At 35.4% G+C, this 222,964-nt stretch overlaps 2 protein-coding genes across 4 annotated transcripts; one reads left to right on the forward strand and one right to left on the reverse strand.

Annotated features, from left to right (window-relative positions):
* Positions 1–5,969: 5,969 nt before the first annotated feature.
* On the reverse strand, positions 5,970–158,951 carry si:dkey-12j5.1. The gene is made up of 11 exons (XM_087287177.1): positions 158,808–158,951; positions 157,020–157,120; positions 155,211–155,357; positions 154,379–154,528; positions 152,377–152,483; positions 147,463–147,586; positions 139,238–139,354; positions 136,859–136,927; positions 42,411–42,464; positions 36,157–36,270; positions 5,970–6,716 (listed from the first exon to the last, which is right to left on the reverse strand). The coding sequence occupies exons 1-11, from the start codon at positions 158,872–158,874 to the stop codon at positions 6,531–6,533; spliced, it is 1,236 nt and encodes a 411-aa protein (XP_087143303.1). The 5' UTR covers positions 158,875–158,951; the 3' UTR covers positions 5,970–6,530.
* Positions 158,952–160,716: 1,765 nt separating this feature from the next.
* mindy3 (MINDY lysine 48 deubiquitinase 3) lies at positions 160,717–214,765 on the forward strand. 3 transcript variants are annotated; one of them, XM_087286274.1, is made up of 16 exons: positions 160,717–161,050; positions 161,116–161,451; positions 162,113–162,192; positions 163,211–163,271; positions 166,384–166,560; positions 167,066–167,117; positions 167,327–167,441; positions 168,089–168,162; positions 168,351–168,430; positions 168,749–168,819; positions 173,054–173,134; positions 193,808–193,880; positions 197,796–197,868; positions 200,728–200,815; positions 208,841–208,912; positions 213,788–214,765. In XM_087286274.1, the coding sequence occupies exons 2-16, from the start codon at positions 161,358–161,360 to the stop codon at positions 213,935–213,937; spliced, it is 1,341 nt and encodes a 446-aa protein (XP_087142400.1). In that variant the 5' UTR covers positions 160,717–161,050; positions 161,116–161,357; the 3' UTR covers positions 213,938–214,765.
* The last annotated feature ends 8,199 nt before the right edge of the window (positions 214,766–222,964 follow it).

The following is a 222,964-nucleotide window of genomic DNA, read 5'->3' on the forward strand; positions in this document are numbered from 1 at the left end:
ACAACCATCATGAGACAAAGCCACTTTTCAAAGTGTAGTCTAACTTTTATTTAGATTTTTAAATACCAACTCATTATTTTTAAAGAAAATGCTTTAATTTTTAAATACTCCATATGAAATGTCAATACATAGCATGCAGTATATCTTGAAGATAACAATTAATGCCAAATGTTTGCCCAAATAAAATAATTAGGTTGTTGTTTCTTTTCTTTTATGCAGAACTATATACAATAACTCATAGTATCTGAATTCCAACCTAGACTAGTTTGTAACTACAAAAAATCTGTTGGATAATGAATACAACAAATTAAAACAAGGAACATGCAGGACTCCTGCAAGAATCCTACAGAAAACATGAAGGACTTCTATAGGGAACAAGCAAGACTTCTGTAGCAATTCTACGAGAATCGCGATAATCACATAGGGAGCATGTAAGAATCCTACAGGAAACATGCATGACTCCTGCAGGAATATTACAAAGAACATGCAGGAATTCCTGCTTTAAATGTATTACTTTTTAAACTCGTTACTCTAATCACTGATGTTAAGTATTACTCTAAATTTATGTAAAGTAAATGTTACAAATAACTTTATTTCTATACAAGGGTGAGCTAATTATTATATTTTAACCCCTTCAGACTCGAATTATGTTCAAAGTTTCTGAAAAAGGTAAAAAATATGTTTTCAAAGTTCTTAAGGCTCCTATAAAGGAAACCAGATTATAATAAAAATTCAACACTCTTTAAGTGTACACACACACACACACACACACACACACACACACACACACACACACACACACACACACACACACACACACACACACACACTTAAATATATACTATATACTGTATATACATTTTTGTCCAATTCAATCGAAATTTATTTTTAAAATCAAACATTAACATTGTAGATTTTTTACTATAATTTTGAGTTTTTTTTAATAAATTGCAAAGCAATAAATTGCTTTGTTTATAACAAACTTTATCTTCATCTTCCTCATCACTCCACATAACGTTCACATCCCTTCATAGATATATATATATATATATATATATATATATATATATATATATATATATATACACACACCCATGATGTAAAGCTTGCAATGTTACAAGAGATTTTAAATATTAATAATAGTAATAATAATAATAATAAAAATAAAAACGCTACAAGATATACACCAACAAATAAAAATGCAGAGAATTACAAGGTTGCATAAAGTCCCAGTAAGAAGGCAGAAGTCATATCACAATAATAAAACAATAAAGAACAATAAAAAAAGGAAAATGTTACAAGGTCTTACGATCATTTCAATGGATGACAACTGACCACTCTCATGGACTGCAGGCTTTAATAGATGAAATGCTCAGGAACCACAAAAAGCATGGGCTGACATGTGATGTCCACTGTAATGGACACAGGAATAAAACACATTTTTCAGAATTCATAACGGATTAAAACTTTCTGGAAAAGTTTGCTCTGATTGGTAAACTACTATTGGTCAGTGGTGAGTATAAGATGAGTGTGGCTCTGAAGCTTCATCTTGTTTAATGTCCAGATATTTTTTGGATTAAATTGGTTTGTTCAGCCCTTTTAGGTCAGACATCTGTTTGTGAAAAAGACAAAGAACTGTTTTTTGGGATTTTACAAACATATTTTTACTCAGCAGCAAAAAGCAAAAAAATAACCTAAGTATCTTGAGCAAAAAGACTGTCGGCTCTATATCCATCACACAGACTGACCCGATAAGTGCAGACACTGAGACTTCAGCTGGGAGTTAGACCTACTATTCAGGTGACCAATTTGTCATTGATCTTCCCATTTGGGCTGTTGTTTTCTGTTGATTTTCTATACGGGAGCCTCTCATCACGGCCTTATTGAGCAAAAATAAAATAAAAGGGAGGTTTCATCCGTTTCACAGGCAGCAAGCTCATTCATCTTTAAGGAATAATTATACATGTCGTTGAATTATTGGTACACAACTGATATCTGAACCTCGACAGGCTTTAGCATAACTGTTTCCATTCGTACAGTCATGCTCTGCTTTCTGTCATTTCCATTCTTGGCAGTGTTTCCAATGTATTAATAATACACCGACATGCTCTGTGTCAGATATACTTTAAGGTTACGTGTTAACTGAGGTGTTCAAAAACATAATGATCTTTCTCAGGGCTTGACTTCAACTTTTTTGTTCATAGCCACAGTGGATAATTGTTTTCACGAGTCACTTAATTTTACTGGCCATTTCATGTGCCTAGAAACGTGTTTTATATTAAAGTTTAAAATAAATTTGATTGATAACATCATTACATTGTCATATCAGTTGATATACAGTAGACACCTCATTAAAGCAGCTGTAGATTTCTAAGGAAGTTCAGTATGAATGCATTTACATTGCAAAAAAATAAAATAAATAAAAAATAAACTGGTCAAGTTTAAGTCTGTTTATGAGCTTAACGCCGTAAATAATTATTTAAATACATAAATATGAAATGCTGGAAAAATGTAATGATACATTTTAATATGACTTCCTAAATGAGAGAGTTATTCATTCACTCACATGGCTGATATATTCAAGCATAAAGCAAATCCATGGAATCTTAATGGTTCAATAAATCAGACTCACGTGACGCTGCATTCCCATTCAAAGAAACACCACATCTGCTGCTGGGTTTCCTTCAACCAGTCTTAATTCACATTTTGAAGTATCACAACTAATATTTAAATAAAACTCATTTTAAATAAAAATCCCTTAATTTGCAAATGTTTTACGCTAACATGAGATGGTGATTTTGGACTAAAAAGGTAACGTGAATAGGATATTTATCAAAGAAACTCTGATGTTGCAAACATCACAATCACGTGACTAATCAGCTGTCCTCTTTATGCTTGCTTTGTTTACTGTTGGTCACTTGGTTAACAATACTAGAGTCGTCTGCTCTAAAAACTTAATGGGAATAAACCTAATTCATACATGCCAACATTGGGATGTGAAAATGAGGGACCCAAATTACCAAACTGTTCATCTTAAACTGTTTCACTTTAAATAACTTTAGAAAAATATCAGAAAATAACAGAAAAAGTTTAGCCTGTTAAAATTAATAGCTATTATCAAGAAATTAAATCAAGTTACCAAACTCATTACACTTTTAATCACTGTATAATTTAAACATTCTTATTAAGGAGCAGCAAATGAATCTCTCATTTAGATTTTTCGTTTGATTATATTAAATAACAGGTGTCACTTAAAAATGCACACATCTATAATGAAAGCATTCGATTGCTTTACTAACTGCTTATTTAAGACAAAATTTGTTGTGTTTAAAAGAAAACCCACTAAGATCGATGTGTTTAGATGTTGTTATTATTATTATTATTATTATTATTATTATGAGTATACTATATGTCTGTTCAAACACACACCAAAAACCCAGAGTGTCCACTTTTTCTTCGCTTCAGAATCTGTTTAGAAAACAGCGTCAACAGTCACACACCGCTACATCAACGGGCATTTTGAGGATTGCATAGGAGGGGAAATGGCGCCTGTAAGGGAAAAGAAGGGAATCCTGCCATTCTTATATTTGTTTCTAAAATAAAGAGCAGAACAGATTCACATTAGAGAGCAAGAGGTGTCCTCTGGTGGTTTGGGGGTATGGGTTGCGTATATGGAGGATCGACTCTTTAATGTTTATTGCCACCCTTCATAGAAATATATAAAAATATATATATGGGGAAAATACCTTTTACGAGATGATAGCACGATAGAATGATAAAATACGGGAGAATCCCGGGAAAAATGGAAGGGTTGAGAGGTATGACCTAATTCACATTTGCCTTTTTTTTTTCTTTTTCAAACTGTTTTTAAACAAATCTTAATAAGGACTTTTTGAAAACTATTTAAAAATATTTGCTTCATGTTGGGATGACAGACTTCTCTACTCTGATCTTTAATGATCACTAATCTTTTCATTTTTCAGTTCTTGTTTTGTTCTCTGAATGGCTCAGCTAAAGAAAACAACAAGAAAATGTTCAAACTCTTACACTTGTAATATTTAAAAAAAAAGTTGTGACAACAAATACTTGTTTACTAAAATTACATCACTTTATCAGTTTGATACGTACTTGTTCAAAACAACACTGATTCAAAAACAAGATTCACAAAAGTTTTGAATTTAGTATTGTCGCAAAAGAGGCTTTACCAGTTTGTTTCTTACTTTGTTTGAAACAATTTTAATAAAACCTTTTATTTATAGAACCCTTTCAAAGCACTAAAGGACACCTCACACAATAAAACACAAGACAGAAGAATGATAAACATATTAAAGCAGAAAATCATTAAAAGTAATCCCGAACAGAAAAGTTTTCACTTGGAATCTAAAATTAAAAATAAAGTTCACCTGACGAATATCTACCGGCAGAGAATTAATGAAACAGAGGTAAAACAATCAACATGTACAACACTGTCTAAAATGTAGGTCAATTGGCTTGTTTAAGCTCATTTGTTGCTTAACTAAACTTTAAAAAGGGGATTTTACTGGTTAAAAAAAAGAAAAAATGCAACAGTAAAAATCTGTTACCTGGTTAAGAGTAAGTTTAACACTGAAAAAAACATCAATTGAGTTTCCCAGAATCCCCTGCATGACATTACTGTTTTTTTTATTATGCAGTTAAGCATATTAGGCTTAAGTATTACATCTGTTAATACTATATGAAGTTTTGAATTTATTTATTTTTTGTATTTATTTCTTAATGTCAAAATCTGGGGAAGGTACGATGGCTCAGTGGTTAGCAGTGTTAGCAAGAAAGTCGCTGGTTGGAGTCCCGGAAAGTAAATTCTGGAAAGTAAAGTTATCAGTTTCTTTTCACTGATTTTTTTTTTTTTTACAGATTATTATTGTTAATTCATTTATTTTACATTGTAGGCTATATTGCACGGCAAGTAACGAATATAAAAACTGAAATATTCTTGTTGTGTGAGTTTATTGTGCTTATTAGTTTAATTTCTCCACAACGGTCTCAGAATATCAGAATCATTCTTTCTACAAATTGGTTTCTTCCTTAGTTTTGTTACTTTGAAAAAATAAAACACTATATAACACTTGTCACTAAGAAGTGTTCAGCCAATTTTAATCCGTATTTATGTTTTTACATTTTAACCAGTGTGGCTACTGGGAGTGATTGTGTTACGCACCACTGCTGAAAATTTACCCTCATTTTTACATTATAAAATTCTAATTTCAGAATATTATTGTTTTTATATTGATCAAATATTTGTAACCTTGCTATGCAGAAGAAATGTCTTATACTGTAGATCCATTATATTGGTAGTTTACTGCATGAATAAAATAGGTAAGTTTTTTCCCCCCAGGCATACGTCAAAGGTAATGTAAACTTTGTTGTTAACAAAATGGTTTAGTCAAATTCTTACTGAATTCCATCCAAGCTCTCAATCTCAAAAAGTCCACAAGCTTAATTAAATTTTGTGAATCTTCATTAGACTTGTGAACTGGCAGGCCTCTTGTGATCGGATTATGAGATTTGCTTAGGATTCACAAAATGAAACCAAATGTCTCATTTGAACTCAAGAGGTTTCCTGGAGCGTCTTGGAAAGTATGATGGAGAAATTGTGATAGCTCATAAAACTGAATGTGAAAACAAAGACAGAGGGAGTATATAACACAAGCCAAACAAACATTAAGGCTCAGTCTAATAATGTATTGTGATGGTGACATTATTATACCACATGTCTGGGTTCTGCATCAGGATAAACAATCACTGTTTTCAAATATCCATTTTCAAAATGATCCTTACAGTGTGTGTGTGTGTGTGTGTGTGTGTGTGTGTGTGTGTATCGTTAGACGAAGGACATTAAACATTTAGGAACATTAAGAGAGGAAAAGTCTTCAAAAAGCACAAGTAGCGGCAATAAGACATCAATGTTTTCATATCATCATCATTATCACTTCTAAGAAATATAAATGTGTAATTTATTTTAATGTGCACATTTTGATGTTTATTCAGTCCCTCAAGACATTTTGGATTCCATAAAACATACATCAAAATATATGCAATAAAACATTTGTAAATATGCGCTTACGCACACACACATACATTTAACATCATGTTGTTTTTTGTAATTAGAAATGACTTTATTTCTTTTCAAGTTGACATTTTCAGTGCTTTGCAGGGCTTATAAAACTGCAAAAATAACTGAAGTGAGTTGTTATGAAACACACTTGATCGATGTCCAGATCAGTGTGACAGACGTCCTGATGGTTCGCAGTCTCAGCATGCAAAAAACAAAAAAAACAAGGCACCCAGAAAATACATCCCAGCTTTAGAAATTCAGATCAAACTTGAAATGAATGGAGATTGAGAAGGAAAGTAATTGAGGGAGAGAGAAAAAAAAGTGTTGAAAAAACTAGCAAACAGTGTGAAGATGCAGCCATCTGCTTTCACTTTAATATTCTGACTGGACGAATCCAAGAAGACTACTCAAATAAACATGAGTGGAAAGAGTCCAGTTAGTGATCCATGGCGTCTTCATCGTCTTCATCATCACTGCTCTCAATGAAATCATCATCAATGCCTTCAATAGAAGGTCCAGCTTCATCTTCATCATCGTTGTGTTCTTCATCTTGCAGTTCTGCCAACAACTGCTCCGTATGTTCAAGCATGGGTTCGTCTTCACATCGCAGCTTCACATACAGCTACATTACAGAAAAAAAGACAGATCGTATGATTATTAGAGGAAGGATGGCAGTGTTTGATCAGAGAGAGCCTCAGCTTCGACTTCAGCATTAGTGTTCTCATGATACTGGAATTTATACAACCCCAAAGCAGATAAAAATGGGACAGTATGGAAAACACAAATAAAAAGAAAGAGCATTGTGAAAATTGACGTTGACTTGTATTTTATTGCAGACAACATGAACACAAAATATGTCATGTTTTGTCTGGCCAACTTCATTTCTTTTGTAAATACACATCCTTTCCTGTCATTCGGACCTGCAACACATTCCAAAAAAGTTGTGACAAGAGCAGTTTAGGTCTAGTAACCAGGTAAATTGGTTAAATAATAATGTGATTTGAAACAGGTGATGTCAACCGGTGATTGTTTTGGGTTGTAACTTTGATAACATATCTTAAAATGAACTAAAATTACAACATTAACCTCAAGCAGAGCTCAGTGTGTTTTACTACTGGTTTAGTCAGGCCATATGGCATAATTAAAAGTATAAACAAGTATAAAGCTGGCATAATTAAAAGTATGAGCAAGTATAAGGCCCTATCCCAACTCTACCCCTTTGCCCTTGTCCCAGTTCTCTTTAGCTTAAAGGCGCAGGGCTAAGGGGATAGCCCTGACTTTTCAGGGCCACACTCAAAACCAAGGGGTACAAAAAATTCCTTAATACACTATCCACAACGGCAGCATGGCTTTTTACAACAAACAAGCATTTATTTTAATACATTCATAATGACGTTCATGTTTTACAGTCATGCTTTAAAGAAAAAAAAAAGAAATGCAAAATTTCGATATCTATAATCCATAATAACTTCTGTAGTACCACAACATACTTTCACATCTGACACTTAATTCGAATATCCTGTCAGAAAAGTCTAGCGACTGGGAATTACAGTGTCTAGTATAATGTTAATGTTGTTTTTGTATGTTTATAGATGAATATGGCCACGGTGTAGATGCACAGTACAGTTACAATCTTATTTCCACATTAGATCGTTATGATAACATGATATATGCCTTCAGTGATTTCCTGAAGTTAAATACCAAAACATAATGCAACTGGAGTAAGAGGGGTCTGGATGCAGACCTGGTGAAGTGCAATCTGAGCTGCATCCAATGCTTTTTAATGCGCTCACCTAACCCCACCCCTAACCCTACCCATCACAGTGACGTCACTCACTCCATAGTGAGCAATGTCAGCTTCCATCATAAAGGTTGCATCCAGATATTATTGACTGGAATAACTAAAGCTGTCGTAATCATCAATCTCAAATGACTTAAGAGCTCACGATGACATATGATGACGTGTGCAGCTGCTGTAGTGCTGTAGTGAAACGCCTCTTACGTAAAATGCTCGGGCATTCTGTTTAAATGGGGAAACATCAAATTCTCCTAAATTACTTGCCAAGCTTACAATTAAACTTCATATTAAAAACCAGCAATAAAATTAAACAACAACTGTCACTTTAGTTTCATTTCTAAACGTTTAAATCACACAAAATCTGCAGAAATTTAAGTGTGGTTTGAGCCCCTCCCCCAGAAACTATATAGCACCCCCAGAACTCTATAGTCTATACCAGGGGTGGCCAATCCTGTTCCTGTAGAGCTACCTTCCTGCAGATTTCAGTTGCAACCCATATTAAACACACCTGCCTGTAATTATCACATGGTGTTCAGGTCCTAATTAATTGGTTCAGGTGTGTTTGATATGGGTAGCAACTGAAATCTGCAGGAAGGTAGCTCTCCAGGAACAGGATTGGCCACCCCTGGTTTTTAGTAATCAATGATTGGCTCCAGTACTATAAGGCGGGGCTTCATTGCCCATATTGACCGTTACACTTTTCTCCATTCAAAACTATACAAGTGACACGTCTTGAGTATTCTATAGTCTTTGTTCTGGTGTAAATGGCCCTTTACTGTACCTGTAGGTTTCGAACAAAAACTCAATTAGTTTAATCAAGTGTGTTTAATTAGGGTTAAAGCTAAAGAGATCTGTGGCTCTCCAGGAACTGAGTTTGACACCTGTGCTGCGTAAATAGTATGGAAATATGCAAATTTGGATGCAGCCTTTGTCTTTTGTTATTGATTATTGTTAATGACGGCTTCCACTTTTAAAAACAACTTCCTCAACAGTTTACTTTACACTGTGTTTTAAAAACCATCATCTGATGTTATTTGCGCAGTGGCACAGTGGGTAGCACGTCTGCCTCACAGCAAGAAAGTCGCTGGTTCGAGCCTCGGCTGGGTCAGTTGGCGTTTCTGTGTGGAGTTTGCATGTTCTCCCCATGTTTACGTGGGTTTCCTCTGAGTGGTAGCAGTAATTTGGGTAAGCTAAATTGTCTGTAGTGTATGTGTGTGAAAAATTGTGTATGGATGTTTCCCAGAGATGGGTTGCAGCTGGAAGGGCATCCCCTGCATAAAAAAACATATGCTGGATAAGTTGGCGGTTCATTCCGCTGTGGCAACCCCATATTAATAAAGGGACTAAGCCGAAAAGAAAGAATAAATGAAAAATATCTCTTGAATTGCAAGAAAATGTAAAAGAGAAATGCTGAAAACTGAAGCACAAATAACACACTAGGATTGAGATCCCTATCGCATCTAGTGTACAAAACGCATGTGAGCCACTGAAAACCGTGGATAATTAAAAAAAAAAAGACTAAATAAAACCTCTCCTCTGCATCACTCCTATATCTTTCTTTCTTATCTTTGTTCTGCATAAAGTATTTCAAGCAGTCTCTCTCTGTTTCTTTCTTTTGCCTTCTGTTTTTCTTTCTTCGAGAAGGTCCAGTGCCGGTGAAGTCAGCTGGCAAACTTCACAAATGAGTGTCTCCATTTCCAAGCCCAAAAGAAGCGAGTTGTGCATCAGAGGGAAAGTGTTCAGCAAGTGACTGAGTGTTTGCCAGGAAAAGAGGAGAATTCAATCCCCCCACTGTCTCTGCTCTTATCGCAGTAAAATATACCCCTGAAGAACATGATAAAAAAGCAATTCTCCAAGTGAAGGCAAAACAATATATCGCACCACACGTTCCGCCTTTGGTTTTTATAAAAGCCCTGGTGAGGATTTCATCCTCTTTCAGAAGGGGAATCTGCGCACGCCTGTTTCAGCCATGGGACGAAAACATAAAGGTGGTTGTAAAATGTTCGCTCATAATTCTGACTTGTTTCTCCTCATATTTCTGAGCTTATATGTAACATTTGAGATTTTTTTTTTCTCACACTTTTTCCAAACCAGGGTTCTTACAGTATAACTCTCAAATTCTTACAGAATTTTTTTTACAGTTCAGACTTTATTTCTCAGATACAAACTGTTACTATTAAAAATATTTTACTAACATATTAATAAGATGTATTTCTTTAATCTGTGATGAAATCAACTTTTATGAATTTATATCTTACAATACATAATTTATGTTTCTTACTTTTGACTTATAAGACTTTATATCTCAAAGTTGTAAGACTTTTCAGTTATGACTTCTTGAAAGTCAGATTTTATTCCGTATATAATTCACAATTTAGTGAAAGAAGTTAGATCGTTCTATTGCAAGAATAAAGCATCTAAATGACACTTTTGTTATTTTTATTCTACAACAAAAATGAGCTTCTCACAATTCTGTTAACTTGTCAGAATTCAATTTTTTTCTCTCTCAAAATCACAACTTGATGTCTCACAATTGTGAACTAGGCTTTCCCATAAATCTGACTGTACACTCACCGGCCACTTTATTAGGTAAACCTTATTAGTACCAGGTTGGACCCCATCTTGCCTTCAGAACTGCCTTAATGCTTAGTGGCATAGATTCAAAAAGGTACTGGAAATATTTCTCAGAGATTCTGTTCCATACTGACATGATAGTATTACGCAGTTGCAACAGAATTGTCGGCTGCACATCCATGATGTACATCTCCCTTTCCATCATATCCCAAAGGTGCTCTATTGGATTGAGAACTGGTGACTGAGGAGGCCATTTAAGTACAGTGAACTCATTGTACATGATCAACTATACTCGGGTAGGGTGTGGCATTGAAACGATGCTCAATTAGTACTAACGGGCACAAAGTGTGCCAAGAAAATTTTCCCCACACTATTATACCACCACCAGCAGCCTGAACCATGTTGTTTTTTTCCCTTTTTTTCAGACCATTCTCTGTAAACCCTTGAGATTGCTGTGCGTGAAGATCCCAGTATATCAGCAGTTTCTGAAAAATCAACAACAATGCCATGTTCAAAGTCACTTAAATCATCTTTCTTTGACATTCTGATGATCCGTTTAAACTGCAGCAGTTCGTCTTGACCATGTCTAAATGCATTAAGTTGCTGCCATGTGATTGGCTGTTTATAAATTTGCGTTAACATGAAGTTGGACAGGTGTACCTAATAAAGTGGCTGGAGAGTGCATTTTCCCTAATTCAGACTTTTTTCTTTTGCAGCTATTTTTCCTCCAAGTAAGAGCGAATGTATAGAGACTTTATTTGATTATTTCTTGCTATTTAGATAAAAAAAAACTGAGATATTAACTTGCAGCTTCGAGGAAAAATAGTGCAACTATTTTAAATAATTGATGATTAATGATCTAAATAATCAAACAAATGTATTAATTGTAGATTTTTCACTCAAGTGTGGCACAAATATACCCAGTAAAGTATATGTGAAAGAAGCATAAACAAAGTGTGCTCAGCTATAAAGACTGAATTCACTACAAATAGTGATGATGCATTAAAATCCCACACATCCCCTAGAAAGTATGCTCTGCAATGCATTAACAGTTATTATTAGACTTTAATTCAAAGTTAAAAGAACTGTCTGAAATAGATCACTGGGGGAGTGAAAATCTCTAGAATTTGAAGATCAAAGTAAATTGAATTTGACTTCCAGGAAACAGGCAAGTCTTTTCTAGTAATTCCAAAGGGCAGTACTAAATAAGAAAAAATAAGAAAAAATTGACATCTTCATTCTGTTTTCACTCTCTAGCTGTTAATGCAGTGTGTTTCCTTGGAGTTTATACTGCATTTAAAAGTAAACATAGATGTCAGATAATAACAATAATAATAAAAGTAAATTACAATAAAAAAGGTGACCATGTTATTATTAGTATTAATAAACTAATGGTAAATTTAACTATAAACAAACAAAAATTTCTACATATAAATACTAAATTAAAATGATAAATTACTGAGTGTTCAAAAATTAAAACGCCAATTTATAAAAAAATGTATAATGATTTTACATAAAAACTGAAACTAAAACCAGCACAGATGTCAGACAGACTTGCAACGGCTCAAACTTATACCCCTCGAAAGCCATACAAACTTCAATCAACCTTTAGAAAGCGTCATCTGAGAATGAGTAATGAACTCTATTTTTTTTAAAGGTCAATCCTTATAGAGGCATTAGCAGTGTGTTTGTGGTATAGACCTCTAATCACATCCACTGTCTACTCTAACAACCAGACTTTAATTAAGAAAGCACATTTCCTATGAATACAAGAAAGAGCAGTCGTTTACAGAGCTGGAGAAAGTGACCCCGCAACTTATCAAGCTCTCCTCTGCTGTTCTTTCCTCCTTCTTTTTATTTAATGAGTTTTAGCACCACAGAACCTTATTTAACTCCCTCAGGAATGAAACCACAGAGTCCTTCACACTCACAGACTAACCAGGTCATCATGCGCACACACACACACACTCTATCAGTGGGCAGCCGGTTGCCCCCTTGCAGTCGCTAGGCAACAGCGAGTGGCGACGGGGCATCTGGCCCTCATGGGATCTCATTTATGGACCGATCATAAGACCTCAGGAGAGTCTCAAACTCCTACCTGCTCTACAGATCTGACCTTCACTCACACACACACACTGCAAAACAGTACAACTATTGGCCACACAGGTTTAGTTAGACCCAAGAGGGCATTTGAACACAGCGTTGATGTGTGTACTGTACCGTTAGGCCTGTCAGACATCAAGGTTAATTGTGATGATAAAGCCATGCTTAGACATTAAACACACATGACCGGAACATTTAAAAGTCTTCTGAGTGATTGTTATGGACTGCCTGCTGCATAACTGGAGTGGAAAGGTATGGATTGGATGGTAGCAGTGACCACTGCATTAAAATCCAAGTTCAGCACTTCAATTAATGGACCTATTCATAACAAAAGTACGATGTGTACAAAAATTGAGGCAAATGTAACATGCTTGGTTTGGAGAACTAGAAAAACACACTTTACTAATCAGAAAACAGAATAGGTCATTTGTAAGCAATTATCCAAAAAATTTTAAGTGCAAATTAATTATTTTTTGAATGTCACTTAGGTGTGTTTGCTCATTAGGCTCTCATTAGTCACATTAAAAGGCGAGTAAAATGTGTGATTGTGTGTGTTTTTGAATTTGGAAGAGAATATCTATCCGTCAAAATTTATAGTACATAGTAGTCAACATTTTAAGTGGATCACAAGCTTTCACCAAAGCTGTCCTAAAATAATAGAACAACTCCCATTCTTGTCCAAGGACAATTTTGAAAACAAAATTTTTGATTCAATAATCCATCTATCTATCTATCCATCCATCCATCCATCCATCCATCCATCCATCCATCCATCCATCCATCCATCCATCCATCCATCCATCCATCCATCAACTTATCTACCTACCTGTACCAACCAACCAACCAACTATACATCCATTCATCCATCCATCCATCAACTTATCTACTTACCAACCAACCATCCATCCATCCATCCATCCATCCATCAGTCCATCCATCCATCCACCCACCCACCTACCTACCTACCAACCATCCATAAATATACAAGAAGTAGTTTGTGACTAGTTCAAAATATTTTCACTACAAAGTAATTTTAAATGTAATTGTGGTGGATTTATTACCATTATTACTGTTTTACAGTCTATGGTTTATTCATTGAGGCTCTTTTTCACATTTAAAAGTAACTAAATGTGTGAGTGCTTGGGTCGTGGGGCTTAAAAGAGAAGAAATCTCAACAAATTATTCTTAATATAATGACATTAAAGAGTATTTTATTGTAGGGAATTTAATTATATGAATTTTCCTGAGGCTACGTTCACACTTCACACAAGGCTTAGTGCTCAAATCAGATTTTTTTTTTTTTCTCAGATCGGATTTTTTTTGCATGGTTGTTACATTGTTGTTATAAATGTGGCCAATATCCGATTTACAGACCCGCATGCGCAAAAGTACAACAAAGGACAGCACAAAATGTCTAATTATGCACACAACGTGTATGAAGCAAGCAAATTGTCAGATCATGCTTATATGATTATTACCCTTTTCAAAGACAACCGTGGTGTAATTCATGAACTGTAAATGATTGTTCTGCTACTACTAATGTGTATTTCGTCATTTAAAACCTAAAATAAGTGTCTTGTTATTGAAAACACTGATCATTTGTGATTTATGACAACCGTGGTGTATGTCTTTCTGACCACCAGTGTAGTGAACTTATCAAAGGTTAATGAGCAGCCGCAGACTGAACTGTGAAGGCGGAGTAGGTTTATTAACCTATTATTCATAATAGGAGTTATTTCATTTTACTTCATAATAAACAACAGGCACAAGCAGAAGGGTTGTTTGGGTGCATGAGCACCTGCCCTTTTTTCTCTCGAAGAGAAAGTTACCCCTTAAAATGAAAGTGTCCCCTCCTTTGTCCACGGATTTCCTATCCGCAACACCCCACGACACTCTTCAGCTTCGCAATCAACCCGTACCAATCAACCACTCTTTAAGCAGATGGTTAACAAGCACCAGTTTTGCCTTCATTTTTTTTTTTTAAATGAACAACCAACTTTCTGTGGTAAAGTAATTGCCCTGCATGCCATTCTACTATGCTGCTGAGGGGTATATGATGTCTACAGCACAGAATGATGATGCATGTCTCTCAAAAATTATGTACAAGTCATATGACATCCTACATGACCATTCACACTGCTCTCACATTGCAAAACATCAGGGGCCTCATGTACGAAGACTTGCGTGGAAATCTTACTAAAACATTGCGTACGCACAAAGCTGTAAATGTGCGTACGCAGAAAAAAATTCAGATGTATGAAACACTGCGTACGCCGAATCTCACGCATATTCTTTTGTACATCTGAATGAACGTGAAACTGAGCGCAACATGCACGAGCACAAAACCCCTCCCTGCCTCCTCCCCCGTATGAATATGCTAATGACTATGCTAATGGCAAAACCCAACGAAAAAGCAACGGCAAAAGCAAGCAAAAAGAGAAACTTTGAACAGAATGTGAAGTGGAGGTGCTGCTTTCGGAGGTAGACCGGAGAAAAGCGGTGTTATTTGCAAGTTTGTTCTCCGGAATTAACAACAAAAGAAAAAAATAGAGTGGGAGAATTTAGCTGATACGGTTAACACAGTTGGGTCTGAACATCGCACTGAGTGCATTTAAAAAAAACAGTGTGGTTTATATCTGGAAACTGCTGCAAGTTCCTTAGCAGTCTCAGTGGCGCACTTCATAAGACGCATGTGATCATGAATTGACACGTTCGAGCATAAACTCGGCTCGAATCCAGCGTCTGATGAACTCTTTCTTCTTCTTTTTCCCCGCTACATATCAGATTTTGCCCACTATTTATCACAAGAAAGACAAGTAGGAATCATCAATAAGTTCATATCAATAAGCATCATAATTTTTTTTTTTTGCACATTTATTGAATGGAAATGTTTCTGATTCACGCATGCAAATTCATCTTCAGATAGTGTCTTTATAGCAATGTGCGTGCAGTAGATCGCTCAGATTACATTGGGAAAACAGGCGACTGCTGCAAATTGTGCTTTAATGTTTAGCTGGTTAACTGTATGGTATGGAAATCTTATATACCTGCTGAACCCGTCTCATACAGCTGCCATTGCAAGGCTCAGACACTTTGTAGAGAGGAATTTAACACAACTGCCTCTAGGAGTCGCCAATGGAAATAAAACAGACACGCACAAAAAATGTGCGTACGCCTGCCAGAAAGCTGCCGTGAACCTGCGCAAATTCCCACGTTCAGTTCATTGTTAGTAAATCCAAACGTGAGCGATTCTGAGCGTGAAACCTGGCGTACGCAAAGTTTTTGTGCGTACGCAGCGTTGATACATGAGGCCCCAGATCTGTGTCTGATTTAATGCTACATATGAAAGTGTCACACATCAAAATAAAAAAAAAAAATTAACATTTGTATACTTTTTTTAACCTTTGAAAACATTTCTGCAGATCTTCAGAATAGGCTTGAAAGTAACTCTAAACCTTTACCTGATTAAGTATGCACATAACCATGAATATCTTAATTGGTTTTTCACTCAGCCACACCAGCTCTAACTGCTACATTTTCATTCAATCAGCAGGAAAAAAAAAACTCTACAGTAAGTGCTACACAACAGCAAGTGCCAATTTTAGATTATAGGAAACTGCTGTCAATCATTGCAATTTTGAAAATAAACCAGCGAGTGAATTTATTCATTCTTTCTAAGAATAGTATGGCTAAAAAAGTATGTAAGGAGAGCTCACTATATAAACACTGAACCTGTTCTCATCTTAGTACATCACAAACTCAGAAAATTGTTTTAATAAACAAATCTAGTCTAACAAAATCTAATCAATTCTGTGTGAAGAACTCTAGCATTATAACAAATTTTTGACTTAGACAACACTGCCTGGCCATTGCGCTTGAGAAATCAACAGATATTTCTGTGATTGGCTAACACCAATCCAATTTCTGTGATTGGATTAACACTGCAAAACCTGATAATACAATTCAGAAAGCACATACACACTTACTGTAAATGTTCGCCAAACTTAGTTTGGGAATATCCAATAATTACAGTTCCCACTCTAATTCCACCTCTCTTTTAAAAACAAAACATTTAAAAGTTTAGTTCTGGTATACAGTTAAAATGTGCTAATTTTTCCTGTATGTCCTCTTGGAACTATTTTCTAAATATCTAATGTCATAGAAAGTTAGTGGAGATAATAATATGATAGCCCTGTCTTACAAGCTGATGGGATTGGTTAAACGTTTGCTTGTTTGTTTGTTTGTTTGTTTACAGTACGGAAACAGAAATATTAAACTTGATTATTTTATAGTTAAGCATATAAAAATACATATATAAACAACATACAGTAAAATAATTGTTTTAACCAATAATAAGCCTTTTAGGATTTTGCTGGGACATTTTTTAATATTTGTGGCCTAAAATAATGATGTTTTTCGCAAAAAAATTAGTTTGCCTTTTTTGTGGTAAAAAAACATTTTAAAAAATCTTGTTCATTTTTTAATCTCAAGATTAAGCGAACCAACAAAATCTTGGTTAACTGATCAAGTCCTTGCCAACCTGTTAAAATAAAAATAACTTATACATTTTATTGCAGATAATGTTCATTTGATTTCAAGTAACATAAATGGCTGTACGTTAATTGTTTTACAATTATTTTAGAAGCATTTAAAGAACAGGGGCCTTATGTACGAAGACCTGCGTTGAATTAATACTAAAACATTACGTATGGACAAAGCTGTAAATGTGAGTATGCAGTAAAAAATTCAGATGTATGAAACGCTGCATACCCAGAATCCCACGCATATTCTCTTTGTACATCCACATTAACGTGAAACTGAACGCATGTGCACGAGCGCAAAACCCCTCCTTGCCTCCTCCCCTAATAAATTTGGTATTGACAAATTGGCAAAACCAAACGAAAAGGCAATGGCAAAAGCAAGCAAGAAGAGAAACTTCACATAATGTGAATTGGAGGTGTTCCTATTGGAGGTAGACCAGAGAAAAGCGGTGTTTTTTGCAAGTTTGTCCTCCTGAATTAATAACAAAAGAAAAAAAAATAGAGTGGGAGAATTTAGCTGATGTGGTTAACACAAGTTGGCATGGACCAACACACACACACAAGTTAATTTCATCATTAGTAAATCCAAACGTGAGCGTGAAACCTGGCGTACGCAAAGTTTTTGTGCGTACCCAGCGTTGATACATGAGGCCCAAGATGACTGAATAAATCAGGTTAATTAAGTGCCTAATTTACAGAGTGCAAATAAACACAGAGGGAGAAAAAAATGTAGGTCTGTTGAGAAAAATTAAAGAATTTAATAAGCCGACCTCAATCAAGAGATTTGACTTATTGCATTTTAAAAATATCTTTATGACAAAAATTCATTAAGTGAGCCGACACGCAGTCTCCGTAAACCTCTCTCTTCTGAAAGCTAAATAATTAAAATGCCTTAATACTACATATTAAATATGTGCAATATTTAGTGTAAATATATATCTCCAAACATAACACATATTCCTCTGGAGAGCAGTTTCACAGCGATGATTCTCTGCAGGGACAGAAAAAGCAGCGCATCCACAGACTGACCCAGCAGCACTGCGCCCACCCCCTGTGTGAATAAATAAATGAATGGAGAAACACTTCTGCCACCGCGCCTGTGATTTAAATTCACAGATCTGAGTTGTTTATTTAATGAATCTAAAGGAGGACGGCGCTCCATCTAATGTGTTTCCTCAGCAACAGCCACCATCTGGAGTTCCACCCTGTAATTACTGAGACCTGATCTCTGCTTCTGATAAGAGTTACACACACACACACACACACACAGACACACACAACACACAGTGTCAATAACACCTTCCACAAACCCACAGCTCAACCGTCACACACTCAATCTCCTCATCTTTACATCCTCTAATAAGCTCTCAAACATCCACACTGCTGAAATGTTGCTCCTGGAGGAAGATACAGCGGAAAAGAGTCTTCAACTTTTTGCTGGCAGTGCCTCTCTTATTAAAGAGCTCTAGCTTGTATTTATTTGTTTTGAAAATAGTCATTATCCCATAAATAAACTAAACTACAATCTTTGATTGCCTAAGACTTTGCACAGTACTGTTTATTATATTGTAAACAATTAAAATACCTCTTTACAGGTATTGGAAGTTCTTGAGTTTTGCCAGTATACACACACAGATGTGTTATGAAACCTTTATAATCATTACAGTAAAGTGTTACAAATAAATGTTAAATATTATAAATACTGCACTTTATGTGGGGAATAAATAACCCCAACATGCCACAAAGTCACACAACTGGAGTATCTGTAAGTGGAGTATTGTAGTACAACTGTAAGTATCTGAACATCCACCCCTAAACACACTGCAGTAGTTCACCGGTGTCAGAGTGTTTGTGTTGAAAGTAATGAATGTGACTGTGTTTGCGCCTGTCCTTCGCTCTTTCTCTGCCTTCTTTCATCATTCAGATTACCATCAAGGACTCCTCCCACTATCCTTAAATCACTCTCTCCTGGCCGTATCTCTGCCTCTCGTTCTGTACTTCTCTCCTCTGATGGACTGCAGGACTGGACCCATTTCTGATCCAGCGCTGACCTTACTGTCCTGCTGACAGATAGCCATTTATATCTGCTCTGTTCAGACACGCTCACTCCTTTATACGTTTCCTGCAGTACTTACGGGTCCACAACAAAATAAATTGTACCTCTGATAGGACTCTGGGCAAAAATACAGTACAACACCTGAAATATAACAACAAATTGATGTGAAAATAAGCTCTCACTTTATATTAAGTGGCCTTAACTAATATGTACTTACATAGGAATTAATAGTTTGTTACAATGTACTTATTGTGTAAATACATGTATTTACTGTGTACTTATGCTTAACTTTTGTAATTACATTTGTAAATACACTGTTGACCATCCCTTACACCTTAACCTACCCATGCCACCAAACCTGTCCATAACCCAACCTCTATCCTAACTCAAAAGCACCAAAAGTGTTCTCAAATTCCAGATTCCGTCCTGCATTATATTTAATGTTATATAGTATAGAGTAGTTGTACTGACACTGTCACAGGTTTATTCTTATGCACAACACTGTGTTTGCCTTGAAAGAAAAAACAAAAATCAAACGCTTGTAGTAATCAGGGGCCTTATGTATAAACGCTGCGTACGCACAAAAACTTTGCGTACGGCAGGTTCCACGCTCAGAATCGCTCACGTTTGGATGTACTAACATTGAACTGAACGTGGGAATGTGCGCAGCTCCACGTTAGCTTTATGGCTGGCGTACGCACATTTTTTGTGCGTGTCTGTTTTATTTCCATTGGCGACTCCTAGAGGCAGTTGTGTTAAATTCCTCTCTACAAAGTGTCTGAGCCTTGCAATGGCAGCTGTATGAGACAGGTTCATCTAGCAGGTATATAAGGTTTCCATACCATACAGTTAACCAGCTAAACATTAAAGCACAATTTGCAGCGGTCGCCTGTTTTCCCAATGTAATCTGAGCCATCTACTGCACGCACATTGCTATAAAGACACTATCTGAAGATGAATTTGCATGCGTGAATCAGAAACATTTCCATTCAATAAATGTGCAAATAAAATATGATGCACAAACTTATTAATGATTCCTACTTGTCTTTATATATATATATTCGTGATAAATATTTGGCAAAATCTGATATGTAGCGGGGGAAAAAAGAAGAAAGAGTCCATAAGACGCTGGATTCGAACCGAGTTCATGCTCGAACGTGTCAAATTATGTTGACATGCGTTTTACGAGCTGCGCCACTGAGATTGTTAAGGGTACTGCAACATTTTTCACCTATAAACCACACCATTTCTTTTTTCAGACCCAACTGTGTTAACCGCATCAGCTAAACTCTCCCACTCTATTTTTTTCTTTTGTTGTTAATTCCAGAGAACAAACTTACAGGTCTACCTCCGAAAGCAGCACCTCCAATCCACATTCTGTTCAAAGTTTCTCTTTTTGCTTGATTTTGTCATTGCTTTTTCGTTGGGTTTTGCCAAAGTAGATTCATTAGCATATTCATACGGGGGAGGAGGCAGGGAGGGGTTTTGTGCTCGTGCATGTTGCGCTCAGTTTCACGTTCATTCGGATGTACAAAAGAATATGCTTGAGATTCGGCGTACGCAGTGTTTCATACATCTGAATTTTTTCTGCGTACGCACATTTACAGCTTTGTGCATACGCAATGTTTTAGTAAGATTTCCACGCAAGTCTTCGTACATGAGGCCCCAGAACTCTAAAATACGATATGATTATTTAAAGGGCACCTATGGTGAAAAATCTACTTTTCAAGTTTTACTGTAACGGCCTCCTCACTGGCCTTCCCAAACAGACAGTAAGACAGTTACAGCTCATCCAGAATGCTGCGGCCAGAATTCTGACCAGAAGCAGGAAATCAGAGCACATCACACCAGTCCTCAGGTCTCTACACTGGCTGCCAGTTACATTCAGAATAGATTTTAAAGTATTATTACTGGTCTATAAATCACTAAATGGCCTAGGACCTCAATACATTACAGATATGCTTACTGAATACAAACCTAACAGATTACTCAGATCTTTAGGATCATATAAACTAGAAATTCCAAGGGTTCAGTCAAAGCAGGGTGAATCTGCCTTCAGCCACTATGCTCCTTGCTGCTGGAATCAGCTTCCAGAAATGATCAGATGTGCTCCAACATTAGGCACATTCAAATCAAGACTGAAAACACATCTGTTTAGCTGTGCCTTTACTGTATGAGCACTGTGCTACGTCCGACAGATTGCACTGTTTTCAGATTGCATCATGTTTTTAATTTTCTTTTTCATTCTTTTATAACCTATTTTAACTCATTTAAATTTGTTTTTATCTGTTTTTAATAATTTTTATTGTCTGCATTTTATGTTCCTAAACTTGTCTATTTTATTCCTGTTTATGTAAAGCAATTTGAATTGCCACTGTGTATGAAATGTGCTATATAAATAAACTTGCCTTGCCTTTTTTTTTTTTTCAATTTAACAATCATAGAATCTGAATCATAGAAATGCTGGATTAAGATCGTATGTAGGGTCTAATCTAGATCTTGATCTTTTTTCGATTAATCGTGCAGCCCTAGCACGCTTGCACGCAGGCACAAACACAAACATTTATGCATTAGTATGAATGTTACATTATGCAATGCTCATGCATTTTCGCCTACAGTAAAGTGTCCTGTGTCTTCACAGTGTCTGTGAGAACAGATGGTCGTCTAGATACATATTGATTACTATTTCATGAATGCTACTGAATAATGAATTCTGAAATACTCACATACTGACAATCTCACATACAATTTTTGCCAACAATTTAATATGAAAATAGGCATATTTGAATGCAGAGAATCTGATCGCCTATATGTTGAAATTATTACTGAAATACAAATTTTACTAAAAGAACGAAAGGTAATTATGTAAATTATTTTGTAATAAACAGCATTTCCAAATGTATCTATCACATTACAGCTATAAATATATGACTAGGATACAGTGCTCAGCATAATTGAGAACACCATATTTTGAAAATGTGAATAGTCAGTGAATATAGGCAATGCATTTAGGTCCATTAAAACAAAACAGATTTATTAAACAGATTTTAGATTTTAGTCACCAAACCCATTTACAAATTGAAAGATAATACAATTAAATTTAAGCAGAATATCGAGAAAAAATTACAACCTACAAAATTGGATTTTTATAATGATAATCTTGAATTTTTAAATCTTTTTAAAAATTTGTATTTAATATTTTTCTATATCATAAATTTGGGAGTACTAATTTTGGATTGTTATCAAAAGTTATTTTGTTAGATTAGGTCCAGATTTGGCTTCAGTACTGACTAATCTAATGTATATGCACAAATTTAATATTGTATAGCTTTCTAATAAAAATATGAATTTAAAAGAGAGATTTGTGAGGAGTGTACTTATATATGCTGAACACTGTACATATTACAGTTATAAATTTATGACTAGCATATCTGTGGCTTGCTACCCTGGTTCTTCACTTTTTTAATCATACATCCAGTCAAAGAAAAAAGGTCAGCTTTCAAACACTTTTGTTCATCAAAGGTGGAACATATCAGTGCAGAAAAAGGGTTAGAGTGATAGCAAAAAAAAAAGGATTGAGATTTCATTGTGAACCTATAGACGAATAAGTGACTCCAGTCCCATGTGTGTGCTCTTGTCCACAATAAATGATTTTTCTAAGAGAGAAGTGAAAGCATCTTCGTATATCTCGAGAGACGGCCCTTAATACATCAAACTACAGACCTGAGCGAAAAAAGAACAAATAAACAACGCAGTGAAAAAAGACGCCCTGCGGATCTTACTCCACTGGGAGCTCAAACACAAGCAAACTCTAGAGTACACTTATAAAGCATCTGTCTTCCCTAAAAGTAAGGAGATTTCAAATAATACCCAGCCTATGAAAAAGTTTTTAAAAAATTTGTTTTTTTAAGAACTTACATGATAAATACCAAAATGCAGCACAAACATCCTTTTTATTATGATTTTATATACGACTAAAGATAATTTTATTTTATTTCAATAGTGGCGTTTACACTCGTAGTTAAAAAAACAGGATAAAAGAAAGAATAGGATCATAAAACTGTAGCATTTTAAACATTAGAGAATGCTTTTAAACTGGATCTTTTAAAACTGTGCAAATAAATGTCTACAACTGCAGTGCCCTAAACAGAGCAGTCACAATAAAGTTGTGTAGGGTTTTTTTTTTTTTTTTTTTTTTTGGGCTGTTTGATGATGCTTCAGTCAGTTACATATTTACTTTGAATTCCTACTGCTTTCTAAACCTTGACAGATAAAAGACAGCTGACAATTGGATTGGAGAGCTCTTGATTGGATTGAAGTGTTCTTGAAAGTGATCTTGAACCTTGCGAATGGAAAAGGTACAGACTGTTGGAGGACGACACGCTGACAAAAGTACACTAAGATGTAAATAAAACTACATTCACAATGACAGTGATTTAATTAATGGAAGTCACTGTTGGACTACATTTTGCATTCAGTGTGTATGTGTTATAATTAGACTGTGTCTTTTTTTAGACTTATAGCATAAATATTATTTAGTGTCAGCAATTTACCACTAATAAATAGGGCCAGATGGAATCTGCTGACAATTTTTTGCTATTTCTTCGCAGAATTGTGTTAAAAATCAGCGGATTTATGCATAATTATTTTGAGAGTATCATAACTAAAACCTTAATATATGAAATAAAAAGTAATACCTTTTTTAACTTTTATTGAATGTTTACAATGCAAATGCAATTAAATCCACTTTATTTGGTAAACAGGTCTTTCATAATAGATCTACTAAAAGTCAGAGAATATAACTTTACAAAATGTATTGTAAATAAATCAAATGAATATTTTCATATTAGTCAATATTATTACTGTAATTAATTTTACTGTAATTAATCTTACTGTAACTAACTGACTTAATATAAATTTACACACTTTTACACAAGTAAATAAATAGAATCAATTATGGTCTGAAAATCTGCGTAAATATGCGCACAGATTCCGTGTGAGCCTACTAATACTCTGGATAGCAGTGTAGCATTTATTAACAGTTTGTATATGTTTTAACTTCAATATTTTCATTTTTAATTTAATACTTTTACCACTTTTTTATTTTTGTGTAATTTTAGTAGTTTTTAATGTCATTGTTTTGTTTATTTTCAAACAACTAAAACCAAATTAAATATTTATTTTGCAGTACTAGAGTAGCACAAAAAAGTATGTACACTACCTGAGAAAAGTCTTGTCGCCTATCCAAGTTTTATGAACAACAAACAATAACTTGACTTGCACAGTTGTACAGTAGTTGATCATTTGGTTTCAGATGTGGCTAATATGAAAAGCAAAGGCCTCTAGATTACGCTTATTTTACCAAAATAAAATATGATCATGCCTTGATTTTTAATTATTTCATTAGGACAGTAAGGTCTGACTTTGCCTAGACAAAAGTCTTGTCACTTAACAAAAATAATCTAATATAAAGAATATAAAGTCATGGTGCAGTGGGAAAAAAAAAAAATAATATTGTGTATGACTCCTATGAACTTGGAGGACTGCATCCATACATCTCTGCAATGACTCAATTAACTTATTAATAAAGTCATCTGGATTGGTTATCTGGAAAGATTCTTTGGATTCATCTTTATTGCCTCCTTATTCATCTTACCCCAGATATGCTCAACAATCATCTTCAACGCCTCCTTCTTCATCTTACCCCAGACATGTTCAACAATGTTCATTTTGGTGACTGGGCTGGCCAATCCTGGAGCACCTTCACCTTCTCCGCTTTCAGTAACTTTGATGTGGAGGCTTAAGTCTGAAAAGGAGTGCTATCCTGCTGAAGAATTTGCCCTCTCCTGTGGTTTGTAATGTAATGGGCAGCACAAGTTTTTTGATACCTCAGGCTGTTGATGACATATAACCCCAAACCATGATTTTTCCTTCACCAAACTTGACTGATTTCTGTGAGAATTGTGGGTCCATGAGGGTTCCAATAGGCCTTCCTCAGCTTTTGTGATGATTGGGATGCAGTTCAACAGATGGATTCAAAAATATGCCACTTTTCCAAATGATCAACTAGAAGCCAAGTTATTATTTGTTGCTCTTACAACCGGGATAGACAACAATACTTTAGTCAGGTAGTGTACAGTAATATAGGTTTTATATTACCTTTAAGTAAGATAAGCTAGCTCATTTGTTACCATGAAAAATAATTCTAAATAATGTATTAATTTTAGTTGGTGTTAATTTCAACAAATAACATTTGATAAGGTAAATAGTATTTATTGAAACTAGTGCATAACAATGATCAGCTGTATGTGTGTTAAGTAATGACTTAAAGAAAATGTTTACTGGATTTATACTTACTGTTACCACAGTTGTTAAATATCAGTTAAGGTTTAATTTATATCAAGCAACAAAAAACAATTTATTATATATTTTTAATGCAGGTGAAAATGAATGTTTTAAATTAAGTAATGTCTAATTGTTTGTCCTATGGTTCTGTCCTCCATGCCACACCATAACACCGGCTGTTAAAAACACAGAGAGATGCCAAACGTGCCACTTACTCCAATATTTTTATCTAGATATTTGACCCCTGTTGTAAAACCTGCAAACATTGTGAGAGCATCTAATAGCCGGCTTCGAACAAAAACATGCAATCAAACGCACGATTCACATCACCGGTTGTCTGTCGCACTGGAGACAGCTGTGGGTTACAAATCTACTGCACTCAATGAAACCACACATCAACAGCTGCTCAACACATAAACACAGGCCTGAGGAAAATATGTGTAGAAATAAACACAAATACCAATCAAAATCTGCATATAGACACTGACCAGGACTACATTTATGAATAAAAAAGCACTTGCGTCTCTTCCCGGAGATGTTATATTCATTGAGATTAGCTGGAAGCAAATAGCAGACCTGAAACATACTGTAATTTGTTTGATTGGAATGTGAAAAAGAGCATGAAGAATTGCTCTTGCTCACATTGACACACAAATTGTTCAATAGTATAGTTCCTCAAGGCCATAAACAAGGTCTCTGTGTGTGTGTGTGTTCAAGTGACTGTGTTTTCATGCATCTTCCTAGAGGCATTTCAAGACAGACAAAGCAATAAATTGTTTAAAACTAGTCATGCTGCAGATTTACATTTTCCTCAACAAAAAACAACTCTAAATGTTGATTTTTAAATTTATATACATTTTATCCCAACAACAGTCACTTTGTACAAATACTATGTGCTACAAAGGTGTAATATGTTTACTTGTGCACTGCACTATAATTTAATGCACAACTTTCTTTTCTTTTTGTTTTTTTGCATAATTTAATTTACAAATATTTGTTTTGCACAGTTTCATGTACAGTATTTATGCAGTTTGTGTCTATGCTCAGTTTGTATACAGTATGTTTGGTCAACCTTTTAGCAGCAGTTACATCTTTTTCTTCTTTCTTTTTTTATGTAGCACCATGTAAACATGACATTTAATTTCAATAAATAAAATATGTTTTTTTTCATGGAGCACAAGAGTGCATTTTTAATCATACATTTATAGTCAAAATATTTAGTTATCAGATGGTCAAAAACATTTGATAACAGATCTAATATAATCATAAAAATGAATTAAGAAACAGACTCAAAACAATTAGCTTGATTAGAATGTGAAAAAGACTCGCTCTTACAAAAACACAATTAGTTGTATGTTAGTTTCTTAAGGAAGCACAGAAGGTGCCCTATTTTAACAATCTACTGTAGGCACAAAGTCTAAAGTGCATGACGCAAAAGCATTAAGGATATGTCCAAATCCACTTATACTATTTTAATGACGGAAAAAATATGCTTTGCGCCTTGGTGGATTGTCTAACAGGGATGTGGTTATTTTCTTAATGAGTTATGGTTGTGATTTGATAATAACGTGCATTTAAAAATCTCATCTTATCTCCCATTACCTTTAAGAGTCAGTTGTATCACGTCATGGCACATTTGCTATTTACATGGCGGACTTTGTAAGTAGAAAAACTGAACGCTTCACTAGCGAGAAAACAGTTAAACAGACCATTTACAGTGCGAGGATAAAGAACAATTTTCATTTGGCCTCTTTCCTTTCCTTTTACTATTTACTAGTGTTTTACACACTCCACTGAAGATATCCATTACCCTACATATTGATTTAGTTTGTTAAGCACAAAGATTTGTTTCAAAACTGTTTCTAAATTCAGTTATAGTTTCCAGCAAACGAATAAAATAAACAATATTAATATAGTGTAGTCAAAAAACTGAGTTACATCCAAACACAAGTCCTATTCCCCATATGGTGACGTATATGTCTCCAAAACCCGACAGGTGGACAAATCTAAACTTGTTTTTATTAAAATAAATATAAAAATGCATATAATAAATGATACTAACAAAAATAATAACATTATACAAATGCAAATTGTCATTAATAAACTGAAATAGCCCCTCAAGATAAAGACCAGGAGGAAGTGGTTTTTATATTTATGTAGAAAATCATAATTTTTGTAACATTTTAATCCTTTAATTTTTTATATACAAGTACAGTATATGTGTTTATTGCTGTATATATTTTGTGTATTAAGCAATGTGTAAGAGCTTAAAGCCACATAGGCGCATAACAAACTTGCTATGCGCTGGACTTTAGACCTGCTTTTAGTTGGTTAATGGCGCCATGTATTTTATTATTATTTCATATTCTCAAAATAGCAAAGCGCCCACATTGCACTTTAACACACCTTAGACCGGATTACCCATGAGTCCACAAAGTGGCACAAAACGTTAATATTAAGGTTGCGCTGATCTGAAAACAGCCACAAATCGTGCCAAACACGTCTTGCGCCTTATTGCACCGGGTGTATGATAGGGCCCAAAGTATCTTTGTGTGTGTGTGTGTTCTTAAACAGAGTTTCTGCATGTTTCACCAAGTCAAACTTAAGAGTTTTTAAGATCTTTTTAAGAGTTTTTAAGATCTTTTAAAACCATTATCAATGAAATTTCAGACTTATACACAGCTAAACAATGGGAATTGTTTTAATGACCTGGTCAGACTAACAGAAAAGATATGTACTTGCTTCATTAAAAAAAAAATGTAATTTAATTCTTTGGCATCTATTTTGACATTTTAATTTATATGTCAAAATATAAGTAATATAGTTGTATACATAAACCTTTTTGCAACACAAAATTATATACAGGTAAGAGTAAAATACCAGTAACATAACAGTAAGACAATTAAATACTATTGGTGATTAGAGTTTGTTAAAAGTTTTATTGAGATGGATTGTTGATGATTGGGTGGGTGTCAGACTAATTGGGTAGTTTTACACGGACCTATTTAAAATGACTTAAGACCTACAATACAATTTTTCAGCAAATGTAAGACTTTAAGGCCTACAATTTTGTTTTTAAAAATTATGAAATTTTAAGACCATGCAGACTGTAAAAGTAAGTGTGTTTTCATGCATCTTGCTAGAAGTGTATTCAATAGCTGCCATGCTAAGTTAGAGTCGAAGCAATGAGACACTCAAAGCGGGTCATTTTGCACCTATGGCTGATTGAGGCACTTTACTAACATTGTGATACACAAGATATATATTGCCACACAGAACAAAAGCTGATGAAATGCCTTCTGCGTTATTTTTTCCTCAATTTCCACTCCCGGATCAATAAAGTGTGACTGTCTTTCCACAAAGCAAGAGGCTTATATGCATCAAAACATAAGCATGATAAATCATTATATGCAGGTTTATTAATGGCTGAAAATGTGGTCATGCACTCAAAGCTCAGTCAATATTGTCCAGATCAATACAAGACAAGGGATGAAGGTAATGAAGAACAAAACGAGACGCACCGAGGGATAAAGAGAGGAGGAAAGAGCTGATAGAGAGAGAAATAAGATTCACTGATGTATGGAAAGAGGGAAAGAAATACTGAATTATAAACCACTGCAAGTGATTCAATAACAATAATCACAAAACAATCAGAAGAAATAACACTTTAAATTAAAATATAAACATATATTTTTTCAAGACTACATTTTTAATAGACAATTCCAGATTTAAATCAAAGGTGTTGTATGTAAGTTTTTGACTCTTCTAAAGCATAAAAATACCACAATATTTTGCAGATATTTAAGAAACATGGTAAGTGAACATTCTTGTTTATCTGATAAACAATGCTAAAGTCACATATTCCGCTTTGAAATTAAGTTAGTGAGTTACGTGCCAGAAAAGCTGTCCTTGTTTTGGTTCCTTTAACCTGCCCACTGCCCGTTTAGCCAATTATATTTCAGCACCCCAAGATGCCTTGATGGAAAACTGCGTATTTCATTCATTTTCATTCATTCAATTCTGTGTGCGTCCATGATTGTAATGAGACCTTCTTTGGACAGTAGCAGACTCCGAAATAAGACACAGATTTAGAGTGCCACATGAGGCATTAATTAAATAGCAAATAATCTAAATTTTACGAATGTACACATTGTGAGCAGGTTATATTGTAATTTTACTTTAGTATTTTAGGCTTTGTTTCCGACATCTGCGAAGCTGGAAAAAAAACCCCATAAAATAACAGCTGTTAAATTGCAGGAATTTACAGTAAAATAACAAACGTTAAATTACAGAAATTTCCTTAAATTAAGATTTTGGGTAAATTAACATCTTTTATTTTATAGTAATGTTCTGTAATTTAACACCCGCTATTTTAGGGTAATGTTTTGTAATTAATGGCTGTTATATACAGTTTTTTATTCCGCACCCCAGCTGCTGGAAAAAAACAAACAAACAACAACAACAACAAAAACGTAAAATAACAGACTTTTTATTTTTACAGTGTGTGTCATAACAACATGCTATGTGGCGAGATTTGCGCAGTGATAAGCAATTTGAATGTATGCACCAAATGAAACATGACAGAAATTTAAATACAGCCATTCAGAAGCACAGAATAGTGCAATTACAACTAAAATGCACTCCAACTAAATATTAAGGTTTACTCACTTAATACATACTAAACCTCTTTAACATTAATAAATGTACATGCTGAATTACTGACATGTGTTGGCTTGCATTGGGTCACAGTTCTAAAGTTCAATTTAAAACTGTTTATTTTATTTTCAAGATCTGAGGTTAACTATCTGTTGCTGCTTTCAGTAGTATGGCAATAAATGTCATGTAAAAAACTCAATTATTTATAGCATTTAACAATGAATAAATCAGGTGCACAAGAGGTGAACATTGTCAGTTTATCCTGTTTTTTAGCAGCAAGATATAGATGCAGTTTCTAAAATATAAATTTTAGGTGTTGGTTAGATCAAAAACTCCTATTAATATGCAAAATATTCCTTCTATCACATGCCGTTGCTTTTATTTAGAACACAATTTAAATCAGCCTTAATTCAGCCTTTAGGCTCGATAGTTAAGCACACATCTATTGATCACACGGCACCTTTTAATTATATTATTAAAATAAAATCTACCTTAACTAATAATTAATAAAACCTTACTGACTCCTGAAAATTTTCCATATATTGTTTTCTAACTTTTAAATAATAGTTTACTCAATTTATTTAAGCAGACTTACTGTAATGGAACATAAAGGAATGTAAAAATCTTTAGGTATATGAATTTCCTCTTTTTATTTTTATTTTTTTGAGAACAAGTAACAAACAAAACATTTCTTTAGGTAAACTATAATTCATTTGATAATCAAGATTGCAAAAGTAAAATGACTTGTGAAGTAATCTATATTAGATTAATTTTATTTTCTGTTCTTTTTCTCTTATGAATTCAGAAGACTTGAAATAATTCACATGGACGATTTGTATGATACGTAAGGTTTTTGCAAGCTATTTAAAACTCATTAATTGCATTTTCATTAAAAAGCACATGCAAAATATTATTTCAAATATCCCCTTATTTGCTTCAGCGACCCATAAGCATGCACTTCTGGTAGGGATGCCTTATTTTCAATTTGGGGTAAACTAATCCCTTTAACAGCAGATATAAACTGCTATAGATCTCTGCTGACCATTTCCGATCGAATCAGCGAAATGGATGTTAATTGCCGGTATAAACAGGGCCGCAGAGGCAGATAAGCACTGAGAAATAGAAGGAGAAAAGAGTTAGCAGTAAACAGAGGGAATAAAAGCGAGGTAGTGAAGAATGGCAGCAGAGAAAGGAGAAAAGAGGGAAAAAAGAAAGCTAGTGATGTATGGAAGGGGAGGGAAGGTTGCTACTGAGGGATGGACGTGTAAAGAGTCGGACATTGAGCAGAAGGCAGAAAATCAATGGTGAACAGCGGCTAAAGTGGAATCTGAACTCTGCCTGAAGTCATAGAGTGTGACGGAGGAACGAGCCGAGAGAAAGGAAGCCAGAGAAAAGATGGGATGAGGGCAGAAAAATGGCAATACGACCGCAGACGCGGAAAACAAATCTGCAGAAGGCAAAGAGGCAGGAGGCCACAAGCTAATTAAAATCAGACGAGTCTGGGAAATCAATCGATTCGGGAGAACAATCGAGGCTGTAATCAAGAGATTAGCTCCGGAGCCATCAATTCCACTACAACTTGCTAATGACCATGAAAGCAGAGGCATGAAACCAAAGATTTGAAAAGATATATGGAAATAATTTGGGTTGAAATTCACAGCACTCGGGTAATGGCTAACAATTTAATTATATCTTTTAAAAATAGGGACACATTTTTGATGTTAGGTGGCAGGGGTGTAACAGCACATAAAAGAGGTGGTTCACTCCAGACTGGTTTTGAAGTCACGGGACGATACATTTCTGATAAGGGAGAAAAATAAACAAATTTTTTTAAGCAGTCTTTAATTAAACAAAAAATATGCTGTTTTTTGTTTATTTGTAAACAAACTGTTTATTGTGTAAATGTCTAATTTAAACTAAATTATAGGTTCCATTTAATTATTGGCCTAAAAGATATATTATAAGAGTTGGTCGAATGTACAGTTCTTACATTTAAATTAATTATTTGATACAATGCATGTAGTATGTACAGTACATACTTGTCTTACAGTACATATTATATTTAAAAATACCTGCATGTAATTACATTTGTTATTCATTTCTGTAAGTACATCTATAATTACACGGTTGACTCATCCCTTTTATGTTTACGTATCCTTAAGTCTGATCCTTCTTTACTTTTGTGTTTTTACTTACTATCCTTACTTCTGCATCAAGTGATCGTCATAACCCACGGCGCCTGCCTTGCGCATAGCCGTGCATTTATACTTCTGCAAGCTATTAGTGTAACTCTGCAATAACACGTCCAAAACGCTAGCTGGCAGTAGGTGTTGCTCTCTGTCAACTTTCCTTGAAGGTATTTTGTTTTCTCGGAACACTACAAACTGCTAAAACTCGCTAATTCAGAGGTGGAAACCTGCAACTTGCAACAACTTTAATCATAAGGTAAACACAAAACAAAAGTAACACAAAATAGCATGCAAGTGTTTTGTAGTACAATATAAACACAATAAGTTCATCGCATTTATTTTTTTTAAGTAACTCCAACCTTGCCTAATTCCATCCACCCATCTATCATTCCTCTCTGACTTCCCTAGTTCTATCCAACTTTCCTACCTTAATTCCATTCACCAATCCTTCGTTCCTTAATTCCTTCCTTTCTTCCATCAATCTATCCTTCCTTAAATCCATCCATCCATAAAAGTATATTTCAAGATCACACTCTGTTCTTCTATTTACATGAATCCATTCATCCATCAATCTATTTATCCATCAATCCATCCATCCATCCATCAATCATACATTTAAATAGATACTTTAAGATTAAAAACATTCTCCTTTTCCATCCATCCACCCATCTATCTATCTATCCATCCATAAAAGTAGATAATTTGAGATTGTCCTTTTTCCATCCATCCATTCATCCACACAAACAAACACATGTATATGATCAACTACTTTCCCTTCCTTTTTTTCGTTAACATTAAAACGCCAGAGCCTCTTGCCTAGTAACATTTTTCAAAATATCTTCTTTCATGCTCTATAAAACACAAAAAGGATTTTCAATTTATGAGTTGAACAAAGCCAAACCTTTCAAGCATGTGAGCTTCATGCATTACTAATTAGCATTCATTGATGTTCATAACTATTAATCAATAAATAGTTCCTTTAACTTCCATGTGCCTCTTTATCTTTCTTAATTAGTAAGGTGGATCATATCTACAGAAAGAAAACAGCACACAAAATAAGTCTTTCCTTCCGATAAGTCTAAAACTGTACATGATCGCCAGATTTAATCACCAGTTTAGACGATTCTATTACGAAAAGTTGAAAGGCTATCACTTTTAATACTAGGCAATATACAGTACTAACAGCTCCTTCTCAACTGGCAGTATATTTCACAGCGCCGAGAGATGACCTTCTAAAAAGCTAATTAATAAATAATTACTGTTTGCTTTATTACGGCCATATTAATGACATTGCTAACAAAAGCTTGGCCGATATGGGGCACTGATTAAAGAGCAGATGAATAATTGAGACGTTGGTGAAAGTAATTAAATATTCACAAGTCTGAATCAAAGCCAAGAGCATGACTTTCAGGTCTTATTTACATATTTTGTGCTCATGAGCCCATTTCTGCTCTCAAATTTCCTTTTTAAAAATGTATAGAGCATCACAAATAGATATTTTTCTTCACAGATTAAAACTGTAGACAAACACCAAAGACCTTTTAAAGTCATTTTGGATTGTGCTGTTGGAGAAATAAACTCTTAAAAGATCATGGGTTCATAATTAATTAGATAATTATATTTTGACGACTTATTACTGATGACGCTTATTACTGATGACGCTTATTACTGATGACGCCATTATTCTTACAATAAAAATAAATATAAGCTTAAGCACACAAACAAATGTAATATATTATTTAAATAAGAATCTAGGAGTAAAATAATAGAATAATTTAATACAATAAAAGTGTACATTAGATAAGGGATAAAGTACATCCAGGTGTTACTATCGCAGAGTAAAGGCTATCAGCAGGTCAACACGAATCAAAGGCATGTTGTATAAGACTGAAGAGCTTTCTTTTGTAAAAACAACTGCCTGGATATAATTGACCAAACTTATTACATTCCTACTTGTTTGCCCAAAAACATACACATTAGACACAAAATATATTTGGCCAAAGGCAGATTCTGCTTGACTAGCCTATTCAGCATTGAGCTCCACTGTATTATAAATGTGTTTGGTTATGTTGTTATTGCAATAAGATTCAAAGTAATGTTTTCTGTTTCCACCTGGCGATACTTATCCTGAGGCCCTTAGAGATTATAAAGCGCCACTGATGCGATCCAAGACCAGTGAAGAAATAATGCCAAGTTATCCATAATCCTGGACCAGGCCGTATCCTGGGCTATGCTGTGGTGGTCATGGAGGAGCACAGAGCGTGATTCCTGAAAGACCAAAGTGAAAGACGAGTCTTCACATTGATCATGGGCAAGCCTGAACACCATCCAGTGACCTACAGTACCTACGTACACCTGCATTTCTCCACAATCAACATCCAGCTTTTTCCAGCGTCTAGACTGCAGCTCTGCACAAGAAGTTTAGCCAGAGGAAAAATGGTCATGCCCAACTGAGCCTGAATTCTCTTGAGGTTTTTTTCCCCGTCACTTTGTCAATTGGTGAAATTTGTTACTTGCCAGTGGCTTGCTTAGTTGGGACTTGTGGAGCTGCGTATCGATGGATTTACTCTTCAGTGTTTGAAATTTCAGCACAGAAATTTAAACCACACTGAACTGAACTAAACTGAACTTTAACTCTAAAAACTGGACAGACACAGTTTTAATTTACCAGAACTTCTATGTTAAGCTGCTTTGACAATCTACATAGTAAAAGTGCTAAAGAAATAAAGATGAATATATATTTTTAAATATTATTAAATAAATAAAAAAATTGACCCATGGCAACTTTAATGTAAAATAGCTTGGAATGTTTATCTCAGGCCCACGGCTCTCAATGATATTTGGTTTGTGGCCCTTCATAGAAAAAAGTTTGCGCAGCCCTGCTTAAAAGAAACAAGATAAAGACACAGTCGATGAGACCCTGCCTGGTAGTCAGGAAGTGTTTAAAGGCAATAGGATAAAATGTCTCCAACAATTTGCCTGCTATAGTTTTAATAAAATTATATCTTCAAAAAACCCTGCTCATTTGGAACTAGATTATATACATTTTTATTTCCACACTGGCAATAATCATCAATGGTGTAATTCTACAATATCATTATCTAATGATAGTCTGTGCTTCAGAGAGTTGAGGAGAGACATTTAGCGTGGATGTGTGAGACAGCATTTGCGCACCAATGGTCTTTTTCCAATGATTCATCTGACTAGATCATGAAGGACGCAGTGAGGCACGTCTTTTCCTCTCCAGAAGAAAACGAAAGGCCGCAAGGTGAAGCAGAGGGATTGAAGGACAGATGACGACAGATCCATCAGAGGCCAAAAGTGATGCAGAGATGGAAAACCAATGGATGAGAAGCTAAAAAGACTATATGCAGTGACCAAAGGTTTCTGTAACAGCAAAAAAGCCTGAGGAAAAGTTGGAAATAGAAAGAGGAAGAATAGGAAGGAAAGGACCGGTGTTGGTGGCAAAAAAAAAAAGCTATAGGTATTGTCATACTTCACCCTGCAAGCTATTCCTTCTCTCGTTTTCTTTCAAACTTTCCCTTTCATTTTCTATTTCTATAGAGCTCGGACACCAGCAGAGTTCCAGAAATTTCACAGTAGAAAAAGAGCTGACGGCATGCTGAGAGAGCCATGACAGATGGAAAAAATGAGAATGGACCAAGGGAGGAGTGGAGAAATCAGCCAGGTAGAAAATATGTGTGTGTGTATGTGTGTGGGTGAGAATGAAAACTACGGCGAGATGAAATCAGATGGCCTCATCATTTCCAAAACAGTGTGTGTATGTGTGTGAGCTGTACCTTTTTGGCCTTGCTAAGGTACGTCCAGGCTGATTTTCTGAAGTTCACACTGTTGTCTACCGAGTCTTGTTTGTCCAGCTGCAAATAAAAGAGCCATCCCAACAGATACCACACCTATGTCAGAAAAGAACAGAAAAGACAAGGTATAAAATTGACGCAGAAAATATAACTGCAAATACTGCTGCTGGAAATGCCCCAAAAGGAATTCCATTTAATGTTTGAACACAAAAGCAATAATAGACAGCAGTAAAAGCTTTTTGGTGGAATATGTGAATGATGAACTGTTGACTGTTACGAGTAGTTTCTTTTTGTGTTAGAAGAACACTGTGTATTGTGTGTGTTATTTTTATTCCCTTGAACTCACATTTACAAATTCACTAAAAAACAAAAGGTGCAATCCTTTTTAAATAAGCACATTCCTTATAAACCATTTATATTTATAATGCATTTCAAGTTTAAATAAGTACATTCTTTGCAAAGAATCCTGAAAAATTTATGTGCGACACAGTGGGAGTTTGCATACAGTACACACACACTTGTTTTAATAATCTCTGAACAGAACTCTGAAATTTTTTTGTTGTTGCTTTTTTAATATCATTAAACTTTTAATGCATGTTTTGTGTGGATAAATGTATTAATTATTTTAACTCATTACAGCATATATTATTATTATTATTATTATTATTATTAATATTCATTCATTTTTGGCTTAGTCCCTTTATTAATCAGGGGTCGCCACAAACTCAGTTCCAAAAGGGCCGCAGCTCTGCAGTTTAGTACCAACTCTAATTAAACACACCTGATCAAACTAACTGAGTCCTTCAGGCTTGTTTGAAACTTACAGGTAAGTGTGTTGGAGCAGGGTTGAAACTAAACTGTGCAGGGCTTCGGCCCTCCAGGAATTGAGTTTGACACCCCTGCCGTAGTGTATTTCTGTGAATGCGGGTGTGTATGAATGTTTTTCCATGCTGTGTTGTGGCTGGAAAGGCATCTGCTGCGTAAAAAAATATGCTGGAAAAGTTGGTGGTTCATTGTGCTGTGGCGACCCCTGATGAATAAAGAGACTAAGCCGAAGGAAAATGAATGAATGAATAAATGACAAATTTAATAACTAAATCAAAATTGCTCATAGTAAAATAAAAAGTGCACTACATTTACACTACACACAACAAAAAGTAACAATTATTCATAATTCATAACATTTTTGCCACAATTCCAGGTTTGAAGTTAAGTGTGTCAGAAGATTTGGGGTAAGCTGTGGCAGCTGTTCAGTTAATATTAATATAGTAGGCTTTCCAAACGCAAGAAATGCTAATACAAACATTATTACTATTTGCAAATGTTATTTATTTTGCACTCCATGCACATATCCGTATTATTAAAACATTTTTCTGCCTGGTTTATTAAAATAGAAATAATGTTCACCAAACAGACTTGGAATGCCATTACACATACAGCACACCCTTTCATTCTCTCATTTCTATTCATATATTTTTTTAAATCATTCCCATATTCTTTAATTATTCCATATGTGTGGTGTTGGAGTTACTCCAGGATAAGGGATGAAATAATTGCCCTATAGGATAAATTATGTCTAATCTGGCAGAGCTTACCCCACTCTCGCCTACGATGAATACAAATGAAAGTAGGCTGCGAAACAGTCAGCCGCTTGTAATTAACAAAACAAACCTACAGCACTTCCTGCGCTCTGTCGGCGCTATAAATATTTGATTTCAGGCAGGATTAAAATAACTTTATTTGTGGCAAACGGAGGAGGAGAAATGAACAATGGGGCAGCTTTTTTTTACCCTAAAAAATGAGAACGTGGAAAAAAAAAGGCACAAATAGGCTTGTGGGGAAGAGTGTGTGCGCGCGTGCATGTTTTTGTTGTGCTGTGTTGAAGTGCTCTTCACTTTATCACCTACTGTTACACTCTATACCCTCCTCTGATGTCTCAATAACACACCACAGAGAGTTCAAACATCTCTCACTCCCACTCTCTCTGTCTCTTCCTCTTTCACACTCTCTGATTCTCCTGAGCCGAATGTTCAGAACACTCTGTAAAGCGCTCTCAATCTGTCAGATATCTATTAGAGAGAAACAGTGTGTGTGTGTGTGTGTGTGTGTGTGTGTGTGTATGTGGGAGTGGACTTATACACTTCTGGCCTGACTTTTCAGAGCATAGACTAGGGTTGAGAATCAAAGGAATATACTGTAATGGTCCAGTTCTGAATCTGACATAGGAAACAACTTAACCATTTAAAATAATAATAATAATAATAATAATAATAATAATAATAATAATAATAATAAAAACTGTGAATATGAAGTAAAATCTTTGAAAGTCACTCTTCAATAAGTTTCATATTCGTTCCTTTAATAATGTATAGGCTTCAGTTTTGCTCATTCATTATTTACCATCTCTCAGGATGTTGTTTGTACTGTGTAAGTTATTTTTAATCAAGTCTGAAGAAAAGGATCAGAATGCCTTCCAGTTTAATAATGCTTTATGCACTACTAAAGCAAACCATCATTCATGTGGTGTTGGGGTTTAGGAAAAGAAAAGTGCCGTCTTTGTGTGTTGGTCCATCAAACAAAGTACAATGTCTCAGTATCTCTTTCTGCCACCCTAGAATTGTGTGTTCATCATTTCCATTGCTAATAACATAAAGTGAAGACCAAAGCACTTTCGAACAAACAAACGACTGCTTCAGCAGGATATAATGCCATAAATTATTAATCCAGCCGTCTGAGACAGTGATTCATCAAATGCTGCTGTCAAACATCCGAGCAGGTGCAGCCTGTAGGACGGGCCTGGAAATATTAAAACACCACACAATAACAGGATAGAGATATCTAATCCAAGTGATTTATTCTACAATAGAAACATTCTGTCATCTTAGTCTGATGTCTTTTAAAGTGGCCATTAAAGGTTCCTCATTTTTTGGGAGGTCTCCTTTAAAAGTCTCATATCCATTCGAAGACAAAAACAAATTTATTTTCTTATAATATGCACTGCAGAATCAGGTCTTTTCTCACTGTGTCTGAAATGATACAATCAAAGATCCGTTCTCACTAAACGTCTCCCTGCACACACAGTAATGGTGGAATCAGTATTACCAGATCAAGTCTGCAGGACCATTCCTCATTAGAGAAAACAAAGACACAAAGCAAAATACAAAGCAAATATTTCCACAACTTCATTACTTGAGGGTGTACTCACACTAAGCACAGTTGCCTTGTACCAAGCCTGAGCGCAATTGCCCCCTTCCCCTCTCCCCTCGGCCTGCACTCAAACTGCAATTTTACTTGGCGAGCATGCTTACGTCAACAATGATGCCAATGTTCAGATAGGAAGAGAGGCACTCTCACTCACTACAAAGGAGATCTCTTTAGTTATATTGTTTTGTATTATTTTAAGTAGTTTGGGATGCGATGACACACCACTTTTGATGCTCAAAAGTTTTCATGAAAGTCATTGGGCTGCACGTACTGTTTTAAAAGGTTTGCTGAAGGTGCAGCCAGGGGTTTGCACCTTTGATAAACTATGGCATTCACTGAAAAAAAAGAATGCCCAACCGAACCACGCTCTGGCACACCTCTTCCGACCAGGTCAAGGTCAGCCAACTGAAACATGCCTAGGGGCAATTTAGAAATGGGAGTCAATCGCGCCCGGGCATGGTTTGGTTAGCCTAGTGTAAGTACCCTTAGACAGGGCTGCTCGATTATGGGAAATTCATAATCACGATTATTTTGGTCATAATTGTAATCACGATTATTCAAAATGATTATTAGTTGAAGTCAAAATGATTCGCCCTTCTGTGAATTTTTTTAATGTAGGAGGAATTCTTCACAGTATTTCCTATAATATTTTTTCTTCTGGAAAAAAAAGACTTATTTGTTTTATTTCGGCTAGAATTAAAACAGGTTTTATTTTTAAATATTTTGAAACCTATTTTAATAGCTCAATATTATTAGCCCCTTTAAGCAATATATATGCTTGATTTTCTGCCAAAGAAACTACTGTTATACAATGACTTGCCTAATTACACTAATTAAGCCTTTGAATGTCACTTTAAGCTGAATACTAGTATCTTCAAAAATATTTAGTAAAATATGTACTGTCATCATAGCAAAGATAAAAGAAATCAGTTATTATAAATGAGTTATTAAATGTGTTGTGTTTAAACTGTGCTTTAAGCATCTTCACTGTAAGAAAAACACTTTAGCTAAAAAAAAGTCCTTCAGTCAAGAGCAGTGAGGGACTTTCTCCTTTTGTTGTTTGATTAAAAAATAAAAACAGGCGGCAGCAGGAATATTGCGCACTGTCACTTTAAGACTAGTGAGGCTCTGATATGGTTTCTCTTTCACATGTCTTTTGATTCTTAACTTCTTTGTTTATTACACAATTGAGGGTTAATATGAATAATCACTAAACACCGCACTCTGACACAAAGGTGCATGAATTTGACCATTAAAGCGCTCACATTAAGATGACGTTAGATGTGTGTGCTCTGCTTGTCTTTGAGCCTGTCCAAGGCTAAGCGCGGTGCGCACACATACACCAACATACGTTCTTTCGCGCTTTTAAAAATATGAATGATTGGAATGTTCATCAATGAATGATGCGTATCCCGTGCTGCAAACATTACATTTCAGTACATGCCTTTAGTCATTTTCATGTGGAACTGAGCTTTGCAGAGCAACAAATGTGTATGACTGGAAAGGGGGTGGTGTATGAATAATGAATAATCATTTATCTTGATTAATGGTTTTTGTAATCGTTAGAAGCCAAAATCGAAATCGAAAGCGGATTGCAAAGGGCAGTATTTATTTTCTCGTTCATAATGGGGAATCAAACATTTTGAAAGCATAAACAAAGCAGCGATTAGCAACATTATAACAGTAATTAGCTACATTTCATGCACGTATTTTGTATATGCACATAAAAAATTGTTTGATGGAAATGCCAAGATGTCCATTTTGAAAACTCACATAACTGAGTAGGATCAACTTTTTATTTGATAAGAAAAGATGCACATAAACTACAATGGAAACACTTTTACTGAACAAATACCAGTATGCACATTAAAGAAGGTCATGTGATTTTTGTATAAGAGATCATGTGATGATAAAAAATGTGTGTAAATGGACAAACCACCTGGCTGAGCACACTGTAAAACATCTGAAATATTGTTTTGGCCACTCTAAAACGCCAGTATTGGTGTTAATATATTATTAATTACTTCCAGAAATGCCAAAAGCATTTGTGCTCCATGTCTGGCAAGTAATTTATTAAATAAAGAAAAAACTCACACAGCTTCTCCTACCGCAGCAAATTTTATTTTTACTGTTGATATTTGACACCAGTAATTCAGGTAGTAAAGATTTTTTTCTCTTTAATTACATGGACAGAAACGTAGCTTTATTTGCATGTCTTATATGCGATATTCCAGTTATGCGCATACATTTAATTTGCATGCTACATATTTTTACTACATCACACTCATGCTCAGAACACTTTATTTAGCCAACGGCCGATTCCAATTCCAAATGTAAATCGGGGCAACGAGCTAAGACAATAATCTGACATATATTAACCCGTTTAGATGCAACGTGTGCAACTCACCAAACCAACTAGCTGGACTGACACTGACCAATGGCCCAACGAAGCCGAATGTCCAGTCAGCTTGGTGTGCCTGGGCCCGAAGCAATTTTAGCTTGACCTAAACATCTCAGATGTTGTGCAATGTGGTGGGTGCACAGGTTTGTCTATTAATACATCCCATCACAACCCTTTTTCTTATTACAACTGTTAAAACAAAATCACATTACTGTTTTTATGTGTTTCCATCACAGTTTATGTGCATTTTTACTTATCAGATAAAAAGTTTATCCTACTAAGTTGTGTGCATTTTTATAATTTATGTGCACTTTGGTGCTTTCATTAAGCAATTTTTTATGTAACATTCCAAAAGCAGTGGATGGAAACATACTGTAGCTATTGTTCACAGACAACTAACAAAAACAATCAACCAACATTATGTTATTTTCAGGCAGTTCAGGACCACTTCATTTGGCTTCATTTTATTGTGCACTTTGATATTTTAAATTGTGTAGACCTTTTACTTCAACTAACAGTGATATTTCAAAATAGATTAAAGGTAATACAAAAAAACTATTAATTTAATCAAGACAATAATAGTGTTTCAAATGACTAAATACAAGATAATAACAAATATATAAGCACTTACCTCTACAACCTCATCATCCTCTTCTAGAAGATCCTCCAACACTTCTGTGGCCATCTGGGGAAAAAAAGAAAACACAAAACAGTTTTTTAAGTATGACAATTAACTTCTGGACTGATTTTAGTTCCAAATAATGACACAACCATTCAAAAGTCAAGACACTAAAATACATTTAGTTTAAGAGAAAAACAGTTTACATAAGAACAAGCTGCACTGCAATATTGCTTGCACTACCTTTAAATACTTGCTGCACAGAACAAAGTAGGCAGAATAAAGATATGTGAGAAGTTATTATGCAAAAACTCTACTAAAACTCTGACTACTAGTTCACAAAATATTGCAAAGTTTTTAACAAATATATTTTTATTAATTTTTTATTAATTAATTTGTTTGCCAACAAAAACTAAATATATACAACCAAAAAAAAAAAAAAAAAAAACTATCGACCATTTTAAGGGATGTAAACAAAAACAATAGTCCCAACCTACTTCATATTCTACATTTTTTTTATAGCTTCCCTGAATCCAAAAAGTGCCACATATTAATAAATATTGTTTTGATAACTGTTTTAACATTTAACATTAGGTAGGATGGAATTCCCTCTTGTTATCGTGATGAAATGGTTAACAACAAGCAGAAAAAATGTTCATGGGCCACATTGAAATGGTCTATAAATAAAAAAAAAGAACATTAAAACATCTGGCCCAAAACTACAGCAAATTAAATAAGCTGTACATTCCCATAAATCAAATGGCTCAGCTTTTCAGAGTATTATTCAAATTACTAAATGTAAATGTACATATTGCTGCTTTATCAAAGTTAATATTTGTTGAGCTGCTGGACTACACTTTTTAATTTACTACTAGATGATTTAATTACACAACAGGATGAATGTTCAAGCATCCCATACTTTATGATCCACTTGAAAGGGATTCTGCATATAAATATTGCCTATGGTCATGAGAATGGAATCAGAACGCTTGAAAAATGCTAACAGGCAGCACTTTTGTGTTTATTTGGATTTGAATATCACAGCAGGTTTGACAATTACCATAATCTGAATCACAGTCAAGTAACTGTAGTAACTGGATCGGTAAAGTGTGTTTATGTTTGGCTTATGGTCAACAGCACTCTTTTCGCTGAACTTTAATTAAGTGTTGACTATGCTCTGCTTACCGATTCGCAAGGGAAAGAAAAGTGCTTATAATTTAATGATTTCTTTACTGCTTTATCACCTCACTTCTTATGTTAATTTGTTAAACACAGTCTTTATCTCTCCTTTGAGAGCCTGAGATCTTCATTTCGCTGATCGTGTTTATTGATCTATCTGCTGTCAGCCTCTGTCTCTCAGCTTAACCCATTCACCCGGAGCGTGTTTTAATTAAGCTTCGTCAATACATCTGATCTAGAGCTGATAGACAAGGACGGTTAAGGTCAAAATTTGGGTTTCATCTCAAGTTCCTTGAGACATTCATACAGATGAAGCTGTAATCAAGTGCACAGTGATTAAGAATCTGAAAAAGATATGGGATCATGCAACGTGAGCCAAGTCCAATGCCTGATCATTCCAAGAATGACAGCTATAATTGCATTGGCATCAACACTAGGGGTGTAAAACTACACATATTCATACACAAAATGTTTGGCTATTTTAGTTCAAGCAAATGCAATGCTGTTTAACCAATGCTTGTGCAGAAGTTACTTATTATAGGACATATATATGTCAGACATATGCTGATATGCAATTTATGTGACCCAGGACTACAAAATTGGTAGGATAAAATAATATTTGGCAGAGAAAGAACTATTAGTATATCTGGAATTTAAGGGTTCAAAAAAAAAATTAAATACTGAGAAAATCTTCTTTAAGTTATCTAAATAAAAAAATAAAAAAACAAACTGGGCCAAAGCTGGGCACTGTAATTAATACAATAAAATAAAAAATTAAAAACAAATGGAAAATATGGGAAATATAATACTGTTCTTTGTGGTATATTGTATATAGAATACAGTTTACACAAAATATGCAGTAAACCTGATAATAATACTTATATATTCTCAAAGTGTATCAAAATTCTATTTTTATATTTGTGGTGCTTGATGAGAGTGGGAGGGGCTAAAGGTCTGCAGCTGTCTGATTGGTTTAATTTTCTGCACAGCATCAAGGGTAATGTAGTTTTTCTGCACAAATAAATATGACTATGTTTTAAACAGGTAAATTAGAGTCAACAGATTTAACAAAACAATAAATGTTCAACCTCAGGGCTCCCAACAGGTCTGTTTTTATCAGTTTTTATTAAAAATGTATTCCCACATAAAAAAATAAATAAATAAAAATGTTGTCCATGATTTGGAACATTTTTTTTTCATAATGGCTTATTGTGAATAGACCTTAAAGGTGCAGTATGTAAGTTTGACATCCAGTGGTTAAACTATGTATCGCGCACCTGGTTCAAAACACATGCAAGCACAGGTTGCCAGATTGACAACATTAACAGGAGCGAGCCTAACAATCGAGCTAAAAAGCTAATTTAAGGCTCATTTTCTCAATAAAAGCAACGGCACATGATAAAAGGAATATTTTCCCTATTAAAAGGATTTTTTGTTTTCACCAACACCTGAAATGTGTATTTTAGAAACCGCTGTCAGAAAACTAACAATGTTTATCTCAGCCAGGTACATCTCATGTGCTTTATTCAGTGTTAAATGCTAATAATGCGAGTTTAAATGCCATTTTACATGAGATTTATTGCCATACTACTAAAAGCAGTAGCAGATAGTTTACCTAAGATCTTAATAATAAATAAAATCGTTTGAACTTTAGAACTGTGATTCAGTGCAAGACAACAAATATTAGTGATTCAGCATGTACATTTATTAATGTTAAAGAGGTTTAATGTATTAATTAGATTAGAAACCTTACCGTTTCATTGGGGTGCAGTAAGTGCACATATATTCTGTGCTTCTGAATGGCTGTATTTAAATTTCTGTCCTGTTTCGTCTGATTCTAACAGCTCAATTGCTTATAACTGCAAATCTTGTCTTGTAGCATGTTGTTATGACCTGGGGTTGTAATATAGCCTGCTCACCTCGTCAACCCCAATTTTGTCTCGTTTCGAAGTCTGCTACTGTACACCGGAGGTCGCATTTTAGTCACGGATGCATGTTTTGAGAGCCTTCATGACTAAATGAATGAATTACACCGTTTTCCACAAAGACAACCTGGGATGCTGAAATATAATTGGCTAAACTGGCATTGGGTGGGTAAAAAAGAACAAAACACAGTTCCGGCACGTAACACACATTTTCAAAGCAGATTATCTAACTTTAACATTGCTTTTAGATAAACAAGAATGTTGACTTTGCATCTTTTTAAATATCTGCAAACATATGATGGTATTTTTATGTTTTAGAGTTAAATAACTTACAGCACCTAACACATTAATTCTCTGATTCAAAACTTTGAGGGCAGACTTCTTCTCCACAAAACATTCTAAAGTAATAAAGAAACGTCTGCAATTTTTACACTTTGTAACTTTGAAATGGCACTAAAGCTCTTTGTAAGTTTCCCCTGATCGATATACTGAGACAGGCTCTCTTGTTATTCCCCCAGGAGGGTCACGGCTTTGGCCAAGGGCCACGGTGACCCCCAAAGCCTCCATGAACTTAGATGCCAGCCACTCTCAGCATCCGCTCCTCTCGTCCCGTCACACTCATGCCATCCATTTCAACCAGGGCAACAGAGTCAAGATCAAGCTTTCTTGAATGTGAGCGCCAAAAGGGAGGGAGAGAGAGAGAGAGAAGGTAAAGCAGGAAAAAAGTGAGGATGGATAAAGCACATCGCTCGATGGATACGTAATTTAAGGGACTGACCAACCAATTTACGATCCTGCAAGGCCATAAAATTCAGCCTGGACTTAATAATAGCACATTTAATGTGACACCTCTGACAATTCCAATCTAGCACAACCACACTCGCCGGCCTATCTGTATCTGCTTTTGTGTGTGTATGTGTGTGTGTGTGTATATGTGTGTGTCTGTGCATGGCAGAAAGACAGACTGCGTGCAGGAGAATTTATTCTCCAAGCCAGACTGTGTGAACGCAGAATACACTAAAACACACATTCTCGCTTTCGCGCCCGAACTTTATAGTCACACCGTTTATCACAGGCAACATGGCTGCCACTGGGAGCTAAAAACTTCACTTATATTTAGCCTTTTGGAATGAGGAGGAGCCGAGATAATTACTTTAGGGATTGATGCTCGCGTTCTCTCTTTCTCTCTCTCCTCAGCCGCATATCACTCCCCAAAGTCTGAGCGCTCAGCAACAGATAAAAGGGACGGATAAAGTCAAATGCTCGGCCCAGAGGAAAACTGCTATGGGGTATGTGGGATTCTCCATTTAAGAAGTTCAAATTGAATGCATAAATCCGCTTGAGCGTTTCTTAGATACATACGCGATTATGGACGTTTGACAGCAGCTGGCAGACCAGGAGCTGGTAAACGTGCCCGGGCCCCTGTGGAGGAGTACAGCCCCCGGCAGTGTCTATCTGATGAAGATGATCAGGAGATGTTTAAAACCAAATGAAGCAATTGTAGAAAAATAACAGCTTTTGATTACATCCACGTCCCAGTTCACAACCAGGGTTCTGGGGCTCACTAGGGGCTTCGGCGCCATTTCAGGAGGGATGCAGGATTGTTTAAAATTTCTTCAAGTAAGATTAAATACATTTTAAAAAAGAAGCTAAAAATCCAGATGAAAACTGACAAAGCATTTATTATTTAAACTTCAACCTCTGGAAATTTTATTGAATCATTTAGGCCCTAAATTAAAATGCTGTTATCATTAACTCACTAACAAACTTTTGTTCACCTTCAGAACACATTAACATTTAATGTTTATGCATATGGCAGATGATTTTCTTTATTTTTTAATGCAAAGTTGAAGGTATACATTTGAGCAGTTCTTGCTTTCCCTGGGAATCCTTGGCATGGCTAATTGGCTTCACAACCTTGGCACTCCCTTGGCTAGCCTTGTGCCATACTCTACTGGCTACAGAAAGGCATTTGAACTTAATATATAAACAACTCAAGATATATTTAATTATATCGGAAAGATATTTGTAAACAGTGTTGGGTAAGTTACTTTAAAATGTAAGAGATTACAAATGACTGATTCCTATTGGAATATTGTAATCAAATTAATTACTTTGACGTTACTTTTAAAATGCATCAAATTAACTACAGTATAAAAATACTAAATTAACTACAGCTCTTTCATTCATTCGGAAACTTTTCAATGGGTTGATCACAGCAGTTTGACTTATTCAAAAAGCTTAAAGAGTACACCCAATACTTAAAATTCTCTCATCATTCACTTGTTTCAAACCTGTGTATATATTTTTTTTAACTACAAATTCTATGTTCTATGTTTCACTGAGGTAATTACTCTACCGAAATGTGTTTATTCCATACAAAGTATAAATGACCGGTCAGTTCTTGTCACGTGACAAAAGACGCGATATGTGAAAAGCCCCATAATCAGCTACACTACTCTTCGCATTCAGAAGATACCCTCACTCCTGATCCTGCACAAAAATCTAATTTAGCCTGTTTAGGATGAGATGGACCACCATGTTTTTGGGCACTGTTGTCCTCCTTGGTGACAAGTTTTGTCATAGAATGCTGTTCTTGGTAGTGCTTGAACAAGTTTTGGTCGGGCTAAAAGCAGTCAAAAGTTAACTGGACAGTGGACATAAACTGCATTTGACAGCAATATTTTTGTTTTTACGCTCAATGACAACAGAGTATTGCCTGTATTTCCATTTGAAGAAGTAGATACTCTCATCAGCAGCTATTTCAGCTCGAGTTACCCAGCTGTTTAAAAGCAATTTAACTGACAATGCAGCAGAAATTGTTATTTAAAAGAAGCATTTTTTTTTCTTGAAAAAACTACAGTTGTAACGCAAGTAATGCAATTACAGTGACTTTAGTAACTGTAATCAAATCACACAAATTCAAAATATAATGCGGTACATTACTGCATTCCCCAGCAATGTAATTAGAATACAGTAATGCGTTACTGAGGAACGCGTTACACCCAACTCTGTTTGTAAATTTAGTGAAAGTCTAAAAGCTAAACAAATTAAAATTCACAGTTAATGCGTATGTACGTAATACATAAGTCTTATGTGCCGATTTGACTGCATTATTTGAAAAAGGAATTCAAATTAAGCAGCTACAAGCATATAAACACTGATCAAAGAACATTTACAGCAAATAGATTTGAAGCATGTTAGCATAGTATGCCAAAACCAAAAAGTTGTTCTTGCATGCTTAAAAACCAATGAGATTTATTCTCACACATCAAGCAAGCATGGCTGAACGTCTATTATTTTTACTCATCAATGTCAGGACGAATCATATGTATGTTCATTTATGATTAATAAATCAGTGCTACTGGCCAATTATAGCTCCAAAAATATAGTCAATTCGAAATATTTAAAAGAACCTGTGAGTAAAACTCATTGAATCCTCAATCTATCAGCCAAACCCCACAGTTTTCAAAGTGTAAACAATTGGTAGTTTCAAGTGTTTTCTTCACTCAAAACCCCCACTACATCAATAAATGCCAATGTTTTGTGAATTTGAGGAATAGAGAAGAGTCCTGTTCGAGCATCTGCCACATAGTCATAGCCAATTCTCTTCTCAAACAGTATTTGAATAGCACTTCATCTTTTACAACATGAGATTTTGGCAAAATGTATTTAAGGACATGAAAAACTAAGTACCCAAAAAGAAATGTTGAAATAACTGTAATGTGATGCATTTGCTGTTTTAGATTTGCCTGTTCAATCATAATATATTGTATATTTTTATCATTACCTGGTCCAAATCTTAACAACTTCACTTCATACTGATTAAGCGTCAGTAATATAAAGAAATATACCTATGTCTGACCGCAAGCTGGTAACACTTTAGTTGAGGTAACAATTTCTCCTGGCTTATTATCTGCCTATTATTAGGATATTAAAGCTTTATTAGCACTTACTGTATATAGATATATACATCCCTTTAATACAACTACTACCTTAACTACTACCTCAGCAGCTAATTAGTAGTTTACTGAACTACAATGCTTAGTTAATGGTTTGTTAATAAAGTGAATTTTTTATTCAAATAAAGTGCAACCGTAAAGCCAAATTAACAACTTGTTATGTGAGGGTGCTGGACAACGGGTTTGAGGATCCACGTGCAGTCTATTTATAAGATTATTCAGGCAGGCAATGGTCACAGGCAGGGGTAAACAGATACATACAGATAATCCAGAATGGTGGCGAGCAGTCGGTACAAGCAGCAGGCAGGATAAATAAAAATAATAAAGCAAGGGTTAAAACCCGGCTAGACAAGGCAAAAGAAAACGCATCGTAATGTCACAGTTTTAGCAGATAATAAGACTCTGCAAAGTCTCTGTGTTTGTGTGCTGTATATAAACAATTCACATGCAAAAGCTGCTAAACAACACTTCCACCAAAAATAAGCTAATGACACTGAGCGAATGCTTTAGGCACGTAGTACATATTCAACAACTATTCTTACTTCAAATCATCTAAGGGTACTTTCACACCTGTAAATCGATTCATTTGTTCAGAAACAGGGATTAAAATTGTTACATTGTTGCTCTTTGCTCTTTGTGCGGTTTGCATTTACACGACAAAGTTTCTAAACGGATAGCTAAAATAGCTAAAACAAGTCATGTGTGAGTAAGCTTTCCTTACATTGGTCAAGTTTCACAGTTTATTTTGAGTCCCGCTCAGCTGTCAGAGTGGGTGGTGATATATAACTCATTTGCGGACATCCAGGAGTCTCTGTGCATTTGCGGGATACTTCCGGGACACTTGGGATGTCTGGAATGACCTCCCGCCCTACTCCTAATTCTCTCTTCATATAGGCGTATGCCTAATTATATATCCGTAAAACACTGTGATATAGCCGGGCTCGGATCGTATAGCTTTCTTACTACAATCGATCTGCTACAAAGTTTGTTGCAATCGAGCCGAGACCACCTCATTCAGGCGATCTCGGACCAATTGTTTTGTGCGGATCCGAGCACGATTGCTGGATTCACATATGCCAAATGAACCGCGCTAACTGGGCAAACAAGACAGGTTCCGAAACAAAAGTCTAGGTGTGAAAGCACCCTAAATTGCAGCGTCAGCCTGTTTAGAAATAAAAGTTTGTTGGCTAAAGACTCTCAACACAAATTGCCGTTGGCAGCAAAAGCAGATATGTTTCAAGAACCAATCAGAAGGCGCGAACCGAATCATATTTTTCCACTTTACAGTAGTAGCTCGCTGATACGCCGTCTTTTATAAGGAGAGTGTTTTATTTCGCTTCCGAAAAAAAAAAGATTAAAAGATGGAGTTTGATGAACTAGATGAGGCTGTCCGACTGTCAGTGAATGGCAAATGAAAACGTACCTTAACTCAAAATTCTGAGCATTATAAGAAAAAGAAAATACACTGTACAGTCGAAGGGATAACATGAATTCATAATGTTTTTTTTTGTGTTTTTTTTTTTGCGCAGTGACGCTACTTTGAATGCATCCAATTTACTACATTAAACGGCAACACCATTTCATGAAAGATGAAGTTAAGGTGCTGTTCTTTTATCCCACATAGATGCTATGATGACAGCAAGAGACAGAAAAGAGAAAGACCTTAAGTATGTTGAGAATGAATGAATGACAGCTTCTAAAAGTGTCTGAGAGACACACTATTTTTGCCCAGTAGGTAAAGTCTTATGGGTTTTAGATCAGGGTAAGTAAATGAAGATTAAATGTTCATTTTGAGGGGTTTTATTTTCAGACCTTTTTTTTTCTTTCTTTTTAAACAGTTCACTCAAAATGTGTCTACACAGAGTAGGATGGCTGTTTGCTCTAACTATATAGTACATTCACAAAAACAAACTTGTTGTTCTTAAATCTTGTCATTTCAAAATCAAATCATAAAAATTTTTAAGGAGCCAGTAGGAGGGAATGATTTTTTAGTGAATAAAATCCACACACAGCTGTTTGGTTTCAAAAAACCGGAAATATAACACATAATTTGTATGATCTTATTTTGCAGCACATTTACTGTGCTTTTATATAATTTTTGGAATCTCCTATATACCATGTGGTCACCATTTACCATTAACTGTATGAAAAACAGCAGCATTAACTTTCTGTCCAAAGAAAAGTCACATAGCTTAGGAATGGTACGAGGTTAAGTATTTTTGTATCTGCGCTTTCACAAAGAATTCTCCTAAACACCTTTTTCTCCAACCTCTTTTGTTGGCCTGAAAACGAAAAGCTGTTGAAGGAAAATGTTGAATAACCCTATTGTATTTGTGAGGCTGTAATTGTCAGGTCAAATAGAGGCGTTGTCTGAGTAAGCCTGGAATCAGAGGAATGTGGCCATTAATATTAATATTTTCATGAGGAGGCCTGTTCATTGAAAAGTGATTATTTTCTCTTTCCTTCTCTCCTTATGCCTCCTCATAATTCAAAACTATAATTTCCCCCCTTTTTTTCTATGTATTCGTCTCTCTTTGTGCTCTAAATTATACATTCATTTGTGTCTAGCCTCCCTATAGCTGTACTATTTTAGAATATTTATTCATTTAATTTATCATGCAAGCAAACGTTACAATATATATGGATGGACAAGTTTCTATTTACTTTGATTACATGAACAAATTGACTCGCACACACACTGCTCTTTGAAATTAAGACATACATGAAAAACCTCAAGTTTCAAGAGCTACTTCACACATTACCAAGAGCTTAGTTATAAGCCACAAATCTGTAAAATTAAGTTTTGGAAAACATTCACACTGAAGATTGAGTATGAAGTATCCCGGTATGCACCGTAAGTTTTGCAGTTCTAGGGAATGTATTTAATAATCCATCACTATCAAAGCAAAATGGTCTAAAAAATTAAAGTATCCCAACTGTGTAAAAGATTGAATTCCGAGTGTGACAATGTCTGTGGAGATGCATTTGGAAGCAATTATATTTTGAATCAAATCTGCTGAATCCGTATGCCAGAAAAAATAGTATTCAAATTCATTCGGTGACCTTTCCTCTTTTGCCAAAAATGAGTTTTGAGTCTTGTTCAATGGCGTTTGGTCAGCAAGACCTTCTGAATGAGATCCAGTGCTGACCTAATCTTGTTTTGAGTCTGACCAAATTGCTTACCAAGTTTATGCACCCTAAGCATTTTTACCCACAGACAAAGCAGATATTTGACACTTCCCTCCAAGTTTTAGCTGCTGAAGTTTTATCAGAAGAAATCACAACAAAGCACTTAATAGAAAATCTGCTATTATATTATTGTTCATGTACTTAAATCTCGAATGACCTCCTCTCATGTCAAAACTTGCACAAAAGCACTGAAAACCCTTAACTACATGCAAATGAAAGAACGGTATATCCCAAAAATGTATTTTGTCATTATTTACTCATATTAGATCCAAGACAAAAATGTCATTTACAAGACTTCATTTTATGGACATTCAATTCTAATCAATGTGTAATATTATAGCCTTGGCCAAAAATTACTCCAATCAGAGCAACCAATCAGAATCAAGCATTCAATAAAGCCCACTGTATAATGTAATATAGGGCTCTATCATACACCCGGCGCAATAAGGCGCAAGACAAGCACGGCACGATTTGTTGCTATTTTCAGACCAGCGCAACAGTAATTATACGTTTTGCACCATGTTGTTTAAATAGCAAATCCATTTGTGCCACTTTGTGGACCCATGGGTGTTTCGGTCTAGAAAGGACGTGTGTTAAAGCACATTGTTATTTTGAGAAAACTGAAATAGACTGTGCAATTGAAAAAGTAAAAGTGGGTCTAAAGTCCAGTTATGTGCCTATGCGGTATAATGCTTACACATTGCATAAAAGACACAGGATGTACAGCAGTAAACAAATATCTTTACACATGAAAAAAATAAAGGATTAACAAAATGTTTATTTTCCACATAAAATAAAAATCACGGCTGCATCCGAAACCGCCTACTAGTCAGTAGGTACTGCACTTGAATTTAAACGTACAACTGCGGGTGTAAAGTTTCCTGCTGGGCCGACATACTTTTTGGGCCAGGCTGATCATCGTCTTATGATCTGATCGGCCCATAAAAGGCTTAGCAGCCAATCGTTTATTAAATGACGATGATGTGATCTGCGACTCTCTAAAAGTAATATGCTTTTTTTCAGACAGACAGACCGGGCCGGCCCATGTGACACTCTGCAGCCCATTGGTTCTTTTCTTTATTGACATTGGGCTGGCCCAATCACAAACTCTTAGTATTTTAGGCTCCTTGTGAGCGTGCATCGTCTGTGTGTATTTGTCAAAGTAGTCGAGAGTCAGAGAGAAGAAACGGAAAGGAGGGCAAAGAAATTGTGGGAAACACATCTGCGTTTTATTTAGTGGTTCTGAAAGTTCTCCGTTCATTCTAGCACACGGCTAAAAACGCAAATCATGTGACCACACACACTCTGCCTAGAGCTGCAGCCAGTAGTTCAGCGCAGGTGCTTTGAGCATAAACCCCAGGTGAGAGTATAGTGCATGTCGGACAGTTCATCAACTATCTGCTGAATCTCATCTCACTGAAGTTGTTAAACGTGATATTGAGTTCATCTTGTTGTCTCTATCTAACGACTCTCCGGTCTTTTTTAATCACTTGTTCTCAGGTAATTCTGTTTTGGCTGAGTCCAAAGATAAGCTAATATATTAATTTATGTAACCACGTACACTGATTCTGCACATTAATTGATTGCTTACCTTTATTGTATAAATTTATTGTACGTTATACTGTTTTAATGGAACAGAAAAATACTTTCTATACAGTATGAAAAGTATGAATGGAATTTGGACGTACTACATCCACCATTTTGTCATGGTCATGTGACCTACCTGGGTCAGTTGCGTTGCTTCACTTCTATTCATGAATTCTCTCGCGGGCATTATGGGATAGTGCAGCTTGCATGGGATGCGAACTAAAGAATCTCGCCGGAAGTAGTAAGTCATCCAGGTAATTCCTCACATACTAATTTTCGAATTCTATGAATTCGGACATACTGCTCGGCTCGCATACTGATTTTAGTGTACTATATTGTATGGAAGTATGCGGTTTTGGACGCAGCCACCTCTATGCCTTCTTTATGCCGAGGGACTTTTTTCAGTTTATTCATGACAGTTTGCATTGGTATAATGTTATAATTATTAGCGATATTATTTAATATATGTCTAATGTGACAGTGATGCTTGACAATGCGTGAGGTTCTTTATGCAGGTCTTTATTGAACAGGATGGTCAGGCAAGCAGAGATCAATCCAAAAACAAAAAGGTGTGTATGGGCAATCAAGAGTTGTAGTTGAAATAGCAGGCAAGTGGTCAGAAGGCAGGCAGCATACAGGAATAATCAAACAAAACAAAGCAAGGTCTAACACGGAAGGCAAGAAAAAACGCGCTGTAATGTTCACTTACATGATACAAGACTCAATTAAAGTGTGTGTCTATGCTGTTTAAGTTGTCCAAGTAATCAGTCAATGAGCAGGTTCCGCTGTGAGTGTCTAATCAGTGGAGACTTGGAGCAGGTGTGTGTGTGTGTTGCATGACTGGATCTGTAGTCCATAAATTGGCGGGTTTGTAGTTTGTATGAATGTAAGGGTTTTCCAGCGATCTATGGTGGTTGGATATTTGTTTTTAAATATGTTTAGATTTGTCCACATGTCAGGTTTTGGTGAGGTATTTGTCACTATATAGGGCATAAGAATAGGACACGTTTGGATATGACTCTTTTTTTTTTTTTGACCACACTTCATTATTATTGTTCATTTAATCGTTTGCTGGAAATTAGACATGAATTTAGAAATTGTTTTTTGTAACTAATCGTTGTGCTTAACAAACAAAATTAAACATGTAGGCTAATGGATGTCTTTAGTGAAGTGAGTTTCCACCATTTCCTTACTCAACGAAAGTAAAGGAGTAAAGACTAAAAGTAAACCCATAACACCCATAACTCAACAAGAGAATAAGCACAACCCTGTTAGACCACGTGCCAGGGTGCAAAGCATATTTTTCCATCCTTAAAAAGTGGATTAGGACACACCCTTAATGCTTTTGCGCCATGCACTTTAGATTTTGCGACTAGATCATTAAAAAAAGCCAATGTTATGGGTATTCATTTCTAATCAATTTGTATTATTTCAGCCAACAGGAGTTGATAATTACAACCAATTAGAATCTAGAATTCAATAAAGCTCACTGTATAATGTGGAATAGTCAACGGAATATCCTATAAATCCACTAACAGCACACAAAAACATAACCTTCGTTTGCTTCTTTTAAATGTCAGATGGTCTCTTCTAGTCTAATTGGGCATTTTACAGCCTGAATAAATTACAAGGACAAGAAATCATGCCACAAATCAAAAGTTTAGAACATGTAAAAAATTCCCTAAGAAACCAATCACTTCTGCCATTAAAATAAATCCATTCTAAATGTATTCCAGGCTGTTCTAAATTCCATGGGCATGCAACACTTTAGGTCCACTACACCGGACAGATCTAAGAAACCTTTTATTTACGCAAAAAATAAGGAGCGTGAGGATTAAACAGTGCGTAATTAGAGTTTAATGATGTAACAGACTGTTAAGTGTTGAAAGTTGCCGGTATTGATTCTGATTTTTGAGGCCTTTACAGTAGTTGAGCTATTGATCTGATTGAAGTAAACGGCTCTGGTGGAGAATTATTGATTTTGTCATTGGGATAATGCCTCAATTATGCTGCAAAATATGAGCATTACAAATTCTGATGTAAGACAACATGAATGACACTCTGACCAAGGACATGAACAAGCCAGGGTCAAATCAAAAGCTGAAGTGGATTTGTTTTGTGCATTCAAAGCAAGAACAATTACAAGTAGAACATCATTTTTGCTTTGTGACATGTGAGACAAATTGATACATGGAAGCTTGTGTAGTAGATCTACAACCTTTGTTTTTGCCAAGCTGTAGACGTCATATTAACTGAGAGAAATATGGAGTTGTTTTTAAAGTGTCTACATTGCATATAAAATGACATACTGTATATACTTAGTCTTACATTGTGTTCGAAACATTTCACTTATTGTATTTTGATTGATTCACATAAACAGTGCTTGGTTCACACTTTTTTTTCTATTATGTAGAATGGCAGTCCAGTGGCTATATTAAGATTGTGGGTTACTTATTTAATAAATTAATAGAAAGAAATATTGACGAAGTGGTGCAATGTAAAAACAAATCCTGTGATTTCAAAGGAGACCTATTATGCAAGATGTAAAATAAGTCTCTGATGTCCCTAAATCGTGTAGGTGAATTTCGGCTGAGAATACCACACAAAAATATTTTATAACTGCCCCTTTTAGGCTGTGATCTTATATGTCATATTGTTGCTTTAAATTCACAAGAGATGTGCTCTTTTTAAAAGAGGGCAGAACTGCAAATTCCTATGTGTCAGCATAGTGGCAGACTCAAAAACAAGACTAACGTCCTTTGCCGATGCGGGAGAGATCGTTACTAACGGGTGAGACTTTCCCCCTCTGATGACAAGTAGAAAGGGAGAATGTCGATCGAAGTGTTTCTGCAGACTTTTTATGAAGTGTAATTATTAAAAAATAAAACACAAAAGTGTTTAAACCCATTATTAGTGATTTTTGCATAATAGGTCCCCTTTAAATAGTAAAAAACGGCTAAAATGCTACAATAAAATGCCAGGTTAACAGCAACAGTCCCTACTATACGCAGTAAAAAACCATACATTGACTTTTTCAATTCCCTGCATGACACTATACTGTTTTTTTGTTTGACATTACTATTACTCTTCCTCTTAGATTTTTTTCTTGATCTGTTTTGCTCATTAGGGTTTTTTTGTTCTATATATACTACTAAATTTGATGTAGAATGTTTTTTTGAATACTTAAGTGTCATTTATGTTACCATGATGGTGTTTAATAGTTGTGTGAATAAGACTGAGTGCATATTACTAAATGTTGGCTTTGGCTAATTGTGTAACTTTGTATTTTAATGTAGTTGTTAATACTTAAAAATGTTGCTGTATACTTTAATTATTAAATTTATGAAATACACTAAAATGCCATACTATGAATTTTCTATACAATTTTTATGTTAAAATTCTGGTAGCCATAGCTGCCAGTTTTTTTTTTTTTTTTTTTTTTTTTACACACAATCACCAAAAAATGTGGAATTTCTTTTGCAGTGTACTGTATCTAAAACTGAAGACAATGTAAAAGGCTTAAAGCACAGGTGTCAATTACAGGTCTGGAGGGCCGCAGCTCTGCGCGGTTTAGCTTTAACCCTTATTAAACACACCTGATCAAACTAACTGAGTCCTTCAGGCTTGCTTGAAACCTACAGGTAAGTGTGTTGAGGCAGGGTTGAAACTAAAGGTTGACACCTGTGACTTATAGTGATGTCTTTCATTCAATTGAAAACGATTACATTCATGATTTGAGGCTCCTACGCATAATGTCCCACTTTTTTAATTACTTTGAAAAACAAAACTTCCTGGCATTTAGAATAATTTATTTATTTATTTTATATGTCTTTAGATTTTGTACTCTTTGAATATTACCAAGCCCTTCATGTCAAGTGATAACATATTGACTTAGGAATTTGACAATGTATTCCCTCACTCTTTACCTTTATATATCTAGAAGGTTTTTAGATTCAAGACAATATGACCGGTTTTTTATTTTTATACATTTATTTATTTATTGTTTTAAAATGCACCTCTTGTGTATATTTCTTCTTTTAGATGTTGACAAGCCTCTCATGTTAAATGATAACATAAAGACTGAGTATGGTACACTATTTTCTCACTGTTAGCTTAGAGAGTCTGAAACGAAATATATTTTATTTTATTTATTATATATATTTTTTCTTTTAATGCTGTGGTTATGGTTGGAGAGGGGTTACTGCTTTAAATTGTAAATGTAAAAAACGTAATAAATAAATTTTAAAAAAGGTTAAGGGCTATTTAACATTAGCATAGTAATTAAAATATTATGTATGGACATACTGTATGTTTGTGCTGTATGTACTGTACATACTGCATGGACATACTGGATGGCTGCACATACGGATGGACAAATGAATAGATAGATTGATTAACGGAACAATAGCTAGACAGACCAGACATGTGGATAAATTGATGGAACCATAGCTAGCTAGAAAGAACGACAGAGAATGATTAATAGATTTACGATGGACAGAATGATAAATGGATAATGAATAGAATGACAGACGAATGGATGAAGAGATAAAAGCAATAGTACCACCCTATTGACATTGTTTGTATTTGTATTAATATTATTTAAAGAAAATTCTGCTATAAAAATAAGTTCTATCACAACTTTTTCAACTTAAACTAAACTTTTAGATGGCTCATAAGGAGGCTTGAGTATATGTGAGTGCATGATGAAACACTGACTCGCAGAGAAGCTGTGGAGATGAATTACATGTCTACATATGATACATTTTTATATTTCAACACAAGTCTGAAGCATACAGTGTTCCCTTCTTATTATTAGGAGTATTTATGTTCTAAAAATAACCCACAATAGGGGAAATTCGTGAAAAAGTGAGCTTTATTTTTTTTAAAATACATTTTATAGATGTTTAAGGGCTGTAAAACCCCATACTACACAATTTATACACTTTTCCCAGACAGGCATTAACATTTTCACACTTTTCTCTAATTTAAACACTCAAAAAGGTTAAACCTTTATAGAAAAATAAGTTCAGTACTATAGAATGAAATCAAAAATCAAAACTATTTGCACTTTATTTATTTATTCTTTAATAGCACCCTATAGCCGCATAACATCTACCTTTCTGTAGCATGTCCAAAAGTTCAACTTTCTGTGAAGTGGTTAGCATTTTCCTTTGCCTTTTGGGTGCAACAGCAGGTGCCTTTAAGGGTGCAGAACGTTTCATTGACATTGTGGGGAGAAAACTTATAGTTAAGCACTTCAGAGTTACGATTCTGGCTAAAATGAGCATCATGATTTTTATTTTTATTTTGCTTAAGATCATGATTTTCTCACAAATCTGTAGATGTAAAATAAAGGTTAATATGACTAAGGCATTGTTATTGTTATTTCTCAAACATGGTAAAACAACTATGATAACATTAGGCCAAAGTGTAGGTCTACTGTTGGTTAAAATGCTACATTTAGTATAGACTTGGAATGACTTGAAATATGTTCTGGTTGTTAATTCACAGTAAAGTGATGACATCAGAATATAATTATTCATAACTCAAATTATTATGTTTGAGACATATGCTTGTCATTTGTCACTTTGAACATTATTAGACCATTCACTGGTACAGTGAGACATTGGTCATTATCAGATTCCATCTTGCACTATATTTAACATTATATAGGCTATAGTAGTTATACTGACACTGTTGAAGAAAAAAAATGAAATGCTTGTAATCATAACTCAAAAATGTGATATGGCCAATTAAATGATGTGTGTGCTTTCGATTTCACTTTTACGGCTCATGTCCCGGCTGACGTCACTTTGAGTTCAGTTTGCAACAAACTAAACGTTATTTGCAACTTTATTACCTGTTATTTACAGCCTATGCTGGTTCTGTTCACTAAAGTAGACATCATTTGTGGGCATGCACGCATTCTCCCAGTAGAAAACAATCAGTGCGTCAGCTCATGTGTGATTTTGCAGCCACAAATACATCATTAACATTTAACGTCATTAACATAATTTTACATACTAAATACAGTATGCGACTCTTTCAACACCATTTGGAGGTGTCCATGGTGCTGAGCAACGTATAGACTAACAACGTGAAGACTTGTGAGACCTCCTTTATGCTTCACTCTTGACCGTGAAAATATAATTGGCTGAATTATAGAAAAGCTGAATTAACAGTCGAATCGAGTCTGTGATCTTTTTTTAATTAATTGTGCAGTCCTAGTCACACTGCTAGTGATCGAAGGTCAATGTAAATTTGGCAAGCTCTACCACTGTAAAACAATATAATTATACATGCAGTCTCACTTTTAATCAATTAATCCAAATTGTAGCAAATTCCAAGACATTACGGAGTAAACTCCATTTACATGACAATAATTTCCTTAATTCCCTTTGTTTTTTTCTCACCACATCTCATAAATCACAGGGCCCTAAAAAAACCAAGATCTGCCACACAAGCAGTTTATATTCTAAATTGCTCACTTAAGTTTAATTTGGCCATCACTTCAGGAGCACACTAGACTGACCCGGCAATGAAAAAAAACTATTGTCTGACTCTGTTAACCACAGGCCCACACAACTCCTCATTATGACATCATTAGCCAAAGAGGACCGCAGCTCTGCTAAATGACCTTTAGAACAATGGCGGGCCATCAGTCTGTCCCAGAACCAGACATAAGAAACACTGGCAGGCAAGGAGCTGCATTGTGCTAGTCATCATAAAGAAACATTCAAAACAAGTTCTGGATGATGACACACACACACACACACACACACACACAAACACGCTCTTTACGAAGGAGCTCTGTGACAGATCATCTTACGTGGAGAGCGTACAGAGGCAGAAGCGATGCTTTTTCTTGTCTTCTAACCGAGGTGAAATTGCTTTTTACTACACGTTTAAGAAAGTTGAAGGTGAGATTGGGCATTTTCTCTCCGTCTCGCACATGCACGATTGTTCTTGGTGTGTGTCGGTGCTGGAGCAGAGCAGCGTTATTGATTTTCAAGAAGTGATTGCGAGCGGTGAAGGTCAGGGTACAGACGTTAAATCAGACGGGGTAAGAAAAGAAGCCGAGGAATTGCACCACACACAGGTGTAATCACACATAATCCTAAGTGAACCGCAATCCTATTTCTATATTCTACATATCTGACTTTGCCATTGGGGGGATGAGGGTTAATGAAAAAGCCAGCAGAGATGAAAGAGCAGAGGCTGTGGATGTATAAACGCTCCTGCAGATGCCACATGACTGACGTGGTACATTCTGAAGAATTGAACTCTGCTTTATATTTTAAACCTTCGGAAACTCAAACTCCCTGACAACTGTGTGTTCCGGTACAGTCTCCCTGTGCAAGGTCCTAAAGAAATCAATATGAGGATTAGTATGTTGGACTGACCCACTGCTCTCTGTCTGTCTGTTGACTTATCAATAATAGAGGAATGATGGGGCGCTTAGGGTCTCTGTGTTCATTTTTTCATGTGTCAGGTTGATTCCTGCTAATGCTGTGCTCTGTTCAGCTTCCATGCTTTGAAAAGTGAGACAAAATGCCACTTGAAGTCCAACTTGGAAGCTTGTTCTGGACATCTGCAACCTTGAGATTTTAGGAGCAGTGGATGTCATACAGTATGAATGTGGCGGCACTGAGAAAAATACATTGTTGTTTTTCAAGAGGGACAAGGAAATCTGAAAAAGTTTAGTAGGCCCTACGGATGAAAAAGTTTAAAAACATAAGAAGTCCAAGTAAAATTAATTCTGTTAGAATTTCATCAAAATACCTCCAATTTTAATTATATCTTGTAACGAGATGGCAAATAGATGAAATTATATAATAAACGTTTTCCACCTCAGCTGATTTATATCATCGCATTACCTTCTTCCTTTGCGTCTTCTTGGCTCAGTACCTTGTCTTTGACAGAGGTAAAATTTTTAACAGTACAGGCAGTGTGTGAACGACCACTCACCTCCACATGACATACTGATCCAGTTTGATCAATTTTCACCAAGAGTAATGCAATCCACGTTTAGTCGAGTTTTTAGTCAGACATTTATGAAGAAAACATCCTTTCAGAGCCTTTCAGTTCTCTTAAACCTTTGATCAAACTCTTATCTTCATTCAAAAACATCATTTTATTTAAGCCTTCTGCAGCTAAAAATAAATGTCATGATTACACCATCATTAAGTCATCACTAAGCATATATACATATTAGTGCTGTCAAAATTAGTGCATTAACGCATGCGATTAATTTGAAATAATTAACGCGTAAAAAAATTAATGCAATTAGCGCAGTTGCAGGTTTTTTTTTTACTTCCTGTTGTGGTGGACGTGTGTTCAACATGCAAGAAATATGGATAAGACCAAGGAAGCACTTTTTGAAGGCAATTTGTCAGTATAAAACATTTAGTCGCATCATCAGGCTCTCCAGAGTTTCATGCAATTTCGAGTGTTTCATTTTTAACTTGCAACTTCTGTTTTAATGTAATTTGATACCGCATGACGAACAGAAAAAAAACCCTCTGCATTTCGTGACTCAGTGGTCCTTTAAGATAATCAAATCACTGCTTACACGGTAGACTTTTAATAGAAGTATTATCTTCATCATAATAAAATCCGAGTATTGGTGTCTTATGTAAATGTACTCAGAAAGTCTCTGGTGAAGTCGTGAGCTGTCAAAGACGGCGCATTACTCTGACTTTCTGCATGAGCCCTTCAAGTTTACTATGCGTATGCTTCGCGTTGTTGTGTCAGAATCCTTGTGAAATACAGCCATACTTTAGAAAGATTATTTTAAGCAAGTTTGATGAACGCGATCATGCTTGTTGAATGTAAAAGGAGGTGCTCCAGCGTGTTGTGTGTGTCTATGTGTGTGTCTTTGTCAGGCCCGTTGAGGGGAGTCAGGGGTTGAGTGAGCAACGTATCTGAGTAGGGGCGTGTGTGCGCGAGACGTAACTGAAGAGCGGTGGGGGTGAGTTGTGCGCGACATACCTGAAGAGCTAGGAGGGATGCGGTGGAGAGGGGTGTGCAACGTATTTAAGGCCCCGGCGTGGGATGCGCGATTTTCAGAAGATTATCATTCATATGCGGACATCCGGGAGTCTCTGTGCATTTGAGGATACTCCTAGTCTTAGCAACTGGATGAATGTAAAGGAGGACTGAACAAAATAGTTTCTACTTTATAATTAATGTTCTGAACTCACAGCAATAAAACTTTACAATGAGTACAACTGTTTGTATTTAATAGTTTATTATTATTATTATTATTATTATTATTTTCCAATTTCCATATCTGCAACGCCTGTATTTTTGCTTTTTTTTTGCAGTCCACTTAGATTCCAAGTTGGAAATCATTTTTTTCTTTATTGGTATTGATTGTTTTGAAATTCAAATGGCATTAACATGCCTGTGTTTTAATTTCTGTAATAAATATGGCTGTCAAGCCAGGATCTTAATGATTTATTGTGGGTATGTTGTATACATGAAGAAATGTGTGTTACAAGTTAAACAAAAATTCTAATAAACTAATATATTTTGAATTTAAATAGTTTTTGTCTTGCGTTTACATAAATTTTACATTTGAATAGCCAAAATAACAAGTTTCAGTATTTTAAATGCGATTAATCGCGATTCGTTTAAAAAAGGGTGCGATTAATTAGTAATTATTTTATCGATTGACAGCACTAATATATATATATATATATATATATATATATATATATATATATATATATTTATTTATTTATTTATTTATTTATTTATATACGTATTATATAAGATTATAAAAATAACTAACTTATGTTAACTGTGCACATGATTATACTCTCATTACCGCAACATTGCTTTAATATGAGATTAACTCTTCATTTTTGCATAGTTAGTAATTCTTTTTTTAAGATCAATCCAATCCATTGCAAAATCAACAAATGGTAAAAAAAATATCTTAATTAAACGCAAAATAATTATAAAAAGTAATAATCTCTTAAAACAAAAGTCTAAACTATATAATTATATTTATATCAGTTTTCAATTATCTGTTTTACATGACTAACAGACGTTGCACACTCAGCGCAAGTGATGTATTCAAGTGTCTCTTGAAAAATGATGTCTCAATTGCACTATATTACATGGAAGGAGGGGGGTTTAGCTTGTGCATTAAGCAGAGGAGGCAATGCAAATATGCGATTAGATATCATGTGGGGCAAATTGGCCGTTTTGTGTGTTTAATGCGCTTTAGATTGCAAAAAAAGTGTGAGCATTGAAACAGCAAGCAGAATGATGGAAGTTGATTCAAGGATGATGGCCGTTGGACGTGAAAGAATTGAAGGACATTATTTGTGCTTTACATGTATGGCTGGTATTATGATGTTCATTATGAAATCGATAAATGATTTAGTTTAACTTTTGCTGCAGTTAATGAGAGAAAACGCTTCCCTGCAACAAGTTTTACGGCAATTCATGTTTTAGGTGTGCTATGATAGGGGAATCCCTAACCTGTGGGATGTTCACATGGCGGGTTCTCTGGTGAGTGAAATCTGAGAGAAAAAATAATCTTGTGCATAAAAATTAGTAACCCAGTAGGCTACCTATAATGGTAAATAAGATAACATATTATATATATATATATATATATATATATATATATATATATATATATATATATATATATATATATATATATATATATATATATATATATATATATTAGGGATGTAACGGTATTGTAAATACCGTCATACCTCAATATAAATTTTTTTTCGATATTACCGTAGTCGCATGACTCGATAAAACTATAGGTCTTCTGAGAAAATTTGCTCAGGCAAATGAAGCGAACGGCAGGTAGCGGAAACTACAATTCCCATCAGCCCAGGCTGGGCCATCATCCCTTGCGGTCTGTTGTCGCTACAGATCCAGTAATGTGGAAATGGAATGTGCTGCTAGAAGCAGGGATGAAAAAGAGCTGGAAATGATCGAACCTAAAGCGGGTATTGTCGCCGCGCGCGTTCTGATCAGCTGTGTTGTCGCGCGCGTTCTGATCAGCTGTGTTGTCGCGCGCGTTCTGATCAGCTGTGTTGTCGCGCGCGTTCTGATCAGCTGTGTTGTCGCGCGCGTTCTGATCAGCTGTGTTGTCGCGCACGTTCTGATCAGCTGTGTTGTCGCGCGCGTTCTGATCAGCTGTGTTGTCACGCGCGCGTTCTGATCAGCTGTGTTGTCACGCGCGTACTGAATAGCGGTTTTGTCGCGCACGTACTGAATAGCGGTTTTGTCGCGCGCGTTCTGATCAGCTGTGTTGTCTCGCGCGTACTGTAAAGCGGGGAGGGGGGGTTGAGCGCGCATACTTAAGAGCGGTGTTGTCGCGCGCCTACTGAAGGGCGGGACGCAGGATGTGTCACGTCACGGGGGCACTTTTGATCATTTTGGAAGGGCACTTTCTATCCAAGACTAAAAAGGGCATGTGCACTGCACAGGTTGAGCCCTATGTGTGCACGCGCCTGCAAGTTGGGGAATACGACTAATACCAGTCATGGGGACTGCAGAAACACAGCACACTGTTCAGATTGATGCAGACATTGACTTGTACCGCAAAGAGACCTCTATCTCACTCATAGCTTGTCCTCTCAAGTGGGGGAAAGACAATGCACAACGTTACCCACTGCTGTCAACATGGGCCAAGTCATATCTCTCTGTCCCAGAAACCTCAGTCCCAAATGAGAGTTTTTTTTTCTGTTGCAGGGGACATTGTAAATACCCAGAGATACCAGCTTTTACCAGATTATATTTATATGATAATTTTCCTTAAAACCCATCTCTATCTAAGTGAGTGAGTGAGTGATTAAATGTTGAATGTGATGAGTTTTCAACAATACTAAATTGAAACTTTGTTTTTTTAAATGGTTTAATATTTTTTTGTTATTAAAATTGAAGTTCCTGTTTCAAAGCTTACAGATAGATGGCTAATTTGTATGTCATTGACACTTTTTTGGAGTGTTTTCATAAGTTTTGTTTTTTCCTGTAAATGATTCAATAAATACCGTACCGTAACATTCATACCGAGGTACCGAGGTACCGTACCGTGAAATTCTAATACTGTTACATCCCTAATATGTATATATATATATATATATATATATATATATATATATATATATATATATATATATATATATATATATAAATGGGGGTCTGTTTAATATTCTAGTATTACAATATATTTATATATAAACCCAAAAATGTAGACTTTTCTTTTTAATTATACTATACCAAAGCATAATTTTGTTCTTTGCTACTGCCCTAAACAACATAATAACCTAATGTATAAAAAACCTTTTTAAAAGTTCTAAGAAATGCTAACAATGTTCATCTAATGCAGTTCAGTTGCTAGGAAACATCTTAATGGAAAATGTGCTTTGTAAAACGCTTACAAAGCTGACATCACTTTCACTGGAAATTATAACAGACAGAAAAACTGACCGGCATGGGTCTTCTAAGAAAAAAACAACAACCTCTTGTTGTAACAACTCATAGACTTGGAAAAGAATACTTGTTAATAGCACACAGCAAAAGCAGGTTGTGTCAGGCAGCATATGTGGCACCGGCGAGATTATTAAACTCTCATTAGTGCTGCAAAAGCTCTCATTCATTCATTCGTTCATTTCCCCACTCTTTCTCCTGAGGTCGGCAGGAGTCTGGACACTGTAGGGTCTGTCTGAGCGTAATTAAGATCTGCTCGTTAAGAGGCTGCTCAGACGGGTAACGCTGTTGGCATAGCGAGCGCCCGCTGAGAAGAAAACCTCTTAGTGATATCAGCTCAGCATGATGGCAGAGACTGATGATAACACGGTGATGTCATCGCTAAGGCCCCTGACAGAGTTTGCAAGAAAAGATGAGTTAAACGTCTGTGAGTGCAGTTTCTAATGTGAGGGAGCTTAAAAGACAAGGGTGCTAAATGATACATCATTTGACAGCCTGATAAACCCTCAGTGAACTCAAGCTTCAACGTAAATTCAATGATTTTTTTTTTTTAAACGATTGAAACTACTAGAGCAAAAGTGTAATTTTTGCATTTAAGTATTTATATTTTATTACATGTATTTAAATAAGCAATGTGCATTGTGTAATTAATTACTTATTTTATATAATTTTATTTAAATTAAATAAGATAATTTGAATGCTTTATAAATCACTAATGATATTTGAATAAAAAAATCAATTAGAAGAGGAAAATCTGATATTTTAAATAATAAAAAATATATAAATTGCAATAAATATATATATATATAAATATTTGGACATAGACAAAATTCTAAAATTTTTGGCTTTATACACCAACGCAATATTTGAAATGAAATGAATAAGATGTGCTTTAACTGCAGTGTCAGCTTTAATTTGAGGGTATTTACATCCAAATCAGGCTAACAGTGTAGGAATAACAACAGTTTGCATATGTGCCTCCCACTTGTTAAGGGTCCAAAAGTAATTGGACAATTGGCTTCTAAGCTGTTCCAAGGCCAGGTGTGTGTTATTCCCTCATTATCCCAATTACAATGAGCAGATAAAAGGTCCAGAGCTCATTTCAAGTGTGCTATTTACATTTGGAATCTGTTATTCTTAACTGTCAAGATGAGATAAGAATGAAAAATTAATTAATATTAATGTTCTTATAAAATTCTTATTCTATCACTTTTGATCATCTCAATGTGCCCTTGCTAAATGTTAATTTTCTTTCCTAAATGCAAAAGCAAATCTTACTGATCTTTTGACCCTGGCATTTGGCAGGTAAATAATAGTACTTTGGTCTACAAGTCTAAACAAGAAAGCAGAACCAACTGCCTTCAAGGCTATGATTTCTACCTAATGCACTACAGGCTAATGAAGGGCTTGAGAATCATCCAGACATATTGTGTTAGGAATAAAACATTAACATAGACTTTTAAGTCTACAGGATGTTACTGAAAATGCTGACGAAATAAAACTTTTAAAAATAATTTAAAAAGTTAAAGCTCTAGTTAGTTCCAAACTTTTCAAACAAATGTAATTTTATACAAGTCATTCATAGCATAAAGTTGCTACAAATAAATGCATGAGTGCATTCCAAAGCAGGAGAGACTAGTATTTAACCTTCAGCCCATAGTGCTATAATAATAACTTTATGTTTCTAGAGTTCATCAGATTTGAGCCTCACTACAGACTGCAGCAATATTCATGTCCTGATTTCAGGGATGACTTTGGAGACACAACAAACAGGGAAACCCAACAAATGTAACATTTTACAGATGAGAGAAAAAGTGAGCAACAAACAGAATACAATATTCAAAGACATAGTTCTGCATCCCTCAGGATCTGATTAGATTTGCTGAGGCGCTGGACTAAATTTCGGATTTGTAAGCATGAGCGGCGGACAGTATTCCTATGAGCTGTCTGCGAAACAGTGTACAGTCTGAGAGTTGCTTTTAATAATGCATATGTGAAACACAATTTTCAGGGAAGTCCAACAGATTCTCAGAATCAATTCTTTTCAACTGTTTGTTGCACTGAATCGACTTAAGTCACAACAGAGTGTTAAGGCCCTGTTGTACTCGCAGCAAAGATAGTTTTCATTCTTTGTTTAGATGTTTGGTAAAAACATTGGTATACCTCTGTCTGCAATACTATGCTAAAATCTCAACACTGTCCACACTTTTGACCAGTTTAGATGAATATATATATATATATATATATATATATATATATATATACTTGTATATACACTTTTGTGGACTCTTTCTTTTTAATAATAAAAAAGTGGTGAGAAAACAGAAGTTAAGACAAAAAATCTGATATTAGTGATGCAATTTGCTCTCTAGTCATGTCAATTTTATTTTTATAGCACTTCGACTGCTTTACATCAAGCAGTTTTGCAGTATTAAACATGAAAGATGTCTGCAGGCGCTAACTAAGGTCACATTTAAACAGTCAGGTCTGAATGCCCAATTCCGATTTGTTGCCAATTTTTTATTTATTTTTTTTGCATGTCTGTTTACACATGATTTTAATTGTGATCCATATCCGATTCAAGAGTTTACACTTGCCATACAATTTGCAAAGTTGCGTATGTGTAAAGGCGGGTTCCAGCATCTGCGCCACAATAGCCAAGTTTAATGGCATGCAAAACGCAATGCGTCAATAAATTATATCTGCCTTTTTGCATGATAGTGCATTGTCACATACAGTATCTGATTTATATCTGATTTATTTCCGCATATGAAGGAGGCCTGAAAAACCGATCTCTAAATATCAGAACGCATGCAGGTTTTTTTTCTTCGCTTTTATATGGTCATAGAACAGATCCGATCTGTGTCACATATGAATAAAGAACTGAAATTGGGTCACATTTAACTAGCAGAGTAAACGAGGCCTAAGTGGCCGAGCAAAACAAAGGCAGAATGTTATGCATGGCGATAGGACAAGAGCAACACTACCAATGTTATTAAGTAATAATGTGTATGTATATGTGCATAATAATATGTAATAACATAAAAAACATTTACTAGTAACATGATTTCATGTTTTTTTTTTTTTTTACATCAATAGGTAAAACTGTCTGAGGTCAGACTGATGTGACAAGAACTCTGGTGTCATTATGTCAAAGCTTTGCAGAGATACAGCTTCTGATGCAACTAATCTTTATGCTATCAAATTTGTTGGAGTGTTAGATGAAAACCATTTGTCTATCGGCATGAAAGGAATTCAGCCAATTATGTTATAACTGTTATTGATGTTCTGTCAAGCCAAATCTAATAGTTCATTTTCACTGAGTAGTAATGTTCATTATGGTATGCATCTATTTTCGTTTCCATTGTCAGAACTACTAAATAATGAACCGTACAATGTAATCTTTTGGCATGCTTTTGTAAAGGGTACCTAACACAACAGTATGGTACATAAAAAAATGGAGCTAGACTTACTGCTAAATGATAATGGTCTACAGAGAATCTTTACTTGCTCACTGTGCTACTGGGAATGCTGCTGTGGAAGCCAGGGGAACGACATCACATGGAATGCTATTTCTTTATCCACAGCCAAAACATGTCACAACACTGCAATAATATAATAATACGATGGTGCGAATCATGGTAAAACCAACCTAAAAAGAAGCTTGTCTTCCTGTAACAATCACATGCCAAGAAGCAAGAGCATGCTTTACACTAACTGACAAAGTCTTGTCGTTGATCCCAGTTGTTAAAGCAACAAATAATAACTTGACTTCTAGTTGATCCTGAAAAGTGGCAGAAGGTCAATTTTTCTGATGAATCATCTGTTGAACTGCATCCCAATCACCACAGATACCGCAGAAGACCTATTGGAACTCGAGTGCACCCAAGATTCTCACAAAATCATGATTTGGGGTTATATTCCGTATGGGGGCGTGCGAGAGATCTGCAGAGTGGATGGCAACATCAACAGCCTGAAGTATCAAGAGATCTGTGCTGCCCATTACATTACAAACCTCAAGAGAGGGCAAATTATTCAGAAGGATAGCGCCCCTTTTCGTATCTCTGCCTCCATATCAAAGTTCCTAAAAGCAAAGAAGGTGAAGGTGCTCCAAGATTGGCCAGCACAGTCAAAAGACATGAACATTATTGAGCATATCTGCAGTAATATGAAGAAGGAGGCATTGAAGATGAATCCAAACAATCTTAATGAACTCTGGGAGTTCTACGAGAACACTTTCTTTGCCATTTCAGATGACTTTATTAATAAGTCATTTGAGTCATTGCAGAGATGTATGAATGCAGTCCTCCGAGCTCATGGGAGTCATACACAATATTAATTCTTTTTCCACTGCACCAAAACTTTATATTCTATACTGTACATGATTTCTGTTAAGTGATGAGACTTTTGTCCAAGCAAAGTTACTGTCCTACTTAAATAATTAAAAGTCAAGGCATGATCACATTTTATTTTGGCTAAATAAGCGTAATCTAGAACCCTTTGCCTTTCATATTAGCCACTTCTGATACCAAATGATCAACTAAAAGTCAAGTTATAATTTGTTGTTCCTAAAACTTAGATAGCTGACGAGACATTTGTCAGGTAGTGTATGTCCTCCATTGTTGTTAATGTGGCCTTTCAAATGTCACATCTAAATGCATTTGTGCATGCTTGCCATGTGTCTACATTATAAATAAATAGCCCATATGACTTCATTGAGTGAGAATGACCTAAAAACGCAACATGATGTGAAAATGCAAGACTGATCAGGGTGACCCATACCGAATCATAGTATACTGTACTGTGCTGAACATACCACTCAGTGGAAACAGGGTATAACGACAATAAAGGCAAAACTCATAAAAGTTTGTTTAAAAATTCCTTAGAATTTTCAAGTTTTGTGATTTTTGGTCAAACTGTTAAGTTAAAGAATAAAAGTAAAAAAATCAATTTTTATATTACCACTAGGTCTAACCTCAGGTCATGGTTGATATAACATGTATTAAGGTTAGTCTGAAAGTGTTAAAATGTTCAAGAGACACAGCCTCATGGCCAAACATTTTATCAATCCTTGTGTTTTACCAAAATCGTTTTCACCAATCAATGTGATTTTCAAGGATTGAAGACAGTCTAATTAAAGTGTCATGAGTCAAAATAACTTGAAAAAAGTTTTTTTAAAAACTTAAAAAAAAAAAAAAGGAAAAATAGTGGAAACCTTTCCACTTGTAAATATTACAGTATTAGTGGCAACCAAAATTGCCAGTAATACTGTCCATTTTTCAGCAATTTTTCTAAAGTGTAGTGTACACTAAATATGTTGTCATTAATCTTCATCAGGTATTCTGTTCTGATCTCCCAACTCTTTACCATAGGCTCTATGAACTATCGTATAATCTAAGATTAAAGGAAGGAGAGGTATTACCTGTATATCTTCTGTGATAGGCCCCTAAAAACAAAACATTTTATAAAAAATATTATTTAAAACCATAATTAAACAAATGCACTAAATAAAAAAAATAAAAACAGGATAGAGCTCCAGTATGATCTGAACTTTATAAAATGCTGCCAATTCTGGTGACGAGAACACTGCTATGCACATAATAATCCACTTGAGAAGAGTGCTGAATGGCACTAATGTTGCTACTTTGATCCTCTAAAAAATACGCTGACAGACAATTAACCTCCACTCAACACCACCATCAGTCAACACACTGAGCAATGCCATATTCTAGCCTGTTGGCAACGCCGAGCGCACATCTGCTCAGATGTCAGGTGGCGATGACTCCTTGATAATCTCATCTTTAGGGAAGATTACAGGCTCTTCCTGAGATTTTCTGCCTCTAATTACAGAATTTTCCAAACTGAATGAGCTGGCTCTGTTTCCCTGGTGATTAAGACTTCATTGGTGAAGTGTGATTTGACTTTGCATGAATTGAAGAGAGTGCTGAATTTGATCCCAATCGAGGATGTAAACCACTATAAGATGGAGTAATCGCAAGGGACTGATTGCTAATGTTTTGTCAGTGTTCTGCTCAAGTCCCATCTGCCGCCTTACAAAAAAAAAAAAAGATTTCAACATGAAATACAGCCTGTTTTCTATTCATCTTACAAAACCTGCTCATCAGAGGCTTTTTACAATACATCATGAACTTTAATGTAGCCTGGGACCATGGAGAGTGAAATGGAACTTGTGCAAAACACCAATTTATATTTTTATATCGTCTCAACTTCTACAGTGCGACTGCATCCTTTTGAAGAATCATATGACACTGGAGACTGGAGTAATGGTGGTGAAAATTCATTTAACACTACAGAGGCACTCATTTCGACTGTTATTTAAATTTTGTATGTTAAGAACTTAAGTGAACTTTTTGTATGTTAAAATAAAGCCCATATAACTACAATACCCTGACTTTTCTATACAGACACAAATACATGTTTTATAATATTAGATAATTTTTTTATACACACACAAACATTCCCAGTGATGGGTTGCAGATGAAAGGGCATCTGCTGCATAAAACATATGTTGGATAAGTTGGCGGTTCATTCTGCTGTGGTAACCCCAAATTAATAAAGGGAATAAGCCAAAAAGAAAATGAATGAATAAATGGCACACTCAAAGACGTAGTGTATGTGTGTGAATGTGAGTGTATGGGTGTTTTGCATTGGTGGGTTGCGGCTATATATATATATATATATATATATATATATATATATATATATATATATATATATATATATATATATATTCAAGAGCAACATGTTACATGATTCCAGTCAGTGCTCCAATAGCACATTTTCCCTCTGCTCGTTTATACATCACAGCCAAGCCTCACGTAATAAATTGTGCCATAAACACAAATAATGTGTTACCATTCAGCACATATTCTGTGGTGGTTTTAATGCTTGTAATAAGTGAGTAAACATGTTTGCAGTCTTGCCAGTAAAAGCAGGTATGCTTACAGAGAGGAGTGATGAGCTGAAGAGGAGATTATTGTTCCTTCATTTTTATGATATAATATTTTTTGTATAAGCCAGCAAACCCCATATGATTACACCAGCTATAGCAGCACACACTATTGAAAACTCCCGATGCATATATTTGCAAACTTAACAATACAGATGGACCAACGACCCAGGACATTATGAAAGGGTTTTCTTAAAAGACTGTCACTTCTCCTATTGAGCCAGTGAAGTGCAACCTTATGCTGTTTTCACACCAGACATGGATGAAGCATCAAGAGCGAATGATTTACATCTTAAGTCAATGCAAAGATGCGAAAAGACATTCTCTGTCATAATATGCGTGGATGATGCATTTAACGCAATTAATGTGTGTATTGCGCGAATCCCTCGAGTTGAAAAATCTGAGCTTCGGCGGACATTTGCATCGTGTTAACTAATCAGGAGCTTTCTCTTGTAGGGGCATGATTATGATTGTTGTTGTTGTCCCGAGGGGAAATCCTCTTGCCTACACCAGACAACAGTTCATCAAACTGGGCTTGGCTTAGTCGGAAGCATCGCTGAAGGCCTCCATCATCCAGGTATAGTTGCAAAAGGAGCGGATGAACTCACAGAGCTGGGTGCACTTGTGAAAGGATCTAGGGAATTCAGTGCCAAAGCAATATATGTTGTTTTTCAGCCCTCCTAAAGCACATAGGCACAATTATCTTCTCAAAAAAAACTATGTGAAGTGAATTTATTGCACGAATTAAATGAATTTGACTCACGAATGAAGTGAGTAAATCACAAAAGTGTCTATAGCGCAATTTATTAGCATCTTCCGCATCTGGGGCCTCATGTACAAAGACTTGCGTGGAAATCATACTAAAACATTGCGTACGCACAAAGCTGTAAATGTGCGTACGCAGAAAAAAATTCAGATTTATGAAACACTGCGTACGCTGAATTCCACGCATATTCTTTTGTACATCCGAATGAACGTGAAACTGAGCACAACATGCACGAATACAAAACCCCTCCCTGCCTCCTCCCCCGTATGAATATGCTAATGACTCTACTTTGGCAAAACCCAACGAAAAAGCAATGACAAAATCAAGCAAAAAGAGAAACTTTGAACAGAATGTGAATTGGAAGTGCTGCTTTCGGAGGTAGACCGGAGAAAAGCGGTGTTATTTGCAAGTTTGTTCTCTGGAATTAACAACAAAAGAAAAAAATAGAGTGGGAGAGTTTAGCGGATGCGGTTAACACAGTTGGGTCTGAACATCGCACTGAGGCCCCGTTTACACTAGTGCGTTTTAGTTTGAAAACGCATAAGTTTTGCTACGGTTACGCCATCCGTCCACACTACGCCGGAGTTCTCGGGCGCCGAAAACGGAGCGTTTCGAAAACGCTGGAGAGGCCGTTTTCATTCTAAAACGCAGCTACTCCGTCTCAGTGTGGATGGGGAAAGACGGAGACATCTGAAAACGGAGGCGGGGCTGCAAACGTTCGCCTATCTGATTGGGGCTTTTCCTCAATATTAAGTAGCCCACACACAGTTCAGTCTCGCATCCTCTTCTTGTAAGTTAAGACTTCGCAAGTTTGATCAAGGCTGCAGTCTCCCCCTTCTCAGTTTGATATGGAAAACATACCGAGGACACGGGTAAATCTTCAAAGGGAACAGTGTACTTTATAACTTCATTCACATCACCTTGGCTGCGTTGTTTCACTTTCTCAATAATAAAATGTAAACATGATTTAAGGAACTGCCTATTTTCTTTTTAATATTAGCAACTTAACAGACAGCAGAAATGTTGAGGCGCCGTGCTGCATTTATGAGCGTAATCTTCACTGTGTGGATATTTATAACAAAACGGAGCCGATAACAACTGCCTCCTTTCAATTTCAGTGAAAATACGAAACGCACCCTCTCTTTTGCTGAATATCAGTTTTAATAATCGATAATTATAAAAGTATAACATACAATAAGTTTATACATTGTAGGAAATAAAGGCAAGCGATCGGTCATGGATTAATCATTAACTTATCTTTGCGCTTAACCAACATGTTACCCGTGAACAAGTAACTTAATAGATTCCAATGACCAAAGTCAGGGAATTGGCCTATGTCGTTAGATAAAGACAACAACATGAATGAAATATCACGTTTAGCAAATATAGTGAGATTAGTTCCAGCGGGAGATGCTTGATGAGCAGTCCGACAAGCAGAGCTCTCATCTGGGTAGAAATGCTGCAGCGCTTGCCTGAGTGTGTGTGTGTGGTCACGTGATGTGCGTTTTCAGCGTTTTGGTGTGGACGGAGAGCTGTTCAGAAACGTTGGGTAAAACGCAAGTGTGGACGCGGATCGTTTTCATTCTACAACGCCGTTTTAAAACTAAAACGCACTAGTGTAAACGGGGCCTGAGTGAATTAAAAAAGAAATAGTGTGGTTTATAGGTGTAAAATGTTGCACCACCCTTAACAGTCTCTGTGGCGCAACTCGTAAATTGCATGTTAACATGTTTTGACACGTTCGAGCATGAACTCGGTTCGAATCCAGCCTCTTTCTTCTTTTTTCCCCCGGTACATATCAGATTTTGCCAACTATTTATCACGAGAAAGACAAGTAGGAATCATTAATAAGTTTGTGCATCATATTTTATTTGCACATTTATTGAATGGAAAGTTTCTGATTCAAGTATGCAAATTCATCTTCAGATAGTGTCTTTATAGCAATGTGCGTGCAGTAGATAGCTCAGATTACATTGGGAAAACAGGCGACCGCTGCAAATTGTGCTTTAATGTTTAGCTGGTCAACTGTATAGTATGGAAACCCTATATACCTGCTAGATGAACCCGTCTCATACAGCTGCCATTGCAAGGCTCAGACACTTTGTAGAGAGGAATTTAACACAACTGCCTCCAGGAGTCGCCAATGGAAATAAAACAGACACGCACAAAATATGTGCGTACGCCAGCCAAGAAGCTGGCGTGGAGCTGCGCACATTCCCACGTTCAGTTCATTGTTAGTAAATCCAAACGTGAGCGATTCTGAGCGTGAAACCTTGCGTACGCAAAGTTTTTGTGCGTACGCAGCGTTGATACATGAGACCCCTGGTCTGTACACAGCATTATAATTTTGGTAAAATGTATTCATTACTAATTTATTTTATTTATTTATTAATTTAACTCTATCACAACTCTTCAAATCACTAGGTTTACGCATTTTTCAGCGAGGAGGTAAAATCATTTAAAATATACTACAATTTTAATGTGTGCGCATTGGAAAAAGCTTGGTCTTAGTATTCACATCAAGTCTTCAAAAATATAGTTTAAAACGTTAAATATAAGGGTTATTTACACATATAGTTAATATTCAAAATTAATTATTTTGAAACAAATCCAGCCAATATTAAAATATGTAAAAAATTTGTACAGAAAAGAGATACTGAGTGAGCATACAATCTGTGGAACTGATAACTAAATCCATAGTTGAAGCTGATTACAATTTCGACATTATTTTGACCTTTTTTTCTACAATAGCAATTTAAAACATTGGTTTTAACTAGCTATATGCAAAAAATGACATTTTATTTCTTCAATGGAAACACAAGAAAGTGACGTTTCATCTCAGATAGATTCACATACAGTAGATGTTTCTAAGAAATCACAGATGGCAGTCTCATAGGTTGATGGTGACAGGATGTAATAGTGAAAGAATATAATAGCTGCTTTTGGCCACTGGTGAAGTCAGAATCTGACTTTGAGAGGAGATAATAAGGCAGAAAGAAATCACAACGGGTCAAGACCAGCAATCTCCAGATTGGAGACTGAACATCCCAACCACTCAAGCATGAAGTCAGCCTTTTTAAAATGTTAGCCATTTTAATGATTAGAATAATGCATTTGCTTCAACTTACACAGACAGATAATTTTAGATGTCAGACAGCCAATCAAGTCTTAACCCTAATTCAAAGTTAAATAAAAAAGAAAGAGAGAAATTAAATATGCAAAGACACAAAGGAGGATAAGATTGTCTTGTTAAAAAGAGGGTATTAGGAAGTAGTGCAAGACTTGCAAAGTAGCTAAAGCAGTAAAAGCAGCCTCTCTGCATGGAAAGATCTGTCATGGCCTTTAGACAGATATTTGTATGCACAACATGGCTGAAGCTCTCAAAAATACATACATCTGTATTGAACAATCAGGCCATCGATCCCATCACAACCCTACAGTGTACTCCCAGGTCATGACATGTTACCGTACCTCAGTATACAGTACAAACTGACACCTCCAGTATTTGAGGGCAAGCTTGAAGACTGCGGCTTGTCATATAAATGCCATATTCTAATTGATATCAACAAGATAAATCAGAACCCTCTTCAGGCCCATGACAGGTCCATTTTTGCAGATTATGAAATTCATTGGCATCCTTTTACTCCAACTGATTGACATGACACGAAGCATAAACATGCATTAAACACTTATATTCAGCAGATGAAATGTGTTTTTTTGCCTCATCAAAAACAAAAAATTTCCCAATATTGATGTTAAACTAACAATAGATGCATTGAAACATGCAATATGCTTCTTCGGGGCAATAAATAAATCTGTGTATCCTGCATTTGCATTCTGACAAGCTGTGAACAGAGGAGTCGAATCGTCATCATGCATGGCCTGCTTCACAGAGCTGTTACACTTGCTCAAAGCTGGTCCCATTTTCCAAACAAGAGTCTCACATAAAGTTAAATTCAGACTTATTAGCCCCCCTTTTAATTTTTTTTCTTTTTTTAAATATTTCCCAAATGATGTTTAACAGAGCAAAGACAGTATGTCTGATAATATTTTTTCTTCGAGACAAAAATCTTGTTTGTTTTAATTTGGCTAGAATAAAAGCAGTTTTTATTTTTTTAAAGCCATGTTAAGGACAAAATTATTAGCCCCTTCAAGCTATATATTTTTATGATAGTCTACAGAACAAACCATCATTACACAATAACTTGCCTAATTACCTTAACCTGCTTAGTTACCGTAATTAACCTAGTTAAGCTTTTAAATGTCACTTTAAGCTGCATAGAAGTTTTCTTGAAAAAATATCTAGTAAAACATTATTTACTGTCATCATGGAAAAAAGAAAATAAATCAGTTATGTGTAGAGAAAATCGTTACGTTAAAATGAACAGGAGTGCTAATAATTCAGGGGAGGGGGGCCTAATAATTCCGACTTCAACTGTACATGGTGCTTATAATATTTGTGACATTTTAATAATGTTGTGATTTTTGATTTAGAAACCTTCTGGAAAATGACAAGCAGTCTGGGCTGTGAATATTAGGGATCCTTTGTGGATCGTCACAGTCTGTGTGTTGTTCTGATTGGCCAGAGATTTAACACTCAAAGTTACACTGTAATAATTATAAAACTTTGAAATTTCTTAAATTTCTCTCAACAAAAAGAAAGACCCAACACTAAGAGATCATTTGAGCTTGATTACTTGAGATCAATTCTTGCTTTGAAATCAAATATAATTTTTGATTGATTGAATATACTTTTGTGCTTTTCATGTCTCTGTAACCCTCTCTCTGTTGTTGGTTTTTCCACTTGTTGTTGGTTTTACACACAATGCTGTACTCAAATAGCTTAATTAAATCTTGAAATGAAAAAAGAAACTGTACCCGAAACTGATGTCCTCTCCAGAGACATGTCTACTCGTGCATCAGTCAAACTGACAGATTAGGAGTTCAGAATTGAATTAGCTTTTGTCTTCTTTGTGAGAACAAACAAACTAAAAGTGCAAGGAATTAATGAAAACACAAAAATACCGATAATTATTTGTTAAGTTGATTAAGGATTGTCCTCATTCTGTTTGATTAGCTGGAACTCTGAAGTGAGTCGTAGCAGCAATAAACAACAGATGATTTTTATTTATTTTTTCAAGTAAACTAATAGGGTATTACATGCCAGTGGAATGAATGAGTGCAATAAAGTTGCACCTACTGTAACTTACACTTACTTTTAATTTTTTTTTAACTCCAGTAAATCAAATGAAAACAAATGTAAACCCTCTAGGGTCAGCAAAGGCGGACACGTGTTTCAGCACATTAGTTTATACATTTTTGAGGGCCTATTTTTATTTGTGTATATTCATTATTACAACAAAACATTGTGTTTTTGTAAAATTGGTAAAAACATATAGGGATTGCTTCATCTTTCTGATTCTTCTGTCAACATGACTGGCAAAAGCGTACGAAAAAAGATACATATAAATACAAATACATTAACATACCTCATGTCATCTAAACATGAATGGCTTTTTTGTATTGAACATAAAGGGTAATACTTTGAAACATGTTTCAGCTGTTCAGGATTGTTTTGCCAATACAGTGAATGTCACCTGTCAACTTCCCCATTGACTTTCACTATATGGACAAAAACAAAGGTTGTACAGGTTTGGAATGACATGAAATTATTAAATAATTTTGGATGATCTATTCTATTAATATTACACCATATATGAGATTTCATATAGGGCAGTTACTGTTTTGGTTCAAACTCTAATAATCTTGAGCACCAATAATGCATTTATTACCTAAAATAGATCTTTTCTGTGATGAAGGTGACAATTTATAAACCAGATGAATGGTTTGTGTGCTTGCCTTTTCTCGACTTGATTTTTTACAGTTATTCCACAGAGTATCTTACTCCAGAATGCTCACTAATTACTGGATCTATATCTGGAGGCTGACATTTAGATATGTAAATACCACTGATGTCAGGATTCGCTCCTGAGGTGACGGATGGACAAGGATCAGCCCATTCGTGGCTTTGGTTCCCCCAGGGATAGACCAAAATAGCGAAGTCATTCCCTCACTTGCTCAGGCAGCATCTGTCCTGAAGGCACAGGTCAGCCTAGCACTTAGTCTTTAACTAGACCTATTATTTAAGGTTAATTAATGTTGTATAAAACAGGATGGGGAAAAATGGGTGTGTGCAAGCGAGTGTGTTTAGTTGAGCTTCCTTCTTTTGGTCAGCAAGATGCATTACGACCTATATTGCCTGAACAATTCTGGGGCAAATTTGCAGCACACTTGCATCTCATTATCATGTGAAATTTTTGCTGCATTTTTGTTTGCACTTAATGCAATTTTTGACGATAATTTGATGATTTAAGTTTTCTAGAAAGCAGGTAGGCAAAAACGTACACAATGTACACTTGATAAAAAATTAAATAAAAAATAAATAAAATAAAAAAAAGTATAAAATAAAAACATTTAAATAAAAATAAAATAAAAATTTTAATTAAATTAAAAACAGACCAAATTAATTCATTAAATAAAATAAAATAAAAAAGTAAAACTTTAAAATTAAATGGATTTTTTTTTTTTCAAAATTTAAGTAAAAGTAAAATAAAAACAAATAAAATATATATTTTTAATTAGAATTCAAATAAAAAATAAATAAAACAAAACAATAAATTAAACGACACAGTGATGCACTAGGTATTGCTGTCGCCTCACAGCAAGAAGATCGCTGGCTCGAGTCTCGGCAGGGTCAGTTGGCGTTTCTGTGTGGAGTTTGCATGTTCTTTCTGCATTTGTGTGGGTTTCCTCCGGGTGCTCCAGTTTCCCCCACAGTCCAAAGACATGCGGTACAGGTGAATTGGGTAGGCTAAATTGTTTGTAGTGTATAAGGGTGAAGAGTGTGTATGGATGTTTCCCAGAGATGGGTTGCAGCTGGAAGGGCATACGCTGTGTAAAAACATAAGCTGAATAAGTTGATGATTCATTCCTCTGTGGTGACCCCAGATTAATAAAGGGGCTAGGCCAAAAAGAAAATGAATCAATGACTGAATAAAATACATTTTTAAAATTTAATTAAAATAAAAAATAAAACTAAAAATAAAAAACTAAAATTAAATAAAAAATGAAATAAAATAAAAAATAAAAGTTAAAGTAAAAAAATATTAAATAAAAATAAACATTTTAAATGAAAAATAAATAAAAATATATAAAATATTAATTAAAATTAAAATACAAAATAAATTTTATTTAATTAAATTTTTTATAATTAATTAAAATTAATTTAAATTAAAAATACATTTTATTAAATTTGATTTAAAAAATTATAAAAAAATAAAAATTTTATAAAAATGAAATAAAATAAAACAAAATAAAAACTTCAAACTTTAAACAAACACTAAAATTTTAAATAAAAAAATAAAATAAAATAATATTTGAAAATGACACAAAAACATAAACCATAACTTGAATTAAGAAAAAAAGTATGGAAAAATTAAATAAAGCTAAATATTAAAGTCAAGAATAAACTGATCACACTGGCAATTATCAAAGTCATGACTGGAAAGTATTATTGATTCACAAAAAAAAAAGAAAAAAAAAAAGAATTATCGTGATTATATTGGTCACACTATAACCCTTATTATTTCTGGAGTGTAGTGAACTGGAAACTAAAAAAAACCCAGACATCAAATGCAAAAAATAAATAAAAAACATTAGTTGTGAGTGCTATTCATTCTTATTGAATTACCCATTTGTGAGACTTTAATACTTGCACACACACACACAGAGCCTCTTACTCTCAAACATCTTACGCATCAACACGCGCAACAAGAATATTTATGACCTTTAGAAGTGATAAAAAGATTAAGCATCTCGAATGAAATGTGATAACAGAAGACCCAAGTGTGGAAAATTTCCACAAGCTGCAGCCTAACACAAACAACACTTCTTTTGGCTGTCTATATTTAAGACATACGCATTACCTGCCAGTGGCATGTTGTAAAGTTCATAACATAATGCGATTACTGTCTAATTTAATCTAATCTGAGCAGGAACATGATTATGTACAGCATGCTAAAACTAGCCCTGTGGACTGTTTAATCAGGGCTGCGCTTTTGTTTACACTACTTTCTGACATCCTTAAAAGAACATCTTTTTTCTATCCCTCAGCATAAAGGCAAACAAAAATACACACACGAAATAAAAACAAAACCTGAGAGCGGATCGAATCATTTTTCACTGTAACCGGACATGCAGGTTGTGTGTATGCTCGCTAAATCAGAAACGTGAACAGGGTGCTTCAGCAATGGAAGAAAAAAAAAAAAAACACACAAGCCAGCAACGAGAATAATGCATCTCATATCTCGCCAACACATTTTCTATGACAGGAGCTGATAAAAATATTTCCATGCTTCTACACAGTTAAACCCGGTGAAATGGGGAACATGGTGGAATATCTCTTTTGATCTAGCACAGAGGCTGTTAGGATATTCAGAAATGCACACGTTCATCCACAGGAGAATTAAAGTCTTATTTTTAATGAGCTTCAGAACATGTTAAAAAAATCTCTCAAAATTTCATAGATGCAATCTGCTTATGCATATGCATAAATTCCATGTCCAGATACACTTATTTTATTTTAGTACTGTAAGTACACTTGTTTGACTGCATGTTAATGCAAATATCTAATCAGCCAATAACATGGCCATTACATTTACACATGGTCCAAATAGTTACAGTAGCTGAAGTTAAATTCAGGCTTCAGAATGATGAAGAAAGGTGATTTGAGTGACTTTGAATGCAGCATAGTTGTTGGTGAAGCCAATATGAAAATAACTGAAACTGCAATTCATCGACTCGCCTTTGGGGGCTGGCTCCAGGAACTCCAGATGTTCACTCACAGCAATGCTAAACTTACCGATTTACAGTTGATAAAAATATGTTTACAGCCTAGTATAAAAGATGATTTTGTTTCAAATAGCTAATATTACCATTCATGACAACTGTTAGAGGGTGATTCTTTTTACAACTCATCCATTTTATTATTAAGTTATATTAAGTCGGCATAATTAAGAGCATGGCCACTTAAAATGGCAGCTAGGTTTTGCTGGTTGCCGTCACATCACCTCAGCAGATTCCGGCTGATTAGCTGCTGAACTCAGCATATACATCAGATTTTCTGTTTTGTTTTATGTGGCTTTTCAGTCAACTGCCAAAATGCTAGCAGGCATCTGTAGCTACATTGATGCTCCGCCTCTTTGTCTTTGTTTGGTCACCCGCAGTCAGTGAGATGACGTGAAAACAAAATGTCGACAGTTGTGGCTTCGTTTGCGCTCTTCAGAAACCGATGGGTGATGTCATGGATACTATGTCCATATCTTTTACAGTCTATTAATTTGACAAACAACCATTTCTAAGGTTTATAGAGAATCAAGCAGAAAAGAGAAAACAGCAGCAGCAGCTCTACTATGGTTGAAAATGCCTTGTTGATTTCAGATGTCAGGAAAGAATGTTTAGCTCAATTCAATCTGATAGAAAGTAGGGCTGCTCGATTATGGGAAAAAACACAATCACGATTATTTATTATTTATTATTATTCATTATTATTTTTGTAATTACGATTATTCAAAACGATTATCAGTTGAGGTCAAAATTATTTGCCCTCCTGTGAATTTATTTTTTATATAAATATTTCCCAAAGGATGTTTAACAGAGGATTTTTTGCAGTATTTCCAATAATATTTATTTCTTCTGGAGAAAGGCTTATTTGTTTTATTTCAGCTAGAATAAAAGCAGGTTTAAATATTTTGAAACCTATTTTAATGACTCAATATTATTAGCCCCTTTAAGCAATATATATGTTTGATTGTCTGCAGAAGAAACTACTGTTAAATAATGACTTGTCTATTTACACTAATTAAATAATAAAAAACAGTAGGCAGTAGGCAGCAGCAGGAATATTGCAAGCTGTCACTTTAAGAATAGTGCGGCTCTGATATGGTTTCTCTTTCACGTGTCTTTTGATTCTTAACTTGTTAGTTTATTACACAAATGAGGGTTAATATGAATAATCACTAAACACAGCACTCTGACACAAATGTGCATGTATTTGACCATTAAAACGCTTACATTAAGATGGCGATAGATGTGTGTGTGCTCTGCTGTCCGAGGCTAAGCGCGGCGCGCTCGCAAACACACACACGCTACCTGTCCGAGGCTAAGCATGGCGTGCACACACACACACAACAGCACGTGCTCTTTCGAGCTTTTAAAAATATGAATGATGCGCATCCCGTGCTGCAAAAGTTACATTACAGCACATGCTTTTAGTCATTTTCACGTGGAACTGAGCTTTGCAGAGGCAAAGATGTGTACAACTGGAAAGGGGACGGTATGTGATGGAATAATCGTTTATCTCGATTAATGTTTTTTCATAATCGTTAAAAGCCAAAACCGAAATCGGATTTTCTATTAATTGCACAGCCCTAATAGAAAGTCATTATTAGATTATTTACCTAATCTTTAAAAAAACATCCTTCAGAAGAACATCTCTGAACATGCAACCCTAAAGCAGATGAGCTACAGCAGCAAATGCAAAAGCAAAAAAAAAAAAAAAAAAACTACCTCCAACTAAAAAACAAGAAACTAAAGCTAAAGGTGATTAAATAAAATGAAATCAAAAATACAAATGATCATACATGTGATTGCACATCTTCTTAGAAAAGCACAGTAGTGAGATCAGTAAATCTCAGAAAGCAAGAGGTCGTTCTTGAGCAGAAACTCAAAACAAAGAAACCAAGGAAAGTCCCATTGAATTACACACGTAAGATTTGTCTGCTTTCATTGCTTCAGCATGACTAATAATCACATGAATACAGAATCATTTTACAGAAGAATTCATTTCAAACACTTGATTGAAGTTATAAAAGGAGTTGGGATTAAAAGGGTAATGTGGTGTTTTCATGTGCAGCATTTACTACATACTGTACAGGTCTGGGTTGGTATAAGATTCTGACGATATGATAACCTTTGGTAAAAGTATCACTGTGTCATGCTATTGTGATTAATGCACAATATATGAAAATTTTAGATGCAAAAACCTCTAAATTATACACATTTCTTCTAAAATTTGCCTTTTGGAAGTCCTGTGTGTAGGCTCAGTAATTTTACTTTTATAGTAATGAATAAGCCATTTTCAATACCTTCAAAGTGAAATAACTAAACTTAAGCATAGGAGGCTGCAAAATACTAGTTTTAGGAGAACATTTCAGATGGCATTTAGAGGTTTTTGCATGTCAACTCTTCATATGTTCCTTTTAAATGTTTGGGTAAAAACAACTACTTTTTTATTTTACTTTACTTTTTATTTTAAGAAACATTTAAAATATTTTGTATTTTAAAATATTTTTGAGATAGTAAACATCTCAGGCTAAATAATTCAAATAAGACTTCTGCTATCTTTATTAGTTTCAATAACACAGACTTCTTTCTTTTCTTTGGATATAAAGTAAGCAACTGCACTGTTCAGGTCCAGCATGTTTGTATGCTATTTATTTTTCAAAAAGTTAACTAAATCGTGGGCTGAGCAGTAGTTTTTGATGTGAATAAAGCAAAAAGATAAAAACTTATATATACCTTAAAATAATATAAAAGAAAATGTTAGTGGTTTTAAAACCATGACTTTTTCAAGCCAAAGCAAACCTTAAAACTGGCTATCGTCCCATGAATAATGACATATAGCCATAATTCACTGAGAAATGACACAAACAGCTGTCTTTACCACAAAAAGATTCCCATGATCTGCCATCTTTTAATTTAACCATCAAATAATCATTAACTTTAATAATGTGAGATGTGTCTGGTTCAGTGGCATAGTCATAAAAGGATGTGAAAATGACACTCAAAAAGCAAGCATCTCCAATGAAAGAACATAGTTTTACTATTATTAAAAGACCAGTAAGATCATAAAAAAGCAATGATTGCTTATTTAATATCATCATTTAATGATTAAATGTAATGATTAATATAAAATAGCCATCTCAGATGTACACACTGGCAACTGGTCCATGTGCATCCATTTGAGAAAATAGATGAAAGGTTGAAAGTCCAAAATGCAGATTCAATGCAGCTTCAAATGCCTCTACATAATCCAAGCTGGAGAATAAGAGTCTTGTCTAGAGAAACTACTGAACATTTTCTAAAACTGTATTTATTTATTCAACTGACCCATCATTTCCCTCTTGTTACACCTCCTAACATGCTATTCCAGTACAGGGGGGGGGGGTTCCCTCACACAGCAGGGATTTGTATACTCCACATGCAATATCAAGACTTGATTATGTAATGCATCAGGTCATAAAACTTGTGCATCACAGCATGTAACATAACTTATCCATTAATGATGTCCATGCTTAATTGACCATTGATTAGCTTTAGCAATTAAAAGAGTCTTCAGTTCATCAATCATTGAGTAATTGTGTCCCTCTTTTCAGCTGTGACATTTAGGTCATGGTAGGCTCAGAAGTCTTGCGTGTAAACAATTTAAATGCGTGTACTAGGGTTGGATATCGTTTGGGGTTTTTTCGATACCGTTACTAAATCGATACCTTTAAAACGATATCGGTGCCAAAACGGTGCCTGAACCGATACTTTTGAGCCAAAAAATTAAGGTGGATGACTCTAGAAAAATCTTTTATTTGACAAAATCTTTTAAAAAATGATTTTCTTAGAAAAATGTAATTTAAGTTTAAAGTAAACATCAATTCAGATTATTTACATGTCTGTACTAAATTCAATGTTTACATGCCTGTACTGCACTTTCATAATCCAACTAAAATAGAAATACTTCACATGTCTTGATTCGATTTCTGTTTAGTTCGATTATAACTTAGAAACTTATAACTTAAGATTAGGGTAATTAAAAATCTCTGTTCGCATGGTAGACTCTTAATTGGAGTATTATCTTAATCGCATTAAAATCAGAGTATTGGTGTCCATGAAAACCTACTCAATGAGTTCACTACATGGCTAATCTGCAGAAACTGTGACACAATCATTGCAACATGGAACAAAAAGTCTGAGAAATGTTTCCAGCATCTTACTGAATCTATGCCATGAAGAATTAATTCATATCTGATAGCAAAGGGGCATCTGATCTGGTATTATTAGCAGTTGGCCAATAACTTGACTGGTGAATGTGTATTATCTTTAAGCACTAATCAGTGATGACCAACTGTGCTGTAATTAGACTGATCACACAAATCTCCTTTTCAGCATTTTTAGAAACCAAAAAGTGATTTGAGATCTAAACATTCACATTATTCCACCAAAACACATCATAAAGGTGTTTTTTTTTTCTTCTTCTAACACACAAGCACACACACAGACTTAGAAAGCAGTCCTTATTCCCTCTACAAAACGCTCTGCATTGTGGGCTCATCCATAATGGATTTGGATTGTGGATGGATGAATGAATCTTTAACCTTATGACGCAGCCCGTCAGATCAGCTTCACCCTGTCATGTATTTTTCATGGGACCACAACTTGTTTTATTCATCCTTTTTTTATGGGGTCCAGAAGGCCGGTAACACTAAGGAAGTTCAGGTCACTGAGAATAAATGTTCCCTAAGGTTAGAAGTTGCGAAGGGAGAGACAACAATTTTCTGAAAAACCAAGGGGATTTATTAAACGTCATACTTTATAGACATTCAGCCCTCCTGATGGTACTTAGAGAAGGCAGGCTGGTCCTCTCATTGTCGTATTTTGATTTATAGTCTAGTTAAAACCAACAAGAAGCCTGCAAACACAGCAGCTTGTGTGCTCTCTGTGAGGCCCTACATGAATATAACCCTCCATCAGTGCTAGTTAATATCGTGTGTTTATTATGCTACCTAATTATGTCAGATTTTCTTTTTTAAAAGGACTAGAGTTGTGCCATAGCGGCAATATAAGTCCCTTGAAGGAATCAAATCAACTTTGTACCACCCCAGTCAGTTTTATTTTATCTTTACATTTTTTTTAGGTTTTGTATTTTAATACAGTCTCCATTGGTTTAAATAAAAAAATAAAAAACAATAATATACACCACCCCCTAATCTTATAAGATTTAAATGAAAAGTTAATTAATCAATGGCAAAACTGAATTTTAGCAGCCATTATTCCAGTATTCAGTGTCACATGATACTTTTGTCATTTTGCGGATTGTTTAGGAAACACTTCTTATTATTAATGTTGAAAACATTTGCAAATACTGTGACAGATATGTTTTATTTAGTTTTCTCTGATAAGTAGAATGTTCCAAATACCATATGTTTCAACAATGAATTATAAATGGCACATCCAAGTGGATGTTCTCACAGAAAAAAAATAAAAAATCCAACAGCTGGTTTATTAGAAACTGAATACTAAATGGATGTTAGATGGAATTAGACAGAAAACAGTTTTTATAAAAATAATTCTTTCATTTAACACTATTCAGACAGAAACAAAAATTACTGAATGGAGCATACACTAACCTATGCGGACAAAAACAATGTGGCTGAATGGAGCATACACTAACCTATCAGGTGAGCGCTAAAAGCTATCAAATGGTGGTAGCTTAGACTTATCTCTGTTTTTATATATTCGTGTGTATACATGGAAGTGGTTATGCAACTTTTTGGGGGTGCAGAGATTTATTTATCTATATACTTATCAGTTTTTTGTATGTTTGTATTTCTATGTATATGTTTTGTATGTGTGTTTTTCTATGTATATGATGACTGCAGCTAAGGGCAAGAGCCTAAGACAAATTTCCCTAACTATGACAATAAAGTTTAACCATACCTTTACCTTACCTATGCACATAAAAATAACACCAGTGTGAAAGACAATTATAAAAATATGGATGTAAACAGTCAAGATTATTCAAAGTACCCGCATGAGCAGTTGTTATTCATTTCAGCAGTTGTTATCTGGGAATAACATACCTTGGAATGGTGCGACTGACCAACTAGAATCAGTATTCCAGAAAGCCATGTACTTATCAACTTTATCAATATCATGAATGCAAAATAAAATGTTTTTCTTAAAAAAAAAAAAATCAACTGGCCTCAAACTCAGTACAGTCTATTCCCCAGTATAGGACAGTTCACGCAAAAAATGTAACTCTGACATAGTTACTCTTCATTACCTTCAAATCTTGACTTTGCCACTTAACACTTACTCACTATCTTTCAGCTAACTTACTACTTTCTCTGCTTTATCTATCTATCTATCTATCTATCTATCTATCTATCTATCTATCTATCTATCTATCTATCTATCTATCTATCTATCTATCTATCTATCTATCTATCTATCTATCTATCTATCTATCTATCTATCCATCTATCCATCTATCCACTTTATTAGGTACACCTTACTAGTACCAGATAGGACCAACTTTTGCCTTTAGAACTGCCTTAATCCTTTGTGGCATAGATTCTACGAGGTAAAGAAATATTGCTTAGAGATTTATATATATATATATATATATATATATATATATATATATATATATATATATATATATATATATATATATATAGTAAATAAATCGTTTTTTTCATATAAACACAAATAAAAGTTTGTAATAAAAAGTATTTTTTTTACCATCCCTTTAATGCAAGTCAAAAAAGACTGCTACCTCAAATCGCCAGACTAACCGAAGCATCTGTATGTAAAAATGGTTTTCAAATAAATTACAATAATAAAAGGTCACCACTTCACTTCCCGCTGAACTCTGACAACCTCATAACACCTGCTGTTAGACTCAGGAGGAGAAGGCTCTAGGTAAAGAACATACCCATGAAGGGCTCCAATTTGCAACTCTAAAATGGTGCGGCTAATCATAATGTTTATTAATATGACATTACCTTCCCTCTCTTTTCCGCCTCTCCCCACGCTGTCTTTCTGCGCCTGTCACCTGCTGGGTTGGAGAACATGTGTCACTCAGCATGGAGGCTCACCAAGACTGGCAGGCAAAACACACACACATAGTTAAAATGAAAGTTGCTTCGCGTTTTCAGCACAGCTATTTATTGTGCGAATGAAGGTGTGCAGGCACATTTACGTGAGCGTGTGTGTGCTCACTTCTCAAAGGATTTCTAAGAGGCTACTCAAATGGCGTTTATTGCTCTCCGCTCTAGAGGTGAAGTGCTTTCAATCTGCACTGAGAGAAAAGAGGTAATTATGAGACCACAGAATGCATTAGAATAACCATCATGTTATCATCAGCTCGGCTCAAACAGCAGGCGAGAGCTGTGACCCTTCTCCTCTCGCTCGCTTTCATCTGCTCTGCGTATGATGTGCTTTCTGGTAATGCTGTTGAACATCCACTATCTTTTGTTTTCCGTGGAATGCTCTAAAATGTCATCTGAAATGGATGTGGGGCGTCCTTCTTTGTGGAGGGGTGAGACCATGAGCAGGAGTCGGTCAATCAGGTCTCTGCCAAATCTCCTATACCACAAAAGCCGAGTGGCTGAACACACAAACACTCAGACGCTCGCATTGGCCAAATTAAAAATTGATCCTCTAGGCTTAAGTTCAATTTCATTTTTTCCCCTGCTTCCGTTCTCAGTTACCTTTGCCTTTTCTTTTTTGTGCTGGAAGAGTACCACTGGAAATGTGGATGAGTTAGATTAGCACAGAGGATTATGCGAAATAAGGTCACAGTGATTTTAAATGTTTTTTGGGGGTGGCAAATTCATTTCCATATACAAAAAAAATCTTTAAATAAACAGTTTTCCACATTTTTGTGATACTCTTTTATTTATGTGTTAATGCTTTTGAATTGCATTATAGAACCCTGGGGCTTTATTTTAATGACCTAATTCCTCTTTTGCTATTTTAAGGAAAGAAAAATACGCTTTGTGCCTTGGCGAATGGTCTAACATGGTAGACTTTGTAAGTGGAAAAACTGAATACTTCACTAGTGAGAAAACAGTTAAACAGACCATCTGCAGCACAAGGAGAGAGAACAAGCCTCCTCCATTCGGCCTCTTTACCTTTACTCTTTACTCCTCTACATTCGTGGAGTAAGTAAACAGTGAAAACGCACTCCACTGAAGACATCCATTAGCCTATATATTTAATTTCATTTGTCAAGCGTAAAGATTTGTTTCAAAACTATTTCAAATTTCCAGCAAATAAATAAATTAACAATAATAACGAAGTGTGATCAAAAGTTATTTTCAAGAGTTATTTCCAAACACGTCTTATTCCTTTGCCCCATATGGTGACACATGCATCTCCAAAACCTGACAGATGAACAAATCTACACTTGTTTTTATTAAAACAAATATAAATATGTATATAATAAACAATACTGTAATAATTATAACATTATACAAATGCTAATTGTTATGAATGAACTGAAAAAAGGCATGGTGGCATGAAGAAAGAATGGAAGTAGGGGTTTTTATATTTATGCAGAAAATAATAATTTTTGTAACATTTTATTTCTTTAATACTTTTCATATGTAAAGATATTTGTGTGTTGCTGTACATCCTGTGTGTATTAAGCAATGTGTACGCGTTTGAACCCAAATAGGTGCATAACTACGTGCTCTGCGCTGGACTTTAGACCTGCTTTTAGTTGGTCTACGGCGCAGTCAATTTCAGTTCCTCAAAACAGCAAAGTGCCAACAATGTGTCTTAACACACCTCTATTTTAGACCAGCACACCCATGAGTCCACAAAGTGAAGCAAAAAGATTTGCTATATAAACAATGTGGTGCAAAATGTGAAAATTAGAGTTGGGCTGGTCTGAAAATAGCAACAAATCGTGCCAAATACGTCTTGCATCTTATAGCGGGTGTATAATGGGGCCCCTGATCTTTCTTCAACAACTTTTGATAGAAATGTTTAATAGTTTAGAGTGATATGTTGTCTAGGTTGGTATTGTAAATTACCTTACAAATTCCTGGTAATAAACTGCTAGTATTTTTTATGTTATTTTACACACGCATCAATGTTACAGATCATCAAACTAATTAAAATAATAGTCAAAGATAACACAAGTAAACACAACACACAGTTTTTAATGGAAGTTTATTTTAATATTGAGGGGGGGAAAAAAACTAAATCCAAAACTACATAGGCTTCATAAACTTTATTTTGTTTTCCCTTAATATTTTTTATATTTCAAAACTGTATAATGTGTTTACAATAGGTTATCTTTGACTGATAATTAAAAAAATTTTAATGACCTAAAACATTAAAGTGTTACAAACATGCGAAAAAATAAGAAATAAATGGGGCAAACACTTTTTCACACCACTGTATTTGTTTTGCAGCTCAAGACCACTAAAGGCTGATTTTTACTTCTGTGTCAAGTGCACGTGTATGCTCTGGCACAGCCTGTGCGTGAACGCATAGCCCTCGGCACCTAACAGAAAATGTAACTACACGTCGCATCGATGCGTATCGCAAGCTCTGTGACTGTGAAGTGTGGAGTCCTTTGAAGGAGCTCCTGATGGAGACTGTTTTGTTGGAGGGAGTTTGAGCCATTTGTACATTAAGGTAGTGTTCAGAAAAAAAAAAACACCAGCATAAAAACTCGACACAGAGAAACATAAAAACCTACTGCCAGCTAGCGTTTTAGAAGTGTTACAGAAACAGCGCGCAGAAGTAAGTATACGGCAATGCGCAAGGCATGTGTCATGTATCACGCCGATCACTTGACGAAGAAGTACAACCCAGGCTTTAGAAAGACTTGACTGTCAAGATTCTGTTTTTTTAATATGGCCTGTGAATAAAATGTCAAAAAGGTAGAACTGGAGTTTTAACATGTTTATTGAATCAGTTCAAATTGTGCACGACAGTGTCAAAAGCATCTAAACTTATTTAATATATGAAACTGTATTTTTAAATGTACTTTTAAATTTAGAGTTTTTTTGTATGTGTGTAATAAAAAATATCAATTCTAGTTTAAATGTGTTTTTAAAATTTTTCATTCCTGATTTAAAGTGCCCATTACCCTATTTTAAGAGTTGAGTTGCTATTTTTAAGATGTCTGCTACAAGAAAAAAAAGGCACAGACAGATGCAAACTGGAAGTCCTGATCACTTGTTTCAGCAGTTCAGTTTGTATAAGAAACAACAACTTGACCTTTTAAACTAAAAGCTAACTTACATATGGACTGTAATATAAAAAAAAAAACACAATACCAAGCATGGCGACACAAAAAAACAGCATGTGAATGAATCAATATTGGGACAAACATCTGCTCATATGTAACCACTGTAGGTAGACACAGCCAGATCGATGTTTTCAGATACATGTGCATACAGATGATTTAAGAAACAATCATGGCAGCGAGAAGCAGAAAAGTGTAGGATATAGTGGATTAGACACGGATGAGTCCCCAGCGCTGACAGTTTTACCATGGTGACAGGTTTTTTCCTGAGCAATAGGCTGGCATGGTGACAGGTTCGCCACAGTGATGGTTACCTGGCGACAGGTGAGTGCTCGGCGGGGATTGGTCCCTGGAGGTTGGTCCAACCAAGCCTCGTTTATCACTGACGAACACCACATGGAGCAACAGATGCCTGAATGTAGACGCAGCGGGAGCAAACATGTGTGTGTGTTTGTGTGTGTGTAACTGAGAGCAATGTGGCAGAGCTTGCTTTTTGAGTAAGAGAGAGCCTGGGTAGTGTGCAAACTCAATAAATTGTACATGAAGTTTGCTATATCAAAAGAGGAAACTGAACCTGGCCTGTAATTATTTCTGACACATTAATTTATAAATCTATTGAGCTAAAGCTACTTTTTTGCAATATACATCAAAGACTTGACTGCTTAGTTGGCTGTGGGTGTGCAGTCAAGGTTGAGGCATTCATTTACAGGGCCTAGGACAACATTTCTTAACTTATTATGGGATTTTTCCCCATCCCCAGAGTACAGTAAGTAAACCGCATCACAGAGGACCAACAGCACAGGTGTCAAACTCCTGGAGGGCTGGAGATCTGCACAGTTTAGTTCTAGCACTAATTAAACACACCTGATCAAACTAATGATTTTCAATTCCTAGAACACAGAGAACTGATTTGCATTCTTGTGAAGACTGTTCTTGCCAGTTCACTTCGGCAGAACTGGGTAGACTGCAAGAACACAGAACACGTCCTGTAAAGTTTTAAATGGAAAATAATTTAAACATTACAGCATTCATACGATTTATTATAGAGAAGTGCTATGCAGGTAAACCTCATTTCTCTGACCTCAAAAGGTGCTCCAGTGATAGATGCTACAAGCCATGGTCTTTAGCCTTTGCTAGAGCAACTGACTCCCATACAAAGAATCGCCGGTTCAATCCCAGCTCAGACCAGGTTGTGTGCAATAGAAATGGTGGGTTATACGTGGGGGCTCGTCTGGGATGGGAGTGAGGTTTAGGGGGTGAGTGTAACGGAGGCCAGCTAGGGAAGTGCTATGCAGGTAAACCTCACTCATTTGACCTCAAAGGTGCTCTATCGACAGATGCTAGAGGCCATGGTCTTTAGCCTCCTTATTAGAGCAACCGACTCCCATGCAAAGAATCACAGACTCGATCCCAGTTCGGACTGTGTTGGGTGCAGTAGGACTGTTTGGTTACTCAAATAAAACATATTTTAATACGAATTTCATCAAATAAACACCCTAATGTGTTTGTGCCTTTATTAAGATTTTCATGGTAATGTTTACTTTCAACCATCTCATTTAGGGAAACTCCTGAGATAAAGAAGTTATATCTCTCAACTTGAATAATAAATCTATATAAAATGCTGTGCTTCCTACCTCCTTTATTGGCTCAAGTTCAGTGCTCAAGTCTGCATCGATGCATCCTCGATATCAAGAATACTTCAGAGAACTTTCACAAGTCCTCCGTTCCTGCAGTCTTGAGTTTTGGAACTGAACTTTGGCAGTTGATGATTATGTTACAAGAAAACACAAAGACACAAGATCACTGAAGAACGCATATTGAGAAACAGCCCTTCAGTCTTGTTTGAAACCTACATGCAAGTTAAAATGTTGACGCAGGGTTGCAACTAAACTATGCAGGGCTGCAGCCTTCTATGAACTTGAAGCCTTCTATGAGTTTGACACCCCTGACCTACAGCAATGGTGCATTTTCACTGGCTTTTCACTGAAAGAAATAGAGGGAAGTGGGTGTAATTACTTATGAAAAAAGTTAAAATCAAAATGTTGGGTTATTTATATTTATTATTTTATTTATTTTATTTTATTTTTTTTTTGTATATAAAAAAGACAGAGTTAAAAGCTAAATAATCTTTTCAATTCATTGATTATAACTGCAGATTTTGCAAAAGTGCAAGAATTTTGACCCTGCAATAAATAATGTTGACAAAAAACAACCAAGAGTACTGCAAATTAGACACTATTTGGGGGCCAATGAAGACCATAACATCTTTTGTGTCTTTGTTTTTACAGTCTTAAGCAACTAGGTTACAGACTGCATAGGGAATCTTCAAAAGAGCATAAAAGGGGACACTTTAATACTATTTGTTTATTCATGAATCATTTTTAAATTGAAATATTTTTCATTGTAGGCAATTGAAAATTGAAACTGACAGAGGAAATGGGATGAGAGGTACATAAAACATGTTTGTGGTTGGAGTGCATTTGAAGATGTTTATGAAATATGAATGCGAGGATGTAAGAGAAAGACTTGTGTTGGATCTCTCTGAGTATGTGTGTGTGTGTGTGTGTGTGTGTGTGTGTGTGTGCGTGTGCGTGTGTGCGTGTTCCTATAATTGCTCTTAGATCCCTCCACTCTTTTGTCTAAGAGTAAGATCCGTCTTTCATTTCATTTGCTCCACTTCTCCAAAAATATAAGTCTGCAGCAGGGCTAAAACACAAATCCTCCAAAGCCGACTGCGTGTGTGTGTGTGTGTGTGTGTGTGTGTGTGTGTGTGTGTGTGTGTGTGTGTGTGTGCCGGCATCGAAAGCCAGCAAGACAGGAAGAGAGAGAGAATTCAGCTATACTGCAGCATCTCAGAAGCACCGATATGAAATAGAGCTCTGGGACGCCAACAAGGTTGTCCAAACACTGCAAAAGTCACTCACACTAATGAAAGTTCCTGCACCAAAACACAGCACTTCCTCCTGCAAGTCATCAGCATCTCAGCGGCAGTATTTATCTGAGTAAATACACTGAAATGGCTCCTTAACTTTTAATCAGTTTACTTATTCTGCAGATAGATGCACAGAAAGAATAGATTTTTATAATCAGCCCAGACTCCTAGGAAATAAATGCCTTAGCCTGCATAGAGTATTTGCAAAATGTAAAATGTGTTTCGGTATGTTTGTTGGTTGCCCATGTCAGATCAAAAATCCACTAGAGGGTGCTGTCAACATTTTTGCAAATATGAGATGAACTATTTAGGGTACAATTGCTGTATTTGTACTAAAATAAATGTCCAAAAGAGGGAGATTCTTGTCCTACATATCACCTGGAGAACAAATGACCTAAACCCTTTCCTCAAGGCATTGCAACCAAACAGAAGCAGCTTGATTTCATATTGCTTGTACCTCTGTTGTGGAACCGTGTTTCACTGGACTCAAACCCAAGCACAAGTACAACATTTTACAAAGTAGGGCTGTACAATTAATCAAAAATCTGATTTCGATTTTGGCTTCTAAAGATTATGAAAAACCATTAATCGAGATAAACGATTATTGCATCATGTACCACCCCATTTCTGGTTGTACACATCTGTTGCTCTGCAAAGCTCAGTTTCACGTGAAAATGACTACAAGCATGTGTTGTAATGTAACGTTTGCAGCACGGGATAGGCATCATTCATTGATGTACATTTGAATTCGTCCTGTTAAAAATAGCGCGAACGTGACTGCATGCTTCTGTGTGTATAAAAGCCTGTGCACACAGAAATGTTTTTTGCTTGTGTTTTCCATAGACGTTTAACGCCTTGTGACTAAATAAAGGGCGTCAATGTGATCGTGCACACCAACGCGCAAAACGGCAGGCGCAAAAGCGTCTTTAAAAAAAATGCCTCATGCTTGTTTTCTTGTTTTGACGCGCCGCGTCAAAACCTCCACCAATCAGATAAGCACTATTGTTTACGTGCACTTAGCTGCTGAAGTTACAGTAAACAGCACTTGGAGGCGCTCAAGTGCAAAACTGTCAATGGGAGCGCACATTGAAGAAGATGCCCTGAGGGAATATGAACATTTGATTTTCATCATGATATTGCATTCTCTTCTGCTTGACGCCAGTGGAAATCGATTGGGTTTGAATATGGAAAAACGTCTCTTAAAACGCTGACGATAAACGCAAACGAAAAGCGTCCCGGTGTGTAGAAGCCTTAACACAATCTTAATGCGAGCACTTTAATTGTCAAATACATGCACATTTGTGTAAGAGCACGGTGTTTAGTGAATATTTATTTAAACCCTCATTTGTGCAATAAACAAACAAGTTGAGAATCAAAAGACATGTGAAAGAGAAACCAAATCAGAGCCGCACTATTCTTAAAGTGACAGCGCGCAATATTCCTGCTGCTGCCTGTTTTTATTATTAATCAACCAACAAAAAGACAAAATCACTCACTGCTCTTGACTGAAGGACTTTTAAAGCTGAAGTTTTTTTTTTTTTTTCTAATAGTGAAGATGCTTAAAGCACAGTTTGTTTCATATTTTTATTCTATTGTATTTATTTTGCTTATTTTCAGGGAGGAAAATAACTGTATACATACAGTTAAAGTCAGAATTATAAGCTCTTCTGAATTATTAGCGACCTTTTCCTTTCAATTTTTGTTTAATGGAAAGATTTATTTTCAACCCATCTTAAACATAACAGATTTAAAAACTCATTTCTAATAACTGATTTCTTTTATCTTTGCTATGATGACAGTACATTATATGTTACTAGATACTTTTCAAGATACTAGTATTCAGTTTAAAGTGACATCCAAAGGCTTAATTAGGGTAATTCGGCAAGTCATTGTATGACAGTAGTTTCTTTTGCAGACAATCAAGCATATATATTGCTTAAGAGGGTTAAAAATAATGACCTTTTCAAAATATTTAAAATGGCTTTGATTCTAGCTGAAATAAAACAAATAAGCCTTTCTGCAGAAGAAAAAATATTATAGGAAATACTGTAAAAAATTCCTCTGTTAAACATCATTTGGGATATATATATATATATTAGGGATGTAACGGTATCAGAATTTCACGGTATGGTAATACCTCGGTATGAATGGCACGGTACGGTATTTATTGAATTATTCACAAAAAAAACAAAACTAATGAAAATACCCCAAAAAAGTGCCAAAAGTGTCAATGACATACAAATTAGCCATCTATCTGTAAGCTTTGAAACAGGAACTTAAATGTTTCAATTTTAATAACAAAAAATTATTAAACCATGTAAAAAAAATAAAGTTTCAATTTAGTATTGTTGAAAACTCTTCACATTCAACATTTAATCACTCACTTAGATAGAGATGGGTTTTAAGGAAAATTATATAACTATAATCTGGTAAAAGCTGGTATCTCTGGGTATTTACAATGTCCCCTGCAGCAGAAAAAAAACCTCTCATTTGGGACTGAGGTTTCTGGGACAGAGATATGACTTGGCCCAGGTTGACAGCAGTGGGTAACGTTGTGCATTGTCTTTCCCCCACTTGAGAGGACAAGCCATGAGTGAGATAGAGGTCTCTTTGCGGTACAAGTCAATGTCTGCATCAATCTGAACAGTGTGCTGTGTTTCTGCAGTCCCCATGACTGTTTTTAGTTGTATTCCCCAACTTGCAGGCAAGTGCACACATAGGGCTCAACCTGTGCAGTGCACATGCCCTTTTTAGTCTTGGATAGAAAGTGCCCTTCCAAAATGATCAAAAGTGCCCCCGCGACGCGACACACCCTCCGTCCCACCCGACGCGACAACACCGCTATTCAGTACGCGCGCGGCGTCAACAACAACACCCCCAACCGAAATGCTTCCACACATTAGATTTAAAACCCGCTTTAAGTTCGATAATTTCCAGCTCTTTTTCATCCCTGCTACAAGCAGCACACTCCATTTCCGCATTACTGGATCTGTAGTCATGCAACTACGGTAATATTGAAAAAAATTGCTATTGCGGTATGACGGTAGTTACAATACCGTTACATCCCTAATATATATATATATATTTAAAAATATACAAATAAAAATAAATAAAAGAATAAATAAAAATCACAGGAGGGCGAATAATTTTGACTTCAACTGAAAATCGTTTTGAATAATTGTAATTACAATTATGACCAAAATATTCGTGATTATGATTTTTCCCATAATCGAGCTGTCCTAGTACAAAGTGAGCTCCTGAGCAAACTGACCACACTGTAAAATTTGTCCATTTGGAGAAAGATAGGTAAAGCAAGCATAGTCGATTACAAATTATAGACACTGTAATGATGTTTTGTAGTATTTATTTGGTGTTGTACAGATAACTACAGGAAAAGAATAAATTATCTGTCAATAATATGTCCCTGTAAATATAATTTATGTAAAAAGTAATAAGCATTGCCCCTGTAGCATTAATTTTACCTACAAACTGCAGAAAAACATACTTGTTCTGGGGTTTCACAAAATTGTAGGCTGAAACACGTATTTTTATGAGCCTGTTATGACTTCTTAATAATAATCTAGGGATTGAAGTATGTAACATTTATATTTTGACCATTCTGTGTAATGCAGGAGAATAGTTCCTCCAAAAATTAAACGTCTGTCATATTAACACCCTCAAGTTTTTCCAAAAGTGTATGAATTTCTTATTTTTTTGTTTAACACAAGGAAAGACTATTTCGGAATGTAGTGTAACCAAAACAGTTGCTACTGCCCAGTGCCATTTCCATGGCATGGCAAAATCTAGTAATAAAATACCTTGATGAATTGCTACAACGCTGCAAGAATTTCTATCAATCTGAGGACGACTAAATTAAGACAATCATTTTTTTGTGTAAACTACCCCTTTTTTAATCGCTTTATTTATGCATTGGTTAAAATGTAATTTTAATCAAAATCTCATAAATGTTTCTGAATATTCTGTTTAAAAACATTATTCAAATTCATGGTGTACAAAAAAAACTGACTTTTATTGTTCAGTGAAACAAAAAAGAATTTGAGGTTGATAAATAATCCTTTCACTTTTTCACTGAGCTATGCCAGTTTTAAAACTACAATTCTCAAAACAAGAAAAAAAATAATGTTCCATCATCATTTACTATATTAATGTCAGAACTAAACATTTATGTGAACATGAAACAACACGGAAAAAATAAAACTACATTTTTTAGTACTTTGAGACTTGAAACCCCCTTTTGACCAAAAAATAAAACATTGTATCCATGTTGAATCTGATGTGATGCTCAAAACAGAGTGCTAAATCCAGTGTTTGTGAGTCATTGCGGATGACTTTTAATCTTAAAGTTCTCCTTGAGAGAAATGACTGATTATTAACTCATTTTATTCTTCAGTAGGGTATATGCACAACTAGGGTTTCTTCTCATGCTGATAAATGTACGGTGAACTGTTAATAGGACTTTTTTTAAGTTTTATATTCTTTTTTTACAGCATTGATTTTGTAATATAATTGAAATACAATCAGTTAAATAGAGTTCAGCAATCATTTAGTTGGTTAAGCTTAAAACAAGATGAAAAGCCATGTATATGTACGTTCCCGCCAGGATCAGCAGTCGTGCGCAGAAACACCATTGAAAAAATTGGAGTAAAATAAATGTTCATATTTTAAAGACATGGCGTGGAATTTTATTTAATGCAGTGCTTCTAGAACAATAAGAGAGCCACTTATTATTTTATATCAATCAGGCAGTTTTTGGTTTTTAAGAATCAGACCTTAAACATGCTGTAACGTTTTGTAACTGCATACAGTTTACCGGAATTGCTTGACCCAGGTCAGTGCACAATTAAAAGTCCTTCTGCATACTTCTGTATATACCCTATCATCAGTGTTTTGGCTGCTCTCTTTTCTGCCACACAGAAGCTGAGTTGTCTTGTAGACATAACAAAAAGTTCAAAGATAAATAAAACTCACAGAGGGTGTGCGTTGTTTGTGTTTCCTATCCCTGAGTGAGAAAGAGAGTGGAAGACGATAATAAGGGACACAAGAGTCAAGAAGCTAATAAGGCCAAAGGAGGATGAAACATGATACTAACATCGAATTAACCCACTTAAGCAAGAGATGGCCAAACGTTCTTCAACGCAGCCGGCAGGGTTAGATAGATAGGAGGAAATTTAATTAGAAAGAAGTGTGGAGCCATGCAACCAACCAAATGCAAGCTAGTAGGTTAATTAGGAGCACTTGTTTTCTGTCTTCCTGTCCTCCTCTCACACACATCCTTGTATACTCGCAGAAACGCACACAAATTCACCATACACATGTAAACACAACAGCACAATCAAGCGTCAACAGTATGCTGTTGCTCATTTAGTTTAAATTAACAACGAATCTCGCCGAACAGACTGCGAGGGTATGAAAATAGGTGCTGGAGAAAACAATGGGTCTGATATAGGCTTAAAAACAATAGAGGTTGAGTGACAGCTCCATTTGAACCAATCTCTGATGAGAATGCAGTACATGCCAATTACAGCAAGGCTTAGGACTTGCAGTAACAATAGCAAATGGTTGTATGGGCTGATTAAACCTTCCTGTCTATTATCTCCAACACCCCAGACAGAGGCATATGCCACATTTACTCAAATCACGGTGTGTGCGTGTGTGCCAGGAGAGATCTCATATATTTAAAGATTAACCTGCTTGGAAAATAACCAATTACAATTACATAAAAACACAAATCAAGAAATGAACAGCAAATGTTGGCGTTTAAAAACTTAAATCTCAGTACTTTTAAATAATAAAACTTTTATTCAGCAAGGAAGCATTAAATTAATTAAAAGTGACAGTCCATTTTGTAATATATAAAAAAGGACAAACCACAGTTTTTTTTTAAATTGGTAATAGGAACATTTTCAACATTGATAATATGAAATAAATGTTCCACTTTGATAACATGAACTACGAATGAACAATACTTGTACAGCTTTAATTAATCATAGCCTGTCAAAATAATCAATATATTGACTTATCGTACAACACATGGACATGACCTCAATCAATTTGGGTGATGAAATTCCAATAACATTTTAGCTAACATCTTTATCTCTATTGGATGTATCAGTAGCTATGTTTCCATCCAAAAATGCAAATTAAATTTGTGAGCAAAACTAAAATATCACATAAAAGATACTAGAATAATACAGCGCTTCCATACAACAAGTGAAAGAGATCAAAATTGTCACTTCCTGATTAACTGGTGGCAAATATCAACAGCAAAAAATTGAATTTACTGTGAAGCTGCTTGAATCTTTTCTTTATTTGATAAATGACTTGCACCTCAGAAGACGATGCCGACACGCAATGAACACATTCACACACATTTTTTATTATCACATGATTTCTTATAACAAAAATCACATGACCTTCTTTAATGCGCATACTGAAATTTGTTCGGTAACAGTGTTTCCATCGTAGTTTATGCGCATATTATCGAATAAAAAGTTTATCTAAACTTTATAAAAACACTACAGTATTATTCTAAATTACTTTAGTATATTTTCATGTGAATGTCTGACAACTGAAAACAGACTGAGTAGCAGATATTGCAGCCTCTGTTACTTTTTACAATTTTTTGGTAACAGTTGTTATTATTTTTTTAAGATATGCGTTTTTATATTCTCATTGCTATGGCTAATTCTTAAATTGGTAAAATAACTATAAATAAATGAACAATAAACAATGCTATATTGTCATTCTGGCATTATATAATGGCATAAAATAGTCTTGACATGACAATATTATTGTTTATCGCAATATATTTTGGTGTAATATATCATACAAAAAAAATAGACACCATGACAGGCCTATTCATAGCTTACCATATGCATTGTTAAAATCCAAAGTTGTGCTTGATAAGATTAGTTAATGCATTGTGAATTAACAGGAACTAACAATGAATGTGTTTATTTTTATTAACGTTAACAGAGATGAACAATTCCTGTAATAAATGTAATGTTTATTGATTTGATATTGCCCATCTACTTGTATGTAGAAAAAAAATTATAATCACATGGATTTCGATAAACTCAGATCAGATTCAGGCCTTGTTCGTATGTGGAAATTAATCCGATACAATATGTGTCTTCGTGTCTGCAGTGTAAGCAGGTAGATCAGATTTTCACTTGTCAATGTCATGTGTCATTAAAAACGAATGACGTCAACTCTGACGCTGTCATTTCTGAACAAACATCAGCAGAGTCCCAAATGCTTAAATCTCTTATACTAGGACAAAAAAAGCTTTTATATTGTCATGTAGCACAAGTATTTAAGCATGTTAACGAAAGAGAGAGTGGAAAAGAGTAAGAGTGTGCAACGTTCGCCATGTAAACGATATAGGCTATACTAAAACTGCTGTATACATCATGTGCATAAATCACGCCATGGAAATGACATTAAGATGTTTACTAGTTTAAAAAAGCCTAGATAAAAAGATGGCGGCCAAATAAGAACTTTTCTGTCATAAACTATAACGTGTCAAAAAATGAAACCCTGCAAACAGATTATTTACAGGAATGGAGCAAAAAGAGCTCAGCTGTCAGTCAGTGCCTGGTCTTTTTTCCTGGTCATTTGCCATGTGCAGTTTAAATGCAGACAATCAGATACAAGTCACGTTTAAAAGATAATGTAAGCGGGTCATCAAAAAATCGGATAAAGTCACAAAATGGAAATTGACCATCAAGATCTGCAGCGTAAGTGCAGCCTAGAAAATTGTCATCGAATGGAATATGTTACCTAAATTTTTCTTTAGCATCTAATCACTTAAGGATTATGCAGCACTGCAACATTCAACTTTACCATCTAAGGAATAAAGTATCCATGTGTAAAATATATTAACATTGGGGAGAGTTATTTTAAATTAAAGGTCACTAAGATTATCAGAGACCCACAGAAAGTCACTTAAATGGGTCAAATGACAATGCATATTTTCCACCTCATGTAGTCCACTTATAATTTTGCGCTAAAAACGGTAATAATTTATTGTGGGTCATGTTTAAACCATTTTAGACAGATTTATTTTAAAGTGCCAACATTGCAGACAGAAAGTTCACTACATCTTCCACGGATCTGAACATAAAAAAATTGCACTACATCTCTCGCATGTCAAATCTCTCACTTACAAACAGCAAATTGTGCCTCTTGAGCGGTGAATTTTTCATGTAAGGTCAATCTGATAGAGTAAAGGATGAATTTTAAAAGTACAATTTTGTGTTATTGTTTATAAAAGGCGTACTCCAAAAAAAAAATCATAGAGGGTCAGTAAGGCCCTGTTTACACCTAGGATTTTCTCAATTTAGTTGCAAGTGGACAACATTAAAAACAGGTATAAATGGGGTCTGAGAGGTCTGAAGCTTATCCACTTTTGTCAAATTCTAGAGATATTCGAAATGCAATACTTTTGTAATGCAAACCCTCATGTTGCCAACTGCATTAAAACAGCCAGAAACAAACGCCTACTTCCCCACCCACTGATAGAGGCTTACGGGACGTGTTGATGAAGCACTCAAACCAGATGGGATTTAAACTTTGCTTTCTGAAATTGTACATTTGGTTTGAAGGCAATTTATTTTAAACCAGGATAGACCTGATTCGAAAACAAACCCACATACATTCTTTTTTGCAGCTAACAGTGCAGAATTCTGCTGGTCTCTATATTGTCCTGATATTTCCTTTCATATTCATATTTAACTTGTGCAATGATATTTTACATTATTAGATTGAAAGATCTGAGAAAGCCTCTACATTAACAACCCCACACATTCCCCTCAAATAATCCAGGAACAAAGACAGATTAAAGAGTTAGTACAACCAAAAATGAAAATTCTGTTATTAATGTTGTCCCAAAACATTGAGACATTCTGTCATCTTCAAAACATAAATTAAGATAATTAATTAATAAACAATGATCCCAACTCAAAGTCCACAAAAATACCAAAAATCAGAACACAAATAAGGATAATTCATTAGGATACAATGGTCCCAACTCATTCAAAGACTCCAAAAAAAAGAAAAAAAAGAACTTCTTTAAAAAAGTTCTTGTGTCTTCGTGGTTCAATCAGAATATTACGAAGCTACAATAATACTTTTGTGTGCACATAAAACTAAAAAAACAAAACTTTATACAGTATTTTCTTCTCCCTGTGAACTGTCCAATTATTGATCTTTATAAACGCTATTTACTAAAGAAAAAATAACAATGGAGGATTAGAATCTTTAAAAAAAAAAAAACAGTATAGATATTTGGATGAACTAGAATGTTTTTAAAGCAATGAAAATACATTAAAAAAGTAACGTTCAGATATTAACATTTACACTACCTGACATAAGTCTTGTCGTCTATGCCAATTGTAAGAGCAACAATTACTTGACTTCTAGTTGATCATTTGGAAAAGTGGCAGAAGGTGGATTTTTCTGATGAATCATCTGTTGAACTGCATCAATCATCATAAATACCGCAAAAGACATTTTAGAACCTGGACCTAAGGTTCTCACAGAAATCAGTCAAGTTTGGTGAAGCAAAAATCATGGTTTGGGGTTACATTCAGTATGCTGGTGCAAGAGATCTGCAGAGTGCAACATCAACAGCCTGAGTTATCAAGACATTTGTGCTTCCCATTACATTACAAACCACAGGAGAGGGCAAAGTCTTTAGCATGATAGCGCTCCTTCTCATACTTCAGCCTCCACATCAAAGTTCCTAAAAGCAAAAAAGGTTAAGGTGCTCCAGGATTGGCCAGCCCAGTCACTAAACATGAATATTATTGAACATGTCTGGAATAAGACTAAGGAGGAGGCACTGAAGATGAATCCATATTTCAGTTTTTCTCATCATTTTGTTATTGCTTTGTTTGAGTGATATAACAAAAAAACTGTCCTGACTTTGCTCCCCTAGAGATTCCAGAAAAGAAAAAAGAAAAACTCAACATGATAAAAGCAGTGCAGTATCTCAGAAAACTCAATTAGTAAAGTTAGAAAGTGTGTATAAGATTTAGTATAATAGAATAAAAAATAAGACTCCTTTATAGTAGTACATGCGATAAAACAACTTTTAAAAGGTTTAGAATCACATAAGAAAACTGTTTAAAAAAAAGATTAATAAATAAATAAATAAATAGATGTACAGCCAAAGAGCGAAAACTAGATCACATGATAGCAGGTGCTGAGATATTGAAAAGCAGAGAGATGAAATTGTGCAAAAAGCCTGCCATTCACGTCCAGCACAAAGAAACAGACAACACAAAGCTTGTTGTTGAACACACTCTCACTCAGAATTTGAAAGTGGTGCAGCCTCTTGTGACGATCAAAGTACCATGATTCAATGTCCTCTCCATTTACTTCCCTAACAAACCGTCACAAGACTGTTCCAAGCAGATGAATGAATGTATGATAAGCAGCCTATTTGCAGTATCAAAGGTAGACAAAAGAGCTTCCCTGTCACAAAATCAAGTCACGTTCAGACTCTGGCAGAAGAAATGCAATGAGAGACTCATATAGGAACATGGCTCTTCAACCCTCTTTAAAATGAAGAATATCGAAATGTTTGTCCACGAGATTAAGTGTTTTTATAATTACTAACAAACTGCTAATTAAGCATATATAAAATTGCTTCCAGCTGAAAGGTCCAAGGTCTGAAGCCTTGAGGGATTATAATAAGGCGAGCGAGGACAAGCGGAGAGACAGGAGGAGGGGTGTGAAGACGAGAACAGCAGCCAAATTAGAGAAATTAAGAGGAGCAAGCCAAATGTCAGGTCAAACATAATTAGACTGGGTTGGAGAGAAGGAGAGAAGAAAACGGAATGAGGTGCTCTGGAACACAGCATGATGAGAAACTAGGAGAGTTCTGGTCCAATAAACTGCAAGTCATTCAATGCATACAGTACAGTTCATCTAAGCCACACTAGAGCTTTTCACCTTAGACAAACACACTGATATTGATGCACTAAAAATATTAGAAGGCTTGATATTAAGAAGAATATACAAGGTCAGGTATAGAGTTAATATTAAATTCCTCATCAAATCAAAACTAACCATATGATTTTGTTAGCTCACATTGCTAGTTTTTGGGTGAACGATTCTGTGCATGTCATTACAGGTTCACGAAACGCTAGAGTACTTTTTTGAGATTTTAACAGATTTGTGTCTGTTGAGCATCATTTAGGACAATATTAGCACATGTTAACTTTAATTGTGGGGAAAACTGGGTAATTTTGAGCTTTTGTCAGCTAATTTCAACTTCCGGGTTTGAAATGATTTTTGGGGTGGGATCAAATTCGGTGACGTAGCGCAGAACTTCAAGTGCAAAGATGACGCCAAGCTCAGCTGTGAAATCCTACGTTGATAACTGGGTGAGACGTGTCCGCGGACACACGGCACGCAGTACTTATTAGTACATAAAGGGTCTTATGTGTTTGTTTCCATGATCCACGGGGTTTGTTGCATGTTTTTCCCCGCGATCCTGTCAGGGCCAATAAAGCAAAGTTGTGTGTGTGCTGCAAGCATTTTTGTCGGGAGAGCAGTACGAGAATTGAAGAATGGCGGACATTGTCTTCTATCAGAAGTTCATTCACATTAAGACACATCGTCGTTCTGCTGTGTTCGCCTAAATCCTCCAGATTACCAGCAGGGCTAATGGTAAAAATAGACAGGGCAGAAACCTGCTGCACTGAGTCTGCATTCAGACCCGGTGATTGAGGGAAACCTGAACCGAAAGTGGGGGGTGTCATGGCCCTTTAAGAAAAAATAAAAATAAAAAATGTGCCTTTTAATCTTTAATTGACACCTGAAAATGGAATTCCTGTTTTTTTCCTGTTAAATGTGCGACTATAGGGTGACTAAATAAAACGTTCCTACTACTTGAAAGGTAAATATTATGCACAATTCAACTGCTTGCGAGTTTGATTGAAAGTCTTGTTTGACACTGAATAAAACCTGGTTTATACTTCTTTGTCAAGTGACCGACGTAACCCACGGCGCATGCAACGTGCGTAGATGTAAATTTATACTTCTGCGCGCTGTCTCTGTTGGTCTGCATAACACTTCCGAAACGCTAGTTGGCAGTGAGGTGTAAATGTTCCTCTGTGTCGAGTTTCTTCGCTGGTGTTTTGCTTTCCTGAACAATTCCTGAATGTACAAATGGCTCAAACTCGCTCATTTTGAGGCAGGGAGTGGCAGACCTGCAACAACTTTAACTATGAGGTAAACACAAAACAAAACTTTCCATCCGGAGCTCCTTCATGGGACTCCACACTTGTAAACAATTGCTCCATTGGGCTCGCGCCGCTCGAGCGGCTCTCGGCCCCACCCAGACTCGTCAGCGCTACCAAGCCGACCAATCACAGAGCTTGCGCTATGCATTGTTGCGACGTGTAGGTACATTTTTTGAGAGGTGCACGTCAACGATACCGACGGCCACGGCGTAGGGTTATGCGTCAACGCTGTAGCATACGCGTGCGTTTGACGCAGAAGTATAATTCAGCCTTAAGACACAGCTCATGAGCCGTTATTTCACTACTAGGGAGAGATTCTGTAGATATTCTGTAGATACTTGTCGATCCAGACACGAGCGTGCCTGAGTTGCGAGTTTTCTCCACTTTATCTATGATGAATTACCTGTGAAAACCGCGCAATATGCACATCTAAACTGTAACTGCGGCTGTTCTTCCTGCGTGACTCATCGGTGAACCGCACATTCATTTTTAAAGCCAAGGGCAGCCCTTTCTGTTAAGCGGGTGAAGCCAATGATGAATCATAGGGGTGTAAAAATTTGATCAAAAAGCGAACTGGATAATATTTACATTAGTTTTTTTTTTCCTATAAAAGCTCATGTTGTCTTCTGTGCATGTATTGGAGTTTTGTTTGATACATTCAAAAAGAGTGTTTTCTTTGAGCAGATCAAATTAGGTACAGTTCATGTATCTTACTGCTTGTATTAAACAACAATATTATATTACAAATAGTATAGAAATATGAATATATTTATAGATTTTAATTAAAAAAATTATTGTGCTGTGAAGAAAAAAAGTCTAATTATGTATGGAAAACATCGTCAATGCACTGTGATGCACCGAGATATCAAATTGAACCGAATTGATGGCATGATAATCGTAACCGAACCGAACCGAACCGTGAGACTCCCTTTTTAGGTGGGAGCAGTTAGGTTGTAGTAACTCTCCCCAAACCATTTTCCTGATCTTTCTGAATGAAATGCTTACTTTACTATATCCATTCAGCTCACAGAAAAAAAAAAAAAAACAAGCCACACCCCCTGTTTTATCATTTAATATTTCATTTTTCTTGGAACTGCGTCACAATATGAAAAAAAAAACTGTCGCAGCTTATACATATATATATATGGAAAATTACAATTTTGTAAAAAAACTGTTATAAGAAGTTTATTTTTATGCAATTTTAAGCGAATTTAACCTAATGAAACTTCTAGTCAAGTGTATGGTTTATCGTCTCGAAAAAAATGCAGGAACCATTAGTTCTAGGTTTTTTTTGTCATTGTGGGTAAAAAGAAAATGAGAAAAGCCAAGAAAAGCAGGACTGAGTATTTTCATTAGAGAATAATTGATTAGAGAGTGTTAATGGGGGAGGCCTGATGAAACACTTATTAAGTGAGATAGAGAGCGTGCTTTACTTTGAAAGAAAGCACATATTGCATGTGTGGATATGAGCTCCTCTGATTCCCATCACAAGACTCCGACCTGCATTTTGTCTATTATTTTAGAATCATAATTTATATATTATTTAATTTATGCAGACTTACTCCTCTAAAACAATTGTTGTAATTAACGTAAAATTATTAATTCTTATGAATTATATTCACAAAATGATAGCAAAATATATCACGGCAAAACAAAACATTTCAATGTCAGTTTTTTCGAATATCGTGCAGCCTTAATCACACAGACACAGAGAAAGTTGTCAGTTACCCAAAGCCATTGATCTTGTTAACAACTCTTGAAAGTGAAGCGCGCACGAGTGTGTTGTGTGAACATACGTGAAAGACGAAGCGCAAGCACCAAAACACAAACATGAAGCAATCCAGCCCGTTAACTGCTTTTAGAGAAGCGGATGTTTGATCTCGCTTTGCCCCGGCTGATGGAGGTAATGACTAAAAGGGCAACAGTCCGAGAGCGACAAACACACAGGACAGATATCAGAAAGAAGCCCCTCTCGTTATCTGCTTTTAGGATAGTGTGTGTCTGATCTTTCATGGCCTCTGCTGATAGAGGTATTGATTGAGAGAGAAAGACAGCGCTTGTCCTGTTGCTCCCCCAGATGTGCTGTGCGTCTCAATGCATCTAACAGGTTACACATGTGTATCGGTGTGTGTGTAAAACAGTGCTGTCTCTGTTTTCTCCTCTTATTCAGGCTATGTTTCCTTTATTCTGCTTCTCCTGCTGAGCTCTGCCGCTTCTACATGCCCTCCATGACCTCTGCCGGCAAGACAAATAGATTTCCCTCTACCTGCATCTAAACATACACTCATACTAACACACACACAGACCTTATTGGGATTATTATTGATGTTCTGTCAACTCAGCGCCTAAAATACACTAAACCCCGCAACCCTGCACCACGTACACTGTTCTTAACTAAATGCATATACAAAAGGGTGTGTTGGTGTCAGAGAGAAAGAGAGAGAGAAAGAAAGAGAGAGAGAAAGAAAGAGAGAGAGAGAGGGAGGGTAAAGATACTTTAGAATAAGACAGTGAAGGAAAACAGTAGTCAACAAGGGGAAAAATCATACAATTTAAGACAGAAATTAAAATTAAAGCATGTCATTTAAAATGCAATGCTTTCTGGAATTGTGCCATAGTAAATGAATTTTTATTTAAAAATAATATAATTTTAGTTTTCACTTAATTTAATGCTTTAATCAAATTTCAAATGAAATGTTCCAAATAGATAAACAAGTAAAAATACAACCATGTAAATGCATTTGTTTTTAACTTTACTATTTACATTTTAATATACACTCACAGGCCACTCTATTAGCTACAGTACACCTGTCCAACTACTTGTCAATGCAAATTTCTAATCAGCCAATCGCATGGCAGCAGCGCAATGAATTTAGGCATGTAGAGATGGTCAAGATGATCTGCTGCTGTTCAAACCGAGCATCAGAATGGAGAAGAAAGGTGATTTAAGGGACTACTCACACTATGCTATCCGAACCGTGCCCAGGCCTGTTTCCTGGATCGTTTAAGAAGTGTGAGTGCACTGAATCGGGCTCAGGCACGGTTCACTTGACCGGTCCTGGCCCATTATGAAGAGGTGGGCCTGAGTGCGGTTCACTTGGGCTTTGATGCAGTACACTTGTAGTGTGAGTGCGAAACGTGCCAAAGCCCGAAACTGAAAGCGATACGTGACTTTAAGGGACTTTTTCATATGGATTTATAAATTATTCTTACTATTCAATAAATGCAAACTGCCGTAGATTATTAAAGACGCAAACCCCTAACTGCATGACAGCTGCGCACCTTCAGCAGACCTCCTCATTCCTGCAGCACGAGGGCTTTGATTATTTATGAGCGCCAAAAGTGGCGGATCTGTTCGGCGAAATATTTGACTGCATGTCACCGCATCCCTAAGGACTGTTTGACGAAATAGTTGACTGCATGTCACTGTATATCAGACGACTGAAACGATATAATTAGAGAAATCTCCACTGTGCTGAGTGAGAGCGCTCACTGAACAGCACAGCATCGATGACGTAAGCGTGCCCAGGCCCGATTGTAGTGTGAGAGCGGGCCGTTGGGGGAGACGGGAAAAGGGATAAGCGTGCTTTGGCCTGGTTTGAGGCAACTGTACATAGTGTGAGTACGGCCACTTTAAATGTGGTATGGTTGTTGGTGCCAGACAGGCTGGTCTGAGTATTTCAGAAACTGCTGATCTACTGGGATATTCACGCACAACCATCTCTAGGGTTTACAGAAAATTATCTGAAAAAGAGAAAAAATCCAGTGAGCGGCAGTTCTGTGGGCACAAATGCCCTGTTGATGCCAGAGGTCAGAGGAGAATGGCTAGACTGATTCAAGCTGATAGAGAGGCAACAATAACTCAAATAACCACTTTTTACAACTGAGGTATGCAGAAGAGCATCTCTGAACACACAACACGTCGAACCTTGAGGTGGATGAACAACAGCAGCTGAAGATCACACAGGGTGCCACTGCTGTCAGCTAACATTAGGAAACAGGCCACAATACGCACAAACTCACCAAAATTGGACAATAGACGATTGAATAAACATCGCCGGGTCTGATAAGTCTTAATTTCTGCTGCGACATCCAGATATTTGGTGTCAACGACATGAAAGCATCCTGCCTCGTATGAACGGTTCAGACTTGTTTTTGGTGGTGTAATGGTGTGGGGGATATTTTCTTGGCACACTGTAGGCACATTAGTACCAATTTAGCATTGTGTCTACGCCACACCCTACCTGAGTATTGTTGCTGACCATGTCCATCCCTTTATGACATTAGTGTACCCATCTTCTGATGGCTACTTCCAGCAGGATAAACCACCATGACATGAAGCACAAATCATCTCAGACTGGTTTCTTGAACATGACAATGAGTTTACTGTTCTTAAATGGCCTCCACAGTCACCAGTTGTCGATCCAATAGAGCACGTTTGACATGTGGTGGAACGGGAGATTCACATCATAGATGTGCAGGCGACAAATCTGCAGCAACTGCGTGATGCTATCATGTCAATATGGACCATAATCTCTGAGGAACATTTCTAGTGCCTTGTTGAATCTATGCCACAAAGGATTTAGGCAGTTCTGAAGGCAAAAGGGGGTCTAACCCGGTACTAGCAAGGTGTACCAAATAAAGTTCCTGGTGAGTCTATATTTGACATTTTACTTCACTTCAGCATAGAAACTTGATATTTATCTTAAAACCATTTCTTGATAGTTTTTTTTAGCAGTCAGCCGCTGTAAAAATGCAAACTGACATTCTTGTTTTTAAGTTTCTTGAGCACAAATGACCTTTCATTTAATTAATTTAAATTAATAAACAAGTCACACAGCAAAAGTGTCAAAATTGCACAAAAATAGGCTAATGAAGCTCTAATTAAAAAAACAGAAAATGAAAACTAGCAATGTGTTAAAAATGTGATATACAAATACTCATGTGTCTCTCTCATTTTGCACGAATCCCAAAATACGTGCCCTATGTTCATGTTTTGCTTGCATGAAATTTTACGCTTTATGGGCTGTTCACATTGCTCCTTTTGCACATCACATCGATTACTTTAAATGAAGTGGCAACCAACATGCGTATATAAAGTGAAGCACTTTTTTTTCAGGCACATCAATCCCACAGCATGATGAAAACTCTCTTCACAATCGCATATGAACCAGCCAATCAGCTTCACACTTTTAGTAACATGATTGAAAGCTCAAGATAACTGAAATCTGTAACTGAAAACTTGTATGATTGACTAACAATACACCTGTACTTGAATCTGTTCAGGGTCTAGGTATTTTCATATTTATTTAGGGATAGCAGACACCAGTGCAAGCTCCTTAACACTTTGGAAAGTGGAAAGTGGTGCAGACACATGTGAACAGCCACTTATGGAAATCATTTTGCAATATAAACATCACAGTTAAGCTGTTAGAATTGCTACCATTGCCATACCATAATACAAGCACAATCTGTAAAGCGTTTGCACAAACATTCATTTTGGTACACATTTGACCTACATACAAATACATGCTGATGTGGCAGGTCAACACATCCCACCTCATGCAGCTCATTAGTCTGCCATGGACATATAATGTCAAAAAGGAGCATATAGTCCACTCAGCTGTGCAGTTCAAAACCACAGCAGCACTTCTTTAACACCGGAGCAAGAAACATTGTGAGAGAAAATGTGAAAAGTCAGCTTTTAGCCCCAACACTGTGATAAAAATAAAAGTCTCTCTTCAGCCTTTCCAAGATTAAACCACAAACTGCTCTGGGGATGAGGCCTGGTTAAGTTGAGCAAGAGATGCCATTTCACAGATCTTACTGATACACATGCTCTTCTCCAACTGTTTACCTTTGCAAACATAATGAACATTACATAAACTTATGTGATTTTGTATCTTTTTTCCAGTAATAAAAAAAAAATTGTGTGAGTATTGGCAGATTCAAAAGAGTCCACTTGTAAACAACGTGCCATATGACAAAAGGTTTTCGTCTGTGCTATATGTTTGCATCCTATGGTAAAAGTTTATCCGCTGCGTAATAAATATGCAGGCATACGCTGCGTAATAAATATGCTGCATAAGTTGGCAGTTCATTCCGCTGTGGTGATCCCTGATTAATAAAGGGACTAAGCCGAAAAGAAAATGAATGAATGATAAGGCTTTAAAAGTTCAAATGTATGCAAATGTATTGTTTGTCGTTGCCAGAGAATCTGAGGCCCAATCTGTAAAGGCTTTCCCTCTTCTAGTAAAGGGGTAAAAACATCAGTTCATTCCCTTTCAAAGAGACACACATTAAAACAGTATGGTTATTTTTGTTGTTGTTCGATTTAAAAATTTTTTGAAGGTAACTGGTTGCAAACAATTTATATGGGCTGACTATGAACAAACAAAGCAAGTTGAACATTACTAAATTTAATTTGTTTGTTTAAATTTAGCCCATATGAACTGTTTGCTACCAGCTACCTTAAAAAAAAAAAAAAAAAAAATTCGGAAATCCAATGAATTATTTTTTTTTTCTGTGCTGGAACATACTGCAGTAAGAATTGAAAACTTATGCTGGATTCACACAGTGTCAGCATCTGTGCAGACTCCGGTTTCAAAGTGATTACAGCCAATTATACCCAAATTTTCTTCCATGTCGACATACCATTTCATAACAATCTATTCTCTTGTGTTGTACAAATGTGATTTTCTTCACTAGTATATATATATATACATAAAGCGATCTGATTGGATGAGGGCAGGATCGATGCTTGAACATTTGAACTTTAGCCACAGGCAAAAGCAGTGATGCACCCACAATTCCACTTCAGCAAAGCATTGAATTCACACAGGGCATCAGTGTCTGGAGCCTTGCGCCAAAACAATTGTCATAATTATGACAGACAATCATGTTCAGCTTTTCTTCCTTTGATTGGTTAACTTAAAAAAAGAGAGTCAACTCATTGTCATATAATTATTACGTGAACAAACTATGTGCACAATTATAAAAGTTAAGTCAATGGGTTTACTGAATTTACGTAAAATACACTTTGAGGAAACAAGTTTACTCACATTTTTAAAGTAATTCATCTCTTTTTACAGTGTACCTCTATTTGGCAAACTATTCTTTAGTGTTGCACGAGTGTAATTGGCTGTCTCTGCACCAGTATATTTCCATAAAGTAATCTGTTTTGGATTACGCCAGTACTGGTGCTGAAAGTTTTTCAACTTCTTGCATGAGCAACACCAGTGACACAACATCCAGTGGGACAAGCCACAGCCATATCACCCTGCAGCCCAAGAGCACATACACTCTATTCACACGGTGAATCAGCTTCAACGCTTCCTATTTACTATTTAAATGGGTGATGTCAGGCATTGCTGAATTGCATTTTGGGTCCGTCTGCGTGGCTTCAGTGGCGTTGCTCGCTGCTGAAGTAGGGACTTTCTTAACCTTTTAAGCACCAACGGAAGCGTCAGCCTATTAGATTGCTGTATGCAAATACACCAGCTCAGTTAGTAGCCTATTGCTGACTAATTTCATTGGCTGACGCTGCTATTATGATCGAGTCAGCCCCAACTTCAGATGCCCTCCGTCAATCGTTGACGCTGAAGCCCGGTGTAAATCGGGCATTACTCACTGAAGCTAAGCAGGGTTGAGCCTGTTCAGTACCTGGATGGAAGACCACTTGAGAGGTTGCTGTTGGAAGTGGTGTTGGTGAGGCCAGCAGGGGGTGCTCAACCAGCTGGCTATAATGTCCTAATGCTACAGTAATGTGAAGAGGACACAATACTGTCAGTGAGTGCCATCTTTCGGATGAGATGGTAAATCGAGGTCCTGACTCTCTGTTATCATATCAAAAAAGAAATCCCATGGCACTTCTCGTAAAGTATAGGGGCTTAACCCCAGTGTCCTGTCCAAATTCCCTCCGTCGGCTCTTACCCATTATGGCCTCCCGATCATCCACTGAATTGGCTCCCTGTCTCTTCACTCCACCAATAGCTAGTGTGGTGATCGCACTGCCCCCGTTGTCCTGTGGCTGCCATCGCATCATCCAAGTGGATGCAAAGTGGAACACTGGTAGTAGTGTGAAGAGATATCGCCCATGATCGTGAAGCACGTTGGGTGTATGGCCATACGTGATAAATGCACTATATAAATACACATTACATTACATTACACAACAAAACGGACCCACAATACAGATTGACAATGCACTGGATTCACACAGGGTATAAGCGTCTACAGTTTTGAGCTAACTCGGTCATGATAGTGATGACAGCCATACACATGCAATTTTCTTCCATTTTGACATACCTCTATATGGCAATCTATTCTTTGTTGTTGTATAAATGTGATTGACTATCATCTGCACTATGATTGTTTGCATAATGCAATCTGATTGGATTGCGTCAGCATTGGTGCTTCAAAAGTGCTTCTGAAAGTTTTCCAGCTTCTGGTGCAAGCAACACCGTTGACAACAAAACAGACTCACAATTCAGAACTCATTTGAGCACCAGGGCTTGACATGGTGTGAATTTGTGAACAAACTGCTTCCGCAGACCTTAGCTTCACTCGGCACAGAAAAAATAACACAGTCGCAGACAAACAACAACATCCTCTGAAAGGCACCGACTACGAGAGCTTGATTTCGGCAGTGGTGGAGCTGTCAGCTGCGTGCCGCTGCTCTTGCGACGCTGCAGTTGAGCTGTGCTATGACTGACAGTCAGGAGAGAGCAGACGCTTGCTGACAGGACTCTAAACAAAGGGAAGTGTCAGTTTGCATGCGTGACATGCCGGCGGCTTACACGTGGCAAAGAAAAGCTGAAGATGAAGCACTCGTGCCAATTTAGAAGCACTGCCAGTCCTAAGAGATTTCAATCTCATCCATGAGATATCAATGAGAGGCTGTCAAATAGATGGGAGAATATTCATCCGTGTTCTCTCTCACACAGGCACGCAAACAAACTCTGCATCACAGAGATAAGAGAATTAGTCCATCGGAAAGACACCTTTTACAGAGGATTACACAAATTAACGGCAAACTGCATTTGACAGTTTTAACGTGGCACGCAGACGTCAGAGGAGTTAAACAACAACAAAGTGTCCAAAGACAAAAGGACAAAAAGTATTGATGACAGTAATGTCTGAAATGAAAGAAAATATACTGATGACCCTGATAAATTTACATCATTCCAGATATAATTTCGTGAAAAATGTTAACAAATTTAATAATGAAGTATGCAAGTTTCACAGCAAGTCTAGTTATTGCATAACCTTTTCAAAACACATGCAAAAGCAGGCTGCCAGATTGACAACATCAACAGCAATGTGCCTGCTATCAAGCCTAAAGGCTGACTTAAGGCTGATATAAGTCGTGTTCTAAATAAAAGCAACGGCACGCAATAGAAGGAATATTTTCCATATTAAAAAGTTTTGTTCTAACCAGCACTTGAAATATATATTTTAGAAATGGCTTCTATATATTGCAGCTTAACAACAGATGACTATGACAATAATCACCACAGGTACACCTCATGGGCTTTATTCAGTGTTAAATGCTTATAATTGAATCTGAATGCCATTCTACATGATATTTATTGCCATGCTACTGTAAACATCAGCAGAAAGTTCACCTCAGATCTTGAAAATAAAGTAAACTGATTGAAATCGAACTTTCGAACTGTGACTTAATTAGGTTATAAACCTTACCATTGGGTCGAAGTGCAGCAGTGTATATTATGTGCTTCTGAATGGCTGTATTTAAATTTCTGTCTTGTTTCATCTGGTGCAAGCAGCCAAATGGCTCATCACTGCAAATCTTGTCACGTAGCATGTTGGTAGGACACAGGGTTACAATGTAACCTGCTCACCTAATGTTTACGTTCATAATATTTATATTATTTGCTAATTCATAACCACCTCATATGTAACTCTGAATCTGTGTCTCATTTCGGAGTCTGCTACTGTCCACCAGAGGTCGAATTTTGGTCACGGACGCATGCTTGCTGACTGAATAAATGAAATTCACGGTTTTCCAACAAGGCAACCCAGGATGCAGAAATATAATTGGCTAAACTGGCATTGGGCGTGTTAAATGACCAAAACAAAGACAGCCGTTCCGGCACGTAACTCACATTTTCAAAGCAGAATAACTGACTTTAGCATTGTTTTTCAGATAAACAAGAATGTTCACTTAATATGTTTCTTATATGTGCTTAGCACTTAGCTTTTCTTATATTTGAAAACATATCATGGTATGTTTATGCTTTAGTCAAGTCAAAAACTTATATACAGCACTTTTAGCAACAAGGTATTTAGGAAAACCCCTAATTTCAACTCAATAACATTTGTTTAAAGCTTAGCTTCAGAAAATTGTATTAGATGAGAATACTGATTATGAATGAAAAATACCAGAGACAGGATGAATTAAAGTGAAAAAATATTCTGATTTTAAGTTGTTTTGCTTACATGAAATTTGCTTTACATTAATTAAGCATTCAAAAACTCTTGAAAAGTTTGCTAAGGCCTCCTAGTGGGCCCTGACCTAAATAAATAAATATAAATAATTTTTTAATCTGAAAAAAAAGAAAACATTATTTCTTGTTTTAATGTGAATTTTGTAATTTTACATTGTTTTTATTATAATCTTAAGAAATAAAAGACTTATTTAGACTGATTATGAGGTCACACTGTTTTGACAAAAACACATTTCCTGCACAATTATGGCAATACACCTAATGATTATTATTTGCTTTTCATTTTGGTCCATTAGAGCTAAACTCTTTATATCTTAAATGGTAAAAAATAAAAATAAAAAAAATGTCCCAATGTTGCTGATGTTATTCCAACCAAAATCACTTTTGAAATCCATACCCGGTGCTTCCCACAGGCTACTTTTACTTGGGCGGTTAAAGTATTATTATATTTAGTATATTTAGTGATACTTTTTTTTTACTATTACTATCATCCTTTTACATTATTGTGTATCCACCTAATATAACCAAATATCTGTGATCGATCAAGTAACAATCCTCTCTCACTTTTCTCTCTTGTTTAAACACTCTCAAAGTTTAAACATTCGTAGAAAACTAAGTCCAGAATTATATAATGCAACCAAAGATCAAAACGATTTGATCTTCATTTATTTATTCCGTAATGGTGCCCTACAGCCGTGTAACTTCTACCCTCCTTTAGCATGTCTAGAAGTTCAACTTTCTGTGCGTTGGTTAGCATCTTCCTCTGCCTTTTGGGTGCTACCGCAGGCTAGTGATCAAGATTTATGCAAATTTGGGAAGCTGAATGCATTCTGTACTGTACAGGAGACACGACATGAAGGAGATTGATTGACAATGGTCTACAGCCAGTCAGGATGCAGAACACAAGCAAATCAGAATGCAGAACACAATGCGTGGTAGAAAAAAACCATGTCAAATTGCATGGAAAAAACAATCTGCGAAATTGTGAGCCCACGAAAGGTGTGCATTATAGCGAAGGACCCCTGTATACACAATTTAGTGATAGCTAACCACAAATTCAGCTAAACGAGGATGTTGATAAGTTTAGAGCCAAAAGGGAATTGCAGTTTCTCTATATGCTGTAAGCTGGAGGAAACCCAAAAGTGCGCTGTATTTCTGGAGCTGATCTTCTCTGCATTCACATCAAAGGCAAAACAACTCATTAGAACAGTTGGAATGACTGACAGGTCTATGTGAGAACAAATGGGTTTCCAAGACAGTCAGTCTGTTATTGGTTGACAAGGGCATCATTGACAGAAAGATTAGAGCGAACCAGAGCCAAAGGAATACACAAGCGGCTAACAACAATCGATAGAGAGTTTCACACAAACACACACAAAGAGCCAATGGCACAGACACAAGCAAGTCATTAACTTAACAGATTAGGCCAACTATAAACTATAAAAATAATAATAATAATAATGCTTTCTTCCAGCCTCACACATTCACATTAAGAGTTAAAAAAACAACAATAAACGCATTCTTTCATCATGCTCTGTAGTTTCAGAGCCTTTATATGCATACAATAAGCAGCACACAAACACACACACACACAACACAGGCCCTCATCAGCGGTGGTTCATTAAGCTGGGTAAACAGAACATTACTGATTCATTAGAGCCAGCGCTGTTTATTAGTACACAAACCAAGACAGACAGAGCCTCTTATGCCCTTCCTCTCAGACATATTTTGTGAATACAAAGAGACACACTGAGCATAAAGCACTTCCCCACTCAGACATACTGGAAAAACAATGGAAAAGCTCATTCAGCAATAAAAGAGCAGCACCTGAGACCATGTCTCGCCTATATAAATAGACAAACTAGAGCAAAAAGTCTGGCCAATGTTATAAGTGTTTGTTATTAATTGTCTAATATTAAATATTTGTATCATCGTGTAGTTTTTATCTTCAGTGGTCATTGATTTAATATGACACTAAACGCAAATATTTTAAAATAATGCAAAGAAAATGAGTCCTAGCAGACTTCTTCTTGTGCACTGTTTGGACCAGGGCCCTCAATTTTTTTTTAAATGTATGTTATCCCAAACTGTTTTATTGCAATCCTTCATATCTTTTAAACCATACATAGTCCACAAACCCGAAAGAATAGCTGATTGATTTTTTTCATTTACATTACTTGTTTAAAAAACTGTATAAAAATGATTTATCTGACTATTAGTATTTTGACATCTACAGTTAGTGACACAATTCTAACAATTTTTGGCTTTATACACCAACATAATCGATTTGAAATGAGACGAACAAGATGTGCTTCAGCTGCAGACTGTCAGCTTTAAGCTCAATTTACATCCAAATCAGGTGAACGGTGTAGGAATTACAACAGTTTGCATATGTGTCTCTCACTTGTTAAGGGTCCAAAAGTAATTGAACAATTGGCTTCTAAGCTGTTCCATGGCCAATGGCTCATTGTAATTAGAATAATGATTGAACACACACACCTGCCCATAGAACAGCTTAGAAGCCAACTGTCCAATTACTTTTGGACCCTTAACAAGTAGGAGGCACATATGCAAACTGTTGTAATTCCTTCAGCGTTCACCTGATTTGGGTGTAAATACCCTCAAATTAAAGCTGACAGTCTGCAGTTAAATCACATTGTCTTCAAATCCATTGTGTTGGTGTACAGAGCCAAAATGTTAGAATTGTGTCAATGTCCAAATATTTATGCACCTAACTGTATATATGGCAGAAAGTCACCTGATTAAAAAATAAATACTCTATAGGTTTTTTCAGCTTGAAGTGTAAACCATTTGTATATTTTGCTTAAATTAAGCAGGCATATTCAACAAAAAATAAATAAATGATATACATAATAAATCAAACTCCCTCATTACGATAAGCCTTAGTCTTTAAATTGTTTCTTTATCATTTAGTAATAATTTTCTGGGAGGCACGGTGGTTGGCACTGTCACCTCACAGCAAGTACGTCGCTGGTTCAATGACATTTCTATGTGAATTTAGCATGTTCCCTCTGTATTCATATGGGTTTTCTCTGGGTGCTTCTGTTTCAGTCAAAGTCATGCGCTATAGAGGATTTGGATAAACAAAAATTGGCCGTGGTGTATGAGTGTGTGTGAATGTGAGAGTGTATGGGTGTTTCCCAGTACTGGGTTGCGGCTGGAAGGGCATCCGCTGCATAAAACATGTGCTGGAATAGTTTTTGGTTCATTCCACTGTGGGGACCCCTAATGGACTATGCCTAAGGAAAATTTATAAATTAATGAATAACAATTTTCTCAAGTACTTAACTGTGTTTTTTTTAATGAAATGCTTTTACCACATTGAATAGAAATGCTAAATGCAGATGCAAAAACATCTTCTCACAAACCTGGATTACTTTCAATGTTCTGCTGTGTTTTAGTGAAAGTATTGATCTGTTTTTCTGCTCACCCAAAATAACTGCATCATCTGTAGGGCTTTCCATCTTTAGCAGGGTAGAGAAGCAATGTGTACAGAGAGGATGCTCCGATGAACAAGGGTTTGAACGAAGCACATTTGCCTCTAGATATAAATATTTGACAATATAGTGTTGAAGAAAACATTACCATAAATGACCCTGGGCACTTGTGGTGTGTACTGCTGTCACCCTGCTCGCATTAAACTGTACAATACTAGAAATGATAAAGTAGTGTAACCATTGTCAGTATTGTCTCGCAGTCTGGTTGGAGCAAGAACCATGGTCTGCTATTTGAGGATACCTGCTTTAACTGCATAAGCAGATGCTTCAGTACTCTAAAAATGTGCTCTTTGTTTAATTTGTGCAAAGTGAGTGACATATTATAAAATAACACAACAACATATCATTAAATCTACAGTTAGAATATTAATTTAAACACATTTCTCCACATTATATTGTGGGTCTCCTCAGTGTTTGTTGCAAGACAACTGCATGTTTATGACGTTAAAAGTATAAACTCATAGAAGCAGTTATAACACAAATTTCTAATCAGCCAATCAGAAACATGGTCAAGACAATCTGCTGCAGTTCAAACAGATTTTAAAGAGTTCACTGTATTAAAATGGTATCTACAGTAAACAGATCTAAATCCAATAGAGTACCTTTGGGATGGAGTAAAACGGTAGATTCACATCAAGGATGTGCAGCCGACAAATCAGCAGCAACTGCATGATGCTATCATGTCAACATGGACCAAAATCTCTGAGGAATATTTTCAGTACCTTGTTAAATGTATGCCACGAAGGATTCAGGTAGTTCTGAAAGCAAAAGTGCATCCAACCCGGTACTAGTAAAGTGGCCGGTGAGTGTATATAATTTTTGTTACACAGATAACTTGCATAACTTACCTTTTTCAACTAAAAAAAAGGTTGTGCAACATTTTCATGGTTAAGAAATGAGTAAGACATTTACGTCAATAATATTTTGGTCTATATGGAATATGGTATCATAGTTTTAAACATTTTGTTTAGCTACATAAAATATTAAACAATTTTTAAGTGTTCATTTAAAAATAAATAAAAGTTAACTAAACTGTTTCACTCAAACTGAAAATATTAAATTCTATTGTGGTTCTCAACCACACAGTACTTTTTAAATGAACCTGCTATTTGTTATGGGTTTGGCAGTTATGTATTCACCAAACTGGTTAAGTAATGTGTATTTATATGGCGCATTTATTGTATATGGCCATAAACCCAAATCGCTTCACAATCACACCACCACCAGTGTTTAACATCCACTTGGATGATGTGATGAAAGCCAAAGGACAACACTACCAGTGCACTTACCACACACCAGCATCCGCGACACCCCCCTCACACCAGCATCCGCGACACCCCCCTCACCACCTGCTCTCACTTTGATAACGTTCACTTTTGTTTTCACTTTCGGGTTTAGGACGGCATGATCGTTCTTTGCATAGAGCGGCAGTTTAGCTTGCTCCGGCCCTGGCCAGGACACCGGGGTTACACCCCCACTATTTACGAGAAGTGCCAAGGGATTTTAATACCAAAAAGTCAGGACATCGGTTTAAGATCTTACCTGAAAGATGGAGCCCACTGACAGTATAGTGTCCCCTTTAAACAGACCGCAGGTAAAGCGTCCCCTGTTGACCTCACTAACACCACTACCAACATAGTTTTTTCAATGTTGTCTCTCATCCAGGTACTGATCAGCCGCAGTCCTGCTTAGTTTCTGTGAGTAAGCGGCCTTGGGCTGCTGGGTGATATGGCTGGTGCATATCGGTCTTTATTGAATAACTGTAGTAACTGTCTTTATTAACTGCGGTAACAGTTAATAGACTGTGATAACTGACTTTATTAAATAAACTGCCAATAATACGAATAAACATTATTAAATAAAACTGGGTTGGTAGACCACCAAACTAGTAACTTTCTAAATTGAATAAACTGCCAATAACTTTAATACACACAAAATGTGCAGGGCTCACCAAGCCCAGTCAGACTCAGACTGAACTTAAAAATGAAAAAACGAGAAATCAAAATCCATGCAGGTAGATGGCATAAGCAGGTAGACCACCAGCAAGGCAATGCAGGATCTGACAAGACTTGCGTGGGACAGATCTTCCTGCAATACTGATGTTTTGCAGAAACACACAACATTTGTGTTTGATTTGAGCAAATACAAATGTGACCTTGTTGACTAATCATATGGCAATGTCTGACCTGCAACACCACACCACACTCGACCGGTCAAAACACTTTCACCACATATGAGACAGGCACCAACATGGAGCGATTCCATCACTTGCCACTTCCAGAATAAAACGACCTTATTGATACATACTTCTTGCTTCTGAGAGTTAATAAATACTAATTGATTTGCCTCATTTATTCATTTTTATATGTCCACTTTGCAGAAATCGCACATCATTTTAAGCGCCCACAATTCACCCACACTTGCATTCCACATCTTAACGCCCACACCAGCATTCACCAATCAATTCTTGTCCCGAGTTCTGCTTACAACTTACACAACACTGGGTCTCATATAGTTCCTACTCCTGAGATGTAAAAAATAGAGGCCTTGGCCTTTCTAAACACATGTGACCCAATGCAGTGCACATGCGGTAAAATAAGGCTGGACTGACATCTCATAAAACAGCTCAGGGAAAGATTTAAATCAGGCTCGTGTTCCCAGCCCAAGAACGTTTTGTGTATGAGAAAATGTCCTGGAAAAGAGCTAATGGCCCATCTCGCGTCTACTGAGAGTGTGTGAAAAGGTTACCACACACACCGTTAACCTCGTTCATACGACCTTATGACAGGACACATTCTTCTGATCTCCGAATATGACTTATGAGGCCGTTAAACATGGTGTGTGTGTGTGTATGTATGAACACAGTGGAACACATTAATCATGAATAGCGTTATTAGCCTAAAATGTCCCACATTGCACATACGCCTGCAAATGTAAAGGCTAATAACACTAAAACGTCCCACAATGCAGCAGTCTGTACATTTGCAATCTAACACACACATGGGCGCAAACAAACAACGTGTCTGTTTCATCTCTTTTGATCGCTTTATCCCTGCCAGTGCTCTAGTGTTGTGTTAAAAAGCAAACAGGCTTTCTTCCCCAGCAATCACTGGAGACAGGACAGACAACGAATAATTAATGATTAGGGCCGGCTTGTTTTAGTAACAAGGCTTCACTGGGACAGAATATTCAAATGAGAATTTATGACTCATCAGCAGCTTCTAATTAAGCCTGATCGTTGCATTATTTATCAGCTGTTTACCGCAATCGCTGAGAGTGTGTTTGTCAGTGGATGTGACTGTGGTTTATGCATCCAACTAGCAAAACTATTTTAAATCATCAAGACGGCTGAAGCCTTCATATTTACAGCATGTGAATTAAATTAACCTTCATATTTTAATGATATAGGATCTTGAAGTGTAAATGAGGAATGGTGTTTGAGGGTGGTTGTTCGGTTGTGAAATGACATACATGTACAATATATATTGGAACTGCAACTGCAACACCTTTTTAAAAAGAATAGTTCAAGCTAAAAATTAAACTTGAAAATGAACAGGAATGAAACTCATTTATTCACCAGCTTGTCATTTCAAATTTATAAGAAGAATGAAAAAATAAGTTATTCCCGCTGAAATCATTTGATGAACTGTAATGTGGTCAAAATCTGCCTGGAATGATTTTAACTATTCATTCATCTTCATCAGCCAGTCAGAAACAATAAGCCCTGTAGTATATTTTAAGTTTACAAATGACAATTCATTAGGTGAGGATATGCAATGAATAAGCAATATTTCAAGTGGAAATTTGAAGAATAGATTAACTTAATTTGGAAATGTTTTAAATGATACACTTGGTGGATAAATAAGACTGCTAAAGACTATTCATCCATTAATCACTTTTTACTGTTGTGAAAAAGTGCCAACGTGTGAAGAGCTTATAACAAAACTCAAAAACAAGACCTTCCCCAGCTTTTCAGATTGTTTTATGGATCTTATACTTTTATGTATGAACGAGAGCAGCCATTGGAACTTTATTGGCTTGAGACTTCTGGTCTCATTCATTTTCTCTGATTTTAGCTGTAAAAAAAGCTTTTAATTCTGCCTGATGCTGTGAACTTGTATTTTCTATTTTACATTCCCTCCATCGGTACAAATGCAGTACAAACTATTAGAGCAGTGTTTCTCAACCACATTCCTGGAGGACCACCAGCTCCTTAATCAAACACACCTGATTCAAATCATCACCTCATTAGCAGAAACTGAAAGAGCTGTAATGGGTGTGACTGACAAAACATGCAGTGTTGGTAGTCCTCCAGGAACGTGGTTGAGAAACACTGTGTTAAGGCATAGTATAAGAAGGCAAATCTGAGCGCAGCAAGTATATGGAGCAGAGGAAAGGTTTGCATCTATAAAAAATAGGATTCTTTCATAATTAAGTTTGCAAGATTCAACGAACTGGAATTTGACATTAAACCGAAATTTAAGAGATGTAAATTATACATATTAAGAACTATGAATGATACTGTGCTATATCTAATGCACATGTCTATAATCCAAGGACCTTACATTATACATTATTAAATATTAAACATTCATGAATGATTTAAGAATAAAAGAATATAAATGAGTGGAATGTCAGAATAACTCAATGACTGTGCAGGCCCTGCTCACTTCAAACATCTGATGGGCTTTTTAAACTCAAATTCAAAGTTATAAGCTCTCTGCAGAAAAAACAATTTTTGATTATAGATATAAGATACGATGAACAAACAGCCTCTGGCATCTTTATTTTAAAGTGCTTGTGTGTGTGTGTTGTGTGTGTGCATATCCAATGGTTCATCACTCAAGCCTCTCAGCTCTTTCTAAAGCTTTAAAGTTATATCAAATAACAGTTTGATTTGTGCTCTGTGATTCAGTGGCAGGGCCTGATGAACATTTTATTCTTTTCATTAGCTAAAAGTTCCTCTAACCACCGTTAAAAGCGTCAGCCAATCATTCCAGCTTAGAGCCATAGAGAAGCATTATCTCAATTAGAGAAAAGCTCAGAGTGGCATTAGACTGGCAGTGAACTTATGAGCCTGGACACACCAAGCCATTGCCAAACAGCTATGAAAAACAAATCCCAACTGTGTTGTCATCTCACACTGAATCACGTCTACACCAAAAAGCTGCGTGTGAACACCCAAAAAGCCAACTGAAGCGAGGGCCACGTTCTGCATTCTGCTCCATGGGGGGGCAGTAGTCTGTTTTCGCATTTCGCAAAGGGAAACCAAACTTGTGATGTGGACAAATTAAGTGTTAACAAAGCAGCATTTAGTACCATTGTAGTAATTGTCATTCACCACCAGGGATTCAGTTCTGCAAATATATCTGATAATCCATATTGTTTTCAAATATTTGAGAAATGTACACTTATCTACATCACACTCACATTCTAATTTGTCAAAGCGCTCTCTTCAGCTGGCCAAGAAGCTGGAGCAACAGCCCAATGGCTGACCGTCGACTTGATTGTAGACGCACAGAAACTCCAGGGTCACACAGAGATATTTTACAAATCTCTCTCTCTCTCTCTGATTTTTTTTTATTCTTCAGTCACTTTATATGTAGTTCATTAAAATCACACAAGAGTGCCGTTTTCTTGAATATTACTGGGTGAGCATGATTGCAAATGTTCTATAGATTTTTTTTTTACATTTACATTTTCAAGGTTTACTCCTCAAGCACTTTCCAGGTGCATTTTTTACGTGGCAGTGGCAAATGACATATTTCCATACATATGCGATCACATTATGTCAGATGTTATTTGCTATAGTATTCCATAGTAGTAAAAGGTATGTTTTTTATTTTTGATGGCATGTTGAACATTGAATTGCTGTCATTAACTCTATTTATGAACTCATATTTTTTCTATATTTTATAGAAAGAAAAACAATTACGAAAGCAAAACAATTCCATTCTCAAGTGCTTTCTCCAAAACCGAAGCACTTTACAAACTTTGAAAACACTAAATAAAAATTCAAGCATTTTCAAGGATTTCCAGCACCTGTATGAACTCTGCAAATAACGAGTTAATATTGAGTGAGTAACCTTTTACCAAAAAAGTTGTTTTAAAAAAGCAGAGGTTGAACATTTGTGCATGGCAGAACAACACAATGACACATTAGGTCAATAGGTTTTTGAATTCAAAATTTTAGTTAATGGTTCAGCTATCTATTGAGAAAAAATTTACAATCTTAATTTCTAAGAAAATCAACCATTTTTAACTAACTGAAACAAATAATCAATAAATCACTCATTAAGACAGGAGCTTACTGCTACATCCATTCAGAAATAAAGCTACACAGAAGCTTTCACTCTGGCAGTACCTTTTCAAAAAGTACATATTATACCAAAATTTTCAGTATTGATATCTTAAATGTATATATTAGTTTATACATATTAGTACCTAAAAAGTACAAAAGTGTTCTTTTTTTAGAAGGTACCACCCAAGTGATCACCCTCGTACCTTTACTTCTGACAGTACTGGCAATTTTATTGCCATGACACACTTGTTTTGACATATAAGAGGTGCAAATTAAAGAATCGGTCTGTAATGAACTTATGTTACCTAATTAGATCAAGGCAGCAATCACATCAGTACTTTAAAAGGAGCAACAGACACGGACAGTTGTCATTAAAGGAACAGGAACTAAACAGACTAACATAAAACTACAAAATAAAAAAAGACTCATACCATGAAGACTTAATAATATTCTAAGAAGAAAAAAATTTGAAAATCAAAGCCTTAATTTTCGTATGACTTAATTGCTTCTAAAAAATACTATTCAGTCCTCTTTTACAGCCTCCTGAGACAGACTGAAGGAAGAGCGAATCTTCCCAAATTATCATTCTTATCAGAGCCGGTCTGAATTACTGATGACTCTCTCGTAGAGCTGCGACACACACACAACAAAAGAGCAGAATGAGAAAGAGAATGAAAAAAAACAGCATTATTCATACCAGGTGAAGATGTGGAAATGTGTTAAAGCCTTAAAGCCAGCTTAGTCTCTGAGAGACTGTCATATGCTCCTTTACTCAGAGGAAAATCACTATAAAAGCCACATCTATAGCTGCCACAATGTTAATCCTGTATAAAGGTTTCCTGACATCAACAAAACCCTTGCAGTCAGAAATTCTGACAAGTACAAATCACATCAAAGAAGTAACGTGGCATAGAAAACTGAATCAAACCAAAAGGTTGTAGGCTCAAACCCCACAATAAATGATCCATGAACTCCATCATGTCCTGCATTAAGATCTCATAATCGCTTCCAAACCATAAAAAAAAAAAAAAAAAAAAAACGTTGGACATACAGAAAAAAAAACTGCTTGGACATATATACAGTAGCATGTTCTTGTGTCACAAGGTAAAGGACCTAAAAGTCTCATATTCATAATCCTGTGTGAACCCTGTGTGACACGCTTTATTCAGGATAAAATGAAAGAATTTTTTTTAAAGCAATGACCTTGAGGATTCAAAAGAACTCATACAATTAATCAATCAGTCCATGAATCATTCAATAATTTAATGATCCATTAAAAAAATTATTTTTAAATGGATCAGCCATTTTGAAAAAAACCTGTGTAAATAGTTGAGACAAGTTTTGCTGACTAGATCTAACAGTTCATTGAAAACATGTTTGACCACACGCTGCTTGACTAAAAATCTTTAGTTGAGATATCTTTGTAAATATTAGTATTAACCTCTTAATGCCAAGTGCTTTATTGGGCTTTCCGCCCAGATTTTGCCTACCCAAATTAAAACGCTTCCCAAAATCCACATGCAGAGGTGTACATGCAAAAGTTAGGTATAATTTTAAAGAATACCCTTTGAAGTTCCATAAAACACTGTTGAAAGTGATTAAAATAATAGTATATGTTGTCTGTCTAATAATAAACCCCTTCAAAAAAATGTACATACCTTTAATATTTAAAGAATGCGAAAGTAATTGACATCACCGACCTGGTACTGGGTACGCAGAGTTTTTAATACATATTACAAGAAAAAAAAAGTCAATTTGCAGCAAGCATTTTTGTCGGGAGAGCTGTACAAGTATTGGAGAATGGCGAACTTTATCTTTTATCACTTGAGTTTGTTACCATTCAGACACAGCATATTTCTGCACTGCTGTGTTCGGCTAGATTTAAAAATCCTCCAGATTACTGGCAGGCCTAATGGTTGGAATAGACGGGGCAAGAGACCTGCAGCACTGCGTCTGCATTTAGACCCAGGGATTGAGGAGGAGAGAAGTCCTCCTTATTTATAGTGTTTATACAAACATGATTATCTTTATAATGATATAACAAATTGTGGTTATGTCAATATGACATTACGAATATGTAGCAGGGCATTAAATTACTTTGTTTATTTCTTTGCATTTTAACTTTGTAAACTAAAAAAATCATGGGCTCCTAACAGTTTGTCTCATTTTGTGAGCCAACTGACTGTAGTTTGCCACCTTATTTTCCCCCTACTCTGCTGGCCAAACCCACTCCTCCCTCTGCTTGCAGTGCTCCACACCCATCATGCATTTCTTTTTATATTTAAATTCTGAGGTAGACTTGGACCGAAAGAGGGGGCTTTCATGACACTTTAAGTAATTTTTCAAATGTTTAACTTTAAGCAATTCAAGTAAAAATAATAATAATAATACAGATTTGACATATTGTAATATAATGCAGTGACATTCACTCAATTTAAGTATAACTTAATAGCCCCATTACTTTTTGAGGTCACTGCTCACTTGCGGGTCAAGTAAAAAGTACAGTTTTCTTTGAAGTTGCATCCAGGTTTGTGGTCATTAGAGGCTAATTAGCTCAGGGGTCCGGGTATTTGAATAACCTTGCGCGTGGGTCCCCAGGGTTTGAGTTTCTTTTAAACATTTCGCTCTTTAAAGATAATTAAGTCCTCTACTGCAATCGTCACTTTGTTTAAAGGGCAAGACTTTTTTCACCTCCCAACTGCGGCATTTCATACAACTATATCTCCTTCTGCTCTCTCTCCATCCCTCCTTCAGTGACTCTGGTCCTCTCCTCCCTCTGTTCAGCCCACTAGCAAAGGAAGACATCAATCTTGTGCTGTCACAGAGTGTGTCAGGCTTTGACCCAGCTGGAGTGGAGCAGGAAAAGGCCCTGGCTAATATTGAGATATAGCTCATGCAGCATGCACTCCCACTACACACAAACACATACACACACACACATACATATTCTCCAGAGTCCTCAAAACTCATTTTGAATTGCCACTGTCTGACAGTTACATCCACAGCCAGTAAAACTAATATTGAATGTGCTCATGCACTACATTACTGGAAAAGGGCACATGCTAGGTATATAAAGCAAGCAAATATATGTAACAAGAACTCATCTTTAATTTATTCCAAGGAAAACATACTATTTTAAGCAATAGAAAAAGTGTAATTTCTACATTTATTTATTTAATAAATGTAGTAAATAAAAAATAGACTTGTAATATAAACATGGTAAAACAATTATTCATTTTCCTTTAGCTTATTGTATAGAAGACCGGATTTTGTTTTGTTTGTATAAACAAATAGAAGACGCTCAACTGATATACAAATACATGCTAATGTGTGTATACGTATATACAGTTAAAGTCAGAATTATTAGCACCCCTGTTTATTTTTCCCCCAATTTCTGTTTAATGGAGGGAAGATTGTTTCAGCACATTTCTAAGCATAATAGTTAAAAAAAACTATTTCTAATAACGGATTTATTTTATCTTTTCCATGATGACAGTAAATAATATTTTACTAGATATTTTTCTAGACACTTCTACACAGCTTAAAGTGACATTTCAAGGCTTAACTAGGATAAGTAGGTTAACTAGGTAGGTCAGGCTAATTAGGCCTGTTATTGTATAATGATGGTTTGTTCTGTAGACTTATCGAAAACAATATAGCTTAAAGGGGATAATAATTTTTGGTTTGAATAAAATTAAAAACTGCTTTTATTCTAGCAGAAATAAAACAAATGAAACTTTCTCCAGAAGAAAAAATATTCTCAGACATTCTGTGAAAATAGCCTTGCTCTGTTAAAAATCATTTGGGAAATATTTAAAAAAAAAAAGCAAAAAAAATTTCAAAGGAGGGTAACAATTCTGACTTCAGCGGTATGTTCATATTCTAATAGAAAGATCTCATAGATCTACATAAAATATATTCAACCCATTTTCTCAATTTTCCCAGGAATATATCCTTCTTTAAGTGAACTACAGAAGTGATTTATTTCTATTGTATAGATCTCAATAGTTGCATCTATCCAATTGTGATTGCTTTTTTACTGGCAGCCCTGAGAGCATGCATCAGGTATTTATTGTCTGCCGTTACTGTATCTTGAATTACACAGCCACAATATAACAACTTACTTTCTAAAGGTATATCTCTTTCAAATATATGTTCAAGAGCCTCCTGTATTTATTTCTAATATTTTTGATTATACATACATTCCCTAAATATATATCATTTTGGAGACCTGTTGGTATATTTGAATGTTACTGCTGGTATTTTGAAATATCTAATAATGTACAATAATGTTTAAACTCTTTAAAGTTGAATGAACTTGTTGATTTACAATGAAATTCCCATATACTTGACTACTATTCACCAGCAAAGGTTATTCCACTTTCTGTCTCAAATTTGTCTTTTATATAATTTGTGGAATGTACACATAACTAATACACATAACTAATGGGAAAAATAAACTAGTAATGTCAACAAAGAAGCATAAAAAATGTCATGCATGGAATTCTCTAAAAGTCGTTTTACAGTTATTCACTGTACAGTGGTCCCTTGCTATAACGCAGTCCACCTTTCACAGCCTTGCAGTTTTGCTGATTTTTTTTTAGGGCAATTCAACATGCCTTTTTTATACAGCACTCCTTTTCTTTTCAGTGTTCTGCATCCTGACTGGCTGTAGATCATTCGTCACCTTGGAATTATAAGGTTCTATCTGTGTTCTGAATGATTTTAAGATTTTGCATTTTGCAAAAAAACAAAAACAAAAAAAAAAACAGTATATGTGTAACATTTGTTTTTTGTTTTAATAAACAGTACATTTTTAATAAAATGTAAACAACTTATTAAAAAAAACATCCCATAATGTAAATAAGTTGTCATTTAATAATATGTCAATAACTCAATTTTGACAAAAAAGTCAGATAGAACCTTATAGTTCTAAGGAGACGCATTGCCAATCAATCTTTGTCAGGAGCCATGTTTCTTATACAGTACAGAATGCTTTCAGCTTGCCAAATTTAAATAAATCTTTGATAGCTAACAGTGTGACTCTGAAGTACTATACTGTATGTTTCCATGTTTTCTCTCCAACAAACCCCAAAATGTTGATGAACCGTTTAGCACCCTCAAAGGCACCAACAGTAGCACCAAAAGAGGCAGAGGAAAATGCTAACCATCGCACAAAAAGTTGGAGTTCTGGACATACTAAAGAAAGGTAGAAGTTATGTGGCTGCAGAGTGCCATTACAGAATAAATTAATCTTTGGTTCATTACATAAAGAAGAAAAATAGCATAAGTGTTTAAACAAGAGAGAAAAGTGTGAAATGTTCATGCCTGTCTGAAAAAAGTGTATAAAGTGTGTAGTGAGGGGTTTTAGTCTTAAAACATCTATAACAATTGTAAAAAATAAAGCTGAATACTTCACGGATTTCGCATATTGCGTGTTATTTTTAGAATGTAACTCCCTCGATTAACAAGGGACCACTGTATACATTAAGGAAACTTTTAACATTTAACTTAAAGCATTTTTACAGTTATTGATTTTTTTTTTTACAGTAAGAATTATGCATGCAAATTTGTTATGTCTGTGCTTTTTTATGACATCACGCTGCAAGTAGCCTTATTCAGTCAGTTTTATACATTTTATAATCTGACAAAAGTGATCATAACAGTCAAATCCCAGCACTTTTACTGGACGTCTGGACTGCCACTATATATCTAAATTAGCAATCCTACTTTTTCTCGTACTCTCTTTCTCTCCATTTAGAAGTGCTCACCTTTCCCAGCTGTCCAATCAAAGAGCCCTGCTGCTGGGGGGCCCGGCTTCTGTCTAAACACCCGCTGTCACAGAAACGACCCTACAACCTTTGGCATCATTCTGACAGACAGCCAGGTGACTGGTTTTAATATTAATACGTCCCCCGTGCTGAGAGGAGATTCTATTTGTGTTGGGCTAAGGGAGAGCAGACGCTTTTTAAAAGTCAGGCTGCCTTCACTGTCTCCTCAGAATGAGCTGAACAAACATAAGCAAGTGTGAAAGAGAACTAAAGAAAAAGTGTGCTGCTCGCTGCTGTCAATTTATCATTCTCTCTCTGGAACTGACTTTTACAGCAGCTCATCCTGGTCCTGCCGTATTTCTTACTGTCTCTCGACCCTGTCATTCTTCTCCTTTCCTTTTTTCGCTGTTACTTAAATTCTCTGTTCTCTCGCTTTCTGCGATACCTCTCTCCGAGTGCTGGACAGGTGTCAGGCCGTTCACACTCTCTGCACAAAAAAAGGTCTTCCAGCACACTCACACTCCACTGAAAAGGTCATTGTAAAGTGCAAATAAAATACCATTCCTGCATTATTCAGCGGACACCTTTGCACTGATTGAAAAGGAGTAAGGAGTTTAAAGGGAAACAAATCTATAGTCTTAGCATTAATAACCGTGGACATGCTTTTGTTCAGAAGTTTAAAAGAGCTGTGGGACTCCTTCACACTATACAAATAACTTAACAGTTCAGCTCAACTTGTTTTGTTCATTGTCAATTCATGTTAAGAAATGGAATAACTAATGATAACTAAAACAAAATTATTGTAAAAGGGTACCCAATAAATCATTCTGTCCCATTTTAAGCCACAAAACTCTCTGAAAGCTTTCAGTCCAAGGATCGAGTAAGCATGAAAGCATCAAAACAATCACTTCAAAACAAAAATGTACAGAAAACCAGGCTGATTATAACAGATGTGGCAGAGAGAAGAGTGATTCATGGCTGCTTTTCAGTGAATTATTCATACCAGTGTGTGTTTAGCTTTAAAACATGAGCTCTGTCATATTGTGTGAATGTTTCAGAGGAGCACAAGCCCTCACGGATCTCACAGTGTGAAACGCAGGCAAAACATTCCCAAATGACATGAAAGCTACATATCTAAACATACAGTAATGATGCTCGGGTCTGTTATAATCATGTACGAACAAACCACATATGATATGTGTGCTCCCAATGCACTGATTGCATGTGTATTTATGAACGGATACAATTCAGTGCACTCACACCATTTCAACAAACATCCAGTATAATGGTTCTTTTTGTCACGTGCATGTTGCTGTATTTAGCATTTGACAGGAACAGAAAATACAATAAAAAAATTGCTTTTTTTAAAAATAATAATAGTATCTTTAGCGTTTCTTTACATGATATAGCTTACTGACTTCACCTCACCAGCCTCCCAGCAGCCAGAGCCATCTTTAAATAGTAAATAATTGCCCCGCTGACAATTATACAGTATTACAACACACTGGCTGAAGGTTTACTCCACAGCGGCAGCGCAGCACACATTAAACCCTCTCATTAAACACAGCACTGACAGCTTTAAGCCTGTTTATTAGACATACAGCTAATATTAGTGTACTTGTACAAGATGTATTCTATAGGTCTTTAAAGTTGCTTGCACAGCGAGAATAGACTGTCTTGGACTTAACTGTGCTTCCACCTGATAATACATTAAGACTGACTCTAGAACACATGTGCACTATTATAAGATAGTTTCTAAACCAATAGCTCGAGTACAGCTCATCAGTTTGATTTACATATAGGGAATCACCATCAAAGCTAAGACCTCAAAAAGACTACTGACAGATCTGATACATTCTGTTTCATATTTCAGCAGACACTTCAGTTCAGCCTGGCTGAGGAACATTGAACAGTCTAAAACATGAGATTTCTATACTTAAAGGAAACAGATTGAAGCATTTATAAAGTGTTAGAATACAGTCTTACCTCATACTCCTCAGCCTCGATCAGCAGTTTGGCTGTTGTTATTCTGGATTCGTAAGGTGGCATTTTGCTCTGAAGCACACAAAACAATGAATAATAAATTTAATTTAAATGACTGAAGGGTACTTGACTTGATGTGATTTGATGTAATAATTATATAAAAGCTCATTTTAGAGAAGACCTTGATTTTATGTGTAATTACCAAATACAAATTCAAAAGTTTGGGTTTCTTTTTTTTTTATTCAATAATTCATCTAGTATGCTTGAAAACAGTTAAAATAATTGTTAAAAACAGTTAAGCTTTTTAAAACTTTATTAGAAGGTAGACCATTTTTGTCAATAAAAGAGCCCCAATTATGCATTATAAAAGATCCTATTTTGGTTTAGGGGGTCTCAAACATTTTTACGTAATAATCCCAATGACCCGCTATATGATTTGTTCAGCAATTTATTTGTTTCCAAACCACTCCTTAGCATGATGCTAATCTGTGCTGATTTGTCAGATTACCCAGTCTGTTGTGAAGGAGAAACACTTACAAGATCTCAAGGAAGAAGTAACTAGTCTATGTAAACTGCATAATAGTTAAAATACATAAAAGTCCCTGGTTGTCAAAGTCTGACAAAGCTCCATTTAGCAACAGTCTTTGCTAGTCCTTCCTTTAAGCCCGAAAGGCCGAAGAAGCCCGCGTTGCAGGGTAGGTTATTGTATCAATCATCAGTAAAATCACAGGAACAAACACAGCACACAGTTGGCTAAACTGTGATCTTGTTGCGAAAATGAACTTTAACCCTTTATTTCCCACAGTCGCATCTCTGGTCATTGCCTTAGCGATACTAATTACGAGTCATGATCAATCCTATGATCCCCTGCTGAACGCTAGTGTCTGAGGTGAAGGGCCCATTCACATTTTACCGGATCCAACAGTTCATATTTGGCGATGTCCCATATCGACGTTGATAGGAGTTGGCTCTTTTCACTAAGAATCAAAACCTTTAAACATGAGGTACTTTCAGACTTAAACCTCAGCTAGATGTTTTCATTCACTTAGAGCCGTGTCACTGTATGAAAGGAAATTTTCAAAAACCCATAATAGGGGCTCTTTAAGTATCCTATAATTGATAGAGATTTTGTGTTTATTAGTACATGTGCATTTTCTGACCAAACATATTATAACAATAATGTAACAAAACCAAAAAAAAAAAAAAAAGGAACTTTGGGTAGTGTACTTTTTTGTTTACTGAACTTTGAGTTTAAGACTAAATTTAGATAGATTAAACAATGCATCTTGTTCAAAAGAATTAAAACTGATGTGTCACAATTATTGCCAGTGGTAAACAACAGAATGTAACAAATGCTTTCCATCAAGCTTATCTAATTGTTTACTAAAACAATTGCTTATATTTGGTAGATAATATTCTTTGTGACATTACTTCAAACCATAATGATGTTTGAAAACTAGTTTAGTATCAAAAAAAGCTTATGCTATACAAGCAAAAAAGAGAGATTTGCTTTAGACCTTTAGACAGACATCTTCAGAATTTCATTAGACTAATGGTCTATTAAATCTAATTTTTTTTCTGGCTCTCAACGGATATTTTAAAAATCCCTTATCATAAACACCATTTCTTTTTCAACATGCTATATGATCAAGGGCAAGGCCACTTTATCTGTTGTGTCTTCATCATTGTCTATGATGTTAACAGGTTTTTAAAATAGTACACACTACCACAATCACTCTCCACAATTCTCTACAATGGATGAATAGTTACTAAATCAGCCATGTAAAAAGACTTGATAAGAGCGCCTATCATTGCAAAGCAGCATCTGCATATGACAAATTCATGTCTAGTGGCAAGCAAGATTGCTGAAATTTTAACCAGCAGGAAAGTAAACAAACTTTTATAAATTCCCTCAGCGAGTCAGTTCAGGTGAGGCTTGTTTTTTCTGTGGTTTCGTCAGCCCTACTTAACAGCTGAACTGCAAAAATCATTTAGACACACAGAAACCAAAATACGTCTTTGAAAAGCATGAAACGTGTAGCCTTAAGGAAGAAACAGAGTTTTTAACTGTTGCAAGACCGTGTCAGCAGAGGAGGGTGGTCATTTGATGGAAAAGCAGTGAGTGTGTGTGTATTTATGTGTGCGTTTCAGTGTGTGGCCCCAGGGCCAGCCTTGCGGCAGTCTGCCATCGTCTTGGCCTGGTATTAAGAAAAAAATGAAAAGCTAAATAAGCTAGTTTGTTCCCTTTCTTCCCTTATCTTTCCAGGACTAAGAAACCTTAAAGCGCAGTGCCATTTCCTTCAGTGCAATCATAGAGAGGTCGAAGTATAGGTCATTATGTGTCCTATCTTGCGTATGGAACACAAACACCTGTGAACACACCTTAGTCTGATCTTCTTCCTCCTCCATGTTGAGCTCTGTGCTGGTCAATGACTCTTCCTCTTTTTGTAGGCTAGGTAACCATGACGACACACTCTTCTTCAGGTACTCACGTCCCTCCTGCATACAAGCATAATAAAATACTATTTACTCTGACTGTAAAGGTATAGGCTCATTCTTCACTCAGAAAGAGGTGTGGGATGAGGGGAAGTAAGATGGTATCGAGATCCTTTTGAAAAGAGGAAAAGGGACAGGATATGATGAACTAGGAACTATTACAATAGAAAAAACAAAAAAGAAGCATAACAGATATTTGTATAAGGTGAAAAAGGAAAAAAATACATTGGAAGAAGAATTAGAAGAAGTACAGTGGGTGACGCTTCAAACTGACCATTACAGCTGTGTGTGTTGCCACCATGGCACTAAGGGATTATGAACATTTTTAGGTGTAACAGCAGTTTGCGACTTACCGCCAAGGGGCACAAAGGGATGGGATGCAAACAAACAGAAATATACAGAATATACAGTAGCTGTAAATACCCTGCTACTTGTAAATGAAGATGAAATAACGAAACAACGCATTTGAATTCCTTCCTTAATGATTAAAAATGTAGCCTAAATATAGAGAGAGGTACAGTGTTTGTTATATTAAAGTTATAAGACAAAGACAGTCCATAAATAAGCTTTTTCATTTACATTTTCTGATTATACACTCACCGGCCACTTTATTAGGTACACCCCGGGTTGGACCCCCTTTTGTTTTGAGAACTGCCTTAATCTTTCGTGGCCTAGATTTAACAAGGTATTATTCCCCAGAGATTTTGGTCCATATTGACATGATAGCGTCACACACATCCATGATGCTAATTTCCCATTCCACCACATCCCAAAGGTGCTCTGTCAGATTGAGTTCTGGTGACTGTGGAGGCCATTTGAGTACAGTGAACTCATTGTCATGTTTAAGAAACCAGTCTGAGATGATTTGCACTTTATGACATGGTGCGTTATCCTGCTGGAAGTAGCCATAAGAAGATGGGTACACTGTGGTAACAAAGGGAAGACATGGTCGGCTAAAATACTCAGGTAGGATGTGGCATTGACAGACTGTCCAGACTTTGACCTGGAGGGCCGGTGTCCTGCAAAGTTTAGTTCCAACCCCAATCAGACACACCTGGGCTAGCTAATCAAGCTCTTACTAGGCATTCTAGAAACATCCTAGCAGGTGTGTTGAAGCAAGTTGGAACTAAAATCTGCAGGACACCGGCCCTCCAGGACTGAGTTTGAACACTTCTGCCTTAATTGGAACCAATAGGTCCAAAGTGTGCCAAGAAAATATCTCCCACACCATACATGATACAAGGCAGGATAGATCCATACTTTTTATGTTGTTGATACAAAATTCTAACCCTACCATCTGAATGTTGCAGCAGAAATCGAGACTCATCAGACCAGGCAACGTTTTTCCAATCTTCTATTGTCCAATTTTGGTGAGCCTTTGTGAATTGTAGCCTCAGTTTCCCATTCTTAGCTGACAGGAGTGGCACTCTGTGTGGTCTTCTGCTGCTGTAGCCCATCTGCCTCAGGGTTTGACTTGTTGTGCATTCAGAGATGCTCCTCTGAATACCTCATTGTAACAAGTGGTTATTTGAGTTGCTGTTGCCTTTCCATCAGCTCAAACCAGTGTCTTGCCTTGCTATCAGCTGGAACCAATCTGGCCATTCTGCTCTGACCTCTGGCATTACAAGGCATCTGGTGGCTGATTAGCTTATTGGCTAATTGGAAACTAACAAGCAGTTAGACAGGTGTAATAAAGTGGCCACTGAGTGTATTTTACGTTCTCATTTAATGTCCTAATTATTGTGCAATGTTTAAGATGCTAAAAAAGTTGAAAACCCCTACAGAGGTAGTAACATGGCATGGGGATATGAGAGACTAGAAAGCAGTGCAGGACAAGTCAAAGCCCTAAAATTAGGTGCATAGAAAGAAAGAAAGTGACAGAAAGTGCAAAAAAATGGTATTGGAATGAGATGAAAGGAAGCAGGATGGGATGAGGATGTGGTAAAATTATAAAAGCAAGTAGAATACACTAAAGCAGAAAAAGGTAAAATGAAGTAGCCTGCTGTTCAAGAGCCTTACACCAGGAAAGGAAATATACATAGGATGGAATAAGTAGTAGTGTATATGGCAAAGCAGTAGGAAATTTAATATTTAATAAAAAGTAGTATAAAGTTTGCAGCATGCAATTACAAAGAGTATGGTGGAATGAAAGGATGTGTTGAAATTATAAAAGAAAGTAAAACACTTTGACGAAGCAGGATAAGGTAATAGGAAATAAAGAAATAAGAAAACGTGAGACAGGAAGAGGAGGAAGTAAATTTCCTAAAAGTAAATAATATAAGCTGGGAGGTAGTAGTACTGTATATGATGAAGATAATGGATATACCATAGCCAAAGCAAATTGTATAAAAGTGAAGAGTGAAGAGAAGAAATGACAGGAAGTAGAATAACAAGTGGCACAATATGAAAGAAAGTTGTATAGGATCAAAGTAAATGACAAAAAGAAGTAGAATACATTGATAAAGCAGAATAAGGTGTCATGAATTCAGATAAAGCGAGGACAGAAGAGGACAAGGAAGTTGTAGTAAATAAGTCAATTTGTGTTTAATTGATAAAGCACATTTATCACAGCAAAGCTGGCCAAAGTGCTCAATATACACAAGATTGGAGCAAAGAAAATAATTTTTTTTTTTTAAATGTTATAAAAACATAAAAATAGACATAACAATTAAAATGCTTGGAAGTACGTCTTCAAAGTTCAAAGTTTTAAAAGATAATGCAGATATCCGGAGGCAATCTATTCCAAAGACATACTGCATATGATGAAGGTAAAGAAATCAGCTATGCAGTTAAAAGATGTAGAGAATGTAGCCAATGAACAAACACATTAATGTACAGAGTAGTTAGGAGGAAGAATAAACTGCTGAATAGAATTACAAAGGTAGTAGGTAAAGGTGAGAGAATGTAAGACAGGAAATATTACAGCAGCAGAGGAAGTGGTAAAGGAAACTCTAGGAAACAGCATTGGCATAACAAGTGGTACAAGATGAGAGGAAAGAGTAAAGTGTGAGGGGAAGTAATGTAGGAGAGCATAGTAGTACAAGATATGAAGAATCATGATAGAACAAGAGGAAGTTATAAATGTTTATTTATTTATTTAAATTTTTAAAAAGGAAAAGATTGCGAGATATTCAGGCCTGATTCATTCATCAACACATGTGTACAGTACAAACAATCACCAAACATACAAAACAAAGAGAAACAGACGACTATCTCAGTGGCTACAGCAATAGTTGATCATCAGGTGACGAGCATGGGATAAAAAAAAAAAGTTTAAGTTTTGGTATTGTTTTTAGATGTTGTGAGATCCTATTACAGGCTTTTGCAAATACATAAAAAAAGATCTCTGTCCAAAAACATTTTTAAATGCCAGAAACAGCAAATATCTATGAAGTACAGATGTGGTGGAACGATCAGTCCTTGTATTGAGTTTTGAAACCAAAGCACAAAGGGCTTCTGAAGTAGCACTATTTAAAATTTGATAATACCGTTTAATCCCTGTGAGGAAGTAAAATATGCCAAACTCATAACAGCTTTTTACTGTAAAAATACAGAAAGTGCCACTTTTAAACAATGGTTGAAGAATAGTCTCGTTGTTTGGCATTAGAAAAATGAGCGTATGTAGTTGAGAGAAAACCATGAAAAGTTTTCCAAAATATGGAATCCCTTTGTAGGATTTCTAAAGGAAGCTGATACAAATCTTTTGTCCATAAAACTTGTATTATCCCTAGAGATGGGTTGCAGCTGGAAGGGCATTCGCTGCGTAAAAACGTGCAGGATAAGTTGGCGGTTTATTCTGCTGTGGCGACCCCAGATTAATAAACTTAGCCGAAAAGAAAATGAATGAATGAATGATCTTGCATCATGTATCACCTGCTATTAACATACCATTGTTTTGATCAATTTATATTAAATGTGTATTTACATGCACTCATTTATTTATATACTTGTCATTTTTATGATTATTACATTTTATTTTTATATAATTTTGTATGTTTTCTTTTCTTTAGCACATGTAAAAAGTTCCTAATAATTAAAAAAGAGGAAGTAGAATAGATTGAAAAATGGGAAAGGACAAAAAGAAGTAGGCCAGAATGAGAGAAATCAAGATCGGAGGAAGCCTTGAGAGGAAGACGCACTGTATTTGGTTGGAGTAAGTAGGTAAGTTGTGGATGAATAATAGTATAGGGTGAGAAGAAGCGCAATAAACAAGAAGAGATGGTGTAAAATGACAATAATCTGTCAAGTACGAAATGATGAAGGAAATGGCATAAATCACACAAAGTGGTAAAAGACAAAAGGAAACAACTGGGAAGACAGAGAGGAAGTAAGATTGATTGAGAGGTAACTTGATAGAATGAGAGAAAATGTCTTAGAAAAGAGCCAAATTGAATTAGAAAGAGAAAGTAGATTAGAATGAAAAGTAGGACAGGACAATTAGATGCTACCAGAGATCCCCAAGCTAGGACTTACGGACCAAGGGGCCTATCGTAACCTTTGATTTGGCCCGCCATCCCATCTGAGAACACAGGGATAATGATGGGGATGATTTCGAGATTGTCAATTCAAATTTAATGTAACCCTTTGTTTGTTTGTTCTATTTTTTCAATGAAATGGGTGTAAATTCATCAAATTTTGTTTAAATGTTACCCAACAATGCAGAGACTTTGGTGAGCAAATCAAGTCAAAGGCAAATTTTGCTTGAATAGTGTATTTAGCATTGAACTCCACTGTGTTGTAAATGTTATTATGTTTTTATTGCAATAAGTTATCATTAAACGTTATTCAGCATTAGTAAATTAGATTTAAATTAATGTTTTGGTTTATTCTGGAATACTATGAATAATTAGGAAATTAACCATTTCTTTAATGCAATTTATTTTGTTATATAAACCTTCGGCCCACTGCCCTTAATGATAAGTGGTTTTTGGCCCTTCATACGAAAAAGTTTGTGCATCCCTGATCTATACAATGAGGGAATAGATAAATACACTGAAAAAAATATTTTTCTTCCCTGAAGATTTTGGTCCCTATCATACACCCAAAACATGTTTGCCCTGACATGTTGCTATTTCCAGACCAGCGCAACTCTAATTTTTCCGTTTTCCGCCACATTGTTTAAATAGTAAATCCATTTGCACCACTTTGTGGACTCATGGGTGATTTGGTCTAGAAAAGAGGTGTGTTAAGACCCATTGTTGATGCGTTGCTATTTTGTGGAACTATAATAGACGCGTTAGTTGTGTGCCTCGCTTAAAAATTGCTTAAAACATGCAGGATGTAGAGCAATACACAAATATCTTTGCAAATTAAAGAGAATTAAAGGATTAAAATGTTACAAAAATTTTTACTTTTTACATAAATATAAAATCCACTGCCTCCATGCCTTCTTCACCTCAGGGGGCTTTTTCAGTTTATTCATGACAACTTGCTTTTGTATAATGTTATTATTAGTAGTAGTAGTATTTATTAATGCATATTTATGCTTGTTTTATCAAAAGCAAGCTTAGATTTGTCCACCTGTCAGGTTTAGAACCAATTGGGGCATAGCATGTGTGTTATACTTAGCAGTTTTTTGACCACACTTCATAATTGTTGCTCGTTTATTTGTTTGCTGGAAATTAGAACTGAATTTAGAAATGGTTTTGAAACAAATTTGTGCGCTTTACAAGCAAAATTAAATATTTAGGCTTACTGATGTCTTCAGTGGAGTGTGCAACCCCATTTCCTTATCCACGAAAGAAAAAAGAGAAAGAGAAAGTAAAGGCCTTTTGGAGGAGGCTTCTTTTTTATCGTCGCACACTGCAGATGGTCTGTTTAACTGTTTTCTCACCAGTGTAGGCATTCAGTTTTTCTACTTACAAAGTCCACCATATACATAGCAAATGACCTTTTGAAATTTTTAATAGAAATCATTATTTTATTGATGTTTGATATTTTATCAAGATTATATCTCGATATATGGTTTCCTCTCTCACTCTCGGTTCAAGTCCACATGCTGCATGATGAAAAGACAATGACAACACGCACATATGATGACTTTTTGTAAACAGTTTGGTTGTTTAAATATGATTTTGCATTAATTTGCATACAGGCTTTATAAGCTGTAAAATAAAAGGTAAAGCCTATTTATTGTATTTATGACGCAGATCCGGGAGGCGATCAACATGAGCGCTGGTTTGGCATCAACTCGTCTGTATCAAACAGCAATAATCTCCTTCCATTTTTTCTTCTTTGGCATATATGTCTGTAGGCACATGTGGTCATCCAATATCGTCCCGCGAGACAACAAAAACTGCTGCTCTGGGATGAGCCGTGTGCAAAACAATTGCGGCCGGTAGTAAACCATTCAAAAGATGCCCCTCTTAACTCAAAAAAGCTCATTCAATCGACCCCTTATGCAGCCAAACTAAAAATATATAAAATAATATTTTTAATAGTTTAACTGATACCATTAATCGGTTACAAATGCACCCTTTTGGTTAACGGTAATCGATTATTTTAAGCATCCCTAGTCCAAACATGAAAAAAATACATTAATTCTACTTTCTTATCACTTCTTTTTTATTCTGCACTACTCAAAAATTATTTAGTCTAAACATCTAAAAAATCAAGAAGCATTTTCTAGACCAGATATATATATTTTTAAATAACTAAAAAAAAAGTCAGTTTGTTTTCTGAAAACTAGCTAAACAAAGTTAAGTAAAATAAGCTTTCTTAAAACCCAAACAATATTATTTTACTTACAAAACTGGCAGATTATTTAGCTTGTTTTCAGGAAAAGTTATTTAATTTACTCTTATTATTTCTGAGAACAAGCAACATTGTTCTAAAAAAATGCTTCTTGATTTTATAGATGTTTGGACTAAAAACTTTTTTGTAGTACAGGATGAAAGAAGCTAATATAAAGTAGGGTGACAGCTAGCAGAATGAGAGGGAAAGTAGGAATGGATGAGAAGATGGAGTAAAGGATAAAAGGGAGTAGGAGAAAAATGGGAAGTGGCACTTTATATGATTCTAAGATGAAGGAAATGGCATAGACAAAAAGAAATGGCACAGAATGAAAGGAAGAGGGATCCGATGAGAGAAAGTGATATAATAAGAGAAAAAGCTGTAAAGTATTATTGTATTTAGAAAAAAAAGGGATAAGCAAAAGTTAAAAAAGATAAACTGAAACAATGGAGAGGAAGAGAAAGTAAGATGGAATGAGAGGAAACAGAAGAAATGAACAGGATCTACAAACTAGTAGAAAAGGAAAAAAAGATTATCTATAAGACGAGAGGAAGCGGTATAGGATGAGGTAAAGTGATAGAAAGTAGGAAAAGACATAGTGGTATGAGACGAAATGAAGCAGAACAGGATGAGATGAAGCAGAATATGCTTTTTTTAAAAAGGAGGAAGTTGTACAGGATAAGAGAACGTGGTACAGAACAAGAGGGAGTAATATGGGACTGACATGGGATGAGATGAAAAGCACAAGCATGAAAAGGGTTGAGGTTAGAGGACACAAAGAGACTTGAAGTTTATGATTGTTGAGTCAAGTTCTACTGTCAGCTCTCTGAAGGGAAATGGAAGGGTCCTCTGAAGTGAAAATCTCCACTCTAAGCTGCAAACTCGGGATGAGTTGACATGCTGGTCTTATGTCAGTTTGCCCCCTAGTGCTACAGTGAAGAACTGCATGAAAGTAACAGCGTGCACTAGTAGTAAATCTGTCCAACAGAGAGTCATTTTCAATAAGCTTGTTCTATTAAGGGCTTATAATGAATTAGCTGCGACCTAACTCTGTCATATTCGGTCTTTGTCTTTCCTAAAAACAAGCATATATGCCCAAAACCTGTATTTTATAATAACTTATAATATCTCTCTCTCTCTCTCTCTCTCTCTCTCTCTCTCTCTCTCTCTCTCTCTCTCTCTCTCTCTCACAGAAAATTTCTATCTACGTCTTCTCCTCAGAAATACATGAGTCAGCTCTCTCAGCTGCTCGCCACCTACACTAATTATGACTGCATAATGACCCACTGCTCAGACCGCTTTTCTTTCTAAAAGTGCAGTGAACCAGCGAGACAGTGAGGGAATTCTGGGTAATTCAATCTGCAGATGTGCTGTTATACCTCAGTTTTCTCGATGCTAAACAGGTAGCTGGCCATCAGCTGCAGAGCTTCAGGGTTGTTTTCATCATACTGTAGTGCTTTGTCGATGGCTTCTTTACAGCGGTCAGCAGCGGCTTCCTCCATGCTGTCAAACAATACAACATTAGTATTAATAGCAGCCTTATTGAACTCATTGTCTAACCCATGTAAAAGAAAAATCTTTTTTATAAGGGGTTTAAACGCAGTTGTGAGGCAACATGGTGTGATTATAGTCATATAACAGTCTGGAGAAACAGTTTGATTGACAATTTTCTTTTGTATGTTTTGTTAGAGGGGAATGTCAAGCCCATTAAGCACAAACTTTCCCTCATAATAATAGACAGCCATGAGTAACAAGCAGCCGTCTGCCATTTGAATTTTAGCCCAGTACCCATTGAAAATATTAGCCCCTTTCACACAGTGAAACCGGTAAATATCCAAAAAAAAAATTCCCGGACGACTTTCCCGTGCTCGTATTTGTAAAAAAAAAAAAAAAGGGAGTAACACAGTTGACAGTTTCACTCTTAATTAAAACTTTAGCATTCATGTAACTGCTTTTGTCTAAAAGATAGACCAAATGACTGAGATTTTTTTAAATAAATTAAATTAAATTATTAAAAAATTTTTATAAATAAATACATTTTAATAAAAATAAATAAATACATTTTCTACCATCCGGAGGCAGAAGCACAGCTAAAAACAGCCTTGTTTACACATTTGCCTACAATACAAATGTTAATGATATGAAGGAACACTTTTGCACGTTAAGATGTACATTTGAGTGTGTGCTGCAGCTTGTGAGATATTTTTTTAAAACTAAAGTCTATCAGTGTTGTAGGCTATACTAAAATCTGACACACGTGCTTGCACTTCGTTCAGCTGAATGCAGAGTTTGCAGGAAAACTAAAGGCAGTTTATCATAAGCATTTTAACAATCATTTTCGTTGACACTAAAAAGGAACTTAGAAACATTATCTGACTAACAGGCAGCAGCAAAATGTGTCTGGAGAAGGATTCAAAGGTGTTTATTTTTATGAACAGCATGAATGCGTCCGAATGTTGTGATTGGCTGGAGTAGACATCTCACGTCAGTGCGTTCTAAACGTGAATGCGCTATTTCCGGCAAGTTTCCTCCTGCATTCATACAAAGCAACATTCTGGGAAAATACTGGTAATGTTACAACTTCTCTTTCTGGAAAATTGAAATATAAATTTACCAGACAATGTCAGCGACTAAAAAACATTATAAATGTTGAGCATTAAGCCTCATGCACACTACGAGTGATTGTTCATTTCAATGGAGAGTGAGCAACTTCCAGCAACCTCTGTCTACATGAGCGACAGCAACCTTCAGCGACCAGGTGGGTATGTCGAATTACACGACAAAGCTGAGAATCCTTTAACTTTATGCAAATAAAGAGCAACTTTCTTGAGCTCATGTGATCTCTCTCAGCTCGCTCAGAGGCAGATGTATTCTCCGTGCTGTAAACCTACACAGACTTGTAGCAGGTCACCACTCAGAGCGACCGGTCACTACAAAGTCGCTGCTAGTGTGAATGAGGCATTATAGATGTCCTCAGAGCCACTTCTTTGACATTTTCAGTTTATAACACAGATAACGATAGTCCAGTTTTGAATTTGCTGCTATGGTGAAGCACAGACTTTTGTAGCTTTGTTTGAATTTGAAGCGACAGTCACCAAAAGGAGCCATTTTAAAGAGTTATAAAACATTATTTGTGTGGCGTTTTGAGCTGAAACCTCACATGCAAACTATAGGGACATCAGAGACTTATTTTACATCTTGCAAAAAGGAGCATAATAAGACCCCTTAAAATTTAATGCCAAAAAAATGAAAACATTTTCACAAACAAACTAAATTCAGTCTATAACTTTGCACGTTAATTTTTAAATTTGGAAAAAGTGAATAAGCAGTATTAGACAAAAGGAAGTGAGAAAGCATAAGAACAGAACAGACTAACAGGTAATGATATAAGATAGCAATGCTTCCCACAGGTTTGAAATATACTTTCGGTTGTAGCAGGGTTGAAACACACTATTTACCCAAAGCACACAAATAGTTAACTATATGCAACAAACAAAACATAATTCATTGTTAACACTATTTTTATTATTATCTGTTTTAAACTTTTTCGTTTCAATGGGTTAAAGTTTAAAAAAATCCACTATTTCTCTTTTATGCTATTCAGGAGCCATGTGCACCCACTGAAAGGTCAATTCTGCTTCTCTCTATCTCTCATTTAAGTTCAGGTTGCTATATTGGCATAACATTTTGTACAGTATTGCCAAAGCATTTTAATGTATATAATATGAAATGTATTGGTATCATCAAATTAATAAAATATACAGCAAATGAGAAATACATGACAGAAAAAAGCAATAAATACAGACAATATCTCTAAAAATTAGAATTACAAGAATAAAACGTGTCTATTATTTAAATAAGGCAAACGAGTTGATTACCCTTTTCTAATGGTTTAAAAATATTCTGCAGCCAATTTAGATGTAATTTTGTCTTTTATATATATATATATATATATATATATATATATATATATATATATATATATATATATATATATGAGTATTTAGTAATGTTTTTCTGAGCTGTTTAGATTAAAAAATTAATTATTTAACGGTTTGTTCGCTCTCGTAGCTGTGCGCATAAAATTAACAACAGCATAGAAAACGAAAGCTAAACCAAATCCCAGACATTTTAGTAAATTTAAAAACCCCGGCTGGATCCAAAAAGGTGTGGGTCTCTGTGGGTCTTAAGGGCATGTAAGATGTCTGTGGGAGTGTTGACAGGTCTCGCGCACACAGAATGAGCAGTATGAAACAGATAAAGGAGAGGGAATTTTCCACTACTTAATCTCTCGCAAATGTTTGTTTATATTTTGCAGGTACAAAAAAGAAGGTGTAAAAGGATGATAATAATAGTTAAAAAAAAGATGCGTATACTTGGACGGCCATTAATATACCTGGGCGGCCCCGCCTAAGCATTGTATACCTTATTGTTCCTTCTCAACAAGAAAAAGAAGTAAGAACATCTCCTTTTAAAACCTTCACCCTCTCTGTAGCTCTCTGGTGGAATGAGCTGCCAACGTCCACCCAAACTACTGAGACCATCACAACATCTTTCAACAAGCAGCTGAAGACACACTTTCAGAGGGATTTAAACATCCTACAATTAAACCAGTGCACTAATTCTCTTATCAGCATTTCTTTTCTTCTCTAGCTTGTTTTCTAATCTAGTTTCCTAATAAACCTGTTATTATGTTTTTTTACAACTTGCCTTTTGGCAAACTGCTTCAAAAGTCCCTTTGGATAAAAACCATCTGCTTAATGCTTAATTATAAATTGTAGAAAAAAGGACGAAGAAGCATATGGGAAATAGGATGAGATAGGAAATTCCTACTGGTTCTAGTAGGAAGTGGTATATATGATAGGTGGAATATTACAAAAGAATAAACAAGCATGAACATGTTTGAACATGTTTGTTCTTCAATGTATTCTCTCCCATTATTAGTTTAGTTGCAAGTTTCCCAAGTGTCCTGGCCAAATTCCCTCCATAGGCCCTTACCCATCCTAGCCTCCCAATTATCTCCATCCACCGAATTGGCTCTATCACTGTCTCTCCACTCCCCCAATAGCTGGTGTGTGGTGAGCGCACTGGTGCCATTGTCCTGTGGCTGCCATCACATTCTCTAAGTGGATGCTGAACGCTGGTGGTGGTGTGGAGAGACCTCCCTCATGATCGTAGAGCGCTTTGGGTGTATGGCCATACACTATAAATTATGAACTATATTAATGCACACATTATATTACATTACAAGTTTACTATGGGCAATGTGATGCTGGAACGTTGCTCTTCTGACTCCAATGGGCACAAAATTCACATGTAATGTTTTGACAAAGATCTTGGTTTCTTCTCTGGGCTTTGAATGTCTAGGGACCGTTGCTACCAAAGCTCTCGAATTTCATCTAAATTATTTTCATTTGTGTAAGAAAGATGAACGAAGATCTCAGGGCATTCGAAAAAAAAAAACTAGAGTAATTAATATCAGTGTTTTTACTTCCACTCAAAAGTATGCACACTTAAAACCATGCTATAACAAAATGATCTGTGGGGTATGTTGAGCTGAAACTTGTTTTAGTTGAACAACAGCTTGATCTGAGTAGAATGTCTAGACAAAGCATTACAACTTTGGCCAATAACTGAACTAAACCAGACACCCCTAAGCACCCAGGGCCATCCATAACAACTGAAGAAAATTTATTGGTGAGTGCACACACACACACACTTTTCTGCTCTTGATTTTCCAGCTATGGCCTGCAGCAAACATCTACCACAACAACATACACACTGCCATACAGTACATCAAAAGCAAAAGTCACAAAGACGTACTGTACTTTGCCAGAGGCTGCTGCTGTTCCTTCATAATGCACAGCGATGTGTGAAATGGTATAGCGCTTACATATATTCAATAAACTTGACCTTTCCCTGATGCTCTGAATTTCAATCTCAGGGTTTGAATGAAGTCACGCTGTGCCAAGATCCTGGGCAATCAACGCAAAGCGCATCTCCAATCCAAATCTACTTTTTATCTCTCTTCTCCCATCCTAAATTCCCCACCCTCTCTCTCCCTCCATCATCCAGTCTGTGATTAGATCTTTTCTGCAGGCCTCAGAGCAGATGGGCTCTAGTCTGCAACGTCCCAGGTGTGTGTGTGTGTGTGTGTGTGTGTAATATCATCAGGTACAGAAAGCCAAAAAGGTTGAGAAATGAAAGGAATGAGAGAACGGCCAGAGCAAACAAAGATGGGCTGAAGTGCAACAAGAGCCAGCACATATCTGTGTAAAATGAAAAATATTTACCAGAGATCAGTGAAGAAGATCTCAGCAATGGAACAGAAGGCCACAGACACATCCTTCTTTGTGACGGGACCCTCAGAGGGGATTGCGGCCGCTCCAAATGCACCAGCCTATCAGGACAAAGATCCACAAGACAACGAGGTAAAATAATCATTAATTTTCCTTTGGCCTAGTCTTTATTTCAGAGTTAACCACAGCAGAATGTACTGCCAACTATTCCAGCATTTGTTTTACACAGCGGATGCCCTTCCAGCCGCAACCCAATATTCATCCATTCATTCATTTTATTTTAGGCTTAGTCCCTTTATTAATCTGGGGTCACCACAGCAGAATGAACCGCCAACTTATCCAGCACGTTTTTACGCAGCGGATGCCCTTCCAGCCGCAACCCATCTGTGGGAAACATCCATCCACACACACTCATTCACAGACACTAACATACACTACGGACAATTTAGCCTACCCAATTCACCTGTACCACATGTCTTAGGACTGCAGGGGAAACCGAGGTACCCAGAGGAAACCCACACGAACGCAGGGAGAACATGCAAACTCCACACAGAAACACAGAGGTGTATTTATGTGTATGTATATATATATATATATATATATATATATATATATATATATATATATATATATATATATATATAAATATATATATATATATATATATATATATATATATATATATATATAAATATATACTGTATATATATATATAAATATATATATATATATATATATATATATATATATATATATATATATATATATATATAAATATATATATACACATAATAACTGTATGTATGTATATATATATATATATATATATATATATATATATATATATATATATATATATATATATATTATTACTAATTCGTTTACTAAATATAAAGTATAAATATATTATTGAATCACATGATCACTCCCCTAACCATATATTAAAACTTCACTTATTTTTTTTTATAGAATTATTTTATTTATTTTTATTTTGTTAATTCATTCTTAAAGTGTATGTAATTAATACATCAACACACTAAGTCTATATTAAAGTAAACTGGGAAAATACAGAGAATGTCATAGAAATGTTGAGAACCACTGCTCAACACCGCAATTTGTCTGCTTATGTTTTACTGCCCTCTAGTGTAACACAAAAAATATGAAAGACTAGAACTTCAGAATAAGTTATTTAGATCACTGAGAATACATGTTTTTCTTTGCGGCGCCAGTGCTCCAGATGAATCCAATACACTGTAATGTATGCAGGGAAAGAACATCATGTGTGATTATTTTAACTGATTATGGTATATTGAAATATTAAAACATCTGTGACCTACAGGAACAACACACATCTGTCCTTCTGTCTTTTCCATTTACCTGCATCACAAAAACAGACACAGATGCCACACAGGGAGACTTATGAGACTGGTTCAGCATGACTCCTGCAATTATGTCAGCGCTTATTCTGCCTTCAAAAAAAAGAATTGCTCTGATTCAGCAGTTGACTTGGTAATCGATGCAAATAAAGTGCTGTCCACTGGGAAAGCGCACCATCACGATGAAATACACCAATTATCCATTAGACAAAGCTGTGAGGGTTCAAATAAAAGACACCTAATCAAATCCCGATGTGGAGTGGAGTCTTAAATAATGGAGAATATTTAACATCCTAAGTGTAAATGTATATTTAATGTTTTTTTTTTACTTTTACTTTTTATATTTATTTATTTGTATTTTTATTTGTGGAAAATTAATTTATTTTTCTTAAAATTCATTTTTGTTGTTGTTTAAATAAAAGGATGTTCATCTTAATTGATTTCAAGACTTAATCGATAAACTCAAATGCTTTTTGATTGTAAAAAAAAAAAAAGAAAGAAAGAAGGGACCATTAAAATTGAGTCCCAAAATTTTTAAACACAAGCTTTTGCATTCAAATGTGTAAATCCAACATTAAATGAACTAAAATTGCTTCAACTGTGTATGAGTGATGTCTTGCCTCATTGCCGTGTTTGTCCATGGTGTTGAGCATGATCTCAATTCCTTTACTGAAGTATTGCACAGCCTCCATGCCTGTGTGGATCTGGCCCAGGTACATGTATTTACTGTGGCCCTCCTCTGGACTGAGCTCCAAAGCCTTCAGATACACGCACACTGCTGTCAAGGGCCACACAGCTCAAATACACTTATAAAAAAAAAACACTCCATACAGATAAAACAGGTTATTATCTTGTAGATATTAGTTTTTTATATATATATATGAGCAATATCACACGAGTAGCAGTGCGATATGGCTGTATATCGGCACTGGTAGGAGGCATGCGTTGGCACGAGGCCGCAGGCCTCCAAACCTTAGTCTATGGTCCAAACATGTAGAGGAATGAAAATAAAGCTCAACTTGACTTGATTTTCGTATTGCAAATCCAAGCTGAGAATGCGATTTGTAGCAAAATGCTGTTGAGCCTCACAAAATGGAAAACAACATCAAGAAAATATATCAAAAACACTGACAATTTCCGGCCAAGATTTTTTTAAAAATTACAGCAGAGGTATTGCAGAAATCAGAGTCTTGAGATGAAAAAAATTCAAAATCATTCGATAAGACTACTAAATAAAAATAATCAGATGTCACCGACAAAATATTTATAGTCTTTAAGAAAATATTAATCTCTACTCTCATCAGAAACAAACTCAAACACAGTTTAAGTAAAAGAACAAAAGGTTTTTCAAATAATTCCCACAGCCTTCTTTGCTCCTATTTACGCAGGGTGCCAATATTAGTGAGGGCACTTTATATAATTGATAATATCTAAGTGGTTTTTAAAGGATATTTGTTTCGCTTTCTCTACGTCTCCCAGCTCTGAACAGATGCTCCCCATCATGTCCAGGATAGTCAGGTTAGTAGGTTCAATATCCAACGCTCGCTGACAGTACAGTCTGGCCATGTCAAAGTCAAAGTTGTCTACAGATTCTTCAGTCTGAGAAGAACAAAGACAGTGTACAGTAAAACAGTCTAAAACAAGCACCAATCTTTCATTTCTTTACCATATGCATTATTGAAATATACAGTTAATAATCCTGGCCAAGTTTTGCTCTTCTATTTCATTTTAAAAAACACAATAAAAAAATGAAATATGTGTATATAGAAATATAGTCTAAATTTAAAATCAATTTTTTTTAAATTAGTACAATTTAAAATATCATTTATTTCTGTTATGTCTGCAATGCAGGATTTACATCATAATTTGCTCCAAGCTTCTGAAGAATCACATGACATTAAAGACACAAATTTCTGTAAAATAAGCGTATTTTGTGTAAATTTAAAACAATAATAAATAATAATACATTTTATTATTAATTAAATATTACTGATTAATTTAATTAATTAAAAAAATGAAATAATAATAATAAATAATATTAATAACTATTTATATATTTAAATATATAAAGTAGAAGTCAGAATTATTAGCCCCCTTCGAATTTTTTTCTTCTTTTTTAAATATTTTCCGAATGATGTTTAACAGAACAAGGAAATTTTCACAGTATTTCTAATTATATTTTTTCTTCTGGAGAAAATCTGACTTTTTTCATTTCGGCTAGAATAAAAGCAGTTTTTGATTTTTTTTAAACATCATTTTAGGGACAAAATTATTAGCCCCTTTAAGCTATATTTTTTCTTGATATAGAACAAACCACTGTTATACAATAACTTGCCTAATTACCCTAACCTGCCTAGTTAACCTAATTAACCCAGTTAAGCCTTTAAATGTCACTTTAAGCTGTATAGAATTGTCTTGAAAAATATCTATTAAAATATTATTTACAGTCATCACAGTAAAGATAAAATAAATCCGTTATTAGAAATGAGTTATAAAACTATTATGTTTAGAAATGTGTTAAAAAAATCTCTAATAATTCTGACTTTAACTGTATATGTGTGTGTGTGTGTGTGTGTGTGTGTGTGTGTGTGTGTGTGTGTGTGTGTGTGTTTAATTATTAAATTGCTGCTTAATAACCAATGTTTGACTATGTTAATAAAAAATTACCATAAAACATTTTTTAAAGAAAACTTAAAAAAAAAAACTTTAAAAAAAAGTTTATTCAACAATATTTCATTAGATTAATCAAGGTGAATTAACACATTTATGCTGTTACAAAATATCTCATTTAAATAAATGCACCCTATTTGCACTTGCATCATAGAAATTCATCAAAGAATCCTGATTATTCAGCTTTGACCCCAGTAATTAACTGAATAGATGAAGAGTTCAAATGCAAAAACCTCTAAGTGCCAGCTGACAGTTAATTCGAAAATGGGCATTTTTCTCAGCCTCCTATGTTTATGTTGAGCTATTTCACTTTATAATCAATGAAAATAACCTATTTGTTGCCCTTAAAGTTTATTAACCCTGAACCTACACACAGGAGCATGAAAAAATTTATAATTTTAGGCGAAAATTCAAATGGCACTGAGAAAACTCTTCATATTAAAATGTGTTCAGAAAGAAGACAATTATTTTGTTTTTAATTACTTCTGTTTTTAAAACAGCAATTAAATACAGCTTTGGTGAGCAGAAAACACCTCTTTCAAAAAATAAACAAATAACCCATTTTAGTGGTTTCAAAACACATTATATTACCTTTTGCAATAACTGACCAACAGTATATTTTTCAGCTGTTTTCTTTTTAGCCCTTTCGTGCATCTTTGCTTTCATTCTCTCCTGTGGTGACATCAGTGCACCTAAGCAACAACAACAACAGAAAAAAATTAAGCACACAAATGATATTCCGAGCACTGAAACTACTTTGTGTGGACCCCCTTTCAACACTTTTTGAACCAGGTGGACCATGCAATATTTTTTGATTTTGAGGGTTTTCTGATGTAAACTATGGCAACTTTCTTTGCTGTTTGTACTGTAATTTGTTGACAGATCATGTCAAAGAGAGCACTGCATAGCACAAAGAAAAAAGAAAAAACAAAAATAGAAATGTGAACATAGGAGATAGGACATCTGACAACAAATATGAGTCAACTCCAGGGGTCCGTTCTTCGTACCTCGCTTAAATGATCTAAGATTATTTGGCAGATCCTATATCTTTTAATCTTGATAACTGATCTCTCGCTAATTTCGTTCTTCAAACAAGTTCGCGAATTAGATTAGAATGTCTGGATAATCTGATCTGAGATCGCTGCGTGTGTTGTGAAGGACAGATCTATCGATCCTCGAAATCATGATCAGCAATGCAGCGATTAGCTGACGGCACAGCAGCGTAATGACATCACCTGAATAACATTCAATTATGCATGTGAGCAAAATTACATAAAATTAGCTGTAAACGGCTTGTTAAATATGACAGGCAATAACCTTCCACATTTGTTGTGAGCTGCAGGCTTTCCACTTTCATGTGTCAAGAGTATTCATCATGCATTTCAATGCAAATCAATGTATTTAGTTCCACATTTAGAAAATATTTTCTTTATTGTAGTAGCCGTTTTTTAATTGGTGTAAAGAATAACTGGTTGTTTACAAAAGCGTTTTCATATTGGTAAAGGCGTCAGCAACTTTTGTGAAGCATCAAATCACTGGCATAACTATCAAAACATGTTTATGACTGCTGAAATGTATTATTGCTTTAAAAAAGTCACATATTGTGCATTTCTATTATACACAATTTGTACTAAAGCGATCTAAAAAGTTCATATCATATAAATAAATAGTGCAAAGCTGCGGCCCTCTAGGAACTGGATTTGACACCTGTGACACAGGGCATCCTTTGAGATACAGCTTCATTATAGAAAGTCAAGGTGAGAACTTCACTAATTGTAACGTTAGTCAGCTTTAGGAAAAAGTGTAATGGAAACCTTCAGAAAAAAATGAATTATGACAAAATATTATGACAACTTATTTAGCCATTTTGCATTTAAAGACTTAAGCCATGAGCAAATGATTAAATGTTCTGGGGGCTCAAACTATTAAACAGAGACCAAAATAATCGAGTTTGATCAACATGAAATAAGCAACTGATAATGTAGGAAACAGTAGAGAATTACACATAAGCATTTGCATTGATGTACAAAAGCATTTGCAACTTGTTCAATGGAATGAGAAACTGCTGTTTTGATGTCCACAAGTGACACAACGATGTGACGATTAAACAGATAGTTTTGAGAAATCTGATCTGATTAAAGTACCAAAGCGACTGAGACAAACTGTAAATCACAGTTATCTCCACATGGCTTAAAAACAATCACGTGGACAGTGTTATGTTTACATCGAACCGTTATTGCTAAAACACGCAGCGGTGACCCTAACAGTGTCCATTCTATATCAAGAAACGTGCTTAATGTTTGACCCATTTCACATAACATGCTCTAAAGCCTTTTTTCGTTACACATTTTAACACATGGCTTTTGAAAACAGACATACCTCCGTCTGCTTTGGTGTCTTTTCTTTTGGCTTTGATTTTCTTCTTAGCTTTTGCTTGTCCACCCATTGTTAGATGATAAAATATGTATTAATCTCACTTTGTTTAGGAAGAGACTCCGCTATGTGAAGGATCGTTCACTTGTCAACGTGAAAGTACGCATGGGCTGAAACTTGAATCAGATGGAACGACTTCCTGTTGGGTCACCATATGTTTAACAAAATAAAAGTCTCAAAGAGTTTGTTGTACAGATGTTTCGTTTGACTTGATATTGAGTTAGAATGCTGTTTTTGCGAAAGCTTTAATGAAACTATTTCACATTTATTTTGGTCTTGCCAATATACTCGACTATTTTGGATCAATGTTGAAGCTTTTATTGCTCGTAATATCTTAAAAACCTTTTCCTTATCTTATAAACATGTGATGTTGGGTTTTTATGTTAAGGATCGCTCTTTAAAAGATGCTGGTTTTATTATAAATTTTATTTTATTATTATGTAAATTTCACATACATAAATCCAAGTTTTCCAAAAGCAAACCTCTCTTCATGGTGTTAGAAAAAGAGATTCAAATGTATATAAAAGTGATTTCCAAGTCTCAAAATAGAAAAGCAATTAAAACAATTAATATATGCTCCTCCTTTAACATTTTTACATACAATGTTTGTATATATGCATTTCCTGTAAAAAAAAAAAAAGTGCATTACTAACTCTTGTAAATAACTAAAATTATAAAATGTGCGAAACATATTTGTATGTAATTTGATAATCATGTACCCTCTCCTCTGTTTTTTTCTCTTCTCCTTTGTTTTTTCACTTATTTCATTCTTGTTAAGAAATGTAAAGTGATTGTATTGTATTGTATAAGAAAACTGTACATGCTTGTTCTTGTTAATAAAAAAAAATGTTTCGGTAGACTTGCTTTCACAAAACTCTGAAATTCTTGTTGCATATTATTATAAAAGATTGAAAGTAAATGGAGTAAAAATTGAAAAAAATGTAAAAAAAAAAAAATTTAATTAAATTGCGCTTTAAATCGGTTAAAATATTTGCAGAGAAATTAAAAGTGACAACTTGCTGTTGTCAGCAAGTAAAAGTGTCATTTAAATTGCACAAACAGACAGATTGCAAAAAAAAAAAACTATCTAGAAGTGTATAGCACCAAATATGGGTGTAATAATAAAAAAGGAAATGAGTCAAATGTTTTTAATGAAGTAAACAAGTCAGTTATGTGCTTGGAGAAATGGGATAAAGTTTTTTTAAAACCAGAATTGTATTAAAATAATAAAAAATATAAAAGAAGCGAACAAAAAACTATATATGATGATTAGATAATTACTAAATGTAACTTTTGTGAATAAACTATTTATACAAGAAAAGTATAGTACTTGCATAAATAGTTTATAAAATAAATAAAAAATTTCTAAAGCAACAGCAAAAAAGTTTTTGATTATTTTATAAACTAGGAGCATTTTATAAACGGGGATCCCTGACACATAGATGGTCCACGGACCATAGATGAACATATTTGGGGTCAGTAAAAACAAATTGTTTTTAATCCAGTTTGCATCATCTACTTTCAAAAAGAAAAACAGATTTTTGCTCTGACCATTTAAACACTGTGCACCTTGCAGTTTACGAGGTAACACTGGCTCCAATAAATCACTATACCCTCTATGGGAGCGCCGTCTTCGCAGTTGGTATTTTAAGAATTTATGGCAGCCTAATCTCTTTCTTATATAACATTGCTTAGCCCAGTTCACTATATTCAAGCTCAGCCTCCGTACTGTAGGCGGGCTACATCGCCGCGTTGCCATCTGATTGATGGGCGGATTAGCCAATCGAATCTCTGCCTCGCCAGGCGTCACCAGAACCTTCTCGATTTGAACCAATCTCTCACAAAAGTCGAACTTGAGGTGGAGGCACGTAGTAAATAAACTGAATGGACCACAGAGCTGTCTGCTTTACCCATAACGAGCAATTTTCATTGATTTTTTCCTTTTTTTTTAGGTGTTGTGGAGTGCAACTGACAGCCGTTGGCTACTATTAGAATTGGCTGTCGGAGGAACGAGCTAAACGTTTGTTTTGGACGTTAGAAAACGTAGCAAGCGGTTAAAACCGTCTGCTGAGTGAGTTTCGTCACTGAGGACATACCAGGCCTGTCCAGTTAACGTTAAACGGACAGAATAGAAACCTTGAATTAAGGTACCCAGTGTCGGATAACCCACAAGACAGCATTCATTTCAGGTACAAATTGTATGAGCTGTTGTGCTGTGCTGTCGTATTCAAAGGCTAACTTAGCGTTCATTTAGGGTTTTGGCGCGAGTGTTCGATCATTCATTGCTGACGGGACAGTTTACGCATCGGTAGCGCATCCGTGGCAAATGCCACCTGCTCACCAAAACCACATTTGTAAGATTCAGCGGAATACAGAAGCAGGCCAGGAGGAGTGTGCTAGCCACGTCGAGTACACTACAGCGGTTAGCTGTCACAAGGCTGTCCACTGGTCTTGATGCATGCTTTGAGTCAACATTAAAGACGACCGAGAGCAAAAATGTCAGATACGAATAAAGAAGTGGTGGATCTAGTGTGGGGCAGACACAGCGGTGGAGGAGTTCCTGCATCCCTGTTCCGCAGGTGGTCTCAAGGTAAGAGCTGTTGAGACTTCCTTAAATGCTTAGTAATGCTAGGTTGTGTCAGTTTCAAAGTTACAGATATTGCATAACCACTTTACTCAATTTATAGAAATGCATTTGAGTAAATGATAATGACATTTCATGCTTGATGACATTTCTTCATTACTTACATTACAAAATGTAGTCTGTAACATTTTTGTTGCAAAAAAACATCAAAAAGTGACATGTTTCCAGACGTTTAATGTCATGTTTAGACAAAACAATATCACTGTTTTAACATGAGGGTAAAAAAATCTATATATGTTGGAATAACCCTGATTTTCAATCATTTGTTATTCTTACCAGTTGTCATTTTAAATATGTTTATCATATATTTGAAATTTGTAATGTTTGTATGCTTTTTATAGAATAAAACAAATTTTATTATTTTATTTAAATCCATATCTAAAAATCAAATCAAGAGGAACAGGCAACTGTTTATTATGATAATTATTTTCCCGTAGTTGACTGTACATCCATTTCTGGTAATGTAACGATTCTGCAGTGCTCAGCAAAGAGCTGTGCCAAGTCCATGTTGCTTCACTTTGACTGCTTGCCCTGTTATGAATTGTGATGCATTGCTAAACAAAGACATGTGACACTAGGTTTGTGATTGCTGCATTGCTTTCTACAGGCTTTGTGTTCAGTGAGACTGAGCGTTCTGCGCTGGAGCAGTTTGAAGGTGGACCATGTGCTGTCATTGCACCTGTGCAGGTATTAATCTGCTTTCTCTTTAGGCGTATTATTTCTCTTAATAAGTAATTATGACTATTAGTCAGCAACAAAGTATGTCTACATCCACACCTTTGTATAGTCCTTAAAATAAAAGCTGCATTGTAGTGATATGACATATAGACAGGTGACAAATTAAAGGAAAATCTTGGGGAACTGGAGCCATTCTGAACCTATTTTCTGTTGTTTAGATCAATGTAGGCATTGGACAATAACCGGTTTCAAGGTTTATCATGGTTTGGAGAAGTCAAGGTTTTAAAACCACTAAACTTTTCTGTTAAATTGTTCCCAAGGTATATGTAAGGGTTTTAAAATATAAATGTTTGTGTGTTGTAAAGAAATGTGTGTTTTTGAAACTAATGGACAGAGCAAAAGTCAATGATTTATTTTCACTATTTAGCCAATGCCAGTTGTTTAGGTTACAAAACATTCTTCCAAATACACTTTAATAAGATATAAACACCTTCTGGGACTTTTAAACCAATTTTCTAAATGGCTTACAATTTGAGATTTTTCCATCAAATAATTGCAGGCCTCCCACGGGTCATGGTGGGATTCCTGGAATATCATGGAATATTAAAAGGTCTATTCCTCTCATTGAAAGTCACACAATTATATTTGTTTATTTATTTTGTTTGTCCATGTCATGGAATATCTAGGATTTTTGGTTGTCACTTCAAATTTTAGTTTCCATTTTATCGAAATGTGTTTTTTTTTACCCTGCTGTTTTCATCTTCCTTTCATTTTTCTTCTGTTTATTTTCCTAATGAGAGGAAAGTGCACAGCAACTATTTACATATTCATTTGAATGTGCTTCTCTTTTGTGAATGTTCAAATTTGTATATGCCTCAACTTATAAAATGTTATTATTTTATTTTTTTGCAAAAAGCATATTTTCTATATAATGCTTAGTTTTGATGTAATGCACACTATGCAATTTTAACTTTTTTTTCATGTGCTTTGTTTATTTAGTTAACTTTGTTTACTTTGTGTCCCTCAGGCTTTCCTGTTGAAGAATATTCTGTTTAACACTGAAGGATCGAACTGGAAAGATATCTCAGGTTTGCTTTGCATTGTTTCAATCCACCTTACTGTTTTGGATACTCAATAATAGGGCTGCACAATATATAATTTTAGCATCAATATCATAATGTGCGCATTCGTAATAGTCACATTGCAGAATAGATTGTTTCAAGTGATCTGGTGAAATTGTATTCGTATCACAGAAAAACTTAATATTGTAATGTCAGATTTTTACATTATGGTGCAGATTTACTCAATAACACAGGGGACAGGTGTTTTTATGGCTGAATATCTCTACCTACTCCCAGTCCTTTTTAAATCCATTCATGTTTTGCATCTAAAAGTGTGTTCTTCATATTCTTCTTGAAAATTCTTGTGTACCTAATGGTAAATAAAGTGGAGATTTACTACTGTGTAGTACCATTCTAAAATTTATTTATTTATTTTTTTCCACATTCATAATACTATAGAGCAGAGATGCCCAAAGTAGGGCCTGCTGGCCAAAGTTGGCCAATTGTAACCTTTGATTTGGCCACCATCACATCTGAGGGAAGTTAGAAGGATGGAGAGGGTTGAGTAAATTTGGTAAATGAATCTGCTTTTTTAAAAGACGTAAATACTGTCATACATAGAAGACTATGCAATAGACATCAGTGAGCATATCAAGCAAAAAACTAGTGTAAATCTGTTATAAATTAGATTGTTTTGTCTTTACTTTAATAAATTAATTATTAAATGTAAAAAAAATATATATATTAATTACTATAAAACAATGTTTCCTAGTCATTTTGAAATATTATTTAATAAATTAGCAAATTAGGCAACTTTATTTACCTTTGACCTGCTAGCCTCAATCAGGTTTGGTTTTTGGCCCTTCATAAGAAAAAGTTTGGGCACCCCCGCTATAGAACCTTATTTGAAAAATGACTTGAAATTTAAAACAAAGAATTGTTGTGTAAGACTTTGGGCTCTATTTTGACGATCTATGCGCAAAGTGCAGGGTGCAAACGCATTAGGGGCATGTCAAAATCCACTTTTGCTAATTTAAGGACGGAAAAATCCGCTTTGCGCCGTGGCCCATTGTCTAAAATGGTTGAGCTTATTTTCTTAATGAGGTGGGTTTTGAGAATAAACCAATCAGAGTCTCATCTCCTATTCCCTTTAAGAGTCAGTTGCATTGCGCCATAACGCATTTGTTATTTACATGATGTAAAGTAAGTGTAAGGGGAAAAACATAGCATTTCACCAGCAAGAAAACGGTTAAACAGAGCATCTACACCATGAGAATGAGAGACAAATGATAAACTTTCACTTTCGCTCTGGTGTATAGGGAAAGCTTGTACACACAGACATCAATTAGCCTATAAATAATTAATTTCGTTTGTTAAGCGCAAATATTTGTTTCAAAACTATTTCTAAATGCAGTTCTAATTTCCAGCAAACAAATATGAACAATAAAAACGAAGTGTGTTCAAAAACCTGAGTTAAATCCAAATACACATGCAGTGCCCCATATGGTCTAAAACCTGACAGGTGGGCAAATCTTTTCTTGTTTTTTAAAAAAAACTAATATAAATACGCATATAATAAATAATATTGCTAATAATAATAACATTATACAAAAGCAAATGGTCATGAATGAACTGAAAAAGCCTCCCGAGATAAAGAAGGCATGAAAGTATGTTTTTTTTGTTTATGTAGGCTAGAAAATAATATGCTTTGTAATATTTTAATCCTTTATATTTATATCCTTAATATTTGAATTCTTTTTCATATGTAAAGATATTTGCGTATTGCTCTACATCTTGTGTGTATTAAGCAGTGTGTAAGCGAGGCACACAACTAAAGTGCTCTGAGCTGGACAATAGACCGGCTTTGTTCTAGTCTATAGAACAGACTATTATAGTTTCTCAAAATAGCAACGCACCAGCAATGTGCATCAACACTTCTCAGTTTTTAAAATCAAAATGCCTATGGGCGCACATATGAGAACAAATGCGTTTGCTATTTAAACAGCGTGGCGTTAAACGTCAAAACGACTCTTGCGCCAAGCTGAAACTAGCAAACAACAATTGCATCGCGTCTTACGCCACATTGCGCCGGATGTATGATAAGGCCCTTTGTTTTTTGACTTATTGCTTAAGTGATTTTATTTATTTAGATGTCATGGCTGTCATCCTATTTAGTATGTTGTGCATATTTTGGTATTCTCAAAATTTTGCATACGTCATCAAAAAATGACTTCTGAACAGCTATCTTGCTTTTTTGCCTTCGAATTTAAGGTTTCTAAAATACCCATTTTTTTACGATTGGTTTAACATTCACTTAATTTTCATATTTATGCTGTCTCTAATATAATTGGCTGATATGGGTTAAATGAATTTAATGACATGCAAAGCTGGCAAATTTTAATATTCTTTTAACATTTTAATATTTTCTAGTAGATATATTCAACAGAGCAGGCCTCCAACACATGAGCAAGCAGCAAAACTGATCGTCATGTAGGACTGCAAAATATATAGTTTCAGTATTGATATCGCAATGTGTGCATCCGCAATAGTCACATCGCAAGGTATGCAATGTTGAGTCTGGATCATAGTTGACCAGAAGCTACAGAATTGTATTTATTTACTGTATTTATGCTAAATTTATATGATTTATGCAACAAAAACAAAATCATACTTTTAAAAAAAGTTTTCTCTTGTTTCTAAAGTTTCCAAAGCAAGATTATTTTACTTTCCCCAATGGCACAGAATTTTGCCCGTTTTAAGAAAAAACTCTCAATTTTGCCTTATTCCTTCTGAAGTTGAACACAGAACAATATTTTAACTCAATCTAAGATTTAAAAAAATATTAGACTAGAAACAAAACAAAGCAGCATGAGAAAATCTTTTTTTTTTTTGCATTGATTTTTTTTTTTATTTTGCTCTATAGATTATTTTGCATTCGGTTACCTGAATACTGTTATACTCCCCAGAACATGGTCAAATAGTGCTGTTTAAATCTTGTGAAACTATTCATGTTGCAATTTTATTGCAGAAAAATAGAATATCGCAATTTCATTTTTTCCAATATCTTGCAGCCCTACATGTTTATTTTTAATCATACAAAAATTAATTCATGGCTTGACATTGCTGTGTTCCCTCACAGAGGAAGAGCAGCGGACAGTCCTGTGTTCCACCCTTAGTGAGATCCTGGAGTTGGCCTGCCTCAATAAGTCACAGGCCTTTCACCTAGTCACCTGGCCTCATGCTAAAACCACAGACAACAGCGACATCACAGACAGCCACCCAGAGCCCGAGTCCAGCCAGCCTACTGACACACCAAGTAAGAGAATCTGTCATACTCATTCTGGGATCCTTAGAAAGAATTTAAAGAATTGAACTGAAGAAAAAATCTGATGCTTTTATGTTAATTTTATTTTTTTGTTCATTAATAAATTATATCAACTCTTATTGAAATATGAAGTTGTTATTAAAGTTAATATTATGTAATATGCTTATATTCTATTATATTTGTATTCTAGTCTATGTTGATCTTTGTTGATGCAGCAATAAACAAACAACCTCATTCTGGGTGTTGCGCAAATAGTCGACAAGTGTTTAAAAAACACATAACACTGGTATATAATAGTTAACACTGGTACATAATAATTTAACTCTGACTGTGAATGTGTAAGTGTAAATGGCTTGACCTAACATGCTAATGTAAATGTGCTGTGATTAGTGTTTTTAGTAATAATGTATGACAAATATGATCTTACAACTAATTTACCATAGACTGATGTCTCTTGTTAAATGCATTTGTGTTTTTGCATGGTGTGTGTGTATAGCTGCTTTGGCTACAGATGAGCTTGGATTTGAAAGGTTTCACAGTGTCATACAGTAAGTGCACAAAATCTTTTCACACTTCATCATGTTTGGTTTTACTTGCTCGCCTCTTCTTGTGCTTTCAAAAGTATTAACTCCTGCCAGCAAAACGATGAAGAAGTAACTAATTTCAAAATGAAGTTAAGGGGTCATCTTAAAAACCATCCGGATTAAATTATCAGTTGTCAATTAGGAAAGACACATTGTGATTGCTCCCTTCACAGGAAGAGGACTCTCAGGACAGTTGCAGAGCTGAAAGAGGCAGTGCTGTCACTGTACGACACCTGGAAGAATAAGTTTGGAGTTCTGCTCTTCCTGTACTCTGTCATACTTACAAAGGTATGACTTCATGTTCTGCTACACATCATAAATCATTCTAATATGTTGATTTGGTACTCAAGAGACATTTGTTCTTATTATGAATATTATATCAATATTTTTGGTGAAAACTATAATCCAGGATTTTCTGATGAATAGAAATATAAATTTTTAATTATTTGAAACAGAGTTTTTAAGAGTACATATTTTTGGTTCGGTGTCTTTAAGGGCAACACGGATTATTAAAAATGATAAGTTGATTTAAAGCTGAGAAAAGATCATATATTCAAATTTTAGGTTGAAAATATCTTACAAATGAGCTTTCAGTAAGATTTAGTTTCAAGCCCAGTTTCAAAATTTTCAGCTATATGAAATAATTTTCCAGTGCAGCCATTTTTGGTTTTAAAATACTCAGGAGTAACTTTTTTTTTTCAGGTTTGTTTCTGTGTGTACATAGTATTCTCAAGTGCTTTCCCCATTACTGAGATATCAGTCAGATGCAAAAAAGTAAAATCGTTCATTTAAAATCCCTAAATCCAAAATCACATATAATATAAATGTATATAACAATAATCATGTAAAATCAAGTCTTATTGTTTGTCTCTTGATAAATTTACTGTGGCTTTGCTGAATTTTGTTATCTGACTTGTTATCAACTTGTTTTAAAGGGGATTGAAAACATAAAGAATGAGATAGAAGACACCACTGAACCTCTGATCGACCCTGTTTATGGCCACGGCAGGTAAAATCCTTTCCCGAATGTCTTATTCTTTGGTTATAGCCTGACAGATTAATCTTGTTACTGTAGTATAATGATGGGTTCTCAACACATTTAAAGTGTAGAAGATTTAATGCATATTTATATTGAATGCTGACTGTTCTATACTAATCTAAATCTTAACAAGTTTTTTTTAATGCCTATTCTTGTAGCCAGAGTCTAATCAACCTGCTGGTGACCGGTCATGCTGTGTCTAACGTGTGGGATGGCGATAGAGAATGTTCTGGAATGAGTATGCTTCATTTTTTTTTTTTTTTTCAATATTACTGTTTTGACATACTTGCTGTTTTTAAGAACTCGCAGTTACATGTAGTTATCTGCCATCGTGTTGTTACAGACCACTTGGTGGCAGCATTAGCTAACATTTTGCTCAAACTACAGCTAACTTATCAACTGCCTTCTAAAAGAATGTGATGTACATAGTCTCTAAAATCTCAAGAAGTTGGTTTAGATTTGAATGAATGTTTTATGTTAGATTGTTTTGTTTTTTTTGTTTTTTTTAGTACAGTAAACTGAAGTTTAATTATTGCTTTATTTTTTATTTCTCTAGAGCTTCACGGTATTTATCAGCAGGCTTCTGTTGGCTTCCTCACACTAATGGAGTCACTGCGCTATTGTAAGGTGGGTATCTCTTCATACGCAGCCTGACAGAAGCTTACAACACCATACTTACTGTTATAATATTGGAGTATAAGTGATGTTACTTCTCTCTGCATTGCTGATAAATCTGGAGGCCAGATTTGGCATCAGGTTTTGTGAGAGATGCAGGGTATTCGCATGCCAAAACTCACAGTTTGTTTGTGGTTTTGCTATTTTCTAGCTGAACATCTCTTAGGGAATTTGTGAAACGTGTTTGTAACATAATAACGTGCTAAAATCCTGACTGTATTGTAAAATCAGGTGACACTTGTCATTCCAGCATGCTTCACACAGTTTAACAAATGCCATCAGTTATATCTTGGTGTCCGCGGGGTTTTAAAATGACTTACATTTCAAAACCTAGATTTTAGCCCTTAAATTCACTAAAATATTGTCTTGTAGGTCTTAAATTATTTTAAATGGGTCTTAATTTTTCTTTGTTTATATGAAGCTATCCAATCACTCCAACACACATCCAGTCACCAACAATTAATTTCAATAAAACTTTTAGCAAAACTTTATTTATAACTAATACTCTAAGCCTGTTGCACATACATTTAGTAAAAAAAAAAAAGAACTATTTAAAAACTTATATAAAGTTATGTTGAAAAAATGTCTATGTAAAAATCTTGAGGCTGCTTGTTTTGATGCGTTATTTAAAAAACTGGCTAAGAAATAACTAATTGGGATTAGTGTTTTGATAGGGCAAGTAAAAAAATATTTTTTCTGCTGGGCCATTAAAAATATCATCAGCGTTTAGCCCTATATAGGTCTGAAACTTCATTCTTCATGATCTTAAGGTCTTAAATAGTGTTATTTGACATGGTGAAACCTGCAGAAACCCAGTATATACTAAAAAAATAAAAAGATGGAAAGATGGATGGATAGTCAGATGATAGATAGATAGATAGATAGATAGATAGATAGATAGATAGATAGATAGATAGATAGATAGATAGATAGATAGATAGATAGATAGATAGATAGATAGATAGATAGATAGATAGATAGATAGATAGATAGATAGATAGATAGATAGATAGATAGATAGATAGATAGATAGAAAGAAAGAAATTATTAAAATTTTTCCTTGTGAGAACTGGTTCAAAATACCATCTTTCAAATAGAAGCAATATAGAGAAATTTCTCTATTTCAGACAAAGCCTAAAACTAATATTTTTCCAGACCTGTCAATGACAATTAGCAGGACATAAGCATTGTAAATGGTAATAAATTGTCAAATAACAGGCAGAAAAAAATTGGCAAAGACAGCACAAAAAGATTTTGCTCAAGATTTTAATGTCTTTATAGTGATGATGAGAGCATGTACGATGGCTGTGGTTATAACTGATTAAATTAGTCTTTTTTTGTTTATCATAGAGCTTAATTTTATAAAATGTAAAATTGAAATTTTGCATTGTGTTTAATTTTGTTGTCAAAAAACAGAAACCTTAATCATGGGAAAAGGTGTAGTCAGGGATGGATTTAACCAATTAGCAAGGTAAGCGGTCGCTTATGGCCCCAGAAAATCTGAGGGTCCCCACATAAATACCTAGAAGTATAAATTATACCTATAAATTTTATACTTATAACATAATTTTCTATCATATTCTGTATGATGAGGGCCAAAAAAAATAAGTTTAATGTTTATTACATCGCAACTGTGTCCCCCACCCTCAATCATGGAGCACTGAAATTAGGTAAAGATTTAGTTTTAACAACATAGTTTATATATAATTTTTTGTTGTGAATCCATTTTAAGAAAACACATCATTTAAATAGTTTTTCAAGATTCTTAATGTGTTGTTGTTATTATTTTGCATTAGGACAACATGTAGAAAAGGAGATTGAGTGACATAAGAATAAAAACAGCTAAATAAATCAATTAAAATAAATTTAAGTACTAAAGGTGCATTTTAGAACTTTCAAACCCTATGGAGTTGGAATTGCTTTGGGCCCCAAATCACTAAATCCACCCTTGTGGTGTGCAAGTTGCAAGTGCAAGTTTTTTCTTAATTTTCAAACTAAATTTCTGTTTACTGTAAGGCAAAAAAATAAAAATAGCTGCTCATGTTAACTCAGTCTTTGTGAGTTGATAATCACACTAAACTGTATTGCATTCTCTGGCTAAGAATAAAAAAGAAAGGAAGCAGTGTAATATACTTGTAATGCCACCTTTTACTTTAATTTGGAGCTTAATGAGTGTTAATTTTAGTCCTTGCTTTCAGAAGCTAAATGCCTTCCTGCTCTCTAACACCTTTCAGCATGCCAGTGTTTTGGGGTGAGGTTTTGGCACCTGGTGCGCACATTCTGCTTGTTTTATGAGCCTGGACAGGAATGACTCTATTGTTTTAACCTGTGGAGAAAGGAATTAAGAAGCTGCTGTATTTTGAATGGCACTGTACTAAACACAGCTTCAGGATATGTGTAGTGAGCTGTGTTTGGACTAGAGGAACGCAGGAATGTGTCACCTCATATTTAGCACCATCTGAGCCCCAATCTCAATATTCATGATCTTTTTAATCCGCACACGCCTGAAACACCTCTCTGCCCAAGTCTGCTGCTGATACTCACCTGTTGAGTGATGTGAGCTGAGTGTGAGGGCTTTCAGTGTTTAGATGAACAGCTGGAGTTAGAGTATGCAGAGCTACACTTACCCTTCACAGCTCTTATTTCTTCAATATTCTGCTGCTTTGTGTTAAGCTGCTGTCTCATCTCAGCCTGTTTTTGTGGGTTTTTGTTTGTGGAAGTGATGCATGTCTCTTTTGTATGTAGATCTGTGATCTTTTCCCTATCGAGCCATTCTTGTACAGACTATACTAGCGTTGTTTGTAATCATATATTTATTTTTTTTATTTATGAAAAAGAAATGTTGTTTAAGCAGTGATGTTAAATGCACTGCTTTTTTTTTTAAGTATTTTTTTGTTATTTTTATCATTAGAATTTAAAACAAAATAATCCATAAGAAATACAGATGGGTACTGAAAAAATAGGAAAAAGAAAGAAATTTGCACAGTGTCACATTAAAACAATATATATTGTGTTGGAGTAAAAAAAAAAAAAAAAAAAACTACAGTAAACTCATTGTCATGTTCAAGAAACCAGTCTGAGATGATTCATGCTTAATGAAATGCCGCGTTATCCTGCTGGAAGTAGCTGGATGGGTACACTGTGGTTATAAAGGGATGAACATGGTCAGCAGCAATACTTGGGTAGGCTGTGGTGTCGACACAATGCTCATATGGTACTAATGTGCCCAAAGTGTGCTAAGTAAATATCCCCCACACCATAACACCACCACCAGCCAGAGCCGTTGATAAAAGGCAGGATGGATCCATGCTTTCATGTTGTTGATGCCAAATTTTGACCCTACCATCTGAATGTCGCAACAGCAATTAAAACCTTTCTGGCCAGGCATTGTTTTTCTAATCTTGTATTGTCCAATTTTGCTGATCCTGTGTGAATTGTAGCCTCAGTTTCCTTTTCTTAGCTGACAGGAGTGTCACCCGGTGTGGTCTTCTGCTGCTGTAGCCCATCTGCCTCAAGGTTGGATGTGTTGTGTGTTCAGAGATGCTCTTCTGCATACCTCAGTCAGCTGTATTAAGTGGTTATTTGAGTTACTGTTGCCTTTTTATCAGCTCGGACCAGTTTGGCCATTCTCCTCTGACCTCTGATATCAGCAAGGCATTTGCAATCAGAGAACTGCCGCCTTCTGCATGTTTTCTCTTTTCGGACCATTCTCTGTAACCCCTAGAGATGGTTGTAGATCAGCAGTTTTTAAAATACCACCATGCCACGTTCAAAGTCACTTAAATCATCTTTCTACCCCATTCTAATGCTCTGTTTGAACTGCAGCAGATCATCTTGACCATGTATACATGCTTAAATGCATTGAGTTGCTGCCATGTGATTGTCTGATTTGAAATTTGCTTCAACAAGCAGTTGGACAGGTGTACCTAATAAAGTGGCTGGTGAGTGTATCTGTAGTCTAAGGCAATAAGTAAATACAAAACATTTTCATGTATTCCATAACAGCTGTATTCCAAAAAAAAAGCTGAATGATTGAATAGTTGGCAATTTTTGTAAGTATTCCCAATCATTTTATCGCAGTGAATCGACCTGTTTGTGATAGGGTGGAATGTGGCTGACCAGGCCGTCATGCCATCGGTATTGCGATTGGCGCTCAACCACCTTTTCTTTTTTTTCTGCTCTGCAGGTTGGCGCATTTCTCAAATCTCCAAAGTTCCCTATTTGGATCCTTGGCAGCGAAACTCACCTCTCAGTATTCTTCACTAAGGTGAGTTAAGAAAATAATCTCCTTTTCTCCTTCGCCGCTCTCTCTTTTTCTTATCTGCAACAGTCTGGCGGTTTGCTTTCTTTCATTTCATTATTGAGTGAAGACACAAAAACACAAGAATGTGCTTGCTAATAGATTTAGTGCTCTAGACATCTTCTGGAAGAGAACAGAAGAAGGAGAGGGGGAGTATTGGATGGATGATGAGAGGCAGAAAGAGGTTTTTAGACTTATAAGGCATCCAGCGGTGTGTCCTGGCCTCAGCCCATGCGGCATGCGGTCAGCTTTGGCACCTCGACATGCTCACAGAGAGGGATCGTTGAAGTGAGGTGTATCTCGGGTCTGAGTGGGAATGTCAGTTCATTTAGCTCTAGTGATTTAGATGAGCGTCATTATGATATATGCTGATTTCACAGCCTTCCTGTGTTAACAGCCTTGCTATGTGGTTTCTAGGTTGGGAAGGTGCTAGGGCTGCACAATATTGGATAAATCTGACGTTGCGATATTTTGCTTTTTTGTGATTATGAAAAAATGCATTAATTTAGATTGATAGCAATGTCCCATGAAATAAGATAAAGTTTTTAAGGTGTTAGTATCAGTCTGTTAATTTTAAGGGTATCCATAAACCACTGTGCTCCAAAAAAGTGACAAAATTCTCTTTTAGAAAATGTAAAACTGATATAAACATCCAAATCTTGCAATTTGTCACTTTCACTAAATAGATTGTTTTTAAATTTTTTTTTTTGTTTGTTTTTCACAACACCTCATAGTTGAGTCTCTCTTGACCAATCAAATGCTCATTTGTATTTGACTCGCCCCCTTCAAGAAGAGTCTCATTTGCTTTTTATGTGATCCGATTGAGCTCAACCACTCACTGGCAGAACTGTGATAAAAACAAAGCGTTATTAGCTTTTTAATTTTACATTTTTTTTTTTTTTAAAGAGAAGGAGTTACTCTCTGCCTCACTCTCTATTCATTTTTTTTTTTTCAGTTTTGCACATTTCAAAGCACTTCGACAGACCTTTAAAGTATGCGAATGGTAAACTTTGGCTCTATTATGGTTAAACTCTGACTTCATATATCTCACATATTCTGATCTGTGGCTCCTGTTCAACTATATTCCCATTGCACATCCAGCCATGTGAATATAGTCCTAGTACGTGCTCTCTAGTCAGTTTCAAAAGAGCCCAAGTCTCCAGGTCTGATTTCCAGGGTTCGTATGGATGCTGGAAATATTAGCAAATGTTTGAATTTTAATTTATTGTTTTCAAGGTTTGAAAAGTGCTTAGATTTTGGGTAAAGTGCTTGAAACTGCTTGAAAATGTTATTGTGTTGGGAATAATAATTAACTATTTAAGTAAACAGTTTTGCTTTTGCAAAAGCTTGAAACCTTTTGAGTCTGCACATGTACCTGTAGTAAATTACATGTGGTAAATGTTGAACTATGATTAATAAGTGATGAAAAGGTATTGTTCATAATTAGATCATGTAAGTAAATACATTAACTAACATTAACTCATGAAATCTCATTGCAAAGTGTGACATATGTATATAGATATGTAATTTGCCACACTTTAAAATGTAATCATTAGCTGTGGCTAATATGGAAAAATACACTCACTGGCCACTTTATTAGGTACACATGTACAACTACATGTTAATGCAAATTTCTGTTCAGCCAATCACATGGCAGCAAAACAATGCATTTAGGCATTTAGACATGGTCAAGATGAACTGCTGCAGTTGAGTGCAGTGGAGAATATTTTTTGGCACACTTTGGGCCAATTAGTACCAATTGAGCAGCGTGTCAACACCACAGCCTACCTGAGTATTGTTGCTGACCATGTCCGTCCCTTTATAGCCACAGTGTACCCATTTTCTAATGACTACTTCCATTAGGATAAAGCTTATGCATGACAAAGCGTGAATCATCTCAGACTGGTTTCTTGAACATTACAATGAGTTCACTGGACTCAAATGGCCTTCACAGTCACCAGGTTTCAATCCAATAGAGCACCTTTGGGATGGGTTGGAATAGGAGATCAAAGTCAAACAGTCAAAATCATCTTTATTGTCAATTCAACCACATGTACACGACATACAGAGAAACAAAGAAAATCCAGTACCTTGTTGAATCTATGCCATGAAAGATTAAGGCAGTTCTGAAGGCAAAAGAGGGGGTCTAACCCCGTACTAGTAAGGTGTACCTAATAAAGTGGCCGGTGAGTGTAAATCAGTGTATAGCTGATCAGATGATGTGCTGATTATGCACAATAAATAAAGTAACACTTTTGAAACAAATGGGAAAACTATATGTGAATTGGCCGAAATGACATCAGCAAAATCCGATATTCTGCATCCTTAAGATTAGTGTTGTCATCATGTAAATACATCTTGCCTAATAACTATAAAAATGGCACAGTCCTTGTAATGCTTGACTGCTCTTGCATTATAAACATTATCCAATTACAAGAGAGCAAGACTTTTAAACCCCTCTGGATTACAGTGTTTACTGGGTTCTGTGTGCGTGCGCATGTGTTTTTATCCCTTTACTCGACAGAGGAAATGCTTGTTTCTCATAAAGGTTTCCACCTGGAGGCAAATGAGATTGACAGCGAGCATTAATCATGGTCTTACACTTAAGGCCATTTACTGTCAGTACATTATCCTCATCCGGTGTTTGGATGTGTGCTGACTGAGAGAGGGTGCACAGTGGAGACTCTTTTTGTCCATCAGTTGTTTCCTTCCTGTTCAAGGAAAGTCATGGAGTGCTTTTATCTTTATAAATGTATGTATTTATTTATTTGTTTGTTTGCTTGAAACTTTTAGAACCAAAAAGACCTTTTTAAATTCCTTGAAATACTTTTGAAACTTATTTACATCTTATTCATGTTTGTATTTTAATTACTTTTTATTTAAATGTCAATGGTAATGTTGATTTACTTCACTGCTATTTTAATAAAGTAGATACAGTATGTATTATTTAGAAATAGATAAGTCTCTGAACAGGGTCCGTTGATTTACTGTTGAAGTTTAATGTAACTGGACCTTAATGTATTTGTCTAAGTCTTTTAGTGTTGACATCTCTAGGCCTGATTAGAGCTGCAGAATCAAAATCCTCACAACTGACAAAGGCTGACCTCATACCTCAAGCCATTAATCACCTTTTGTTTTTTTCTGTGTGTAGGCTGCTGGTACTCTGGGTTATTGTCTGTTAGTTTAGTAACTGTATAGTCTGTAGAGATTTTCTTTACAAAAGCTCTGAAAGTAAAATTTATGGTAAGTATCCTTCTCATCTCTCTGAGTCATTACACACTGATAGTTTCCCCATCCTGTGCTCCTGCTTCTCCAGACTCCTCAGTTACTTATTAGGTTTCTTAGTCCAAATCTAAGATAGATTCTTTTTAACAATTTCACATAAAGTCAAATGAAGTGATGATTCTAATTGGTCATTTGTGGCTCATTGTGAGCAAAAATATTTGTATGATGATCACTTAAATGTTTATGTTTGACCGTTGTCCCTCTCTAAGACAGCTAATTTTCTTGATGCCAGTGTAATATCACACTTGTCTCTTTTATCTTTCCCATAATACTGTAATTGAAAATGAAAATGCTTAAAGAAAAATAATTATATTGTATCTTTGGTAGCATACAGTAGCTTGAATGTTGTCTAACATTAGTTTCATTATTTAATTCCCCACACACTATTCAGGCTTCGATTTAAAAATAATAATAATAATAACATGTTCCAGCGATTAGTGCTACTTAATTGTCATTAATGCTTAAGATCTTACTGATTTAAAGGCCTGCTACTCTTTGCTTTCTTCTACAAATGGCAGCTCTGTAGAATGAGCACACATACACAATCAATTTAACCCTAATGCTCTCATAGGACACCTACTTTTCCCTCTCCACCTTCTCTCTGGGGCTGGTTAGCGGGAGCGTAGCCCCAGGTGAGTAATGCCATGATTTCCGGTTGGAAAGCTGAGCTCTTTCCTCGTAGAGCTCTGAGTCTCTATGTGTCCATCTGGTTTAGTTTTCCCCCTGGAGTCACCCAGAGAGTCAGCCACTCTACCAGGCCCTCAGCGGGGGAAAAAGCTCTCAAACGACAACTCAAAGAGCAGCTAACAGGATGCACACTAAACCTGTTAGTAAGACTAATTGGGTTTGGATTTCAATGCATGGTTTGCTAGTTTTATCCCTTTTATTTTAATACAATATTATTTAATTTAATGTAATTTATAATACAATCAGTGCTGGGCAAAGATTATTTGAGATTAATCGCATTTAAAATTAAGGTTTGTTTTAACATGTGTGTGTGTGTGTGTATATATATCTTAAGATATATATATATATATATATATATATATATATATATACATACACACACACACACACACACACACACACACACACACACACACACACACATTATTAAACATTTTCTCAAATATATGCATGCATGTGTGTAATTACATAAACATAATAAATATTAACAGTACAAGCCCATATATTATGTCAAACTTTTGTTTTGGATGTGATAAATCGAGACATTTTTGCCCAGCACTAAATATAATGCAACATAATATAGTATATGATGTGGACGACTAGAATAAAAGTAACAATTTACAATAAGGTTGTATAAGTTAATGCATTTTTAACATGAACAAACAATGAACAATACATGTTTTACTAGATAAATGTATTACTGTTATCTTTGATAACATTAGTTAAAGTCCCCAAGAAATCAAAACTAACTATATGAGTTTGTTAGCTCACATTGCCAGCTTAGTGGTGAACAATTCATCAGTGCATGTCATTAAGGAAAAAAAAATGCTCTTGTAATCTTTAATTGAAACCTAAAAATATACTTGTTTGTTTAGATTTTTATTCTCATATTACATGACTTTGAGATAGTGGGTGGGGCTAACACACTTAACCACGCTGGTTCAACTGTCAGTTTTGACACCAAATAGAAATGGTGAGCAGGAGTCTGTTAGGTTGTAATAACTCTTCTACAACCCCTCCTCGATCTTTCTGAATGAAATGCCTACTTTACTGCATCCATTTAACCCGCAGTCGAAAAAACAAGCCACGCCCACTGTTTTCTCATTCTGTTTCTCCTAGAACTGTCAAAATACGGAGAAAATAACGATCACAGCTTCCAGTTCATTGGAAAGAAAGCTGTTCATGTTAACTCGGTGCAATAATAATGTTAACAATAGGGATGCTATGATCAGGATTTTTGCAGCTGATGCGAGTACCGATTTCTTGTCATGGTGATTGGTCATACAGAGTACCCATTCTAATGCTTCAAGCTGTATAATGCATTGTGCACATTTTCCCTTTTAATATGATACTTAAGTGGAAATCTCACCTTATCTAAGTGAATAAATTAATTATGCTGCATATAAACCCTTAAACACATCTCTTATAACCATTTAGGTGTGAACGTGTCTTGGCCAGAAGCAGTTTTACAGGAAATAACATAACACAGATCTAAAAATTGGTCAGAAAAATTAGAATCGCTCCACTCGTGTCACAGTATCTCAAAACATGGTAAATACAATGGGCACACTTGCAACAAAGAGATAATCACTCATGCGAGTCATGCCAATAGACTGCATAAACAGGTCGCACTGCATCTGTATTTATTTTAGCTGTTGTGACGCGAGCGTATTGATCGCGCATGCACCCACACATCATTTACCTCATTTCCTCATATGCTGTGGCTGCTGTAGGCTATGTATAATATACATGAGCACATGTGTGTCTTCATCTGCTTGTAAACTCCTAAACAAACACATGTGATCGGTTAATGAGATTGGCCGGATTGGCGAGTACTGATCAAGCCATTAAATGTGATTATCGACTGATACCAATGTTTGGCCGATCAATCTGAGCATCAGTTAACAAACATGAATTTACATCAGTCAGTGAAACCTTAATTGTATAGTATTTATTTATTTTTTAAATGGCTAAAACCACATTACTTGGACTTATAAATATGTTTTTTGTTGTTGTTGTTGTTGTTGTGTTAACACTATCAAAATGGTGCCAACATGTCATCCTTATGTTTGGGAACTGCTTATTAGATTTGTAGAATCTGATATGCTTTTCAGTTCAGCAGGTCTTATTTTGGGTGACAGTTCTGGCAGTTGGTCTGTGGCTTCCTGAAAGTTTTTAAATACATAATGATTTCTGTCCAATGGGATTAGTGTTAACGCAGTTTGTTTGTGATGTGCCATGAAAGGTCCTTTCTTTGTGAGTACCCCTGAGTTAGGTGTCTCTAACGAGTTTTAAGCCTGTCTCCCAAAGGATTCATACTCCCGTTACTGTCTTTGTTTGTCTCTGCTTTTAGCTTCTAATAGGGTTTGTGTTCCACTCTTATCTGATTTACGTGAACACAAAGCTGCAGACACTACACAAATGACCTTTCACAGGGGTCCTGAGAGGGCCCCGGACACACACCGACACAGCAGTGGACACTAAAGGAATGATCTCAGGTCCCAGTGGACAGACAGCCACACACACACCCTGAGGACAGTGAGTAATGGAATAGCAGCTTTTAGCGAAGCACATTGGTAACTATAACCGTGTATAATGCAGAGAAACATGATCCATGACTGCTGAACCACAGTACCCCTCTTTATACCAAATCTGATGCTGCTTTTGTACATACACCCAATTAAAAGTTGATTATTGGGTGCACCAATGCCGTGGCCTGTGTTGTACTCCAAGATGACTGTGTCTCTCTTAAAACAATATTACTTTTACCTTTCCTATTAAAGCTGCTTTCAAGCTCTTTTTGATTTGAGGTGATGAGCTTTACATCCCTTATTTCCTTCCATCCTGCTTTGTCTCCCTAGAGGCTTTTTGTCTTTATCCAAGTATGGGACGATGTTAACCTTCTTCTCATCCTTCGCTTTCTTGTTCCACTCATCAGACCACGTTCTGTCTCAGCTCTGATGAGGTTAACATCCTCATCTTTTTACTGATCCCTTGGTCCTCCTCTCCTTCCTGTCCACCCTGCAGGGGCCTGATTCTTCCTTATACTCAGTCACTACTACCGGCCCTGAGCTCACAAAGTTATTGCTCCACTTTCCAAATCTCAGAGCAATAGACTTTGTAAATGATGCTACTATAAAGATGAATGGTGCAAGGTCATAGTTCTGTTTCAGTACCTGCTCATCTGCTTATTACCAAAGTATTCTGAGGCATCATTAGTATGCTCTTTAAATAAATGTATAATTTACCTTTCATTTAGAAGGCAGTCAAACTCCGATGAGCTCACTAGGAGGAAGTCAAGGTGATGGAATTGTAAGAATTAAATTATTAGAATTTAAAGGACTCTCAGTAATGATTTTAAACCACACTGAACTTAGCTAAACTGAGCTGAACTTAAACACTAAAAACTGAACTACCCTGATCCAGTTACTATGACCATTTATGTGAAGCTGCTTTGACACAATCTACATTGTAAAAGCGCTATACAAATAAAGCTGAATTGAATTAAATTGAAAAAGTAAAATTTAATTTATTAAACTTTGATTAAAACTAAAATGTTTGTAAAGTAATTCCAAAAGTTTGAAAACTTACAAAATTGTATGTTTTTTGGAATGTTTTTTTTTTTCTGCGTAATATTTTCTATTCTCTTTTTCTACTCAAAATGTCTTTGTTTTTACTAAATATTTTGTCATATAAAGACAATTTAAGTAATTTTGTGATTTGGTATTTAAAGTAAAATATATTTATGCTAATATATTTTAACATCAATTTTATCCCTTTTAATCAAAGCTGATTTTTTTAGGAGCCGTCAATCCATTCTTCAGCCTTCATGGTGATCAGCTGATACTGAGTACAGATTCTGATGCTTCAAGCCTTCTAATGCATAAAGCACATTTTTTTCCTGATACTTAAGTATAATACTTGAATGGAGATCTCTCTTTACTTCAGAGAACAAATTAGGGGCGTTGCATATTTTCACTTAAATGTGTCTCTTAGCCAGGTGTGAACATGTCATGGTCAGAAGCAGCTTCACAAAAAATGTATAAAACAGATTAAAAAATTGGTTAAAAAAAATGACAAACAATGCAATTCGGAAACATTGCAAATGATGGAATAAGAATTCAACATATCTCAATTAAGAAAAAGTTTGGAGTGCATATTAAAATGCACACCTACACTGCAAAACCCAAAAAGTTAAGGTAACTCAAACCATTTGAGGAAAGCAATTGCAACAAACCATTTAAGTTCAAAAACTAATCCTAATGAGTACTGTGAACATTTGAGTAAATGAAGCAATTTGAGCTCAGTAAAACCCAATAAATGAAGAGAACTCAAACCAACTGAGTACTGTAAAACCCAATAAGTTAAGGCAACTCAAACTGTTTAAGGAAATTTTCTACAATTGCTACAAACCATTTGACTTAAAAAAACAAACAATCTATATGAGTGCTGTGGACTTACTCTGTTTAAATTGAAGTAATGAGGTATTTAACCTATTGCCTTCAACACTGAGTTCAAAACTCTTTTCAAATGAGTAGAATTAACTTTCAGTAAATTTTGAGTTGACTACACTCGTTTCATTATGTTGACTTTTGGGTTTTGGTGTATAAATCCATAATTTTTTTTTTTTTACTAGGAATAGGCCTATAAACTACTGTTTGTTGCAATAAGTATATTAGAAGAAGTTATATAATTAAATATTTATCCTAAAAATATTTTTGATGTTTTATTTATGTAATCTGTCCAGAGAAGCTTTCAGTGGACTTGCAATATTGTTAAAACAGACATTCTTTTTGTTCTTATATGTAAAATGGCCTAAATACATGCAAGTCATTGCTCATCATCTCCGACTAACACAAACACTTGCGATCCATTCATGAGATCGGCCAGATCAGCTAATACCGATTGAGTCATTAAATGTGATTATCGGCCGATGCCGATACATTTTTTTAAGTAATGCACATTGATTTATTAACTCGCTACACAGTGACTTATTAACTTGCAACATCAGCAAGCTATTAAATCCGTGTGGAGCGTTTTAAATTGATCAATTACAAGGCACAAATGACAGTTAGGATGTTGTCTTAGAAAACATCTGCCTATTAAGGCAGCAAGTCTTATCACTGGGTTTTTAAATAAAGCTCTCTGGGAGGAAAGAGAAACCGCAATGCTGGTAAAGTCGTCTGGTGCACCCCAGGGCTCTGTCATCCTCTGCTAATTTACTGACTCCATGCCCCCAAACACAAACACTGGCCTTGCGTTTGTGTGTCCCACAGGAGTTCACCTCACTGCAGCGGTCATGCTTCTGTAAAGCCCTGCTCCGCTACCGCGAGGTGCCCTCAGTCATTTGTACCGCCACATAGGACCACCGTGTTCTCACAGCATTAGCACAACAGTGAATGTGAGTCAAAACCAACAAGGGCTCTGATTTCTGTCAGCCTGAAAGACTTCAGTCATCAAGTTCTTACATGTCTTCCATGAAAGGATGGCACTGTGGGCTATACACGAACATATGTAAAAGAATATAATAGGAAGGAAGGAAAATAATATCGCTTAATAGACTCCAGTCTCATCAGACACTGTGTGTGTTTCTAGTTTCGTCAGACAGTTGTCTCTGTCAGCCATTGTGCTGCCTGACGCATCATTAATCAATCTTTTAGTGGGATCTGATCTATTATATCCGCTTAAGCTTTGTAGTGCCGCACTTACACATGTGTGTACATACAGTACACACAATACTGTGGCAAATGAATGCGACAGCTTGGGGACTGTACACAACTAGAACAATAACTACATTCTTATGTACATTTCTAGGAAAATTGTAAACTAGAGAATAGAGAGTATGCACACCACACCACTAAGTGAATTCATTGACCTCTTTATTGTGGGAAATTAATTGCTTATCAAAGTCTTGGTTTTGTAATTCGTTAAAGAAGTATTAAACCAATTCATGAACCATTTTTAGCTTTCAGTTTTGGATGTTCCTCTAGCTAAATATGAATATTGTTATGTATTTTATTAATTGACATTGATAATCGTTGTTATTCAACGATGTCTTTTGTATTGTATTGGCTTAAAATGTGATTTTAAGTCTTGTTAAACTTTTTTCTTTCAAAGTGTTTTAACATGTTTGGTACAGAAGAAAAAACAATCTTCTATACATTTCAATCATAATAGTCATGTTTTCAGCATATGCTTTACCAGAACAAGAAAAATAAATCTGAAAATAAGTATATATAAACAATCATACAAATCTGTAAATATTGTTATATTACATTTAATAAATGCAGGAATATGAAAACAAGTTTACATTAATGCAAATATTTCATTATTTTTGAAACCATTTCTAGTTGTACAAATACACATTTGAGCATTATTACTAAACTGTGTCTGCATTTTCTTTAACACCTCATAAAGCTAGGTGACTCAAGATACCATTTATAATCGCATTAATGACCTCAATAATCGCAATATAAAAGTTTCCCAAATCGTGCAGCCCTAGTGTAAATGTATGTTTGTCACCTTTGAGGACCAATAAACAGATTTAAAAAGCCATTTCAAGTGCAACTTCTGTTCCACCTTTTGGAGTAAAGATGTTTTTTTTTTTATTGATGCAATGTTATTGGAAACAGTTTACTGTATTCAGATTATATGGTTAAACTAAAGGATTTGATATAAAAGACAACTGATAAATAAGTACCTTTTAAAAAGAAAAAAAAACATGGTAATAAATTTGAAACAAATATTAATCTTAAATCAAGTTCAGTCCCTAGTGTACAGGCCTTTACAATCACACATGTGCCATCATTGGTCTAACGTTGAGTTTGGTCTTTATCAAGGCTCTACATGGCTGTATAGCCAAACATACACGCACTACCTTGTACCCAAGGGGCTCGTAATACATGCAGGGCCTCACATCCCCTCTTAACCCACAACAATGGCCTCTTCAGCGGACTCTCACTAACACCGATGCCTGTATAGAGAATACTTCACCAACAAAAGACCTGCACACAAAGAGAGAATGACAAGGAGATGGGAAGATAGTGTTAAATGTAGAAATGGACAGACCTTGACTTTATGAAGGGAGACGCCACGGGGAGTAAAAAGAGGATGTGAGAGTCTAGTCGGTGACCCAGTCAGCTGTGATGTATCAGATGTCTAAAGCGCTACTGTCTGATGCAGCCGATGTTTCTGTGTAGTGGAGAACTTCAGAGGAGCATATCTACCTGTAGTTTGAGTTACAGTGGTCTGCTAGCAGTAACTGGTAATGTGACTAATGTAGCGCTGTAATTGTTGCCACTGCTTTGATGTTGTTGAAACACTGTGCTTGTTGTTTGAGGTTGACTGCTGAGAAGACCTTCATGAATGGATTTTTTTCACCTTAAACCCATGCCCCTTTGCACACCTGACCCAGACTTTCTAAGAGATGCCAATCTTTTCTTCCAGGCTAATCGCATTTGGTGGAAAGTTTCAGTAGCAACAAGAGGTGTTTTACAAAACATTGTCAGTTAAGAATTAGGTTTGTGTTGCCTGAATGACGATTAGTGAAACAATTTAAATCGCGTCAGGTTGCTCTCTTGTTGGATTCTATAGTAATCCTCCTTGCCTGTGCTGTTTAGCTTTTAATAGCTTCAAGTTCACTGTTTACTAGTGAGCATTGATTGCCAAATTGCCATTTGAGATGAGCATTGATTCTGAATGCCAAGTTTTAATTTCTTTTAGGTTTGATCCTGATTCAGTTTTTTTTTAATAAGTGGGAATGTGAGTCAGAACTATTTTGCTCATTAAGGTTGCGTTTTTTATTTTTTATTATTTTTTTTTATCAAACGTAATAAAATCGTAATATTGTTAAATATTAACACCTAGATTTCCTGTTGGATTATACATACATTTTACCTTTTAACAGCAAAGCTACATGTTTGCTAAATTTTTAAAGTTTTGCTGTTGCTGATTTAATGCAATACCATCTCTATAAATATTAGCTGCAATTCTTTGTTGTGAAAAAAAATGGCATAAATCTGTCAAATAACAACATTTAAAACAATTGTTTTGATTCTGATCTATCAGACTAATTTAAAAGGCATTAACATAAATCTGTAATCTTTATTAAAATACCCATCCTATAACTTGTATATAAATGAAACTAAATTAGGGCTGCACAATGTATAGTTTTTAGTATCTATATATATTGCAATGTGTTCATCCGCAATAGGCACATCACAGGATCACAATGTTAAGTTCAACATTAACAGTTCAGAACACATAAGAATTTTGTATATTGCAGTGTTTAAACATAATGGAGTGAACGTTTCATTTGAACATGTTTTTTTTTAAGGCCAGAGAGAGTTCAAAGTATTTAGGCACAAGACATTTTACCCCTTTGTAAATTTAATAATGTATATTTTATTAAATTGTTTATAAAGTAAAGACATTTGCAGTGTTATTTTACATTGATTATTCAAACTCTGTACTTGAATACTTTTTGACCCTCCTAAAAACCATTAAACACTTTTTATTCACACTTTTATCTTTGCTCATTTGTATTTATCTATGCTTTTAATGGATTACATTTTATGCATAAGTAACTTCTCTACAGAATTATCCCAATCAATCTAATCTAATAAATTCCTTTCTAATGGCAATTTTCATGTCTGATTTTCCAATATTGTGCAGCTGTAGACTACAGTGCTCATCCTCTGTTTAAAAAAAGAAAAATAAATCAATAAGTTGTCAGTTTACACTGCAGACTTCAAAGTATGGACATTTCTTAGATACTTTGAAGTCTCTACAACACAAAGATTGATCATTTAAATAAATGATTAATGATCGATTTGTTTAAAATTGTAATGCTCCCAGATGCATCTACTACTGTGGTATATAATCATGACATGAAGTGCAGATGAAACTTAGAACACCAGCCTCTTTGTCTAGTTGAGAAAGATTTTTTTATTTAAAATAAGAGGCTTGTAATATTGTATAATGAAATGGTTCAGATCTTTTGGTGACAGCAATGTTCTTTTTGTTTTGTATCATTGTAATTCAATTGGCAATCATTTTAATTGCAAGGCTTTTATTGGCCTTGTTTCATTCTGTCACAAAAACTGCTAAAGGACTCATTTTTTAACATTGTTGAGCTTTAATCAATTAATGATAATGTTTGCTAGTAATGTTATTGTCATTTAAAGTGAAATTATACAAAATGTATCTATGACTTGACTAATAGTACCACTGGCAATGCTATAGAAAAACACATTTTAGCTCATCAGTTTTTTGTTTTTATCACTATTCCGATGCAAGTGAAACGCAAGAATAAATTAATTATTTTCTTATCTCTTGTTTCTTTTCTCTAATCTTCATGTCTCAGCCTCTGTTTTGCATGGGATTTTCATCATGTCAGGCTTTTTTGACTTGCCAAAGAACAGAATTTGGCAATGTGCTTGTTAGACAAGCTAAGGCACGTCGATTGTTTTTGTATAATACAAAATCATGGGCATGACATGTAATATGGTGCCCATTAATTAAGAACTTGTTTTTATGACTAATTAAATAGTTCCCTCATTTCACTTGTCCGTCATGCTGTACTAATTTGTCCTTGTTTTAAATTCAACGAGGGAACAAATTGATAAAACATGGCCACAAATTGAGAAGTGTGGTTCTTTTGCACTTGTTTATGCTTTATCTACAAAACACTATAGGGCTGGGTGGTATATCGGGTTCTGGGGATATATCGTTATGATTCCCCAACGCGATACAGTATTATCCAATATTGTTTATTGTTAAGCAGGAAAAAAACAGTAGTGTATTTATTTTTCAAAGATTTTGTTTACAATTTGAAATGTTGTTTAACAGTTTTAAGCAGGAGAAAAACCTTTACTGTATTTTATTCATCAAAGAATTTGTGCAGCTGGTATTTTTTTGTGCAGCTGTTTATTTGTAAACAGGGAGGGAAACCCCTGTGTTTAAATTATATTTTGCTCAAAAACTGTTTAATAGTTTTAATAAAGGCTTTAACTCTCAAATGACCATTTATAGAAAAATATTAGATATATATACTGTATACCATCATTCCTCTTAAAAATACTGGGATATGATATTTTGCCCATATTGCCAAGCCCTACAAAACACTCCATAATAATTATGAGCTTGTTTAAGTGACCATTGATATGTTTTTAATTAACATCGCCTTACAAGATCATTGACTAATTGTTACAGTTCCCAGTTTGAGTCATAATACCAGCAACTAGCAATTATCACATGTTGATGGCATACAGTGAGAATGGCATCATGGTCTGCAATCATATTTGTTGTTGTTAACGCTATTTCACTGCACATTAGAATTAAGTTCTTTTTTGTTTAACTTTAAGGCCACCTTAAATTGCTAAGTCTGATAAAGTAAGTTTAAGGGATAGTTTAATCAAAAATAGAAAATGTACCTAACATTTACTTTCTCTCTAGTGGTTCCAAACCAAGTTCTTATTTTCTGTTGAACATAAAAGAATATATTTTAAAAAAATGTGAGAAACCTGTAACCTTCCATAGCCGAATAAACAAATACAATGCAAGTCATTGGTTACAGATTTCCAGCGTTTTTTATAATAGCTTGTTTTGTGTTTAACAGAAACGGGTTTGTGAAATTGAAGTATGGGTAAATGATGACAAAATTTTCGGTTTTGGGGAACTATCCATTTAAATGTAAAATGAAAGCAAGGGCCAAATGTAATATTCGTATTGAGCTTAATATGAACTAAATTTCACCTTGGCATTTTTACATTGTTATTGCTGGAATCTATCAGGCAGGCTACAGGTTTTTTGTGGAAGACAGGAGTGTAAAAAAAGAAACCCACCTTCAGTCTAATATACAATCCTACATCACCTTTTAAGGTAAAACAGAAACTGTTTTTATTTAAAGTTTTCTCAAAGCAGAATTGAGCACACTTTCAACATTTCCTGTCATTTCTCCTCTGCATATGACTGTACTTATCTCGGTTTTGATTCTTTGTTTAATCACATGGCTTTCGTAGAGGTGAGAATGAGGTCTTTATCACTTTTCTATTTTATTTCTCTCCAGCTTGCTGGATTATATAAGCAAATTACTTCATCCTTCACATTGGCAAAAACACTGTAAAAGCTGTTGAAGTGAACCTGTGTGCTTGTGAGATTCTCAAACTTTCTTTTGGATGTTTCTGAATTTCAGTCACCAACATCTAGTGGCTTTTTTTTTTTTTTTTCTTGCCCGTGTAAGAAAGATGCATCACTGATTTCCATCTATAGCCTCTTAAGGCGTTGCCTTTTAGTGTGTGTGTGTGTGTGTGTGTGAGTGTGAGTGTGAGAGAGCATGTGTGCGTATTTGGGTCTCAAGAACATAATGAAATCCAGACTCCAGATTCTTAACATTTGAGTCTGCCTTACAGATATGTTGAAAAATTATGATTCCGGAGTCATATGATAAAAAAAGCATATATAATGTCAGTGTCATATAGCGTAATTGGGAATATAAGTATTCCTCTGGCGGGATTTGACTGAAAATAGATGACCGTGCTCCTTTTCTAGCCATAATTTAAGATTAGTATTGAGTCTTAGTACTTCTTTAGTCAACACATTACACTTTTTTTTTTTAATAATACAGTTTTTTGTGTTCCTGAAACCTGAAAGCTATCCAGAATAGCAGCTCTTTGTCAAGCGCCTTGCTTCAGTTTGGTTCCATGGGGTCGTCTGGGTCAAATCACTCATTGCGCAAAATCATCCAGCCTCAAGCTCAAGTCTTTACCCGACGTGCTGCTTTGTAATTCCCCTCTATTAGAGTTTGTGTGCAAGAGACAGAGGAACGCTGACTCAGCAGGCTTGATTACAGGCCTGGTTGCGTTGTTGTGAAGCCACAGTGTAAACATCAGCGGAACAGCATGTTGTTTTTGTCACCAGGGGTCAGACTTTATAACAAGACATTTACTCATTTGCTGTTAGCGTGTAGACACAGTTGTGTGTGTTTTCTGTGTGAGAAAGGTGAGGCGAAGGGTTTATGTGCACAAACACATGTCACACTTGATATACTTGATGTCAGTGCAAACACTCGTACACAAAATACAAGCATTTCAAAGCATGTTAGGATTTCTGACCAACAAAACATTCTACTTCATTGACATTTTCCACAATTACTTGCTCATTATCCAATGGAAAGACATTTTAATATATATATTTATGTCATTTTAAACCTATTATACATAGTCATTTTCAAAATAATAAATAAATAAATCACCAGAGCACTTAGAGTAAAAACACAAAGTTATTACTTTTGATTATTTATAAAAAATAACTGTTTATAAGAAGTTTTGCCCATGAAACGCAGCAATTGTTTAAAGCAGTTTGTGGTAATGTTTATTGTATTTGTCTATTAAGCAAATAGCAGTTAAACTGTATGTTTGTTTTGTAATGGCACTGTGTTAGTTTAGAAGTTTACACATATTTAGCATAATTCAAGAATTCACACTTAGATATTGATTGATAATAATAGCAGGTTTGGCATGCTGTCCCAGGTAGGCTTGAGCCAGTATAAGATTCTGACGGTATGATAACCTTGGATAAAAAAAATATCATGGTATTATGATTGCTGCTGTAAATTTTTATTTATTTTTTGTATGCCTGGGTAAAAAAAAAAAAACCTTTAAACACAATATATTTAATTTTTTGAAAGATTTAAAAAATGTTGGCATAATAAACTTGTCAGGCTAAATAATGAAAATGAAATTATGAAATCATTGACTTCTGCTGTCTTCATTAGTTTCAAAAACACGGTTTTCTTTAGAATTTAAAACAGCATCTTTGGATATTTTTTCTGCTGGAGATACTGTTGTCCTAAAACTAAAAATAAATAAAAAGTAAATTAAAAAAAATCTTAAACTTACCTTAGGGATGGTATTACAGAAAATTTTAGCGGTTTTAAAACCTTGACTTTTCCAAACCGCTGTATAACTTGAAAGCGGTTATCGTCCCATGCCTAGTCCTGAGAGAGAACTCTGACCTCGGAGTTAATTGAGCCCAGGGCCTCCGCCTGGTCAATAAGCACATAAGAGCTTCTAAGATCAGGTAGTTCTCGAAAGTTACCCCTGGTAAAGAAGAAAAAGGTGGAGATGGGGTGCACGGGAATTCTGGAACGTAGCTGAAGTAACTAGCTATTCATTGTAGGTTTGGATTTATCTGATTGGCTTATTGGTGATTGAGGATGAGAAACCAGCCACTATCAATCATGTCATGTGCTCTTCTTAAAATAATTTATCAAACTTCATTCAATGAGGTAAAATGGGTACACACAGCTTTTTATTTATTTATTTTTTTTTAGTTGAGATTGTTTGAACCTTTTACGGGCAGATTAAACTTAAGAATCCATGGCAGATTAATTTTATATATTCTTCTTTCATCACTGCAGAGCTACATGCTACTCGCGCAAGTTAAAACAAATCCATTTTCATCACTTGAAGAATGTGGGTTTTAAACTCGGGCAAGGACTCTGAAAGTTTAATTTCATTTTAAATATCTAGCAGTTGAGTGTAGGTGTCTGGTGTGACTGTGTGGAGTACTTGCTTAGTTTAAGGTATTAAGGCAAACAAAATCCAGCTGCAACTTCTACTTGTCATCTACATTCTTTTGTCCTTTTTGTCTCTTATTTCTCATGTTGTCTCCTCTGTTGCTCTGTCTCTGTGTGACTGTGAACTGTATATTTTGTCTGTGAAATAGGAGGAGATATTTGTGAGTGTTGCACTGAAACCGTACTGTGAAAGTACACAGACTGTGTTTACGTTCACTCTTCCATGACCGTGTTTGTATGTTCATTGCTAGTGTTCTTCAAGTGCAGTAAAACACTTCGTATTTGATTAGAATTTCAGATTTTTAGAGGAAAATATAAGCACTTTTTACCTGTAAAAAAAAAGTAAAAAATGCTATTGCCAACCCATGGCAATGTATTTTAAGTGCAGTAGGTGAAAATGACTGTTCTGATTACTTCTGCAAATATGTTTTATTATATGCAAAAAAAGTACAGTATACTTTTTTATCCAGATGCTATTAATAATTTCATTAAAAAAAATGTATTGAAAAAGAGGAAATCAAGGCCGAAAACTGAAACACTGATTAGAAAAAATTATGCTGTGAGCAAGCCTTCTTGCTGTGAGGCGGTCGTGCTACCCACTGCGCAACCGTGACTGCCAAAAATTTACACTTTGCCAAATTTAAAAAATATCTTGCAGAGATACTGTATGGCTACAGTCTGCCATCTGAGTCACATATTAAAATGGTATATATACCTACCTATTACATTTTGAGGCACTTTATTGCTGTATTTTACTGAATATATTAGACAATGAATGTGTATGCTTTTTTTTTTTTTTTTTTTTTTTTGCGTCATTACAACATACTGTTTCAGTTGTGTTTCGATGTGATTTTCGTTCAAAGATTTTTGGTGACCGAATATTCAGTGCATCCCTAAACACAACTGGACATCTTTTTAAAAAAAAAATCATACACATCTACATATGTAGACCTTAGATGAAACATTAGGTCATGAAAATTAACTAGAAAGTCTTGGAAAAGTCATAGAATTTTATTAGTAAAAATGTGTATGAACCCTGATTGATAACTGCATTCTTAGATGACATCCTACTGTAAATAAAACGGTGACTCTGTACACTTGTGATTGTTAACAAAGCAAAGACTGAAGTAGTGTATTTCTAATTAAGTGACAATATTTTATTAATATCTTAGAATGCATGATGATGGCCACTTGTTTTGTTGTGTACACCATATTGATTAATTCCTATATAAAGCTTATGACACTCTTTACGCTATTGGAATGTACAGATGGAAAACTTGGTGAACTGTTTTAGCTGTACGTGATTCAGCTGTGCATGCTGACTCTGCATATTTTTCAGCTTGAGTTGTTTTAACACACACACAGAGACACACACACAGATGTTTTGTTGTCCCAAGTCCCTGCAGGCAGCACATATTGATGGGGCAGTGATCCCGCTGTAACTCAAACACGAACAAACACACATGGATCTTGGTTTGTTTTCTATTAATCAGCAAAGTTCGGTGTATGTTTGTGAGATTTGCGCTTGTGGGAGAGAGATAGAAGATTGTTTTCATTAAAAGAGTGCTTGATGGAAAAGCACTTTTGCCATTTATGAGTTTATCTCCAGATCAGTTACACACACACACACAAAATTTAATCACATACTTCGTCTCTTTACAAATGCACATGCAAACAAAAGGATGCAAGTACAGTTCATGTAAACATTTTCTCATTTTGAACTGTCATATATTTCAGCAAGAGCCCTTAAAGCACATTGCATCATCGTTCATTCCTCTCTAGTTCTTGAAAAAGACTGAATGGTTAAATTCGGGTCATTTGAAGTCAATGTTCGCTTATCCACACAGGAAATCAACTTCATTACTATTTCTTCACTTATCTTTGTACCCTCCTCAAATACCACATCCAAACATTTATATATGTGTTGTTGTTTTTGTATATGTTTTCAGTGTTTCCTACAGGTTTGAAGTATACTTGCAGTAGTAAGCCGGATTGAAACACATCTTTCACCCATGGCACATAAATTGTTAACTACATGTGACACAAAACGTGATTTTTAACAATACTTTTATTTATTATGACACTGTTATACACAGTTTCTTTTCAGTTGGTTAAAGATTTTTAAAAAGGCTGTCGAAATAAAGAATTACACGGGTTTCTCTTATTTTTATGCCATTTATGAGCCATCTGCACACAGCTGCTCTCTTTCTCTTTCTTTCTCAAGTTCAGGTTTCTTTATTGGCATGACAATAGCTATGTTTCCATCAAAAAATACAAATTAACTGTATGCGCAAAACTGGATTATTGCATAAAAGTCGTGTGAATAAAGCAGCGTTTCCATCCAATGAGTCAAAGCAAACAAAATCGTCACTTCATGATTAACTGGCGCCAAATATTAACTGTAAAAACGGAATTTGCTGTGGTAGGAGAAGCTCCGTGAATCATTTCTTCATGTAATAAATTACTTGCGCCTCATAATTAGAATAAAAAGTGTTGATTATTTAAATAAGGTAAATGAGTTGATTGACCATTTAAGTTTTTTAAATAGTTTAGATCTATTATTTACTTTTTCTCTTGGTCTCTCGGTCTCGTGGCTGTGTGCGCTGTCAGCTGTGAAGCCAAGCAGAAAGTAATCTTTAATAAAGAGTAAGGCAAAAACACAACATTTTTAGACAGCGTAAGTCAACTCTCTGACATTTTAGAAGATTTAGAAACACTGGCCAGATGCATTTTTAAGCCTTAACAAGGCGCATCTCTGTGGATCTCTACAGAGCATGTGAGATTGTCTGAGTAAGTTCTCGAGCACAAACAATATGTAGTATGAAATGTGTAGGGCGAGAGAAGATTTTCCACTGGTTAATCGAATGTGGATGTTTGGAATACAAAAAAAGTGTAAAAGGATTATAATATTGTTTAAAAAAAAATTGTCAATAAATATACTTTGGTGGCCGTTAATAAAGTCTATGTGTGGGAAGCACAGGTTTATATTGCTATTAAATGTGGTTTATGTATTCTGTAAAATCATAAAAAAATTATGTCAACTTTCACAAAACTCTTCATTTGTTTTTCATATTTCCTTCTCTCTCTAGGAAATGGCTTTGGTTGCTCCTGAGTCTGCGTCAGAACAGGCCAGAAGAGTTTTCCAGACATTTGACCCGGAAGGTAAAATTATTTAATAAAACGAACGCATTTCATCTGTTTTGTTTGTAAGAGAGAATGAGAGACTGCAGAAACTCCAACGTCAGCTCAACCACAGCAGCTGAGTCAACTTGTGTTTCTCTGAGAGAAAGATGAGCTTTAGCAAAACACAGCGAGTTTATTATCTCTACAGTTTGTTTGGTAGTGCAAAGATCCAGTTTATGTGATAGTGTGTGTGCGCGAGTGTAAAGAGAAGAGAGTAGGAAATGAAAGAGTAACGTTTGATCTGATGCAAAGGTGTTATTTCAGGGAAGTAAAAGAGCAGTAATCAACTCCTGAAGTCTACAGGTGTGAGGGAGCATGTGTGTGTGCGTCAAGATACGTAGTTCAGTGGCTACGTTTTCAGGTTTAGGTTAAACCCTTCATTCTTTTGAATGATTCTCCCACAGTATCCCTTTACACAGACAGATATCAGTCATAAAGACAGGACTTCACACTCACAACACTCCCTCACATCCACTAACATAGGCCTTCACTGCTGTTGTTTATTTAACATGCTTTGGTTGACTTGCTAAACATTAAACCTGATTTTATACAAGTCGATAAAGTGAGATTATTATAACAACTCTATTTTTTAAATCATCTCACAAAGTCACATTTCAGCCTTTTTTTATTTTTATTTTTTTATTTTTTATCTTCAGTCTTACTGGAACATCACTCCTAAGCAGTTATCATAGTATAGCGCATTTGTTATGATTAATGCTTTTAGAAATAGTAATCTTTTTTTTTTTTTATAAATGTCATTACTATCACATGTGATGAGTTAACTTTTATAGTTATATTTATTTTTTTAAATAGTTTTACACTTTTATTAGATGTCAGAAATGATCTGTCTGAACACGTCCACTCGTCCACTTTCTCTTCCAGCCACATACATTTCTGTATGTGCACATCCAAACATATGTTGCATGCTTAAGAACAGGGCTTGACATTAACTTTTTTCATCACCAGCCACTGTGGCTAGCCACTCTGCATTTTCACTAGCCACAATTTTGTTGTTGGGAAAATATATTATATGCATAAATTTGACTTAGATTTTAGATTTTGTGTTATGACCACAATAGTTCGATGAGCATGAGCAAATAGGTTATGGTTTCAGGGTGTTTTACTAATATACTAAAAAACTAATTATTTCTTGGGTAAAAATTTTACCTGAATATAGCTGTACATATGCACTTTTTATTCAGCAAAATCTTTCTTTAAAAAAAAAAAAAGACATTTTAAAAAATAAAAATATTTATACGTATCTAAAGCTATGCACAGTAGTCTGTCCTGGCTAAAGGTCCCTGACCACCACTTAACTATACATAATTATTAATTCCTTATTTGAGATGTTAAAATGTAAAGTGTTTGAAATGTTATTGTAAAGAATTATAATTAAACCATAAATAAACTATTTAAATATCTGTAAGCAAAAGAAAGGTGAAAAAGATACTGTGTGTGATAATGAAAAGAAGATCACATGCATGTCTATTAATAATCTGTTCAGAGAATGGTAAAAAGCGAAAAGTGCTGCTGCTTACAAAAAGACATTTTTTTAAAGAATCTGGAGCTCTTGAAGCAGCAGGACAGTGGGTGCACGAGCATAATTTTTTGTCCATTTGTCACAGAGAACTGATTGCACAGGTTACGTTTGCATTGCGCGCAAGCTTTAAAACCTCTAACTCTATACATCAGTGAGCGAAGAAAGCCTGCGTCTCACTGTGCACATGATCATCCTCTCATTCGGTATTAATCTGCTTTCTTTTGCTCGTACAAAAAGTCATGCTGCTTCTCAAAGAACTACAATTTTAAATTATTTTCAACCAGCCAAAGTGGCTAGTGGGAGCAGCTCTCTAATCCGCCACAGCCTAAATCTACCCACATTTGACGGGTTGCGGGTGTTAATGTCAAGCCCTGCTTAGGAGGCCCTTAAGAGAGCAAATTATCTTTAAACTGTATATAATTTGCATGTTTCTACATTTTTTACAGTATTTATAAACAACCCATTGATTACCTATTTTCTAATAGCGATTTGCAGACTAAATTTCCTGTTTCCAACTGGTTTTGAAGGGATAGTTCATCCAAGCAGAAAAAATCATTCTCCCTCGTGTGGTTTTAAACATTTATGAGTTTCTTTCTTCTCTTATCATTTACTCATTCTTCACTTGTTTGTAACATGTTTGAGTTTCTTTCTTCTGCTGAACACAAAAAAAAAGGTATTTTTAAGAATGCTGGTGGTAGAAACAAAATATTATGGAAGTCAGTGGGTACCAGATACCAGTATTCTTCAAAATATTTTTTAAAGTTTTTTTTTTTTTTCTTTTTCAAAAGAATTGTAATTTTTTGGTTGAACTATCTTTGTAACATTAATTATTTTGTGATCATTTAGCTCATATTTAAATAAAGCATTTAGGTCTTGTTTTGGTGTACTTTCTCATAATGTCCCATAACAATGACAGGTTAGCTCAGAGTAGGTGCTTATGTTGCAAAGTCAGCGGTTTTAATTTTATGAACAAACCCCTGATACTCTCTTAGTCATATGTACTGCATTATATTTGTTCTTCCTGATCCTGTTTGTGTTTTTCCTAAGAATTCTGTTGCCTGAAGTTGTATTTTCCTCCCCTACTTTTTCTCTGTTATTTATTGCTCTTGTGTTAAACCTACGAGTCCCGACGATAATATATAAAGTAGGTAGAAGAGGGTGTTTGATGGAATACAGGGAACCTGGAGCAGAGATCGCCAACTGCACTGTCTCACATCTGTCAGGTAGAAGAGCTTTGTGTGTGTGTAGATCACTGAATGTGTCGCTGTGAGAACTAGCATCGTCTTCCAAAGTTTTGATTTAAAAGAGCTAATTTACAACACACACTCAAAGTGTCATCAAGAACAAGATTAGATGTTCTCGCTTGGCATCTTTCTGCCTCTTAAAGTCGTAAACAACATTCCTGTCCCTTGTGTTAATAAGAACAATATTCTGTGTGTGTGTGTGTGTGTGTGTGTGTGTGTGTGTGTGTGTGTGTGTGTGTGTGTGTGTGTGTGTATGTGTATGTGTATGTGTATGTGTGTGTGTGTGTGTGTGTGTGTGTGTGTGTGTGTGAGCACATGCAATATAATGTCTGTTTTAGCTCAGTTACCAGCGATTTAGATGTTTATTCCAAACTTTAACCACAGACAATTTAATTATGAATTGAGATTGTTCACACTCATTTCATTTATCTAAATGAGAAAAAAAATGCATCTTTTTATATGCATTTATATGTTATTTTAGCATTTAATAAATTAAATGCTAAAATAACATGAAATCAACATGCGTATTTATGTATTATGTGTTATTGATCAATAAAAAAGAAATTCCAGCCATAGTACTATTTTTATTATTATTATTATTAATATTATGCTGACAATCATGATCCAATAAATCTCGTATGGATCTCAAGTTGTCTTCTATTGAATATTGTCTTCCTCCAAAATGAGTTGCAATGCAGTTGAAAAATTTTGCAAACACCTCTCAACGCTTTTTCAAATACGCCTGACTGTATCTGATTTCATTCCGTGGTACAGATATTTATTGTTCTTAATCTAGTTGCTGCAGGAAATTTGGAGGAGAGAGTTCATTTTATAGCAAACGGAAAAGAGTTAGCATACCAGCTGCTTTGCAAACATCCTGTCTAACACTTGGAGACCAGAAAGGAGGAAAAGCAGTCGTTCATCTGTTTATCAGCCATTGTCTGGGTGTGTTTGTACACATATGTGTGCATGGTCTGCAACATGGCTTTGATTAGAGAGATGAAACTGTTGTTTCATGTTGGGCATGAGACACGGGCAGACTGTGTGGGTGGTGATCAAGGCTCTCAGAAGCTCTAACCATCTGCCTCTTCTCTTTCTCCTCATCTTCAGATAATGGGTTCATTCCAGACACACTTCTTGAAGATGTTATGAAAGCCTTGGATCTCGTCTCTGAGCCAGACTAGTAAGTTTATGTTTGTTAAAGTGTGCCTGTATGATGTGTTTGATTCTAAAACAGAGCATTAAAGTCCTCAGTGCTGAATGGTCGGTAAGGTGTTCCAGCAATGCTAATTTACTAACTGTCATCGTCTCAAAATAAAATTGCAATACAATGTTGTACACTCACAGGCCACTTTATTAGGTACACCTGTCCAATTGCTTGTTAATGCAAATTGCTAATCAGCCAATCACATGGCAGCAACTTAATGCATTTAGGCATGTTAGCATGGTCAAGATGATCTGCTGCAGTTCAAAACGAGCATCAGAATGGAGAAGAAAGACGAGTTAAGTGACTTTGAACGTGGAATGGTTGTGTTGGTGCCAGACAGGCTGGTCTGATTATTTCAGAAACTGCTGATCTACTGAGATTTTCATGCACAATCATATCTAAGGTTTACAGAAAATTGTCAGAAAAAGAAAAAATATCTAGTGAGCAGCAATTCTGTGTGTGCAAATGCTTTGTTGATGCCAGAGGTCAGGGGAGATTGGCCAGACTGGTTCAAGCTGATAGAAAGGCAACAGTAACTCAGATAACCCCTTATAGTATGACCGAAGTAAGCAAAAGAGCGTCTCTGTACGGACAGCACGTCCTACTTGAGACGGATGGGCTACAGCAGTAGAAGACCACACCAACCATTACTCCTGTCAGCTAAGAAGAGGAAACTTAGGCTTCAGTTCACACATGCTTACCAAAATTGGACAATAGAAGGTTGGAAAAACGTTGCCTGGTCTCGATTTCTGCTGCAACATTTAGATAGGGTCAGAATTTGGCATCAACAACATGAAAGCATAGATCCATCCTGCCTTGTATCAACAGGTGATGGTGTAATGGTGTGTGGGGGATATTTTCTTGGCACACTTTGGGCCCATTAGTACCAATTGATTGCTACTTCCAGCAGGAAGCAGTAACGTGCCATGTCATAAAGCGCTGTACTCAATGGCCTCCACAGTCACCAGAGCTCACTCCAATAGAGCACCTTTGGGATATGTTGGAACGGGAGATTCGCATCATGAATGTGCAGCTGACAAATCTGCTGCGACTGCATGATGCTATCATGTCAATATGGACCAAAATCTCTGAGGTATATTTCCAGTACCTTGTTGAATCTTTGCCACAGAGGATTAAGGACGTTTTGAAGCCAAAAGGGGGTCCAACCTGGTACTTGTAGGGTGTACCTAATAAAGTGGTCAGTCAGTGTGAATGTTCCAAAATTTGAAATATTGTTATGGGTTCTTGTTATTTTTTTTATTCTTTTTTTGTTTGTTTGTTCTCGTTTTGTTTATGTTATAAAAATTTGACCCTAAATTTAGACTGGTATGCTGGTATAATGTTGGTGGTTTTTTTTTTTTTTTTGTCTTTTTTTTTTTTTTTTTGGAAAAGTTTCAGACAGTCAAATTTGCATTGTTGAGAGAAGAAAAACACAGATAAGTTTTATGTATTTGTCACATTTTATTTTTTAAGATGCAATATATTCCCCTAAAGAAACATTCAACAACATAATTGTGAATTTTAGTTTAATTGTTCCAAAACAGAATACAAAAAAATTAAAAACATTAAAAGCTTTGTTGCAAATTGATATTTTTCTTCTTTTATTATTCTACTTTTTATATTCTTTATATAGTCATGAACACACTTGTTTGTAGAGAGTTTGACCGTTTTCTGACAAATATTATTTTTAGTCATTTCAATCATAGGCAGCGGAATCGCAAGTATATTCGTAAAAATGAGCACGCTTCCACCGTAGAATAAGGTCAATAGGACTAACACAAATTGTATTGTTATCCATTATACACAACACATATAAACATCATACTTCAATGCATTTGCTTTAAAGTTTGTTAACAGTCTCTTTCTCTTTGTGTTCTTTGTGCATGTTTTTGTTACTTAACCTTATTTGTACAACTTAAATAATTTTGAAACATTAACATTCTTGACTAAATTAAAAATATATAATTAGATAAAATTATCTTTTTTTTCATTTATAACATACTTTGTACTTTTATGCTTATACAAACATGGGTAGCATTGTGTTTGAGCAGTGATAAGAACAGGTTTTTGCATGTTAAAATATCTGTCCTCTCTCTTTGCACAGCTTTGGTTCACAAGCCACTCAAACAGACTCATGACTGTTATAGTGCAAAGGGGAGATAGGGAGTAAAGTCTTTTACTTTGTTTAAAACCTCATTTTAAAGCCACTAAACAGAGTCCCTTTGAAAGCTTCACCTCTTAAACCGCTTCCCACTGAAATCTGAGTGATTTAAAACCACCTGTTTTCTTAAATAACATCAACCTTTGACAGCTGAACGACAGCTTGAGCCATTCAGCAAGAGGGTTTATAATGTAAGGATTAATTGACAGAATAAAGTTTAGCTCGCATGTTTGTTTTCACACAGCACCCTGTTCTGTCAAAAGTGGTTAAGTCAAGTGTTGATGAGGTTTGAACTCTCCTTTGGCCCCTTTTGAAACTACATACAGCATAATCAAGGTTTTGGCAAATGATTATTATTGTTTCAATTTTTATGTGTACGTTGAAGTGACCTGTGATCACACGAGAAAGCATTTATCATTCTCTGATTACTGAGCTTGTGTGGGAGGGAGTTAATAATGTTATCAGTCTCTCTGAATGACTTTAAAAGGAAAAGTCTGCCCTGTTTTAACATCACTGAGGTTTAACGTCACCAGACACTGTTCTATGTTAAGTAACTGAGCATAATTCCTTTCTAGCTAATTGTGTCTACATGTTTTATTGACAGTGAGGAATACATGCACATATACAGTGAGCTATATCTCTTATGATCATTTATTTCTCTTTTTTAACCTCAGTGTGAATCTGATGAAGAGTAAGCTGGATCCAGAGGGGTTGGGTATTATTCTGTTAAGTCAGTTTCTGTTGGAGTTCTTCCCTGATCAGGTAACACACACACACACACACACACACACACACACACACCATGTCTCTCTCTTTCAGGCTGTATGTTTAAACGTGACCTAAATGCTATGTGAGTGGGGAGCTCAATCAAGTCTTTTCCTCTTACTGATGTGAAAACCATTCCAAAAGCAGACATGCAGTAATTATGCTGCTATCTTAGATGCTTTTAGAGGATTAGTTTACTCAAAAAATGAAAATTCTGTTATTCATTTTTAACCCTCAAGTCCTTCCAGTCCCCTGAGACCTTTGTTTATCTTTGGAACACAAATGGAGATATTTTAGCACTCACATCCTCCATAGATAGAAATGGTCCAGAGACATTTAAAATCCAGAAAAAGAACCAAAAACTGTCAGAACATTCCATGTGTACTGTAATCATATGAAGCTCCAAGAAACTTCAAAAAAACTAATGTGCATGAACCTTTTGCTGATGAAAGTAATTATAGGACTTAGGGCTGCACGATATATCGTTTCAGCATCGAAATCGCGATGTGCGCATCCGCGATAGTCACATCGCAGGAGGGTGCGATGTAAAAAAAAAAAAAAAAAATATATATATATATATATTATGGGTGGAGCCGAACTGGAATACGGTATTCGGAAAAGCAGGAATAGCGTGTTTTTACGAATACTTATTTCAAACAATACTTGATAAATTATTTGTATTTGGGAACAAGAAAAACATTATATCAAAAAGCTGCGTTTCCTCATGAGACCGCACTGCATGCCCGCGTGAGTGAGTGAGTTAGTGAGTGAGACGTTCAGGAGTCGGTGGGCGGGGTGGGGCCGGGTTAAGGAGACTGAGCAGGCTGCTTCTCTATACAGCAACAGAGAAGGCTTGGCAGAGCGAAAAATACTTTTCTGCATTACTATTTTTGTTTATTTTATCATACTAAAATAACACGTGACAGAAGTTCACTCAAAAGTGAAAGTTCTTTCTGTTATTTACTAACACTCCCGTCATTCCTACTACTTTCAGAACATAAATTTTGATATTTTTCCATATGAAAATGCAATGCAGTTATGAAAATTGAGAAATTAAAGCAATACAGAGATCTGGTCCCCGCGTCAGGTCAGGGTGCACCTGTAACCTTAAAAACGCAGACGCGGCGGAGGCGCACTAAACTCACACGGGAAAGAACTGGGCATTCAATTCATGTTTTAGTGAAATAATTATTTAAATACAGCTCTTTTGATCTCTAAAGGGGAAAAAAGCAAAAGAAATTTGTCGTTAAATTAATTTTAGCAAAGACGCAACTGCCTGTCATTTTCACATTCGTTTTTCAGTTAGGGATTTGGTCTATTAGAGTAACCTAATAAAATTGTTTTGTTGAACATTGTGGTCTACACAATAATCGATATTATAATTTATTATATACATTAGCTATTATTAAAACTAAACTATACAATTGATAAAACAAAACCCTTTTTAATGTTTGCTTTCATTTTGACACCGCTAACAGTTGTAATAAGAAACATCACATTATGCAGAAGCATGCAGTCTCAAGTTAAAAACACCTTTTGAGTTTAAAGATGATCAGCCTGCCAAGTCAAGTTTACGGTGTCATAAATGAAATGGGTAGCATGAGTAAAGGGGATTTGCCCAGCACACAACCTCATGCGCTGCAGGTAAGCTGAATGATAATCTTTAAAAATATATAGGCTATGCAATACAAAACTTTAAACATTTATTTATTTTTTAATGCGTAAAATATAATTTAAACCACTGGTCTGGCGCTGATACTTTATTGTTTGTATCCAGAAGAAGGGGAAAAAAGCAGATGAAAACCTGGCTGGGGAGACGGCGATAACATATCAGTTCATCAGCAAAGATCACGACATCATTGTGATGCGTTTATCATACAACGCAGTTTGTGTTTATAATCATTAATATTAACTAGTATTAATTCTCTCTCTAGACTTAGTTTTAGGGCTTGTTCTTGTCGGCGCAATATAGCCTCGGCTTATTGCATGTACGAATCCGATTGTGAAGAATGATTAAGCGCTTGCATTTTTTATTGCATCCTTTTCGCAAGTTATTCATTTGTTTTGTTTTTTAAGTGGTGCGAACATTATTTACTGGCAAACATGTTCCTCGATCTCGTACATCAACAAATAAAGTAGCCTACTTAAGTTAATTTACCTTTTATGTAAAAATTAAGGAATAACCGAATTTAATATTAATAAATAAAACATCCGTATAAACGTGCATGTTTATTTTTGAACTTTCGTTAATAAAACAACACAAAACTGTTTATAAATATTGTAGTTAAATATTACATTACTTTAACTGCTTGAAACTGTATAATAATAACAATTAAACGTTACATTTTTAAGAACTTAACAAAAATTCTAAATGGCACTTTACTTATCAGTGTAATAATAATATAAATATTAATAATTGTAAGTAAAAAGAAAATATTAACCTAGTAACAATATAAGTCAGATGTTTAAAAAAACACAGTAGTTTCTCTCCACCTTTTGTAGTCATATTTTAAATTATTTGCCAGAAAAACTAACATGTTGACTTTGTCCGGTTTAAGTGAAGAATGGGGTTATAATGTTTCCAGCAATACACTGTCAGACGGTGTGCTTGTAGCGAAAAATGCACAGACAGGGTACTTTTTCACAACCATGCGAGAGAGGGCTTCTCCTTCTGTTCCGCCGCCCGCATTTCTCGCAACGCAGGTTTCTCTACTCTCGTCAATGTCTTCCATTTATCACTTTCTCTTTTGTATCTGGCCATTTTTGCAAATGCCTCTGCCATGCCTGGCTGAGCTGGGCTTCTGCGTTTAGAAGACAGGAGTTGATTAAGCCTACATGGCTATTTTTCCCTCGCCGTCAATCGCCACTAGCTTGCATGGTGGATCTGCGTATCGATGGATTTGCTCCTCAGTGTTTGGACTCTCAGCAGTGAATATTAAAACACACTTTACTTAAAACCCCCATACAAAAAGCTTAATCCAAATTGATTCGTTCACCTTTTTAGTTCGGCACGAATCCAAAATGTTCCCAGATGTAAGAGTTCGTTTTCTAACAAGATTCATGGTTGAACTTGAACTTGCTGAATCGCGCCTAATGTTATATTCTAACAGATATGTAATACTTGGCAACATAACAGTAATTTGTGTTTTAAAGTGCGTGACGTCACGTACTACGGCCGGTGGCAATGGACAACCGAGGTGGCAATGACCACCGCGGTGACGCGGTTGTCATGGTGACCGTCACAGCCCTAGTTTTAAGTAAATATATATATATATATATATATATATATATATATATATATATATATATATATATATATATATATATATATATATATATATATATATATATAAAATATCGCAATATATATCGCAGAGGAAAAAAATATCGCAATGTCAATTTTTTCCAATATCGTGCAGCCCTAATAGGACTAATATTGCTGAATAAAGATATAATATAGATTATATCCATTAAAAAAAAGCTATATAGAGGTAAGTTGCGCATAAACTAGTTTTTTTTTTTTTTTTTTTTTTTTTTTAATGAATAAGTAATTTCTTTCCACTTAAGATTAAGCTTCATCCTTCACCATTTGCCATGGCTAATTTGCAAGGTAACCATATACTTTTATTTACATAAAGAACTATTGCTAAATCGATCATATTGTTGTAATTGTTAAAAGCAAATAATCACAAAGCAGTTTCAGTTTATTAAATGTCAGGAGAAAATAATTTGTCTACACTTGTTTTTCCCTCAGAAATTGCAAAGTCAATTCACAGACGCATTTAATTTAATTAAAAATAAACTTGCATCCATATTATGTGCTAAAAATGTGCTATTTAACAAATATTTAACCCTTTCAGGCTCAAATTAAATTTTAGAAACAAGCAAAGTCTATGCTTTTAACTTGCAAATCAGCAACGCCTGCCTTGAGAGGGTCAATGCAGTTTCTTTGTTCAATATAAAAGTATAAAACAAGAATATAAAACAAAAACGATATACTATATATTAAATATTTTCTGAATGCTTATTAGATCGTCATGCTCTTTGGAAGTAACTGAGAGATGAAGGTACTGAGTTTAAGAGTGTGCACACCTAGGCCTGTCACAATAACCAATATATCGACATATCTCACAACACATGGCCATAACCTCAATTATTTTTGGTGGTGCAATACATTTCACCCAAACAAAAAAAAAAAATATCAGCAACATTTTAGCTGATTGCGCAGCCTCTCTATTAGGGCTGCACAAAATTGGAAAAATCGAACATTATACAAATCAAATTATTAGAAATTTAGAATTGTAGATTGATTGGGATGATTCTATAGGGGGTGCAAATGCATAAAATATAATAAACAAGCATAGATACATTCAGTAAAGGAAAACATAGAAATTAAATTAACAGCATTTTATTGTTTTCCAAGGAATCAAACTGTATTTAGGCATACAGCAATTTAATAAACAAATATTTAATAATATTTATTATTATTTATTTTTTTAAGTTACAAACAGTACAATTTGCTTTCAAAACCCTCACAGACCTCAAAAACACTTGCGAAATGATCAATTATAATTCAGACTCAACTTCACGCATACTCGCAATGTGACTATTGCGAATGATCATGTTGCGATATCAATGCTGAAACAATATATTGTGCAGCCCTACTCTCTATCACTATTGGAGGGGTCGTTGTCAGTATGGTTAAAAAACACTATAGTATTTACTATAAATAACTTTAGTATATTTTCATGTGGGTGCCTGCCAACTGAAAATAGGTCTGTTACTTTTTTCTAGTTCTTTTAACCTTGCACTTCTTTTGTTAACGTTTCTCATTATTTTGATTTATTTGTTTAGGATGTACGTTTTCACTTTCTGATTCCAATGCCTAATTATTAAATTGACTTTAATTAAATAAAATATTCTTAAGAATAAAATATAATATTTCTTCTTCTGAAAAGTGTGCTTGCTTTTTGTGTGTGTGATTGGGGAAGTTTTCAACTAAAAACACATACAGAGAGCTTGTTCAGTCCAGCACACAGCATTTTTTGGCATTGTTTGAAATAAGTTCTATTGCAAAATATGCCATAAAAGCTTAAATTCAAGAGAACTACATATACAGTTTGTTTAGGAAGCCACCTATGCAGGCAGAATGACAGCAAGGCAGCACGCTAGGTTTTGGAACAGAGTTCTCTCTCTTATCCTGGCTATCCTGCTGTGTTTTTTTCCCTTTTTCCCTTGATTTCTTGCTCTTGCTCAACGTTGTTTGCTTTTTCTTACTGTTTTTTCATTACATTCAAATAAACCCACAATCAGCCCTAGATTAAATCAATGTACATGTAGCCCCTCAGAGAGAGAGAGAGAGAGAGAGGAGAAGCTGACGGTTAGATTTGGCATGGACTTTTAACTCCACCACTCTGTGTTAAATTCATTAGGGCTTTAGGGATACATGCAAAAAGGCCTCAATTTACCATCAAATCAAATACTTTAACCCTATTTCAGGCCCACTCAAATACATGTGCTGTTGTTGTTCTGGCAGCGAAGCAGGCATGTGGTATCGGGGCTAGACGGAGGTATTTGGCTCCCGTCAGAACTGTGTGCTTGGATTTTGACTTGTTCTGAAATGTTCTGGCACCAATTCGATTTCAGGTCTTTTTAGCAGCTACACAGGGAATGGGGGTTTGTTTTGGACTTAAAGTGATGCATTTCAGGGGGGTGTCAGTATTGGGCATGTTTTAACATCTAAAAATTTCTACTGGACCTCTGTTTTAGGCACTCTGGTCTGAGTTTATGGAGTGTGTTGAGATGGGTTTGAACTGGATTGGTTTAGTTGAGAAAATGTTTTCTGGCATCACTTTTTATCTATGTTGGGTGTAATGATTTATGAAGTACTTAGTTACTGCAGTTATATTATGTATTCACTGTAAAAGACACACTAAGGGCATGCGGTTAATTTGTTACGCACTTTCCTTTAAATATTGTAAATATTGTAACAGTTATGAACAAATCAATTCAGAGTAATTATAATTTTTTAACTCAGATATTTTGCTATTCAGAGTATTTTTTTAATAAAGAAATTTACTTTTGTCAGACGATTTAATTTGCTTTATTTAATGAAATTAAGAGATTTGTCAATTTTGTTGATACATGACTATGTGTATGAGATAAGGTATTGCTTTGAAACATTTCATGTTTTGATGCATGTTTAACTTAAGTAAAACATTTTTGTTTTTTACATGTATAATTACAAAAGAAGATTATGTTTATATTTAAATTGCTTGTGTTGAAATTGTTTTGGTAAAGCTAAAAGGTTAATCTTTTTCTTGTTTCTCTCTGATTTAAACAATTAAGAGCTCAATTTATCCTTTGAAGTTTAAAGGAATTTTAAGTAGTATTGAGTGAAGCAATGAATGAATAAAAATAATTTGTCTGGGACTTTAAATAAAATTTTGATGTAATTGGTAATTAGTAATCACTTTTTAAGTAATTTGCACAACACAGTGTTAAATAAGAACATATAAAGCAGTTTGTGATGTTACACAGACCAGGGGTCTTATTAATAAAATTTGCATAAACGTTCATATTAGTGATCGTACCCAGAATATTTTTTATTTATTTATTTAGTATTGATTATGATTTAAAGTGGTTCAATAAGTGAGTACTTGAGTTAAATATGTTTACTTTGTGCGCAGCTGTATGTAAACTCCCTTCAAATTAGTCTTTTTTTATATCTCAACTTTTGCGTGGTAAGTGTTGTGTACACCAGAGGTTCTCAACTTCGGTGGTTTCGGTAATCTACTTATACATGGAGTCACGGGTTGGTATGTACCTTGATTTCGGTACCATGGTTTGATAACGGTATGGTACAACAGAAATAATAAATAATCTCCAAAAAAACTTGCCTTTTCTGTTTATTTTAAACAGGCAGAAGTGTTTTGTCACATTCAGTTAGAGAGCTGAAGAGTTTCTTGTGATGCAAAAATACGAGCTAAACACAATAATTAAAATTAAATCTTCATAATCAGGAAACTAATTAGGAATTTATAGTTTAAAAAATTATCTCGGCCTTCTTCTAAAACTATGGAAAAACAATAATTATGTATTAAATTTAAGAGTCAGTAAGCTTCAACTGAAAATCTCTTTTATTAAAAAATGCAGCACAGTGTCCAGATCCAGCTGTGCAATATTATGTGTGTGTATAGAGAATACTCATAGACTGACTTTCTAGCTCGCATATTGAGACAATATCTTATATTTCAATATCTTATATTGTGTGTGTGTGTGTGTGTGTGCGTGCGTGTGTGTGGATGTGTGTGGATGTTTCCCAGAGATGGGTTGCGGCTGGAAGGGCATCCGCTGCATAAAAACGTGCTGGATAAGTTGGTGGTTAATTCCGCTGTGGTGACCCCGGATTAATAAAAGGGACTAAGCCGGCAAGAAAATGAATGAATGAATGAATGTCTACAGATGTGCATGGCTAAACTTGAGTCTTTTGCAGCATTGCATGTTTAGAAGCTGTGTGAAGATGATACGATTTCAACTTTTACCCACAGCAGCGCTCATTTGTCACACATACTGCCAGTTACAGAGAAATAGACCAATCAGAAGAACTCTGATGTGGGACTAGTGTTCCGCACTTCTTTTTTCATGTATAAAAGTGGTTATGACCGTTAAAATAGCGGAACCACTGGTGAATGCTGCTGTGTCGAAAAATGTGTTCTTTGTCAATGTATTCTGTATTCGTCATGAAGGCACGTGAATCGAACTCAACTTTGACCATCGTACCGTGTTGATTCGGGACAAATACATGCACTGTTAAAGCCCTAGTGCTTCACTATATGCTGTGCTATGTGCAGCAACATGAGAGCTGATCACTCTGCTTAGCTGTAAGGCCACATTTTAAAGAGTGTTCCACATGTGTCCCGCGGGCCACCTATTGAGAACTTTGGGTGTACACTTTGTTCATAAATGAGACCCCAGGTAATGTATGTATCCACAATGACACGTGTTGTCTCAATGTTCCAGGATTCTGTGATCCCAGATTCATTTCCTGTGTATCACTATAATGGCCTGAAGCAGTCCAACCATAATGAGAAGGTAAGAAATACTCATGCATGTTCTCTTTAATTCCCACGCATGCAATGCACACTTTAATGGCGCACATTACCCCTGCTAGCATAAAAGTAGTGGTTGGTCAGACTTATCCCGTCTGATCTCTGGGAAGTGGAGATAGTGAGCTACTCCATTCTAATGCCCACACAGTTTAGACATCTCAGACTCCTGAAACCCAAACTACACTCATTCCTCAGAGTGTTGAGAGATTTTGAGACTGGGCAGAATGTAGCCACAAAGCTGTTTCACTGGACTATTTTCTCTTTATTTCTGCTTGTATTTAGTCAAAGCAATCAAAATGATTTGCATCCTTAAAAAGATATTATTTTTCAAATTGACTTTTGGTTTAGTTTTTTTTTCTGTGGTTTCATGGTTGTTTCATGGTCGTTTCATCGTAATATTCCTATTTAGTTTTAATATTATTTTGTTTCAGCAGTCATAGTAACTTGAAAAATTTAGTTGTCATCATTTACTCTTCATTATTTTATTTGAAATCCCAAATTAAATATTTTTTCTTTTGTGGAAAAAGAAAATATTTTCAGGGTTGTTTCTTGCGTGACTCCAATATTAAATTGATTAAACCTTGTCAAACTTACCTATACTAAAAAAAAAAAAAAAAAAAAGCTGAATATTCATGTTTATTTATTTATTTTCTGTTCACATTTTAACATAGCATTCATGTTTGCATGTTAGTTAAAGGGACTTGGAAAATTGACTTGAAATGGAAATTGTCATATATATATATATATATATATATATATATATATATATATATATATATATATATATATATATATATATATATATATATATTGCTCATTTAATTAAATACACAGACATATCATGGGGTTAATTATGGCAGAATTTAAATTTTGTGGTGAACTATCCTATACCTATATTAAAATAGTATTTCTTTGTTAATTTTAGTCTCTTTACAAAAACATTTACATCAGTACATTTTTGTATTGTTTTTCTAGTTAAAATTGTAAAAAAAAAAAAAAAAAAGCACTTGAAATTAAGATTGATTATATACTTTTGAACTAATTTAATACACACTTTCATATTGTTCCAGGTACTTATTATCTACAGTATTATGCTACTGCTAGTAAAGTGCTTTTCTGACCATCGTGAACCATTGCCCTTGTTCCATACACTTCCCTATAAAGAGTGCTAATGACATTTACACATGCTGTTTTTGACCTGTTTACTCTCACCCTTCATACTTGAATATTATAAGTGATCTATGCATATTATAGTTTGTCAAGATAAATTCATGATTAAGCAAAAAAATATATTAAAGATGTATTTAAAAATGTCTTACCTGTATGATGGTGAATGTTAAACATTAAAGAAAAAAATATGAGTCTGTACGTGTGTGTGCATATGAGTGAGAAACAGATTGACAGAAGTTTAGAAAAAATTGGTAGTAATTGCCACATCAGACCCTAGATGACATGCAGGTTACTCTTCATTACTCTGGCAAACGCATTAGCAGCAGCAGTAAAGTGTGCAGCCTTTGTAGTCGAGGTTTCCTCTGTGCCACTCGTATATTCACAGGGGCCCTTTCTCAGGAACCAGACACCTTGCAAAATGTAAGGAGCTCCTCTGGCCGTAACGTGGCCATACTGGCACTTGAGGCCAAAGCCCAGTTTGCCTTTCTGCTCAAGTCATATAATCATCCAAAGGGATCTGCTCTCATTCTGTCTTCCTCCAGGTTTCCTACTTCATGTCACTTAAGCATTTTGGACCACGTTCACATTGCTGTCAGGATAATCTGTAATGATTTTGTGGTTTTATTGTCTTTTTGAAAAGACCTCTTCTGAATCTGCACACAGACTGAATTGCAGATTTCAACAGGCTCACAATGCTTCCAACATGCAACTTGTTTGTTTAATATTTTCACTAGACTTTCATTAATTCATCATTGTTGGATATTCTTGGATTCTTGCTTAAGGCAAGCAGTATTAAGAAATCATTTATATGGGATAAATAACTAAGGTCTCGTTCATACTAATACATTTTATTTTTAAAACAGCGTTTTAGAATGAAAACGATCCACGTCCACACAGGATTTTCACCTTGCGTTTCTGAAAAAAATCTCTGTCCACACTACACCACTGAAAACGCACATCACATGACCACACACACACTCCAGCATGCGCGGCAGCATATGTACACATCTGAGCTCCAGTCAGTCAGCGAGTGCTTTGAGCACAGTTCCCCGGGTGAGAGCAGTGCATTTCAGACAGTTTATCAAGCATATACAGTACTGCTGGATCTAATCTCTCTATAGTTATTAAATGTGATATTTATCTCAATGGCATTTAAATCTATTACTTGTTCTCAGGTAACGTGTTTTGGTTGAGCAAAGATAAGTTAATATATTAATTAATGCAACAACACACAATGATTCTACACATTTGACTGATTGCTTGCATTTATTTCCTAAAATCTATAAACTTATTGTACGTTATACTTTTATAATGGCCATTATTCATTTTTAAAACTAATGTTCAGCAAAAGAGAGGCTATGTTTCATATTTTTCAATGCAAATGCAAGAAGGCAGTTATGTTATAGGCTCCGTCTTGTTATAAATATGCATACAGTGAAGATGACAGCCAAAAAAATATGTAGCTACACAATGCCTCAACATTTTTAGTGTCTGTTAAGTAAATATTAAAATGAAAAAATGCAGTTCCTTATATCATGTTTTCTTTTTTTTTTTTTTTTGTTAAGATAGTTAAACATTTTAGCCAGGGTGATGTGAATGATGTTATGAAGTAGCCTAAACTGTTCCCTTTAAAGATTTACCCGATGTGTCCTCAGGAGTTTGTTTTCCATATCAACTTGAAAAGTCTGAACCTAATAAAAGAGTGCAAGACTTTGCACACTTAATATTGAGGAAAAAGCCCCAATCAGAAAGGTGAATGTCTGCAGCCATGCCTCTATTTTCAAATGTTTCTGTGTTCCCCCTTCCACACTCACATGGAGCAGCAGCTTTTCAAAACCAAAACAGCTTTTTCAGCTTTTCCAAAAAGCTGTTTTCAGGGCTCTAAAACTCCAGGGTAGTGTAAACGGAAGGCGAAACTGTAACAAATCTTGCGTGTTATAAAACAAAAGTGTATTGGTGTAAACGGGGCCTAAATGTCATTTTAAATATCAAGCGTGAGTTTTAAGGAATGTAGTAAATGAACGCAGAGGGGATTTAACTGTTTAGACAGGTTTGTCATTACTAGTTAAATAAGTAATTTCTTGGTGTACTTGTTTCATTACTGCTTTTATTCAGTAATTGTGTACAATCAGGTTGTCTTTCTCTGACTGATTATGAGCACACATGTATTTGTTTTAGCTTGAATTCAAAGAATTGTTTATTTAAAGCGTAGACTAGCAGCTGAACACAAGCCCAGCTGATCAACAGTAGACTGTTATCTCCAGTCAGACATGCCAAAAAAAGCTCAGAACATGTAATCTGGCTGGCCAGTGGAAATGTTTGGATTATTTTAAGTAAACATACCCTTGGATGTTGACAAGTTTTATGAACTTATGTGATAACCTAAGTGGTCCACGCGACCAGAGTTGAAGCCTGCAAACAGATGTATTGTAGGCCTTTATTGGGCCTGTTTATGTTGACCATCTACTCATTCAAAGGATGTCGCTCCCTTTTTTCATTTGAATTCTGATTTCAATAGCTGAATTGCAGCAATTTGTTGGGGATTGATGAGGACAAGGTAAAATTGGTGGCTTGAAAAGCACAAAAGTCTAGCAAGCCGAGTCTAGATTGTTTGAAGATCTTAAAATCTGAAAGCGTAAAGTTCAAGAGATCATCTCTCAGCATCAGTTTCTTTGCCTGCCTGTTGCCAGCTTTTGCAGTCTTAAATCAATCTGACGTCTCTCTGTAGTCACCAGATAGTATTAGTGTGTGTTTGTTTTGATGGATAGTTCTCTAAGCTCTGGGAAAACCAATGAACTCTCATGGCTGATGACAAAAGCAACTTTTTTGCTGAAACACAAGGTTGAGCGGAGGTTAGTTGGCCACTTAGAAGAAAAATGACAAGTGGAGTCTTGCAAGTGTGTGATCTGCTTCCCAGTGACTTGGACAGAGAGACTTATGTTGTCAGCATGTCTGAGCCTCACTGTGTAATGGGCTGGTGATGTTGGTATAGAGATGTTTGTGGCCTCCACCAGAGGGAGCGCCGTGGAGCTTTATGGCTCGTGCTCAAGACTGGGTTGAATTAGACGATGCTAATGTGCTTGAAGTAAAAGAAAGTTGGTTGGCCAGGGAGAATTCCTCTGATTCTGACTGTTGACATCACATCTTAATTACTGGATTTAAAGGTTATCAAGGGTCAATACTTTTCCCATCACACTCAATACTACCATCATCAGGCTCTGAGATAAGATGCTGGATTTATATAAATGAGTTGATTTGGAACTCAGTATGCACAAATAATGAGGGTGCATTCATTGTGTCACTTTGTCAAGGGCAGATTCCTTCCTGGCAATATGACACCTTCCATATGGAAGCCATTGACTGTCTCTCATCTGATGATGTCATCGCAGGAGGCCATGTTTTTAATAACATACAGAGAGCAACAGTCACTACATTCCAAACTGGATAAATCTACCCCCAAAAGGCACTTCTGAGTGAGCGTTATCATGGCCGCCATCTTGGAGGGTTATTCCAATATGAAGTATTTAAAACAGGACACATCCGTATTTTAAAATTTGAAGGGTATGACTGATGGGCTCTTTTTGTTAACGTTATTAGTATTTTAAGAACACCTGCACTACCCAGTAAAGGGGCCATGGTATTATTTGGATGATTGCATGTTCACCAATTCTGTTTTTTATTCTGCTAGGTGAGTTACGTTGAGGGGACAGCTTTGGTCATGGGTTTTGAGGATCCCATGGTACGTACAGACGACACCCCAGTCAAACGCTGTCTACAGACCAAATGGCCCTACATCGAGCTTCTGTGGACCACAGAAAGGTCACCATCCCTCAATTAACCTTTGTCTCTCTCACCTTTCACCTATACCAACCTCTGGCTGCACAGCCCGAAGACTTCAGGAACGCTCAGAGGACTCCTCACTCTCTCTGCACTACATTCTAGGAGGCCAAAACAGGCCTGAAGTTCAACTGAGAGACGATGCTCTTCGCCTGGCACTCACACAAAGCCTCTTGTTTGCTTTTTTCTGCTTGATTATTGGGCTAATTCTGTGTTTAAAGTCCTGGGGTTGAACAAACACACTTTGTTGCTGTTTGGGAATTATGTTTTCTCTTTTGCCATCTGTTGTGTGTACCAAATGTATTTGCTTTTGCAGGTGTTCATATTATTTTTGTTAACTTTCTACATGAGTTTGTTTACTGGTTTGAAATGATAAATCTTTAAACTAGCACATCGACTGTGATGATCTTATGAGTAATTTATGGAATTGCTAATATATATTTTTTTTATTTGAGGTTTCGTTGTTAGCAGTTGTGAATATTTAAGGGATCGTTTGATTGACCAAAGCTTCTGGCTGGACATAAAGTATTAATGTTTGTCAGTGGTCAGCTGAGGAGTTGTCATGTTCTGCAGCGCCCAGCCATCAGAGGAATTGTGTTTAGACAGGTTTACAAAAGAATGCACTACAACCCCATGCTGGGCACCAGACAACAGTGGGAGAATAGGGCAATTTTAGTATTTAAACTTTGAAGAAAAAACCCTCCAGGAGGGACTCTGCAATGACACTATGATTCTCTGCATGAGAGAGAAGCAGAATAACACACAAACGCTCACCGTTTATTTATTCTGATCCTGATGGTTCACTAAATTAAACACTTTTGTTCTTCAAGTCTGGACTACAGTGTTTGTTTGTTTGATTTAAGGTGAAATGGAATGGTGAAATCTCTGAAAAATTCAGAAGGTTTTAATGTTTTCTTATTCTGTCAAAAGGAGAATCACTAGCAGATCCTGGTGGAAGAGAGACAGTATTTGGGAACTTGGAAAGCAACCTGTGAGGTGGATGGCAGTGATGTTATGGTAAAAAAAGAAAGTCTTTTACACAAACTCACTACTACTGTTTACATGGACATCGATAGTGTTGGGGTAACATGTTATAAGTAACATTCCTTACATAATATTGCTTTTCAAAAGTAACAAGTAAAGTAAAAATAAGTATTATTGTTTGAGTCACTTTTAACAAAGTTACTTTTTACCTTGCTTAATTGGCTGTTAAAAAATATTGAAAAATAAAATTTACCTTAGTCAGGTTGAATCACACACTCAAGAGAGTGTGAATTTTGTGTTTTGATTTTGCAAAACCTTCAAGGGCAGTTTGAGTTAGTTTCCCCCAAAAATAAAAATGTTATTAATTACCAACGCAATCTCACGGCAATTTGTAACTTTTTGATTTCGTGGCTAATTCGGATGAATTCGTACGATCTTATTTGCACAATTTAGTACGATTTGCTCATCACCCAATGACTGTTAGGGTTAGGGGTGGGGTTAGGTGCCACGCCTCTTTTTTAAAATCGTACATTTTCGTACGACTGAACACAGACAAATTTGTACAAATTAGCCACTAAACTGACAAAACGTAAAATACGTCTTCTCGTGAGATCAGGCTGTAATTACTCACCCATATTATTCCAATCCCCTGAGACCTTTTTTCATCTTCTAGACACAAATTACCATTCGAGAGCTCCCTCATCCTCAATTGAAAATGATGGTCATGAGACATTCAAAGTTAAAAAAAGGAACGAAACCTTCCATGTGATTTTAGTTGTTCAACTTTTTACACCACACAAAAGTGATCTTGGAGCTTTTAATGGTTACTGTTGAACTATTGAAGCTTCATGGAAGGTTTGGCAAATGTTTTTTTTTTTTTTCCTCAACTTTGAAAATATTGTGGAGGGTGATGTAGCACTTGATTTAATTTAAAATATCTTTGTGTTCTAAAGATGTACAAACATCTCAGGGGATTGGAATAAAATAAGAGTAAAAAAACTTTTGAAAAAAAAATCTTTAAAAGATGTTTGTCGTCAAACTGTTAACCTCTACTCTGTGTATGTGTACTGATGCAAAATGTATAAAAAAAAAACTTACATGGTGGTAATATTTTGATTAAAGTGTGTATATAGATACTCTAATTTTCAAATGTGACTTAAATCCGAATACTTCACTTCTTAAAGGGATAGTTCACTCAAAAACAAGATGTTATTATTTACTCTCTCCACATTTCTTTCAAACCTGTTTGAGTTGAACAAAAATATATTTTGAAAAATATTGGAAACCGGTAACCTGGTTACATCCATTGTATATTTCTTCCTACTGTGGTAATCAGTAGCTTCCAGTTTTAACAGTCTTAAAAAAGAAAGTCATTCTTGAAGTTTTGGACTCACTCGAGGATGAATAAATGATTAGCAAATCTTAATTTTTGGGTGAGCTGACCCTTTAACTCGAGGGTCTAAGTATAACAGGAGTAAGCAAGATTAAGGTAATTGTGTTAATATCTGAATATTGTTCCTCAAACCCTTCTAAGCTTGTTGAAGCCCATTGCTCAAGAAAAAACAACTATATTGCATTTTCAATTACTTGCACTTTGCAGGTAAATGTAATGTCAAATGGTCATGACCAGTAGTTGTTTTGATTGGTTACTGAAAAGGTAGCTTTAGACTTTGCCATCAAATAAGTTTGATGTCACAGGATGCGATCGTTGTGCCCCACATGATCCTTAGGGTCACAGATCAAGCTGCTCTGGTTTCCTCCTTAAAGGTCACACCAACAGATAATTAAAAACGTTCCCACAAAGGGTGCATTGTGACATATGGAACAGATCTTTCATGGGCCAAGTGACTTGCCCAAATTCCACATTATTACACCAAGAAATAAAAGCGACATTTAGTGGAACCAAATTTTTCATTAAGCTCTTAGCGAAACGACTTGGCCCCACATCAAACAAGCAATACTGAATGGCAGAGAGAATAAATTCAAAACAAGATGCAGGATACAGGACGCGAGGCTTTTATTTTCCAGAATGTGCCTATTGAGCTCTTTCACAACTGTTTAAGAGTATCAGTGGAGCTGAATCCACTTCAAACTATCAGGCATTTGTGTCGTCATTATTGTAAACGATGTTAACGTTGAGGACAATATAGTCATGGTTCCCTAAACACTGTGAAGTGCGCGCTGCAAGAGATTCTGTTATTGCTCGTCGTGATCATATATCAATCTAGACAAGTGTATATATTATAACGACTTATTATTGCTAACGTAAACTAGTGTTTGACAGGTGCTTCTATTCTCAGTCAGATGACGCTTATATGAAGGCCTGTCTGGAATAGAAAAACATGGAGGATTTGATATCACAGTCAGAGATTATGGGTTCTTGGCAGAACAAAAGTTCAAGAAATCTTTATAAATGAAATGGAAAACGAGGAGGAGAGAGAATTTTGAGATGGTTTATTTCAAACATTACTAAAATAGAAAGTGATGTAACAATGAATAGAAAGACAGTTTTTTTGGGTATACTTTTTGTTTGTTAGTTTTGCCAATTATGGTCTTTTTAAACTTTTTATCAGCTGGCCAACCATATACGGTAAGTGACATTGGCTACAATAGAATTTAAAATGTTTCTTTAAGTCATAAATAGTTTTGTAATAAGCCCAGAAACACTCCAGGGTTTTTCTTCCCCTGGAGAGTTTATCTTCTGATGAGTGCCCTAAAAAGGGTTAAAATTAGCAAAAGTGATAACAAAGGTCTAAGCAAATCAATAAGCAAAAGTGTAAAAACAAAAAAAAAAACATACATCCTACATTGGTGCAGAATGAGGATGGTGTGTCAAACTATTTAGATCTCTAAAACAGTTTACACTGAGACTGAAGTACGGTAAATGTGCTGCACACTAGTCATTTTTGGAGGATGGAGCAAAAGAAGCTGTACTCAAGAGCCATATAAAGCACATCTGGAGTTTGCCAATAATTTGTAATAGTAACCCGGAATGGAAGGAGTTTGGAGTAAAACGAGACCAGGATAAAGCTTTTAATCAAAATTCAAAGCAATATGTGGTGAAAATCAAAGATGTCGACCCTTTGGTCTGTAGCTAGCTAAAGTTTAAGAAAAAGTTTATTGTGAAAGCAAGGAAATTATCCCACATGTCAAAATTAATGAAGATTAAGGAAACTTAAGTTATATGGACATCATTTGTGATTGTTTTATGAACATTGTGTCACAATGTTCATTTAACTTTTTAGACTGCATTTTAATGTAAAAAAAAAAATCCGGAAAAAATTTATATCAAACATGTTATATATATATATATATTTTTTTTTGTCACAAAGTGATATTAAATATTTAATTTGTAAGTTGTTTTGTTGTCATATCCAACTCTTTCCTGCACCCTATGATACTTTACATTTGAATTATGGGTGTATGTTTTGTTAAAATATTAAAATAATTTTTAATATAAAAAATAATATCTGTGGGCGAAGCAGTGGCGCAGTAGGTAGTGCTGTCGCCTCACAGCAAAAAGGTTGCTGGGTGGATCGTTCAAGCGTTCACGTGGGTATCCACTGCGTAAAAACTTGCTGGATTAGTTGGTGGTTCATTCCGCTGTGGTAACCCCGGATTAATAAAGGGACTAAGCCGACAAGAAATGAATGAATGAATAATATCAGTTTAGTTGCATTATTCTCCTCACAGGTCATCTATCTTTTATTAACCCTTTTTTGAGCAAAGAATCTTTTACTGTGGTAACTTCATTGACATTGATTACAACAGTTTGTTTAAGTCATAAAAGTTCAAAGGTCTTGTAATAACCCCCAGAAACACTCATGGGTTTTCCATTCAGTATTTTAACAAGTATCCTATAAAGGGTTTAAAGGAAATTAAAAGGGGGATAGAAAGATAACTCACTGTCAACTCACTTGCTTGAGAACACGGTAAACAAATCCACCATTTATTAAAAGATGCAGACTTCATGTTTAAAAAGTAGCTTTGCAGAACAATATCCATACTAGCATTAGTAAATACTAAAATTTCATCATGTGTGCAATGCTAATTTTAATCTGTTTTTCCAAGATTAATTGCCAGATTTCGTGATTTTTCAGTTCTGTAGTAATCTGAATTCTATAAGTGCACTTGCAAGCCTTATTGATTATACACAGATATTGAAGAAATTAAAAACAATACATAACCCCATCTCTTGAGGAAGAAGGATACATACAGTTGGCTGAAATGCTAAATTTACTCTTAAGGGCAGAGGTGTACTATACAATGGTCGTCGAAACAGCTTAAGCACAAAATTAAGCAATCAACCTAAACAATGCTCAAATGGCAACATAGTGACAGAGTTGTAACAACCTTTATACAATGTAGCACTTCAACCTTTTGGCTTTGTTAGTAACATTGGGAGGTTGCATACAATGTTCTGTGTTTGTTGGATGACCAGACATCCCTGTTTTCTGGATGTGTTTGGTGTCTTGTCTTTAACATGGATCTATTGCTGGAAATGTGCCCATTAAGACTTTACAGCAAGTCTAAAACACCCAGTCAAAACACTACAAAATTAGAGATTATTAACACTTGAGATTATTAACACTGTAATTGCAGTCAAAGTGATTATTTTACCTGATTGGTGTACCTGATGCTCCGCCCTGAAGAAACCTTGATCATCAGTTATCAATAGACACAACTTTTACTTACTGTTATATTTTTAACCATGTTATAATCATTTTAATGTACAATATGCCAGAGGCTGAACAGTGTGTGGGATGCGCAATGTAAGAATTTCAACCCAAATTTTAATTATACCGCAAGTATAAAACACACAAGAAAATAATATACAGCAATTGCTGCAATTACCCTACATTTCCAGAGCAAATGCTTAAAATCACCATAAAATATGAAATTATTATCCAACGTCAGTTTTGTTTTTCATTTTGAAAAAAAGTTGCAACAGTATGTCTGGTAATATTTTTTCTTCTAGAGAAAGTCTTATTTTTTTCGGCTGTTTTTAAAAAATTTTTTTTAACTATTTTAAGGACAAAATTATTAGCCCCTTTAAGGTATATATTTTTGATAGTCTACAGAACAAACCATCATACAATAACTTGCCTAACCTGCCTAGTTGACTTAATTAACCTAATTAAATCTTTAAATGTCACTTTAAGCTGTATAGAAGTGTTTTGAAAAATGTCTAGTAAAATATTATTTGCTGTCATTATGGCAAAGATAAAAGAAGTTGAGTTGTTAAAACTATTATGTTTAGAAATGTGTAAAAAATCTTCTCTCAGTTAAACAGAAATTTGGGGAAAAAATAAACAAGGGAGCTAGTAATTCAGGGGTACTACTGAAAAAAATGTGCTAAAACTATTTGCAACATCCACTTTCATAACCAACCACATGAAAGTTTAATGTACTGTTAACCCATGAAACTAGTTCCTCAAGTTTGATAGGTAATCTGCTTTCTCATGTTTATGACAGATTTATGACAGGTTTCATTGTCTCGGTAATGACAAGTTGTCATGACAAAGACGGGCTAAGATGCATGCATAAAAAAGGCATAACTGAATAACTCTAAATGACAGTTGTCACAATCATGCATAAAACCTCCTTCCTATTCATAATATTTCATGTCAGGACTATAAATGTGTCATGACAATCTTATGAAAACCCTGTTCAAGTAGTGTTACCAAAATTGTATTGTATGTTCTTAAACACTGGGGGTATTTTTGTGCACAAAGCTATCATCAATAATGACTCACAATATCAATCATTTGTAGTAAAAATACCATAGAAAACTTTACAATTTTAATATTCTTATATTCCTGTTATATACTAAAATCCATTTCCTAATTTTTGATCCTTTGTTTTTGAAAATAACAGTACAAAAAAGGGTTATTTTATTACATGACATTAAATATGCAGTACCACGCTTCACCACCAGATCACATTCAGTTTTCAATGATGACTACAGTATATAAGGCCTTTTCTGCGTATGTTATGAGGAATAAGAACCATATTTTTTTCATTCTTTTAACAATATTTGTAACAAATACATCAAATTGTAAAGTTGAACAGTTAGTTTAGTGAAATTTGATTTAAATTTTGCCTCTAAAAATATATTTTAAAAATTTACTTATGGATTGCTTTAGCGAAGTAATGCATTTTACGATTCTCAATATGCTGCAAAATAGTAAATAATTGCTGCTCAGTAATAACTATCATGTATACACACCAGATATGAAAACCAGGCATATATTAAACTTTAAAAACTAAGCAACCACAACAAACTATATATCATTTGAGACTACAAAATTATTATTTAAAGATTTAACCACAAAGAGTCCCACAGGTTGAAGGGGATAGCAAGTGAGTTTTGATCTACTACTCTTCCTACATAACAAAAACCTGTGGTAGAATGTAAAGCATTAGATCTTCCCAGTGATATATAGTTTGTCATGTTTAGATTAGGATTTAATTGCAGTAGTTAATTAATATGCGTCTCGGTGGTGGAACAGCGACAGTTAAGGGGTTTTAGCATCCTACTGTTCAAGCAAGTTAATAAATACTTCGGCAAAACAACTCAATTCCCTTTACAACATAACAAGAAAGTGAAAGACGCATGACATTTTGCAGATACTATATTGTTTTTTTGCATCTCGTTTTAAAATCCCAGCATGTCTGGTCAGTGTGATAAAGAGTCTGTCTGGCTCTTTGCCTTTGGAGCTTTAGAGGGAATTCAGGGAATGTTCTCCTGCTCTCTCATTCCTCCTGGAATGAAAGAACAATACATAGCATGCCTAATCTATCAGTTTTTGTGAATCCTGTTAGGTTTAAACCCACTGTTTACAAACTGTTGCCAAACCTGTCAGTTCTGAGAAGTCAAGCGGGCATCGTCTCGCTGCCATCAGTGTGTGTTTTATTGGACCAGACAGAGCGATGACAACAATCACTGGAGATTCGAAACTGAAGGTGTGTGTGTGTGTGCGCGTGTGCGTGTGCGGAATCAAATCATGATGCTTTTAGTCCTGGGTTGCACAGACAACACTAGGTCTAAGATTGTCGCCAAATGTCCTCAGTAAGATTCTAAAAATGAGCAGCAGATCAACACTTGGCTTCTGGCTGCTGTTGCTGCTGAGATGGGGTTTTTATTCGTTTCACCTGGTTCTCTTTGAGAGTGGGCCAAAAACATACTTTATATTTCAACAGCAGTATGCTATGTAAGGAAATGTTTTGCTAGTTCTACTGTGGAGTGCTTTATGGTGAGCAGAGAAGCTGTGGAATTCATATCAACCCTCTTGATGTACTTTTTTTAAGAGATAACAGCTGGATTAAATTGTATCATACGACACAGATGGCAATTCTGATGTAGTCAGTAAGGTGTTTAAATGTAAACTTAGCATTACATTATCAAAAACGTGATTAGCATTTGAAAATTAGACAAATGTACTGGATAAACAGTAATTTTATTAATTTATCAAAATAAAAGTTTGGGACAGTAATCCATGCTTTTGTGACCACTAGGTTAGATTACTGTAATGCACTATGTGGGGAGTAGCAGGTCAGCTATTGCCCGTTTGCAAATGGTACAAAAAGCTGCAGCACCCATGTTGGTACTTGCAAATATGACCAAATTTCATATATTTTATCTTGTATTTTATGTACTATTAGGCTTATTTTGTTGTATGTTTTCTGTACAGCCCTTTGGCTCACTTCTGTGTTTTAAAGTCTTATGTAAATTAAGTTTGACTTAATTTAAGTTTGAATTAATTTACACAATTAGGTAATTTGTTGAAATAATTGCAGTATACCTTAATTTAACTTTTTTTTTATTTCATAAGATTTCAAAAAATTGTTTTTGCTGCTTAAAAGTACTTATATAAAATTACCTAAATCGACACAATTCTTTTTTTAACAACTTAAATGTTTTATGTTGTAGCCACTTAAGTTTGTAAAATCAATTCTGCTTATTTAATCAATTTGTGTTGGGACAATATGAAGGAATTGTGTGGAACCCAGCATTTATTACAGTGTATACTCAAATAACTTT

Source organism: Danio rerio, chromosome 16, assembly GCF_052040795.2.
Source record: "Danio rerio strain M-AB ecotype USA chromosome 16, GRCz13ab, whole genome shotgun sequence".
NCBI classification, from domain to species: Eukaryota; Metazoa; Chordata; class Actinopteri; order Cypriniformes; family Danionidae; genus Danio; species Danio rerio.

Coding starts and splice junctions, on each gene's coding strand:
- si:dkey-12j5.1 (XM_087287177.1), bottom strand. CDS start 158,874: ATGGGTGGACAAGCAAAAGCTAAGAAGAAAATCAAAGCCAAAAGAAAA. Junction 157,121..158,807: donor AGACACCAAAGCAGACGGAG/GTATGTCTGTTT, acceptor GTTGTTGCTTAG/GTGCACTGATGTCACCACAG. Junction 147,587..152,376: donor ATCTTCTTCACTGATCTCTG/GTAAATATTTTT, acceptor ATTGTTTGACAG/CATGGAGGAAGCCGCTGCTG.
- mindy3 (XM_087286274.1), top strand. CDS start 161,358: ATGTCAGATACGAATAAAGAAGTGGTGGATCTAGTGTGGGGCAGACAC. Junction 168,163..168,350: donor CCTGTTTATGGCCACGGCAG/GTAAAATCCTTT, acceptor CTATTCTTGTAG/CCAGAGTCTAATCAACCTGC. Junction 168,431..168,748: donor TAGAGAATGTTCTGGAATGA/GTATGCTTCATT, acceptor TTATTTCTCTAG/AGCTTCACGGTATTTATCAG.